At 46.3% G+C, this 288,358-nt stretch overlaps 5 protein-coding genes across 13 annotated transcripts; 3 read left to right on the forward strand and 2 right to left on the reverse strand.

The window, feature by feature from the left end:
* Positions 1 to 3,047: 3,047 nt before the first annotated feature.
* USP16 (ubiquitin specific peptidase 16) lies at positions 3,048 to 49,056 on the reverse strand. Of its 2 annotated transcripts, XM_044284413.1 has the most exons (18): positions 48,854 to 49,056; positions 47,449 to 47,511; positions 47,177 to 47,349; positions 45,504 to 45,607; positions 30,569 to 30,678; positions 29,929 to 30,116; positions 28,316 to 28,408; positions 27,241 to 27,374; positions 25,878 to 25,965; positions 25,219 to 25,300; positions 22,907 to 22,998; positions 9,863 to 9,919; positions 9,370 to 9,525; positions 7,613 to 8,378; positions 6,828 to 6,922; positions 5,825 to 5,911; positions 4,747 to 4,903; positions 3,048 to 3,447 (listed from the first exon to the last, which is right to left on the reverse strand). In XM_044284413.1, exons 2-18 carry the CDS (start codon positions 47,498 to 47,500, stop codon positions 3,323 to 3,325), a joined length of 2,559 nt encoding a protein of 852 aa, XP_044140348.1. In that variant the 5' UTR covers positions 47,501 to 47,511; positions 48,854 to 49,056; the 3' UTR covers positions 3,048 to 3,322. The 2 variants fall into 2 exon arrangements, with proteins under 2 accessions (XP_044140348.1, XP_044140349.1); XM_044284414.1 differs by lacking the exons at positions 45,504 to 45,607; positions 47,177 to 47,349; positions 47,449 to 47,511; positions 48,854 to 49,056 and adding an exon at positions 40,529 to 41,032.
* Positions 49,057 to 49,361: 305 nt separating this feature from the next.
* Positions 49,362 to 60,313, forward strand: RWDD2B (RWD domain containing 2B). The gene is made up of 5 exons (XM_044287740.1): positions 49,362 to 49,729; positions 55,065 to 55,274; positions 56,306 to 56,373; positions 58,889 to 59,248; positions 59,952 to 60,313. Exons 2-5 carry the CDS (start codon positions 55,068 to 55,070, stop codon positions 60,190 to 60,192), a joined length of 876 nt encoding a protein of 291 aa, XP_044143675.1. The 5' UTR covers positions 49,362 to 49,729; positions 55,065 to 55,067; the 3' UTR covers positions 60,193 to 60,313.
* A 33,777-nt stretch (positions 60,314 to 94,090) lies between these two features.
* On the reverse strand, positions 94,091 to 154,461 carry LOC122930805 (interferon alpha/beta receptor 2-like). Of its 5 annotated transcripts, none has more exons than XM_044284416.1 (8): positions 154,405 to 154,461; positions 143,352 to 143,455; positions 119,732 to 119,858; positions 113,735 to 113,907; positions 111,586 to 111,761; positions 110,729 to 110,891; positions 110,179 to 110,312; positions 94,091 to 96,126 (listed from the first exon to the last, which is right to left on the reverse strand). In XM_044284416.1, the coding sequence occupies exons 2-8, from the start codon at positions 143,398 to 143,400 to the stop codon at positions 95,464 to 95,466; spliced, it is 1,485 nt and encodes a 494-aa protein (XP_044140351.1). In that variant the 5' UTR covers positions 143,401 to 143,455; positions 154,405 to 154,461; the 3' UTR covers positions 94,091 to 95,463. The 5 variants fall into 5 exon arrangements, with proteins under 5 accessions (XP_044140351.1, XP_044140352.1, XP_044140353.1 ...); XM_044284417.1 differs by having other exon boundaries at positions 154,351 to 154,446; XM_044284418.1 differs by lacking the exon at positions 119,732 to 119,858 and having other exon boundaries at positions 154,405 to 154,455.
* Positions 148,801 to 210,873, forward strand: LOC122930807 (interferon alpha/beta receptor 2-like). 4 transcript variants are annotated; one of them, XM_044284422.1, is made up of 8 exons: positions 148,801 to 148,822; positions 170,038 to 170,141; positions 181,085 to 181,211; positions 184,451 to 184,623; positions 193,158 to 193,333; positions 194,150 to 194,312; positions 194,707 to 194,840; positions 210,174 to 210,873. In XM_044284422.1, exons 2-8 carry the CDS (start codon positions 170,093 to 170,095, stop codon positions 210,834 to 210,836), a joined length of 1,485 nt encoding a protein of 494 aa, XP_044140357.1. In that variant the 5' UTR covers positions 148,801 to 148,822; positions 170,038 to 170,092; the 3' UTR covers positions 210,837 to 210,873. The 4 variants fall into 4 exon arrangements, with proteins under 4 accessions (XP_044140357.1, XP_044140355.1, XP_044140356.1 ...); XM_044284420.1 differs by lacking the exon at positions 148,801 to 148,822 and adding an exon at positions 164,704 to 164,782; XM_044284421.1 differs by lacking the exon at positions 148,801 to 148,822 and adding an exon at positions 164,705 to 164,740.
* Positions 210,874 to 259,448: 48,575 nt separating this feature from the next.
* On the forward strand, positions 259,449 to 283,089 carry LOC122930808 (interleukin-10 receptor subunit beta-like). The gene is made up of 7 exons (XM_044284425.1): positions 259,449 to 259,604; positions 267,449 to 267,572; positions 269,589 to 269,749; positions 271,192 to 271,352; positions 279,377 to 279,524; positions 281,027 to 281,184; positions 281,990 to 283,089. Exons 1-7 carry the CDS (start codon positions 259,556 to 259,558, stop codon positions 282,110 to 282,112), a joined length of 924 nt encoding a protein of 307 aa, XP_044140360.1. The 5' UTR covers positions 259,449 to 259,555; the 3' UTR covers positions 282,113 to 283,089.
* Positions 283,090 to 288,358: the final 5,269 nt, after the last annotated feature.

The following is a 288,358-nucleotide window of genomic DNA, read 5'->3' on the forward strand; positions in this document are numbered from 1 at the left end:
CATCCTGAGGACGATAATCCAGTACTTTTTCCACTCTAGATCCAGCATTTTTTTGGGGTATTTAAATAAGACATTCCTTTTTTTCCTGCCCTTGTAGTTACGTTTGGGGATTTTAAAAACTGATCAATTTTGGGCAATTCCAATAGCTCCTGCACCATTTTTGAGGACGAGTGGTCTGCAAAGTGCCTGTTACTTATATTAATTTTTATTCAGGGAAGTTTTCCCCCTCACTTCAGTTATAGCCCACTCCTCTGAATGTAATTAAGGAGCAGAGAAGGGAGAGAAAAAAAATAAATGAGAAAAACCAAATAACAGAAGGAAAAAAAAATAGTCCCAATGTATACACTTCTAAGCAGTCCTCTTATATTAGGGTAAAAAACAGAAGCAATTCATCAAGATCAACCCCAACACAGATCCTTAATCCAATGGCAAAGTTTGGGAAGCCACAGCCAGGAAGCCTTGAGAAACCTTGGCGTGGTGCTCGGGCTCAGACATGTCTGCTAATCGCTCAATTTTAAGTTTGAGGGCTTAGGAAGATCGCAGAGTGCACCTGTCCTTGTTATTAGACACCACAGCCAGGACAGTCTATAAAAATATGGGCATATATATGCCTTTAACCAGCAGAGAGAGAAAAGGAGGGCAGCACAGATTTCATAAAAGAGGTGGATTAACCAGGAGGAGGCAAACGTATGCAGAAGAGACAGCAGACCTAAACCTTCGGCGCTTGCAGAGAGCAGGATAAGGAGGAACCCCGGGAATGGGGGCAGCAAGCACAAGGATTTCTGCAAGTCTCATTCAGGTGAATGGAACCGATTTTTAAATCACAGAATTTTCTGCAATAAAATCTGAAGCGCGTGAACGCCCCCTTACACGACTGTGGCTCATGGTCAATCCCAACACTTCTTCGTTGAGAACAAAACCAAGTTATTTAGTTGAATTATTTGCAATGGACGTAACTTTTTTCCACATGGAAATACTGGACTTACCCACAAGTTGCAATTTTACTGCCCTTCATAGACAACTCCAGGTTTCTGCAAAGTTGCTGCCATAGTATCCAGCACGCAATATTTTTTTTTCAATATTTACAGGGATTTTCTGATTTCAGCAAAAAAATTTAAAAAAGTTACACCATTTATCAGTACACTTTTTTTTTAATCAATTTTCACTGTTTGCTTGACCCTTCAGTGCGTTTGCAGATTTTTATGACAAATCTGAAGGAATGGTACAGTACCAGCAAAGTGTGCGAGATTTTAATAACTCATCTACACACTGCAGAGTAAAGTGATCTGAAATCTGCAGCATGTAGACCTGGGGCTCATGCACACGACGGTTGTTTTGCGGTCCGTTTTTCACGGATCCGTTGTTCCGTATCTGAGGGGTGTTTTTTTTTTCTTCTGTTTTGAGTCCACATCCATTCCAGTTATGCCACAAAACTTACCCGTATGGTTTCCGTACGTATTCAGTTTTTTGCGGATCATATACGGACAAAAGAATGAGGCAATAAAGAGTTACAAAAAAGCACATGGCTATTGTGGGCCTGGCCTAAGAATCCACAGGACGGATCCACAAAAAACGGACTAAATACGGTGGCGTTCTGTATTTTTTGCAGACCCACGGACCGCAATTTGCAGACATTATGACATGCACTACTTTTTTGCGGAACGGCCATGTGCACATACAGAAACGGAATGAACACAGAGTGGTTTCATTTTTTTTGCGGACCCATTGAAGTGAATGGTTCCGCAAAAAAAAACTGAACGGACATGGAAAGAAAATACGTTTGTGTGCATGAGCCCTTATGCGGTGTAACTCCTCGGTGAGGGTCAAATTCACAGCCAATTGCATCAAAATCCACATGTATCTTGTATTTGGGCTGTGGATTCTCTTTGTGGTCTGTGTTAAAAAAAAAAAACAAGTGTAACTTGATACAGATCTTCCTCTGCTAGGAGGGGGTATATATTAGCTACTTATCCCGCCCGACTGACCACCATTTCTTAGCCACCGACAACCTGTTCGAATACAGTGCAATTCCTATAATCCAGCATCCAATAATCCATCACAGCAATGATGTGAAAGTCCACAAAGTGAGAACTGCATAGAGAACCAATTCCAGCTCGCGCACATTTTGCCAGTTCTGGGGCAGAAACGCCTCTCCTGCAGTTTTTTAGGTGGACCTGCTCGCGGTTTAGCCCAGTTGAATGGAGCTTAACCACAAGCAGACACCCGCCACGGTTTCTGTTGGCTTCCGTGCACACACTGCTCCAAGAAAGGACCATTTTTTTTGGTGTGGTCGCAGCTGCATGAACGGGAAAGCACAGCCTCCTATTGAAAACAATGTGAGGAGGTTACCACCCCACAGTTTTTGGCGCGGGATTTGCACAAAAATTCTGTGGAAAAAAGGCAGGGAGAGTGGTACTATTTCTAAAGAAATGTACGGCAAGTACTTTCCTACAACTATCCAGAATATCAGATAATCCAGCATGTATTAGGCCCAAAATTACAGGGAGTCGGACCCCCACCAATCTGGTACTGATGATAGGTCATCAGTAGCTGGAGCCTGGACAACCCCTTTAGGGTATGGCAACATTATGTCATGTATTTCATTGGTTTTGCAATGGGACATACTGTGACTGTCGCATAAAATCCATCCAAGTAGGTTTTTTTTTGTGACTGTTACATTGCAGCATGTCACAATACACTGAAATACATTATATGAAATGTAGCCATACCCTTAAAAGAGGACTCGTCGCCTCTCGTCTGGTTTACTAAACAACTGTAACCCCCATGAAATAACTCTGCATGCGATGTTCCTCTATTATTCCTTTTAGAAATATTTGAGTAAGTTAACAGCTGGCTGTTACCATTGCCAATAGTAGGTGTCTCTGTCCAAATCGGTGCTGACAGTATTGACGAGGCGAACGGTAACACCCATCATCTCATGCATGTTGTACACGACTTACAAGTGAAGACAAGTTCTCTTCCAGATTTTCCTTCATGTGACCACACACACACACACACACACACAGAATTCAATACGTCAAGCAGAGTTGGTGTCAAGTACATACAAAATGGTTTATAGTAGCAACAGTATGACATTTATTGCATAAGTACTAACGTCCATACTGCCTCCAAACCCCCCCCATGTCAAAATAAAACTGCTATGGTTGTGCTTTTATATACATATTTAACACGTTATGCAAGAGAAGGACGCAGCAGCCGTTTTCTGTTCTTGGTCCTTGACGAGTAGGCGACTGTTATCCTCCAAGAGTTTCATTAAAATAAATATTCCTTGGCATCTGAGTACATGAGCGATGAGCCCGGGTCACAGTGTCCTCTCGTAGAACAGGAGGTAGGCCTGGCAGTTTAGCACTTTGCTTAGTGGCACGGCTTGCACTTGGCTGTCGCTGATGTGGTACCAGTGGCCTTTACTGGGTTCTGTGTTGGAGGCTGCAAAGCAAAACAAAATAAAAAAAATATTAAAAAGGTGTTGTCCCAAGAAAAATATTCTACAGTTTTCAAAACCAGCACCTGGACCTGAATACTTTTGTAATTGCATGTAATTGAAAATGTACTACAGCCACTGAGCTATTCACTGAAATCTATCTGTATAGGGCCACTTATTTTCTCACTGAGAAGGCCGCACGTGCTCAGTTCCATCCTTCAACTGCCTTCTCAGCTGTGATAGGCAGAGCATGGACACACCCCCTGTGCTGCGATAGGCAGAGCTGAGACACGCCCCCTTAGCTGCAGCAGAAAAGACACTCCCCTTGAGCTATCAGCTTGATATAAATCTAGCAGAGCAATGAATGTGGAGATCTCTGGATCCATGTGAGGTACAGGGCTGGTTCTAGATTTGTTTGAATGAGACTGTCACGTCCTATAGCAGGCATGTCCAAACTGTGGCCCTCCAGCTGTTGCAAAACTACAACTCCCAGCATGCCCTAATAGCTGTAAGCTATCCAGGCATGCTGGGAGTTGTAGTTTTGGAACAGCTGGAGGGCCGCAGTTTGGACATGCCTGTCCTATAGGATGCCTGATTTTCATTTTTTTACATTAGGCTACTTTCACACTTGCGTTGTTAATTTCCGGTATTGAGATCCGGCAGAGAATTTCAATACCGGAATTAAACGGATTTGTTTTGATTTTGCACATCAGGAAGCATCCATCCCATTAGGATGCGGTTATTGTGAAATCAAACTGGATAAAAAAACAAAACTGATTCATCACTGAAAATCAATGGGTGACGGATCTGGCTTTTTAGGCTCTTAAAAAAGAAAAAAAAAAAAAAACTGTCAGTCACTATTGACTTACATTGTTTTCAGTGCCGGATTCGGTTTTTTTTCCGTTTTTATGACGAAACACAAAACCAGAGCTTGCAGCAGTTTTGTGTCCGGTCACAGAACGGAATGTTCAATGCCACTCAATAGTGTAGCAGCGCATGCACAGCATCAGAGCCTCTGCGCTTGCTCCACTACTTGGAACGGTTACAGAGTGACAGAGCCGGGCAAAATGTCCGTCCCTGTCAACCAAGTGGCAGGGGAAAGCTGCTCAAGAACTCTGATGTGAGTCGCTCACCCATAGTCAGAAGGAATAGAGGTGTCTAGGGTGTATGGGCACCCGAACACGGACCCGACATCTAATTACAAGCATCAGCACAGTATCAGACGACCACTTCCCTAATACTGTCCCTTCAGGATGGCAGGAGTCTGAAGTCCTGAGGAAAGGATACCAGCAGATAGATCTTACCTTCAGGAAGTACTCCCCGAACTACCAGCTCAGACAGGTTAGGATTTGGGCTTCGAGACTTCACGTAGGCAGTGTAGTGTCCCGACCGCATGGTGCCGCTGTGCTCGATCACCCCATACAAAGCGTACAGTACTCTGCAGTCTCCATCAGAAATATTCTAAGGAAAAATGAATCAGAATTAGCACTTCCTATCATTACGGACCAGCATTTTTGGCAACTTAGGAGAATTGTGTGATCTCATCGGTTTAAGCTTTGGTCCCATTTCTGGGGTTTGGCTGACCAATAACATTTATTTCCCATCTACAGGATCAGTGGGGCTCTAACCACAGGCTTGTTTCCATATCTCAGTTGTATGGAGCAGCAATTCATAGTCTCAGCGGTCAAATATGGATACATGAAACAGAAAAATAAAAAAAGGTTTGCAAATGGTCTTGATTAAATAGTCTACTGTATTGTGTATACAGTGCCTATGCAGTCCTATGTGTTTCCATGGTTACAGACTACAAACAACCCCTGGGTAGTCTGATCCTGCAGTACCTCCTGTTGCTAAATTGTAGAAGAAATGTTTTTGGAATGGACAGGGCAGCAGTTCCCTCTTTGGTTACAATCACATAGTAGATTTTTGCAGCGGATTTCGGGATGAAAACCATTCGCCATTCGTGCTCAAACTGCCTCCCATTATTGTCAATGGGAATCCACAGCAGCATTCATGCGGATGCAGATTATTTTTACGTGTGGGTTTCCAGACAGTGACAAAAATGGTGCGGTTTATTTTGACTGTCAAAATCTACTGTGTGAACACAGCCTTAGCGTATTGTACTGGCGCACTGCAGAGCAAATAAAGACATTGGGGCACATTTATTAAGACCAGCGTTTTAGAGGTGCCCGCTTCAACATAACTTTGGCGGATCCACTAACTATTCTAAACGTAAGACCGCTAAGAAAATGGCGTAGAAAATGGTAAATGAGGCCTGTCCCCTTCCCTGCTCATTTTTTTTAGACCCGACGTGAGCGGGGAAAAGTCACAGATTTCTGTATAATAAACGACCCCCCATTACTTCTATAACCCATTCCTTACCTTACACTTGGCGGTACAGAATGGGGCCAGATCAATCACCTCTGGAAACTTGATATGTTTATTCAACTTATGGAGACTAAAACCGTTCTAGGGAAAGAAAACACAACACATTCACCTGCACTACAGCCCAACAGGTCATATTTTGTATCAAAAAGTTTCACACAATGTTAGGTTTATGACAAACTGCATGACTAAGACATGATCCGGGCAGGTATTAGGCCCCTTTGAAGGTAAACAATGTATCAATTCACTGACAGCTGATCTATAAACTGGTTAAGAACTTACTATTGTTTGTCCAGGATCTATTTATCGATGACCCAATCCTTAGGACAGGTCATCAATATTAGATCAGCAGGTGGCCGGCTCCCAGCCCCCCCGCCAATCAGCTGTTTTTACTAGTTGTGGTGCGATAGGAGCAGCAATAGGACACGGTCACTACACAGTGTATGCCGGGCTGTAGTTCTGGTGCCAGCACCAGAGAATGTCAAAACAAAAACTGGCGGGGTTCTGCGAGTTGGACCCCCTGTGTCTCATATTGATGACCTATCCGAAGGTTAATTATCAGGAAAACCCCTTTAGGGCTCATGCACACCGCTGTATCCAAGCTGCCGTCTGCAAAATGCAAATACCGGCCATGTGCATCCCGCACTTTCTGCAGGCCACACTGTCCGTAAAACTGTTTTTTTTTTTTAAAGTGTTCTAAAATTTGCGACACGGCTGCAAGGATACCGACATCACACAGATAACATCTGCATTTTTTTTCTAGCCCCATATAAATTAATGTGATCTGCAAAAATTGCAGATTGGACACGAACCGAAAATACAGTCGTGAGAATGAGGCCTTAAAGGAATATTCCAAAATTAAGCACTTACGGCATTTCCACTGGACGTTATACATGACTGATAGGTGAGGATCTCAGAGGCAGGACACAGACATCCGAAGTATCAGGGTCTGGTTCTTTGTTTTATCCATCCTATAAGCCAAGGACATGTTTGTACCTACCTGCTGAAATCTCTTTAGGTGTAGTGTCAGGATCGGAGGAGGAGCGGACACCAGCATCTGCTTCTTGGCATTGGTGTATACAAACTTTTTATCTCCTGAAAATGAAAAATCCATAAATTCCTGTAAACTTCCTTGAAATAATAAAAAAAATAAAACCCTGATGTTATGTGATATATTGTGGTAGTTGTAGCGAGAGTGCCTGGCATAAACACTACGGGGGTCATTTATTAAGACCGGCGTTTTAGACGCTGGTCTCAATACCCCTTTGCTCTGGCGGTGGATCCGGTGAAGTTCCGTAGAGGCGCCGGCCTCTACATAACTTCGGCGAAACCACCGCCACTTCTAAATCTATGCCAGCTCGCTAAAACAGGCGCAGAAAATGATGAATGAGACGGGCCCTTTCCCTGTCCGCACCACACCCACTTTTGTAGACCTGGCAGACCGGAGAAAAGTCGCAGACCACGGCACAAAGAATCCTTGCGCCGCAATCTGCGCCAGAAATATGCCTAATATAGACGCATTTCTGTTAGTAAATAACCCCCTACGTCTCCAACAATGCAAGACAGCAGGGCAGATGCTGAACTAAGAGCAAACATGGGGCCAGTATCAATGTGAAGGAACCACTGCATGCAGTTTAATATGGCATTAATGAGGACGGGCAGGTGCTGGAATATCAAATGCCGGATTAAAGGAATTTCCCTGTAATGTATTCAGCGGTATATGTAAGTGCTGTCTAGCTGTGGGGTGATCTTATATCTTACAATATGCCTTGTCGCATTTCTTACCTTTCGTATTATTTTTCACAACCTTGGCCTGCCTCTGGGTACAAGTGTTACACAACAGCTGGTTACTGCCCACCAAGCTCTCCTTGCGGGTGAATTGCTCGAGGCACCCAAGGACAGACCAGTTGTCCGGCTGCGTCTCCCTCCTGTCCGAAAGTGTGCAAAACGCCGCTCTGGGGTCCACGTTCACCACTTCGTAGAGCGGTGGGCTTGACGCTTCATCTATTATTTCAATCTCTATGTCATTAGGTTCAAGGGCCAAGCTCAGATTTAACCTGTTTATGCTTTCTGTTAGTTGACTGGTGGGGTCTTCGATTTGGGGGCTCTCAGTCACCTCTAGGGTCTTGTACTGAACCTCATTGAGATCCATGTTCACGTGACCAATTTCTCCATTAACCTTGGTGTTTTCACTGCAATTCTCTTCCGGATTTCCAGGACCTGACTGGGTGTCATCTAGATTTGTCCCCCGCTCGTGCTCGTTCTGATGCTCCGCACCTTCATTCAGGGTCTCAGAGTTTACATTCACATTATTCATGCTGGTTTCATTCTTCTCTTCTGAAGAGTCCTCGGCCTTCTCCACCTCAGTTTCACCCTGCACACTTACAGAGACGTCTTCAGCCGTGGGCTCCACTGGCGGCCCGGCGTTATTATCCAATGTGTTGTTTTCAGAGACGGCCTCCTCCTCCTCCTCATCGTCCTGCTGCTGGCTGGCATTGAGATCAGTGAATAGCACGGTCTTTCCCTGGAATTTCTGTTGTCGCCGCTGATTCTGCAGGATTGTAATTCAAGTCTATGGTCAACCACAGAAAATAGGAATACTGCGAGGTAAACTGAGTGCAAGGCCCAGATCTCAAGTACAGGTGGGTATGTTGCCATATCAGATTGATGCCCTGCACCTTCTACATGGGGTTAAAGGGCAATCAAGACAGATGTCCAAATAATTAAAAGGCTTCTTCGGGACTACTTATTCTTAGTATAGACCTTCAATATCAGATTAGTGGGGGACGGACTCCGCACCGCCGCCGATCGGATGACTAAAGGGGATGCACTTGGTATTGCGGCTAAGTTCCGTTCAAATGAATAGCAGTGAACTGCAATACCAGGCACAGCCACTTCCAACTGCATAGCGCTAGAGCAGTGATGGCTAACCTCCGGACCTCCTGCTATGGTGAAACTACAACTCCCAACATGCTCCCTTCATTTCTACGGAGTTATTAGAACAGCCAAGCAAGTGTACATCTTGGGAGTTGTATTTTTACCACAGCTGAAATGCCGGAGGTTAGCTATTACAGCGCTAGACTGTCACAGCCCCTTTAATCATCTGATTTATGGTAGTGCAGAGTCAGACCCCTTAGGATCAGGGGTGCACCTAGCCTTTCTGCTGCCCGAGTCGAAAACTGAAACGGCGCCCCTCCCCCCAATGCCAATTTCTTAACTTAACCCCTTCCCTTCGGCTGACCCCCCCACCCCCACTTGCCCCTACCTGGTGCTGCCTGAGGGGATTGCCACACCTGACCTCATTGCTGGTGCACCCCTGCGCTTAGGATAGGCCATCAATTTACTAATGCTGGACAACCTTTCAAGCCATATTCTCAAGATGTTGGTTTCCTATACGCCCGATTCCACGGATCCCAACTTAGAAACCTCCGCTCTTTCTGGTGATTTTGGATAAGAGGGGAGCCTGGGACCATTCCCACCATGCAGGATTTTCAGACCACTCGGGGCTATAGACATTTGTATCACACATAAACACCACTCACCTTTGCTTGCTTTTTGGCTTGCTTTTTTGCTTTCTTTTGAAGGTGCTTGCTTGTCCCAGAAGACGAGTCATTTCTTTCCTTCACATAACTATCGTCCTCCTCCTCAACCTTCGGTTCGCAGACATTCAATGCTTTGGGGGAATTTTTCTTTGTAGGCTGAAATGCACATTCAAAACAATTAAAAAGATAAATTTCGGAAAAAAAATAAAAAATAAAGTCACCTTTAAGCAGCGCCCAGAACTACCGAAAAGCCTCTCCGTCAGTGGCGACACTTTACCATTGGCCTACAGAGCTGTGTGTGTCATGCCCATGACTAGATTATTCCCACAGCTCACCCCCTGGTGCCAGGTCACACTTCTCGTGTCCTGCACTGACAGTACTTGCATCCCCCCCCCACTCAGGTTGGATTAGCCAATCATAATGTGGCATGGTCGAGGTGCCCGTTACAAGTATCTGCGTGGTACCTGCTATCCCAAAGTAAAATACTTCTCACCGCATCATCCAGGACAGGAAGAGAAAGGTCAAGAAAAGACTCATGGACCAAGGATACCTGAAAATGATGAAAAACAAACTTGTTTTATTATTACATAGAAATAATCTGACATCTGTAAATTTACTGTGGAAAAAAAAAAAAAAAAAAATCAATAAAAATCAAGTTTTGGGGGAATATTAAAGTTTAAAGGCTATGTACACCTCTGGGGACAATTTTTTTAATGATTGCATTTTACTCATTTGGACCTAAAAATAATTTTTTTAATTTTTTTTATTAAAAATATTGAGCAGCTCTGTCATAAATGGTTAACTGTTTTTCTAGCTGTGTGAATCCTTCTTTTACTTTGGGCTAGTTATATAATAAGCCTTATCTCTAAATTACTTATTTAAGACACATTCTTATCAATTCGATATGGATTGAGCTTTGAGTGTTCATAAGGTCTGAGTGCAGATATAAGGAGTCGTCATCTCCCTGTCTGACGGAGCAGAGAGAAAAGTCAGATTCTGCTAGTAGAGCATCTCAGCTCTGTACAGAGAAAAGCGCTTCATATTTTTAATAAAGACCAAATGAAAAAGGATTTTTAGCGGGCATCCTGTCACAACCCCGGGGGGGTTGGGGGAAGGTCATGTGACCCCCCTCCCGGGAAACCACAGATCAATTCAGACCTGCGGTTTGCGGTTTTACCTTATCCGGCGGTGCCATCGGGTCCCCATGCGGCTGTAGGGGGGACCTGATGTCATGGAAGGCAGCACGATGCCTTCCTTAGGCATCTGAGCTGCCTTCCGGTGATGAGCCTGTGAGATCCAGGCCAGAATACAGGCCGGAAGCTGTACGAGTAATACACACAGTATTACTCATACAGCCAATGCATTCCAATACAGAAGTATTGGAATGCATTGTAAAAGGGATTATACCCCCAAAAGTTGAAGTCCCAAAGTGGGACAAAAAAAAAAAAAAGTAAAAAAGTTGAAAAAAGAAAGTCCCCCCCCACCAAAATTCTAAGTTTCAAGTAAAAACAAAAAATGTCATTTTCCCAAAATAAAGTAAAAAAATTAATAAAAGTATACATATTAGGTATCGCAGCGTCCGTAATAACTTGCTCTATAAAAATATCACATGACCTAACCCCTCAGGTGAATACCATAAAAAAAAAAAAAAAAAAAAAAGTGGTGTAAAAAAAAAAAAAAACATTTTTTGTCACCTTACATCACAAAAAGTGTAATAGCAAGCGATCAAAAAGTCACACGCACCCCAAAATAGTGCCAATAAAACAGTCAACTCATCCCGCAAAAATCATACCCTACCTAAGATAATCGCCCAAAAACTGTAAAAAACTATGGCTCTCAGACTATGGAAACACTAAAACATGATTTTTTTTTGTTTAAAAAAAAATCATTGTGTAAAACTTAAATAAAATAAAAAGTATACATATTGGGTATCGCCGCATCCTTGACATCCTGGTCTATAAAAATATCACATGATCTAACCTGTCAGATGAATGTTGTAAATAACAAAAAATAAAAACTGTGCCAAAACAGCCATTTCTTGTTACCTTGCCTCACAAAAAGTGTAATCTAGATCAACCAAAAATCATATGTACCCTAAACTAGTACCAACAAAACTGCCACCCTATCCCGTAGTTTCTAAAATGGGGTCACTTTTTGGGAGTTTCTACTCTAGGGGCGCATCAGGGGGGCTTCAAATGGGACATGGTGTAAAAAAAAAAAAAAAAAAAAAAAAAAAAACAGTCCAGCAAAATCTGCCTTCTAAAAACCGTATGGCATTCCTTTCCTTCTGCGCCCTGTCGTGTGCCCGTACAGCAGTTTAAGACCACATATGGGGTGTTTCTGTAAACTACAGAATCAGGGCCATAAACATTAAGTTTAGTTTGGCTGTTAACCCTTGCTTTGTAACTGGAAAAAAATTATTAAAATGGAAAAATCTGCCAAAAACTTGAAATTTTGAAATTGTATCTCTATTTTCCATTAATTCTTGTGGAACACCTAAAGGGTTAATGACGTTTGTAAAATCAGTTTTGAATACCTTGAGGGGGTGTAGTTTCTTAGATGGGGTCACTTTTATGGAGTTTCTACTCTAGGGATGCATCAGGGGGGCTTCAAATGGGACATGGTGTCAAAAAAAAACTGTCCAGCAAAACCTGCCTACCAAAAAATTTTTGGGGGGTTGTCCATATTTTGTGGATCGCAATACAGACACGTCCGTGTGGATGAGGCCTTACTGTGTTTTTTTTTTTTTTTTTATACGCCTAATTGGAGGAGCACAAGGAAATAAAATAGAACAGAGATATCTCCAAACAGCCCTACAGGAGTGAATGTTCTCCTGGTCTCCTGTATTTTCCATTAGGAGGCAAGCGGCCTCCTGGCCTAGACCCTCTCCTTTGCCGTTTCGGAATGCGCTAGTGGTGAAGAGACAGACTGACAGGACAAAAGGGTTCAATAAAGAACAGGATAGGCTGTCGGTGCATTGTTTTTTTTCCTATTCCGTCTCGCATCAATGAGAACTCTCTAAATTGTTCTGCGTCCTGGAAGATGAACCATTTTCTTCTTTGAGTCTCGTAAAACGCAGATTAAATCAGTCTCTGACTGTAAAGCGACTAACTGCAGCAGGAGCCCTCCCCACTCCCTGCCCCCTTTTACGAAGGGATACTATGGATTCTTAAAGGATATCCCAGCGCTACGACTGGAATATTGGTTTGTACAGGTCTATGGGGGTCATTTACTAAACAGAAATACACCTATATTAGGTGTATTTCTGGCACAGATTGCAGAGCAAAGGTTATTTGTGCCGCAAACTGCGACTTTTCCCCGCTCATGCCAGGTCTAAAAGAAAAGTAGGCGTGGCGTGGACTGGGACGGGCTGGCAGAGCCTGTGTCATTCATAATTTTCTACACCTGTTTTAGGCACAGAAAATGGTCTAAAATTAAGCCAGCAAGGAAGCCATCTTACATTTAGACCGGCGCTGGATACGCAAAGTTATGTAGAGGCCGGCGCCTCTACATAACTTTGGCGGTTCCACCTCCAGTGCAAGGGCTTATTAAGACCAGCATCTAAAACACTGGTTTTAATAAATGACCCCCTATGTGTGTAAACTGTATGTACAAGACATACATTTCATGAAACTGGGAGGGGAAAAAAATATATAATGATTTTTCTCATCCATCTCATTGGGGGACATAGACTTTGACCATGGGTATAGCTGTTGCTGCTAGGAGGCGGACACCAAGCACACACTTCATTTGGGGCCTACTACTGGGGGCGTCCGTTTCCACGGCGGTATCCTCCTGAACGCACCTGGGAGATGAGGGGGGCGGAGTTTCCTCCTGAGCGCCACTTCCAGGTCGGCGTGTCTGTTCTGGGGCAGCCGGGGGCATTGTTCATGGAAGCCCTGGCTTGTGTGCGGCCTGCTCATGCATTAGTCGCTGCATGCGGGCTCTGGGGCACATTGTCTCTGCTTTCGAAGCAGTTCCCTATGCTCAATTCCATACCAGAACGCTTCTGCAAGTTATTCTGTCCAGCTGGGATCGCTCCCCAGCCTCCGTGGATCAGCCAATGCATCTCCTTGCCCCAGTGCGCCAGGTCCTCAGATGGTGGATGGTCTCTCTGCGACATTGGGCCAACCATCTCAGGGGTTGTCTGATGCGGGTACAACTCCACAGCAGTGGCGTACATCAATCACCAGGCCGGCACCCGGAGCCCATCAGTCATGGTGGAGACGGCGCCGATTCTCAGCTGGGTGGAGAAACATGCTCCGGCACTGGCGGCAGTTCACATACCCGGTGTCGACAACTGGATCGCAGACTTCCAGTGGAGACGGTTCACGTTTCATTACGTTTTCCCGCCTCTTCCTCTCATTCCGCATCTTCTCCTCTCTGGCAGTGCAGGTCTGAGGGACTGCCCGTCATTCTCATGGCCCCAGATTAACCGTGCAGGGTGTGGCACGCATCCCTAGTCGCCCTTCTCGCCGACGAACCTTGGCGTCTTCCTCTTCAGGAGGATCTGCTGTCGCAGGGACCAATCTTGCACCCGAATTTAGGGTTGCTACATTTAACGGCATGGCTGTCCAGACAATGATTCGGGCCAGGAAGCAGTCGTCTTCCAGAATCTACCACCGGACCTGGAAGTTCTACTTTAGTTGGTGCGAGCAGCGACAGCCGTCTCCCACTTGCCTTTCTTTGCCGCGACTTTTGGCTTTCCTGCAGTCGGGCATGGACTTGGGGCTGGCTCTCAGGTCCCTCAAAGGGCAAGTGTCGGCTCTCTCCATTCTTTTTCAGCAAAATTTTGCTTCGCCTTCGCCGGTTCTGACTTTTCTGCAGGGGGTGGCGCATGCTGTGCCCCCCTTCCATCCTCAGTCGGATCCTTGGGATCGTAATCTAGTGTTCAACGCTCTCTAATCTTCTCCGTTTGAGTCTTTGCAGCAGGTGTCGCTTGTGCTTCCTGTCTTATAAAAGGTGGCTTTTTTGGTTGCAATTACTTCATCCGTTGAGTGTCGGAACACGCGGCTCTGTCATGTGGGTCGTCCTTTCTGATACTCCATCAGGATAAAGTGGTCCTTTGCCCTGTGCAGTCCTTCCTGCCGAAGGTGGTGTCGGCATTTAATCTAAATGAGATTATTCTCCCTTCATTTTGTCCGGACCAGTCTCATCCTCAGGAGCAGTTGCTCCATACCCTGGATTTGGTACGAGCCATTCAAATATATCTGTCCCAGACGGCATCTTTCCTGCGAACGGATTCAGGGTTTGCGATTCCAGGCGGACAGCGGCAAAGACTTCCATTTCCCCGCCCTTCTGGGTGACTGCTCATTCGGCTTGGGCAGTGGGGGCCTCTTGGACGGTGCATCACGGGGCTTCGTCCCTTCAGGTGTGCAAGGCTGCTACCTGGTCGTCTTTGCATACTTTTGCTAAGTTTTACAGGGTGCACACCTTTGCATCTTCTGATGCTTCTTTGGGGCGTAGAGTTTTGCAGACAGCGGTTCTCTGATTGGCAGGGGGGGGGGCGGTTGTAGTTAAGCCCACCCTCAGGGAGTGCTCTGGAACGTCCCATGGTCAAGGCCTGTGTCCCCCAATGAGACGGATGAGAAAACTAGATTTTTGTACTCGCCGTAAAATCTGTTTCTCTTCCGTTTATTGGGGGACACAGCTCCCACCCATTCTTTTGTTTATGGACCTTTTCAGGCCTGTGTGGTTCTGGGTTTGTACATAATGTAATTTTCTTGTGTCTGGCTTCTTCTACTACTTTTACACTAAACTGATTTAGCTTAGTCCCTGTAGGAAGGCTATAGCTGAAAAGGGAGGAGCTTACACTTTGTGTGCTTAGTGTCCACCTCCTAGCGGCAACAGCTATAACCATGGTCAAGTCCTGTGTCCCCCAATGAACAGAAGAGAAACAGATTTTACGGTAAGTACAAAAATCTAGTATGTGCTCACCTGTAAAATCCTTTTCTCGCTGAGTTCATTGGGGAACAGAGAAGACCATGGGCATAGCTGCTGCCACTAGGAGGCGACACTAAGCAAAAAAGTGTTAGCTCATCCTCTCAGCTATACCCCTCCTACAGACACTGAGCTAAATCAGTTTGTACGTAAGCAGTAGGAGCAGCCAGGAGAAGCCAACAGAAAACAATAAAAAAGGAAGAAAGCCGGAAATGGGTCAGAATCAAGAACCGGAGGGACCCATCAAGGAGAGCCAGCAATGTACTTACGGGGTGGGAGCTGTGTCCCCCAATGAACTCAGCGAGAAAATAAATTTTACAGGTAAGCACAAAATAAATCTTATTTTCTCGCTCGTATCATTGGGTGACACAGAAGACCATGGGACATTAAAGAGCAGTACCATGGGGAGGGAACAAGAACAGAACGAACCCAAGGCCTGTCATAAGGCCCTGCACAGAAATGTGGGGAAAGGACACACCAGGAACCCTGAAAAGGGAAAGGAAGAACCATGCCCAGGAAAGGCCAGCCAGAGCGGATGAATACGCAGAGGCTCTGGCTGGGCAGAAGAAAGAACAGCCCAGGGGACATAAGCCACGGCTTAGGAGACTTCGGAAGAAGTGGCGAGCATACAGCATATCCACAAGATGGACAAGAATGAAAACAAGTCAGGCACCAGAGCAAATGGAGTGACTACTGAATATACCGGGGAGAGAAAACATAGCCTGGGCCTAGAAGACTAAGGAAGGTAATACCCAAGGACCAGAACCCCAGGAAAAGACCCCCCCTAGAGTGATCAACAGACATGACATTGCATGAGAAGAAAACAAACTGAAAATAGTGTCTGGATACCAAGGGCCAGAGAACTGCAGACGTGACAAAACATGAACTGTTAGCGCAATACTCCACCGGAGAAGGAAGAAAACTGGCAACCCATGCAGATGTTCCACCTACTGAAGGAGTGTGGACGCCGAGCGTGCCAAGGAGAAGCAACAAAATTAGAATGCTCCGCATGGGGACTCAAGGCACGAGGAGAGGCATGTCGTGGGTCAACACCGTGGAAAGACAGAGGCTGCCACGTAGGCGCCCAATCCGTACAATGACTCCCTGAGGAAAAGGACAGTGTGAAAGTATTTATAAAAAGAAAAGAAACAGGCACTCACCAACTGTGTTATAAGTTCAAAAGTTAAAATATAAAAATAGATTATAGACCGTATACAATTAAAATATATACATTTAGATAAAATTTAACCCAATAAATATGTACATTAATCCATTTAACGCTATACTACTTAGCCACAGGACGTGGCGTTAGTTCATCCAAAGACGTGTTAGGTAAATAGCGGACCAATGTGTCCTATATATTGTAGTCAAAATACGTGATAATAGCACTTTTCAAAACAAAGACAAAGAATATTTACAATCCTAAAGACCCTCAATAGGTGATATAAAACGTTCAAAATATAAAATGTTCAAAATATAAAATGTTCAAAAGTGAAAATAACAAAATAAAAGATGCCTCTTATATCATATTGTGATGAGCAGATGTAGCTCTGTGCTGGCTGAGTACATAGAAATATTCACAGGTGATTGTGACCGCATCAATATATCCTCCTATAATTTTTCCAACTCAAATGAGCAAATATGACTTTATGTTGGCTGATTATATGGAGGTGAAGTCTTTATAATTTGTAATGAGGAATCAATAAGTTCCAACGATATAGTCCGATTCTCTGTCTAATGCGCCATATGGCGAGTATATTAGTAAATCAATTTATAAGTCTCTACTCACAATAGTCTCTTGTGAGTAGAGACTTATAAACTAATTTGGCGGCCATGTCTCTTGCTGTACGTATTGATAGACGCCTGAGGGAGAGATCTAAGGTTCCTCACACTCAGGACGTACTATCATATAGGGGAGCGGCCTCCGACACTTTGGGTAGAGAGACACTTGAGCACATGTCTGGTGATGAGCCAATGCAGCTGGGGGGGGGGGGAAGATACCCCTGGACCTGGGGATAAGAACTTTAGGCTTAAGAAGAGACTCTGCTTTTTCTGTGGAAAAGGGGGACATTTTGTTAACGTATGTCCTTATGTTAAGAGTCAAGGTGAAAAATAAAATAAAAAAATAAAATGTGTTTAGTCCTCATCTCACTCTTGGTGGTGTGGGTGGGGAATCTGAGAATTTACTTTTGTCATTTGCCGGTAGTACACGATTTCTCCCGCCTGCCAAGGTGGCGCTAGACTCCAAAACTGTGGGAATTTAAGTATTTATTGACAGTGAGGCAGGGGTTAACCTAGTTGATGGTCAGTTCGTTCATATGCATAGGTTGACAACAAGTGCTTTAGACAAAAATATTTTGGTGTTTGCAATTGATTCCGCTCCACTCACACAGAAATGTTTGCCACAAATGGTGCCGGACATTCGTTTAAAGGTGGGTTTTCATCAAGAATCCATTTAGTGTTTTGTGCTGGAGGGTCTGCCTGCTCCCTTGGTGCTAGGTTTGCCATGGTTAAGCAAACATAATCCTACCATCGATTGGCAAGAGAGACGGATTCTTGATTGGAGCGATTATTGTATAGACAGCTGTCTTAGGCTACTTTCACACTGGCGTTAAAGTTTTCCAGTATTGAGCTCCGTCCTAGGGGCTCAATACCGAAAAAAAACTGCATCAGTTTGGTCCTAATACATTCTAAATGGAGAGCATTCCGTTCAGTATGCATCAGGATGTCTTCCGTTCCTTTTACGGTATTTGGCCGGAGAAAATACTGCAGCGGCCAAAATTCCGGAACACTTGCCGGAATGCTGGATTCGGCATTCATTTCCATTGAAATGTATTAGTGCCGGATACAGCATAAACAGTGCTGCATTGATGGATCCGGTCTGCGCATGCGCAGACCTTTAAAAATGTGAATGAAAAAAATAAATACTGGATCTGTTTTTCCAGATGACACCGGAGAGACGGATCCGGTATTTTAATGCATTTGTCAGACGCACCCGGATCCATAAATAAATGATATCCGTTTGCATACGGATTTCCGGATCCAGCAGGCAGCTCCGGCAACGGAACTGCCTGCCGGAATCCAACAACGCTAGTGTGAAAGGGGCCTTAGCCTGTCGCTTTCTGTTGTAACCACTAAAGCGGTACCTTCGTTTATTTCAGATTTTTCTGATGTATTCTCTGAAAGTGAAGACCAGGAGTTACCTCCATATCGGGAGTATGATTGCCCAGTCAACCTTATTCCCAGAGCTAGGTTGCCAAAGTCTCGGTTGTATAATCTTTTTGAACCCGAAAGAGTAGCCATGCAAGAGTATATCACCGAGAGTTTGGATAAAGGTCATATTAGACCATCCAAATCACCAGTGGCTGCAGGGTTCTTCTTTGTTAAGAAAAAGGACGGAAATCTTAGACCACGTTTGGACTTCCGTGAGCTTAAATCGCATTACTGTCCGTGATCCTTATCCCCTTCCTTTGATCCCGGATTTGTTCGGGCATATAATCTGGTAAGGATCAAGGAGGGAGACGAATGGAAGATGGCCTTTAATACCCCTGAAGGTCATTTTGAGAATGTAGTCATGCCTTTTGGGTTGACCAATGCTCCTGCGGTTTTTAAACATTTCATCAATGACATCTTTCATCATCTGGTGGGCAGGTTTGTGGTGGTGTATCTTTATGATATTCTAATTTATTCTCCTGACATGGAGACGCATCAGGATCACGTGAGACAAGTATTACAGATCCTAAGAGAACAAACTGTATGCCAAGATGGAGAAGTGTGTATTTGCGGTTCCGGAAGTGCAATTCCTGCATTACCTACTCTCATCTTCAGGTTTTCGTATGGATCTTGAAAAAGTCACGTCCCATGTGCTTTCTTCTCTAAAAAGCTCTCAACTGCTGAAATAAATTATGACGTAGGTAATAGAGAGTTGCTGGCAATTAAGTTGGCTTTTGAGGAATGGCGTCATTGGTTGGAAAGAGCGATTGATCCTATTAGGATAATTACCGATTACAAAAATCTGGCTTACCTGGAGTGGGCTAAACGTCTGAACCCAAGGCAGGCCAGATGGTCGTTTTTTTTTACCAGATTAAATTTCGTTGTCACCTATCGCCCTGGGGTTAAGAACGTCAAGGCCGATGCTTTGTCACGTAGCTTTCCTGGGGGGTAATTCAGAAGATCCTGGCCCGATATTAGCTGAAGAGGTTGTAATATCCGCCCTTTATGCTGAACTTGAGGAGGAGGTGTTGGAGGTCCAGGGAGATGCACCAGATTTCTGTCCTCCGGGAAAGTCGTTTGTTCCTTCGGAACTACGGCACAAGGTGTTCTATGAACATCACCGTACAGTTCTTGCAGGACACCCTGGGAGCAGATCCATGGTCGATCTTACTTCTCGTAGATTCTGGTAGCCGGGGTTGCGCAAATGTGTTGAGGGCTATGTGTCAGCTTGTGAGACTTGTGCACGTGCCAAGGTGACACATACTCAGCCTTCCGGATCTCTACTTCCCTTTTCTATCCCGTCCCGACCTTGGACTCAATTATCCATGGACTTTATCACAGATTTGCCTAATTCCTCAGGGAAAACTGTGATTCAGGTGGTTGTTGATCGCTTCAGCAAGATGTTGCACTTTATAGCATTATCAGGTCTACCTAATGCTAAAACTCTCGCACAAGTGTTTGTCGATAACATCGTAAAGCTACATGGTATCCCCTCTGATGTGGTGTCTGATAGGGGGACTCCGTTAGTTTCCAGATTCTGGAAGGCGTTCTGTACTCGCCTGGGGGTACAATTGTCCTTCTCTTCAGCCTTTCACCCTCAGTCGAACAGACAGATTGAGCACACTATCCTCTTTCTTGTCATCTATTTGGCGACAAATTAAAAATAATAAAAAAAAAAATTGGCAAAAAGTATAAACGTATGGCTGACAAGAGACGTATAAATGGTCCGGACCTGAGAGTGGGTGATTCTGTGTGGCTGTCCACAAGAAACATTAAGTTGGAGGTACCCTCTTGGAAGTTGGGGCCAAGGTTTATTGGTCCATATAAGATCTGTGCCATTATTAATCCGGTAGCCTTTCGGCTTGAACTTCCGCAGGCTTTAAAAATTCATAATGTTTTCCACAAATCATTGCCGAACAGATATTTCGAACCTGCTGAACCGTTCTCCGTGCCTCCCGCTGAGAATTTCAGATCGCCAGGATAGTGGACTCACGAATTCTCCGTAGATCCCTTCAGTATCTCGTTTAGGGCTGCAACGATTAATCGATGTAATCGATTATAATCGATAACTGGATTCGTTGTCGACGAATCCAGTCATCGAATAATCGCCGATTCGTTGCTATGCGGGCGGACTAATCACTGCATCTTTATTTTACCTTTTACAATGACGCTCCGGTAACAACTAACAGGCAGAGCGGACGCGGCGTAACGTCACTTACTCATGTGACGCACCTGCTCCGCCTCATTCATTCATTAAGTGGGCGGAGCAGGTGCGTCACGTGAGTAAGTGACGTTACGCCGCGTCCGCTCTGCCTGTTAGTTGTTACCGGAGCGTCATTGTAAAAGGTAAAATAAAGATGCAGTGATTAGTCCGACTAAGCAGCGGGGCCGGGGCTGTTATGGGGAGAGGGAGGATCTGTCTATGACACTGCTATGGGGAAAGGGATCTGTGCACTGTTATGCCCATAACAGTGCACATATCCCCCTCTCCATAACGGCGCCACCCACAGATCCCCCTCTCCATAACGGCGCCACCCACAGATCCCCCTCTCCATAACGGCGCCACCCACAGATCCCCCTCTCCATAACGGCGCCACCCACAGATCCCCCTCTCCATAACGGCGCCACCCACAGATCCCCCTCTCCATAACGGCGCCACCCACAGATCCCCCTCTCCATAACGGCGCCACCCACAGATCCCCCTCTCCATAACGGCGCCACCCACAGATCCCCCTCTCCATAACGGCGCCACCCACAGATCCCCCTCTCCATAACGGCGCCACCCACAGATCCCCCTCTCCATAACAGCGCCACCCACAGATCCCCCTCTCCATAACAGCGCCACCCACAGATCCCCCTCTCCATAACAGCGCCATCCACAGATCCCACCCTCCATAACAGCGCCATCCACAGATCCCACCCTCCATAACAGTGCCATCCACAGATCCCCCTCCCCATAACAGTGCCATCCACAGATCCTCCCCATAATAGTGTCGTCCACAATTTGTTTTAATATGGCCTTTGAACATAATTTTTTAAGTAAGATCATATAAACCTCTTTGTTTTGTAATTTTGTCGTTTTTCCCGATTAATCGTAGAAATTAATCGGCAACTAATCGATTATTCAAATAATCGTTAGCTGCAGCCCTAATCTCGTTCACTGGAAGGGTAACGGGTCCAGGGGAGAGAATGTAGGTTCCTGCAGCCGACGTTAATGCCAGTTGCCTTGTGAAAGCCTTTCACAGGGCTCATCCGGATAAGGTCAGTCCTTGGTGTCCGGAGGTTACCCGTAGAAGGTTAAAAGAGACTGGCGGCACGTGAGGTTATCTGACAGTCTCTCTGTTTTCACTTGTTGCAGTGTTGTTGTTGGTAATGACCACACCTCTTATCCCAGGTGCAGCTTGTGGTCATTACTGCTCTCTATTTAGTCTGGATTCATGCGGTTGATATTATCTGCCTGGAGTTGGAAGAGTTGGTGTGTTCTCATTTGAGTTCCCGCTCATCCATTTTCTATTTAAGATAAGTGTACTTCTCTTGTATTTTGCTGTTCTCCATTGCTCGTTGTTTACTAGGCCTCAGAGAGACGCTGGTTTGTTCATCTGGGAAGGAACCAGTAGTCTCAGACCCCGTCACTACTCCTAGGGCTTTTCAGGGTTACTAAGGCCTAGGTTTTTTGGTGTATGAATATTCCCACCTTCAGGGTCTATTCATACTGACAGGAGTCAGGGTTAGGTTTAGGGTTTCCTACGTTGTCTCCTGTTCCCTTTTCTTAGCCTTGAGGCCTAGTTCCTGGTCATTTTCCTTCTGTTGTCATTCTGGTGTTTATCCCCTCCGCCTACATTGTGACATGAGGTACCGCCGGGTGGCTACAACGGTAACAGGGGGGAGGGGGCGACTTCTGGAAGTAGCAGCAAAGTGACACTGTAGATGGCAGGTAACAGAGGATTTGAGATCCGCTGTTCCTCCTTGTCTTCCAGTGGTGGGGAATGAGCAGGCTTGAGGACCCACTGGTCTCCCCCCTCAAGTGTGGGGAAAACAGGTGGTTGGAGGCAGTCTGTAGTTTGATCGGAAAAAATAAAATAATAAATCTTTGGCAGACCTGAAGGAAAACATGTCTGCCTCCTACAGACACTAAGCTAAAACTGATTAGCTCAGTGTCTGCAGGAGGGATATAGCTGAGGGGAGGAGCCAACACTTTTTTTGCTTAGTGTCGCCTTCTAGTGGCAGAAGCTATACCCATGGTCTTCTGTGCCCCCCCCCCCCCCCAATCATACGAATGAGAAAGAAGACTACTTTGGTTGCTCCCCCTCCCTACAGAGAAAAGCCTAAGCCAATTTCACTATGCATTTTGTGGGTGAAGCACAAGGCGTCACACTGAACATACCGTGCAGCAGGTCTCACACATTATCGTACTCGTTAGTTCGCCTCCGAATAAGCGGTCCACAAAATTGGGGATGGATCTTCTTTTCTCACACTCTAAATGATCCAAGAAGTAAGAAATTTTCATCAGTAAAACTGAAGCTACAAAACAGGATTCAGACTATGACTCCAAGCACTGTCATTTTAGATATATCTGTTTCTGGGTGAAAAGCTAGCTACCATTAAACCTTACAATGGGGAAGTCATCCAGCTTCTTAGACCCCCTAATGGTACCTGTGCCCAGTGTTACGACAGCAGTGATAGACATTTATCCATACAGTAAAACTCACATGTGGCAGATTTGTTGCAGACAACTGACCATTTATGTGGTGCTTGCAGAAATCCAGGAAAATTCTGAACAAAACACCATTCAGGAGCACAGAGCTGACATTGCTGCTGTGTATGTGAATTCACACCACTTAAAAGGGCATCTGTCAGCAGTTTTGTTCCTATGACACTGGCTGACCTGTTACATGTGCTTTGAAGGCACCTGTGTTGGTCCCATGTTTATATGTGCCCGCCTCTGTCAATCAAGGTGCAGAGGGCACAGCAGTTGCAGAGAAAGCAGCGCCTCTAGGAGTAACGGTAACGCCCCCCGTTGCTCTTAGAGGCTCATTTACATATATTAAAACAATTTTCTCAGCAACGTGGGCACATATGAACATGGGACCAACACAGATGCCTTCAGCTGCCAAGCGCACATGCAACATACAGGAATCTAGAAAGCTGGGTGCAATCGTACCCTGATCCAAGAAACAAGAGCGGCCAGTACAGAAAACAAAAGTGTTGATCTAAAATGTGTGACTTTACAGGGACGACCTGAAAACTTAAAGTGGCCCAGAAAGAAAAATAAAAGACATGACCTAAACGTGCCCCCCCATTTGTAGGCAGGGACAAATCAACAGAAGACCGGGCAACAGAAGTAGGCAGGGCCAAGACAAATAAGCGGGGTCAGCAATACCACAGTGCGGCACAAACTAGGGGGCCTTAGGAGGTGAAATACAGACCACAGCAACAAGCTAGACCTACTTTCAGCATGCTGCCTGGACTTCCCTAGCAATGAACCCTATAGTGCGCCAAATGGCGGTGTAGGTCACAGGTGTCTTCCAACCTGCAGCCTGAGAGGCCTATGTCCCATGCCCCGCTGCAGTATTCAGCTGTACAGCTATACAATTGAATTCCGGAGAGCACCTGCAGCCGTACACAAGTACATGATGCCCCCAGTGTTAATTAACGCTGAGAACATCAAACCACTATGCAACCGGCCAGCGACAGTGAGGAGGGCCCTGTAGGTTCCATGACCTGTCCGCCCCTGCACTTAAAGAAAATAAAAAATATTTGACAGTTATACTTTGAGTATTGGATTGTGGTGATTAATATCTCCTTGGTGGCCCTATTTCAACTTTTCACTGTGTATTCAATTACCCCTTAATTCCACAGTTTTGTTCCCTGTACTGCCTGCTTTTACCTCTGCTTAAAATAGGGTTGCTAGGCATGGTCCAGACGGAGGACGCAGAAGCACGCAGCGTGCAAGGTCACATTGCTGTTTACATCCACTATAGACTTAATACGCTCAGCTGAGGGTTTGCTACAATTGCACTCGTTGTAGACAACCCTCTGTTAACAGCCTATACGCCTAATTATTTCTGCACCGACACACTGTACCAAACTCAGGACAGGAAACAGAGCCAGGGACTGTAAGTAAATGATTAAAGCCAGGTCCTCCCCAGCAGCTGATAACAGTGCCTGGGCTGTGTGCACTTCTCCCTGTCCCTGCGCTTGGCAGACGCTCCCTCACTCAGCAGAGCTGGAGAATGCAGAGTGGAAGCAGCGCAGACCAGGGAAGAGAGATCTGCCATCTGCTCAGTGTATAAATGAAAGCAAGATGTGGTAAGAGGACCCCTTTGTGCTGCAGGAGATTAACCCTTTAGGGGGGAGGGCTCTGGTTACTGACACTTTTGGGGGGCTATTGTTACTGGCTAGTAAGGGCAGGCGGGATTAGCCTCAGGGTGAGGGCAGTGGCGGCCATCTTAACTGAATAGTGAAATTGCAGTTTTATGCAGACTGGTTGCTAAGAGCTGAATCTTATTAAATATGGGGTAAGTCAGTCTAATAGTAACTGATTCTGGAATATCATGTCATTAGTAACTACATATATGAAAATTGAAATTAGGGTCTAAACGTGACAGTTATCCTTTAAACCGTTCACTACGGCAGCTACATTATACACATCATAACAGCAAAAGCGATTCTGTGCACATAAAACGTGGGCTGTACCTTTAACAAGCTTTTTAACTTCCTCCTCATCCATCGTGTCTGAATCATCCTGTAAGGTCTTGGAAAGTGCCGAAGAGACTCTCTGCCAAAAAAAAAAAAAAAAAAGGAACAATGTGAGGACAAAAAGAGTCTCCGCCAAGCTGTCCTCTCTGGATACAACTAATAACCCACAAACTGCTAAACTATAAGCTACTTGAAACACTAACTACTAGTTCACACAGCGGCAAATTCTGCAGCCGATTTTCAATTTGAATGCTGCAGGCCCAAAAGTAGGAGCAGACAATTCATGTAAAGGAGGTGAAAACAAATCCCATTCACTTGCATTCAGTGTGGACTGTGAGCCGTTTCTGTTGCAGATTTCAGCAAGGAATCCACGTCTAACCCAGAATATGTGAATGGACCCTCAGAAGAGTATGACAGAGGGGAAACATGAAATCTACTATCAGAATGCAAATATACACAGCAGAGCAGGGATGGCCAACCTATAGTTGTAAAACAAAAACTCCCACCATGCCCTTCTGTAGGCAGTCTGGACATGCTGGGAGTTGTAGTTTTGCAACAGCTGGAAAGCCGCAGGTTGCCATCCCTGCAGCAAAGGTAGGCATTACCAGTCTTACTCTGCCCCAAGGCCAGTCTAGTAACCGAAGGCTGATGCATACCAGGATCTCCTCTCCTCTAATCCCATCAAGCAGATAGCGGAGCAGTTCCTGGCTGTCCTGCTGCTGGTAGCCTCTGAACCGTAGTGCCCTAGAAGTGAACACAACGCACACACCACTGCTCATACAGGGCAATATACAGGGAGCGAATATAAAAAAGTCCAGCTCTACATTCGTTTTCTTAGTCCATGCAAAAGAAAAGCTCAGAAGATCTGCCTAACTTCCTTTCCTTACTGCTGGCATCTTAAAAGCGATGTACCGTATTTTTCGCCCTATAAGACGCACTTTTTCCCTCCCAAAGTAGAAGGAAAATATCAGTGTGTCTTATGAGGCTGTGCTGTGACTGTGCACAGTGCGAGGAAGTCGGTGCTCTGTGACCTCACGCTGTGCGCATCAGGCCACAGCATAGCGCTCGGCAGGCTGAACTGGATGTGAGGGGCGGTAAGGTAAATGTTAATTGTTTTTTAATGTCTGCTCTGAGCCCGGGGGTCTGACCTAAGGTCTGCTTGGGGGGTTATATTCACATTGGAGGTCTGATCTGAGGTCTGATTGGGGGTCTTATGATCTTATGAACATTGGGGGGGGGGGGGGGGTGTTGAGCTGAGGTCTGATTAACATTGGGGGTCTGACTGGGGCTCTGATGAAAATATTTATTTCTTATTTTCCTCCTCTAAAACCTAGGTGCACCTTAAGGACAGGTGAGTCTTAAAGGGTGAAAAATACGGTACTGATTTGCAAACTTATTAACTCCATTATATCTGACCTCGCAATAGGTAGTCATTAAAAATTCTAATAAAAATTTAGAAGAAAAAAAAATGCTAGGGGAAAAACACTATACATAATGCGTTTGTTGTCCATCACAGTCTGAATAAAAAGCTGCAAGCAGTAAAGAAAGTTGCTTTATTTTTCATTTCAGATTTATTGTGACAATTATAGAATGTGTGTGAACACTCAGATGCTGGGGCGGGCAGAGATCCCGAGAACGCGGTCAGTAGTGCGCATGGATGATCACTGCTCCTTTCTAAGGGACTGACAGATATAGCCAAGTACTGCACTTGGCAGTCCCAAGAAGTGAATGGGGCGGTGGACACCCATGTGCACTACTGCTCCTTTTACACAGGGCACTCGGGAACCCAAGTTCTCATGAACAAGGCATTAGAATGCGAAGTGTAACACAGATTTCTGTGCCATTCAGGGTCTCTGAAAAGCCTGCTTCCGATTTCTTCGGGCACTGTAATTACAGGTTTTCATGCACCGTAATAACTCAGTTGGACAGACGACTAAACCCGATGACTGCTCAGACATTTCTTTCTCCGGGTCATGCATTATTTTAGCTGGACAAATACCATTCCTGGTACATACTCACTTTTTACAGACCTGAGAGAAGAGCTCTTTAGGGGTCACAACCCCCTTTTTAGTCTCCTGCATCTCAGTGAGAAATTGCCACATGGCCAAAGTCAGGGGTCCCGGCTGCTGCTCCAGCTTCACTTCTCGGGACGACTGAAAGCACAAGATTTTCACATCAGAGACACAAACGCATTAGGTCTTATGGACTGTATGCAATAAATAAAGGGGAGTCTGTTCATGGTTGCCCCTTTATGGCTCACACACGTCCGTTGGATGTTTTGCAGTCCGCAAATTGCAGATCCGCAGAACACGGACATCGGCCAGGTGCATTCCGGATTTTGCGGAACGAAACAGCTGGCCCCTAATAGGACATGAGGACAATAGGACATGTTCTATTTATTTGTGGAACGGCCATGCGGGCATACGGACGTGGAATGCACACGGAGCGATTTCAGTTTTTTTTGTGAAACGGACACGGAACAAAAATATACATTCGTGTGCATGATCACTTTTCCATTGTGTTAGGGAAAGTGACAGTAGCACAGGCACAAGAGGCAGTCTAATCAGGCACTTAATTTGTTTGTAACCCCTGTCCCCAAAAGTGACTTTCCTGCACAACAGACTGGAATCAGGGCCATAAAAAACGCCCTTGGTATGGGTTAGCTGGACTCCCAAGTGTTTACCAGAATGACGGGGCCACGGTGCTTAGTACAGTACCCAAATCTATTTAGTGCGAGTCTGAAGGCCCCATTAGACTGCCCAATCTTTGAGTCAATTATCGGAGACAAGCGTTCATACAAATGCTCGTTACTGATAATTGGCTCATATAATCGAGCAGACAATCAGCCTATGAATGAGAAAACATTCATTCATCGGGTGATGGGAATCTTTCATCGAGGTGAAAGATGCCCAATTATCAGCAGCAAATCCCTAGGTGTGCTGCCGATAATGAATAGGACTGAATAAGGAAGGAACGAATCCTTCCTCCCGCATTCAGCGTGCGTCGGCATGTGTAATCATACATCGGTCAGTGTACCATAGCCTTGACTCAGGGTTTCTTGATAAGACTGGAGTAAATGAACTGATACACTTACCAGCGGCGTGTCAGGGACGTGAACTGTTACGGTTCTTCCTGGGTGTTTCACTTCATTTAGAAGCTCTCGTAATGCAGGCGTCTGGGACAGGTTCTTCAATAGGAAATAAAAGACTAAATCAATCTCATTCTTTTCGATGTAAATATTAAAGGAGCACTAAAGACAAACCTAATACAATATGTTACACATATGGGACAGAGCTTACTGAATACTGTCTTACTGTCCACTTCAATGTGTAAGCTGTATGCAGTGATCGCCACCTAGTGGTGGCTTCAGACAGTCAGAACTTTATCATTTAACTCTACGTCTATGCAGGTGATTTAAATCTTTGGCAATGTATTTACATCTTTATAGCACGTGTGCAACTTTTTTGCACACAAAAGGTCTTCCTAAAGCCGTACAAAGATGGAGATAGAACTTCGAAATCTTCAACTGAAGTGGTGCTGATGTTTCCATCGTATTTGTGGATTTAAAGCTTGGTATCAGAAAAACACTACTTCGTCCAATATATCCAGACATATCTTAAAGCTCAGCCCCTCACTGATCACTGAAATGTGCTCAGATAAGCAGTGTGGCCCCTCAGTTCACACTGTCTCTGCTTAGCTCTGTATAGAGAGGTGGGGTTTGCGATGTACGGGCTCACAAAAAGCCTACAAGTCTGTACAGCGCATTAAGCTTTTTAAGGCTGCAGAGTAGAATTAAAGGGCCAAAAAAATATAAAAAAATGCAGCACGGATGCTGCCTACGTCGCGTGTAGCGCAAGAAATCAGCCATGAATTTCACTGCAGCAAAATTCACATTTCTTAGGGTACTTTCACATTAGCGGCAGGGGAGTCCGGCGGGTGAACAGCCTGTCAGATCCATCCTGCCGCTAGGTCACGTGTGCCCCCAGACTGTCGCTCCGTCCCCATTGACTATAATGGGGCGGGGGCGGAGTTCCGGCGGCAGCACGGCTAGAGGCAGCCGGACTAAAACTACGACATGCAGTACTTTTAGTCCGGCTGCCTCTCGCCGTGCGCTGCCGTCGGAACTCCGCCCCCATTATAGTCAATGGGGACGGAGCGTCAGTCCGGGGGCACACGTGAACTAGCGGCAAGACGGATCCGACAGGCTGCTCACCCGCCGGAACAGCCTGCTGGACTCCCCCGCCACTAGTGTGAAACTAGCCTTACTTTGTTTTTCCGCTACATGATGATGTATCCACACACTGCAGTAAATTACAAGACAATGCATATGGGGGGAGTTTTGAAAACATCTACATGTGGTGGAGAAAATCCTGAAAAAGCATGCTAAGGTTTTTCAGAAATAGAGCAAATCAATTACCGTATTTTTCACCCCATAAGACGCACTTTTTCGCCCCAAAAGTGGGGGGAAAATGGAAAAGCATCTTTCGGGGCGAATACTAATAAGCGCTTCCATTATGGAAGCGTTCATTAGTACCAGAGGATCGGGGGAAGAGAAAGAAGAAAGACCTCCTCTAAAACCTAGGTGCGTCTTATAGGTTGAAAAATAAGGTATGTCATAGGTTTTACCCCTTGAATGAGTAGGGGTGAATCTGCAGCCCAGTGCACAGCTAGAGGTACAAGAAATGTTGAAGTTCAAAAGATTCCTACCTGCATGACAGCGTTAAAGAAGCAGGTGTTCCCCAAATTACTGAGCCCTTTTACGGTGACTTCCTTGCCGTCATTGAGCGCGCTGACCAATTTGTCCACCTTAGTCGTCGACTTTATTGAGTCTTCGGTTTGATGCGTTTCCTTCTCTGGGGCGTTTTCAAAGATGCATATAACTTGATTTGCTTGCCCTTTAATAAACAAGAAAAAAATAAAAAATACTTGAAAATGCAAAAATTGCTCCAATAAAACCCTTTGCAGAATAATTTCCCAGTTCAAGGACTGATCCAGTTACAACTACCTAGCCCTGGACCCACAGCTGAGAGTTTGGGGGTTCTTCATACTAAGAGCACCTACCTTTACAACCCCATAAAAAGGTGAGATTTGTGTTTAATTTTTATTTTTTTTTTGAATACACTTTTACGAGAATTTATGGAAAAGCTTTCACGCCAGTCTGAGACCCATTTATAAATGTGGATGTTATTCAGCAATCTCTAACCTGTAGCTACTTTAAAACTACCACTCCTAGCATGCCTAGAGAGTAGTTGTAGTCATGAAACTGCCATAATCCAGTAACAATTTTACAGACTGCAACCTACCAGAGAGAAATTACATCTGATGACCTCATAAGGGATCGACCAACCTTTGTCTGCACTTCTGACATTTAACTTTGACTTCTTCTGGATGTAGTCCACCAACTGTCGAAGCCGCCCAGAGCTGTTGTGGTCGACTTGGTTGTCGCACAGGTAGCACCTTCAAGTGGGGAAAATAAATAAATGGTGGAACTATCTGGAAAATTAAGGTACATGCATACAACTCCTACTGCAACCCTATCCAGCATCTTTCATTCTTCATCCAGTCGTGTGACTGCACATAATTCATTACTATTTGTGTCGCTTTGTAGTTCTGAATAGTTCTAAGAGTGCAAAACATGTCCTAAAGGCTCAGGCTGCTGCGCTATTCCTCCTCTATGCTTTACACTGCCTTATCATATTGATTATGATCAGACAGACACTCAGCACCAGTCACTAAACATTAAAGGGGTCCTCTCCCTTCAGTAAGTGGCATTTATCATGTAGAGAAAGTTAATACAAGACACTTACTAATGTATTGTGATTGTCCATATTGCCTCCTTTGCTGGCTGGATTAATTTTTCCATCACATTATACACTGCTCGTTTCCATGGTTACGACCACCCTGCAATCCAGAAGTGGTGATCGTGCTTGCACAATATAGGAAAAAGCACTAGCCTGTGTGCGCTCCCATGGTCCCAGCACTTTTTCCTATAGTGTGCTGGCACGACCGCCACTGATGGACTGCAGGGTGGTCGTAACTAGTGATGAGCGAACTTCTGTTTTAAGTTCGGCTTCCGGTTAGCGGAGAATCCCGATATGGTTCCCGATATGGATTCCGACTTCCGTTGTGGTCCGTGGTAGCGGAATCAATAATCGGCCATTATTGATTCCGCTACCACGGACCACAACGGAAGTCGGAATCCATATCGGGATTCTCCGCTAACCGGAAGCCGAACTTTAGACGCCGAACTTAAAACAGAAGTTCGCTCATCACTAGTCGTAACCATGAAAAGGAGCAGTGTATCATGTGATGGAAAAATTAATAGGAAAGGAAGCAATATTAGATTTTTTGTACTTGCCTGTAAAATCCTTTTCTCGCTGAGTTCATTGGGGAACACAGAAGACCATGGGTCTGCCACTAGGAGGCGACACTAAGCAAAAAGTGTTAGCTCCTCCTCTCAGCTATACCCCTCCTACAGACACTGAGCTAATCAGTTTGTACAAAAGAAGTAGGAGCAGCCAGGAGAAGCCAACAGAAAAATAATAAAAAGGAAGAAAGCCGGAGATGGGTCAGAATCAAGAACCGGAGGGACCCATCAAGGAGAGCCAGCAATGTACTTTTGGGGTGAGGGCTGTGTCCCCCAATGAACTCAGCGAGAAAAGGATTTTACAGGTAAGAAAAAAAAAAACAAAAAAAAAAAAAAAAACACCCTATGTCAGGGGTGTCAAACTTAAATTCATCGGGGGCCGCATCAGCAGTTTGGTCATCCTCAAAGGGCCGGTTGTATCGGACTTATGGGGGGGGGGATCTGTGGGTGACACTTATGGGGGGGGATCTGTGGGTGACACTTATGGGGGGGGATCTGTGGGTGACACTTATGGGGGGGGATCTGTGGGTGACACTTATGGGGGGGGGATCTGTGGGTGACACTTATGGGGGGGGATCTGTGGGTGACACTTATGGGGGGGGATCTGTGGGTGACACTTATGGGGGGGGATCTGTGGGTGACACTTATGGGGGGGGATCTGTGGGTGACACTTATGGGGGGGATCTGTGGGTGACACTTATGGGGGGGGATCTGTGGGTGACACTTATGGGGGGGATCTGTGGGTGACACTTATGGGGGGGGATCTGTGGGTGACACTTATGGGGGGGGATCTGTGGGTGACACTTATGGGGGGGGGATCTGTGGGTGACACTTATGGGGGGGGATCTGTGGGTGACACTTATGGGGGGGGATCTGTGGGTGACACTTATGGGGGGGGATCTGTGGGTGACACTTATGGGGGGGGATCTGTGGGTGACACTTATGGGGGGGGATCTGTGGGTGACACTTATGGGGGGGGATCTGTGGGTGACACTTATGGGGGGGGATCTGTGGGTGACACTTATGGGGGGGGATCTGTGGGTGACACTTATGGGGGGGGATCTGTGGGTGACACTTATGGGGGGGGATCTGTGGGTGACACTTATGGGGGGGGATCTGTGGGTGACACTTATGGGGGGGGATCTGTGGGTGACACTTATGGGGGGGGATCTGTGGGTGACACTTATGGGGGGGGGATCTGTGGGTGACACTTATGGGGGGGGATCTGTGGGTGACACTTATGGGGGGGGATCTGTGGGTGACACTTATGGGGGGGGATCTGTGGGTGACACTTATGGGGGGGGATCTGTGGGTGACACTTATGGGGGGGGATCTGTGGGTGACACTTATGGGGGGGGATCTGTGGGTGACACTTATGGGGGGGGATCTGTGGGTGACACTTATGGGGGGGGATCTGTGGGTGACACTTATGGGGGGGGATCTGTGGGTGACACTTATGGGGGGGATCTGTGGGTGACACTTATGGGGGGGGATCTGTGGGTGACACTTATGGGGGGGGATCTGTGGGTGACACTTATGGGGGGGGATCTGTGGGTGACACTTATGGGGGGGGATCTGTGGGTGACACTTATGGGGGGGGATCTGTGGGTGACACTTATGGGGGGGGATCTGTGGGTGACACTTATGGGGGGGGATCTGTGGGTGACACTTATGGGGGGGGATCTGTGGGTGACACTTATGGGGGGGGATCTGTGGGTGACACTTATGGGGGGGATCTGTGGGTGACACTTATGGGGGGGGATCTGTGGGTGACACTTATGGGGGGGGATCTGTGGGTGACACTTATGGGGGGGATCTGTGGGTGACACTTATGGGGGGGGATCTGTGGGTGACACTTATGGGGGGGGATCTGTGGGTGACACTTATGGGGGGGGATCTGTGGGTGACACTTATGGGGGGGGATCTGTGGGTGACACTTATGGGGGGGATCTGTGGGTGACACTTATGGGGGGGATCTGTGGGTGACACTTATGGGGGGGATCTGTGGGTGACACTTATGGGGGGGATCTGTGGGTGACACTTATGGGGGGGATCTGTGGGTGACACTTATGGGGGGGATCTGTGGGTGACACTTATGGGGGGGATCTGTGGGTGACACTTATGGGGGGGATCTGTGGGTGACACTTATGGGGGGGATCTGTGGGTGACACTTATGGGGGGGATCTGTGGGTGACACTTATGGGGGGGATCTGTGGGTGACACTTATGGGGGGATCTGTGGGTGACACTTATGGGGGGGATCTGTGGGTGACACTTATGGGGGGGATCTGTGGGTGACACTTATGGGGGGGATCTGTGGGTGACACTTATGGGGGGGATCTGTGGGTGACACTTATGGGGGGGATCTGTGGGTGACACTTATGGGGGGGATCTGTGGGTGACACTTATGGGGGGGATCTGTGGGTGACACTTATGGGGGGGATCTGTGGGTGACACTTATGGGGGGGATCTGTGGGTGACACTTATGGGGGGGATCTGTGGGTGACACTTATGGGGGGGATCTGTGGTGACACTTATGGGGGGGATCTGTGGGTGACACTTATGGGGGGGATCTGTGGGTGACACTTATGGGGGGGATCTGTGGGTGACACTTATGGGGGGGATCTGTGGGTGACACTTATGGGGGGGATCTGTGGGTGACACTTATGGGGGGGATCTGTGGGTGACACTTATGGGGGGGATCTGTGGGTGACACTTATGGGGGGATCTGTGGGTGACACTTATGGGGGGATCTGTGGGTGACACTTATGGGGGGGATCTGTGGGTGACACTTATGGGGGGGATCTGTGGGTGACACTTATGGGGGGGATCTGTGGGTGACACTTATGGGGGGGATCTGTGGGTGACACTTATGGGGGGGATCTGTGGGTGACACTTATGGGGGGGGATCTGTGGGTGACACTTATGGGGGGGATCTGTGGGTGACACTTATGGGGGGGATCTGTGGGTGACACTTATGGGGGGGATCTGTGGGTGACACTTATGGGGGGGATCTGTGGGTGACACTTATGGGGGGGATCTGTGGGTGACACTTATGGGGGGGATCTGTGGGTGACACTTATGGGGGGGATCTGTGGGTGACACTTATGGGGGGGATCTGTGGGTGACACTTATGGGGGGGATCTGTGGGTGACACTTATGGGGGGGATCTGTGGGTGACACTTATGGGGGGGATCTGTGGGTGACACTTATGGGGGGGATCTGTGGGTGACACTTATGGGGGGGATCTGTGGGTGACACTTATGGGGGGGATCTGTGGGTGACACTTATGGGGGGGGATCTGTGGGTGACACTTATGGGGGGGGATCTGTGGGTGACACTTATGGGGGGGATCTGTGGGTGACACTTATGGGGGGGGATCTTGGTGTGCCACTTATGGGGGGGATCTGTGGTGGACACTTATGGGGGGGATCTGTGGGTGACACTTATGGGGGGATCTGGTGGGTGACACTTATGGGGGGATCTGTGGTGGACCACTATGGGGGGGATCTGTGGGTGACACTTATGGGGGGCGCTCTGTGGGTGACAACTTATGGGGGGGATCTGTTGGGTGACACTTATGGGGGGGATCTGTGGGTGACACTATGGGGGGATGCTTGGGTGACCAACTTATGGGGGGATCTGTGGGTGACACTTATGGGGGGGATCTCGTGGGTGATGAACAACTTAAGGGGGCCATCCTGGACAGACCCCCCACATCCCTATCCTAACAGTTGCCCCTCCACCAGGAACCCCCCCCACTTCCTATAACAGTTGCCATCCTCCTACAGGACCCCCCCCACCCCATAACGTGCCATCCACAGACCCCCCCCACCCCCATCACAGTGCCCATCCACAGACCCCCCCACCCCATAACAGTGCCATCCACAGACCCCCCACCCCATAACAGTGCCATCCACAGACCCCCCCACCCCATAACAGTGCTATCCACAGACCCCCCCACCCCAAAACAGTGCTATCCACAGACCCCCCCACCCCAAAACAGTGCCATCCACAGACCCCCCACCACCTCATAACAGTGCCATCCACAGACCCCCCACCCCATAACCGTGCCATCCACAGACCCCCCCCACCCCATAACAGTGCCATCCACAGACCCCCCCATTGCCGCTCCAGTACAGACTAGTTATAAAATGTGTACAATTAATAAGGATTCTATTCATGAGGCCCCCTCTGCAGTAGAACATTCAATATAGCCACATCCTACTCACAGGGCTGTTATCTTAATGCTGGCCGGCCAGGCAGACGAGCGGCAGCGTCACGACTGACGTCACATGCCTGCGCCGCCTCCTTCATTCAGAAAGTAGGCCGGGCACATGACGTCAGTCGTGACGCTGCCGCTCGTCTGCCCGGCCGGCCAGCATTAAGATAACAGCCCTGTGAGTAGGATGTGGCTATATTGAATGTTCTACTGCAGAGGGGGGCCTCATGAATAGAATCCTTATTAAATGTACACATTTTATAACTACTGGAGCTGGGGGCCGGAGCACAGTGAACGCACCGGCCCCCAGCTCCTCCTCCCAGTCCCTCCCCGCTGATACATCGCAGCCTGCGATGCTGGAGCATGGCAGGCTGCGATGTCAAAAGGTGGCGGAACGCCGTTCCGGTGCGTTCCGCCAGAAAAAAAGCCCTGCCGCTCATTATGCGATTTATTATCACTTCCTGCAGGGGCCGCCTGCAGGAAGTGATAATAAAAGGTGAAGGCTGGCGGCGGCTACGCAGGCCACATGACGAGGTCTGGCGGGCCGGATTCGGCCCGCGGGCCTTGTGTTTGACACCCGTGCCCTATGTTCTCGCTTGTATCATTGGGGGACACAGAAGACCATGGGATGTTAAAGGGATTCTGTCACCTCGTTTTCGGTTATAGAGATACAGACATGTACGGCTAGATCGCCGCTAGCATGTCCGCAATATACCTGTCCTATAGGGCAGTGTGCTTTTATTTTCTTTAAAAAAGGATTTTAGAGATATGTAAATTAGTCTTGTAGGTTTCCAAGGGGCTATACGAACCTTCTTGGTGCCCAGCCACGCTCGCCTGTGAAGGAGCCCTGCACCGCCTATGTCCTCCGAATCTCCTCCTTTCATCAACTATAGATAGCCGTAATCTCACGATGCGAGAGCTCGCGCATGCGCAGTGCCGGTATAGTGTTCCTTCCCTGTGCTGGCATCAGCCTCAGGGAAAGAACTGTGCATCACGAGATTACGGCTATCGTTGATGAAAGGAGGAGATTCGGAGGACATAGGCGGTGCAGGGCTCCTTCACAGGCGGGCACGGCTGGGCACCAGGAAGGTTCGTACAGCCCCTTGGACACCTACAAGACTAATTTACATATATCGCTAAAATCCTTTTTTAAAGAAAATAAAAGCACACAGCCCTATAGGACAGGTATATTGCGGACATGCTAGCGGCAATCTAGCCGTGCATGTCCGCATCTCTATAGCCCACAACCTGGTGACAGAATCCCTTTACAGAGCAGTACCATGGGAGAGGGAACAAGAACAGAATGAATCCAAGACCGGTCATAAGGCCCCGTACAGAAATGCAGGGGGAAGGACCACCCAAGAACCCTGAAAAGGGACAGGAAGAACCATGCCCAGGAAATGGCCTTTCCTGGGCATGGTTCTTCCTGTCCCTTTTCAGGGTTACTTGGTTGTCCTTCCCCCCGCATTTTCTGGCAGTCAGAGAGCGGCTGAATACGAAGAGGCTCCGGCTGGCCAGAAGAAGGAACAGCCCAAGGAAGATAAGTCACGGCTTAGGAGACTTCAGAAGAAGTGTAGAGCACACGGCATATCCAAAAGATAGACAAGAAAGAGGACTAGTCAGTCACCAGAACAAACTGAGCGACTCCGGAAGGTACAGGAGAGGGAAACATAGCCCGGATCCAGAAGACTTCTGAGGAAGTGATACCCAAGTATCAGAACACAGGAAAAAATAAAAACATCCTAGAGTCATCAACAGTCACCCACTCTTTTGGAATACGTATTGGAGGAAAACGAACTGAAAATGACGTCTGGATATCAAGGGCCAGAGAACTGCAGATGTCACAAAGCTTGCCCCCATGGGGAAGAAGTAGGGGTGCCAGAAGGCAAAAACACCGAGCACCATACAAGGCTGCCAGAAGAGAAGAACACTCCAGCGAGACCATGACAAACAAGTCAGGGCTAGAGCACCTGGATGTCAGGCATGACAATGGCCCACAAGAAAATATTAGGTATAGAAACTCAATGGGAACAAGGCAACGGAACCGACCCAAAACCCCCTAAAAATTGGGGAATAACCTGGTAGGAAAAGAGTGTCCTCTGGGATGCAAAACATCCCCTTCAGACCTACGGCCAAGGTGTGTGCTTCATAAGAGTATTCCCCAAGGAGAACGCCAATGTGGTAAGCAGAGGCATGTAGAGGAGGACCCTAAAATCCATAACAAGAGAGGAGAGAAGCAGTCTGATACACCATGGAAGGCTGCTTGAACTGGCAGACCGAACCGGAAGCTGAAGAAAAAAAAAAAAACACTAACCTAGGCCAAAGGGACAAAAATATAAAGATTGTGTAAACCCATCAGACACTATCGACCGCCACTGCGAAACAACTCTGCCTAAAGAAGAAGAGAATGGGTTATCAGAGGAATGGACAAAACGGCCAGGCAGGAACCAGAGTTGGAATAAATACTGCGCCAGGAAGGGAGTGTGGACGCCGAACACCACAAGGTCCCAGAAAAAAAAAAAAGGAGATTTTTGTATAACTTACCAGTAAAATCTCTTTCTCGCTCGTCATTGGGGGACACAGGAACCGTGGGTATAGCTATGTCCTCTAGGAGGCGTTGACACTAGATAAAGCTGTTAGCTCCTCCCCTGGCAGCTATACCCCCTCCAGCCTGGAGAGAGAGCTTCAGTTTGTGCACAAGCAGTAGGAGAAGCAAGTAAACCAAAGAGAAAACACGTGGAAAACCAACCATGTCAAAGGACCCAACGGGGTCCAAACCAGCAACTGCCCAACAATACTGGGTGAGTGCTGTGTCCCCCAATGAAGAGTGAGAAAGATTTTACTGGTAAGTTATACAAAAATCTCCTTTTCTCGCCCATATTCATTGGGGGACACAGGAACCGTGGGACGTCCGAGAGCAGTCCAAAGGGAGGGGAAAAAAAAACACAGACCCATGGAAGCAAGCGTCCCTGCAGGCATCTAAGAAATGTCACCTGCAAGACCCGCGGCCCATGCCGCGACCGTCAATGCACAAGTATGCACCTGGTAATTTCTTGTGAACATGTGTAAGGGGGACCGGGAGCCACCTTACACAACTGTGCAGCCAAAGCGCGATTCCTCTTAGTCCAAGAAGCGCTCACCGCTTTGGGAGAGTGAGCCGTGACACCTAAGGATGGAACCCTGCTCCGGGCACGGCATGCGTCAGCACATGCCGCCCGAATCCAACGTGCAATCGCACTTTGGAGGCCGCCAATCCCTAGCGAGGACCCACCGGAGAGAAAAGGGGATCCGTACGCCGAGAGGGACTGGAGGCTGCTAACAATAAGAAGAGCTCTGACCACGTCCAATAATGTAGCTCCCTTCCGTAGGGTGCGAAGGAAAGAGACAGTGAAGGAAGGACAATTCCTTAATTGATATGGAAGTCAGAGACCACCTTCGGGAGAAGAAGGAATGGGCTAGAGAACTGCCGTATTCTTGTGAAGAACCAGGAAGGGGATCTTGCAAGAGAGCACCCCCAATTTAGACACCCGCCTGATGGATGCGATAGCCACAAGAAAAAAAACTACCTTCTAGGACAGGAGCCGGAGTAAGAACTCCCGCAAGGGCTCAAGTAGAGAAGACTGGAAGGCTGAGAGAACTATATACAGATCGCAAGGCTGTAAGGACGGTACAGAGGAAAGGTATGTGCCCTTCCCAGAAGGAAGGTTTCCATGGGCACCAGGGAAACCAGAGTACGCTGGAAGCTTCCCCAGGATAGAAGCGCCAACACCTGACCCATCAAGGAACTAAGGGCTAAACCAAGGTCCAACCCGGAATGTAGAAGGATAGGACCATGGGGAGAGAAAAAACAGGAAGTGAGGGAATGTCCCGGCGTTCACAGAAGCCCAGAAAGGACCTCCAGGTCCCACAACAGATCCTGGTCGATGCAGTCTTCCTGGCCTGAATCATAGTGCGGAAGACATCCGCTGAAACCCTTTCCACGTCAGAATGGTGGTCTTAATAGCCACTCCGTCACCGAAATGCAGATGTAAGACCGGACCCCGGAAAGAAGGTAGTTTCTGAGTGGCAGTGACCAAGGGACGTCTCCAGGAAGGAGAACAAGGTCAGCATACCACGCGCAACGGGGTCAACTCGGAGCGACTAGTATTTGTCGGAATGTCCTCTATCTGGATCCTCGTAGAACCCTGGGAGGGAGGGGGAAGAAACAAGTAAGGAGGGAGAACTCCCGCCAAGAAGAATCAGGGCGTCCACGTCGCATGCTCCCGGAACTCTGGCTCTGGAGAGAAAGGTGGGAAGCTTCGTGTAGATACCGTTAGCACACCCGGAAGAATGGAAGAGTCCCTGTAGAAGGAGGAATGTGGAGGGCGCCACAGCCCACCAGTCGGGACCAGATCGTGCCTGGAATGGAAGGTCACCAAACTAATACCCTTTGCAAATGCAGATGAGGGAAGGTAGCAACGTAGGAACTACAAAGGCATGCGGGATGGCAATGAACCCTGAAGCCAGAGGAGGAAAAGGTGGGAGGGCTCATGCACTGGAAACTGGATCCTGCTGACACTGACGGTCCCTGGCATACGGGTCAGGAATAGGAGACAACCGGTTCCTCAGGGAATCAGACGAACCGGAGTCTCCAGCTGCCTAGTAACGGGTGGAGGGAAAAGACCATATGCAGCAAGTACACAGTGTAACAACAGAACACTAGCAACAACCAACACTTACCTGCCGCAGCAGAGATGGAAAGACGACACTAAACATCTAACCGGACCTCCATGCGAACACCAGATGCACGGAAGCTCCAGCCAGCACTGCATACAGGCTTATGGTTCACCCCTCCGGGAAACCAGCCCCCTCGCGGAGGTAACACACACAAAGGGAAACGACTTGCACACATGCAGGGACAAACAGCAACAACATCCCAGTCATGCAATAACAAACAAGACGTACAACAAACCTCGAACTCAAACCCACACCATAAACAACACACCAGGAGGGAAAGGAAGACAAGGAGGAACACACAGGACCTGGGAAGACCTTGATGACCATAAGAGTGGCCCTCACTGAACAGATGGTAAAGCCAGGAGCCGTAAATCGCCAGCACACACCAAGCCTGGAGAAACACTGAGCTACAGGCTTCCAGCAGAAGCTAAATAGCCCAAAGCGACCACACCCAATCAGGGGGTTAACTCTTACAGCACCAGCAGGGGAAGGCTACAACTTAAAGGGGAAGTGCACACACCAGCCACCACCAGCAACTGCATGCATGGCAACCATGTCACGGCGCACACAGCCAAAGCCGAGACACTGCCACCACATGCCATAACAGCAACACGTTGCCACCGGCAACCACAAACATGGCACCACTGTCACGGCGCACACAGCAAAGGCCGAGACAAGTAGCCACGGAACAGGAGTCGTTAATATCTATGGCCAGCGTAAATAATGCCTCATAGGGGGGAGGCCATTCCAGCAACTATCACTTCTAGGGTCAGAGGAGAGCCTCCACCTGAAAATGCGGGCAAACAGCAGTTGTCACCCCGAACTGGTGCCATCGCAATATTCCACCTGAGAAGGAAGGAAGCTGGCAAACAGCGCAGACGTTCCCCCTACTGAAGGAGTGTGCCAATGACAATCAACAAAATCAGAATGCTCTTTACAGGGACTCAAGGCACGAAGAAAGGTTATGTGGCGTGTCAACACCCTGTTAAAAAATTCCAAGGTCTTATATTTCTTGTCCATTAGTGGGTTCTGAACCCTAGGATGCTGCATGAGAGTCAGACAAGCCACCAGTGAGCTACAGGCCGACCTAGAAGACAGAGGCTGCCATATGGGCACCCGACACCAATCCTTACAGTGAGGAAGAGGATAGTGTGAAGTAGTCACAGTATCCAGCAGTAGTGCCAAAATACCACCTATGACGGGGGATAAGGTGAGGGTAGGTAGGTAACGTGTCCAGCAAATAGGCCACCAATGGAACGGGATGCCATGCAACAAGGAACAAATGAGAGTTGTCGCGGTAGTTAATGCTCAAGCGATTACTCCACCTAAGAAAGACGGATAAACAGTTTCCAGCGGTAGTGGAATTACTCAGTCTATGGAAAAGAGGGGGCCAGACAAGATGTACCGGGTCCACTGGCAGTGTACGCACTACTGGTTGTGCAACTACTCCGCCAATGGAAGGAGGGTAATGTGGCAGGAGCTACCGTATGCAATTGTGGTGCAAATAATCCACCTATAGAAGGGGGTAATGTGACAGGACGGATGCGATCCAGTATTAGTGCAATTACTCCGCCTGCGGAGGGGGTAATGTGACAGGACGGATGCGATCCAGTATTAGTGCAATTACTCCGCCTGCGAAGGGGGTAATGCGACAGGACGGATGCGATCCAGTATTAGTGCAATTACTCCGCCTGCGGAGGGGGTAATGTGACAGGACATATGGTATCCGGTGGAAATGCAATTACTCCACCTAAGGAAGGAGGGTAATGCGATAGTCTGTATAGGATCCAGTGGTAGTGTAATTACTCCATGGAAAAAGGGTAATGCTACAGAATGTACAGTACCCAGTGTAAGTGTGAATACTCCTACAACGGAAGGAGGACAACGCTACTGGAAGTATAGGATCCAGTGGTAGTTGCACTCCACCTATGGAAGGGGGTAATGCTACAGGATGTACAGGGTCCAGTGGTAAGCGCTCATATTCCGCCTATAAATGACATACAGCCCTAATCCTATCAAAACAGAACCAGGGGATCTGAACCCACAGCCGTCTGCACTAATGGCCGGTACTCTAACCCCTCAGCAGAGATCCCAGTAATTATTTGTCCCCAGCAACAGTAGTTCTGAAGGCAAGGAAAGGGTTAAGTGGTAGGTAGGGGCGGGGATTATTGGGCAGTTCCCGCCCCCAAACCCTCTGGAAGATGCAGACTAGTAGGCCGCAGAGCCGGGGCCTCGAGTACAGGCAGGGCCGACGGGAAGAACTTCCTGGAGTACCACTGGGGAACAAACGAGGCCGGGAACAGGCGTACCAATGCGCAGAGGAAAACAGCAGCGGCTACCCAAGGAGACATGCGACCACCGGGAATGCCCGCAGGGCCTGGCAGAAGGTGATGGGGACCGGAGGTGGGACCGAGGGCCGGAGAGTCACCAGGGACAGGGAAAAGGCCAAGGTCTGGGAGAAGAAACTTATATTCCTGTGTTCACGGTGTCGCCGCCCTCCCCAAGGGGCAGCACACTGAGGAAGGTAACACTGCTGGAATCGGGGTGGGCCAGAAGAAGTAGATAAGGTGACACTGTAGCTGGCGGGTAACAGTGGATTTTAGATCCGCTGTTCCTCCTCGTCTTCCAGTGGTGGGGAACGAGCAGCGGGCTTGAGGACCCACTGGTCTCCCCCCTCAAGGGTGGGAAAACAGGTGGTTAGAGCCCACCTGTAGCTCGAACCTGAAAAAGATAAAAGATACGTCTGCCTCCTACGGACCCTTAGGGCTCTTTCACACCTGCGTTCTTGTCTTCCGGCATAGAGTTCCGTCGTCGGGGCTCTATGCCGGAAGAATCCTGATCAGTTTTATCCTAATGCATTCTGAATGGAGTGAAATCCGTTCAGGATGCATCAGGATGTCTTCAGTTCCGGAACGGAACGTTTTTTGGCCGGAGAAAACACCGCAGCATGCTGCGCTTTTTGCTCCGGCCGAAAATCCTGAAGACTTGCCGCAAGGCCGGATCCGGAATGAATGCCCATTGAAAGGCATTGATCCGGATCCGGCCTTAAAGGGCTTCTGTCACCCCACAAAAGTCTTTTTTTTTTTTTGGGATAGTTACATTACTTATAGCGCGATATAGGAGAATATAATCTTGTCACTTACTTTGATGCGGCCGTTTCTTTAGAAAACGAAGTTTTATAATATGTAAATCCGGTCTCTACCAGCAAGTAGGGCGTCTACTTGCTGGTAGCCACAGCAGAAAACCGCCCCCTCGCCGTGTTGATTGACAGGGCCAGCCGTGATCTCCTCCTCCGGCCGGCCCTGTCAGTATTTCAAAAATCGCGCGCCTCTGTTCATTCGGCGCAGGCGCTCTGAGATGAGGAGGCTCGTCTCCTCAGAACTCCCTCAGTGCGCCTGCGCCGATGACAGAGAAGACGTCATCGGCGCAGGCGCACTGAGGGAGTTCTGAGGAGACGAGCCTCCTCATCTCAGAGCGCCTGCGCCGAATGAACAGAGGCGCGCGATTTTTGAAATACTGACAGGGCCGGCCGGAGGAGGAGATCACGGCTGGCCCTGTCAATCAACACGGCGAGGGGGCGGTTTTCTACTGCGGCTACCAGCAAGTAGACGCCCTACTTGCTGGTAGAGACCGGATTTACATATTATAAAACTTCGTTTTCTAAAGAAACGGCCGCATCAAAGTAAGTGACAAGATTATATTCTCCTATATCGCACTATAGGTAATGTAACTATCCAAAAAAAAAAAAAAATGACTTTTGTGGGGTGACAGAAGCCCTTTAAGCTAAACGTCGTTTTGGCGCATTGCCGCATCCAACGTTTAGCTTTTTTTAGAGTGGTTACCATGGCTACCGGGACGCTAAAGTCCTGGCAGCCATGGTAAAGTGTAGCGGGGAGCAGTATACTTACCGTCCGTGCGGCTCCCGGGGCGCTCCAGAGTGACGTCAGGGCGCCCCACGCGCATGGATGACGTGATCGCATGGCACATCATCCATGCGCATGGGGCGCTTTGACGTCACTCTGGAGCGCCCCGGGAGCCGCGCGGACTGTAAGTATACTGCTCCCCCGCTCCTACTATGGCAACCAGGACTTTAATAGCGTCCTGGCTGCCATAGTAACACTGAAAGCATTTTGAAGACGGATCCGTCTTCAAATGCTTTCAGTACACTTGCGTTTTTCCGGATCCGGCGTGTAATTCCGGCAAGTGGAGTACACGCCGGATCCGGACAACGCAAGTGTGAAAGAGGCCTTAGCTAAAACTGATTAGCTCAGTGCCTGCAGGAGGGGTGTAGCTGAGGGGAGGAGCTAACACTTTTTGCTTAGTGTCGCCTCCTAGTGGCAGCAGCTATACCCATGGTCTTCTGTGTCCCCCAATGATACGAGCAAGAAATGGACAATCACAACACATTAGTAAGTGGCTTGTATTAACTTTCTCTACAGAATAAATGCTATATGCTGAAGTGAGACAACCCCTTTAAATACCAAAATTAAAAGGCCCCAAATAGGAGCGTGTTGGGACCATCAAGTTACCATCACATCACTCATGCTCTTTTCTTCCAAACACTTAAAGGAATTTTCCAGGATTAGAAAAACATGCCTGCTTTCTTTCAAAAACAGCACCACACCGGGCCACAGGTAGTGTTTGGTATTGTAACTCATCCCAATAAAGAGATTTTCAGAAATTTTTTATACTGATGACCTATCCTCTGCATAATGTTATCAGTATCTGATCGGGGGGGGGGGGATCAGACATCCGGAAACCCCGCCGATCAGCTGTTTGAGACGGCACTGGTGCACCCACCGCGGCCTTCGGGCAGCTTTTTGTAGGCCAGTGACAGGGAGCAGCTCAGCCCCATAGAGGTGATGGTGGCTGAGAGCGATAACAAGCACAGCGGCCATACAGTGTACGGCGCTGTGGAAATAACCCCTTGTGATGGTCCCAGAAAAAAAGAAAAAGAAATGATGTTTGGGAATCCTACCACACATTCCAGTCTCCAACGCTGAGCACCAGGCAGTGCGGTTCTGATCTCGGGGTGTTATAATGGTTTTGGGCATGCTTCTGCTCCGAATATCTGCCGCAGCCCTGCAAGGAGCAAAAAAGCGGAAATGAAAATCCAAATGTGGCCACAGCACACGTATCGCCCATGACGGTAACAGAATCCAGTGTTATGTATGCCATCCTCCCCTATGCAGTTAAAGGGGCATCCCATCTCATACATTTATGGCATAGAGCTAGAATATACCACAAATGGCAGATATACCCTGCTTCTATACCCTGAAGTGAAGGAGAGGATATTCAGAAAATTGTCTTTTGGAAGACCCATAGCAGCGAATGGGGGGAAAGGGGGTGGTTTGCGATCGCACATACGTGGCTGCTCTCTGGAGATAGGAGCGTGTTGGGACCATTTGTGGTATATCCTAGCCATGTGCCATAAGTGTGGATATGGGACAACCCCTTCTACATACAATGCATTTTGGAGCTGTGCTGGCCTCTTCATCAGCATGACCCCCAACACACTGAAGTTAGAGGGGTTTTACCATCACATACAATGGGAGAATATCGCTAGGATATGCCCCTACTGTCTGCCAGGTGTTGTTAGGACCCACACCTACAAGAACAGAGGGGGGAAATGAATGGAGGGCACACTGCGCATGCACAGCCATCCTCCATTCATTTCAATGGGGCCGCCGAAAAATAGAAATGAATGGGAGCAGGGGCCACGCGTGCACGGTGCGCTCCCATTCACTTGTATGGGAGCAGCGCTTGGTAGGAAACCCGGGTTCCTCCAGCCGCAGCTCTCCCCACTCCGTTTTCCTTGTAGGTGCGGGTCCCAGAGGTGGGACCCGCACCTATCAGACAGCGGGGGGATATCCTAGCGATGTGCCCCCATTGTATGTGATGGGAATACCCCCTTCAAAGGGGTTGGCCGCTTTCTGGCTCCTGTTGACCAGTGCGTTTGTGCGATGACTATATGGCAATTACTTATATAGGCTTTGCAATATCATGTGCCATTTTTTATATTTCCCTTTGTTTGCCAAGACTTGTGCTGTCCATAAAATGGCCGCTGAAGGAGGGTCAGGTGACCAGCAAACCCCCCCCCCCCCCCATGCAATGTCTCCTCCATTCAAATACTCTGCAGGTCACATGACCCTCCATCAGCGGCCATCTTATGGACAGAACTGACAATTTGCCCAACAAGAGGACATGGCATTGGAATACTGCAAACGGGCACAGAATATCAACCGTAAGTGCCATCGAGTCATCTTATACACACAGTAGCCGCCCCTTTAACTACACACAAAGATGGTCATAGCAGGCGAGTTTCTCCACCAGAGCACCACAAAGGGTTCCAGTTATTGGTATAGTCCAGGGGTAGACAACCTCCGGCACACCAGCGGTTTCACAACAGCTGGAGGTTGCTGACCCCCTGGTATAGTAGTGTAACACCTTTAACCCCTTCAGGACCAGGCCATTTTTGGCATTCAGGGCGTCCCAAAACTTTTTGAAGAATTATTTTTATCTCGCCGTTCCAGAAACAAATAAAGCAGCAACACGGGGTCTTGAATTTCAGTAGAACAAGTTGCATGGGACCTAATGGTCATACAAGTGAAAGGCTGGACACCCCCTGTAAGGCAGACGGCAGAATCTTACCCTGTGACCACATTTCAGGCAGATCCAGACCACGTCTGCCTCCTCGTCCTCGGAGCTTGCCTTCTCCTTGCCCTCAGTGTGGCAGTCCTGACACACGTTCCACTCCACGTTGACCAGGGCCCTCTTCACCGCTCCTTCCTCCACTCCCTTTCGGATGTGTTTGCATGCTGGTTCTGAAAGACGATTCTATGTTGAGTACCCGCAGAGCGGGCAGCTTCAGGGTATGTTCACACATGGCCCCAGCCATTAGCTCAGGACCACTTTAACCCTACCTGTCTCCACAGACTCCTGGACGGGCAGGTTCTTTCCTCTCTTCTTTGCCATTTTCCCGCTTTCTAGAAAACAAATTAATGAAATTACAGAAAAAAAAAAAAAATACCAAAAGAACAAAAAACAGCCGCAACCTGCTATTAAAGGGGTCATCTACAACTTACTGGTTTATTCTTAGGTTATGCTTTGACCGGTGAGGGTCTAACCTCCAAGACGCCAACAAAATGAAGGGACAGCAGAGCTCCTGCACTGTAAAGAATGGTCTCCTCTGTGAGGGCACTGTGCCTGGTACTGCAGTCCATGGGAGAAGCTTCAGTACCAGGCGGAGCTGCCCACCCTGTGTTCACGGAAGTACCACGGCCCTTCATTGTGGCAGTTTAAATGGAGGACACAAGCTTTACGGCCCTCAAGCACATTAGACTAAACCACCATTCTGACAATGGAATATATGTACGGAGGGCTCCCGACAGATGATAGTGGGGGCACTCTGAATTTCCATGCACATTTAAAGTGTATGGGTTCCTGGCAGCAGGAACCCCCCTATATTCTTGGACCTGCTGATTTAAATGATGTCTTACCTATGGTTCTACCTGGCGCGGTTCCTGAAACATTTACATTAATATTCAAATGAGGTCATTGGAGCACCAAGGCGCTAGCCTGAGCCCTCGGAGCCCCATAGTGCTGGATAGTGACAGACCCTTCACCTTACTCCTGTCTTCTTGCGCCTGCACACTTGTTCCAAGGGATCTGCTGCCTCTTCCTAAGCATGGCAGATATCTACTGCGTATGCGCCCACGATGTCAGAGCCGCAGCGCTGGACAAGGAGTGGAGCAGATCCTCCCAGCTAAGGGGGCAGCAGTGGATCCTCTGTGCATACGTCAATACCCAGAACAACAGTGCAGGCGCAAAAATTCAGGGCCAGCCGAGATGTATTCCCTGCCAGTCAAGGCACGCTTTAGGGTTTGTCTAGTGGCTGGAGGGTGATGATATTGCGCACACGAACGTATTTTTTTTCCGGACCTTATGTGGAACCGTTTATTTCAATGGGTCTGGAAAAAATAAAATAACGGAAGGTACTCCGTGTGCATTCAGTTTCCGTATGTCCGTATTTCCGTTCCGCAAAAAAATAGAACATGTCCTATTATTGTCCGCATTACGGACAAGGATAGGACTGTTCCATTAGGGGCCAGCTGTTCCGTTCCGCAAAATACGGAATGCACACGGATGTCAACAGTATTTTTTGATGATCCATTTTTGACAGACCGCGAAATACATACGGTCGTGTGCATGAGGCCTTACGGTAATGTCCAGAAATCTGAACCTATAGACTGCGTCCCCCCTTCTATAATGTAATATATACGTAAATCCTGCTGTACTGATGGCTCCAGGAGGATTGTGCCCACCTACCTCAGCACATAGGTCCGAACATATGGCAGTCCTAGCAAAACAGGAGCCACAGCTTCCACATGGAACCTCCGGCACTGACAGTATAAACTACAAGCGCATGCGCAGCGTGGAGGCGCCCTGTCAGCTCTACGTGTCCCCCGGTGGGTCGTCTCCTATCGTCCCTTCTACACGTTACCGGCTTTCTCTCTCAGCCTAGCTTAGCAGTTCAGCGTGAAATCCAGAGGAAAATGAGTGGAAAATGGGTTACAATAAATGTCTCCGTTTTAACGGTGAGAAATAAGCGTGTCGGCCATTTATCCGAAGACCACCGTGATAGAAACTCTATGCGCTCATCAGCAACAAAATGGCGAGACGATTTTTCATGCTACACTTCGCTCTCTTCGGATCCAATGTCAAGACGCGTCATCCTACGTCACACGAGGAACTGCTTAGTGATTGGTTAGACATTTGACGGGCAGGTAAAAGCACCAAATTGGAAGCAAGAAGCTGGAGCCAAGTGTCAAAGTACCATGTACGTGCTAGTGTCGGCCTGGCCTAGTCAAATCACGGCTAAACTCCATAGCTAGCGTATGTACTTTTTGTGTGAAAGGACGTCAGTTCACCGCAGCGCCATTTTAGATGTGGTCAACTTTCCAGGTTATACTTCTAGAGTTCCCCCCCAGGTCCTGTACGCTCAGTGCGCGGCTTGCCCCTAACAAAAATGGCTGCCGCGCCGTACGTAAAGTGGAATGTTTTCTTACAATAACTTTATTGTTTGCCTGTGCCATTCTCCGGATGATTGCCTGGTCACGTGCTCATGACATCACCCGACCTTTCAGTCCAATGGGAAGTCGCTCTGACAGACACATGGACCCCTAGGATCTGCTAGATTGGCTGGTAAGATTGCCCATAAGTGACAGCTGCCATATAATGTCAGCATGGTCTGAATGCATTTCTGCTGGGACTTGTAGTACTGGCAGCTGAGTATACTGCTGGCTGTCTATATGTGAACTGAACTAAAGGGTGCATAGATTTCATGGATGGGGCTACCCGTCCTGTCCGGGCTCGTTTGTACGACCGTGTCCGATTTTCTGCAAAGAAGGGATAGCTTCCATCTGCATAGTGGTTTTTTGTTTTGTTTTCTTGCTCCCATCAATAGAAATATCGATTCTTATCCTTAGAAACGGACAATAGGACGTGCAACGAGTTTCTTGGATCAGGCAAAAGGATCCATAAAAAAAAACAAAAAACGGATGTGTGAAGAGCCCCTTTAATAACGCATATTCCGCACACTGAGGGATCATGCACACAATCGTATGTATTTTGTGGTCCGCAAAACGCGGATCCACACAAAAATACAGATGACGTCCGTGTGCATTCCGTATTTTGTGGAACGGAACAGCTGGCCCCTAATAGAACAGTCCTATCCTTGTCCGTAATGCGGACTATAATAGGACATGCAGACATATGGAAACGGAATGTACACGGAGTAACTTGAAATGAATGGTTGCGCAAAAAATAAACGGAACGGACACAGAAAGAAAATATGCTCATGTGCATGAGCCTTGTCCCATACATTTCTATGGAGCCATGCTCACATCCGTATTTTTTTCGGATCCATGTGGACGTTCCGCAGGTTAGGCCTCATTCACACGTCTATGTCCATGACGACACATAGATTACAATGCGTGTGAGGGATCCGCCATCGCGGACAATATAGGGCAGCTATAGTAGCTTCTGTGGTGTCGCCACAGTCCCTGGAAAGTCAATGCAGTCTCCGTGATGTGTGAATGAGGCCTTACAGAGCAGGTCCTTGTCCACATTGCAGTCAGGAATAGCCCTTTGTATTGCTGATAGTGAGAAAAATGCGGTGTGCAGACGGAAGGTGTCCCTATTTTGCAGATAATCTTTTTTAGGGCTCTTTCACACTTGCGTTCTTGTCTTCCGGCATAGAGTTCCGTCGTCGGGGCTCTATGCCGGAAGAATCCTGATTAGGATTATCCTAATGCATTCTGAATGGAGTGAAATCCGTTCAGGATGCATCAGGATGTCTTCAGTTCCGGAACGGAACGTTTTTTGGCCGGAGAAAATACCGCAGCATGCTGCGCTTTTTGCTCCGGCCAAAAAAACTGAAGACTTGCCGCAAGGCCGGATCCGGAATGAATGCCCATTGAAAGGCATTGATCCGGATCCGGCCTTAAGCTAAACGTTGTTTCGGCGCATTGCCGGATCCGACGTTTAGCTTTTTCTCAATAGTTACCATGGCTGCCGGGACGCTAAAGTCCTGGCAGCCATGGTAAAGTGTAGTGGGGAGCGGGGGAGCAGCATACTTACCGTCCGTGCGGCTCCCGGGGCGCTCCAGAGTGACGTCAGGGCACCCCAGGCGCATGGATGACGTGATCGCATGGCACGTCATCCATGCGCATGGGGCGCTCTGACGTCATTCTGGAGCGTCCCGGGAGCCGCACGGATGGTAAGTATACCGCTCCCCGCTCCTACTATGGCAACCAGGACTTTAATAGCGTCCTGGGTGCCATAGTAACACTGAAAGCATTTTGAAGACGGATCCGTCTTCAAATGCTTTCAGTACACTTGCGTTTTTCCGGATCCGGCGTGTAATTCCGGCAAGTGGAGTACACGCCGGATCCGGACAACGCAAGTGTGAAAGAGGCCTTATATGGACCGAGGTACAGAGACACCTAGTGGGCATGAGCCCTTTTAGGCAAGTTTCACATGAGCGAGTGTCACGCTCTGGACTCGCAACGTGAGTATGTGGTAGCGAGGGGTGCACTACCAATGAGGCCAGGTGCACGCAGAACCAGGTAGGGGCAAAGGGGGGGGGGCAGCTGAGGGGTCCATGGGCTTAAAAGGAAGGGGTTAGGTTAAGAAATTGGCATTGGGGAGGAGGGCACTGTTTCAGGTTTCGCCTTAGGCAACAGAAAGGCTAAGTGCACCCCTGGTGGCAGCTCCCGTCCTGACCTCCCAGCACTGCCGGGTTCACATAGCATTATGTCAGTGTTATCCAATACATTCCAGACCTCTAAGGGTTACATAGCATCATAAATCAATATAATGATACACGACCCCTGTAGTGCTGGGAGGTCAGGAGGGGAGCTGCCGCATACTCGTGTTGCTATTCTGGAGCGTGACACTCGCTCGTATGAAACCGGCTTTAGGCTGCTATCACACGGCCGTGTGCGGTCCACTTGGCGGCTGCATTTTCAAGACCGACCACAGTTCATGTGAGCCGAACTCACCGCATCATAGTTCGCTGTGTGAGTGCACCCGAAGTCAGAGAAGAGCTGTTCCTACTTTGGCAGGCTCAGTAGCACCTTGTATTAAATGGTCATCCATTTGCCCAAATAGTTGTGCTTAGTCTCGGAGCCTGGATTAGTTTATCTACAGTCAGGTCCATAAATATTGGGACATGGACACAATTCTAACATTTTTGGCTCTATACTCCACCACAATGGATTTGAAATGAAACGGACAAGTTGTGCTTTACCTGCAGACCGTCAGCTTTAATTTGAGGGGATTTACATCCAAATCAGGTGAACGGTGCAGGAATTACCACAGTTTGCATATGTGCCTCCCACTTGTTAAGGGACCAAAAGTAATGGGACAGAATAATAATCATAAATCAAACATTCACTTTTTAATACTTGGTTGCAAATCCTTTGCAGTCAATTACAGCCTGAAGTCTGGAACGCATAGACATCACCAGACGCTGGGTTTCATCCCTGGTGATGCTCTGCCAGGCCTCTACTGCAACTGTCTTCAGTTCCTGCTTGTTCTTGGGGCATTTTCCCTTCAGTTTAGTCTTCAGCAAGTGAAATGCATGTGCAATGAGCCGGACCGTGGGTTCAGTTACACGGACGCCAATTATGCAGTGGGTCAGGATATGGGTATAATAGTCTATGGTTTGTTTGTGACGCCAATTGCAGCGTGCGCAGGGTACTAACACAGGGCCCTTTAAGGTGTTGCAACTCACGTACCAGGTTAGGAATGCCAGAGTGGTGTAATGTCTCTGTGTGGTAATGGCAATAGTGTCAATGGTGTCTCCTACCTTGGTACGGCTGGACTCCTGGATCCTGGCTCACTTGCAATAAAATCAGTGTGCTGCTAGTAGGAGTAATTGAGGGATTTGCAGCAATAATTGAGATCCAGACTTGGAATAAAGTTCAAACTTGTCTTTACTATATGCAGCTTTCATCCAAGTGAGATACAGCGATGGGTCCCAGCAGGTATTAGAAATAGGTGGCAGGGATCTGTCTTCTGCTTCTATCATGTGCCTGGAGCTCTTTGCAGGATAAGTCGTCTGCTTATGGCTCTGTAATGTGGCAGGAATTACTATCTTCTGCGCTATCTGACTTCTGCTGTGTTGGGGACGGACTACCTGAGGAGGAATTTGGCTTCTCCTGGTCTCTGGACGGTACTCACAGTTGTGCTCACAGGGTATGTTTCTTCCTGGAATACTGGAGATGGCTGCTTGCTTTCTACCAGCTGAGGCTGAAGGGCTCAGGCTGGGAATGATGATCTTTTGTCTCAGCCGAGACAAGATTCTGGCTTGGATCTCTAAAACTGGGAGCTCCTACATGCACAGCCTTCCCCAAGCAGGGGTGGCTGGCACACTCACTTAACTTCCTTCCCCACCCATGAGGCAGGATCTGGGAACATTCCACACCTCCTCAAAGAGGGGGGAGCTAAACTGGAATGTACTATTTCAGCCTAGAAACACTAAACTGAACTAAGTCTCTGCTAAACACATTGCCGCGACCTGCTGGTGAACATGGAAATTTACAGCAATATATATTTAACAAGGATTATAATGCACATTTGAGAGAATGTGATGTAAAATTACACAGGATGACAATGCAGATACACTTAACAGGTTGTAGCGGGGTAAAAGAGTTTTGTAACATAACTTTGGGATGTTACACATGCTCAACCGGATTCAGGTCAGGTGATTGATTTGGCCATTGCATAACATTTCACTTCTTTCCCTTAATAAACTCTTTGGTTGCTTTTGCAGTATGCTTTGGGTCATTGTCCATCTGCACTGTGAAGCGCCGTCCAATGAGTTCTGAAGCATTTGGCTGAATATGAGCAGATAATATTGCCCGAAACACTTCAGAATTCATCCTGCTGCTTTTGTCAGCAGTCACATAATCAATAAATACAAGAGAACCAGTTCCATTGGCAGCCATACATGCCCACGCCATGGCACTACCACCACCATGCTTCACTGATGAGGTGGTATGCTTAGGATCATGAGCAGTTCCTTTCCTTCTCCATACTCTTCTCTTCCCATCACTCTGGTACAAGTTGATCTTGGTCTCATCTGCCCATAGTATGTTGTTCCAGAACTGTGAAGGCTTTTTTAGACGTCGTTCGGCAAACTCTAATCTGGCCTTCCTGTTTTTGAGGCTCACCAATGGTTTACATCTTGTGGTGAACCCTCTGTATTCACTCTGGTGAAGTCTTCTCCTGATTGTTGACTTTGACACACATACACCTACCTCCTGGAGAGTGTTCTTGCCAACTGTTGTGTTTTCTTCACCAGTGAAAGAATTCTTCGGTCATCCACCACAGTTGTTTTCCGTGGTCTTCCGGGTCTTTTGGTGTTGCTGAGCTCACCGGTGCGTTCCTTCTTTTTAAGAATGTTCTAAACAGTTGTTTTGGCCGCACCTAATGTTTTTGCTATCTCTCTGATGGGTTTGTTGTGTTTTTTCAGCCTAATGATGGCTTGCTTCACTGATAGTGGCAGCTCTTTGGATCTCATCTTGAGAGTTGACAGCAACAGATTCCAAATGCAAATAGCAGACTGGAAATGGACTCTGGACCTTTCATCTGCTCATTATATATTATGGGATAATGAGGGAATAACACACACCTGGCCATGGAACAGCGGAGAAGCCAATTGTCCCATTACTTTTGGTCCCTTAACAAGTGGGAGGCACATATGCAAACTGTTGCAATTCCTGCACCGTTCACCTGATTTGGATGTAAATACCCTAAAATTAAAGCTGAGTCTGCAGGTAAAGCACATCTTGTTTGTGTCATTTCAAATCCATTGTGGTGGTGTATAGAGCCAAAAATGTTAGAATTGTGTCGATGTCCCAATATTTAAGGACCTGACTGCAATCCAGTCCTGTTTATGGACCTTACGTGTCCAGCTTTAGGTGACAGGTGCCAATGAACACAGACCGATTAACTAGGTGTTTTCCCTCAGAGAATGACGAGCTATGAGGAGGCAGAGGCGCAGATTTCGGAGCTGGACCTTCTGTCCAGCATGTTCCCTAATGATGAGGAGTTCAGCATCACGGATCAGCTGGCGCTGGCCGAGCTGAGGGATTACACAGAGACGCGGACCACCGTCCCCCCATCATTCCAGATCCAGTTCACCCTGACCATAAAGCTGGGTGATACTGGCAGTGTCCAGGTAAGATCGCTTTGGTTTATGGGTTCTCCAGAGCCAGCACAAGCCTTCAGTCTTTTATCAATCTCATTGATAAGGCCCTATTCACATCCAGCTGATTCCAAGGGGTTTTCTGTTGATTCAAACATTTTAGGAAATGTTTAGCAGCTGTAGCAGTAAGCGCATTCTGTGAGATCTGAGGGGAACAGTAGTGGTTCATAAAGAAAGGAACCCGTCAGACCCCGTTCTTAGTCAGTGTGGAACTTCGGTGGTGGTCATTTTACAACTCCTCTTGCTGTGCCTCGTGGTTTCTGCATCTACATCACCACAGGGGTTTTCCAAGGATGAAAATTAGGTTCAGTAGTGTAGCCTGCGGAAAAAAAGACCAGAGATGAAGTGGCATGGCCCATTCCTAGTGCCCCTACCATCGGCAAGGTAAAAAAAAGAAAAACGCGAGTGGTCATCGCTTAACGCCAGGAAATCCTCATGTGCACAGATGACATGAAGAATCCAGTGAAAAAGTGAACCCCTCATATTAATCTCTATTGACCTCACCTCCGTGATGTGGATGGTGCAGCTCACGCATTTCAGACAGGTGTCCTCAGTCTTGACTGTTTCACATCTCAGACATTGGGGGCATATCTCTAGGATCTATACTGAGAACGGAGCCTACAAAATCCTGGGGGGAGCACCTCACATGCGCAGCTGCCCTCTACTCATTCCTGTGGGAGCGCCGAAAATAGCCGAGAGCTAGCTTGGCTATTTCTATAAGCCCTATAGAAGTGAATGGAGCAATGGTCGTACTTGTGCGGTGTGCTTCCCATTCATGTCGATGGGACTTCCAAAAGTAGCCGAGCGTGACGCTCGGCTATTAACGGCGCTCCAATGGGAATGTATGGAGGGTGGCTGCGCATGCGTGGGGCGCCCTCCCGGACTTTGCGGGCTCTGTTCTCGGTAGAGGTGGGACCTGCGCCTATCAGACATTGGCGGCATATCCTAGTCTGCGATGGGAATAACTCTTTTATGCTTTTACGCTGCTCTTCTCTGTCTTGCAGCACACGCTGACGTTACACTGTTCGTACCCCCCGCACTATCCAAATGTGCCACCAGAAATAGTCGTCAGGTAAAGTTTACACATTAATATTTCATTTATTTTTTTCAATTTGTTGAAACTGTAGCGTGCTGTTGTAGGTAACCTGTAATACGTTATTAAATGTAGTACTATAGTGCTGTTTTATGAGGCGGATTGATCCGCTGTGTCGCTTGGAACAGATTTGGCTTGGGGCTACTCCTAAGGGCGTTATGTAAGTGGCACCCGGAGAAAAACAGAACACGTGCACAGCTCACCCAGAGAGTCCAGCCTGAATGTAACCACTCCCGGTCTGCGGGCGGCAGGCTAAACAGAGATTTCCCCGGATCAAGGGTAGCGAGCAAACTCTCTGATATAATCCAGCACCTAAAACGTAACTTTTGCCATCACAGACAATGGGGGCATATCGCTAGAATACGCTCCCATTGTCTGATAGGTGCGGGTCCCATCTCTGAGACCTACACACGGAGAACGGCGCGGGGAAAGTAGTGGACGGCACACTGCATATGCGCAGCCGCCCTCTATTTATTTCTATGGGGCCACTGAAAATAGGCAAGCGCTGGCTCAGCTAGTTCCGCCAGCCCCATAGAAATGAATGGGAGCGGGGGCCACGCATGCGCGGTGCGCTCCCGTTCACTTGTATGGGAGCAGCGGGAAGCAGCGCTTGGTGGTGTCCAGACCCCAGGAAACCCGCCACAAATCTCCCCGCTCCGTTCTCGTTGTAGGTGCAGGTCCCACCTCCCATCCTAGCAATAGGCCCCCATTGTCTGTGATGGGAATACCCCTTTAAAGGGGTTTTCCTGGCTTTTAATATTGATGACCTATCCTCAGGATAGGTCATCAATATCAATTCGGCGGGGGTCTGACACCCGACACCCACGCAGATAAGCTGCATGAAGGGGAGGCACATGCCGTGTGCACGTGCCGTCTCCGGTCTCTCTTCCTGCTCACCGCTGCTATATCAACAGCAAGCAGGAAGAGAGACAGGGGACAGCGCGAGCGCATATTGCATGTCTTCTCCTCATACAATTGATTGGCAGGGTGCCTGGTGTCAGACCCTCACCGAATTGATATTGATAACCTAGCCTGAGGATAGGTCATCAATATTAAAATCCCGGAAAAGCCCTTTAAAAATGTAATGGCGTCCTCAGTGACGCGTTTCGCGCTTATTGTGCTCTAACAAAGCCCTAATGAGGACACAGGCAACAAGACATAGATTAAAATACAACCTATGAAGCAAAAGATGAAAGAAACGTAATCGGGGCCTACGAGGGCCTACAGATGATGGGGCTGGGTGGTCGCTTATTACGTTTCTTTCATATTTTTCTTCATTGGTTGTATTTTGTACTATATGCCTTGTTGCCTGTGTTCTTGTTAGGGCTTTGATAAAGCGCGAAACGCGCTGCCAAGGACGCTGTGAGGTTTTTAACTTTTTTTTTTAAAGTTACATTTTACTGAATGGAGGTGCTGGATTATATCAAGATCTTTTTCTGGAATTCAGTCTTTAGTCCCTGTACAGGGGAACCACCAAGTGTTCAAGTGACGGCTGACCCACTGGGGTTAAGAGACACTGGTGTGGAGCACCGAAGGATCAGGCAAAGCCGTGGTCAGGGAGAGGCAGAGGTCAGGCAGAGAATGTGCAATTAGATAAACAGCTTGAAGTCAGGGCAGGCATCCGGAAACCAGGCAGAAGTTGGTACACGGGCAGACGAATGTAGAAACAGCAAACCTTTGCAGGACACTAGCAGACTAGAACCTATTGCTCAGACACCTGTTGCTCAGAGAACTGTGCTCTCCTTACCTCTGCCTGTTGTCTCGGTGCTACGCACCAGTGTCTCTGACCCCTGTCGGCCAGCGGTCAACCATACCTGAACTAGTCCAAGAGTTAACGGCCTGGTGAATCCCAGATCCCTGTATAGGGATTAAAGGGTAAGTACTAGGGGACTGCCAGGATAACTCCCTTAGGTTTAGCCTAAAGTCAAACAAGTTGGTTGATACAGTGGTTCCACACCCACTGCCGTAACAGGTAGATAGTACATACCACCTCCAGATAAATAGAACATACAATGTCCAGGTAGATAGTACATACTGCCTCCACATTAGTGTCATAAAATTACATTTAAAGGGGTTTTCCGAGACTTTAATACTAATGATCAGTATCCGACACTCAGGACCCCCGCTTTCAGCTGTTTGAGAAGGCAGCGCCACGGCCTTCTCCAGCTTTTCCCAGGCCAAGTGATGACATGTTTTTATCGGTCACATGGCCTAGGCGCAGATCAATGTACGGCGCTGTGTTCGATGAGCATGGAGAGGGCCGCAGCGCTCACAGGAAAGCCAGTGCATTCTGAAATAGCTGATCGGCAGGGGGTGTCGTGTGTCGGACCCCCACCGATCAGATACTGATGGCCTTTCGGAAAATCCCTTTAATGTAATACAGCCTCCAGATCAGTAGTCTATACAACATGCAGATTAATAGTTGCTCTGCCGGCTGCTTGCATATTAGATGCATTGGACCTTCGTCTAACAATCTAACCAATCCCTTTCTCAGGTCGCCATCCCTGGTTCGGTCACATCAGACACAGCTGAATTCAGACCTAACTGCCTACTTGAAAAGCAACTGCAATGGAGACGTCTGCATCTTAAGTGCCACAGAGTGGCTGCAAGACAATGCGGAGACCTACCTGCACCCAGTGACCCCTACAGATAACGTACAAGGGGCAGCGCCATCAGAAGACGCCATGTTTACTAGATTGTGGATTTACAGTCACCATATATACAATAAGCAGAAGAGGAAATATATATTAGAGTGGTCAAAGGAGTTGGGACTGTCTGGCTTCAGCATGCCGGGGAAACCTGGCATTGTGTGTGTGGAAGGAGCACAGGAGTCCTGTGAAGAGTTTTGGTCCAGGTGTGTACAAGCTTCTCTGTGGGCTGGATGGAATGGGTTATCCGAGCCTGGAAATGCCCCCCCCCCCCCCCCCCCCCCAAAATTGCTTTCGAAGGTGTACATAGCCTTTAAGTTAAAGGGGTTTTCCCATCTCAGACAATGGGGCCATATCGCTAGGATATGCACCCATTGTCTGATAGGTGCGGGTCCCACCTCTGGGACCTCCACCGAGAACAGATCCCCAAAAGTTGTGGAGGGCGCACTGCGCATGCGCAGCCACCCTCCATCCATTTCTATGGGGCTGCTGAAAATAGCCGAGCCCTGGCTCAACTATTTCCGTCGCCCCCATAGAAATAAATGGGAGCGGTGGCCGCGCAATCGCAGTGCTCTCCCATTCACTACTATGGGGAGAACGCTTGGTGGTGGCAAGACCAGCACCTTCCCAACTTTTTAATGCCGGACTTAAATTCGATATGACTGAAAAGAGGAAACAGGCCACTGACCAAAGCTAGTAGATGGCTATTGGCCAACTGCTGAGGACTTGTGACACGTGGCACCATACTGACAGGTACAACCCCTACGTGATGGAAACCTGGAGATTGCCTGGATGCCCCGGTGGATAGGAAGTTTTCAGTGGATCCTGCATGGATCATCTGAATCCACCAAGTGATTGCTAGTGTTTTTCTTCTGCTTCGTACTATGTGATGTTTATTATCTCTTTCAGGATTAGGAAACTGACCTGGAAACGCATTTTAATTAGACATAGAGAAGATGTCCAGCTGTCCTCCTCAGCGGCTCAGACGGAAATACAGGATCTGAGAAAATTCCCCGCTCTAGAGGAGAAAGCATTTGATGTACATGGATCAAGAGGAAACCACATGGATCTGGGCCAACTCTACCAGTTCCTCCAGGGAAAAGGATGTGCGGAGGTCTTCCCTATGTACTTTGGGATTGAGGGCCGATAGAGGATCGTGGGAAGTAGTCTGGAGATGTGGACACTTTTAATAAATTGTTCCCTTTTTATTTGTTTTGTTCAGTAATAGGCAATAGGTCATTATGGTAGGACAACCCTTTTAAATATACTGTAGATTATGTACAATCTGAGGAGGTTACGATTTGGTAAATTTCATGCCAGACATTTATTCTTAAAGTGGTTAAAGGGTTTGACTTACTAATGTATTGTGATTATCCATATTGTCTCCTTTCCATCACATTATACACAGCATGTATCCGTGGTTATTACCACCGTGTAATCCAGCAGTGGTGGCCGTGCTTACACACTATAGGGAAAGGCTGGAAGTGCTCATAGGCAAACACCTTTACCTATAGTGTGCAAGCACGACCACCGCTGCTGGAATCCACGGTGGTAATAACCACAGATACGTGCTGTGTATAATGTGATGGAATGGAGGCAATATGGACAATCACAATACATTAGTAAGTGCCTTGTATTAACTTTCTCTACATGATAAATACCAATTGCTGAAGTGAGACGACCGCTTTAAGGGTGCTACACTTAATAGGGTTAGGCATAAATGTCTTGCTGTGTGCATTGCGTGTTTCCTATGCGTGATTGGTGTGTGCTATATATGTTCTATGTATATCAGTGGTGTATGTCCAGTATGTGACATATGCATCAGTGACATGTGAGCCACGTATAAGTGTCTTGTGTGCCACATGTGCCCAATGAGTGACTGGTGTGCGCTGCACGTGTCTTGTTTCTGACTGACTTAAGTGCAGGATATCCCTATATGTGTAAATTCTGCCACGTGTATGTTTGTGCATTTTGCTGTGAATGTCGGCCATCATACTTCATCTTTAATATTTCTGTTATCACTGTAAGTGCTCATGAACACGACCGTTGGATGTTTTGCAGTCCGCAAATTGCGGATCCGCAAAACATGGATACCAGGTGTGTGCATTCCACATTATGAGGAACAGAAGAGCCGGCCTCTAATAGAACAGTCCTATCCTTGTCTGTAATGCCGACAATAATAGGACACGTTCTATCATTTTGCAGAACGGCCATGCGGACATACAGACACGGAATGTACACGGAGTCATTTATTTTTCCCGGCCCCATTGAAATGAAGAGAACGGTACAGACGTGGAAAAAAAATAAGTTAGTGTGCAGGAGCCCTGAGGTGGGCCCCCAGAATCAGTTACACTGGTGGGCCCCAAGTACCCCAGTCTGACACTGGGCCACAGTTCTCCTTAGACTGGTTATCATTGCAGATCATCATCTCATTCACAGCATTATGATGTTAAAGGGGTTCTCTGGACTTTTAATATTGATGACCCATCCTCAGGATAGGTCACGAGTATCAGACCGGCGGGGCTCCGGCACCCAGCACCCCGGCTGATCAGCTGTATGAGGAGACGGCGCGCGCAGTGTACACGCGCCGTCTCCCATCTCTCTTCCTGCTGATCTGGTATTGATGACCTATCTTGAGGAACCCCTTTGAGTCTGACATTGGGCCTTCAAGCCAGGATTTTGCTAATTCCACTAACTCCTTGTGGTCCTAGACAAGCCTTTAATTTCCATCACCTCTGTCTTCACTGTCCCCTTCTGGTGGGGAGACCTCTTTTTTTACCCTCTTAAGAAAACACAACACCCTGGGTTCTATGGAAGATTTTCAAGATAGTCTTCCTGTTGATGAGTTGTGTGAGAAGAGTCAGTGTATAGACTGCCTAGAGGAGAAGGTTCAGGCAGAGGACCAGATGACTAAAATGCATAGGTAAGAGTACTTTCACACTAGCGTTTTTGTTTTCCAGTATTGAGTTCCGTCACAGAAGCTCAATACCGGAAAAAACTGATCATTTTTATCCTAATGCATTCTGAATGCAGAGCATTTTGTTCAGGATGCATCAGTTCAGTCCCTCTTACGTTTTTTGGCCGGAGAAAATACCGCGGCATGCTGCAGTTTTCTCTCCGGCCAAAATTACTGATCACTTGCCGAAATTGAAGTGTATTAGTGCCGGATCCGGCCTTAAAGGGATTCTGTCACCTCCCCTAACCCAAAATCCGATTTTAAAGCAGCCATGCAGCACAGCTTACCTTGATTAGGCTGTGCTCTTTTATCTTGTAATTCGTACAGTAGTTTCTGTAAAAAACGACTTTTATGGTTATGCAAATGAGTCCTGAATGTGCCCAGAGGGGCGTTTTGTTCCCCTTAGAGAGCCCAGTACCGCCCCTCTTACAGTGCCCAGCCCGCCTTCCTTGCGACTGTCTAACCGCCCCCAGCCTCCCACAGCCTCTCATCCCTCTCCTCCCCCTCCCTCACGGCCGAACGAACTCTCGCACAGGTGCAGTACCCACTGAGGGCTGCGCCTGTGCAATCTGCAGGAGACTGAGGGCAGGAGCTTCATCCTCGTCACTGGGCTCGGCGCTCGGCCGTGAGGGAGGGGGAGGAGAGGGATGAGAGGCTGTGGGAGGCTGGGGGCGGTTAGACAGTCGCAAGGAAGGCGGGCTGGGCACTGTAAGAGGGGCGGTACTGGGCTCTCTAAGGGGAACAAAACGCCCCTCTGATCTCAATATAATCCTATCGTCAAGGATGGTTAGGTATGGAGGTCTGCATGAAAGAGCGTGGATCTCCCCCACTCTCCTGGCTGTGGTGATAGCTATGAGAAAAGCGGATTTAAAGGACAGCAACCTAAGGGGGATTGACTCGAGGTTCAAAAGGGATGGTCCATAAGGACAGAAAGGACCAAATTAAGGTCCCAAGGCGGAACCGTAGATCTAATAACTGGGTGAAGTCTGCTGGCTCCCTTTATGAACCTCTTGACCACATCCAAATCCGCCAATCTCATATCCAAGAAGGCACTAAGGTCTGAAATCTGGACTTTAATTGTACTGACACAAAGACCTTTATCTAGTCCCTTCTGAAGGAAGTCTAGAATTACCCTCATATCTAGGGGAAGAGTGGGATTTCAGGATTCCTTGGCAAATGAAAGGAAGGTTTTCCAAGTTCTCCAGTAGATATTGGAAGTTACTTGCTTTCTGCTAGAGAGCAGGGTGGACATAACTGCATCTGAGAAGCCCTTGGACTTCAAAATGGAGCGCTCAAATTCCATGCTGTCAATTTTAGTTGGCTGATTGCCGGATGCCAGGCTGGGCCCTGATGGAGGAGGTCCGGAGACTGAGGAAGGGTCCAGAAGTCCCCCTTGGAGAGGTTCAGAAGGAGGGAGAACCAAGACCTTTTGGGCCAGCATGGAGCCACTAGGATGACATGGGCTCGTTCCTCTTATCTTTGCCAGAACCTTTGGTATGAGCTGGAAAGGAGGAAACGCATAGAGCAGACCCAATGGCCATGGACCCGCTAAGGCATCCACTCTCACCGGATGGTCCTTCGCCGAGAGGGAATAGAAAAGGTCCACCTGTTTGTTCTTCTGGGAAGCAAAGAGGTCTATTCTTGGGACTCCATTTGCTGCAGATGTTCTGGAACACCGCTTTTTTGAGGCTCCACTCCCCTGGCCAAATTCTCTTCCTGCTCAGGAAGTCTGCCAGTGTGTTCTCGCCCCCCTTTAGATGGACTGCGGTTATGGACTGGATGTTTGACTCTGCCCAAGAAAAGATCCGGGATGCTATCTAACAAAGGGAACTGCTTCTTGTGCCCCCTTGCTTGTTGAGATATACCACCGTGGTGGAGTTGTCGGAGAGGATTTTTAAGTTTTGTCCTATGATGACTGGAGCCAGGGCTTTTAGGGCCAGACAATGGGCTCCCCAGCCTGCCCCACTTGCATCTGTTGTTACCACTATTTGATTGGAGAGCCTCCAAGGGACCCCCTTGTCTAAGCTTCTTTCGTTCAGCCACCACTGCAAGGAGAGTTTGACCCCTGGAGGTAAGGTAACTGCCTTTTCCAAGGAGAAGATGATTTTGTTCCACTGTTTTAGCAGGAATTCCTGAAGCGGTCTCCCGTGAGCCTGGGCCCATCTCACTGCAGGAATCGTCAACGTCATGAGTCCCAAAATTTTCATAATCCTTCGGAACGTGACCTCTCTCTGGTGTGAAAAGACAGAAATCTTTGATTTTGTTCTGGAAGAAAAGAGGTCATTTGGCTGGAATCCAGAAGAATACCTAGAAGGATCATCTTTCGGCTGGGTGATAGATTTGATTTTTCTAGATTTAGTTTCCAACCTAGGGATCTTAAGGTCTCCAGGACGAACTTCATCTGTAGCTGCAGCTGAGTCTGGGAGGCTGCTGTAATGAGAAAATCGTCCAAATAGGGTATGAAGTTTATCCCCTTCTGGTGGAAAAAGGCTGAGATTTCTGCAATAATCTTCATGAACACTCTGGGTGCTGAGGCCAGGCCAAAAGGTAACACCTGAAACTGGAGATGGAGAAGACGTTCCCCCTTGAAAATGGTGAAACGCAGATATTTTTGATGTTTCTGATGGATTGGAACATGGTAATATGCGTCCGCCAGGTCGAGAGTTACCATGGAGCAGTCCTGAGTTAAAAGGTTCACTGTAGATCTTACTGTCTCCATTTTGAAACTTTTGTATTTTATATACTTGTTGAGGAGCTTTAGATTGATTATTGCTCTGAAGGAGCCATTGGGGTTTTTTTTACGAGAAAAATTGGGGAGTAGAATCCCCTTCTTTCCTGGTCTGCTGGAACTGGAACCACCGCTCTTTTTTCTAACAAAAGGGAAATCGGAGACTCTAGAAGATTGTGATCTGACTTCAATCTTTTGTTCAATACAAATCTGTCTGGAGGGAGAGTGCAAAATTCCAGCTGGTATCGCTGACGGATTACGTCTAGGACCCAGGCTGAGTTTGAGATCTTTTCCCAGGAAGGGACAAACTCTTTAAATCACCCCCCCACCGGGCTCATGGCGTCATTAGGAGGACCGTTTTGTAGACTTATCCTGGCTAAAGAGGAAATTCCTACCTCTCCCCTTTGAGGACTGCCAAGAACTAGAGGGATCCTTTTTGCTACGGTCCTGTCTACCCTTTCTTTGGGGGCGAAAGGAACGATGCTGTTAGAAGAACCTGGACTCTGGTGGAAACCCCTTTTTTCTATCAGAGGCCTTTTCCAGAATGTCGTCTAAGACAGAACCGAAAAGACGATTTCCATCGCAAGGGATACTGCAGAGTTTATTTTTTTAAGCGGTATCGCCTGACCAAGAGTGTAACCAGACTGACCTCCGTGCCGTATTAGAAAGAGTCGCCGACCTAGCTGATAACTTTACCAGATCGGCAGACGCGTCTGCCAGGAAATTAGAGGCCTGTTTCAAAACCGGCAAGGAGGCCAGGAGATCCGTTCTGGGGGTGTCAGAGACCAGGTGTTTTTCCAGCTGAGAGAGCCTGAGAGACAGAGATCTAGCCGTATAGGTGGCAGCTATGCTAGGTCTCAACATAGCGGTATTGGATTCCCAAGCTTTTTTAAGTACGGATTCACACTTTTTATCCATCGCATCCTTTAATAGGCCGACATCTTCAAAAGGTAAGGCTGCCTTTTTAGAAATCCGCGCAACAGGGGCGTCAACCTTTTGGTGTTTTATCCCAAAGAGCCGAATCTTCCTCGCTAAAGGGATATATCCTTTTAAAGACTTTTGAAGTACCAGCCCTTTTCTCTGGGTCCTTCCATTCATCCCGTATACGTTTTCGGATCCTGACATGGATGGGGAACACTCTCCTCTTCCCATCACCCAGCCCTTTGAAGAGCTGATCCTGGACCAACTGACTGTCTAGATTCCTCAATATTTAGAGTTAATCTTATTGCTTTCAAGAGGCCGTCAGTGTCTTCTACTGAGCATAACGGACCACTGACCTCCTCATCAGACGAATCATTAAAATAGTCGTCCTCCATATCCCATTCTATCTGGGGCTCCGTGACCATTTTAGAAGTAGAAGGTTTTTGGGAAAAGGACGCCATTTTTGCTTCCACTGCTGAACTCACTTCTTCTCTTATAATGGATCGTAAATTTTCCACTAGAGAAGGGGAATCTTCAGCCATTATTTTGTCTGTACATCTTTGGCAGATAGGTTTTTTGATATGTGCTGCCAGATGCTTTTTGCAAATAGCTAATTTTTTCTTCTGTTTTTTTTCTTCTGTGCAGATTCCTAACTCCTTCCAGTTTCTCTATTCTGAGAAGTACAAAAGTACAAAAAAAAAAAGAGAGCAGGGGCTCCTTTTTAGTGTAGGGGAAGGAGAGGGGCAACAGTCACCAGGATTAAAAGACAAAAATCCCACAGGTGATAGCGTAAAATAAAACTACTCCAGAGGAGGAGGCTTACCGGACTGGGGGCCTTAGGTGCATCAGAAGGCTTCTCCTGCTGCAGAGACATGCTGAGGGATCCACTGCTGCTCTGCTGGAGACACTGTGCAGCGTTTTTCAGCTTCCCGCCGCCAATTTGAATTACTTCCTGGTCACATGACCTGCCGCCGCGTCACATGGCCCAGCCGAGGTCACGTGACCGTATCTCGCGAGATCTCGGCCCAGAGATCCCGCGCGCCTTCTGGCCCTGCAAGTGGCTTCTTCCTGAGCCGGTGCACCTTCCGGGGCTGCCTGAAGTCAGGACTTACGCCATAAGCATGCGGTGGGAGCCGTATGTCACCCCCAGCGTCCGCCGCTCTGCCACAGCCCTCCTGCAAAGAAGGGAATACTCACCGCAGGCTGGGCGCATGAAACTTCGGCAGGAGGGAGCCTGCCCGCTTTCCACTTATCCCAAGGGACAGGAAACGACTGAAGAAGGTAATGGGGAGGAGGCATTTAAACTTCTGCTTTCTACGTTGTTTCCTGGCCCTGGGGGCGGGGTACCCTCCTGCTGAAGTGCCGTTGTGGGAGGCGTACGGAAAATAAGACATAACCATTTAAGCACAAATGTAGAAACTACAACTCTCCCTCTCCCCATCATTATTCTAGTAGCCAGGCCACATCCACAAGCAGTACAGCTCCGTTATCATCAGCTACTACTTCTGCTGAGACTACTACTCCTCCTCCACTCCATAGTCAGTCATACATAACAGAATGTATAGGCAGGAAACAACTACTACCCCTACACAGCAGCACATCTCCTACCTTGTCCGTCCTGTACCTGTCACGGATGGTGTAACAGAAAACATGAAGTTACAAATAGGGATCCGACTGGCTTGATCCAAAACTAAGGAACAAAAGGGTGACCCCTATTAAAGCCCTGAAGCTCTCCCTGTCTTCTCAGCCCATGCAAAGATCTCAGTGATAGAAGGTTGCATGTCCACTTCCTAGACTGAATGACACCTGCAAACCCTATAATAGTGAGGGGACACGACCAGCTCCCTGCACTTAATACGGAGGGAGTCAGGGTCACCTAGAACCAAGCCAACAGGAAAACAACAAATACAGAAATAGACTTATCCGAAAACCCAGCTGTAGCAACTTCTAGCAGAGAACACAATCTAGGATGTAATATAAACCGCAAGGTGAGGCAGTATGGGGAGGAGATATATAGGGGGGCAATCACTGCTAATAGATGACGGCTGGGAGAGGGAGGAGAGATGACAAAACGAAAGCAAAACAAAAGAAGATCATGCAGGAGGTACTGAAGAACATCTATCAGAACTTCCCAAAGATCTGGCGGTGACAGTACCACTGCAGCTGCCTCCAAGAAAAAGGGAGACTTTTTTTTCACAGCTTTTGTAAAAACAAAAAATGTTGCTTCTTTCCCATAAATTAGGGACACTCACCAGCTCATGTATCTGTGACAGACAGAATATATACACTCAACATTGAAATGGTGACACCACAGGAAGGACAAGCCATAGGGTTTTGCAAGCTGAAGAAGCAGCAGGTGTCACTAAGATCTACAGATGATCACATTTTCAGCACCTAGCTCCAACCTGGTATGTGGGAGGGGCGTAAATGCCAAATTGAAAGCAAAGCTTTTTAGCCGCATGGAACCTCAAAAATCTAATCGAGTAGTGTGGATTGCACGATGCCTCCTGTTCATTGACCTGCTGGCTATCATCACTTGTCACACACTGAGAGGGACAGAATCTTTGAAGTCTGAGGCCTTGGTTTATCACTCCTGCAGATCATTACACGTCTAGGCCAAGAAGTCAGCACCGCTCAATGTTGTGTGTCCCGGTGGTCGGGAGAACAACAAACTAAACTGACAACAAGAGGAGCAGAGAGGAGAACCTCTGCATGGAGGGAGAATGGAGTGTAGAGATCCACTCTGCACTGCCAGTGAAATTGGAAGTCGTGTTAGAGCAGGGTTCCTCAACTCCAGTCCTCAGGGCCCACCTGCCGGTCATGTGCTCAGGATTTCCTTAGTATTCAGCAGGTGATATAATTAGTGTCGGTGCATCAGGACTTACCACAGGTATTCATTCTGTTGGATATTCTCAAATCATGGGTAGCAGATGGGCCCTGAGGACTGGAGTTGAGGAACACTGTGTTAGAGGGCCTAATAGGCTTCAGTACATGGCAGATGCAGAGGCAGCCATAGCAACCTACCTGCACCCCCAGTCAGGATGGTAATGTAAAGCCAGCGTCACACGTGACAAGAAAATCTGTTGAGGACTTTGCTGCGTTTCCGTAGTAAAAAACTGCATGTATCACATGTGGTTCTTGTTGTGGAAAAGCCAGTAGATTTGACCCCCTCCATTGACAATGGTAAAATCTGCTGGATAAATTGAGATGCTGCGGCTGTCAAATCCACAATACCGCAGCTTTCCTGTTGCGTTTTATTTTACTCAGTGTGTAAATGAGAATTCTGAGATTCTCACCGTCTTTGCTGGCACTGTACAAAACTGCGGATTTGCCAAGCAAAAATCCACGAGGGCAAATCTGCATCTAATCAGTCACGGGCGACCTCGGCCTTAGAGCGCCCGCAGTGAAGGGAGACTATAGACGGTTATTCTTGGAAAGGAGGTTACGTGTTTATTGAGACAAGCGGCAGAGCAGGTTACAGGCGGTAAAGCTCACACCATGGATGTGGGGAAGGTGTTAAGAAGAAAGTTTGATGGAAAATGTTCGAGCTTCTCACAAACAGTGGGTTTTATACCCGATTACAGAACCACATCATGACCTATGAATGCCGCAGCGTATACATATCCATAGTTCACATATATGACGACACCGACACTAGGGTTGTCACGATGCCAGAATTTGAACTTCAATTTTCGATACCAAGTATCACTATACTCAATACCAAACTGATACTTTGCAAAAATATATATATATATATATATATAAAGTCCGTCCATTGTTTAACCCTTTGGGGTCGAGGCCTATTTTCCTTTTTGCATTTTAGATTTTTCCTCCCCATGTTCCAATAACCATAACTTTTTTATTTTTCTGTTCACATAGCTATACGAGAGTCTATTTTGTTTGCGGGACACGATGCATTTTTAATGCCACTATTTAATTTACCATGGCTTGTATTGGAAAACGGTAAAAAAAAAAAAATTGTGTGGCAAAATTGCAAAATTCTTCTGCCAAGATTTTGGGTTTTTTGAAATCGCAGCGTTCACTGTGCGCTAAAAAGGACCTGACATCCTCAGCTCTTTCTGGAACTGCTGCGCCCTCTCCACTTTGATTGACTGGGCCAGGTGTGATGACACTAGGTGTAATGGTAACGCCCCCATTGCTCCTAGAGGCTCATTTGCATATAGTAAAACATCATGTTTCTCAGCAATGCGGGCGCGTATGAACATGGGACCAACACAGATGCCTTCAGCTGCCAAGAGTAACAGGTCAGCCAGTGTCGTAGGTACAAAGCTGCCCCTTACCCATAAAACGTTTATAGAATTAACCTTTAGGGCTCTTTCACACGTGAGGATGCCGTGCGGGTAATCCGCTGCGTGAAAGATAGCCAAGCCGGGCTCCGGACAGCAGAGACACGGAGCAGTAACCCGATTGATAACGCTCCGTGCCTCTCTGTGAACTTTTTACTACAAAATCACAGAGAGATAAAGTTGTCACCGTGATTTTGTAGTAAAAAGATCCCAGAGAGGCAAAGAGCGTTATCAATCATGTTACTGCTCCGTGTCTCTGCTGCCCGGAGCGGGGCTTGTCTCTCTTTCACGCAGCGGATTACCCGCACGGCATCCTCACGTGTGAAGGAGCCCTTACATTACCTGTAAATAACATCACTCCGCTCTCTCCAGTCTTCTGTAGCATACAGGCCCATAAGCTTGGAAACAAAAGAGATTTCATTTTTCGGCTGTATTGCCCAATTCTAGCTGTTACCACCCAATAAATGCCTGGCTTTTCCCTAGGATTTCACTGGTGGGGGTCAGACCTCTGGGACTCCCACCCATCCTGAGAAGGTAGGTGACACTATGCTGATTTAGTGTTGTGTCTTGGGATGAGCGAATCGACTTCAGATGAAAAATCCGAAGTCGATTCGCATAAAACTTTGTTTCAATACTGGACGGAGCGAGCGCTGCGTACAGTATTAGAATGTATTGGCTCCGATGAGCTGAAGTTATTACTTCGTGAAGTCTCACGGGACTTTGCATAATAACTTCAAATATTGATTTATACTGTAAAAAAACATTTCCTGAACTCGGGTTAGGTTCCAAGGTACCACTTGGAACCGAACCCGAGTTCGGGAATAACAGTATTGAAACGAAGTTTTATGCGAATCGACTTCGGATGTTTAATCCAAAGTCGATTCGCTCATCCCTAGTTGTGTCCACTAAATTTTATTGGTCGGGCACAGCCTTGCAGTAAAACCAATGTTAGGGCTCATGCACACAGCTGTAGCCGTGGTCTGCAAAACACAGATACTGGTCGTGTGAGTTCTGTATTTTGCGGAAGGGAACGTCCTGCCGTCTATAGAAAATATATATGCAAAACAGACAATAGGACATGTTCTGTTTTTTGTTTTCATGCTTCCCATCCACACACACGAGGCCTTTGCCGACACCCTGCTGGTGGTTGCATGGCGCGCATTCTGCTAGGTTGTATGTGAGTGTGTATGGGGCTCAGCTCTGTCCCCCCGCAGCCTTCTCGGCTGCTGTGCTTTCCCGCGGATCCATTGCCACAGACGTACGGCCGCTGATGAGAACCAGGACCATGTGCTCTAATTGGAACCGATACTAAACTGCGGAAAAATGAAAACTGAACCAGGCATCAAAATGTCGAAAAAGTATCTCCGATACCCGGTAAATATTGTGGAACCAACATCTCCTGACATTTGTGGTCACCTTTGATTCGATGAATGTTTGCACCAGGTCCGGTACGTGCACAGATGGGAAATAACCTTTAGACCTACCTCTCACTTTACTCAAGTCCCATAAAGGAATGTACAGTTGTGTTCAAAATAATAGCCGTGTGTTTAAAAAAGTGACTAAAGCTCAAAATCCTTCTAATAGCTTCTATTTCCATACACACAAATCAGGGGCGTACATAGAAATCACTGGGCCCCATAGCAAGAATCTAAATTGGGCCCCCACTTCTGTATATACTATATATCTGTACACACTATATCTATTATACCTCGTACCTCACGTATCGGTACACTGCTGTATATACTATATACCTGTACACACTATATCTATTATACCTTGTACCTCACATATCAGTACACTGCTGTATATACTATACATCTGTATACACTACTTCTATTACACCTCGTACCTCACGTATCGGTACACTGCTGTATATACTATATATCTGTACACACTATATCTATTATACCTTGTACCTCACATATCAGTACACTGCTGTATATACTATATACCTGTACACACTATATCTATTATACCTCGTACCTCACGTATCGGTACACTGCTGTATATACTATATACCTGTACACACTATATCTATTATACCTTGTACCTCGCATATCAGTACACTGCTGTATATACTATATATCTGTACACACTGCATCTAATATACCTCATACCTCACATATCAGTACACTGCTGTATATACTATATATCTGTACACACTATATCTATTATACCTCGTACCTCACGTATCAGTACACTGCTGTATATACTATATATCTGTATACACTATATCTATTATACCTCGTACCTCACGTATCGGTACACTGCTGTATATACTATATACCTGTACACACTATATCTATTATACCTTGTACCTCACATATCAGTACACTGCTGTATATACGATACATCTGTACACACTACATCTATTATACCTCGTACCTCACGTATCAGTACACTGCTGTATATACTATATATCTGTACACACTATATCTATTATACCTTGTACCTCACATATCAGTACACTGCTGTATATACTATATATCTGTATACACTGCATATATTATACCTCGTACCTCACATATCAGTACACTGCTGTATATACCATACATCTGTACATATTGCATATATAATACTGTGTAATATATGCAGTGTGTATATGTGTATATATATATATATATATATATATATATACAGAGCTATAATAGGTATAATAGATGCAGTGTGTAAAGATATATGTGGTCAATTATACATTATGGTCACTGTGTGTCAGGTACAAGAGGTTGTGGTAAATGTAACTGTCTGAAGTATTATATATGAGTGAGCAATGAGTAAAAACAGGGCATGGGTGGGGTCAAATGATAGGTGGAGGACCTCCTCTTACCACTCCAGTCTGTATGGATCAATGCAGAGCCGATTGTGAACCTCTAATACTTGCTATTAGGGGTTGAAGGACCTGTGATGATGTTATCACAGGTCCTGGCAGATATACCTTTTAAACCTGGGAACTACACCATTTTCCTTTGCTAGATCCTGCAGGACCTGTGGTGTTGAAGATGATGTCATCCAGGGGCGTAGCTAGCAATAACTGGGCCCCATAGCAAAAACAATTTATGGGCCCCCCCTGTGCCGGCATACATACATAATTCCTCTGGGTAGCCATCTTATATGCTTCTGGCATATGTAAAAAAAACTGTGAACTCTCATCTTCCTGAAGCCTGGGTCACCTATGATATAGTTGGACACTTTTATTACCACTACTCTGTGAGGCTGGCTATAAAAGGTTATAAAGGCTATACCAGGCCCAGCTCATCCTGTCCTTTAAGATAAGATCAGCTCGCTGTCAAGCCTGGCTGGAGCCTGACGTCATTAATTTCCAGGTCTGGTTTGAGGAGAGCTAATAGCCCTTAATTAGCTCTGGGCATAAAACCAGTCCACTTTCATATTTCATTTATGAATCAACTTATGCCCTTTCTGACACCAGATCCAGGCTCTACAGAGTATTGTGGTTAATTGGGTATCAAATATGACTAGAGGATGTGATTCTGTAGCTGACCTATGGGTGGTAGAAGAACTACAGGTCCCAGCATTACCGTGTGTGGTCTCATTCTGTATGTAAATAAATAAGGATCGCAAATATGTATTCTGTATAAAAATATGCCGATGTTAAAGGAGATACGGGCTTAAGTATAATCCTCATTGTAGGAACTGAACTTTGATGGGGTCATAAAACACTTGGAGGCCAATCCCGAGGCTTCACAGTCACTCTGCTGCCATTGGCTGACAGGAGTAAGTCTCCTGCCCATGGGAGAGTTCATAAGAATCCATGCACAAGGACAGAGGAGAGAGACCCATGGAACATCACCAGACACTTAATTAGACATTGACGGCATATCCCTGTATCAGAAGAACTTTGAGGGTCTCCCCTGATACATACTGAAAAGGGATTTGCAAGGATTCAAAAAGGACATATGAACGACCATCTGAAACCCTCCAGAGAAACTAAGTATTCTTTCATCTTTTTCCCTTTCATTTGAACTGTCGTGATTATTTATATTGTTATTATTATTCTGTAGATTTATAGTCATTTTCATTAGACTTGTATGCACTGCTTTTTACCGCTTATTAAAGATTATAAAATCTAAATAGCCAAGTCTTCCATATTCTAAGCTGCTGAACAACGTACCTTGCCTTTGAAGAGACGTTACCAGGTAGTTAGTTAAATTGCATTCAGGAATTGTAGCTGGGGGTGATTGACTGCGGTTGGTCAGTAAGTGATATCCGGTGCATCCACTGATCTGTGTGATAGTGAATGACCCGGATAGTCGGCTCGTGGACCGGGAACCCACGTGGTGGCAGTTACCGAAGTGTAGTGGGGGGGGGGGGGTGTTAGCTGGATGGTAATACCCCGGTCACGTGAGGTCTCTGTGTGTGCGCAGACTCCGTCACAGACCACTACGTCACAGCTGTGAGATCCGGAGCGATCGGATCCATAGTTCGTGACATTTTCTGGTGGCAGCTTACGGGATTCTGTATGCTTAGAATATTAGTGCATGAAGTTATGTCCATAACTCTGTACTAAAGGATTGAAAAATTCTGGAAGACGAAGCACAGTGCATTAGTTTTGATAGAATAATAATTCACGACAGTACCCTCCCCTCTCTTTTGTTTTCTGTCCTATCTTTTATTTGGCAATAATGTCCGAATCCGTGAATTATGACTTCCTGAGCGTGGCTGATATCACAGCTCTGTGTGAGCACAAAGGCATCCAAGTATATGGGAAAAATAAGACTGTCCTCATCCAGGAGTTATGTGCACGGAGGAGTCAAGAGTCATCCCTGCAGGATTCAGAGACTGGAGGAGACTCTGGGGCCCCTGAGCCAGGTGACCCCTTCCAGAATGAGGATGATGAACTGGGAGGAGGACAGCCTGCTGGGGCTTGCAGTACTCTAGCTGGACATAACTCTGTCTCTATGCCATCCCAAAATGGTCTGGACCAACTAATGCTCAGTAACCCGGACTTATATTTTCGGCTGCTGGAGGCACGTCGGGCAGAGCGCAACGCTGAGCTCGAGGCTGCAGAGCGCAAGGCTGAGCTCGAGGCTGCAGAGCGCAAGGCTGAGCTCGAGGCTGCAGAGCGCAAGGCTGAGCACGAGGCTGCAGAACGGGAAGCTGTCCGCAGGCATGAACTGGACCTGGCCCGAGTACAGCTTCAGGGGTCCGACCGGCATGCCACATCCACAGGCCCATCCCTGATGGTCAAGCCAAAACTGCCTGTGATGGAGTCTGAGAACTGTGACATTGATCTTTTCCTGCATGCTTTTGAAACCTCATGCCAGCAGTACCAGGTACCAGAGCCACAGTGGGCGGGACATCTAATGTCCGCACTGAAGGGCAAAGCTATGGAGGCCCTGGTCGGACTACCATTAGCAGAGCGTACCAGTTACGCGGTCATCAAAAAGGCTATTCTGGTCAAGTACCAGCTGACTCCAGAGACTTACCGTTTACGGTTCCGATCCCTGCGGAGAGGGCCCGGAGATACTTTTATGGACCATCTGGGCAAGTTGCAGACCACCTTCCAACAGTGGACTGACCCCCTCACAGAGGACACCAAGCAGTCCCTGGCGGATCTGATGGTCCGAGATGAAGCAGCTCGGGGTCATTCAGAAATCCCACAGCGCTTGGGCCTCACCAGTGGTTCTGGTCCCGAAGAAAGATCAGACAACCAGGTTCTGTGTGGATTATCGGAAACTGAATGCCATCACAACCTCGGATGCTTACCCCATGCCCAGGATTGATGAACTGTTAGATAAGTTGGCAGGAGCCAGCTACCTGACAATCATGGACCTGAGCAGGGGGTATTGGCAGATTCCCCTGACCTCGGAGGCTCAGGAGAAGTCGGCCTTCATCACCCCTTTTGGCTTATACAAATTTACTGTTATGCCGTTTGGGATGAAGAATGCGCCAGCCACCTTTCAAAGGCTTGTGAATGACTTGCTAGAAGGACTAGAAGAATGTGCTGTCGCCTATTTAGACGACATTGCCGTGTATAGCCCCACGTGGAAGGAGCATCTGGTGCACCTGTCGCAAGTACTGGACAAACTTGCTGCGGCTGGACTAACTGTTAAGCCTAGCAAGTGCCAGCTGGGCATGAATGAGGTCACTTACTTAGGCCACAGAGTAGGAGGAGGCACACTGAGGCCTGAAATAGAGAAGGTGAAAGCCATTACGAGATGGCCAACACCTCTCACCAAGAAGCAGGTCATGTCTTTCTTGGGAACGGCCGGGTACTATAGGAAGTTCATCCCGAACTATAGCGCCCTGGCCAAGCCTCTGACAGACTTGACCAAGAAGAAGCTGCCCAGGATGGTGTAATGGACGCCGGAATGCGAGCAAGGCTTCCAGGCCCTGAAGGATGCACGAGCCAGTGCTCCTGTGCTTCAGGCCCCAGATTTCACTTGGAAGTTTGTGGTCCACACGGATGCTTCCGCCTTTGGTCTGGGTGCAGTCCTGAGTCAGGTGAACCAGGCCGGGGAGGAGCATCCTGTACTATACCTGAGCCGTAAGTTACTGGCCAGGGAGACCAGCTACTCCACAATAGAGAAGGAGTGTTTAGCTATTGTGTGGTCCCTGCAAAAGCTACAACACTACCTGTATGGACGCAATTTCACAGTGATCACCGATCACAATCCCCTCAGCTGGTTGGCACATCTCGCAGGAGACAATGCGAAACTGCTGAGATGGAGCCTGATTTTGCAGCAGTACAACTTCACCGTGCAGCACAGAAAAGGTAGTTTACATGGAAATGCCGACGGGTTGTCGCGGCAGGGAGAATCGGCCGGAGACGGCTGGGTTGCTGTGGAATAGGCTTGTGGCCATTTCCCCAGGCAACCTTTTAAAAGAGGGAGGTGTTCCGGCATACATACATAATTCCTCTGGGTAGCCATCTTATATGCTTCTGGCATATGTAAAAAAAAAAAGTGAACTCTCATCTTCCTGAAGCCTGGGTCACCTATGATATAGATGGACACTTTTATTACCACTACTCTGTGAGGCCAGCTATAAAAGGTCATAACGGCTATACCAGGCCCAGCTCATCCTGTCCTTTAACCCCTTCACGCAACATCACGTACATGTACGTGGGGGAATGTGGTGCCTCACCGCATCCCCACGTGCATGTACGTGATCGGCTTTCACTGTCAGCGTAGGGACCGAAGCGCTGAAGATTCAGTGAAGCCGGCGTGCTGGGGTTGCTAGGCAACCAGAGAAGCCGGAAGGAGCTGTATTGGCCCTCTGACCCGCCCACGATCGCTGTGATTGGTCCAATACTGCAGAGGGACCAATCGCAGCGCATCGGGGCAGGTAAGGGGGGTTAGGGAGGGACTGTGTGCCTCTCCTTCTCTGATTGTCCCCATTCCTGTCAGGGAAGCGATCAGAGAAGGAGAGAGTGACAATCTGCTGTACCTATCACATGTATACTAGTCATGGAGCACTGCTACTTAGCGCTCCATGACTAGTATACTCCTCATCGCATTTAACTGTCACCATGTCTGCAGACATAGTGACAGCGCTGAGTGCCGGCTGTTACACAGAGCCAGGCACTCAGGCTCAATGCCGAGGGGGGTCCTGTGACCCCCCGTATCGGCGATCGCTGCAAACCGCAGGTCAATTCAGACCTGCGGTTTGCAGCGCTTTATGTAGCTTCTGATCCCTGCGGTCTCTGACTGCAGGGATCAGAAACCTAAAAATTGCCCAAAATCTATTTTTTTTAACCCCCCCTGCACCCCTGAATTCATTTATGTGGCGGGGTGCAGGGGGGCGGTTTGTGGACGGGGCGGTGCGGCAGTTGCGGGAGGTGCGGCAGGCGGGATCGCGATCCCCCGCCCGCCTGCCATTATAATAATCGTTGGCGTCTAGTGGGTTATACCAGGGTGCCAGCACATTGCTGGCACCCTGGTATAAACGGCTGACATCGGTGATGCGATGTCAGCCGTTTAACCATTTCAATACCGCGGTCCGTACGGACCGCGGTATGGAAAAGGTTAACAGCTCAGGGAGCTCCCTCCCTCTCCCATCGGAGGGCTGCTGTACCTTTGCAGCCCCCCGATGGAGAGGGAGAGAGCCCCCAGACAGCCCCCCCAGAGCCCCGTCCTTACCCTTCCCCGTCTGCGCAGTTCTGACCATAACTGAGCAGACGAGGAAGGTTCCCATGGCAACAGGACGCCTGCTCAGGCGTCCTGCTGTCCATGGTGCTGAACAGATCTGTGCTGAATCAGATTCTTTCAGATCTGTGCTGAAAGACCCACTGGATCTTCAAGAACCAAGTGGGTCTGGGTCAAAAAAAAAAGTGAAAAAAGTGAAAAAAAAGTAAAAATCAAAAAACACATTTATCACTGATTAAACATGAGAAAAATAAAATTCTCTACACATGTTTGGTATCGCCGCGTCCGTAACGACCTGATCTATAAAACGGTCATGTTACTTTTCCCGAACGGTGAACGCCATAAAAATAAAAAACTATGATAAAATTGAAATTTTGCCCACCTTACTTCCCCAAAAAGGTAATAAAAGTGATTAAAAAAAGTCGCATGTACGCCAAAATTGTAACAATCAAACCGTCATCTCATCCCGCAAAAAATGAGACTCTACTTAAGATAATCACCCAAAAACTGAAAAAACTATGGCTCTTAGACTATGGAAACACTAAAACATCATTTTTTTTGTTTCAAAAATGAAATCATTGTGTAAAACTTATATAAATAAAAAAAAGTATACATATTAGGTATTGCCGCGTCCGTATCGACCGGCTCTATAAAAATATCACATGACCTAACCCCTCAGGTGACCACCGTAAAAAAATAAAAATAAAAACCGTGTAGAAAAAGCAATTTTTTGTCATCTTACGTCACAAAAAGTGTAATAGCAAGCGATCAAAAAGTCATATGCACCCCAACATAGTGCCAATCAAACCGTCATCTCATCTCGCAAAAAATGAGACCCTACTTAAGATAATCGCCCCAAAACTGTAAAAACTATGGCTCTTAGACTATGGAGAAACTAAAAATGTTTTTGGTTTTAAAAATGAAATCATTGTGTAAAACTTACATAAAACAAAAAAATTGTATACATATTAGGTATCGCCACGTCCGTGACAACCTGCTCTATAAAATTAACACATGATCTAACCTGTCAGATGAATTTTGTAAATAACAATAAAAAAAAACAATGCCCAAAAAGCTATTTCTTGTTACCTTGCCGCACAAAAAGTGTAATATAGAGCAACCAAAAATCATATGTACCCTAAACTAGTACCAACAAAACTGCCACCCTATCCCGTAGTTTCTAAAATGGGGTCACTTTTTTGGAGTTTCTACTCTAGGGGTGCATCAGGGGGGCTTCAAATGGGACATGGTGTCAAAAAACCAGTCCAGCAAAATCTGCCTTCCAAAAACCATATGGCGCACCTTTCACTCTACGCCCTGCCGTGTGACCGTACAGCGGTTTACGACCACATATGGGGTGTTTCTGTAAACGGCAGAGTCAGGGCAATAAAGATACAGTCTTGTTTGGCTGTTAACCCTTGCTTTGTTAGTGGAAAAAATTGGTTAAAATGGAAAATTAGGCAAAAAAATTAAATTCTCAAATTTCATCCCCATTTGCCAATAACTCTTGTGCAACACCTAAAGGGTTAACAAAGTTTGTAAAATCAGTTTTAAATACCTTGAGGGGTGTAGTTTATAGAATAGGGTCATTTTTGGGTGGTTTCTATTATGTAAGCCTCGCAAAGTGACTTCAGACCTGTAGTGGTCCCTAAAAATTGGATTTCTGAAAAATTTCAAGATTTGCTTCTAAACTTCTAAGCCTTGTAACATCCCCAAAAAATAAAATATCATTCCCAAAATAATTCAAACATGAAGTACACATATGGGGAATGTAAAGTCATCACAAGTTTTGGGGGTATTACTATGTATTACAGAAGTAGAGAAACTGAAACTTTGAAATTTGCTAATTTTTCCAAATTTGGGGTAAATTTGGTATTTTTTTATGCAAAAAAAATTAATTTTGGGAATTTTTCCAGTGTCATGAAGTACAATATGTGACGAAAAAACAATCTCAGAACGGGCTGGATAAGTCAAAGCGTTTTAAAGTTATCAGCACTTAAAGTGACACTGGTCAGATTTGCAAAAAATGACCTGGTCCTTAAGGTGAAATAAGGCTGTGTCTTGAAGGGGTTAAGATAAGATCAGCTCGCTGTCAAGCCTGGCTGGAGCCTGACGTCATTAATTTCCAGGTCTGGTTTGAGGAGAGCTAATAGCCCTTAATTAGCTCTGGGCATAAAACCAGTCCACTTTCATATTTCATTTATGAATCAACTTATGCCCTTTCTGACACCAGATTCAGGCTCTACAGAGTATTGTGGTTAATTTGGTATCAAACATGACTAGAGGATGTGATTCTGTAGCTGACCTATGGGTGGTAGAAGAACTACAGGTCCCAGCATTACCGTGTGTGGTCTCATTCTGTATGTAAATAAATAAGGATCGCAAATATGTATTCTGTATAAAAATATGCCGATGTATCAGGGAGATACGGGCTTAAGTATAATCCTCATTGTAGGAACTGAACTTTGATGGGGTCATAAAACACTTGGAGGCCAATCCCTAGGCTTCACAGTCACTCTGCTGCCATTGGCTGACAGGAGTAAGTCTCCTGCCCATGGGAGAGTTCATAAAAATCTGTGCACTAGGACAGAGGAGAGAGACCCATGGAACATCACCAGACACTTAATTGGACATTGACGGCATATCCCGGTATCAGAAGAACTTTCAGGGTCTCCGCTGATACATACTGAAAAGGGGTTTGCAAGGATTCAAAAAGGACATATGAACGACCATCTGAAACCCTCCAGAGAAACTAAGTATTCTTTCATCTTTTTCCCTTTCATTTGAACTGTCGTGATTATTTATATTGTTATTATTATTCTGTAGATTTATAGTCATTTTCATTAGACTTGTATGCACTGCTTTTTACTGCTTATTAAAGATTATAAAATCTAAATGGCCAAGTCTTCCATATTCTAAGCTGCTGAACAACGTACCTTGCCTTTGAAGAGACGTTACCAGGTAGTTAGTTAAATTGCATTCAGGAATTGTAGCTGGGGGTGATTGACTGCGGTTGGTCAGTAAGTGATATCCGGTTCATCCACTGATCTGTGTGATAGTGAATGACCCGGATAGTCGGCTCGTGGACCGGGAACCCACGTGGTGGCAGTTACCGAAGTGTAGTGGGGGGTGTTAGCCGGATGATAATACCCCGGTCACGTGAGGTCTCTGTGTGTGCGCCTACTCCGTCACAGACCACTACGTCACAGCTGTGGGATCCGGAGCGATCGGATCCATAGTTTGTGACACCCCCCTCCCGGATCTTTCACCCCCACATACCTGTCGGACCTCGCCGCCACATCCGCAGCTCCTCATGCACTTGCGACGGTTACGCGTAGGACTGAGCACGGACGGTTGGTCACTGGCAACGCATTTGTGCCTGTGTAGGAAATGTACGAATCTAAATGTCTGTGTATTAAAGAAGATTGTTAAATTGTACAGGGGTCTGTAACACAGGAAGGAGAAAGTACACATCGTGGGGGGTGTATGTGTATTAGACAGAAGGTAGGGATATGTATCTTGTGTAGTTTGGGTATTAGGGAGAGTAAGGGGTATATATCTAGTGCTGATACACGTGTAGGTGAAGAGCCGCTCTTGTACTGTGGCTTGAATTCAGTGTTTGGGGGTCGTCTGACAAACTGTCTCCGGCCACTAGACCCAAAAAGAACAATCTTACTTTCATCAGTCCACAAAATGTCTCTTCAGGCCGTCAATGTGCTCTTTGGCAAATTGTAAGCTCTTCAGCACATGTCTTTTTTTCATCAGTGGGACTTTGCGGGGGCTTCTTGCAGATAGCTTGGCTTCACATAGGCCTCTTCTATTGTAACAGTACTCACAGGTAACTTTACACCTTCTCTGATCTTACTGGAGCTGATTGTTGACTAAGTCCTTGCCATCTTGGCTATTCTTCTATCTATTTGAATGGTAGTTTTTCACTTTCTTCCACGTCTTTCAGGTTTTGGTTGCCATTTTAAAGCATTTGCGATCATTTTAGCTGAGCAGCCTATCATTCTCTGCACTTCTTTATATGTTTTCCCCTCTCCAATCAACTTTTTAATCAAGGTACGCTGTTCTTCTGAACAATATCTGGGACGACCCATTTTCCTCAGAATTTCAGAGAGAAATGCACTGTAACCAGCATGTACAACATTTGCTGTCTTCCTTCCTTAAATAAGGGCAATAATTGCCACCTGCTTTTCAAAGAATGAATGACCTCACTCATTGAACTCTGCACTGCTATTATTTTGAACATGCCCCTTTCACTAAGTGATTGACTTATAAAGAATCAGCAGCTTGCATGTCATGACTGTTGGGTCTGTTGCAGGCTGGGACGGGGGGCAGGGAGGCAATTGCCCCCCAGGCTGCCCTAAAAAAACGGCTGCTGGGCCGTCTTTAACAAATATTTTTAATTCCTCAGTGGTTGGCGGCAGGCAGTAGGAGATGAGCGCTTCAATTGTGGAAGCGCTCATCTCTATATTCATCTGTGCTGTGGGGCAAGGGAGGAAGAGGCGTCTCCCTCCCTGTTCTTCTGATAGGCCGCAGGCACTAATGGCTACGGCCTATCAGAGGCCGGCTCAGGGGGCACGATGACGTCATTATCATTGCGCCGCCTGAGCCTGGCAGCACACAGCGAGGGACACAGGCCGGAAGAGTCCTGCATCGCATCGCTGCTGATGGAGGTAAGTATTAGTGTTTTATTTTTGTTTTCCCTTGCGGGGGGGACCTGGCACTATGAGGGGGGCTGGCACTATGGGGGGGGGGGGGGAGTTGGCACTATGGGGGGAGCTGGCATTTCTGACAGCCTAATGTTTTTTGGGGTGGCATTCTGGGGGCATTTATTTCTTTATTTCTTGCACTACGGGGGCATTGGCACATTATGGGGGGCACTATAGGGGAGAGCAGCACAATGGGGCATCTGGTGTCACTATAGGGACAATAATTGGCGGCACTATGAGAAAGTGGGGGCTCTAAAGGGGCCTTTTTTATTGGCACATTATGGGGGGGCACTATGGCATCTGGTGGCACTAAGGGGGCATTTTTAAATGGCACATTATGGGAGGCACTATAGGGGAAAGCAGCACTATGGGGCATTATTTGGGGGCACTATGGGGGAGTGGAGCACTATTGGGGCATATGGTGGCACTAAGAAGGGGCATTTTTTACTGGCACATTATAGGGGAGAGGAACACTATAGGAGCATCTGCGGGGGGCACTAAGAAGGGGCATTTTTTTACTGGCATATTATGGGGGACACTATGGGGAAGGGGGAGAGGAGCACTATGAGGGCTTTTACTGGGGCACTATATAGGGGTATTTTATACTGGCATACATTATGGGGACATTATCTCAACTGCGTGCACTAAGCGGGGGTATTTCATGTACTGTCATATTATAAGGAGAATTATTACTACTAGGGGGTATTATGCAGAGCTTTACTACTACTGGGGGGCTATGAGGAACATGATTACTAGTATGGGCACTATAGGGGCATTATTACTACTAAGTGGGCTCTGGCAGAGAATTATTTCTATTGGTGGGATTTTGGGGAGCCCTGTTACTTTGGGGGGCACCCTGGCACACTATCAGCACAATTATTTTTGGGGGACATTATCTTTATACTATTATTGTCTGGGTGCAGTTATTTTTTAGCGCACTGTGTGCCAATAATTGTTGAAGGGGGCACTATCTGTGTGGTAGTAGTATTCCCAGGGGTACTGTTTATGCAGTATAGTATTGGGGGCACAGCAGGCACAGTATTGGGGCACTATCTGTGTGGTAGTAGTATTCCCAGGGGTACTGTTTATGCAATATAGTATTGGGGGCACTGTGTGGTAGCATTATTCCCAGGGGTACTGTTTATGCAGTATAGTATTGGGGGCACAGCGGGTACAGTATTGGGGCACTATCTGTGTGGTAGTAGTATTTTCAGGGGGACTGTTTCTGCAGTATAGTATTGGGGGCACAGTATTGGGGCACTATCTGTGTGCCAGTAGTATTTCCTGGGGTACTGTTTCTGCAGTATAGTATTGGGGGTGGCAGGAAAGGGTGTTCAGAAGATGTGAAGATGATGGAAATGTGGGAAACTAATGTTTGTCAATCTCTGCAGAGATGGGAGATGGCTGATAAATCATCATGGCGGTCTGGTGTGTATGGAGAAGATGAGGAAAGAGAATGTCTACAACAAAGGTGACATCACTGGATGTAAGAGGTATGGGGCGCTATGTAGGAGAGGAGATGCTCCGGCTCCTCTCCCTGCCAGTTGCAGGAGGAGGATTCAGAGCTGGGTGAGGATGGCCAAAGGGGGCAGCAGGCAGATGGTGGGGGGAACCACAGGCCCTGAGCAGGATCTGGGGAGGGAGGAGAGCGGAGGAGCTTCCTGGCTGTAGCCTGCTGTTTATTGTATGATGTGAAGCAGGCAGTGCAGGACAGGCCTCTCCTCTCTCCGTATGATGTGTAGAGACAGGCCGCAACTATAGAATGTCAGCGGTACAGTGTTTGTTGGGAGTGGCCTACTATATGTAGGAGGGGCTTTTAATAATGGGTGGGGCTAAAAATTGGCCACTTGACTGGATTGGCCCCCCAGAACTAAAGCTGCCAGCCCTCCCCTGGACGGAACGGTGTGGTTCTGGCACCGGAGCTACTTGGGAACAGTTGATGAGTTGGGGTGTCGGACCCCCGCCAATCAGAGATTGATGACCTATCCTGAGAAAAAGCACCAGGAAACCAGTTAAAGTAAAGTTAAAGGGGTTTCCCCATGTCACACATTTGTGGTATATTGCTAGGACCACCTATTTCTAGAATAGGGACCACAAAGAGAAGAAGAGCGCACCGTGCAATGGGTGCTCCAAAAAGAGGCGAGTGGGTGTACTTGGCTATTTTTGGATTCCCATAGAAGGGAATGGAGAGCGCACTGTGCAAGCGCTGCCACCTCTCTATTCACCTCTATGGGAGTACTGTAAGTAACAGAGCCGGAGCTCGGCTATTTTTGGTACTCCCATAGAAGTCAATGGAGGGTGGCTGCTCTTGTTGGGTGCACCCTTATTCACTTTGGGGACCCAATCCTAGAGATAGAGGCTGGACCCACACTGGACATTGAACTTCCAGCACTGCTGGGGTCGCATAGCATTATATTGATTTATGATGCTCTGTAACCCTTAGGCCCCTTTCACACGGGCGAGTATTCCACGCGGATGCGATGCGCGAGTTGAACGCATTGCACCCGCACTGAATCCGGACCGATTCATTTCTATGGGGCTGTTCACATGAGCGGTGATTTTCACGCATCACTTATGTGTTGCGTGAAAATCGCAGCATGCTCTATATTGTGCGTTTTTCACGTAACGCAGGCCCCATAGAAATGAATGGGGTTGCGTGAAAAATGGATTTTTTGTACTCACCGTAAAATCCTTTTCTCGTAGTAGGCATTGGGGGACACAGCACCATGGGTATATGCCCAGCTGCCACTAGGAGGCTGACACTAGAAACAAAAAAGTGTTGGCTCCACCCAGGTGGGCTATACCCCTCTGCTAGAGCCAGAACAACTCAGTCAGTACCAAAAGCAGTAGGAACGCCACACCTGAACCAAAAAGAAACGGAGTGCCAACAAGTCTTGAACTGGGGAACCCGACAACCACAAGCAAACGCCGGAACCACGAACAAGAACAAATGCTCCAAGGAAAGGGAGGGATCTGTGTCCCCCAATGCCTACTACGAGAAAAGGATTTTACGGTGAGTACAAAAAATCCATTTTTCTCGTGCGTGGCATTGGGGGACACAGCACCATGGGACGTCCCAAAGCAGTCCCTGAGGGAGGGAAGAAGATCGCCAGACGGCAACCTAAAGCACCGCTGCCTGCAGAACCTTACGCCCCAGGCTGGCATCAGCAGAAGCCAGGGAATGAATGTGGTAGAATTTAGCAAAAGTGTGAACTGACGCCCAGGTGGCGGCCCGGCAAAGCTGGGCAGCCGAAGCCTGATGACGCACCGCCCAGGAAGCTCCGACTGCCCTAGTCGAATGAGCGGTCAACCTGGAAGGGGGAGCGCGACCCTTCGCGGCGTAGGCCTCCTTGACAGCCGACCGAACCCAGCGAGAGATGGTGGCCTTGGAGGCAGGCAGACCTTTACGAGGACCCGCCGGAACCAGGAAAAGAGAATCCGAACGACGGAAGGGTTCCGTGAGGCGAAGGTACCAGCGGAGAGCCCGAACAACATCCAGGCAATGGAGAGACTTCTCCCGAGGGTGAGAAGGATTAGGGCAGAAGGAAGGAAGGATAATCTCCTCATTGATGTGAAACGGGGTGACAACCTTAGGGAGAAAAGAAGGAACGGGACGCAAAACGACCTTGTCCCGATGGAACACCAGAAAAGGCGACCGGCAGGAAAGCGCCGCCAGTTCGGAAACCCGACGGATAGAGGCGATAGCCACAAGGAAGGCAACCTTAAATGACACAAACGACAGAGAGATGTCTGCCAAGGGCTCAAAAGGAGAGGACTGAAGAGCATCAAGAACAAGATTCAGGTCCCACGGCTCCACCGGAGGACGAAAAGGAGGGGCTCGGCGAGCGACACCCTGCAGAAAAGTCTTAACCTGAGCCCGCGTGGCCACAGAACGTTGAAAAAGGACCGAAAGGGCAGAAATCTGCCCCCTGAGAGAAGCCAGGCGAAGCCCCTTATCAAAACCAGCCTGAAGAAAGGCCAGAATATTAGGGACCGAAAAAAGGAGAGGACGAGAACGTGCGGACTCGCACCAAGCAAAATACGCCCTCCAGGTCCGATAGTAAATACGGGCCGACTGGGGCTTCCGAGCGCGAAGCATCGTCTGAACGACAGAGTCCGAGAGACCACGGGCCTTCAGGATCGCGGTCTCAACAGCCACGCCGTCAAACGAAGCTGCGGTAAATTCGGGTGGAACAGAGGGCCCTGCGAAAGGAGATCGCGACGCAGGGGAAGACGCCATGGAACGTCGGCGAGCAGGAACACGAGATCTGCGTACCACGCCCTGCGGGGCCAATCTGGGGCCACCAGAATCGCCGGCACCCGGGCCGCCTTGAGACGCTTGAGCACTCGAGGCAGAAGAGGGATGGGCGGAAAGAGATACAGAAGGTCGAACTGGGACCAAGGCAGAACCAGGGCATCGACCGCAAGAGCTTGCGGATCCCTGGACCGCGCAACATAGCGCGGAAGTCTGTGATTCAGGCGAGACGCGAAGAGATCCACGTCCGGAACTCCCCACCGGAGACACAGTTGATGAAACACTTCCGGGTGGAGAGACCATTCGCCCGGGTCGACGAGCTGACGACTGAGAAAGTCTGCCGCCCAATTGTCGACCCCGGGAATGTGGACGGCGGAGAGAACGGGAACGTGTTCCTCCGCCCATCGCAGGATCTGAGAGGCCTCTCGCAGGGCCATCACGCTCCTGGTGCCCCCCTGATGATTCAGATAAGCCACGGCGGTGGAGTTGTCCGTTTGAATCCGGATCGGGAGGCCGCGCAGACGGGAAGTCCAGTGCGACAGTGCTAAGAAAATCGCCCTGAGTTCGAGAACGTTGATCTGCAGGGAAGATTCCTGAACAGACCACAGACCCTGAACCGTGAGGGACTCGAACACCGCTCCCCATCCCGAGAGGCTGGCATCGGTCGTGATCACGCGCCAACTGGGGGGGAGGAAGGACCGGCCCAGGGACACCGTCCGGGAAAGCAACCACCAGGAGAGATCCAGACAAACCTGAGGAGGGAGACGAACGAGGCGCTCGAGACCCTCCGGGGACTTGTCCCACCTGGACAGGATGAACATCTGCAGGTCCCGAGAGTGGAATTGGGAATAAGGAATGGCTTCGAATGAGGCCACCATCCTCCCCAGGACGCGCATACACGTCCTGATGGTCAGAGAGGACGGCCTGCGGAGAAGATGTACCCCCGCATGAAGAGAAGACACCTTCTCCGGGGGAAGGAACACCCGCCCGAGGCGAGTATCGAACAGCATTCCCAGAAAGAGCATCTTCTGGCGTGGGACAAGGGAGGACTTGGAGTGGTTGACAAGCCACCCGAACCGAGCAAGAGCCGAGAGGGTGATGCTCAGGCTGGACAGATTGTCCTCGGGAGACGGGGCCCGAATCAGAAGGTCGTCCAGGTAAGGCACCAGGGCGACCCCCCTGGCACGAAGAAGAGCCACTAGGGGAGCTAACACCTTGGTGAAAACCCTTGGTGCGGAGGCCAGACCGAAGGGAAGGGCTACAAATTGGAAATGAAGCGAACCCACCGCGAAGCGAAGGAACCTTTGATGGGAGAGGGCGATGGGAACGTGGAGATAGGCATCCTGAATGTCGACCGACGACAGGAACTCGCCCAACTCCAGGGAGGCGATCACGGACCGGAGGGACTCCATGCGGAAATGACGGACCCGGACAAACCGATTGAGCGCCTTCAGATCCAGGATAGGACGGAGTGAGCCGTCCTTTTTGGGGACGGTGAACAGGTTCGAGTAGAAGCCCCGAAAACGTTCTGACTCTGGAACCGGAACGATGACCCCCAGAGCGCGCAGGGAATGAATGGCCTGAAAAAAACTGTCTGCCCGGGCGGGAGACATGGGGGGGGACGTCAAGAAGAACCGACTGGGTGGGAGGTCGGTGAATTCGATTTTGTACCCCGAAGAGACCACCTCGAGAACCCAAGCGTCTTCTACGTTTGCCCGCCAAACATCCCGAAAGACGAGCAGGCGCCCTCCCACCATGACGGGGATCGAGTCATGCTGAAGGAGGCTTAGTGGGCTGGGGACGAGCGGGCTTGGGTTTGGCGTGCCAAGAGGGCCTGGACTTGAAGGAAGGCCTGGAAGGCTTCTTGTCAGATCGGGCAGGAGGGGCCCGAAAGGACCGAAAGGACTGCGTCCGGGAGGACGATCCGGGGAAACGACGGCGGCGAGGCTGATTCTGAGGAAGAAGAGAACTCTTACCTCCAGTGGCCTCGGAGATGAGCTCCTCTAAGCGTTTCCCAAAGAGCTTTCCACCAAGAAAGGGAAGAGAGATAAGAGCCTTCTTAGAGGCGGCGTCCGCCGCCCAGGAACGAAGCCAGATGGTGCGGCGGATAGCCACAGAGTTGGCGGCCGCGCGCCCAGAGCGGCGAGCCGATTCCATAGAGGCGTCACAAAGAAACTTGGAGGCCTGATAGATCTGGGAGGCAAGCACTGCCAAGTCCCCCTGCTCAGAGTCAGCAGGTAAAGCACGGAGAAGCTGCTTTGCCCAAACGGCGCATGCCTTGGCGACCCAAGAGGCGGCAAACGCAGGACGGATGGCGGCGCCCGCTGCGATGAAAACGGACTTGGCCAAGGAGTCGACCCGTTTATCAGCGGGATCCGACAAGGAAGCCGCATCAGCCAGGGGAAGCGTAGTAGCCTTCGCCAGACGAGCGACCTGAGGATCCACCAGGGGGGGCATCGTCCAGAGATTGACCGAATCCTCAGAGAAAGGATAAGGAACATCAGAAGCCTTGGTGAGATGAAGGCGCCGATCAGGGTGACGCCATTCCCTGGCAAGGAGAGCGTCCAGATCCTCGTGATTGGGAAAAACCACAGTGGACCGCTTAGAGCGTCGGAAGGACACTGCCTCCATGGAGGAGGACGAGGGGACATCCTGCACGTGGAGTGCGTCCCGCACGGCTCTGATGAGATCCTGCACTGCTGCCGACATCGCCGAACACCGCTCAGATTCAGAATCTGAAGCGGAGGAGTCCCCAGGAGCGGCGGAAGCGGCTGAAGAAGAAATCTCACCGGACTCAGACCTAGCCGGGGAGTGATCCGGGGAAACTGAGGAGGAGTGAGACCCAGCCGAGACCGTACGTGGTCGTTTGCGGGACCGAGAGCCGGAGCGAGGCTGGGAACTGTCGCCAGGCGTATCACCAGCGGTAGAGGCCCTGCCAGAGGCGGCCGCAATCTGGGCAGGGAGACTGTCCAGAGACTGCGCCAGGGATTGGGAGAGGCTAGCAAGGCTACCTATGGCCTGGGACAGGGTAGCAGCCCATTCCGGGAGAACCGACAAGGTAGAGGCCGCAGGAGCGGACTGGGCGGGCCCGGGGGTGAGGCACTGCACACAGAGGGACGTAGGCTGGCCGCATGGGAACTTCCTGCTACACACAGAGCAGGCGTAATGAGTGGAAATGGCGGCAGGGGGAGTGGGGGCCTGACCAGAGGAAGACATGATGGCCTCTCGGTGGTGGAACCTGAAAAGAAGAGGAAGGAGTCAGCCAGAGGCTGCCTACCACGACCAATGGTGCTGTGTCCCAGAAAAAACCGAAGCTGGAGGATCCGGAGCGCACAGAGTGAGGACGCACGCGGCCGCACAGCTCAGGCAGAAGGAGAGAGAGAGAGCGTCCGGCAGAAGAACCGCCCCCCTAGCAGCCCGCGCTGGCGCAGGATTGGGCGGAAAGAAGAGAGGCCTCCGGAGGAACGCCCACAAGGGGAGAGGCAGAGAGGAAGCCCGGGAAGCCCAGGAGGCGGAGACGACGCCCGCCCACGTGACCGCGGCCTAGGCCAGGCAAAAGCCGCGGCCTCTAGTATGCCAGGGTGCCGCCGGAGGAGAAAAGCGCCGCCGCCGGCAGGCCCCCGCCCGCCAGCGCAGGAGGCGGAAGCGGCTAACAAACAGCCAGCGCCGAGGGAAGGCAGAGGAGGGGACACAGCCACCGAGGTAGGGAGAGCGAGGGCCGAAACCGGCCGTCTTAAAGGGGCCGACACCATTAAAAAAGGCTCCAGAATGGCGACCCCCCTGAGAGGAGAGCGGGGGAGACCCCAAGAAGGAGAGGTGCCCCCCCCCAAAGGCCCAGCTTACTAAGTGGAGGTGGGGGGGGTGGGGGAGGGGGTTGGGGCTGAAGCACATACTCACCCTCCGATTAGTTCAGGCGCAGCATGACCACCCCCTCGGCGGACTCAACACGGAAACCGTGGGTCCGCCGGAATCCACTGCGGAAGCAGGTCACGTTGGGGACTGGGTGGCTGCAAGGTACCGAGTACGCGCCCGCAGGGGGACAACTAAGGTGGAACACGATGGAGCCGCCCCTGCTACCTGTAGAGGAAAAAATTAAAAGAAATAAAAATAAAAATAAAAGATAAAAAAATTAGCAGAAAAAGGACCTGCTAGCAGGTCATGTCTGCCTCCTACGGACACTAGAACTAGACTGAGTTGTTCTGGCTCTAGCAGAGGGGTATAGCCCACCTGGGTGGAGCCAACACTTTTTTGTTTCTAGTGTCAGCCTCCTAGTGGCAGCTGGGCATATACCCATGGTGCTGTGTCCCCCAATGCCACGCACGAGAAAATCGCAAACATCCGTAAGCAAGTGCAGATGCGGTGCGATTTTCACACACGGTTGCTAGGAGACGATCGGGATGGAGACCCGATCATTATTATTTTCCCTTATAACATGGTTAAAAGGGAAAATAATAGCATTCTGAATACAGAATGCATAGTAAAATAGCGCTGGAGGGGTTAAATATATATTTTTTTAACTCACCTTAATCCACTTGATCGCGCAGCCCGGCATCTCCTGTCTTCATCTTAGCTGTGTGGAGGAACAGGACCTGTGGTGACGTCACTCCGGTCATCACATGATCCATCACCATGGTAAAAGATCATGTGACGGACCATGTGATGACCGGAGTGACATCACCACAGGTCCTGTTCCTCCACACAGCTAAGATCAAGACAGAAGGAGATGCCGGCTTCGCGATCAAGTGGACTAAGGCGAGTTAAATTATAATTTTTTAACCCCTCCAGCGCTATTTTACTATGCATTCTGTATTCAGAATGCTATTATTTTCCCTTATAACCATGTTATAAGGGAAAATAATACAATCTACAGAACACCGATCCCAAGCCCGAACTTCTGTGAAGAAGTTCAGGTTTGGGTACCAAACATGCACGATTTTTCTCACGTGAGTGCAAAACGCATTACAATGTTTTGCAATCGCGCGTGTTCCCACAACGCACCCGCCCATTTTCCCGCAATGCCAGTGTGAAGGAGGCCTTACAGTTCTGGAATGTATTGGATAACACTGACAGCATTATGCATATATTCAAGACCTCTAAGGGTTATATATAGCATCATAAATTTAATTAATATAATGCTATGCGACCCCGGCAGTGCTGGAAGTTTGGGACAGGTGCTGTGCTGCGAGTCCGCAGCGTGACACTCGCACGTCTGAAAGAGGCCTAAGGGTGGGAGTTGGGGGGCGCGGGATGCAGGAGCCGACCACACAGGATACGTGCCTCTGGTTGTCACACTTTATTCTCTTTCTACAGGCGTGAGAAGATGAAGAGCTGCACATCTAGTCACCGCCCGCACCTAGTCAGGAGGAAATTAACGTTTTTGGGACAGGAATCTGATTTCAGGTGAATATATGTGATAGAAACACGGACATAAGTGACGAATATAAACGCTGCATGTCTTTTATTTTTATTAGGTTTTGTGTATCTTAAAGGGTTTCTACCACTTCGGTTTCACATATTTAGCTGTCAGACACTAGCGATCCGCTAGTGTCTGCTCTGCCCAACCATCCTAATATAATTGCTTTTGGGGCAGCCGTTTGCTAAAAAAAGAACTTTTATTAATATGCTAATGAGCCTCTAGGTGCTATGGGGGCGTCATTAGCACCTAGAGGCTCCGTCTACCTTCAGAAACTGCCGCCGCCCAGCGCGTCCCTCCAGCCCGCCCATCTCCTCCTGAATGCGATCCTCCTTGTGAGCTATGTATTCTGCGCATGCGCAGTGAATGTCTGACCGCTTCCTTGCTCAGACATCTCCACTGCGCCTGCGCGATGACGCCATAGTGCTCCGAGGAACAGGCGCAGTGGAGATGTCTGAGCAGGGAAGCTGTCAGACATTCACTGCGCATGCGCAGAATACATACGCTCACAAGGAGGATTGCATTCAGGAGGAGATGGGCGGGCTGGAGGGACGCGCTGGGTGGCGGCAGTTTCTGAAGGTAGACGGAGCCTCTAGGTGCTAATGACGCCCCCATAGCACCTAGAGGCTCATTAGCATATTAATAAAAGTTCTTTTTTTAGCAAAACTGCTGCCCCAAAAGCAATTATATTAGGATGGTTGGGCAGAGCAGACACTAGCGGATCGCTAGTGTCTGACAGCTAAATATGTGAAACCGAAGTGGTAGAAACCCTTTAAGGCCCCTTTCACACGAGCGAGTTTCCCACGCGGGTGCGATGCGTGACGTGAACGCACGGCATCCTGAATCCTGTCAATGGGTCTGTGTACATTAGCATTTTTTTCTTTCACGAATCAATTCTACGTTGCGTTAAAATCGCAGCATGTGCCCCATAGAGGTGAATGGGGCTTCAGTTAAAGACGCGTTGCATCCGTATGCAGCGCGTTTTTCACCCATGGTTGCTAGCAGATGTTTGTAAACCTTCAGTTTTTTTTTCCACACTGAACTTGCTTGCAAAATGGTGGGAATTTCACTGAACGCACCCTGACACAATCCGTATTGCTGGTGTGATACGCGGGCGCTGTACGATTTGGGTTTGTTCCCATTTTGCAGACAAGTATAGGACATGTTCTGTCTTTTTGCGGATCATCCGTGTGTTTTCAGCATCTCCGTTCTGCAAAAAGACAGAATATGTCCGCACAATGAGGACTATGGAGACTATGGGAACCGCAAAAAAATGTGGATGCAACACGGACGGTATCTGGAAATTTAATACTGATCAATATCTGATCGGCGGGGGTGCAGGGTGTCGAATGGCTGCAGCGCCCTCCTATACGTAGTGGACAGAGCTGGTAACTGCAGCGCTGCTCCTGCTGAAGTGAATACTGCAGTCACCACGTCTGAACGGTACACAATGCACAAAGTCCTGTAGTTCCGGCACAGGGGAGGTGCTGGGGGTCAGACCGCTGCCAAATGGATATCCCCACCTATTTTGAAGATAGGTCATCAGTATTAAAATCCTGGAAAACCACTTTATGGTTCTGCTTGTGTTACACGTCTGATGCTAAATTGCATGAAGGCGCCCATCGGACGTTAGAACAGCAGGCAAACGTTTTGGTCATTAGGTTTGTTTTACTGATTCTGTATAAATGAACGACAAGTGGTGGCAAAATGTGAAAGTACGGACTTACAGAGGAAAAGAGCAAGTAGATGGCGGTGCATATATTTACACCTTGTAAAGGCAGGTGTCGTATGATGGATGCATACTGTCCGATTCTATACCGGCTGCAGATTTCCGCATTTCTAGTTCAGTCGGTGACATACATCAGGTACACATTGTCTAAATATTAGACAGGATTTGTAAATCTGCCCCAGTCCTCCTTAAGGCCTCGTGCACACAATTGTATTTTTGGTCCTGGTCCGTGTCCAATCCGCATTTTTGGGTGGATCGCACACAAACCACTTCAGTTCCATGGGTCCACAAATAAAAACGGACTGCACACAGATGTGATCCGAGTGTTGTCCGCATCCATGAAGCAAATTATAGAATCTGGCCTATTCTTGTCCGTTTTGAGAACAGGAATAGGCTTTTTTTTAAATTTAATTTTGTTACAGCGGGTCGTCCGAAAATTGTGTGATGAACACAGACCACATCCGTAATTTGCAGATCTGCAATTTGTGGGCCGCAAAATGAATACTATTGTGTGCAGGAGCCAAATGTGTGATAGCGAGATGACTAGGTCAGAGCACCTTCCAAACGGCAGGCGTTTCCGGTATGTAGTGGTTAGTACCTACCGAAAGTGGTCCAAGCGGGGACAAGTGGTAAATCAGTGACTGGCCATATTGCAACTTACAGGACTTAAAGGGGTTGGCTCGTCTCAAATTGATGGTATATAGCTAGAATATATCAGGAGTGGAGGTGGGACCCACACGTATCTCCAGAATGGGGCCCCCAAAGTGAAGGAGTGCGGCCTGTTCCCCTATTCATCGCTGTGGGAGTCTCGAAAATAGCCGAGAAAGTGCCATAGCAAAGAATGGAGAAGTGCACCCCTCAAGCGCAGCCACAGCTCCGTTTACCGCTATGGAAAGCGCAGAGATGGTGCTCAGCTATTTTTGGAACTCCCATAGCGGTGAACGGAGGGTGGCTGCGAATGCGTGGCTGCTGTCCATTCACTTTGGGGAACCCGTTCTGGAGATAAGAGCAGGTCCCAGAGGTGGGACCCGCACCTATCTGACATCCTAGCGATAAGCCATCAATGAGACAACCCCTTTAAAGGATATGATGCCAACGTCTTAGTGCCAGGACACTATCACAGACCTTGTACAGTCCATGCCTCAACGGGTCAGATCTGGTGACATGAGAGGGACCTACACAATATTCTGGTTTTAATGTCTTGGCTGACCGGTGTACTGATCTCAGTGCTACAAAACATAAAATCCTCTTTTGTAAAAACAAGCCGTTATAAATGCAGCATGGCATAAAAGTCATCTTTTCATGTAGCCTGATATCAGGTTACTGTCAGAGTCATCATTCTCTGAAATGTCCTCTACCTCCTCGCAATCACCCCAGTCCTCCTCTTCCAGGCCATCGATGCTTAAACAGATGTCACCATTGCACTGGTCTAGTTCAATCTCAGTTTCATGCGACTCCACCGAGACTTCTGCCTCCTCCTGTGGCACTTCTACATGTCTGAAACCCGACCAGACCTCGGCAGGGTCCGCTATGGACACAGTGTTCAGATTAATGTTGAAGACCCCACTGGTGTCAAAGGGGAGGTTTGAGGAGTCATCCCTGACACTGACTGGTGGACAGACAATGGAAGAGCCTCCGAGGGCAGATACAGAAGAGGACACCCTATCTCCTCGACGTCCTGAGGAGAGGTCTTCCTCAGCAGAGCTGTTTGCTTCTCCGCTTGACCCCGTGGAGGACGAGACAGCTGAAGGAAGGTCTCCACTTGTCGAGGTGCCACTTGTGTCACTGTCCACAAGTCGCTTTCTGCTTGTGTAGCCTTCTTCGCAGTTCTTCTCACTTTCTGGCTTCGGCTCCACCTGAAATTTCTTGCTAATTATGTCCACAGGAATAGAGAAAGTTGGGGAGGTAAATTCACTTCTGGCAACGAACGAGCTCTCAGAAGATGGCAAGGATTTCTTAAAGAGAAAGAAAATGGGATTATAAACGTGTCTGGTGAACGTACATTGGGGTCATGTGACCAGTAATAGCCAATAAAACCTAAACTGACGATTAACCTCCAAATTAGTGAGGGACATCATCCAAATTTGAAGAGGACCCGTCCCCTCTACTGACTTGTTCGTTTTAGTAACTACCTGCATTCCCTATGTAATAACAATTCTGGAGCATCTGTTCTTATGACTATGTTGTGCCATTCCTCTATTATTCCTACTAGATGTTTATAAATGAATTGCTAGCACTCTGCAATAAAGGTTCAGATGGGAGTTTCCACACAGTCTGAGACTATTCAATCAAAGCTGCCGGTGTCAGACTGTGCAGGGACACATCCCCAAACTGGTAACACCCATCTGGACCTTCATTGTCAACTGATAGTACTTTATTCTTAAATTTCTGGTAGGAAGAATAGTGGAATGGCATATCATAGAGCCATAAGAAAAGATGCTCCAGAATTATTACATTATTAATGCAAGTAGCTGCTAAAACCGACATGTCAGGAGAGGCGACAGCTCCTCTTGAAAGGGATTGTCTCACCACCAATACCAGTGGTGGGGCCTGCACCCATCTCTAGAACGGAGCGGCCAAAGTGACGGAGAGCGCATCACACGTGCAATGAATGGAGAGCACAGTGTGCAAGTGCAGCCACCACTCCATTCACTTCTATGGAATAGCCAGAAATAGCCGAGCCAGCAATTAGCTATTTTTGCCACACCCATAGAAATGGAGGAGGGCTGCGCATGCGGGGAGCACTCTTTCACGTTGGGCGCTCCATTCTAGAGATCAGTGCGGGTCCCAGAGGTGGAACCTGCACCTATCAGACATTGGGGGCATAACTAAGCGATATGCCTCCAAAGTCTGAGGTGAGACCACCCCTTTACGCCAGACACAGACAAGCGGAGTTCGGTGTGAGAAACTCGCAGCGTTAGTTCCCATTCTGACCTCCGCTCCTCTGACAGGATTGCACAGCGTTATAATGATTTATAATTCTGTGTGTCTCTGTCAGACCTGTCAGTGTGATTCAGCAGATTCCAGGACTCTCAGGATCACACAGCACTATAAATCATAATGCTGTGCGATCCGGTCAGGGGACAGAAAGGGAACACTGCCACGCGCAGCGAGTTTCTCGCACTGAACTCGCTCGTCTGTGCCAGGCCTCAAAGTTGCAGCCGGTCACTATACATCAGTTTTAGGCTTTCCTTGCATAAGAAAATGGATTCCCTTAAAGGGGTTATCAGAGTTAAATCAATATATGTTAAGGTGGCCTAAAACATTATTAAAAATACATTTCTAATGTACATTCATTATTTATTCTGCTGAGTTTCCACATGCCCGATGTCACTCACCAGGCTCCGGCGGTGACGTCTCGTTTACAGGCTTCTCCCTGCAGGAGGGAGGGGCCCGGCTCTGTACACAAAATGTCAGAGCCTTTGGTGCCCGCCCCCCCCCCCCCCCTCTCTGTATTTGGCTGCTGCGGCTCCTGTGAGGGATCGCTCATGCGCGATCCTCATCAGTGCCGGCAGCCGTGAAGAAAGATTCCATGGATTCCAAAGCTCCCTCCCTCTGGTCCACCAGTGTGCCCGTTGCCCTGCGTCTGGCGATCTTTACTAGCCTCAGCTGGTAGCTCAAAAACACCCCCAGGAACATCACAAAGTAAATTATTGTCCATAATATAGATATTGCTGTGATATAGCTTAGATAGATATAGGTGTCATATAGGACACCTACAGTTGCAAGAAAAAGTATGTGAACCCTTTGGAATGATATGGATTTCTGCACAAATTGGTCATAAAATGTGATCTGATCTTCATCTAAGTCACAACAATAGACAATCACAGTCTGCTTAAACTAATAACACACAAAGAGTTAAATGTTACCATGTATTTATTGAACACACCATGTAAACATTCACAGTGCAGGTAGAAAAAGTATGTGAACCCTTGGATTTAATAACTGGTTGAAGCTCCTTTGGCAGCAATAACTTCAACCAAACGTTTCCTGTAGTTGCAGATCAGACGTGCACAACGGTCAGGAGTAATTCTTGACCATTCCTCTTTACAGAACAGAATTCTTGCATAAGAATGTTGCATAAATCTTGTTACACAACTGGTAATACAAATCACTTCTCAATCTCCCCCCACCCCCCAACCTGGTGCCAATCCTCAAGCACAGGAAAGAGTTGTAAGCTAATCCACTAGCAATCTCCCCAAAGTACCCGCTAATTTCTTTTTCAGGTACCACGCGGAATTTAAAAATGGTTTCAGGAGTATCTTTAGTTCCGAGTCTGAATAGACTGCAGAAATGAACGTCTCCCATTTTTTGAAGAACGGCTTGATCTGCAACCCTTTAGTTTGCTCTACTTCTATTTTCTCCATGTCAAAACATTTCTTTATATGCAAAAACATTTCAGACGCTGTTGGGACTTGGGGGGATGAAGCCATCTCCTCAGAAGGCAACGCTTAGCTGCTAAGATTGCTATATGTAACACCGGTGAGATGTGTTTATGTTCCGGTGGAACATGAAAGATGATGAGCTCTGGCGTAATTGGGATTACTATTTTCAGATGTGTTTTGATATGGCGTTTCACCATCTTCCAGAACTTAATGGATTCCGGACAAGACCAGATCCCATAAGGTGACATTTCGGGCATGCAGTAAGTCTAGACTGATCCTTAACTTTCCCAGAGTACTGGAAGCCATATATGGCTTTATGGAGCACCTTAAAGTGCGTCTCTCTCCATCCCTTATTCTAAACCATTTTCCTAATTTTATCCCATCCTGGTAGTATTGTGCTATCTAGGTTCCAATGCGCAAATAGGGATTCTGTTAAGGGCTTTTGTTAAATTTTTCTAATCTCTCTATAGAAATCTGAGAGGGACTTTTTCACTTTGCCTTGACCTAACAAACAATCTAGGGCATTGGGAACCATTACTGCCGCCAGAGATTGCATTCTATGATCAATGAAGCTTTTAAGCTGTATATAAGCAAATAGTTGTTGGGAATATGCAAGCTGGTATTTTTCCCTAATCTCCAAAAAGGAGACCTTTCTGCCCATTCCATACATCCTGTACCTTATTAATGATCTTTTCCTTCCATTTCGTGAAATGACAGGAATCTGTTCCGGCTGAGAATTCTGGGTGGCCCCAGAGAGGCATGTGTTTGGAAAATAGGAAGGGAAGTTTGAGTATTTTACATATCTCCTTCCAGGCAGCCAGGGTGTCTCGTATCATCAGGCTAGTTTTTTTTATCAAGGAGGGGACAGCAGTTAGTCTAGTGTGGAGTAATGCTCCTAGGGACCAGGGGCGAACCAGCTGAGATTTAGTTTATGGTTAGTGTAGGAACTGGTTTCAAAAATCCAATCCACACAATGTCTCAACAAGCCAGCCAGATTGTAAAGACGAAGGTGAGGAAACGTTAGCCCACCTTTTTGTTTAGGTAGTTGTAATTTGCAAAGTGCTATTCTGGGTTTCTTCCCAGCCCATAAAAAAGGTGCGGAATGCCGATTCCAACTTAGCTAGGTCAGAATGCTTGAGTAGGAGAGGGATACTTTGTATATGGTACAGTAATTTTGGGATGACGATCATTTTTAAGAGTTGAGTTCTCCCCCCAAGGGATATTTCTTCCATCTATCTAGATCCGACATAGGGGGTAGTTTAGAACAGGGATGCTCAACCCGCGGCCCTCCAGCTGTTGTAAAACTACAACTCCCACCATGCCCTGCTGTAGGCCGATAGCTGTAGGCTGTCCAGGAATGATGGGAGTTGTAGTTTTGCAACAGCTGGAGGGCCGCAGGTTGAGCATGCCTGGTTTAGAAGATACAGGGATTCCGGGCGCCTGCCAATATGCACACCTAGGTATTTTATTGATGTGGAGGCTATCTGTATGGGAGTGCCTAATTGATGGGCGGTACATCCTTTGGCTCGATTGTTTAAAAGGAGAAGTTCTGATTTAGTGGGGTTGGCTCTATATCCCGACAACTTTCCAAAATCTTCCAATAGCTGAAAGACATGTTTCAGGTCTCTCCCTGGACTTTCTAAAAACAATAAAAGATCATCCGCAAAAAGCGCATGTTTGGTAGTGATATTACCCATCTTGATACCTTCTATATTCTCGGCAAGGGCTATTTTACGGGAAAGGGGTTCTATGGCAAGATTAAACAGTAGGGGAGACAGTGGACACCCCTGTCTAGTGCCTTTGCGTAGGGTAAAAGGGAGTTGAAATATATCCCGGAGTGTGAATCCTAGCATGTGGGTTAGTGTAGAGGGCTGACAAATATTGTCTAAGGCTCAATTCACACGTCCGCAATTTCGTTCCGCATTTTGCGTAACGGAATTTGCGGACCCATTTATTCCTATGGGGCAGCACGATGTGCTGCCCGGACACAGAATTGCGGATCTGCACTTCCGGGTCCGCATTTCCGTTCCACAAAAAAATAGAACATGTTCTATTCTTGTCTGCGGACAAGAACAGGCATATTGTATTAGTGCCAGCAAAATGCGGAACGCACATTGCCGCTTTCCGTGTTTTGCAGATCCGCAAAACACGTTGCAGACGTGTTAATGGAGCCTTAAGGGGCCGCTTATTCCTACATAGTCCATCCCCAGTCCACATTGTCAAACGCCTTCTCCGCATCTATAGCTACAATTGCTGGGCCGTCAGATTCCTCTTTACCTCATCCAGAACCCCCAACACCTTACGAATATTGGTGACCCCCGCTCTACCCTGGACAAACCCCACCTGACTGGGGGAGATTATCTTAGGCAAAACAGCTGCCAACCTGTCCGCTAGGATCTTAGATGCTATTTTCAGGTCAACATTTATTAGTGAGAGCGGACGGTATGAGGAGGCTAGAGTAAGGTCTTTACCCGGCTTTGTTCGTATAGGTAGGGATATCTTTACCTTGCATGTAATTGGTGTATATACAAGAAAGCGTAGGGGATATGTCTTGTGCCAGGATACGGTAAAACTCCCCTTTAAACCCATCTGGGCCAGGTGCTTTTCCTAGGGAAAGGTTTTTTACGGTATGGATAACTTCTTTGCTAGTTATTGGGGAGTTGAGGATGTTCCTATCTGTTTTATATTTTTGTTAGAGTGGGATCTCCTAACCAGTCCTGAACACCTGTAGTCTGGAAACCTGAGGTATCATACAACTTGGCGTAAAAGTCTTTTAGAATCCCATTGATCTCTTTGGGGTGTGAACATGTTTTGCCCGTATCATCTTACAGCCCTTGAATGTACGTTTGACCCTATTGGCCAGTAGCCAATCTAGCTGGAGTTTGCCAGCCTTGTTCCCATATTTGAACAGGTGAGCTTCCCATTTAGATTGTGCCAGCTGTTCACAGTGGAGAAGCCATGTATCGTATGTCTGTTTGGCTTGCTGCCATTTCTGCTGTGAAAGTGTAGTAGGTTTGTTTTGGAAGGCTGTATAGGATATCCTCAGCTCGTCGCTCATTTGTGCGAGTTTTAATTTGATTGTACGTTTTTTGCTGTACATATATGCCTTGACTTTTTTCCCTGAGAACAGCTTTCCCTGCATCCCACAACAACTGGTCAGTGGTTCCCTCATTGTCCTGTTTACACTCTAGCCACCAGCCATGGAGCATATCACAGAAGTTTTCATCAAGCATGCTGGAAATCTCTATAAGAAATCTGATCCCCTGGGTATTCCGTCCTGAAATATCGAGACCGGCTCGTGATCAGAGATCACCATATCCTTAATTTTTGGTTCTGTGAAACGGCCCCAGCTTTCTCTGTTGACCAAAATATAATCTATGCGGGACCAGGACTTATGGGCGGCAGAAAAAAAATGTGAACTCTCTCCCCTCAGGGTGAATCAGGCGCCAAATGTCTGTAAGGTTAGCATCTGTTAGTAGGCGTGCTAGATTGAAGTTCTCCCCTCCCTTCCTTGTAGATTTGTTCCCCTCCTTCTAGCTTCTACTTGGCTTACTACAGCATTCATGTCACCCCCCACTATTCCTAACCCCAATGGATCTCGGGATATACGTTGACCCAAGGCATCGAAAAAAACTACATCTGGTTCATTCGGGCCATATATATTGTAAACACTTAGATCCCACCCCACCGAGGCAAGGTGAAGATAAGAGACTCAACCTCTTTCGTCATGATCATGTGATAAAACCTTATATGAGAGACCCTTCTTCAGTAGAGTGAGAACCACTGCTTTCTTCCCTATTGCCTCCAAACCAAAAACCACCCCTACCCACAACTTCTTCATACGGTGAAAATCTTGTGAAGTCAAATGTGTCTCTTGTAATAAAGCTATATCTGTACCTAATCTCTTTAGATGTCTTAAAATCATCATGCGTTTACCAGGGGATCTCGACCCTTTTATATTCCAGGATATAATTTTCAACGGATCAGCCATTGGGGGAGGAATTAATTAGCTTATTGTATAATCCTGTAATTCTGAAGTGGGCACCAGAATTTTCTCCCCTCCCCAATCCCCAAACCATAACAAAAACATACTGTCCGAGACGAAACCATCCATTACAGCAAAGATAGAAAACTATCTTAAAGATTCGGACTTCACTTTTTTCCAGTATAGCAGTATGCGTGTTAGCGAAACGAAAAAAAAAAAAAAAAAAAAAAAAAAACCACCTTTCCACCTAGAAGCAATCCTAATGCAAATCAGGTTGAATTCCAGCTACTAACTAAGATGCCATGCGCGTGGACATCAAAGGTCTCCAGTTAAACATAAAATGGAGCCAATGGTGTTCCCGCGATCCCATCCACGACCGGATCAAAATGTCACGCGGTCCTTGGAGAATGAAAAGAGGACACCCCAAGTAGGGATCGACCGATTATCGGATTTACCGATATTATCGGCCGATATTCAGGATTTTGAACACCATCGGTATCGGCATCTATTTTGCCGATATTCCGATAGTGTATGGGGAACACAGATCGCGATGTTGTTAGCGCTCTCCGTGTTCCCCTTAGCAGCACAGGGGAGAAGGAGCAGTGTCTCCTCCCCCTGTGCTGCTGCTGCTGCCGCCAATGTAAGGACAGGGGACAGGAGGAGGGGAGGAGCTATGGCCACTGCGCCACCAATGAAGCTTAATCTCTAATTCATTCATATACAGGAGGCGGGAGCTGGCTGCAGGATCACATAGCCGGCTCCCTGCCTCTATGAGCTGTAGCTGCGATCTGCGGTAGTTAACTCCTCAGGTGCCGCGGATCGCAGCTACAGCTCATAGAGGTCGGGAGCCGGCTATGTGATCCTGCAGCCAGCTCCCGCCTCCTGTATATGAATGAATTAGAGATTAAGCTTCATTGGTGGCGCAGTGCGCCCCCCCAAGCCCCCCAGTATCAGACATTGGTGGCGCAGTGCGCCCCTCCCCCCAGTATTAAGCATTGGTGGCGCAGTGCGCCTCCCCCCCAAGCCCCCCCAGTATTAGGCAGTGGTGGCGCATAGGGCCCCCCCACCCCAGTCGCAGTGCGCCCCTCCACAGGATCCCCTCTCCCTTGCTCCTCCGATCGGAGCCCCAGCAGTGTAATGCTGGGGCTCCGATCGGTTACCATGGCAGCCAGGACGCTATTGAAGCCCTGGCTGCCATGATAAGCTCCATGCTGCTCTGTGCACAAAGCACACAGCAGCAGGGACAGTGTGAGCTCCTATTCACCCTGATAGAGATCTATCAGGGTGAATAGGACAAGGGTTCTAGTCCCTAAGGGGGCTAAAAGTTAGTTAAAAAAAAAAAGTTACAAAAAAATAATAAAAACACCAAAATATTAAATATAAATGAAAAAGAAAGATTTACAAAAAAAAAATAAATACACATTAACAATAAACATTAATTTTCAGCAGATTTGTGGGAATTTTTATTTTTATTTTTCAAAAATGAAAATTCCCAGAATATCGGTATAAATTATCGGCTATCGGCCTGAAAGTTCACAAATTATCGGTATCGGCCCTAAAAAATCAATATCGGTCGATCCCTAACCCCAAGTTACCCAACTGCCCCTGCGGTACGCCGGATATACAAAATAGTTTGCTCTCCTAATTTATCCTTTGCATTTCCCTCCAGATGATTTTCAGGAACTCATTCGATTATGTATAATGTTTGGATGGGATTTTATCGATTTGACATTACAGCCACCCCAAAAAGTTTCTCTTTAAAGGGACTCTGTCACCACTTTCTAACCCCCACTTTTAAAACTATAGTTCTGTCCATGGAGCCCCTGTGATTTCAATGGTGTTGTTATATGCGAAATCCGCAGGCTCGTTTTGATAAAAAAAACTTTTATCTAACCTGTCAGTCATGAGGCTAAGGTGCCCAGGGCGTTTCTCCTGGTCTGAACATGCCGCCAGCCGCCGCCGCCGCCGTTGGTGCCCAGCTCCTCCTCTGCCTTGAATTTGCGCCGCCTGAATGTCAGGAAATACGCCTCCGGCTCTCCCTCAGTCCCCCCTCCTTCTTTTCTAAGATCCCGCGCGTGCAGCAGTGTTCGCGTTAGCGGGAGGTTGAGCGAAGTGCGCATGCGCATGCGCACTTCGCTCAATGAGGCTGAATCGAAAAGTCCGCACGGGCGCATCAGGCACAGGCCTGTGCGCACGCGCGAAATTTTAGAAAAGGAGGGGGGACTGAGGGAGAGCCGGAGGCGTATTTCTTGACATTCAGGCGGCGCAAATTCAAGGCAGAGGAGGAGCTGGGCACCAACGGCGGCGGCGGCATGTTCAGACCGGGAGAAACGCCCTGGGCACCTTATCCTCATGACTGACAGGTTAGATAAAAGGTTTTTTTACCAAAACGAGCCTGCGGATTTCGCATATAACACCACCATTGAAATCACAGGGGCTCCATGGACAGAACTATAGTTTTAAAAGTGGGGGTTAGAAAGTGGTGACAGAGTCCCTTTAAGGTTGTTTTTTTTTATGTTAAGAGTCCCTGTACTTTCACACAGTTTCATTTCATTTAATAGAGAACGGTGTAAGAGTACTTTCACACTAGCATTTTTCTTTTCCGGTGTTGAGTTCCGTCTAAGGGGCTCAATACCAGAAAAAAACTGATCAGTTTTATCCTAATGCATTCTGAATGGAGAACGATCCGTTCAGGATGCATCAGTTCAGTCCCTCTTACGCTTTTTGGACGGAGAAAATACAGCGGCATGCTGCAGTTTTCTCTCCGGCCAAAAATACTGATCACTTGCCGGATCCGGCATTAATTTATATTGAAGTGTATTAGTGCCGGATTCAGCATTAAGTGTTGCGGAAAAACAGATACGTCTGACAAATGCCATCAGTTTGCGTCTGTATTGCCGGATCTGCGATGGAACTGCCTGCCGGAATCCTCTGCCGCAAGTGTGAAAGTACCCCACCTCGCAATTTTCTAAACACTTAAAGGGCTTCTGTCACCCCACTAAACGGGTTTTTTTTTTTGGTTTTTTTTTACTTATAATCCCTATACTGCGATTTATGCATACATAATCTAATCAATCATTTCGGTTCAGTAGATTCTGTTAAAAACGTACTTTTAAAATATGCAAATTACCTTGCTACCAGCAAGTAGGGCGGCTACTTGCTGGTAGCAGCCGCATCCTCCGATCCTAAAGACGCCCCCTCCGCATGTTGATTGACAACCACTTAGTTGTAGCTGATGTGTCACACACCGCTGAAATCAGCATTTCTGTCAGTACTTTATACTGCCCTCAGTACGGTCAGCACAAAGTTGATGACAGGTTCCCTTTAATAGATGGAGTAGTTGTATTTGGAAAAGAAAGAAAGTTCCTTCTCTGAAAATATTTCATTTCCTTCCAAGAGCCATTTATCTTTATCTAATTGCGCGCTTAAAAAAAACAGCCATAACAGACGTACACGTAAATAATATTCTAATAAATAAAGAGCCAATCTAAAGAAGTATTTTCACAGCTCAGACAATAACCCGTCAGAAGGTGTAATTGGGTACATTACCTTGTATTATTTTTGGTACGTTTGGTAACTCCTTTAATAACCTTGCTATATACCAATTCTTATCAGTTGTTCCTCTATCCCTCTATCAGGGCCATCCCAGGGTATATAGGAGGTTCCTGATACGGGATCACCCCCTATCGGGGCGGTCATTCCGTTTGTAGGCAGGGTGTTTTATTATAGGGTGAGACCTAGGGCCAAAACCCCAGATATTAATCATTTAACACCCATGCCTATCTACGTCCCCAACTTTGATCATAATATTATCTGTGTTTTTGATTTTTTTATATCTTTATTATAATTTTTCTGTGGTTTAGGGTTATTTTTTTTTAAATATATGACATTAAAGGCCAAGTTTTAATAGTGGTAGTCTGTGAAAATTCAATCCTCAAGATAGGCTATCAATTTGTAATCAGTGGGCCTGGTCACATTCCCATACAAGTGAATTGGGATGAGCTGCGATACCAAGCACGGCTACTATACGATGGGTGGCACTGTGCTTGGTGAGCTACGAGAAGGCCACAGCAATAACCGTAGTGCCGCAGCCTCCTCAACCGGCAGGAGTGTGGGAGTCCGTCCCCTATTGACGGCATATTGATGACCTATCCTGGAGGATAGACCATCAATATGAAGATCTTAGAAAACCCCTTTAAGGGTCCATTCACACGTTCGTAATTTGGGTCCGCATTCGTTCCGCAATTTGCGGACCCATTCACTTTCAATGGGGCTGGAACAGATGCAAATCCACATTTCCTGGATCCGCATCCTCATTTTCGGGATCCGCAATTTCGTTCCTCAAAAAAATAGAACATGTCCTATTCTTGTCCGCAATTGCGGACCAGAAAAGGCATTTTTTATTATAGTGTCTGTGATGTGCACTCCGCAAATTGCGGACTGCACATTGCAAGTGTCAGTGTTTTGCGGATCCGCAAAACACTTACGGACGTGTGAATGGACCCTAATCAAGACAAGTATTTCAGAGTCTATGAAGTCATGGACATAAGGAGCATAAAATGTAGGGGGAGATTTATTACGGGGGAAGGTTTTTGAAGTCATTATTTCTTGAGTCTACATTGCAGAAATTAGTGCCGAGCTTATCAAAATGTCCCAAGTTTTTGAAAATATTTGTTGCATCTTTAAAGGGGTTATATCCCATCTTAGACAATGGGGGCATATCGCTAGGATATGCCCCCATTGTCCGATAGGTAAGGGTCCCACGGAGAACGGAGCCAGGGAGAGTTGTGGCTGGAGGACCCCGGATTTCCCGGGGTACGTCCACCACCAGCTCCACGCCTCTCCCATTGAAGTGAATAGGAGCGCATGCGCGGCCACTGCTCCCATTCATTTCTATGGGGCCGATGGAAATATCAGAGCCAGCGCTCGGCTATTTTCAGCGGCTCCATAGAAATGAATGGAGGGCGGCTGCGCATGCGCAGTGCGCCCTCCTCAAGTTCTCCTTGTAGGTGCGGGTCCCAGAGGTAGGACCTGCACCCAGTGGTGTATCTTGGTTTTGTGCTGCCCTAGGCGAGACTAAACTCGGGCACCCCCCCTAATATAAATTTGACCCACCCCTTCCTGTCGAGGCCAAACCCCTTTCTCTCTAAACCCCTCCCCTTCCTATGTGCCATCCACAGATCCCCCCTAAATAGTGCCATCCATGGATCCCGCTCCCCTAAATAGTGCCATCCACGGATCCCCCTCCCCTAAATAGTGCCATCCACGGATCCCCCTCCCCTAAATAGTGCCATCCACAGATCCCCCTCCCCTAAATGGTGCCATCCACAGATCCCCCCTCCCCTAAACAGTGCCATCTACGGATCCCCCTCCCCTAAATAGTGCTATCCACAGATCCCCCTCCCCTAAATAGTGCCATCCACAGATCCCCCCCCTCCTCCCCTAAACGGTGCCATCCACAGATTCCTCCTCCCCCTGACGCTCACAGGAAAACATTTAAAAACAAATCAGTAACCTAAAACTTTATTCATTGGTGATCTCTTTACTGTATACCTTACTCTGTCTTTCAGCTTCGGTAACAGCAGGCAGTGCGGGCGGGCGGCGCTCACTCACGTCACGCGCCTGCTCCTCCCACTAGGCGGCGCAGGCGCGTGACGTCATTGAGTGAGCGCCGCCCGCCCGCACTGCCTGCTGTTACCGGAGCTGAAATACAGAGTAAGGTATACAGTAAAGAGATCACCAATGAATAAAGTTTAGGTTACTGATTCGTTTTTAAATGTTTTCCTGTGAGCGGCGGGGCCCTGTATATTCTAACCCCCAGGCAAGCGTCCCTGTCACCATGGGAACGCCTGGGGGTTAGAATATACCATCGGATTTGTGTTTTCACGCTCTCACTGAGAGCGTGAAAACTCAGATCCGATGGTATATTCTAACCCCCAGGCAAGCGTCCCCGTCACCATGGGAACGCCTGGGGGTTAGAATATACCATCGGATCTTCTGAGTATACCGGAGGCAGATGAGACTGATGGGACAAGGGGCAAACAAGGCATTTTGCCGCCCTAGGCAAATGCCTTGTTTGCCTCGTGATAGATACGCCCCTGCCTGCACCTATCAGACAATGGGGACATATCCTAGCGATATGCTCCCATTGTCTAAGATGGGAATACCACTTTAAAAAGTAAGACTTGTGTCTTCAGATTTTTTTTTTTCCCTCTCCCTCCTAATGGAGTGCCCCAAGACAGGTCACATGTTATGTATGTGCTCTATTATAAAGTCAATTTTTCTATTCAGATGTAATTATTTGGCAATAAAAATTCCTTTTTGTTGACCACTGGTGTTATCACAAGTGAAGAGCACTCCCTACGACCTTGACATACAGTACTGCGGTCTCACTTTGATCCGGTGCCAAGGACTAGGGAATGGCGGCGAACACGAGATAACTATGAAGTATTGTGGTTAGTAATTAGAACGCGCACATTGTCAGACAATGTGAACACAAGGCCGAGTCCGCCTGAACAACCATCTTTATTCTGGACTCCAATGCGGGCGAGCAATGTTTTTTATGCCAGTTTCTACCGTAGGAGGTCGTAATAAATGACCTCCACTGTGCATTTTCCCAGGAGCCGGATGACCAGCAATCTGATCACTATGGTTTGTAGTGTTGGTGGATTATTGGTATTGGTCGCACATAACCGTTTTGCGGGTTTCAGCTTATCTGCAGCTCTAATGTGTTTTTTCTCCCCCTTTATTGCTCCTCTCTCCTGTTCTGGGCTGTGGTCACATGACCATGTCCATGCAGCTCTTTCTTATTTCCTGTGATGTTATGTCCATGGGCGGGGCAGTGATAGGGGAGTGTCTATGTAACTAGCTGGGTGGGAGGAGCTGGGTGTTAGGGGCGGTGCTGGAGCTGTGGCAGAGGAAGGAGAAGTGCATCATGGGTTTGGCTGGACACAGGAACAGGAAGTTCTACATACAGGAAAGAGACAAATCAGAGGGATTGGTTTACATGGTGAAAACGGGTCAGGAGAGTCCAAATGGAAGAAAGAAAAAGCATGGGGAAGATGCACATGAGGCAAGTGACTACATAAGCGGGTCTGTTAAAAGTCTTAGGGCTGTTTCACACGAGCGGATGCCGTGCGTGGCATCCGCTCCGTGAAAGAGTGCAAAGACCCGATGCGGACTGCAGAGGCACGGAGCATTAACATGACTGATAATGCTCCGTGCCCCTCTGTGACCTCTTTACTACAAAATCACAGTTGTCACTGTGATTTCGTAGTAAAGAGATCACAGAGAGGCACGGAGCATTATCAGTCATGTTAATGCCCCGTGTCTCTGCTGTCCGCATCGGGTCTTGGCACTCTTTCATGGAGCGGATGCCACGCACGGCATCCGCTCGTGTGAAACAGCCCTTAGTAATCTCAGTAAACCCTTTAAGAATGGTGCTTGGCACAGGATATACATGTAAGACTGCACTATTAAGATCAGACTGGTATAGTGCTGTCTATGTACAGGTGTCAGCACATTAGTGGTTTCCTGGGTGTTTGCTCTATGGCCGTAGTAAATTGTGCAGATGTCATTTCACTCCACCATTGCTAACAAAATAATAATAATAATAATAAAAAAAATACAACACGTACCAAAACTTTTGGGATTGCGGTCTTGGCCCTGCAGATATATCCAGCAAAGTCCAGTCCGATTAAGCAAAAAACTAAACCAATGAAAAGCAGAACTCCGCACACCGCCGACACGATCACATGAACGGTACTGCCCCCTGTAACAACGAAAAAACAATATGCTGTAGTCCACAGGGAGGTTTTTGAGCAAAATCAGAAATATGATAAAAATCTACATCCAGAACATCATTGTGTCTAGCTGTACTCTGGCAGTCCGACAGAATAAATGGGACAGCAGTGTGTATACTCCCAGCCCTCCGACCACCACCGACGAGGATGGGGTATAAGTTTGTATACCCCTTTAAAGGCAATTTCTACGTGTTGGCCTGTGGACATTCAATAGCCGATCGCACAGTCGTGGTGTTAAATTCGCAACTAATATTTTAGTTTAGCTGAAATCGGCAGGTTTGGATTTACATGAAAATCACAAACGACCGACTCATGCGCTGTGGAGTCCTAGCCAATGCTCTAACCATACCATATTACATATGCCGGATCTAGGATTTCCACCTACCGTGGTATTCTGTCACCACGCATTTCAGTTTGGATGGTACCGGAGGCTTCTTATTTAGGTTTGAAGTTATATTTACAGACAGACAGTAGTTGGCGTTTGGTAGCAGGTTGGATTGGATAAATGTACAATTCTCTGTATGCATATCTTCCTTATAGAATGAGACCTGTGAATGAGAAAATATAAAGGGTAATTGGAGAATAAACCGTCAGCAGTCCTGACCTCCATTATACAGACGCCTCCATCCCCCTGTGCAGCCATTTTGACATATTCACTTGAATGCGCGATCATTAGATTGCTTATACCACAGACTGCAATGGATTCATCGTTGCAGTTTATAGTAAAATCTCTGTGCATCTATTAAGCTCTGCCCCAGGCAGGGCTTAATAGGAGGTTTGCTATGGCAGGCCTGGGAGCCTTCACATAGCAACTGAATGATGGTGTACTCGGTGGGGAAGGGCTGTTCAGGTCACTGTTTCTGTGAAATGACCACTCTGACGTTGTAACTATGGACTAGAAGTTGACTCTGATCACGGAAGCTACTGTAGGGTGTCTGCTGTGTAAAACATCAGGAACCTGCTGAGTGTGTGCAATCCGCCGTACTTGTACAGTAGATGTCAGGAACGGGTTCATTTCCTCTGTGGTGGCAGGAAAAAACTTCACTTACACTTAAAGGTCCCTTCTAGTAAGTAGGGACTGTCCCCATAGACAATGGAAAAGAGGAGTCACAGGGAGTGCACATGTACTTACATTCATAGCCCCCACAAGTACATTTATGTCTATAAAGACATAAAAGCAACCTTAGAAACAAACAGCAGAACGATGTCGTCGACGAGTGAACCATTACTCAGTCTACTTACCTCTGTCATGTGCTCCATCTTAATATGGCAGTGCAGCTCTGAAAAGCCCTCGTCACTAATCAGGCTCACATACCGCTGGTTTTCGTCACTCCATAAATGAGAGGCAGGAAGCTGGATGGAAACTTTGATGAGGCGGTCGCCAGGAACGACATCCACTATCGGTGGGCCCAGTACAGCTGAAAATAAAACACAACAGGTATGGCTCCATTAGTCACACCAGGAGAACAGGATGTTGCCTAATCACCTCTGACCCATTGATGGCCCCCAGAAGACATTGGAGACTTAGTCCAGGAGTAACCTTTTTCAGCAATTTGCTCTATAGCAGCTCTTCTGTGTGATCATACCAGATGGGCTAGCCTTCACCCGATGTCCCCTCCTATATGCATCACTGAGCCTTGGGCTGCCATGACTCTGTAACCAGATCACCCGTTGTCCACCCTTGGCCAGTTCTGGTTGGTACTAACCACTACACACCGGTAACATCTCAAAAGACCTGCTGTTTTGGAGATGCTCTGACCCAGTCTAGCCATCACAGTACGGTAATGGTCTCCCATTTCCTTTACGCTTATTTTCCCTGCTGCCGACACATCAACTTCAAGAACTGACTCTTCATTTGCTGCCTAATATATTCCAGCACGTGACACTTGCCATAGTCACTTTAAAGATTGCGCCGGCTCGCGCTTGCAGTGGGTGCAATAGCCGCTGGTTTCTGCTGTTTGACCCCATACATCCATCCCTGGCCTCTACTGTTTCAATCATAAGGCTAATCACATACATTTAACCCCTCAAATGCCATGGTCAAATGTGAGCGGTGCAGACGCGGGGGCTGCATGTTCCTGTGCCCGTAACACCGTTTCCCAGGTGAGACTGGGAAAGCTATAATATCCTAGTGATAGCTCAGAGCCCCAAGCTTGTTCCAATACCCATCGCTGGTATATACTAATACAGGCCAGCAGGTGGCAGCACCATGTTGGTATATAGTAAACGGTGTGGTCTGTGATAGATACCCATCACAAACACAATATATAAAAAAAAGTTTAAAATCAACCCCCTTTCCCCAAAATAAAAAAAATTGGAATAAAAAGTGATCAAAAAGTCACACATACACTTCAAAATTGTATCACTGAAAGGTACCGCTCTGATACAACCCCATAGACAGGAAAAAAATAAAAAAGTTATAGGGGTCAGAAAACGGTGATGAAAAGAAAAAAAAAAAACTTTTTTTTTGTTTTAATAAAAACGATACAAAAAGTGTGGTATAACTAATCATACTGACCAGTAGAATGAAGGCAACAGGTCAACTTTACCACATAGGGGATACCCTAACGCAAAATTGCTCCCTGCTACAATATTAAACAGTGCCATTAGACAGTACAACTTGTCCCGCAAAAACGAGCCCTCAAAGCTATATCCATGGAAAAAAAAAAAAAAAAAAAGTAAAAAAAAAAAAAAACATGTAAAAAAGCAAGGCCCTTTTAAGGGTTAATGTTATGGCTGATTGGTGCACACAGTTGCCAGATTAATACATCTCCATGGGAGCCGTATAAATCGTCATGCAGCAGGCTCCCCCTAGTGGCGTCGTCAGGCAGCCAGAATTTTTGCATACTGTTCTACATTCTCGCCGTACAAATGACTGTGCACGTGTGGTCATCCGTTACTGCACCCAACTGGGATACCGACACCTTCAGAGTAGCCTGTCTGTTCCCAGGTCTCAGCTTCGAGTATTGCACATCCAATGCAAGATCCAAGGCAGAAATGACAGGCTTCCACTCAGATTACAGCCACGGATGTGCATAAGGCTAGTCAGTGGCGCCAATTCTCTGCAGTGGCGCTAAAAATCTGCTTGCAAAATTTCCATTGAGGTTGTCCCTACGCATTGGGACAAGTGGATCTGTATCAAATCCAACACCTGGGAACGTTCCCTAAATAAGTAGATTGAGGTCACGAGAACCCTTGAAGAGTGTGTGGTCCTGAGCGGGGGGAGCACCATGGATGACCTATGTATGTAGCATATCCACGTCTCCATTCAATTTCCCCTGGAGGATGGGTGTCAGGGGATAGACGATGTGTCGGAGGTGAGGTCCAGACTTATCAGGTATCTATAGGCTATAAATGGCCGCTGGATGGATCGTTCTCTGCACGCACTTACTGTCTTCAATTGGTGTCAAGGAAACACGGCTGGAAGGTTCTGAAGATTCGTCATTTGTAAAACTTAAGACTGTGATGTCATAATGGCTGTTGACATCGGTGAGATCCTCGCTCAGTTCGCAGCGCCGCGTTGTGACATTGGAGCAATGTTTGGTAACACGAGGAGGCGCTTGGCTATAAAAAACAAAAACAGGTAAATAACCTTCAATTATTCAAGTGTACTGGCACAATTAGGGTTTTACCAAATGTAAGATTTCTAAGACTATGTAACCTTTACAGCTTGGCCCAAACGGACAGCCGTAGCGTGCGAAATCTTCATGACTAGCGATGGAAAAGTAACAGAAAAACCACACGGCGCTGGAAAAAGCGACAACCTGAAACCACCCACATTTTTCCCCTTCCTCATTTAATAATCGATGCCTTTGTGAAATGTACAGCTCCGCTTCATCTTCTCCGTCTCTCCACACAGTGCTGATGGTTTGGGGACGCGCCCCATGGTGGTCATCATGTAGTCATACATTTCCAGGAGGAATAAGAGGGAATGCACAATGCAGAGAAGATTCACCAGCGTTGTTAGAACAAGAGTATAAGCTGTCTGCACGGCTTGTAGTTGGACAGGCCTTATTTTCTCAGACGTTAAAAAAAAAAAAAAAAAAAAAAAAAAAAAAATTGACGTGCGAATAGCTCCACAAACTTTGATTGGTTCTAAAGGACGGCTGGTACTAAAACGGACGTCGTGTGGATGGAGCCTAATTCTACGGACGCTGTGGACTAGACTGAACATGATGCACATAAAAGTCAAGCATTTAAAAAATCAGATTTGCAGAAGCAGAGGGGAAATCGCGGTTCACCTGGCTATCTCAGAGTCGTCGGAGGAGGACGGCATGCTAGCATTATGCAATAAGTAGGCTGCCAGGTGCAAGGAGAACAATGGCTCTACTGATCAACCAACCAAGGCCCCATTACACTGCTCGATGGAGCAAATGATTCTCTGAAAGGAAGCGTTCCGTCCCGTCAGTGAAGGAGAGCGCTGCATTTACAGACCAGAGAGCGGTGAGTACAGCCAGCCCCATGGAGAGTATGCATATCGGCAATGCTTCATGGGAAAAGAATATGTAAAGAGGTATCTCCAAAGGAAAGAGAACCATCTTGGAAGTGGCTCCCTACGAGTCAAGAGCCAAGCCAGATATCCACCCCATTGTTTTGGAGTGCTTGCTGTCAATGGATGGATGTCTGGTCTGGCTATATTCCCCTGTCAAATCCCAAGGCTTGTTGAAAAGTCAGTCACTTCCGATAGTTGGTGCTGGCGAGATGGTTCTCTTTCTTGGGAGATACCTCTTTGCGTATAGCTTAAAGGGGTTGTCCGGGAAAAGATACTGAGGTTAATGACCTATCCTCAGAATGGATCATCAATAGCAGATCGGGAGGGGGTGCGACTCCCAGAACTCCCTTCCCGATCAGCTTTTAAAAAGAGACTGGGCGCTCAGTAAGTGCTGCGACCTCTTCCTAGGCCAGTGACGTCACCGGTCACATGGCCTAGCTGCAGCTCCGCCCCTTTCAAGTCCATAGGGTTGAGCTGCAATACCAAGTGCGACCACTATACAATGTATGGTGCTGTGCTAGGAAAGCTGCCGGTAGCCGGCTGCGCTCACCTGAGGTTGAGGGAGCACGGTGGCCTGCTAAAACAGCTGATCAGCGGGGGTGCTGGGACTCAGACCCCCGCCAATGTGATAGTGATGACCTGGGGATAGGTCTTCATTATCATATCCCGGATAACCCCTTTAACCAAAAAAATACGTGATACCTCTATCCCCTTAATAGCAGAACAAACTATTGTCCATCTTGTTGTGCATTTTCATACGTATACAATATTATCTAATGACATTATAACCAAAATGAATGTTCATTGCCTTTAAGAAGAAATCAGCTTGAACCAAAGTTCTATTATGTGGCTGAGGAAGCCAAGATGAGTTCATGGCAAGTTCAGATTGTATAAAAAATATAAATTATGAACATAAACGGACATTGTATTTAAAAGTTATTGCTAAGGATATGGGTTTATCTATGGCAGTGGTGGCGAACCTATGGCACGGGTGCCAGAGGCGGCACTCAGAGCCCTCTCTGTGGGCACCCATGCCCTGGAAAAAGTCTAAGGAATTCCTATATGCCTTAGGCTTTTCTTGCCATTCATCAACGCAGGGCGCACTATGAACAGTACAGGCAGCACATTCAATGCAGGCAGGCTATATAGCTAAATGACAAAGTGCATGGAACATATACTATATTGAACTGTAGTATTCATGTTGGCACTTTGTGATAAATAAGTTGGGTTTGTGTTGCAGTTTGGGCACTCGGTCTCTAAAAGGTTCGCCATCACTGATCTATGGGGAGTATATCAGCCTCCTCAGACATGTCTGTCTGAAGGGAACAAGGTTGTTTCATGGATAAGCCATGACGTGATAAGAATTCATATCTTTGAGGCACACCTGCTGTATGAGGTTCTCTCTCTCTCTCTCTCTCTCTGGTATATTTAGTTTACAACATATTTTAACCAATAATCTATATAATGTGTTATCCATGTGTAACAATGTATCGATTTATATAGATGTTATACCATGTACTTATCATTTAGAGCAGGGGTGTCAAACTCAAATTCATCGGGGGCCGCATCAGCAGTTTGGTCATCCTCAAAGGGCCGGTTGTATCGGACTTATGGGGGATCTGTGGGTGACACTTATGGGGGGATCTGCCCGCCCCTAGGACCGCCCCCTAAAACCGCCCCTTTAGAGAACAGGGATGCAAGTAAAATTTGGGGGGGCTATAAAAGTCCAGCCCAGCAAAGAAACCCCCCAGATGGGGATGGCACTGTTAATGGGGGATCTGGGGATGGCATCCACAGATCCCCCATCCTATAACAGTGCCATCCACAGACCCCCCCCCACCATCCTATAACAGTGCCATCCACAGACCCCCCCCACCCCATAACAGTGCCATCCACAGACCCCCCCCACCCCATAACAGTGCCATCCACAGACCCCCCCCACCCCATAACAGTGCCATCCACAGACCCCCCCACCCCATAACAGTGCCATCCACAGACCCCCCCACCCCATAACAGTGCCATCCACAGACCCCCCCACCCCATAACAGTGCCATCCACAGACCCCCCCCACCCCATAACAGTGCCATCCACAGACCCCCCCCACCTCATAACAGTGCCATCCACAGACCCCCCCCACCTCATAACAGTGCCATCCACAGACCCCCCCCACCTCATAACAGTGCCATCCACAGACCCCCCCCCCCCACCTCATAACAGTGCCATCCACAGACCCCCCCCACCTCATAACAGTGCCATCCACAGACCCCCCCCACCTCATAACAGTGCCATCCACAGACCCCCCCCACCTCATAACAGTGCCATCCACAGACCCCCCCCACCTCATAACAGTGCCATCCACAGACCCCCCCCACCTCATAACAGTGCCATCCACAGACCCCCCACCCCATAACAGTGCCATCCACAGACCCCCCCACCCCATAACAGTGCCATCCACAGACCCCCCCACCCCATAACAGTGCCATCCACAGACCCCCCCACCCCATAACAGTGCCATCCACAGACCCCCCCCCCCCATTGCCGCTCCAGTACAGACTAGTTATAAAATGTGTACAATTAATAAGGATTCTATTCATGAGGCCCCCTCTGCAGTAGAACATTCAATATAGCCACATCCTACTCACAGGGCTGTTATCTTAATGCTGGCCGGCCGGGCAGACGAGCGGCAGCGTCACGACTGACGTCACATGCCTGCGCCGCCTCCTTCATTCAGAAAGTAGGCCGGGCACATGACGTCAATCGTGACGCTGCCGCTAGTCTGCCCGGCCGGCCAGCATTAAGATAACAGCCCTGTGAGTAGGATGTGGCTATATTGAATGTTCTACTGCAGAGGGGGCCTCATGAATAGAATCCTTATTAATTGTACACATTTTATAACTACTGGAGCTGGGGGCCAGAGCACAGTGAACGCACCGGCCCCCAGCTCCTCCTCCCAGTCCCTCCCCGCTGATACATCGCAGCCTGCGATACTGGAGCATGGCAGGCTGCGATGTCAAAAGGTGGCGGAACGCCGTTCCGGTGCGTTCCGCCAGAAAAACAGCCCTGACGCTCATTATCCGATTTATTATCACTTCCTGCAGGGGCCGCCTGCAGGAAGTGATAATAAAAGGTGAAGGCTGGCAGCGGCTACGCGGGCCACATGACGAGGTCTGGCGGGCCGGATTCGGCCCGCGGGCCTTGTGTTTGACACCCGTGATTTAGAGGTATTGTAGAAGGTATAAAAACATTTAAGTTTATGTTAATTGGATTTCTGAGAAAAGTAAATGTTATTTCAAAACAATAGTTATTCATGGATGTAGATAAATGAAATGTACAAGTTCCGATGCCAAGCATCAAAGCAGTTATATAAAATTTTCATCAAGTCAACCTATATTTCAAAAAGATAGGAGAAGACAGCCAACTCCAACAAGTCGAGGATATAGGTAATTAAAAAGTGTCCGGAAAAGACCTTCCTCAATGATGTATATTAATAGGTCAAAAGGGTCATGTGAACGTATTATTAGATATTTAGTTTTAAATGCTTAAAAGTTGTGATGTTTATCTTCAGTACCAGAGTGCAATCTGGAGGCAGATGGACAATATTATATTATTTCATTATTTGTTCTATGCCATATTAGGAGTTAACATAACATCATTGTATTATTAGCATGCGAATACACCCACCTTACCTGATTGGGAATCCCTAATCTAAAGGGGACGATTCTTAGATATGGGGGGGGGGGGGATAATTACTTGTGTACAGAGCATTAGGGGAGATCCATAGGCCATAGATCCATCCATCCAATCAAAAAGAAAAAAACTTTACCAGAAGAAACTTGGATTATTTTTGGATTACTAGGAAAGTTCCTCAGAACTGGTCCCATCTGAACTCTGTCTACCTTTGACCCGGTAACGTATATTTTGTTTACTACTTGTGATATTAATAAGATATTTCTCTCGGTATATAGCCAAGAGTCCCCATACTGTGGGAATAAATGGTGTTAAGTGCCTCCATAATGCTGATTATTATCTTAGCAAAGATGAATATTGTTAATGGAAGATCTGACATTATTTGAAAAGAGGACTAAAACCCTTGGAAAGTTATAGTCCTGTATATTCTAACCCCTGTCACCATGGGAACGCCTGGGGGTTAGAATATACCACTGGATCTGAGTATACCGGCGTATAAGACGGATGGGACAAGGGGCAAACAAGGCATTTTGCCGCCCCATTGGCAAGTGCCGCCCTAGGCAAATGCCTTGTTTGCCTCGTGATAGATACGCCTCTGTATACGAGTCTGTTTGTTAAAAGTATGACACTGGTTATCACTAAGTCATACTGTGCTGGTGAGATGGGGGGGGGGTGTTAGCACCACAGTGTGGTACATTTTGGGTATTTTATAACTTCATAATTTGTTTTGCAATTGTATTGATTTTATATTCTTTGTTTTTATAATAAACTATTATATAATTTTTGCATATACAATTGTCCTTTTGTTTCACTGCTTGCACAAATCAAATTAAGATATTTGATAAAAAGAACTTAGAGGCGTGTTTATGTCCGCCCGAAGGATAATATACATTTTTTTTTTTTTTTTTTATCCTCTTTTATATGAAGATTCTTTTATATAGAAGATATATGACAATCTCCTCCCAGATTCTCTCTCTTCTAAAGCACTAACCCTAGTCCGACGTCTTAGCTGCTGCTCGTGTGCTCATATCTAAAACCAAACGATCCACATGCCCACCAACTATTACAGAATGGACTGTAAAAGTGGGCCAAAGTACCATCAACTAGGGACCCTCAGTTTTCTGTTGGGGTCTGAAATAATGATCTGTAAGGGATTATCACATGTAATATCTCACGTATGCAGATTCGATGAACTCACTGCAGACTTACTACATTGGTAAATAATTGACTTGGTAGAAGATGGTGGACTCATTGTTGGGATCCTCCCAGGTCAGGATGTGCTTGAAATTTTCTGAGGATATAGTAAGGTTTCTTGGAGGTAGAAGAACAGCAGAAACTGTATAAATGAAAAAATAAAAAAAAATATAAATATAATAATGATAACATACCATAAGTGGAAATGTTTGACATTTCAGTAGATTTTCTTCTAAGAGAACATATGATGTCTACTGAAAGCACCATATGGGGCCTACAAAGCTCCTACAGTTTGTAATAAGCATTGACAAAGTGTTCCCCCTATTTGGCGGATCATAGCACCCACTCCTGCGGGTACTAATGGTGGGGGGGGGTCACACGTCAAAGGTGGTGATCCTGAGATCTCTGTCCTGCACCGATTGTTTCATTTTCCCTGAAGTCCAAGCAATGAGGCTCAAAACAAAAAGGACAAGCAGAGCCTTACCGGTGAACACACTACTGGGGGGTCTTCCCGTACCTGCCTAAACCTGTTTGATCTGAGAGATTTGCGATTATAACGTTTTATTATGTCAAAGGAAATTCTTCTGAGATTGTTCAAAACAAAGGGTGTACGATAACAAGGATACTGAATCAGCACTTTTGGCTCGGAGGCGTTTTGCTAAATATTTCAGGAAATTGCTTAACTGGAAATTCATCATATAACCGTGAAAAAGTTGTGAAAAGGCTCCAAAAACTAAAGCGGGGCTGACCGGACTCCTCACAGCTGCCATCAGTAAACTATAGGCAAACCTCATAGATTAGTCTGTAGCCCCCTGACACGGTGGGTTTCATACCCACAGAAAAATTAAAGGAGGTGCCTGCTCCTAATCTATTACCGAGAGGGGCTACAAACAGCATCCCTCACTTTGGCAGACCTGGCAGAACCCATTCATTTTAAAGAGGTTTTCCGATGACCTATCCTCTGGATAGGTCATCAGTATGTGGTCGGGTGGGGGCCGACAACTGGCACCTTTGCCGATCAGTGGCTTGAGAAGGCATTGGCGCTCCTGTAAGCGCCGTGGCCTTCTCTCTGCTTTTCCTAGTCCAGTGACGTCACGTTAATCGTTCACGTGGCCTAGGAGTAGCTCAGACCCATTCAAGTGAATGGGGCTAAGCTGAGATACCAAGCACAGCCGCTTACAGGAGCGCTGGATCCTTCTCAAAACTGCTGATAAGCAAGGGGTCCCTGGGATTGGACCCCCACCGATCAGATACTGGACCTATCCAAAGGATGGCTCATCAGTAAAAATAAATAATCTCAGAAATTCCTTTTTTTTTTTTTCACCTGTGGCGGCGCTGCAGGGAAACTGAACACTTGCTGCCAGTTTACACACAGCTGATTAACTCTTTTACCCCTAGAGGTTTCTTTTTTGCGGTTCCGTTTTGCGCTCCCTGCCTTCCCAGAGCCATAACTTTTTTTAATTTGCCCGTTCACATGGCCATTTTTTTGCGAGACAAGTTGTACTTTCCAACGCCACCATTTAATATTGCATATGATGTAGTGGGAAGCGGGAAAAACAAAAATCCAAAATGGGGTGAAATTGCAGCAAAAAAATAAAAATAAAAAAATATATATTTACGACGTTCGATGAAACTGACCAGTTACTTTTATTCTACAGGTCAGTACAAATCCGGCGATACCTTACATGTATAGTTTTTCTTGTGTTTTTAGAAATTAAAAGTTGTAAATAAAAGCCGTTATTTTTTTGTCACCATATTTTGACCCCTATAACTTTTTTGTAATTATGTGTACGGAGCTGTGTGGGGGGGGGGGCTAGTTTTTTGCAGGGCGATCTGAACTTTTCATTGATACCATTCTGTGTGTATGACTTCTTGATCACCTTTTATTTTTGTAGAAAATAAAGCGACCAAAAACGGAGAAATCGGCCATTTGTACGCTTTTTTTTCCGCTTTGCAGTTTGCCGTATAGGGAATATATTTTTATACTATGGGCGTTTTCGCACATCGCGACACCCATGATGTGTATTTTTGTTTTAATTTTTATAGTTCTTTTATTTTCATTTTGGGAAAAGAGGGGCGATTTGAATTTAATATTTTTTTTTTATTTAATTATTTTTGAAACTTTTTTTTTTTTTATACACACTTTTTATAGTTCCCATAGGGAACTATAACATGCAATCATCTGATTGCTATTATCATAGACTCCAATGCACTAGCATTGGAATCTATGATGATTTCACTACTTTCTTACGGAGCCCTATCACAGGCAAGGGCTCCATAGGAAATACTATGCAGCAGCCTCCCGTCATTCACAAAGACAGGGGCTGCTGCGCACACGCTCCGGCTCCTCCGATCGCCACACAGGGGGAGCCGGAGCACCACCGAAAGCTTGCGCTTTCAGTTTTAAGCCCACTCAGATACCGTGGTCAGGATTGACCACGACATCTGAGGGGTTAAATGTCCGCGACCGGCATTCCTGCCGGTTGCGGATATGAGCCGCGGGTGTATGCTATAAGAAGCAGGCGGCCACGGCGCCCGCAGCGCTCAGGAGCCATCTTTAAAGACCCGGCCGGCGCCATACTATTACGGCGCTGGGGGTGAAGGGGTTAAAGGGATCAACCCTACCCCATGGTGAAGATGCCCCCATAGTTTGGTGTGGAGACATATTGTACCTCTGCATAGCGGGGGGGGGGGGGATCTGAATTTTCCCTGATCTGGTAGTTGTGGTAAGAGAAGGGCGGTGTTTCACCGCAACGCTCCTACTGCCGAACCTGTGCACACGCTGGCGGTAGCTGCACGATTGTCATGATGGAAACGTACATTATGATGAATGTCAGACATGGTGCAGTAAACAACAGCTGCCCCTAATGTACATTTACCTTCCGTGATGGAAAGGGGTTAATTCTATCTCAAACTGAGATGGATATCACGAGCACGGGTGGCTCAGTGGTTAGCACTGGTGCTTTGCAGCGCTGGGATCATGCAGACGAACGTATATTCTTTGTGTGTCCGTTCCGGTTTTTTTCAAGACCATATACGGCACCATTCGTTTCAACGGGTACGCAAAAAAAAAAAAAAACTGAAGTTACTCAGTGTTCATTCCGTATGTCCGTATTTCTGTTCCGCACAAAAAATAAAACATGTCCTATTACTGTCCGCATTACGAACAAGGATAGTACTGTTCTATTAGGGGCCAGCTGTTCCGTTCCAAAAAATACGGAATGCACGCGGACGTAATTCGTATTTTTTGCGGATCCGTTTTTTTGCAGACCGCAAAATACATACGGTTGCGTGCATGAGGCCTATTATTGAGGACCTATCATCAGTATCAGATTGGTGATGGACCGATTGCCAGCATCCCGCCATTTAACTGTTTGAGGAGGCTGTGGTGCTCCAGCGGCCTCTTCAAGCATAGCGCCGTACATTTTTCTTCATGATCTGATATACCGTTATTAAAGGGGTTGTCTTCAGGAAATGCCATTTATCATGTATAGAAAGTTAATACAGGGGTTACGACCACCAGTAATTCAGCCCTCATTAAAGGGAACCTGTCACCACGTTCTGACATCTAAAACCGAATGTCAGGATCCCGTATATGACAATATGTCGGGATCCTCATGGGATTATGAGCATCCCAGGTTAGATAGCTGTTAGTTTTGGCGGGAATTTTTCCCGCCGAAAGTGGATAGTGGATGGCCAAAAATAGCCATTGTATCCAGGGTAGGGAAGGTGAGGCCGGATTGGACGATATCCAGGGTAGGGAAGGTGAGGCCGGATTGGACGATATCCAGGGTAGGGAAGGTGAGGCCGGATTGGACGATGTATGTCCTATCCTGGGTCAGGAAGATTAGGAACCCCAGCAACAGTAGGGCATTGGCTGATGGTCAGGAGTGTTTATGGCCAAAGGTGTATATAATTGCGGTGGCCGACAGCATTGTGCTCTCTGCTGGATCGCAATCCGAGGAGCTGCTGCCCGCCTGCCGCCCTGTGTGTCGCTCTGCTGTGCGCTTCGCCCTGCTGTTTGACGTCCGCTTACCATGGATGATCTGATCGCGGAACTCAGGAGAAGAGCCGGAGCTGGGGGGAACGTCTGCCTGGTTGGAAGCCTGCCTAGCTGACCTGGGGAATCGTGCGGTGCTTGAGGAGCTGTCCGGTACTGAAGATATCGCTGGAGGATTGCAGGATGCGGCTGCTGAGGATGTGGGTCCCTCTGTTGTGCTTCCTGCGCTCCTCACAACGTGAGAGGAGGCAGCGCACACGTTTCTCTCCATCCCCTTCTAGGTCGGGCCAAGTGCGGCGATGAGGAGAAAAGCGTCCGTCTTCTGGAGTCCGGACTGGAAGTAGCAGCAGAAGCTTGACGTCACATCCGGATGTGCAGCAAAGATTATCGCCCCCGGGAAATGTGAGCAGCATTTTGGTTCCGGATGCCGGTTACAGAATAGAAGTTCCTAGCTGGCCAGTGTGTCCCTGGAGCCATCCTCTGCATCGTGCCGCCGCAAGAACAGTCAGCGCATGAGACGGGTTCCGTCGTCGCAGCGCAGATCCCAGCAGCTCAACTCCGGTGTTGAGCAGCGGGAGAGCGTGTGCCTAGAAGATCCTGCCCTGCCTTCCTTGGATTCGCATGCTCCATTGGTCCTGCCTGGGGCGTCATCAGTTGGCGAGTGCCAAATTGGCTTAACCCCTGTCCTCGAGTCCCCGTTTTATCCTCCTTAAAGAGTTTAGTTCCCCCCTTGCCTCCATCTGCTGCGGCAAATGACGTTGCGGATGCCTGGAAGTTCGGAGAGCAGAGGGATGGTGAGGATTCGGATGGTGAGGTGTCTAAGGGCAGAGGGGTGGCTACAAAGAGTCGCTTCCGTGCGATATATCTCCTCTCGGCTTTCATTTGTCCATGTCTGTTAAGGAGAAGATATGGAAAAATGAATTTGTTGACATTATCTCTGTTGCCTGCATCTAAAGAGTTAGTTATTAAATTAGAAAAGCGGGGGGAGAAATCAGAAGAGGACAGGAGACGCCCGATCCCTAGAACATTTAATAATTGGTTGCAGGCGTACTGTATATTCTGCAGTGTGATGGGGGAAAAATACCCCCGAAGATGTTCGGGTTTATTTCAGCATTTGCATAATGTTTTAGAAGCATATAAGAATTTGGGAGGTTTGGGTTGGTTTACGTATGATGAGGGAGTGAGGCAGAGGCGATGGGGCACAAAAGATGTGGGTTTGTGGCTTAATCTATTGGTGCCGCAGCGTACATCTTTTTCTGCCGCAAAGCATCAGCCTTCTGCATCAGCTCCGCAGTCTTCTGTTTTTCGGAAGGGCACCTGCTTTGCGTTTAATGAAGCGCAGTGTCGATGGCCTTCCTCGTGCAAATATCGTCACGAATTTGCATTCTGTGGAGGTAGCCACCCAATAGTGCGCTGCTTCAAAAAAGCAAATTTGCCCATCTACCCAAAAATTTGTTGCAAAGGGCATGGATGCCGGTAAATTTGGAGAGCATGTGTCCATGGCTAGAGCATTACCCAAAGCGCAAGAAGGCAGAATTGCTTCTTGAAGGTTTTGCAGTTGGTTTTCAGCTGCCATCATTTTCGGGAGTTGGTTGCGAGTGGGTAAATAACTTGTCTTCTGTGGCTCAATTTCCTTTGGTGGTACAGTCAAAGTTGTTAAAGGAGCTGGCTATGGATAGGATTGCTGGTCCTTTCCCTTGCCCTCCTTTTTCTAATTTTCGTCTTTCCCCACTAGGTGCAGTTCCGAAAAAGGAGCCTAATGCTTACCGTTTATTTCATCATTTGTCCTTTCCCTATGGGGCATCGCTGAATGATGAGATTGACAGGTCATTATGCTCAGTTAAGTACGCTACATTTGATTCCGCTCTGGATCTGATGCGTGACTTTGGAAAAGGGGCATTAATGGCGAAAGCTAACATTATGGCGGCTTTTTTCCTTTTGCCAGTGCATCCATCTGCTTTTAGTTCTCTTGGTTTTCATTTTCAGGGTTCCTTTTATTTTGATAAGTGTTTACCAATGGAATGTTCTGTGTCTTGTTTTTATTTTGAGGCTTTTTCTTCCTTTTTAGAATGGGTGGTTGCCGTGAGGAACATGCATGTAACGCATTATTTAGATGATTTTTTGTTTATAGGACCGGTTGAATCTTCAGTTTGTTTAGATCTTTTGAATTCTTTTACGGATGTTTGTTCAGAGTTTGGCGTTCCTTTAGATGTAGATAAGAGTGTTTATCCGGTTAGTTGTTTAGAGTATTTGGGTATTGTTATCGATTCTGTGGAAGGAGAATTTCGTCTGCCGTTGAAGGTTGAGAAGATACGGGCTGCTAAATCTGATTTGCTATGTAAACGGAGAGCGACGGTGAGGGAAATGCAGTCGGTATTGGGTCTTTTAGCATTTGCATCACGGATTATGCCAAAGGGGCGTGTGTTCTGTAGACAGTTGTCGGCAAAAATTTCAGGTGTGCGTAATCCAGCTTTTCACGTGCGGCTATGTAAGGAAGTTAAGGAGGGGTTTGTCTATTTGGTTAGAATTTTTTCAGCAGTTCAATGGTCGACATTATTGGCAGGATGAATTTGTTTTGGCTCCTCCTCTTGTTTGGACGCAGCAGGCGCGAGTGGGTTTGGAGCATATTGGAGTGGGCATTGGTGTGCAGTAGAGCGGCATCCTTCTTGGGTAGAAAATGGAGTTACAAAGAAGATGATGTTATTGGAATTATTTCCAGTTGTGGTATCTTTAGTCTTATGGGGCAGGTTTTTCTAAAATAAGCGAATTATTATACATACTGATAATAAAGGAGTCTTGTTTGCTGTCAATTGTTTGTCATCCAAGTGTCCGTTAGTGATTAAATTGTTACGGCATTTAGTTCTTCTCGGTTTAAAATTAAATATTTGGTTGAAGGCAAGGTATATTCCTGGAGTGGATAATTCTATTGCTGACTCACTTTCTCGTTTTCAGTTTCAGAGATTTCGCAGGCTGACAAAGGAGGCCGACCTAGAAGGGGAGTTGTGTCCTCCTTATCTTTGGAATCTAATTTGGTCGTAGGTATGTCTTACCTGCAGTCTTCTGTTGCCCTGGCCACTTGGTTGGATTATGTGCGTTCATGTAATAAGTGGTGTTTTATGGAGAGTAGAGATGGATCCAAGTTTAGTAGCAATGATATTTCTGCTTTGGCCTTTTGCTTATCGCTTTTTGAAGAGAATTTAGCCCACGCAACTGTTGTAAGGATGCTTTCGGGTGTTTCTTTTTTTCTTAGAGTTTTAGGTGTTCCCGCAGTTTTGGATTATTTTATGGTTAAGCAAGTTTTGAAAGGGTTATAAGAAGGGTAGGTGTGTTCTGGATAGTAGGTGCCCGATTTCCCCTGGTTTGTTGTCATCATTGTGTGATGCTACGTCTTTGGTCTGCGATAATGTTTTTGAGGCCTTGCTTTTTTCCACCGCTTTTACGTGCATGTTTTTTGGTGCTTTTAGGATTAGGATACTTTCACACTTGCGTTCGGTGCGGATCCGTCTGGTATCTGCACAGACGGATCCGCACCTATAATGCAAACGATGCTATCCGTTCAGTGCGGATCCGTCTGCATAACAGCTTTTTCAGATCTGAGTTTTCACGATCGTATAATATCATATGGTGATGGGGACGCTTCAAGTTAGAATATACCAAGAACTGTGTACATAACTGCCCCCTGCTGCCTGGCAGCACCCGATCTCTTACAGGGGGCTGTGATCCACACAATTAACCCCTCAGGTGCCGCACCTGAGGGGTTAATTGTGCGGATCTCAGCCCCCTGATCGGGAGCTGCCAGGCAGCAGGAGGCCAGACCCCCCTCCCTCCCCAGTATTAAAAGCATTGGTGGCCAGTGCTGCCCCCCCCTCCCCAGTATTAAAAGCAATGGTGGCCAGTGCAGCCCCCCCCCTCCCTCCCCAGCATTGGTGCGATGCGCCACACAGACCTGTCAATAACCAGTAGGAGGAGAGCCGGCCGGCCAGCCACAGACAGTGCAGGTAAGTACAGGGCTCCAGATGGCGACCAAAATGGTCGCCAATGCGACTTAGAATTTACAAATGGCGACAAGACTTTGTAGTCTTGTCGCCATTTGCGACTAGACCCGCCGCCGCAGCTCTGCCATTGAATACAGCGGCGGGGCACAGGACATGATAGTTCTCTGCCGCCGCCGATGTTCTTCTCAGTCTGAGTCAGTGAGTCACAGCACACAATAGCAGAGCCGCTGGCAGCAGGGAGGGGAGGGGCTCGAGTGTAATCTGATCCTAGAGTGGAAGCTGCTTCTGCCAGCCCCTCCCCTCCCCGCCCACCAACCAATCAGAGCTGAGGCAATGCAAGCACTAGCAGCTCTGAGTCTGAGTCACTGACAGAAGTACAGGGAGTCTAAGGGCTCTTTCACACCTGCGTTCTTTCACACCTGAGTTCCGTCGTCGGGGCTCTATGCCGGAAGAATCCTGATCAGGATTATCCTAATGCATTCTGAATGGAGTGAAATCCGTTCAGGATGCATCAGGATGTCTTCAGTTCCGGAACGGAACGTTTTTTGGCCGGAGAAAATACCGCAGCATGCTGCGCTTTTTGCTCCGGCCAAAAATCCTGAAGACTTGCCACAAGGCGTTAAGCTAAACGTCGTTTCGGCGCATTGCCGGATCCGACGTTTAGCTTTTTTTTAGAGTGGTTACCATGGCTGCCGGGACGCTAAAGTCCTGTTTGCCATGGTAAAGTGTAGCGGGGAGCGGGGGAGCAGCATACTTACCGTCCGTGCGGCTCCCAGGGCGCTCCAGAGTGACGTCAGGGCGCCCCAGGCGCATGGATCACGTGATCGCATGGCACGTCATCGCATGGCATGCCAGCGCCCCGGGAGCCGCACGGACTGTAAGTATACCGCTCCCCGCTCCCCATTACTACTATGGCAACCAGGACTTTAATAGCGTCCTGGGTGCCATAGTAACACTGAAAGCATTTTGAAGACGGATCCATCTTCAAATGCTTTCAGTACACTTGCGTTTTTCCGGATCCGGCGTGTAATTCCGACAAGTGGAGTACACGCCGGATCCGGACAACGCAAGTGTGAAAGAGGCCTAAGAAAGAATCAAATGAGTCACAGGTGAAAAAAAACTAAAGATCCGACTTAGTTAGTGACTCATTCGATTCGGTTAGAGTTAAAAGAACCGGGAGTCAGACTCTAGAATTCTCAGCAGCGCAGTGGAGAAGGAGTCTCTCCCTCCCCCTGTGCTGCTTCCGCCCCCAATAAGGAGAGAGACGGGAGGAGGAGGGGCTGTGGCCACTGAGCCACCAATGACGATAACTGACCTGTTAATACAAATACAGGAGGCGGGTGCCGGAATCAAATAGCCGGCTCCCGACCTCAGCGATCAGCGGCAGTTGAGTTAACCCTTCAGGTGCGGTACCTGAGGGGTTAACTGCCGCTGATCGCAGCTCCCTGTCATAGAGGTCGGGTGCCGGTGTAACGTTATACTACCCTACCTCGTGAGATTTCCCGTCGCACAGCTAATGACGTGAGGAGGCGTTCCTAAGTTTTGACGATTTGCGCATGTGCAAACCGACAGTTTATGGAAAATCTCATCGGAGTTCAGCTTTACACCGGGACACTGCGCATGCGCAGGAGAACCTCAGTAGGGAAATATTACGGCCCAGTGCGCAAGCGCGGCTAACTCCGGCCGGCGCATGCGCAGTGTCCCGGTGTGAAGCTGAACTCCGCTGAGATTTTCCATATACTGTCGGTTTGCGCATGCGCAGATCGTCAAAACTCAGGAACGCCTCCTCACGTCATTAGCAGTGCGACGGGAAGTCAGGAGGTAGGGAAATCTTACGAAGTAGGGTAATGTAACGCTACACCGGCTATTTGATTCCGGCACCCGCCTCCTGTATTTGTATAAGAAACATTGGTGGCACAGTGCGCCCCCCCCCCCCCCCCAACACCCCAGTATAAGAAACATTGGTGGCTCAGTGGGAAGTGCCAATGAGGGTTAAAAAATAATTAAAAAAATGTAACTCACCTCTTCCAGTTGATCGCGTAGCTGCCAGTCTCCTGTTCTTTCTTCAGGACCTGTGGTGACGTCACTGAGCTCATCACATGGTCCATTACCATAGTGATGTATCATGTGATGAGCACAGTGATGTAACCACAGGTCCTGAAGAACGAACAGGAGACGATCAATTGGAGAAGGTGAGTTAATGATTTTTTAACCCTCATTGGCACTGCCCACTGCGCCACCAATGTTTATTATATTGGGGGGGGGGGGCGCACTGCGCCACCAATGTTTATTATATTGGGGGGGCGCACTGTGCCAATGTTTATTATATTGGGGGGGCGCACTGTGCCAATGTTTATTATATTGGGGGGGGGGGCGCACTGCGCCACCAATGTTTATTATACTGGGGTGTTGGGGGGAGCGCATTGCGCCACCAATGTTTATTATATTGGGGGGGGGGGGGGCATTGCGCCACCAATGTTTATTATACTTGGGTGTTTATTATATTGACCTACTATGTATTCTGTATTAAAGAATGCTATTATTTTCCCTTATAACCATGTTATAAGGGAAAATAATACAGTGAATAGACTTTCATCCTAGCAACCATGCGTGAAAATTGCACCGCATCTGCACTTGCTTGCAATTTTCACGCAGCCCCATTAACTTCTATGGGGCCTGCGTTGCGTGAAAAACGCACAACATAGAGCATGCTGCGATTTTTACGCAACGCACAAGTGATGTGTGAAAATCACCGCTCATGTGCACAGCCCCATAGAAGTGAATGGGTCCGGATTTAGTGCGGGTGCATTCCGGTATTTTGAATGCCAGATCTGGCACGAATACATTCCTATTGGGAAAAATGCTGGATCCGGCATTCTGGCATGCTGCGGTTTTAGCTTTTGCCTGATCAGTCAAAATGACTGAACTGAAGACATCCTGAACGGATTGCTCTCCATTCAGAATGCATGGGGATATGCCTGATCAGTTCTTTTCTGGTATATAGCCCCTAGGACGGAACTCTAAGGCCTCTTTCACACTTGCGTTGTCCGGATCCGGCGTGCACTCCACTTGCCGGAATTACACGCCGGATCCGGAAAAACGCAACTGTACTGAAAGCATTTGAAGACGGATCCGTCTTCAAAATGCTTTCAGTGTTACTATGGCACCCAGGACGCTATTAAAGTCCTGGTTGCCATAGTAGTAGTGGGGAGCAGGGGAGCGGCATACTTACAGTCCGTGCGGCTCCCGGGGCGCTCCAGAGTGACGTCAGGGCGCCCCATGCGCATGGATGACGTGTCCATGCGATCACGTGATCCATGCGCTTGGGGCGCCCTGACGTCACTCTGGAGCGCCCCGGGAGCCGCACGGATGGTAAGTATGCTGCTCCCCGCTCCCCACTACACTTTACCATGGCTGCCAGGACTTTAGCGTCCCGGCAGCCATGGTAACCAGAGAAAAAGCTAAACGTCGCATCCGGCAATGCGCCGAAACGACGTTTAGCTTAAGGCCGGATCCGGATCAATGCCTTTCAATGGGCATTCATTCCGGATCCGGCCTTGCGGCAAGTGTTCCGGATTTTTGGCCGGAGCAAAAAGCGCAGCATGCCTGTGGCCACTGCCACCAATGCTTTTAATACTGGGGAGGGAGGGGGGGGGGGGGGGGGCGGCCAATACTTTTAATACTGGGGAGGGAGGGGGCCGCACTGGCCACCAATGCTTTTAATACTGGGGAGGGGGTGAGGGGGGTCCGCACTGGCCACCAATGCTTTTAATACTGGGGACTAAGAACTGGACTAAGAACTGTGCACATAACTGCCCCCTGCTGCCTGGCAGCACCCGATCAGGGGGCTGAGATCCGCACAATTAACCCCTCAGGTGCGGCACCTGAGGGGTTAATTGTGTGGATCACAGCCCCTTGTAAGAGATCAAGTGGTGCCAGGCAGCAGGGGGCAGTTATGTGCACAGTTCTTAGTATATTCTAACTTGAAGCGTCCCAATCACTATGGGAACGCCTCTGTGTTAGAATATACTGTCGGATCTGAGTTTTCACAATCTAACTCAAATCCGATGGTATATTCTAACATAGAGGCGGTCCCATGGTGATGGGGACGCTTCAAGTTAAAATATACCATCGGATTGGAGAAAACTCCGATCCGATGGTATATTAATAGGGACTCCTGAATTTACATTGAAAGTCAATGGGGGAACGGATCCGTTTGCAATTGCACCATATTGTGTCAACGTCAAACGGATCCATCCCCATTGACTTGCATTGTAAGTCAGGACGGATCGGTTTGGCTCCGCACGGCCAGGCGGACACCAAAACGCTGCAAGCAGTGTTTGGGTGTCAGTCTCCTGAGCGGAATGGAGGCGAACTGATGCATTCTGAATAGATCCGTATCCATTCAGAATGCATTGGGGCTGAACTGATCCGTTCAGTGCCCCTTGTGAGAGCCTTAAAACGGATCTCACAAGCGGAACCCCAAACGCAAGTGTGAAAGTAGCCTTAGTTAACTTTTGCCAAGGAGTAAAGGATCTAGTTTGGGTATGTGGTTGGAAAATGTGCATGTTCATGCTAATTATGTTTCGTTCTTTCTTCGGCACTCTAAAACAGATCAACCAGGTAAGGGTTCCTGGGTACGTGTGGGTAGAATCCAGTCGGGTGACATTTGTCCGGTAAGTATGGCACTGTAGGCCAGTCGGTGGTGGATTATTTCTGGTTCATCCTGATTTTACTGCTTTAACTCAATATCAATTTCGTTCAGTATTGGCTAAATGTTTACGGGTTTTGGGTTTGGATGGTTTTTACCTTACGTCACATTCCTTCAGAATAGGGGCTGCAACTCGGTCTGGATTAAGCAAGTCAGTGATTTAAAAAAATTGGGAGGTGGTCGTCTAGTCGTTTTAAGCTTTATATTTGTCCTTCTTTGAATGTTATCTAATGTTGTTTTTGATAGATTTTTCAGGTATCACTGTATGGATCGTCGGCCATTCGTTTGTGCACTGGGCCAATCAAAGAGCAACGGAAAGTGATAACCTGTCGTGGTCCACGGATGCAGTTCGTATTTACTGGAACGGAGTTAGAGGACTTCGTTGGGAGGGTTTGATGGACGTCATTTTTGAAATGTGTTCCTTGTACCCAGATGTCATTATTTTACACGCAGGTGGTAATGATGTGGGTAAGGTTGGAACTATGGAATTGGCACACGGCATGAAGCCAACCATGGTTAGAACGAGGCGGTTGTTTCCTAACTCCCGTCTCGTTTTCTCTGAGATAGTTCCTCGGTTGCTGTGGTTGTCATATGCGAATATGAAATACTTGGATAAAATGTGCCCGACCTGTATTTTTCTGATAAAGTTAAAGTTAATTTATCTGATATTGGGTTAGATATTTTCAATTTAGATTTGCAGGCTATGGTTGAGAAAGCTTTGGGTGGGGGTGGAGCCCATGCCGCCTGTTTAGTTGGCATGGTCCGGTGGGTAAAGTCGCTCGCCGTATAGTGGCGAGTGGATGAGTTGATTATGGTATTTGGCAGCACTCAGCTTATAGCCTGAGAGTTTTTTTTCTCCCAGGCTATGAGCCGAGTGCTGCGATTGGCCAGCACTCCAGCCTGGGAGAAGGAGACGCCCAGGAGAACCAGAGCAGGCTCCTCCCAGTTGAGCCTAAAATCTGAAGATAACGGAGCCTATACCGGCAGAACGGAGCGGCGCCCAGGGATAATAGTAAGTGCAGGGAGATCCCTGGGCGCCGCTCTCCATGTCTGTATACTTAGTTTAGATTTTTTATTGCAATGAAAAGGTCCTCTTTATAAGAGGAGGTTGTATGATCTATAATGATATGATCTATAATCCCATGTCAGGATCCCGTATATGACAATATGTTGGGATCCTTATGGGATTATGAGCATCCCAGGTTAGATAGCTGTTCGTTTTGGCGGGAATTTTTCCCGCAGAAAGTGGATAGCTAAAAATAGCCATTGTATCCAGGGTAGGAAAGGTGAGGTCGGATTGGATGATGCATTTCCTATCCTGGGATTGTTGCTGGGGTCAGGAAGATTAGGAACCCCAGCAACAGTAGGGCATTGGCTGATGGTCAGGAGTGTTTATGGCCAAAGGCGTATATAACTGCGGTGGATGACAGCATTGTGCTGTCTGCTGGATCGCAATCTGAGGCGCTGCTGCCCGCCTGCCCGCCCTCCCTTAAGTTTTGTTTATCACGGCCACTTTATTAAATCGGTAAGGGGTAAAGTTGCTCGCCGTATAGTGGCGAGTGGATGAGTTGATTATGGTATTTAGGCCGAGCTTATGGCTGGTCTAATCTGTGGTTTTAAAAGTTATTTGGTTATCATCTATTTGTATAAGCTATACGTCAATAAAGTTGGCCGTGGCCTAATTTTATCCATGCACTAATGTGTCCACGTTTCTTATTATTATTTATAGTTATTAGTGTAAGTTATTTAAAGGGGAGGTTGTATGATCTATAATCCCATGTACCTTAATGCTTAGTTACCCTGATAGTTCCCAGCGATCGATCCACGATCTTCTCAGGACTAACCTGTCCTATTTTATCGCCCTATAAACCTTTCCTGCCGTTAGGCTCATTTGCATAAACGATTCCTTCCCCTCACACCATCATAGCCTATTTCCCGCCCCCTAAACTTTGATCGACAGCCGATTTCTGCCCTCACTCCTTGTAATCTCGTCCGAAATCGTGCACTTGCCCCTTATTTGTTAGGCCAATCAGATAGTTTAGTGCATGTCCCCTCCCCCTCACGCCAATGTGTGCTGGAATGTTCTCAAATATCCCATTCGCAATACTTTCGCAACTGAGCTCTGCCCGAAATAAATATTGCACATGCGCGAGATCTTATCTATAGGCAGAGCTGAGGTGCTTGACTCCGCGAAAATATGACTCTTCTGACGTCAAACAAGTAGGATATGACTCTTATGGCGATTAGCATAAAAGGCGGGAAAGGTTTATAGGGCGATAAAATAGGACAGGTTCGTCCGGAGAAGATTATGGATCGATCGCTGGGAACTATCGGGGTACACAAGCTTTAAGGTACATTCGGTTTTATATGTCAGAACAAGGTGACAGATTCCCTTTAAGGTCATCAATACCTGTACAGTGGGCCCTAACTCCTGGCACGACCGCTGTGACATCACATTCATCCACATGGCTCAGCACCACAGCAGTGAATAAGAATGAGCTGCAGTACAGACACTGGACGGTATGGCGGCATAGGCCTTCAATACTGAATTTCTGTAAATATCATTGTATGTTGCCCTTCTGAGGCAATCGTTGAATTTACACGTCAGGCGCACACGTTAAATGGAGCCCATAAACAATAGGAAAACTTGTACTGTATTTTTTACCACATTTTTCACTCAAGACACAACCCCCCCCCCCAAAAAAAAAATAAATATATATATATATATTTATATATTGTGGACAAACATGACAGTGAGTCTTATAAAGCAAATACGAAGGAGCACTTCCATTATAAGTACATGGGAGGTGGGTGAGTGTAGCCCTGCTAGCTCTGGTATTACTCACTGCTCGATGGTCTTCTGCCAGACGTCTTGCGGTTTCCTGACTGCATGACTTCCAAATGGAGGTGCCATCCGGAGAGAAGAGGTAAGTTGTTTTATTTATTTTTGTCTGATGTGAGGTGTGATGAAGACTGGGGGGGGGGGGGGGGGGGGCTCTGCTTCGGATGAAGACTGGGGGTCTTATCTGATGGGAAAAATATATATATATTTTCCTCCTGAAAAACCTAGGTGTGTCTTATAGAATGACAAATGTTGTATATTTGGTATTATATTTATATTACAATTAGAGGTAGAGAGCAGGCGAGCCCTCAGCAACAATTCCTCTGGTGGACCCAATGTACCCAATAAGTCCAACATTGCCTAGGAAGAAGCCACAGACGGCTGGTGAGGGTGCGGGGAGTTGGAGGAGAGGTCATCAATATTTTAGGTCATCAATATTGGAAACAATTAACTCAGCGCAAGACTACAGTGGTGAATACTGTAGAGAGATGGTGAGGGCCTTCAGGAGCCTGTACATTCTCTGTATCAGCAGATTATGATTGTTGAGACCTTTTGCCCGCCGCAGGCTGGAAACCAGACTAACATTGCACAGTTTGCTAGGACAGCAAAATACCCTCCTGGAATATACTCATTTTAAAGATCAGCAAAAGCACACGACTAGGAGATGCCTAAACTTCTGCAAAAGTATCAGTCCATACTACACAATGAGACTGGCCGCAGGCGATCGTCACCTCTGTTCTCAGGATCGGTGGGGTCTGGACCATCACTGATCAGATTTTTATGGTGAATCTACCTTAAAAAAAAATATTAACGGTGGGAAAGATCCTTTAAAAGGAATTATAAGGATACACACAAAAAAAGATGGAGAGCTGACCAGGGTAGAGCCTGACCTGCTATCAACCAATAGGTGCTGCAATAAAAATCCAAAACAATGGCCAGCTCACAAGTAAAGGCTATTTTCACACTTGCGGCAGAGAGATCCAGCAAGCAGCTCCGTCGCTGGAACTGCCTGCCGGATCCGGCAAAACGTATGCCAACTGATGGCATTTGTAAGACTGATCAGAATCCTGATCAGGCAGAAAAATGCTTTGAAACGCCGGATCCGTCTTTCCGGTGTCATCCGGCAAAACGGATCCAGCATTTCTTTTTTCACCTTTTTTTTCAGAGGACGGATCCAGTATTTTGAATGCTGGATCCGGCACTAATACATCCCTATGAAAAAAAATGCCGGATTCAGCATTCAGGCAAGTCTTCATTTTTTTTTGGGCCGAAGATAAAACCGTAGCATGCTGCGGTTTTATCTTTTGCCTGATCAGTCAAAATGACTGAACTGAAGACATCCTGAATGGATTAGGCTACCTTCACATTAGCAGCAGGACGGATCAGACAGGCTGTTCACCCTGTCGGATCCGTCCTGCCGCTGCTCCGTCTCCATTGACTTTTTAGTCCGGCGGCCTCTCACCGCGCACTGCCGTGCTGCGCCGGAGCTCCGCCCCCATCCCTATTATAGTCAATGGGGATGGAGCGGCAGTCCGGCGGCACTGCGAAATAGCAGCAGGACTGATCCGACAGGATAAAACAGCCTGTCGGATACATCCTGCCGCTAGTGTGAAAGTACCCTTACTCTCCATTCATGATACATGGGGATATACCTGATCAGTTCTTTTCCGGCATTGAGCCCTTTTGACGGAACTCAGTGCCGGAAAAGAAAAACGCTAGTGTGAAAGTGCCCTAATCAATACAATATATATTACTAACAAACAAATAAAATCAACATGTATAAAAATGTATAAATTAAGTCACGGTCCCTCATGTACTATTAGTTGCGGAGCTCACGCAACATACAATTCATATACTGGGATTTATTTTCTTATCCCGCTCCTGATTGATCAGGTAAATATTGATTCCTGGATTCATCCACTTATTGTAGAGCGCACTTGTGGTAGGTTCAGTGTCCTGCGTTAGTGCGCTCCAATGTGATTATATATAGAGTAATGTGCACCAGAACCCTAAGCAACTATTTTACCAAAAAAATAAATAAAGACCCCCATTGTATATACAAAAGCATCAAATTTAGGACTACAAATTGCTCCAAACTGTAAGAAAACAGAGAAAAAGCCATAACTAGACCATAGACGGCACGGAAAGGATTCTACAGATGCGGCGTTTACAGCAACTATAGAACAACTACGTTTCATTAAAAAAAACACAATAAAGAACTTCTAGAACCAATACAGATGAATGAAATATCATCATGCAATAGCGAGGCAGTCATCTACATCCTGGAGCGCCCCCTAAACAGTGTGTGGCACGTACAAGCAGAACCTTCAAGGTTAGAATTCCGGAGCAAATAAATAATATTAGAAAGGGGTATGAAAAACACACGTGGTCACATCACCTAAATTACATCCCGCCCGTATCCTTCTCGGTACGGTGTAATGACGATGCATCAGGGGTCGGGACTTCCGCTGCATCAATAAAATATCTTTTACAAATAAATGACACCGTGCCAGTGATCCAACATGTTTAAAAATTTGCAGCGATCCAATCCGTTAAGTAGGATTAGAGGGGGGGGTGATCTAATATCCAAGAGGTCGAGATGCGAGTCGAGAATGATTTAGGAGTTTGGAACAATGGCGCCCAAGGGACTTAATTCTGAACTGGACATTTTGGGATTTCTAAGATGGACCAGCGGTCGGTTTACATGACACGTTGATGCCAGGCTGTTTTACCAGCGCATCGACGTGCCCTGCATCCTCCCACTGGTCCTATGTCATCAATTGTAACTGGAATAATGCGCCTTCCGCCTTTTCTTCCTGTCTGGATTTTAGATTTATACTTGATTTTTTATTTATATATTTTTTTAATCATTTTTGGAAGTACATGTGAGATCTATTTTAATGTAGTATGTTATCTTTGGATGTGTAAGGAGGAAATAATGCATTGAACACAGGATCTAGCAAAAGGCATTGCAATGATCGCGAGTGTAGGAATGAACAATGTGAACAAACACCTGGTAATGTTTATATCGAGGTCTAAGTCACGGTCCAGGTTTTAGTAATGTCATTAGCTCTATTACCGGGATTTTGGGTATAGAGCTGAGGACATGGGTTGCTAGATGGCAGCTAGCACATCCGCAGTACCCAGTCCCCATAGCTCTGTGTATGTCCCTCACTAATATCTTTTGCCATTGAGGAAGAAACCGTGTAGGTTTAAAACCGCGTCTCTGGTGAAATCATATTGAACAATAAAGCTGTGATTTCTTGAGAAATCTATTCCCACTTTTAGAGCGATATAAAAGTAACGACTTGGCGTGTGGATACTCCTGATACGCATGGGCAAAGTGCGGGCACGAAAGCAGAGGCTTCCTGGAGATCCGGGAGGCCGTTGGTGAACAGCCGGCATACAACAAAACCTCCGAAGCAACGCATGTATTATCTCACATGTAACCACACCGGAGGTCGGCAAGAGGCGCAGCAGCGCATAACGTTCTGTGAGAACGTGCAATGAGAAGACTAAGCCCATGTCCAGGGCCTCCCGTGTGTACTGCTCCAGGTATAGCGGAGCGTCGTTACACAAGTGCAGGACATTTCACATAAGCCCCTCTCAGGGTTCTGGTGCACATTACTCTATATATATATATATATAAAATTGCAAAAAATGCAGCAGCACAGTCAGACGTTGTGCACTGGGTGCAAGTCCTCACAGAGGCCGGCCCTTCCTCCAAGATATATACAGGACAAATGACGAGGCAGCACTTCCAGCTTTGAGTGATAGGGTGAAGACCCCAAAATAAACTTTAATCCCACAGCAACGTTTCGGCCTGCTCAATGAGGCCTTTATCAAGCCTTGATAAAGGCCTCATTGAGCAGGCCGAAACGTTGCTGTGGGATTAAAGTTTATTTTGGGGTCTTCACCCTATCACTCAAAGCTGGAAGTGCTGCCTCGTCATTTGTCCTGTATATATATATATATATATATATATATATATATAATCACATTGGAGCGCACTAACGCAGGACACTGAACCTACCACGAGTACGCTCTACAGTAAGTGGATAAATCCAGGATTCAATATTTACCTGATAAATCAGGAGCGGGATAACAAAAAATAAATAAATAAAAAAATCGCAGCATATGAATTGTAGGTTGCGTGAGCTCCGCAACTAATAGTACATGAGGGACCGCGACTTCATTTATACATATGGATTTTAAGTGTTTATGGGAATTTAGTGTTAGTAATAAATATTGCATTGATTACTTGTCAGCCGACCAATGTTTGGGACCTTTAAAGGAATTGTCTAACAAAAAATATTCTATATTTTTCAACAAAGGCCCTGGATGTGAATACTTTTATAATTGCATGTAATTAAAAATGTATTATAGCCACAGAGTTATTCAATAAAATGTATCTGTATAGCGCCACCTGCTGTACGTTATTTTCCTATCCAACTTGATGAGATGGACGCACATGCTCAGTTCCATCCTTCGGCTGCCACCAGCCCGATCTACTGTAAGAAGCTGTGACAATTAAAAGGACATGCCCCCTGCGAAAGGACACATTCCCTGGGTGGCAAACTTGAAAGAAATCTAGTAGTAGTAGTAGATATATGCGACTTATAGAAACGGCTGATCGAGCTTGTAGCATCTGGAGCAGACTTCCACAGGACAATGGTTGGGAATGCAGAAACATGAGCAATTGTATGGCGCAACCGCGACGGGAGCAAAGGGGGGGGGCGCAACCGCGACGGAAGCACAGAAGGGGGGGGCGCAACCGCGACAGAAGCACAGAAGGGGGGGGCGCAACCGCGACAGAAGCACAGAAGGGGGGGGCGCAACCGCGACAGAAGCACAGAAGGGGGGGGCGCAACCGCGACAGAAGCACAGAAGGGGGGGCGCAACCGCGACAGAAGCACAGAAGGGGGGGGCGCAACCGCGACAGAAGCACAGAAGGGGGGGGCGCAACCGCGACAGAAGCACAGAAGGGGGGGGCGCAACCGAGACGGAAGCACAGAGGGGGGGGGGGCGCAACCGCATCCCCGACAATATGCCGACCACAGGCTCTCTTGTTGCTGGGACCTCTAGTGATCAACGAATCAGTGGACCTGATTATTTTAGCATAAGGCCCATTAAGATGGGTGTATTATCCACTGGTGAGCCATCAGTGAGGGCCACTAACTGGACATGGACTGCATGAAGATGGCACAAGGGCCCATAAAAGTCCATGGGTTCAACTCATGTGTCCATTTGATCCGTGATGAGAAATCAGCAGCGTGCGCTGTACTTTTCTATGGGAGCACAAAAAGACAAAACAAAAAGACGCCCACGGACACCAAACGGACGGACATAGGTCTATTTTTTCCACATGTAGAACTGCTGAATGGTGCGCAAAACAATGTAAAGTAAAAATAAATAAGAAATAAGCAGAGGAAGCCAATTTTGAACAAATTACTACTTGTTCAAAAATCTGCATCTTTTGTACGCTATAAATGTAAACGTCCACCTCCCCAAGGATGCACGTATGTCCGTACCAATCAGACGCTGCACTGGCATAAGATGCAGGAAGTTTATTAAAGGGGCTTATCTAATAGTACATATCCCGACCCCCACAATGCCCGAGTCCCTCCTATAGACCATACTTACCTGCCTCCCTCTGTATCCCCGCATAGCCACCTCTGCATCTCCCCGTCATGCGGATCAAAACATCCGGCAATGGGTGGGAAGCAGCCAATAGCAGGCGGCGGCGGTGACCAGCTCCCTGGCGTCACCTAGGTGGTCACCGGGAAGAGGCAGCGGTGGCCATGCAGGGATCGGGAGGGACAATAGTTGTACTGTCGGATAACCCCCTTAAGAAGTGCACACCTCTGAATAATTTTGGGGCATCTTGGGCCGTCCATGCTCCAGAGAGTGGAATGTGCACCAGCCGGCGTGGATTTCAGGCGTGATTTACGCCAGTTTTATGGCTGTTGGGCGAGTGCAGCGTAAATTAGCAAAAGGGTTGCACATTTTGTTTGCAGCTTTACTACGTTGGAAACCTGGCTTTGAAAAACTCCCCCGTCGTACTGTAAACGGCTGTGGATTTTCCATGCAGAAGCCCCAGAAATTGCGCAATGGGTGAATTCGCCCTGAAAAGGAACATGGAACGGATGCAAAACCAGCGAGACACAAGCAACAAAGTAATAGGGGAACGGAACTATATAAAAAAAAAAAAAAAAAAAAAAAAAAGAAAGGACAGATCGCTTACTCGGAGACTTGTGGTCACGCTTGTCCCTGTATTTGCAGAAGTACCAGTCACGTGGGCCCCAACTGCCAGACCAGAATATGGGCACATAGATCTAGGAGCTTGTCCCATGAGCAAAATGTACCTACCCACAAGAGAGACATTAGGCATCTGACTGCTGGGGGCGCAGCTCCTGGGACCTACAACTATCACAAGCCCACATCTCCCTCTATAATGAAGCGATGGTCACACATGTGCGCTGTCGCTCCATCCAACTGGGACTAATGGAAAAATAACTCTGCGCTCGCTCACAGAGGTCGGATCAGATCAGATCAACAAGCAAATGCCAATGCATTAGTGGCAGTCAGCAAAAACTGGCGACAGGCACCTATTAGGTAATTTCCAAAATAACTCCTAATAGCCACCAACATAAGGTAGCAGCAGGCTGCCGTATATAACCAATCACGTCATAGGGGTTGGGACAACCAAGCGACCCCCCCCCTACCATTTAATTTGATCCATTAGATAATTCAGTCTCCATTAAGGGGTTAAATGGGCGAGAGCGGAGTTATCTTCGATCATGCTCATTATTGCCAAAGGAGGCCAGCTTGTCCTCTCATGGGTGATGGCGTGGACCTGTGTCATCACAGCACCATACATTTATAGTGCTGGTCCTCGAAGACAGACTGATGCGTCATCACAAGTGTGAGGGAGAACTGAGGCATAACTACTGGATGGGGGCAGTCGAGTCGGCCGCGGCGACACCACACTGACCCGCGGCGACACCACACTGACCCGCGGAGTCACCAACTTTCCGACGGGTCAGCCGCTGCGACATAAGTTGTTTTTAGCCTGATAAGCTGCTGTGATGTCACAACTGTATTTCTATTGAGTAACTGCAGTGACATCACAAGTGGACTTCATTCAGCTATGCTACTATGACATCATGTCAGTGATTCTGCCAAGTATGTGACAGGAGTAGGCAAATAGGAAAAGTGACGGGTCTCCAGACTTTCTGAATGCGCTGTAAGCTGCCACTACATCACCGTATCAACCAGGTGAGCTCAGAGGCGGACTTACCTGACCTACCACCCAATCAAAGGGTCCATATAACGTTCTTGCACAGGGGCCCCTCTGCTTTTAATGGCTGCCCTGACACTTCTCCGAAAATAATTCCGTGGCTGCATTGTTTCTTAGAACACAGCGTTGTACTGTACAATTCCAATGCTGTTCCTCTATTATTCCTTTCCGAAATGTACAAATAAATTGACAAGTGGATGTTGTTCTTTCCTCTTGTCAGTGAAGTGTGTCCTTACATATTCAGGGCTCATGCACATGGCTGCATTTTCGGTCCGCATGCGATTCGCGTTTTTTGGGGGATCAGATGTGGACCCATTCATTTCAATGGGGCCACAAAAGATGCGGACAGGATAACGAGTGTTGACCACCCGCATGTTCCGAGCCTCCACAAAGAACATGTCCTATTCTTGTCCGTTTTGTGGATAAGGATGAGACATTTCTAGAGGAGTGTGAAAAAAATAAAGGCAGCATGCACTCGGCCGGGATCCGCGATGTACATGAGCGCTAAAGGGGTCAGACTGTGCAGGGACACACATTACAGATAAGCGGAATGAAAGCTTCAGTTTGTCCATTATTCATACATTTCCGGGAGGAATAACAGAGGGAGGGAGCATACTTTTAAAAAAAAAAAAAAAGGGAAAAAAATACCCCAGAATTATCTTTTAAGGAGAATACAATTATTCAACTCCCGGGAGGGCGGACAGGACCACTTTGTGCGTGTTAGTGCATTGGTTTCAGTTCATAAAAAACGTCCTGTGGTGCTTCCTGTGCAGCATCATGTACCTACCTTGTAACAAAGCAAAGCAAGGAAGGATAGCAGCACATGGCGCCGTCATATCGTGCCCCGTTCACACACCGCGCCACATCCCTTTCCCAACCATCTTCTGAAACCTGCAGAAGGGAAATAAAACCACAAATAAAAGACTGACCAAAACTGAGAAAAAGTCTGCAGCAGCCTAATAACGGAGGCGTCCGGATGTGGCCGCGCCCTTACGATGCCTCCTGTGCCTCAATATACGGTATTTGTTATATCATAGAAAGGCATTTCCGCAGTGCACATTGCTGGACCGGAACCCACCTATGACCCAGCATGAAAAAGTGGTCGATGGGGGAAGACAGAAATGTAAGCTGTCGGTATGCGACAGGCGGTCGTACCAGTGGTGCGAGAAGGAGGCGAGTAGAACATCAGTATTATTATAAAAAAATAAAAAACCTACACAGACGACCTACAAGGGCCACATATAGAGATTACATCCCAGCCTATAACACCATGTGCATCAGATCACCAAAGAAGAAGCAGAAAATATATACTGTATTAGAACACCACAATAAAACCCATATAATGGAGTCTTACATCATTGGGTGGAGTAAAACAGGTATAAAAGAGGGACACGGGGGGAGGGGACCGATAAAGGGGATACATATAGGGGGGGCAGCAACTGTAATTAGATACATAAATACACAAGTGTGAACGTTACCCCTGCCCGTCTAACACTGACCCTCCACGGCAGCCCACCCCTTAATAGTCACCCCACCCCCAGAAAAATAACCTCCGATGTACCCGTGTGCCACATTTGGTGCAGATCGGTTCAGTCACTTGGCAGCACATGAAGAACAGACAGAAATTAATAATATATTTATATTGTGACAATGTGAATAGTGATGGGTGCAGTAAAGTCCCGGGGAAGCATGAAAAAGGGGTGTTTGCACCAGGAGTGTCACCAAGGGGCCCGGCCTTGGTGGAGTAAAGGCCCTAGATATAGGTGGCCACCAAGTTAGTTGGTGGACACCAAGCTACTTAGCTTAGCTGGCTCCAGCTAGTCCGGGGCAGGCTTTTACTAGGAACAGGCAATGTGTTGGGTGGGTGCCTGTTTCCCATCCTCCAGTCCGGGATTTTGGAATATGCCCATGTCCAGGAATGGTATTTTATCCTGTTGCTGGACTTGGGTGTGGCTCCCAGTCTGGGGAAGGAGACCGAGTCTTTGTGAAACACAGTCCTGCTGGAGGCTCTGGAAGAGTGGTCTCAGCCGGGTTGGCTGAGGGGCCACGGGGCTAGGTGCTAGCCGGGTGGTTGGGGAACGCTGTGATGCTTGGGCGCAAGTGGTCACAAGGCTGGAGTCGGAAGGACTACTGGGCCACACTCCCCCATAAAGGCACTGGACTTTAGACCGAGTGTGTGAACGGTCCTTTAGGTGAGTCAGGTTATGTTTAGTTCGAGCCTAGCCAAGCAGGTGTTTATTTTGTATCATTTATGTTTGGTTTGCTGAGGTGCCAAATAAAGCGATGTATGGACCTGAAACTTGGTGTCTGAAGATACTTGTGTGAATGACCCCCAGAGAAGAGCTGACCCCCCCCCCCCCCAAATATATATATTAGCAGGTGACCCGACTTCGCGCAGGTATATTTGCTATATTTCCACCATTTAATGTTTGTGTGTGAGGTTAAACAATATCTACAGTGTTCTCCATGACAGTGACCTCTAAAGCATCCCTCCCCCTTAACACTGACCCCCCCCCCCCCCCCACAGTGCCCCATCCCTTTAACTGTGACCTTCACATACCCCTCACCATAACAGTGATTTCCACAGCGGCCCGTCCCCTTAACACCGACGCTTCGCAGCAGCCACCCCCTTAACTTTAAACCTCACAGCAACCCGTCCCCTTAAGGCCCCTTTCACACGGGCGAGTATTCCGCGCGGATGTGATGCGCGAGTTGAACGCATTGCACCTGCACTGAATCCTGACCCATTCATTTCTATGGGGCTGTTTACATAAGCGGTGATTTTCATGCATCACTTATGTGTTGTGTCATATATCTTCTATATGAAAGAATCTTCATATAAAAGAGAGGATAAAAAAAATATAGATAAAAATTATATTATCCTCCAGGCGGACATAAAAAACGCCTCTAAGTTCTTTTTATCAAGTATCTTAATTTGATTTGTGCAAGCAGTGAAACAAAGGAACAATTGTATATGCAAAAATATATAATAGTTTATTATAAAAACCAAGAATATAAAACAATACAACTGCAAAACAAATGATGAAGTTACAAAGTAACACCCAAAATGTACCACACGGTGGTGTTGACACACCCCTATCTGATCAGCACAGTATGATTTAATGATTTATGACAACCAGTGTCATACTTTTAACAAACGGACTCGTATACCAAGAGAAACTTAGGATCTTCTGTTATCAAACAGGCTATAACAATAAAACACGGATTTACAGGAAAATAACGGTTATCCCTTGACTCTGTTTTCCTATGACCAATCAAAAATATATGATATTAATATGATAAAATATTCAGCTCGGCAATCAGACTATGGAAAATAACTTTCCAAGGGTTTAGTCCTCTTTTCAAATAATGTCAGATCTTCCATTAGCAATATGCATCTTTGCTAAGAGAATAATCAGCATTATGGAGGCGCCTAACACTATATATTCCCACAGTATGGGGACTCTTGGCTATATACCGAGAGAAATATCTTATTAATATCATGAGTAGTAAACAAAATATACGTTACCGGGTCAAAGGTAGACAGAGTTCAGATGGGACCAGTTCTGAAGAACTTTCCTAGTAATCCAAAAAGAATAATCCAAGTTTCTTCTGATAAAGTTTTTCTTTTTGATTGAATGAATGGATCAATGGATATATGGATCTTTTTTTCCCTCTCTCTCTAGTTCTCTTTTGCTACCCCGCACACGAGTAATTATTCCCCCCCCTTATCCAAGAATCATCCCCTTTAGAATAGGGATTCCCAATCAGATAAGGTGGGTGTACTCGCATGCTAATAATACCATGATGTCATATCAACTCCTAATATGGTAAAGAACAAATAATGAAATATAATATTGTCCATCTGCCTCCAGATGGCACTGCGGTATTGCAGATGAACATCACAACTTTTAAGCATTTAAAATTAAATATCTAATAATATGTTTCCAGGACCTTGTTGACCTTTCTTAATAAATCAGTGAGGAAGGTCTTTCCCCTGACACTTTTAATTACCTATATCCTGGACTTGTTGGAGTTGACTGTCTTCTCCTATCTTTTAGAAATATAGTTTGACTTGATGAAAATTTTATATAGCGGCTTTGATGCTTGGCATCGGAACTTGTACATTTCACTTATCTACATCCATGAATAACTATTGTTTTGAAATAACATTTACTCTTCCCAGAAAAATAAACGTACTTGTTTCTATACCTTCTACATGATAACTACATATACATATATATATATATATATATATATATATATATATATATAAAAATCGATACATTGTTACACATAGATAATACATTATATGAATTATTGATTAGCATATGTTGTAAACTAAATATACCATGCAGAGATATATATAATATAATTATGAATATATAAATTGAACCTCATATAGCAGGTGTGCCTCAAGGACATGAAACCTTATCAAGTAACCTTGTTCCCTCCAGACATATATGTACTAGGGAGTTGACTTACTCCTTACAGATGGTCCCATATCTTTAGCAATAACTTTTAAACACAATTCAACTTGCCATGAACTCATCTTGGCTTCCTCAACCACATAATAGAACTTTTGTTCAGGCCGATTTTATTCTTAAAGGCAATGAGATGAGCATTCATTTTGATCATAATGTCATTAGATAATATTGTATATGTATGAAAATGCACAACAAATCCCCCTTCATTCCAAAACGTTCCATAACATGTGAATGTATTTGGAATGCATAGAAGGGCTTTTCATATGTCTTCTTCTAAAGATTGGGTGCTTGAACCTTGCTTGTACCATAACTTGGCCAAAATCTTTTTGAAGAATCTTATCCAACGCACCACTTGGATGGTCAATAGACTCAACTATCCTATTATGATGATAAACAATATGCCCCATATATAATCTCCCCGCCGTTCCCAAACGGAGGGATATAATATTATTGTCCGCTGGTGAATACTGTAATGTGTCCATGGTGACGTTGTCCTTCCTGATTACCATTCGGATAGTATGGCTAGGTTTGTTATCTAGCAAATATCTTAAAGGGGTTGTCGGGGTTCAGAGCTGAACCCGGACATACCCTTATTTTCACCCCGGCAGCCCACCTGAGCCTAGCATCGGAGCATCTCATGCTCCGATGCGCTCCAGTGCCCTGCGCTAGATCGCGCAGGGCACGGGCTCTTGTGTTTTCAATAACACACTGCCGGGCGGTAACTTTCGCCCGGCAGTGTGTTCGGTGAGGTCACCGGCTTTAGCTCTGCCCTAGCCGTTTTACTGGCTAGGGCAGAGCCAAATCCCGCCCATCAGTGCCGGTGACGTCACCGGGGTTCCTGTCAGCCCCATAGAGAGCCCGGTACGTCACCGGAACTCAGAAAAATGCCTTTGCCCTGCGCAATTTAGCGCAGGGCAAAGGAGAGCATCGGAGCATGAACTGCTCCGATGCTCATGTCAGGGGGGCTGCCGGGGTGAAAATGGAGGGTTGTCCAGGTTCAGCTCTGAACCTGGACAACCCCTTTAAGTCTGGGTTTATGGCAATCTCCTGGTTTTGGAAGGCATCAATACTCTCCACTTTTCCTTCAATGTCCTCTAGGTCAACAGGATATAGAGTACGATTTCCAATCATAATCCTGGAATTTTGAGGTACTTTTATAAAAAGAACTTAGAGGCGTTTTTTATGTCCGCCTGAAGGATAATATAATTTTTATATATTTTTTTTATCCTCTCTTCTATATGAAGATTCTTTCATATGGAAGAAGTATGACAGCTGTGTGAAAATCGCAGAATGCTCTATTTTGTGCGTTTTTCACGTAACGCAGGCCCCAGAGTAATGAATGGGGTTGCGTGAAAATCGCAAGCAAGTGCGGATGCGGTGCGATTTTCACGCACGGTTGCTAGGTGATGATCGGGATGGAGACCCGATCATTATTATTTTCCCTTATAACATGGTTATAAGGGGAAATAATAGCATTCTGAATACAGAATGCATAGTACAATAGCGCTGGAGGGGTTAAAAATAAATAATTTAACTCACCTTAATCCACTTGATCACGCAGCGGGCATCTCTTCTGTCTGTCTTCTGTGCTGTGTGCAGGAACAGGACCTGTGGTGACGTCACTCCGGTCATCACATGTTCCATCACCATGATAAAAGATCATGTGACGGACCATGTGATGACCAGAGTGACGTCACCACTGGTCCCGTTCCTCCACACAACCGAGAAGACAGACAGAAGAGATGCCCGCTGCGCGATCAAGTGGACTAAGGTGAGTTAAAAAAAAAAAAGATGTAACCCCTGCAGCGCTATTGTACTATGCAGTCTGTATTCAGAATGCTATTATTTTCCTATATAACCATGTTATAAGGGAAAATAATACAATCTGCAGAACACCGATCCCAAGCCCGAACTTCTGTGAAGAAGTTCGGGTACCAAACATGCGTGATTTTTCTCACGCGCGTGCAAAACGCATTACAATGTTTTGCAATCGCGCGTGTTCCCGCAACGCACCCGCACGTTTTCCCGCAACGCCCGTGTGAAAGAGGCCTAACAGTGACCCGCCCCCTTAACAGTGACCTCCACAGCAATCCACCCCCTTAACAGTGACCTCTACAGAACCCCACCCCCTCAACTGGGACCTTCACAGTGACCCGCCCCCTTAAGATGTGACATCCATAGCACCTCGCCCCATAACAGTGAAACCTCTAATAGTGCAGAAGAATGGCTGCGTTATGGAAACCGGGTGTAACCGCGCATGTTTACTGTCAAACAGAGAAGCGCGCTCAGCTGCAATGTATTGAGCGTCGTGCGAGATCCTTTCTTCCAATGGCAGTAAGACTCTTCCAAGAGTCTCGTTATTGCAGGGCTACCACTGATCCCCTGCTACGTGACTGTGCTGAGCTACACCGACATTCATACGAGAGTGAAAAACGGGTGCGTGATGGGCGTTTTTGTAACGGCCGTTTTTAGAACAAACTGAAATCAATGGGGCTGTCAAAAAAAAAAAAAAAAAAGTAAACGTCACTTTCTACTATTGTCCGTTTTCTCAGGCCAGACGGACTCCACTGGAATCAACGGCCACTAAATATGAGTACAACTAGTGCAATATGGCCTTTTAGGGGTTAAAAAAAGAAATTGCTGTATTTTTAACGACGATGAAAAACAAAGGCAAAATGGTAGAAAAATGACCACGAGAAACTGACCGTGTGCGCTTTTTTTAATCGCCATTTTTTTCTCACTTTCATGTGAATGTGACCGGACCCTACGCGTCCACTTCATACCGTCATTTCTACCATCGTGACGCGAGCGCTCCGTACAGCATTAGAATGTATTGGCTCCGATGAGCCGAAGTTATTGCTTCGCAAAGTCTCGCCAATACATTCTGTGAGGAGCTCCTGCCCCGTACGGTATTACAACAAAGTCTTAGGTTTCATCCGAAGACGGTTCGCTCATCCCCAGTCATGACAGAAACGTTTTCTGAAAACTCGGGGCCCCTTTAAGACCCCGGGATTAGTAGAGGCATCTGAGGAGGAAGCGAGACGAAACGTGGTTTCCGCAGAGGACAATTGTGGCTGCGAGAAATGTTCACACCTGATGAACACAACAAGCAAAAACAAAACATTAAAGTCACGAGGAGAGCGTTCAGAGGAGGACAAGCAGCCGCTGATGACACATCTTCTCCCCTGCGTTCTCCGGGAAACTCCCTTAACCCTTTGCCTCCTGAAGTTCCCTCCGTTTTAGGATGGGGCTACGAATCGGCTAACATGTCTTGTGCAATACACTGCAATTCATTGGTGTTCTATTACACCCTGCCTGCCTAGGGGTCTTCTTAAGGCCTCATGCACACGGTTGTGACCATATTGCGGGCGGAACACAGCAGGTCCACAATATACGGGCATCGGCCGTGTGCGCACCGTATCACGGATGGGTCCGCAATCCGCGGTGCGATGCAGAATGGAGGCATGGATCGGGTTTTCTGTCTGTCAAATGCGGATCGCGGACCCCATTCAAGTGACCGGGTCTGCCTCTGTAGTGGGCACGCGGTCAGTGCCCATGCATTGGCCCGGCCGTCACATGAGCCCTAAGGCTCCCAGCTGACATGACAACCTATCAGCGCCCTCTACTGGGTGATCGGGGGACAGGGGAGCCCCCTTCTCTCTGTGCAACCACTGAGATGGTACAGTCACTATTGACTATTGGGGTTGAGGAGTCGGTTATTACTGACCCCAGTTGCTGCGGGCGGGTGTCAGGGCTGACACTGGTCGCGGCCAGGATCGCGGAGATCCTATAGAAATGAATGGGATCACCGCGGCATGCATAGTTTCTCACTCCAGGTGCAACCAATCAGATTCCACCTTTCATTTTTCACAGCTCCTTTTGGAAAATAAAAAGGGGAATCAGTCACTAAATACATTGAAAGTGAACGGATCCGTCGCCATTGACTTTTTTATGACTGGTCACAAAACCGCAGCCATGTAACATTTCTCGTTACATCGTTATCTTATCGAAGCGTCCAGTTTGAGGCAAATTAAGCTGAGTCACTGTATAATGAGGAGTTTCCAAATTTCAAATACACTAACAGTCTGAAGAACAGAGCTCTGCTTGCTGTCAGTGAACAGAAACAGTCACTTGGTTACAGGCAGAGACTATAAACTAGGTTATAGCCACAGAATAATAAGGTTTTTTTAGTGCAGTTTTTTAGGTAAAAACTCAGGAACAGATCGACGATCCCGGAGAATTATTATTTATCCGTTCCGTTTCTTTCCTCCTTTTGTGATCCACACCTGATTTTGGCTTCAAACACTGCACATGTGACTATACCCTCCTGTTTCTCACAGCTGAAGGTTTGGTACAGTTATTTCCAGTCCATTGTAATCTGTAGACTCCGGGCTGATACATTGTTGCCAATGGTCAGGAAAGGGATTAGTGTTGGTGTATGTTAAAGGGGATCTCCGGGAGGAGACGGCTAGCAATGGGGCTGCGACCCCGACCTGTTCACCAGTGGAGCAGAGCTGTAATACCACACCCAACCCACGGACAGGAGTGGCGCCATTTATGGAAGGCGGCATTTTTCTAAGGCCTCATGCACACAAACGTATTTTGTTTCCGTTCCGTTTTTTTTTTTTGCGGATAGGATTCATTTCAATGTGTCCACAGAAGATGCTGACAGCACACCGTGTACTATGCGCATCCGTATGTCCGTTACACAACTCCGCTACAAAAATAAAATAAAAAATGGAGCATGTCCTATCCTTGTCCGTTTTGCGGACAAGGATAGGCATTATTAGGCCCCATGCACACGGCCGTGTTTCACAGCCGTGTGCGGGCCGTGGAACCGCGGCCTGGATCCCTCCTGAGAGCAGGAGCGCACGGCGTCACTGGTTGCTATGACGCCGTGCGCTCCCTGCTGCCGCAGCAATACAGTAATACACTGGTATGATCTATACCAGTGTATTACTGTACTGTGCCGGCAGCAGGGAGCGCACGGCGTCATAGCAACCAGTGACGCCGTGCGCTCCTGCTCTCAGGAGGGATCCAGGCCGCGGTTCCACGGGCCGCACACGGCTGTGAAACACGGCCGTGTGCATGGGGCCTTACAATGGATCCGCCCAAAAAACGGATGCCATACAGAGGTCATCCATTTTTTTTTTGATCCGCAATTTGCAGGCCACAAAACACATACGTTCGTGTGCATGGCCCCTCTTGGCCACCTGCACACGTTGCTGCAGAATACATGCGGTTTTTCCACACGGACTCTGCAGTGTATTACAGTCCGAGCAGAGTGTATCAGTGCACAAATCTCATATACAATTTTCAGATTTTTTTTTCCGTGCGGAAATTGACCTGCATTCTGGATTTCGAAATCCGCAGCATGTGAATTACGTTTGCGGTTTTAGCTGCGGATTTCACCCTTTTCAATGGAAGGCGAGATCTGCGGCAAATCCGCAATTAGACATATATGCTGTAGATACGCACATAAATCCGCACGGAAATTCGGGCAGATCTTATGTGCGTCTGCCCGTGTGCAGGTGGCCTTAAAGGGGTAGTCCCACACTATGAGAACGGATCACCTATCCGCAGGATAGGTCCTAAGTATCTTATTGGTGGTGGTCCAGCCGCTGAGACCCCCTCTGGTCACAACAGCGCCCCTCACGCATTCGCCATTCATCTCCATGGGATGGTCGGTCTACAGCGTTTGACTCTCTCTGGCAATCCCATAGAGCAGGGATGATCAACCTGCTGCAAAACTACAACTCCCTGCAGGCCTAGACAGCCTACAGCTATTAGGGCATGCTGGGAGTTGTAGTTTTACAACAGCTGGAGGGCCGCAGGTTGAGCACCCTTGTCATAGAGAATTTGTGAGCAGGACCATTGCACTATTTATTCGGGGGGCGCGTTCTCATGATTGGTGGGGGTCCTAGTGGCTGGGGTCAGATACTTATCACCCATCCTATGGACGCGTCCTCATGGTGGGACTCCCCCTTTATACAGGATGAGCTGAAGTTCCTTGCACGGACGGTACAGGGGATAAGCTGTAGGGATCGCAGCCCCCCCCCCCCCCTCGATCACAGTGTGGGTGGGGGTCCCGAAGGTCGGACTACTGGACAGGAATGCCCTCTCATCAGCAAAGTATGGCAAGCACTGCCTATAGCGATATGGCTTATATGCCCTATTTTCAGCAGCTGCCGTCGCACCCCCCCCCCCCCCCGTCCCCAGCACATTTAATACCCACCACGCTGAGGGCAGAAGCATGCCAGGGATCTTTAACCCCTTCATGGCCATCCACTATTTTTCAGTAGCAGATTTGGGTACTCCAGCCGCAAGCCACAACCAAATATTTGGGAGACACGGCAGAAGCACAATGTTAAAGGGGTCCTCTCACTTCAGCACATGGCATTGATCATGTAGATGGAAGTTACCACAAGGCACTGACTAATTTATTGTGATTCTCCATATCGCCTCCTTTGCTGGCGGGATTCATTTTTCCATCACGTTATACCTGGCTCGTTTCCATGGTCACGACCGCCCTGCAGTCCAACGGCGGTGGTCGTGCTTGGACAATATAGGAAAAAGCACCAGCCTATGTGCGGTCACAGCCAGCGCTATTTTCATATAGTGTGTAAGCACGACCACCGCCGATAGATTGCAGGGTGGTCGTGACCATGGAAATGAGCCGTGTATAATGTGATGGAAAAATGAATCCAGCCAGCAAAGGAGGCAATATGGACAATCACAATACATTAGTCAGTGCCTTGTATTAGCATTTATCATAGAGGAAGTTATTTGCTGAAGTGACCCCTTTAAAGGATACAATGGACAAATAACAGTGCCAAGATAATACCGCTATACAATAGAGAAATAACGGTGCCAAGATAACACCGCTATACAATAGAGAAATAACAGTGCCAAGATAATACCGCTATACAATAGAGAAATAACGGTGCCAAGATAACACCGCTATAACAGTGCCAAGATAATACCGCTATAAAGAAATAACAGTGCCATACTGTGCCAAGATAACATTGCTATACAATAATAATGGTGCCAAGATAACACCGCTATAACAGTGCCAAGATAACACCGCCATACAGTGGAGAAATAACAGAGCCATGTGATGCTATCCATATACCAGCTCACCGTGCAGCCCAGATAACACACTGCCCACTGTACACCGAGGCTAAATAATGCCCCCAAACAGTGCACATATACTAAGCTACATAGATTCTATAGACAGCCTTCTCCGGAACTACAAGTCCCAGCATTCCATGCTGCAGACAGCCTATCCTAGTCCCATACCTGTTCCCAGCACTCGGTATGTAGCAGAGCCGGGAGCGCACACACACGTCTCACCTGCTGCCGCCGCCGCCTTTCCCTCATCTGCCTTGTTTGCCGAGAAAAGGATCGGCCGCCCCTCCCCTCTGAGTCAGAGAGATGCCATGAGGCGGCCCTCTGATTGGCTGCAGACATTTGATTGCCACTCGATGCGACCAATAGCAGTGGAGAAGTCACGTGCTAAACAGAAAGGGCACGAGAACGCGCCTGAGTCCTGGCAGCTGGTGACGCGCGCGGTTGTGGTTTCCTTCTCACGTTACGTCTTCCACAGGATAGTCAGAATTTATTTTTATTTTTTTTTAATAAAATTTTTTTGCGTTTACTGATCGTTATTTTTATAGCCAAAAATATTTGAAAGAAGGGTGGTTGAGACACTGGGGGAGATTTATCACAACTGCATCTGTGAAAATTAAAAGGATTAGGCCTAATGCACACGACCGTTCCGTTTGTTGCGGTCTGCAAACCGCGAATCCGCAAAAAATGGAAGCTGCCCATGTGCCTTCCGCAATTTGCGGAACGGACGGCCCATTGTAGATATGCCTATTTTTTTCTGCAAAACGGACAAGAATAGGACAGGCTATATTTTTTGGGCGGGGCCACGGAACGGAGCAAAGGATGCGGACAGCCCACGGAGAGCTGGCCGCATCTTTCTCGAGCCCATTGAAGTGAATGGATCTGCACCTGAGCCGCAAAAACTGCGGGTCGGATGCGGACCCGAACTACGGTCGTGTGCATGAGGCCTAAATCTGATTGGTTGCAATGGGGCAACTAAGTCAGTTTAACTTTACATCAGTTTTGAGAATTCTCCCCCAATATATTTGGGTCCCCAATGCACGGGCAACGTCTGTGCGGAGGCTGGGACGGATCGAGACCCATCTGTGATCCGTCCACACTGCAAAAAAAATTGAACTTTTTTTTGCAGCGTGGAGGCACGAACAGAAACACCCCGTGGGGTTCGCACCGCAGCTCCGGATTGCGGACCCATTCAAGTGCTGTTTGCGGGCTGCAATACGGCCACGGAACAGCCGTGTGTATGAGGCCTTACACGTATTCCACGTAGGGTTGCCACCTTTTCCAACAAAAAATACCGGCAAAGTTAAGCCACACCCAAAAGTGTGGGGGCGTTAAGTCGCTGTCATACTGTGGCTCCCAGTAATATTAGTGCCATGCCCCCATTAATAGTAATGCCCCCATTAGTGCCCCCCAGTAATAGTAATGCCCCCAGTAATAGTAATGCCCCCATTAGTGCCCCCAGTAATAATAATGCCCCATTAGTGCCCCCAGTAATAGTAATGCCCCCATCAGTGCGCCCCAGAATTAATGCCCCCCAGTAAGAGTAATCCCCCCATTAGTGCCCCCAGTAATAATAATGCCCCCAGTAATAATAATGCCCCCATTAGTGCCCCCTGTGAGGGTTGAGACTCCATGTTGTGCCTTGTTCAGCCATTTTATGTGATAAGCCTCACAAACCTTTGTGTGTAGAATCTGTGAATTTCTCGGAGAGACTGCGGTGACCTCAGGGTCGATCCTAGCTGCAGCCCCTCCAGTTTTGTACCTTAAAGGAATTTGTACAATTATTAAAAGGAAAAGTCCGTGACGAACACCCACATTTACCCTGTGTTCACACCTGAGCGTTCTGAAAGGAGCGCTCTGTATGCGCGATTGTACCGGCGTTTGCAATCGCGCATACAGAGACAAGCGAACGCCTATTGTGGCGCGTTCCCGAAAGTCTATGTACGGGAACGCGCAACAAAACGCCCTAAAGAAGCTCAAGAACTTTTTTGAGCGTAGGGCGTTTTTCAGCGCTGTAAAACACTCAAGTGTGAACCAGGGCCATAGGGAAGCATTGGTTTTCATGTGTTGTGCGTTTTACAGCGCGTTTGAACGCGCTGTAAAACGCTCAGGTGTGAACTTAGGGTTAAGATTAAGGGGACGCTTCAGGCGTATCGCCAAGAAATGCTTATCTCAGATTGTGAGTTATGTAAATGCTTTATTATGTCTCCCACTTTGGAAATGATGTAGAAATTCGCCTTATACCAGTATCTCTGCTTTCTGTCAATAAAGTTTAGAGAAACTTGGTACATGGCATTGAGCGTGTGTATCAGTTATTCTGAGTACTCCTATAATTAACTAATTAGGAGTCCACCGCTCATCCGGAGTGACCCTCAGTAATAGTAGTGCCCCCCCAGGAAGAATAATGCCCCATTAGTGCCCCCCAGGAAGAATAATGCCCCCATTAGTGTCTCCCAGTAATAGTAGTGCCCCCCAATAATATTAATGCCCCTATTAATGCTCCCAGTAATAGTAATGCCCCCATTAGTGCCCCCCAGTAGTAATGTCCCCAGTTATATTAATTCCCCCCCAGTAATAGTAATGCTCCCCAGTAATAGTAAATGCCCCCATTAGTGCCCAGTAATAGTAATGCCCCCATTAATGCCCCCCAGTAATAGTAAAATAGTAATGCCCCCAATAGTGCCCAGTAATAGTAATGCCCCCATGAATGCCCCCCAGTAATAGTAATGCCCCCATGAATGCCCCCCAGTAATAGTAAAGCCCCCATTAGTGCCCCCAGTAATAGTACTGCCCCCTTAATGCCCCCCAGTAATAGTAATACCCCCAGTTATAGTAATAACCCCCAGTTATATTAATTCCCCCCAGTAATAGTAATGCTCCCCAGTAATAGTAATGCCCCCATTAGTGCCCAGTAATAGTAATGCCCCCATTAATGCCCCCCAGTAATAGTAATGCCCCCAATAGTGCCCAGTAATAGTAATGCCCCCATTAATGACCCCCAGTAATAGTAATGCCCCCATTAATGCCCCCCAGCAATAGTAATACCCCCATTAGTGCCCCCCAGTAATAGTAATGCCCCCCAGTAATAGCAATGCCCCCCAGTAATAGTAATGCCCCCATTAATGCTCCCAGTAATAGTAATGCCCCCATTAATGCCCCCCCAGTTATATTAAATTCCCCCAGTAATAGTAATGCCCCTAGTTATATTAATTCCCCCCAGTAATAGTAATGCCCCCATTAGTGCCCAGTAATAGTAATGCCCCCAGTAATAGTACAGCCCCCAATAGTGCCCAGTAATAGTACAGCCCCCATTAATGTCCCCCAGTAATAGTAATGCCCCCAGTAATAGTACTGCCCCCCAGTAATAGTAAAGACCCCATTAATGCCCCCAGTAATAGTACTGCCACCATTATTTCCCCCCAGTAATATTAATGCCCTCCAGTAATAGTAATGCCCCCATTAGTGCCTAGTAATATTAATGCCCCCACTAGTGCCCAGTAATAGTAATGCCCCCATTAGTGCCCAGTAATAGTAATGCCCCCATTAGTGCCCCCTTCTCTGATTCAGCAAAAAAAAAAAGCACCTCATTCATTTGATTGTGTCGCGGTGAACGCTCACTGCTGATGCTCAGGACAGGACCTGCGCTCCAGGGTGATGACGTCTCGCAGGTCCTGTCCTCCAGTCAGCAGTGGGCGAGCAAATGGAGGAGGTGAGTGCTTTTTGAGAAGGCTGCACTGATGATTGCTCCACAATGGAAGCGCTCATTAGTAACAGTCCATATAGGAAAATACCAGTATAAAAAAAATTACTGCCACTGGCAGGGCCTCTAAAATACCAGCTTTGCCGGTGAGATACCGGATGGGTGGCAACCCTAATTCCACACCATATCTGCACCCCATTGTTTTCAAGGGGAATCTATATTTGCCTCAGATATTTTTTTAAAATCTGTGTTGATGTGTCACATCACTTGGGGCATAGTCGCTGAGCTCACGCCATAAGGCCTCGTGCACACCACCGGATCCGTTACACAGTCGGCAAGGTGGCGATCCATAAAAAACGGATGCGGTCATTGTGGCATCCCCTTTTTGAATTTTTCAATTTGCGGACATATTCTAAATTATGGGGGGGGTTCAGTCAGCACAGCCCTGTATGCAGGTGCAGATTGCTATGGCGAAATACAGATACAAACGCAAAAACACAAATGCAATCGCACTCTGCAACCAGCACTCTGCCCTGCCTCTATGCTGGATGTTGAATGAGGCATTGGTGTACATTTTGGCCAAAGCGTAATAAGCCACTCACCACGTCAAGGTCGCCTCCATGAGTGGTCCCTAACACTAGTTCCTACCTGTTATGGGCCATGACAGCCACACAAAGTCCAGGGAGCGCAGGTACAGCATGCACGCCAGGCACACTCTGCTTTAACCCCGTCCGGTGCCATTGCAGCTTTCATCGGATCCAGGGATGCAAGTACCAACATGCATGCTGAGCCCACTATATACTTTTTATATACTTCTCCTGGAGCCAAATGGCTACTGGCAGGTGCTATATAAGCAGACCCCCCACATTTTTCTCTATGTAGTATATATTGGAGGCGTGGCGATCTCCATGCAGTCATGCACACCTGACCAGTTAGTCTGCCCTGGAGGCTGGTTTTAAAGTCAGTATAAAACTGAGTCTGCTTATATAGTACCTACCAGTAGCCATTTGGCTCCAGGAGAAGTATATAGTGGGCTCAGCATGCATGTTGGTACTTGCATCACTGGAACCGATGAAAGCTGTAATGGCACCGGACAGGGATAAAAGCAGAGTCTGCTTGGCGTGCATGCTGTGCCTGCGCTCCCTGGACTTTGTGTGGCTGTCGTGGCCCATAACAGGTAGGAACTAGTGTTAGGGACCACTCATGGAGGCGACCTTGGCGTGGTGAGTGGCTTATTACGCTTTGGCCAAAATGTACACCTATTCTAAATTTTTGTTGACGGACATACGGATGTGGAAAGCACATGGATGATCCGTCTACTTTCCGTATCCGTTACGCAAAAAGATAGAACATGCCCGATACTTGCCCGCACAATGCGGACCTTGGGACCATTGAAGTCTGTGGATCTGCAAAAAAATGTGGATGCAACACGGACGGTATCTGTATCTTTTGGATCTGTAAAATACATACGATCATGTGCATGGGGTCTCAGGAGCAGGTGTGACGCTGCCTCTCGGAAAGTGAGACTCTAGTGTAGTTGGCCATGTTGTCTCTAGTCAGCCATTTTCCATCTCTACCTCAAGGACTTTGCCCCGTCAACGTATGAATTTTGTGTTGTGTTTTAGGCAATATCGTAAATTGCAGGACACGTCTTCCAGTAGATGGCGGTAAGTGCTCATGTTGACCTACTGAAAAAGCAAAGAGGCGCTCGGAGGCTTGTAGTGGCGCCCGATAGATTTAACCCTTTATTATAGGGGATTGCTATATTTACAGTGGGAGTAATTTATGCAAGTTTGTCATAGTTTTATGTCTATGCAAAGAGGGATCTCCCAAGGAGGAGAACCATCTCGCTAGCGCCACCCAGTGGAAGTGGATCCCTAGGAGTCAGAATTTGACTTTCTTTTTTCTGGACAACTTATTCCAAAATCACTGACAGCCGACATTTTTTTACGGACACAAGTATCACCAGCCTCAAAAAAAAAAAAAATCACGGACGCACAAGGAAAAAAAAAAAGTCACCTATTTTCACGGACTGTCCAGAAATGTCTGGATGGTTGGCAACCCTGGCCTTGGGACATGGGAAGGGAATATAGCCGGACCAGATACCCATACGTAGACAGCTGTTTCGGGGTGCGTGTCCCTCATCAGTACGGAGGAGGATGCTGGCTGGGTGCTAGACCTTGAAGGTTGCTGAATCTCCTTAAAGGGGTATTCCCACTTCTGGGACCCGCACTTACACAAAGAACGGAGCGGGGAAGGTGCACCAAGCGCTCTACCCGTAATAGTGAATGGGAGCGCACCGCGCTTGCGTGGCCACCGCTCCCATTCATTACTATGGGGCCGACGGAAATAGCCGAGCGTAACTTTCCGGGCTCCGTACGCAGTGTAGATGCGGGTCCCAGGAGTGGGACCTGCACCTATATGACAATGGGGTCCTATACTAGTAATATGCCCCCATTGTCTGCGATGGGACAACCCCTTTAAAGAGACCATTTATTTCAATGGTCCAGCAAAAAAAAAAACGGAAGGTACTCCGTATGCCTTCCGTTTCCGTTTTTTCCGTTCCGTTCAAAGATAGGTCCTATAAGTCCTCATGCACACGACCGTTGTGTGTTTTTCGGCCCGCAAATTGCGGATCTGCAAAACGCGGATGGCGTCCGTGTGCATTCCGCAATTTGCGGAACAGCACGGACAGCCATTAATATAACTGCCTATTCTTGTCTGCAAAACGGACAAGAATAGGACAGGTTATATTTTTTTTGTGGACCACGGAACGGAGCAACGGATGCAGACAGCACACGGACCAAGACATCGGTCGCGTGCATGGAAAAGTTGTCTTTTGCCGAGATATTTATCTCACCCAGCATGGGTATATGTAAAATGACACCCCAAAAACACATTCCCCAACTTCTCCTGAGTACGGCGATACCACATGTGTGACACTTTTTTGCAGCCAAGGTGGGCAAAGGGGCACACATTCCAAAGAGCACCTTTCGGATTTCACAGGCCATTTTTTACAGATTTCGATTTCAAACTACTTCTCACACATTTGGGCCCCTAAAATGCCAGCGCAGTATAACTACCCCACAAGTGACCCCATTTTGGAAAGAAGACACCCCAAGGTATTTCATGATGGGCATAGTGAGTTCATGGAAGTTTTTATTTTTTGTCACAAGTTAGTGGAATATGAGACTTTGTAAGGAAAAAAAATAAAATAAAAATCATCATTTTCCGCTAACTTGTGATAAAAAATAAAAAGTTCTATGAACTCACTATGCCCATCAGCGAATACCTTACGGTGTCTACTTCCGAAATGGGGTCATTTGTGGGGTGTTTCTACTGTCTGGGCATTGTAGAACCTCAGGAAACATGACAGGTGCTCAGAAAGTCAGAGCTGCTTCAAAAAGCGGAAATTCACATTTTTGTACCATAGTTTGTAAATGCTATAACTTTTACCCAAACCATTTTCTTTTTACCCAAACATATTTTTTTATCAAAGACATGTAGAACTATAAATTTAGAGAAAAATTTATGTATAGATGTAGTTTTTTTTGAAAAATTTTACAACTGAAAGTGAAAAATTAAAAAAATTTTTGCAAAAATTTTGTTACATTTCGATTAATAACAAAAAAAAGTAAAAATGTCAGCAGCAATGAAATACCACCAAATGAAAGCTCTATTAGTGAGAAGAAAAGGAGGTAAAATTTATTTGGGTGGTAAGTTGTATGACCGAGCGATAAGCGGTGAAACGAGTGTAGTGCCGAAGTGTAAAAAGTGGTCTGGTCATTAAGGGTGTTTAAGCTAGGGGGGCTGAGGTGGTTAAAGGGGTTGTCCCATCGCAGACAATGGGGGCATATTACTAGTATAGGACCCCATTGTCCGATAGGTGCAGGTCCCACTCCTGGGACCCGCATCTACACTGCGTACGGAGCCCGGAAAGTTACGCTCAGCTATTTCAGTCGGCCCCATAGCAATGAATGGGAGCGGTGGCCATGCATGTGCGGTGCGCTCCCATTCACTATTACGGGTAGAGCGCTTGGTGCACCTTCCCCGCTCCGTTCTTTGTGTAGGTGCGGGTCCCAGAAGTGGGAATACCCCTTTAAGGAGATTCAGCAACCTGCCTAAGTCTCTTTCAAGGTCTAGCACCCAGCCAGCATCCTCCTCCGTACTGATGAGGGGCACGCACCCCGAAACAGCCGTCTACAGATGGGTATCTGGTCCAGCTATATTCCCTTCCCATGTCCCAAGGCCAAGGTTGCCAACCATCCAGACATTTCTGGACAGTCCGTACAATAAAGCGACTTTTTTTCCTTTTTGTCAGTGAAAAAAAATAGATGCGTCCGCGATTTTTTTTTGAGGCTGGTGATACTTGTGTCCATAAAAAAATGTCGTCTGTCAGTGATTTTGGAATAAGTTGTCCAGAAAAAAGAAAGTCAAATTCTGACTCCTAGGGATCCACTTCCACTGGGTGGCGCTAGCGAGATGGTTCTCCTCCTTGGGAGATCCCTCTTTGCATAGACATAAAACTATGACAAACTTGCATAAATTACTCCCACTGTAAATATAGCAATCCCCTATAATAAAGGGTTAAATCTATCGGGCGCCACTACAAGCCTCCGAGCGCCTCTTTGCTTTTTCAGTAGGTCAACATGAGCACCTACCGCCATCTACTGGAAGACGTGTCCTGCAATTTACGATATTGCCTAAAACACAACACAAAATTCATACGTTGACGGGGCAAAGTCCTTGAGGTAGAGATGGAAAATGGCTGACTAGGGACAACATGGCCGACTACACTAGAGTCTCACTGTCCGAGAGGCAGCGTCACACCTGCTCCTGAGACCCCATGCACATGATCGTATGTATTTTACAGATCCGAAAGATACAGATACCGTCCGTGTTGCATCCATATTTTTTGCAGATCCACAGACTTCAATGGTCCCAAGGTCCGCATTGTGCGGCCAAGTATCGGGCATGTTCCATCTTTTTGCAGATCGGATAAGGAAAGTAGACGGATCATCCATGTGCTTTCCACATCCGTATGTCCGTCAACAAAAAGTTAGAATATGTCCGCAAATTGAAAACCACGGACGCGCTGAAGTCAAAGGGTCTGCAAAAAAAGGGGATTGCACACTGACCGCATCCGTTTTTTACGGATCGCCACCTTGCCGTCTCTGGTGGTGTGCACGAGGCCTTATGGCGTGAGCTCAGCGACTATGCCCCAAGTGATGTGACACATATCAACACAGATTTTAAAAAAATATCTGAGGCAAATATAGATTCCCCATGAAAACAATGGGGTGCAGATATGGTGTGGAATTAGGGTTGCCACCCATCCGGTATCTCACCGGCAAAGCTGGTATTTTAGAGGCCCTGCCGGTGGCGGTAATTTTTTTGTACCAGTATTTTCCTATATGGACTGTTACTAATGAGCGCTTCCATTGTGGAGCAATCATCAGTGCAGCCTTCTCAAAAGGCACTCACCTCCTCCATTTGCTCGCCCACTGCTGACTGGAGGACAGGACCTGCGAGACGTCATCACCCTGGAGCGCAGGTCCTGTCCTGAGCATCAGCAGTGAGCGTTCACCGCGACACAATCAAATGAATGAGGTGGGTTATTTTTTTTGCAGAAGCAGAGAAGGGGGCACTAATGGGGGCATTACTATTACTAGGCACTAATGGGGGCATTAATATTACTGGGGGCATTATTAATACTGGGGGGCACTAATATTACTGGGAGCCACAGTATGACAGCGACTTAACGCCCTGTGTTAAGCCACGCCCCCACAACCACACACTTTTGGGTGTGGCTTAACTTTGCCGGTATTTTTTGTTGGAAAAGGTGGCAACCCTACGTGGAACACATGTGAGGCCTCATACACGGCTGTTCCCCGGCCGTGGCCGTATTGCAGCCGGCAAACAGCACTTGAATGGGTACGTAATCCGGAGCGGCGGTGCGAACCCCACGGGGTGTTTCTGTTCGTGCCTCCGCACTGCAAAAAAAATGTTCTATTTTTTGCAGTGTGGACGGATAACGGATGGGTCTCGATCCGTCCCAGCCTCCGCACAGACGTTACCCGTGCATTGGGGACCCAAATATATTGGGGGAGAATTCTCAAAACTGATGTAAAGGAAAACTGACTTAGTTGCCCCATTGCAACCAATCAGATTTAGGCCTCCTGCACACGACCGTAGTTCGGGTCCGCATCCGACCCGCAGTTTTTGCGGCTCGGGTGTGGACCCATTCACTTCAATGGGGCCGAAAAAGATGCGGCCAGCACTCCGTGGGCTGTCCGCATCCTTTGCTCCGTTCCGTGGCCCTATTCTTGTCCGTTTTGCAGACAGGAATAGGCATTTCTACAATGGGCCGCCGGTTCCGTTCCGCAAATTGCGGAAGGCACACGGGTGGCTTGTTTTTTGCGGATCCGCGGTTTTCGGACCGCAAAAAAACGGAACGGTCGTGTGCATTAGGCCTAATCCTTTCAATTTTCACAGATCCAGTTGTGATAAATCTCCCCCAGTGTCTCAACCACCTTTCTTTAAAATATTTTTGGCTATAAAAATAACGATCAGTAAACGCAAAAAAAATGTATTAAAAAAATAAATAAATAAATAAAATATATTCTGACTATCTTGTAGAAGACGCAACGTGAGAAGGAAACCAAAACCGCGCGCGTCACCAGCAGCCAGGACTCAGGCGCGTTCTCGTGCCCTTTCTGTTCAGCACGTGACTTCTCCACTGCTATTGGTCGCATCGAGTGGCAATCAAATGTCTGCAGCCAATCAGAGGACCGCCTTGTGGCATCTCTCTGACTCAGAGGGGAGGGGCGGCAAACAAGCCAGATGAAGAAGCGGCAGCAGGTGAGACGTGTGTGTGCGCGCTCCCGGCTCTGCTACATACAGGTATGGGACTAGGATAGGCTGTCTGCAGCATGGAATGCTGGGACTTGTAGTTCCGGAGAAGGCTGTCTATAGAATCTATGTAGCTCAGTATATGTGCACTGTTTGGGGGCATTATTTAGCCTCGGTGTACAGTGGGCAGTGTGTTATCTGGGCTGCATGGTGAGCTGGTATGTGCATAGCATCACATGGCTCTGTTATTTCTCCACTGTATGGCGGTGTTATCTTGGCACAGTATGGCACTGTTATAGCGGTGTTATCTTGGCACCGTTATTTCTCTATTGTATAGCGGTATCCTCTTGGCACAGTATGGTGGCACAGTATGGCACTGTATAGCGGTATTATCTTGGCACAGTATGGCACTGTATAGCGGTATTATCTTGGCACAGTATGGCACTGTATAGCGGTATTATCTTGCACTGTTTGTCCATTGTATCCTATAAAGGGATTGTGTCTCCTCTGCAAATAGCATTTATCATGTAGAGGAAGTTACTACAAGACACTGACTAGCTGTAGGCTGTCCGGGCATGCTGGGAGTTGTAGTTTTGCAACAGCTGGAGGGCCACTGGTTGGGCATCCCTGATGTAGAGGAAGTTACTACAAGGCACTGACTAATGTATTGTGATTGTCCATATTGCCTCCTTTGCTGGCTGGATTCATTTTTTCCATCACATTATACACGGCTCGTTACCATGGTCACGACCACCCTGCAATCTATCGGCGGTGGTCACGCTTACACACTATATGAAAATAGCGCTGGCTGTGACCACACATAGGCTGGTTCTTTTTCTTATATTGTGCAAGCACGACCACCGCCGTTGGACTGCAGGGCGGTCGTGACCATGGTAACGAGCAGTGTATAATGTGATGGAAAAATGAATCCAGCCAGTAAAGGAGGCGATATGGAGAATCACAATACATTAGTCAGTGCCTTGTAGTAACTTCCTCTACATCAGGTATGCCCAACCAGTGGCCCTCCAGCTGTTGCAAAACTACAACTCCCAGCATGCCCGGACAGCCTACATCTATCAGCCAACAGGAGGGCCTGATGGGAGTTATAGTTTTACAACAGCTGGGGGGCCTCAGGTTGAGCATCCCTGCTCTATATGATAAATAATGCCATGTGCTGAAGTGAGAGGACCCCTTTAACATTGTGCTTCTGCCGTGTCTCCCAAATATTTGGTTGTGGCTTGCGGCTGGAATACCCAAATCTGCTGCTGAAAATTAGTGGATGGCCATGAAGGGGTTAAAGATCCCTGGCATGCTTCTGCCCTCAGCGTGGTGGGTAGTAAATCTGCTTGGGGAAAGGGGGCAGACGGCAGCTGCTGAAAATAGGGCATATAAGCCATATCGCCATAGGCAGTGGTCGCCATACTGTGCTGATGAGAGGGCATTCCTGTCCAGTAGTCCGACCTTCGGGACCCCCACCCACACTGTGATCGAGGGGGGGGGGCTGCGATCCCTACAGCTTATCCCCTGTACCGTCTGTGCAAGGAGCTGTAGACCGCGACCATCCCATGGAGATGAATGGCGAATGCGTGAGGTGCGCTGTTGTGACCAGAGGGGGTCTCAGCGGCTGGACCACCACCAATAAGATACTTATGACCTATGATCCGTTCTCATAGTGTGGGACTACCCCTTTAAGGCCACCTGCACACGGGCGGACGCACATAAGATTTGCCCGAATTTCCGTGCGGATTTATGTGCGTATCTACAGCATATATGTCTAATTGCGGATTTGACGCAGATCTCGCCTTCCATTGAAAAGGGTGAAATCCGCAGCTAAAACCGCAAACGTAATTCACATGCTGCGGATTTAGAAATCCCGAATGCAGGTCAACTTCCTCGCGGAAAAAAAAATCTGCAAATTGTATATGAGATTTGTGCACTGATACACTCTGCTCGTACTGTAATACACTGCGGTTTTTCTTCACCAGAGTCCGTGTGGAAAAACCGCACGTATTCTGCAGCAACGTGTTCAGGTGGCCAAGAGGGGCTCTACATGCACACGACCGTATGTGTTTTGCAGATCTGCAAAAAGAAATGGATGACCTTCGTATGGCATCCGTTTTTTTTTTTTGTTTTGTTTTTTTTTTGCAGATCCATTGTAATAATGGCTATCCTTGTCCGCAAAACAAACAAGAATAGGACATGCTAAATTTGTTTTCGTGGGGTTATGTAACGGACATACGGATGCGCATAGTACACGCTGTGCTGTCAGCATCTTTTGCGGACACATTGAAATGAATGGGTCCGCATCCTATCCACAAAAAAAGCGGAACGGACACGGAAACAAAATACGTTCGTGTGCATGAGGCCTTAGAAAAATGCCGCCTTCCAGAAACGGCGCCACTCCTGTCCGTGGGTTGGGTGTGGTATTACAGCTCTGCTCCACTGGTGAACAGGTCGGGGTCGCAGCCCCATTTCTAGCCGTCTCCTCCCGGAGATCCCCTTTAACATACACCAACAAATAATAATTCTCCGGGATCGTCGATCTGTTCCTGGGTTTTGACCTCAAAAACTGCACAAAAAAAAAACCTGATTATTCTGTGACTATAACCTAGTTTATAGTCTCTGCCTGTAGCCAAGTGAATGTTTCTGTTCACTGACAGCAAGCAGAGCTCTGTTCTTCAGACTGTAAGTGTATTTGAAATTTGGAAACTCCTCATTATACAGTGACTCAGCTTAATTTGCCTCAAACTGGACGCTTCGATAAGATGATAACGATGTAACGAGAAATGTTACATGGCTGCGGTTTTGTGACCAGTCATAAAAACGGATCCGGCACTGAAAACAATAAGTCAATGGCGACAGATCCGTTCACTTTCAATGTATTTAGTGACTGATTCCCCTTTTTATTTTCCAAAGGAGCTGTGAAAAATGAAAGGTGGAAATTATGCATGCCGCGGTGATCCCATTAATTTCTATAGGATCGCCGCCACTCCGCGATCCTGGCCGTGACCAGTGTAGCCCTGACACCTGCAGCAACTGGGGTCAGCGATAACTCTGATCCTGGCAGTTTAACTTCCTCCAAGTCCAGCAACAGGATTAAATACCATCCCTGCACATGGGCATATTCCAAAATCCCGGACTGGAGGATGGGGAACAGGCACCCACCCAACACATTGCTTGTTCCCAGTAAAAGCCCGCCCCGGACTAGCTGGAGCCAGCTAAGCTAAGTAACTTGGTGGCGACCTATATCTAGGGCCATTACTCCACCAAGGCCGGGCCCCTTGGTGACACGCTTGGTCAGTGTAAACGGGCAGGGTGCTGTGGAGGGTCAGTGTAAACGGGCAGGGTGCTGTGGAGGGTCAGTGTAAACGGGCAGGGTGCTGTGGAGGCTCAGTGTTAAGGGGACGGGCCGCTGTGGAGGGTCAGTGTTAAGGGGACGGGCCGCTGTGGAGGGTCAGTGTTAAGGGGACGGGCCGCTGTGGAAGGTCAGTGTTAAGGGGGCGGGCCGCTGTGGAGGGTCAGTGTTAAGGGGGCGGGCCGCTGTGGAGGGTCAGTGTTAAGGGGGCGGGCCGCTGTGGAGGGTCAGTGTTAAGGGGGCGGGCCGCTGTTGAGGGTCAGTGTTAAGGGGGCGGGCCGCTGTGGAGGGTCAGTGTTAAGGGGGCGGGCCGCTGTGGAGGGTCAGTGTTAAGGGGGCGGGCCGCTGTGGAGGGTCAGTGTTAAGGGGGCGGGCCGCTGTGGAGGGTCAGTGTTATGGGGGCTGTGAAGATACAGTTAATGGGGTGGAGGTCACTGTTATTGGGAACACTGCGGATATTTTTTAACCTCACACCCAAGCATTAAATGAAATGGTGGAAATATACCCGTGTGAAGCCGGCTCATCCTACTGGTATAATATAGCAGTGATTTTCTCAAACTGGTGTAAAGGAAAACGAGCGCGACCGTCATGTTCCGCGGTAAACAGCCGGCATTGGCGCTTGCTCCAAGAACCAGAGCTTGTACTTACAGCTCATTCTCAGAACTGAAGAACTTCCAGAGCCTTTAAGGGGATTGTCCTCGATGATTAAAAATCTCAGACCAGTCCAAATAAAATTAAATAAAAATAATATATACTTTATTAGAACAACACAATAAAACCCATATAATGGAGTCTTACATCATTGGGTGGAGTAAAACGGGTATAAAAGAGGGACACGGGGGGAGGGGACCGATAAAGGAGAATACATATAGGGGGAGCAGCAACTGTAAGTAAATGGCCATTCGGTGAAACGCGTAGGGTAGGTGAGGGACACCGGATGGTGATGTGACCGTTTGTTTACTATATGTGGTTCCTGCTCTGCCGGAGGCACTGGTGCTGTGCAGTGATGGCCAGTTTGCAGTGTTCGCCAGCGAGCAGCCATCTTAACTCGCCCGTCCGGCGATGCACAGGTAAGCCCTTGCCTGTGCCGGGAGCCGGCCTGAAATCAAATGCGGTCACCGGGAGCAGGCAGTTCCAAGAACAGCCGCCGGGGGCCTTCATCGGGCTGTTCTCGGAACTGCCTGCTCCCGGTGACCGCATTTGATTTCAGACCGCCACGGGTAAGGGCTTACCTGTGCATCGCCGGAGCATGTGTTTCCTGGCGAACACTGCGAACTGGCCATCACTGGTGCTGTGCGCTTTACTGGGCTCTCTGCCTGTGTGTGGAGACCTGCTGTAGTATCTATTTCCTTCATGTTCTGTTACTAACTTGGGGTAACGTTCACACTTGTGTATTTATGTATCTAGTTACAGTTGCTGCCCCCCCTATATGTATTCCCCTTTATCAGTCCCCTCCCCCCGTGTCCCTCTTTTATACCCGTTTTACTCCACCCAATGATGTAACACTCCATTATATGGGGTTTATTGTGGTGTTCTAATACAGTATATATTTTCTGCTTCTTCTTTGGTGATCTGATGCACATGGTGTTATAGGCTGGGATGTAATCTCTATATGTGGCCCTCGTAGGTCGTCTGTGTAGGTTTTTATAATACTGATGTTCTACTCGCCTCCTTCTCGCACCACTGGTACGACCGCCTGTCACATACCGACAGCTTACATTTCTGTCTCCCCCCATCGACCACTTTTTCATGCTGGGTCATAGGTGGGTTCTGGTCCAGCAATGTGCACCGCGGAAATGCCTTTCTATGATATAACAAAAAACGTATATTGAGGCACAGGAGGCATCGTAAGGGCGGGGCCACATCCGGACGCCTCCGTTATTAGGCTGCTGCAGACTTTTTCTCAGTTTTGGTCAGTCTTTTTATTTGTGGTTTTATTTCCCTTCTGCAGGTTTCAGAAGATGGTTGGGAAAGGGATGTGGCGCGGTGTGTGATCGGGGCACGATATGACGGCGCCATGTGCTGCTATCCTTCCTTGCTTTGCTTTGTTACAAGGTAGGTACATCTGTAATGTGTGTCCCTGCACAGTCTGACCCTTTTAGCGCTCATGTACATCGCGGATGCCGGCCGAGTGCATGCTCCTCTAGAAATGTCCCATCCTTATCCACAAAACGGACAAGAATAGGACATGTTCTTTGTGGAGTCTCGGAACGTGCGGATAGTCAACACTCGTTATCCTGTCCGCATCTTTTGTGGCCCCATTGAAATGAATGGGTCCGCATCTGATCCCCCAAAAAACGCGAATCACGTGTGGACCGAAAATATGGCCGTGTGCATGAGCCTTGAATATGTAAGGACACACTTCACTGACAAGAGGAAAGAACAACATCCACTTGTAAATTTATTTGTACATTTTGGAAAGGAATAATAGAGGAACAGCATTGGAATTGTACAGTACAACGCTGTGTTCTAAGAAACAATGCTGCCACGGAATTATTTTCGTAGACGTGTCAGGGCAGCCATTAAAAGCAGAGGGGCCCCTGTGCAAGAACGTTATATGGACCCTTTGAGTGGGTGGTAGGTCAGGTAAGTCCGTCTCTGAGCTCACCTGGTTGATACGGTGATGTAGTGGCAGCTTACAGCGCATTCAGAAAGTCTGGAGACAGCGGCCGACTGCACGGGTCAGTGTGGCGTCGCAGGGGCCGACTGCACGGGTCAGTGTGGCGTCGCAGGGGCCGACTGCACGGGTCAGTGTGGCGTCGCAGGGGCCGACTGCACGGGTCAGTGTGGCGTCGCAGGGGCCGACTGCACGGGTCAGTGTGGCGTCGCAGGGGCCGACTGCACGGGTCAGTGTGGCGTCGCAGGGGCCGACTGCACGGGTCAGTGTGGCGTCGCAGGGGCCGACTGCACGGGTCAGTGTGGCGTCGCAGGGGCCGACTGCACGGGTCAGTGTGGCGTCGCAGGGGCCGACTGCACGGGTCAGTGTGGCGTCGCAGGGGCCGACTGCACGGGTCAGTGTGGCGTCGCAGGGGCCGACTGCACGGGTCAGTGTGGCGTCGCAGGGGCCGACTGCACGGGTCAGTGTGGCGTCGCAGGGGCCGACTGCACGGGTCCACGATGGCAATGAGCATGATCGAAGATAACTCCACTCTCGCCCATTTAGCCCCTTAATGGAGACTGAATTATCTAATGGATCAAATTAAATGGTGGGGGGGTCGCTTGGTTTTCCCAACCCCTATGACGTGATTGGTTATATAGGGCAGCCTGGTGCTACCTTAGGCTACTTTCACACTTGCGTTTTTCTTTTCCGGCACTGAGTTCCGTCCTAGGGGCTCTATACCGGAAAAGAACTGATCAGTTTTATCCCCATGCATTCTGAAGGGAGAGTATTCCGTTCAGGATGCATCAGGATGTCTTCAGTTCAGTCTTTTTGACCAATCAGGCAAAAGATAAAACCACAGCATGCTACGGTTTTATCTCCAGCGAAAAAAACTGAAGACTTGCCTGAATTTTTTCCCATAGGAATGTATTAGTGCCGGTTCCGTCCTTCCGGTCTGCGCATGCGCAGACTGAAAAAAGGTGAAAAAAATAAATGCCGGATGACACCGGAAAGACGCATTTCAATGAATTTTTTTGACTGATCAGGCATTTTTAAGACTGTTCAGGATCCTGATCAGTCTTACTAATGCCATCAGTTTGCATATGTTTTGCCTGATCCGGCAGGCAGTTCCGGCAATGGAACTGCTTGCTGGATCTCTCTGCCGCAAGTGTGAAAGTAGCCTTATGTTGGTGGCTATTGGGCGTTATTTTGGAAATTACCTAATAGGTGCCTGTCGTCAGTTTTTGCTGACTGGCACTAATGCATTGGCATTTGCTTGTTGATCTGATCTGATCCGACCTCTGTGAGCGAGTCACATGTGTGGCCATCGCTTCATTCAAGAGGGGGATGTGGGCTTGTGATAGTTGTAGGTCCCAGGAGCTGCACCCCCAGCAGTCAGATACCTAATGTCTCTCTTGTGGGTAGGTACATTTTGCTCATGGGACAAGCTCCTATATCTATGTGCCCATATTCTGGTCTGGCAGTCGGGGCCCACGTGACTGGTACTTCTGCAAATACAGGGACAAGCGTGACCACAAGTCTCCGAGTAAGCGCTCTGCACCTTTTTTTTATATTGTTCCGTTCCCCTATTACTTTGTTGCTTGTGTCTCGCTGGTTTTGCATCCGTTCCATGTTCCTCTTCAGGGCGAATTCACCCATTGCGCAATTTCTGGGGCTTCTGCATGGAAAATCCACAGCAGTTTACAGTACGACGGGGGAGTTTTTCAAAGCCAGGTTTCCAACGTAGTAAAGCTGCAAACAAAATGTGCAACCCTTTTGCTAATTTACGCTGCACTCGCCCAACAGCCATAAAACTGGCGTAAATCACGCCTGAAATCCACGCCGGCTGGTGCACATTCCACTCTCCGGAGCATGGACGGCCCAAGATGCCCCAAAATTATTCAGAGGTGTGCACTTCTTAAGGGGGTTATCCGACAGTACAAATATTGCCCCTCCTGTTGAGGACCTGCAGCCCTCCCTATCCCTGCATGGCCACCGCTGCCTCTCCCCGGTGACCACCCAGGTGACGCCAGGGAGCTGGTCACCGCCGCCGCCTGCTATTGGCTGCTTCCCACCCATTGCCGGATGTTTTTATCCGCACGACGGGGAGATGCAGAGGTGGCTATGCGGGGGAAGGCAGGTAAGTATGGTCTATAGGAGGGACTCGGGCATTGTGGGGGGGGGGGGGGATTTGTACTATTAGATAAGCCCCTTTAATAAACTTCCTGCATCTTATGCCAGTGCAGCGTCTGATTGGTACGGACATACGTGCATCCTTGGGGAGGTGGACGTTTACATTTATAGCGTACAAAAGATGCCGATTTTTGAACAAGGAGTAATTTGTTCAAAATTGGCTTCCTCTACACTTTCTTTTTTCCTTTACATTGTTTTGCGCACCATTCAGCAGTTTTACATATGGAAAAAATAGACCTATGTCCGTCCATTTGGGGTCCGTGGGCGTCTTTTTGTTTTGTCTTTTTGTGCTCCCATAGAAAAGTATAGCGCACGCTGCTGATTTCTCATCACGGATCAAATGGACACATGAGTTGAACCCATGGACTTTTATGGGCCCTTGTGCCATCTTCATGCAGTCCATGTCCAGTTAGTGGCCCTCACTGATGGCTCACCAGTGGATAATACACCCATCTTAATGGGCCTTATGCTAAAATAATCAGGTCCACTGATTCGTTGATCACTAGAGGTCCCAGCAGCAAGAGAGCCTGTGGTCGGCATATTGTCGGGGACCCTTCCACGAAGACGGTAGTGACAAAACGGGCAGCTTTAATATTGGGCACAATTTAGAGAAATCTAAATCGCGGTTGCGCCCCCCCCCCCCCCCCTTCTGTGCTTCTGTCGCGGTTGCGCCCCCCCCCTTCTGTGCTTCTGTCGCGGTTGCGCCCCCCCCCTTCTGTGCTTCTGTCGCGGTTGCGCCCCCCCCTTCTGTGCTTCTGTCGCGGTTGCGCCCCCCCCTTCTGTGCTTCTGTCGCGGTTGCGCCCCCCCCTTCTGTGCTTCTGTCGCGGTTGCGCCCCCCCCTTCTGTGCTTCTGTCGCGGTTGCGCCCCCCCTTCTGTGCTTCTGTCGCGGTTGCGCCCCCCCCTTCTGTGCTTCCGTCGCGGTTGCGCCCCCCCCCTTTGCTCCCGTCGCGGTTGCGCCATACAATTGCTCATGTTTCTGCATTCCCAACCATTGTCCTGTGGAAGTCTGCTCCAGATGCTACAAGCTCGATCAGCCGTTTCTATAAGTCGCATATATCTACTACTACTACTAGATTTCTTTCAAGTTTGCCACCCAGGGAATGTGTCCTTTTAATTGTCACAGCTTCTTACAGTAGATCGGGCTGGTGGCAGCCGAAGGATGGAACTGAGCATGTGCGTCCATCTCATCAAGTTGGATAGAAAAATAAGGAAAATAACGTACAGCAGGTGGCGCTATACAGATACATTTTATTGAATAACTCCGTGGCTATAATACATTTTTTATTACATGCAATTATAAAAGTATTCACATCCAGGGCCTTTGTTGAAAAATATAGAATATTTTTTGTTAGACAATTCCTTTAAAGGTCCCAAACATTGGTCGGCTGACAAGTAATTAATACAATATTTATTACTAGCACTAAATTCCCATAAACACTTAAAATCAATATGTATAAATGAAGTCGCGGTCCCTCATGTACTATTAGTTGCAGAGCTCACGCAACCTACAATTCATGTGCTGCGATTTTTATTTTTATTTTTGTTATCCCGCTCCTGATTTATCAGGTAAATAAATATTGAATCCTGGATTCATCCACTTACTGTAGAGCGTACTCTTGCTATCTGCAAAGTGTCCTGTGTTAGTGCGCTCCAATGTGATTATATATAGAGTAATGTGCACCAGAACCCTGAGAGGGGCTTATGTGCAATGTCCTGCGCTGCTGCACTTGTGTAACGACGCTCCGCTATACCTGGAGCAGTACACACGGGAGGCCCTGGACATGGGCTTAGTCTTCTCATTGCACGTTCTCACAGAACGTTATGCGCTGCTGCGCCTCTTGCCGACCTCCGGTGTGGTTACATGTGAGATAATACATACGTTGCTTCGGAGGTTTTGTTGTATGCCGGCTGTTCACCAACGGCCTCCCGGATCTCCAGGAAGCCTCTGCTTTCGTGCCCGCACTTTGCCCATGCGTATCAGGAGTATCCACACGCCAAGTCGTTACTTTTGTATCGCTCTAAAAGTGGGAATAGATTTCTCAAGAAATCACTGCTTTATTGTTCAATATGATTTTGCCAGACGCGTTTTGAAACCTACACTGTTTCTTCCTCAATGGCAAAAGATATTATTAGTGAGGGACATATCGCTCCTTAAAGGGAACCTGTCACCGGGATTTTGTGTATAGAGCTGAGGCCACGGGTTGCTAGATGGCCGCTAGCACATCCGCAATATCCAGTCCCCATAGCTCTGTGTGCTTTTATTGTGTAAAAAAATCCAGATTTGATACATATGCAAATTAACCTGAGATGAGTCCTGTACGTGAGATAAGTCAGGGACAGGACTCATCTCAGGTTAATTTGCATATGTATCAAATCTGTTTTTTTTTACACAATAAAAGCACACAGAGCTATGGGGACTGGGTATCGTGGATGTGCTAGCGGCCATCTAGCAACCCATGTCCTCAGCTCTATGCACAAAATCCCGGTGACAGGTTCCCTTTAAATAGAGCTAATGACATTACTGAAACCTGGACCGGACTGTGACTTAGACCTCGATATACACATTACCAGGTGTTTGTTCACATTGTTCATTCCTACACTCGCGATCATTGCAATGCCTTTTGCTAGATCCTGTGTTCAATGCATTATTTCCTCCTTACACATCCAAAGATAACATACTACATTAAAATAGATCTCACATGTACTTCCAAAAATGAACAAAAAATAATAAAAAAATTACAAAAATAAATAAAAAAATCAAGTATAAATCTAAAATCCTGACAGGAAGAAAAGGCGGAAGGCGCATTATTCCAGTTACTATTGATGACATAGGACCAGTGGGAGGATGCAGGACACGTCGATGCGCTGGTAAAACAGCCTGGCATCAACGTGTCATGTAAACCGACCGCTGGTCCATCCATAGAAATCCAAAAACTTCCAGTTCAGAATTGAGTCCCTTGGGCGCCATTGTTCCAAACTCCTAAATCCTTCTCGACTCGCATCTCGACCTCTTGGATATTAGATCACCCCCCCCTCTAATCCTACTTAACGGATTGGATCGCTGCAAATTTTAAACCTGTTGGATCACTGGCACGGTGTCATTTATTTGTAAAATATATTTTATTGATGCAGCGGAAGTCCCAACCCCTGATGCATCGTCATTACACCGTACCGAGAAGGATACGGGCGGGATGTAATTTAGGTGATGTGACCACGTGTGTTTTTCATACCCCTTTCTAATATTATTTATTTGCTCCGGAATTCTAACCTTGAAGGTTCTGCTTGTACGTCCCACACACTGTTTAGGGGGCGCTCCAGGCTGTAGATGACTGCCTCGCTATTGCATGATGATATTTCATTCATCTCTATTGGTTCTAGAAGTTCTTTGTTTTTTGTTTTTTTATGAAACGTAGTTGTTCTACAGTTGCTGTAAACGCCGCATCTGTAGAATCCTTTCCGTGCCGTCCATGGTCTAGTTATGGCTTTTTCTCTGTTTTCTTACAGTTTGGAGCAATTTGTAGTCCTAAATTTGATGCTCTTGTATATACAATGGGCGTCTTTATTTTTATTTTTTTGTAAAATAGTTGCTTAGGGTTCTGGTGCACATTACTCTATATATAATCACATTGGAGCGCACTAACGCAGACACTGAACCTACCACAAGTGCGCTCTACAGTAAGTGGATGAATCCAGGAATCAATATTTACCTGATAAATCAGGAGCGGGATAAGAAAAGAAATCCCAGTATATGAATTGTATGTTGCTTGAGCTCCGCAACTAATAGTACATGAGGGACCGTGACTTAATTTATACATTTTTATACATGTTGATTTTATTTAAGTGTTTATGTGAATTTAGTGTTAGTAATATTGTATTGATTGACCATTGTTTTGGCTTTTTATTGCAGCACCTATTGGTTGATAGCAGGTCAGGCTCTACCCTGGTCAGCTCTCCATCTTTTTTTGTGTGTATCCTTATAATTCCTTTAAAGGATCTTTCCCACCATTAATATTTTTTTAAGGTAGATTCACCATAAAAATCTGATCAGTGATGGTCCAGACCCCACCGATCCTGAGAACAGAGGTGACGATCGCCTGCGGCCAGTCTCATTGTGTAGTATGGACTGATACTTTTGCAGAAGTTTAGGCATCACCTAGCCGTGTGCTTTTGCTGATCTTAAAAATAAATATATTCCAGGAGGGTATTTTGCTGTCCTAGCAAATTGTGCAATGTTAGTCTGGTTTCCAGCCTGCGGCGGGCAAAAGGTCTCAAAAACATAATCTGCTGATGCAGAGAATGTGCAGGCTCCTAAAAGCCCTGACCATCTCTCTACAGTATTCACCACTGTAGTCTTGCGCTGAGTTAATTGTTTCCAATATTGATGACCTCTCCTCCAACTCCCCGCTACCTCACCAGCCGTCTGTGGCTTCTTCCTAGGCAATGTTGGACTTATTGGGTACATTGGGTCCACCAGAGGAATTGTTGCTGAGGGCTCGCCTGCTCTCTACCTCTAATTGTAATATAAATATACAACATTTGTCATTCTATAAGACACACCTAGGTTTTTCAGGAGGAATTTTTTTTTCCCCCCCAATCAGATCAGACCCCGCCCCCCCCCCCCCCCCCCCCCCCCCCCCAGTCTTCATCCGATGTCAGATCAGACCCCCCCCAATCTTTATCAGGCCTCAGATCAGACAAAAATAAATACATAAAACAACTTACCTCTTCTGCTCCGGACGGCACCTCCACTCCGAAGTCATGCAGTCAGGAAACAGCAGGGCTACACTCCGCCACCTCCTGTGTACCTAAGAGCGCTTCCATAATGGTTTAATATCTTCATAAGTGACATTGCAAAAGGCCTCGATGGTAAGGTTTGTCTTTTTGCTGATGACACAAAGATATGTAACAGGGTTGATGTTCCTGGAGGGAAACGCCAAATGGAAAAGGATTTAGGAAAACTAGAAGAATGGTCAGAACTCTGGCAACTGAAATTTAATGTGGATAAGTGCAAGATAATGCACCTGGGGCGTAAAAACCCAAAGGGCAGAATATAGAATATTTGACACAGTCCTGACCTCAGTATCTGGTATCTGAGGAAAGGGATTTAGGAGTAATTATTTCAGAAGACTTAAAGGGAACCTGTCACCGGGATTTTGTGTATAGAGCTGAGGCCATGGGTTACTAGATGGCCGCTAGAACATCCGCAATACCCAGTCCCCATAGCTCTGTGTGCTTTTATTGTGTAAAAAAAACTATTTGATACATATGCAAATTAACCTGAGATGAGTCCTGTCCCTGACTCATCTCACATACAGGACTCATCTCAGGTTAATTTGCATATGTATCAAATCGTTTTTTTTACACAATAAAAGTACAAAGAGCTATGGGGACTGGGTATTGCGGATGTGCTAGCGGCCATCTAGTAACCCATGGCCTCAGCTCTATACACAAAATCCCGGTGACAGGTTCCCTTTAAAGGTGGGAAGACAATGTCACAGAGCAGCAGGAAATGCTAGCAGAATGCTTAGGTGTATAGGGAGAGGCATTACCAGTAGACAGAGGGAGGTGCTCATGCCGCTCTACAGAGCACTAGTGAGACCTCATTTGGAGTATTGTGCTCAGTACTGGAGACCATATCTCCAGAAGGATATTGATACTTTGGAGTGAGTTCAGAGAAGAGCTACTAAACTGGTACATGGATTGCAGGATAAAACTTACCAGGAAAGATTAAAGGACCTTAACATGTATAGCTTGGAAGAAAGACGAGACAGAGGGGATATGATAGAAACTTTTAAATACATAAAGGGAATCAACTCGGTAAAGGAGGAGAGAATATTTAAAAGAAGAAAAACTACCACAAGAGGACACCGTTTTAAATTAGAGGGGCAAAGGTTTAAAAGTAATATAAGGAAGTATTACTTTACTGAGAGAGTAGTGGATGCATGGAATAGCCTTCCTGCAGAAGTGGCAGCTGCAAATACAGTGGAGGAGTTTAAGCATGCATGGGATAGGCATAAGGCCATCCTTCACATAAGATAGGGCCAGGGACTATTCATAGGATTCAGATATATTGGGCAGACTAGATGGGCCAAATGGTTCTTATCTGCCGACACATTCTATGTTTCTATGTTTCTAAGTGCTCCTTCGTATTTGCTTTATAGGGCTCACTGCCATTTTAGTCCACAATTTTTTTTGGGGGGGAAAATTGTGGGTTATTGAGTGAAAAATGCAGTAAAAAATACAGTATAGTGATAGCATGTTATAGTTCCCTATGGAAACTATAAAAAAGTTTTAAAAAATAATTTAAAAAAAATATTAAAATTCAAATCACCCCTCTTTTCCCAAAATAGAGAAAAAAAAAAGAACTATAAAAATACACATCATGGGTGTCGCGATGTGCGAAAACGCCCATAGTATAAAAATATATTCCCCATACGGCAAAACGGGAAAAAAGGGTACAAATGGCCGATTCTCCGTTTTTGGTCGCTTCATTTTCTATAAAAAAAAAATAAAATAAAAAGTGATCAAAAAGTCTTACACACCCCAGAATGGTATCAATGAAAATTTCAGATCGCCCCGCAAAAAATGAGCCCCCACACAGCTCTGTACACATAACTACAAAAAAGTTAAAGGGGTCATATTATGGTGACAAAAACATTAAAACTGATTATTATTTTTTTTCCTTTTTTTTTTTTTTTTTTTTTTTTTTTTTTTTTTTTTTTTAATCAAAACACAAGAAAAACTATACATATGTAGTATTGCCGGATTCGTACTGGCCTGTAGAATAAAAGTAACTGGTCAGTTTTATCACACATCGAACGTCGTAAATAAACAAAAAAAAGTTAAATTGTGGTGGAATTGCTTTTTTGCAATTTCACCCCATTTGGAATTTTTTTTTCCCCACTACATCATATACAATATTAAATGGTGGCGTTGGAAAGTACAACTTGTCTCGCTAAAAACAAGCCCTCATGGCCATGTGAACGGGCAAATTAAAAAAAGTTATGGCTCTGGGAAGGCAGGGAGCGCAAAACGAAAACTCAAAAACAAATAAAAAAAATAAAAAATTCGGGGGTGAAAGTTAATCAGCTGTGTGTAAACTGGCAGCAAGTGTTTAGTTTCCCTGCAGCGCCACCACAGGTTAAAAAAAAAGACACACACTTCCAATTAAAAGGATTTTCTGAGATAATTTTTTTTTTTTTTTACTGATGAGCCATCCTCTGGATAGGTCATCAGTATCTGATCGGTGGGGGTCCAATCCCAGGGACCCCTCGCTGATCAGCTGTTTTGAGAAGGATCCAGCGCTCCTGTAAGCGGCTGTGCTTGGTATCTCAGCTTAGCCCCAATAACTTGAATGGGTCTGAGCTACTCCTAGGCCACGTGAACGATTAGCGTGACGTCACTGGACTAGGAAAAGCAGAGAGAAGGCCACGGCGCTTACAGGAGCGCCAATGCCTTCTCAAACCACTGATTGGCAGAGGTGCCAGTTGTCGGCATCCACCCGATCACACGGTGGGTTTCATACCCACAGATAAATTAATCTGAGGTTTGCCTATAGTTTACTGATGGCAGCTGTGAGGAGTCCGGTCAGGCCCGCTTTAGTTTTTGGAGCCTTTTCACGACTTTTTCACGGTTATATGATGAATTTCCAGTTAAGCAATTTCCTGAAATATTCTGCGAAACGCCTCCGAGCCAAAAGTGCTGATTCAGTATCCTTGTTATCGTACACCCTTTGTTTTGAACAATCTCAGAAGGATTTCCTTCGACATAATAAAACATTATAATCGCAAATCTCTCAGATCAAACAGGTTTAGGCAGGTACGGGAAGACCCCCCAGTAGTGTGTTCACCGGTAAGGCTCCGGTTGTCCTTTGTTTTGAGCCTCATTGCTTGGACTTCAGGGAAAATGAAACAATCGGTGCAGGACAGAGATCTCAGGATCACCACCTTTGACGTGTGACCCCCCCCCCCCCCACCATTAGTACCCGCAGGAGTGGGTGCTATGATCCGCCAAATAGGGGGAAAACTTTGTCAGTGCTTATTACAAACTGTAGGAGCTTTGTAGGCCTCATATGGTGCTTTCAGTAGACACCATATGTTCCCTTAGAAGAAAATCTACTGAAATGTCAAACATTTCCACTTATGGTATGTTATCATTATTATATTTTTCTTTCTTTTTTTTTTTTTTTTTTGTCATTTATACAGTTTCTGCTGTTCTTCTACCTCCAACAAACCTTACTATATCCTCTGAAAATTTTAAGCACATCCTGACCTGGGAGGATCCCAACAATGAGTCCACCATCTTCTACCAAGTGAATTATTCACCAATGTAGTAAGTCTGCAGTGAGTTCATCGAATCTGCATACGTGAGATATTACATGTGATAATCCTTACAGATCATTATTTCAGACCCCAACAGAAAACTGAGGGTCCCTGGTTGATGGTAATTTGGTCCACTTTTACAGTCCACTCTGTAATAGTTGGTGGGCATGTGGATCGTTGGGTTTTAGATATGGGCACACGAGCAGCAGCTAAAAGACGTCGGACTAGGGTTAGTGCTTTAGAAGAGAGAGAATCTGGGAGGAGATGGAGAATCGTTTGCTCTGCTTTTAAGAGGATATAGGTATCAAATTTTTATGGTTAAAGGGGTTTTCCGGGATATGATAATGAAGAACTATCCCCAGGTCATTACTATCACATTGGCGGGGGTCTGAGTCCCAGCACCCCCGCTGATCAGCTGTTTTAACAGGCCACCGTGCTCACCAAACCTCTGGTGAGCGCAGCCGGCTTTCCAAGCACAGCACCATACATAGTATAGTGGTCGCGATTGGTATTGCAGCTCAACCTCGTTGACTTGAAAGGGGCGGAGCTGCAGCTAGGCCATGTGACCAATGTACGGTGACGTCACTGGCCTACGAAGAGGCCGCGGCACTTACTGAGCGCCCAGTCTCTTTTTAAAAGCTGATCAGGAAGGGGGTTCTGGGAGTCGCACCCCCTCCCGATCTGCTATTGATGATCCATTCTGAGGATAGGTCATTAACCTCAGTATCTTTTCCCGGACAACCCCTTTAAGCTATACGCAAAGAGGTATCTCCCAAGAAAGAGCACCATCTCACCAGGGCCAACTATCGAAAGTGACTCTGACTTTTCAACAAGCCTTGGGATTTGACAGGGGAATATAGCCAGACCAGACATCCATCCATTGACAGCTGGATGGATATCTGGCCTGGATCTTGACTTGTAGGGAGCCACTTCCAAGATGGTTCTCTTTCCTTTGGAGATACCTCTTTACATATTCTCTTCCCATGAAGCATTGCCGATATGCATACTCTCCATGGGGCTGGCTGTACTCACCGCTCCCTGGTCTGTAAATGCAGCGCTCTCCTTCACTGGCGGGAAGGAACGCTTCCTTTCAGAGAATCATTTGCTCCATCGAGCCGTGTAATGGGGCCTTGGTTGGTTGATCACCACGCACATAATGCTTCTATGATGATGATGATAAGTGGAGCTTGGCTGAATCTTTTTATTTTTAACCTGTTGTGGATTTTTCTATCAGTAGAGCCATTGTACTCCTTGCACCTGGCAGCCTACTTATTGCATAATGCTAGCGTGCCGTCCTCCTCCGACTCTGAGATAGCCAGGTGAACCGCGATTTCCCCTCATGCTTCTGCAAATCTGATTTTTCAAATGTTTTATTTTTTATTTATTTTTTGTACATCATGTTCAGTCTAGTCCACAGCGTCCGTAGAATTAGGCTCCATTCACACGACGTCCGTTTTAGTACCAGCCGTCCTTTAGAACCAATCAAAGTTTGTGGAGGTATTCACACGTCCATTTTTTTTATGTCACAGCCAGACGGACCTCGCTGAAATCAATGGGCCAGGAGTGCACCCATCTAACTGACGTTAAGAACGGGTAAAAGTGCCTTTTAGTGGTTAAAATAAAAATAAATACTCCCATCATCATTGAACACGCTGACGCATGTGACATTACAATGCTGGGAGTTTCAGTGCAGATTGAGTGTCAGTGCCGTTCAAGTGGATGAAGTTGTGTTTTTTTTGTTTGTTTGTTTTTTTACCTAGCAAAATTTGTGCCGCTATTGGGGGGTATTTTATACTAGGGGAACATTGTGGGGGGCCATATTTATACTGGGGCTACTGTGGGGGACATTATAGATATTGAGGGCACTGCATGGGTTGGGATGCAAAAAAGAAATCTATTTAACAGATGCAAAATGGACATTAAAAACGGACAAATTCCGCCGTCTAATCTGACTTGCGGTGTAGATTTCTGCTGCGAATATCTACCGTGGATTTTATCCATTGCAATGCAGAGGGGAATAGCAGCAGCAGCAGATCATGAGCAAAATCCAGGAAATTTCCTCGGCGGACCTTTTGGTGGTGTTGTACTCTAATCGTACCATATGACAGCAAGCAGAGATCTTAATTGATAGAGAAGGTAGATTGAAAAACTGCACACGTTGTCATCATAGAATCAAACATATTTTCAGAAAATATAACGTCCACCAATCAACATTCCCATTCCGAATGATGTCTTGCAGTTTCGAGGGGTTGTCCAGGATTTTGATATCAATAGCCTGTCCAGAGGATAGGTCAATCAATATCGGAGCGGCGGCGGTGTGACACCCTGCACCCCCTCCCATCTGCTGTTTTGTTGTAGCTCAGGTGTCAGAAGTAAACATCTGATCGGTGGTCGTGCCAGGAGTCTGACCCCCCCACAATCTGTCCTGAGGAAAGACCATCAATATCAGAATCCTGGACAACCTCTTGCATCGCCATATTTTGTGGTGCATATAAAAGGGGTATGCTCCCACAGGGCGGACACAAGGCGGAAAATCTGCTGCCTTAGTAGTAGCAGCAAAGTGGATGAGATCTTGCAAATCTTTACGTGCTGCAGAAAAAATCCATGCGAAAATAGAGCTGCAGATTTAAAAATCCACAAAATGTCCATTTAAGTTGCGGATTTGTATTTTGGATATCGCCGTTTGGGTGAAATCCAATTAAATTTGCCACAAAATCCACCACAAATCTGCATTTAGCTCATGGAATATGTACCCTGAATCATGTGGTAGATGTAAATGGCCCCCGACTCCCATGCAGGGGACAACTACAAGCCGTGCAGACAGCTTATACTCTTGTTCTAACAACGCTGGTGAATCTTCTCTGCATTGTGCATTCCCTCTCTTCTTCCTCCTGGAAATGTATGACTACATGATGACAACCATGGGGCGCGTCCCCAAACCATCAGCCCTGTGTGGAGAGACGGAGAAGATGAAGCGGAGCTGTACATTTCACAAAGGCATCGATTATTAAATGAGGAAGGGGAAAAAATGTGGGTGGTTTCAGGTTGTCGCTTTTTCCAGCGACGTGTGGTTTTTCTGTTACTTTTCCATTGCTAGTCATGAAGATTTTGCACGCTACCGCTGTCCGTTTGGGCCAAGCTGTAAAGGTTACATAGTCTTAGGGTTTTACAAAATGTAAGATTTCTAATTGTGCCGGTACACCTGAATAATTGAAGGTTATTTACCTGTTTTTGTTTTGTTTTTTATAGCCAAGCGCCTCCTCGTGTTACCAAACATTGCTCCAATGTCACAACGCGGCGCTGCGACCTGAGCGAGGATCTCACCGATGTCATCAGCCAATATGACATCACAGTCTTAAGTTTTACAAATGACGAATCTTCAGAACCTTCCAGCCGTGTTTCCTTGACACCAATTGAAGACAGTAAGTGCGTGCAGAGAACGATCCATCCAGCGGCCATTTATAGCCTATAGATACCTGATAAGTCTGGACCTCACCTCCGACACATCTTCTATCCCCTGACACCCATCCTCCAGGGGAAATTGAATGGAGACGTGGATATGCTACATACATAGGTCATCCATGGTGCTCCCCCCGCTCAGGACCCCACACTCTTCAAGGGTTCTCATGATCTCAATCTACTTATTTAGGGAACGTTCCCAGGTGTTGGATTTGATACAGATCCACTTGTCCCAATGCGTAGGGACAACCTCAGTGGAAATTTTACAAGCAGATTACAGCCACTGCTGAGAATTGGCGCCACTGACTAGCCTTATGCACATCCGTGGCTGTAATCTGAGTGGAAGCCTGTGATTTCTGCCTTGGATCTCGCATTGGATGTGCAATACTCAAAGCTGACACCTGGGAACAGACAGGCTACTCTGAAGGTGTCAGTATCCCAGTTGGGTGCAGTAACGGATGACCACACGTGCACGGTCATTTGTACGGCGAGAATGTAGAACAGTATGCCAAAATTCTGGCTGCCTGCCGACGCCACTAGGGGGAGCCTGCTGCATGAGGATTTATACGGCTCCCATGGAGATGTAGTAATCTGGCAACTGTGTGCACCAATCAGCCATAACATTAACCCTTAAAAGGGCCTTGCGATTTTCCATTTTAGCGCTTTTTTTTTTACTTGGATATAGCCTTATGAGGGCTTGTTTTTGTGGGATAAGTAGTACTCTATAATGGCACTATTTAAAGAGGACCTTTCATCGGTCCAAACATTGTGAACTAAGTGCAAATGCAATTTTGCGTTAGGGTATCCCCTATGTGGTAAAATTGACCTGTTACCTTCATTCTTCTGGTCAGTTTGATTACAGTTATACCACACTTGCATAGTTTTTCTTAAAAAAAAAAAAAAAAAAAAAAAGTGAAATTTTTTTTTTCCTTTCATTGCCATTTTCTGACCCCCTATAACTTTATTTTTATTTTTATTTTTTTATTTTTTTGTAGTCCTGTACCGGTACCTTTCAGTGATACAATTTTGAAGTGTGTCTGACTTGATCACTTTTAATAAATGTATTATTTTTTTGGAGGGAAAGGGGGGTAATTTAAACTTTTTAAATTTCTAAATGTTTTTTTTATTTTTTTTATTGGCAATCATTAGATTGCCCATTGTGTTTGTGATGGGTATATAAAAATTAAATAATTTTGAAAATAGTTGCGTAGCAACTCCTTTGAGGGATTTCTTTGTTTGTCACATTTGACTGTGATGGGTATATGTCACAGACCACACTGTTTACTATATACCAATATGGTGCTGCCACCTGCTGGCCTGTATTGGTATATACCAGTGATGGGTATTGGAACAAGCTTGGGGCTCTGAGCTATCACTAGGATATTATAGCTTTCCCGGTCTCAGCCGGGAAACGGTGTTACGGGCACAGAAACCTGCAGCCCCCGCGTCTGCACCGCTCACATTTGACCATGGCATTTGAAGGGTTAAATGTATGTGATTAGCCTTATGACTGAAACAGTAGAGGCCTGGGACGGATGTATGGGATCAAACAGCAGAAACCGGCAGCTATTGCACCCACTGCAAGCACGAGCCGGCGCAATCTTTAAAGTGCTGAGTTCCTTCATACATGCGTGGCAGAGGTCACAAAGGGGTTGAAAAAGACTGATTGTCTGGTGACAATGGCAAGTGTCACGGGCTGGAATATATCAGGCTCCGATCGGTTACCATGGCAGCCAGGAAGCTACTGAAGCCCTGGCTGCCATGGTATGTTAGTGAGCAGCATTATACTCACGTGTGCCGTGGCCGCGGGGTCGCTCCTTCTTCTCATAGGTCTGTGCGGTGCATTGCTAATGCTATAAGCATTAGCAATGCGCCGCACAGACAGAAGGAGCGCCCGGCGGCCACGGCACACGTGAGTATAATGCTGCTCACTAACATACCATGGCAGCCAGGGCTTCAGTAGCTTCCTGGCTGCCATGGTAACCGATCGGAGCCCCAGTATTACACTGCTGGGACTCCGATCAGAACTGCCCACTGCCACCAATGATGGGGGATGACCCTGTGGCCTCCAATGATTAATACTGGGGAGGGAGGAGGGGGGGCCCACTGGAACCAATGATGGGACGACGACCCTGTGGCCTCCAATGATTAAAACTGGGGAGGGAGGGGGGCCCACTGCCACCAATGATGGGAGGGGACGACCCTGTGGCCTCCAATGATTAATACTGGGGAGGGAGGGGGTCCCCACTGCCACCAATGATAGGGAGGGGGACCCTGTGGCAACTGCCACCAATGATTAATACAATTAACGTCTCCTTGTGGCTGCCTAGCTGCCCTCATACAGTGTAAGGTCTCCTTGTGGCTGCCCCCATACAGTGTAAGGTCTCCTTGTGGCTGCCCCCATACAGTGTAAGGTCTCCTTGTGGCTGCCCCCATACAGTGTAAGGTCTCCTTGTGGCTGCCCCCATACAGTGTAAGGTCTCCTTGTGGCTGCCCCCATACAGTGTAAGGTCTCCTTGTGGCTGCCCCCATACAGTGTAAGGTCTCCTTGTGGCTGCTCCCATACAGTGTAAGGTCTCCTTGTGGCTGCCCCCATACAGTGTAAGGTCTCCTTGTGGCTGCCCCCATACAGTGTAAGGTCTCCTTGTGGCTGCCCCCATACAGTGTAAGGTCTCCTTGTGGCTGCCCCCATACAGTGTAAGGTCTCCTTGTGGCTGCCCCCATACAGTGTAAGGTCTCCTTGTGGCTGCCCCCATACAGTGTAAGGTCTCCTTGTGGCTGCCCCCATACAGTGTAAGGTCTCCTTGTGGCTGCCCCCATACAGTGTAAGGTCTCCTTGTGGCTGCCCCCATACAGTGAAGATGAAGAAGGTCACAGCACTCCAAAAGCTTGTTCAGTGTTCTTTAATTCACCAAAGGTTCAGCAGCAACGTTTCGACAACAGTCTTTATCAAGCTACATACATGTTTACAAGTGACTCATAATATATAAGGGTACTAATTCATACCAATTACTCAGTGGGTGTGCTCCAACAATAATCCCACCCCCTCTCAGGTACTAACAATCATATGATTAATTCATCCTATCAACCACAGTGCATATTAATATAAGGCTTACCAGGCGTTCACATGAGGGCTATTACTCTGCATTGTGTCCATGGTGTGCGGCGTCTTCCGCATACAACTGCGGCTGCGCGAGTATTCAAACGGGATTCTCATGTATCACATCGTCAACTGAATAGTCACATGATCAGTGACGCTATCATCGGTCACCTGACTGGTGACGCGTCAAGGCGTCTAATCGCTGTCATGGTGACCACAGGTCCTGTAGAGAAAATATATCCTTCCGTGTAAAGCTCTTCTTTTAGTATTATTTCAAATGCGTATAACTAGCTGTAAAGACGCCGGTCACCACGGACACAACATCAGAGAGGTGACATCATTTAATGACAATATAGGTTTGTTTGACAGTGACATAGGAATCGATCCCAGCAGGATATCTCAAAAAACCAAATCATATCTATATTGCGGTTCAGTGCCTAACTGGGTATATGTAAAGCGGAAATGTATAACTCCACACATAAATATAACCAAAACAAGGGGATCCTTCCAAAAAAGCTCGGGGCTGTTCAAAAGATGCGGTCCTCCTGACGCTCATTTATAAAAGAATGTGTTCAGAAGTGGCAAGAATGGCATATAGGGTGAGATCCCGTGCTTTGCACGGTACAGAGTACTCAAACCCACCCAAAGGCTTATACCCAGGGGTGTAGCGGTATGATATACCCCAAACATGCTAAAAAATACTATTGGACAAGGGATACTAGGGCCACAACCATCGCCCCCCTCTGTCAAAAGAGAGACCACCGATGTGAGCCCTTGCCTGGTCTGGGCCCCACCGCCAGGTGGAAGACCCCTACCGAGCTTATCCCCATTGTCTCCTATAAATATAGAAAATTATTGTAACGGATCACCTGGCACCCCGACTAAGTACCTCCGGTTACATTCCTTTTCTACCTCGAGCGTCGTCCAGGGACTCGCTGGTTCTATGCCGCTCCATAATAATTCCTGTGTCTCCAGGGTGTTGTTCCTCTCACACCAGGATGCCATCCCACTGCTTGCCACCAATGTAACGGATCACCTGGCACCCCGACTAAGTACCTCCGTTGCTGGATGCTCCTAGCGTTTTCCTGAGGCTTCCAAGCACTCTGGCAGACGCCACAATCACCGAACCAGCATATAAATCCTCTCCCAGCAATGAATGCTGTAGGCAGTTGAATAGGAACCATACAAATAGGTTTTCACTCCTAGCAGTCAAACTGGGACAGCATGCAATAAATCCTCCCCCAAGAATGAGACGACACTTCACCTTGAGGTTTAAAACAGGAACTCCCTTTATTTTAACACAAGCATTGATTTATACACATCTTCCAACAAGGTACCACCCACAGCCAATCATATGTATCTACAGTATTTAAACCTTCCCAGCAATTGTACACAAAATCCCCTCCCCTCTGTCTGTAACGCAATAAACAAAACACAATGAGCCTTGTCTGAGATGTAATTAACCAACACAATAAGCATTGTCTCAGACGCAATCCACAAAATACAATTATCAAACGTAATGGACTAACTTGAACCCTGGCATGCACATATACAATTCAACCGAACACATAATAACATACATAGTATTTAAGACAGCCTGAATTCAATCTGCTACACAGTCTTAAAGGGGCATTGTTTCTAAAAGTCAGACATGTCCACGGATGGCCATTAAAGGGCCAGTAGCAGCAATATAAAATATCACATGCCCAAATATTGCATTCAAACGTACCAAATCACCAGGGGCCATAGTCAGCAGGTAGGAGGCGGGCAGCCAGGCCTCTCCAATGCCCAGTGGCGAGGCGGGTTCCGCCACATTTCTCCCCTTTCCCATTGAGACTATCCAGACTCCAGACCTCCAGGCGGTCTGGGGCTCTGATAGTCAGCCGGCCTTTCTCCAAGGGTGTAGTTGTCCCTATGGCCCCCTGCCACTTGTGCCCAGTTGTAGATCCATGACTTGGGGGGAAGGTAACCAGGGTGCCCTCTCCCCTGGCTGAACAAAGCTGTTGCTGGGGGGAAGGGGTAACAGGCTCCTCTCTCTGCGACACCCTCCCTTGTTGTAGGGGAAAATAGACTGCCTCTCCTTCCAATACATTGTCCTGTTGTGGACCAGGACAGACTGTCCATATCTCCAGTGGTGCAGGTACAGAGACTACGGTCCCATCTGCACTGATGTGGGGCTTGCTGTCTCCCCTTGGTGTGCTAGGCAAACCGCTGGGGCTACTTGGGGAGCAGCGGCCAGCGGTGTTCTGCACTGATGCCAGCAATTCTGCTGGGGCGAGGGGGGTACAAGCCAGCCCTGTAACAAGGGGGTCGGTGGAGCAGAGGCTAGCGGCTCTCTGCCCTGATGCCAGCTCTTCTGCTGGAAGGGGGCTAACGACTCCTCTACTGACCCCAGTACCTGGTTTGGAGTTGGCTGTGGAGGGGAGGGGTTGCTTACCTCCTCCTCCTGGTACTGCTGCTGGAGTTGGAGATCTGGGCCGGCTGCCCAGTATCTCTGTAGGGCCGGTAGAGAGATCTCGGTCCCATCTCCACCTGCCATCTGTGGGTCTTCCCAGGACCAGTCGATAGGGTCCCTCATTTCTGGGGCTGGTTGGGGAGTAGGAGGTACCGAATGCAGGTCTCCTGATGACGGACTTAGTTGTTGGGGAGGGGGAACGAAACTCAACGCTCCCAATGGTGTACAGTCCATAAGCCCCATCAGGTTAGAGACAGGTGGTGTCACTTGATCATAAAAGTCCACATAATTCTGTTTGATCTCCCACTGCTCTGGTGGTTCTTGCAGGGTATAGGGTGATTGACTGGAGCAGACCAGGTGCTGGTAATCCTGCTCCAGTTCCCATTCCTGGACAGCCAGTTCAATGAGGTCTGGCCTTAGGTCTTCGGCCATAGGGAGATCCAGCACGGCCTCTCTGTAGTCAAAAATGTCCCAAAGCCGTGACTCTGCCGCACTCCCAAATTCCGGTTCTGCAAAGGCCCCCCATAATAAGCCAGGGCCATTATAATCCTTGCCCTCGGGTTTGTCAAATTTGGCCATTCCGGGAACCCGCTGAACCGCGTACCAACGTAGCGCTTGGTATGCATCATCGAGACCCAGTTCCCTCCATGCCAGTGAATTAAGTTGCCTCACCAATTCCTCCTGGGCCTGTTCTCCCAGCATAGGTATCCATAGGGCCACTCTGGCTTGTAACCGCTGCTCCTTGCTGGGAAGACGCTCACCTCGCCAACGCTGGACACCTTCTAGGGTTTCTTCCCACATCTTTTGTCGGGCGCTCTCTCTGCAGTCCAACCTGGTTGCCTCTCCTATTGGCTTGACCAGTGGTGCCAAGAGGTTCTGTAACCTCCGGTTACATTCCTTTTCTACCTCGAGCGTCGTCCAGGGACTCGCTGGTTCTATGCCGCTCCATAATAATTCCTGTGTCTCCAGGGTGTTGTTCCTCTCACACCAGGACGCCATCCCACTGCTTGCCACCAATGTAACGGATCACCTGGCACCCCGACTAAGTACCTCCGTTGCTGGATGCTCCTAGCGTTTTCCTGAGGTTTCCAAGCACTCTGGCAGACGCCACAATCACCGAACCAGCATATAAATCCTCTCCCAGCAATGAATGCTGTAGGCAGTTGAATAGGAACCATACAAATAGGTTTTCACTCCTAGCAGTCAAACTGGGACAGCATGCAATAAATCCTCCCCCAAGAATGAGACGACACTTCACCTTGAGGTTTAAAACAGGAACTCCCTTTATTTTAACACAAGCATTGATTTATACACATCTTCCAACAAGGTACCACCCACAGCCAATCATATGTATCTACAGTATTTAAACCTTCCCAGCAATTGTACACAAAATCCCCTCCCCTCTGTCTGTAACGCAATAAACAAAACACAATGAGCATTGTCTGAGATGTAATTAACCAACACAAAATACAATTATCAAACGTAATGGACTAACTTGAACCCTGGCATGCACATATACAATTCAACCGAACACATAATAACATACATAGTATTTAAGACAGCCTGAATGCAATCTGCTACACAGTCTTAAAGGGGCATTGTTTCTAAAAGTCAGACATGTCCACGGATGGCCATTAAAGGGCCAGTAGCAGCAATATAAAATATCACATGCCCAAATATTGCATTCAAACGTACCAAATCACCAGGGGCCATAGTCAGCAGGTAGGAGGCGGGCAGCCAGGCCTCTCCAATGCCCAGTGGCGAGGCGGGTTCCGCCACAATTATTTTTGTGATATTTCAAGTAAGCACCACCCTAAGCCACCGAACCTCGAGATAGCCCGCCTACACAGATCAGCTCCCAAGATGAATAGTATAGGATTTGTCAAACCACCCGTCATATATGTGGTACACATCCGCCACACATATCCAGTCAATGGAATCAAACCTGATGCACAATTCGTGCGATAGTATAGTAAACCTGCTGGGCGGCTCCCAGGTCACTGCTTCCAGAACACCTTAGTCCATCTCTCGCCCATATCCCGCATGGATGCCTTATCTATTAGTGATAAACAAAAAAAGTGCAACAGGAAGAATAAAATTTATAAATAATCTCCGATGCAATATCGGGTACTATTACTTAATACATATAAAAAAAAAACTTTTCACATCCCATATGCCGACTCAGAAGAGGGACCCCACCTTGAACTCCCGATTGAGTCCCTTAGGCTCAATGGTGTCCAGTTCAAAGATCCATCTGAGTTCCAGACGTTTTAATAGTCGTTCCCGATCACCACCTCTCCGTGGCGCGGGGACGCCATCAATGATCCTGAACCTCAATTGTGCAACGCTGTGTTTCCATCTGTAAAAATGTTCCGGGACCGGAAGTTCACTTTCCAAATTTCCAGAAGTATTCTCCATCTTTGTAAACAATTTCCGGATGGAGTACCTATGCTGGTTAATCCTCAGTTTGCAGGCCTTTGCAGCCCCTTGAGTGAATTCAAGTAAGTGGTGCTGTCCTACCATTTATTTTTGTTTGCCCCCATACAGTGTAATGTCTCCTTGTGGCTGCAAGTGTTTTTTTTTTTCTTCTAAATGGGCATTTATCGCGATATATATCGTTATCGCGATAAATTTCTTAATATCGTTATCGTGGGAATATTTTTGATATCGTCCAACCCTAGGGTGGACAACCGGTGATCTGGTTACAGAGTCATGGCAGCCCAAAGCTCAGTGATGCATATAGGAGGGGACATCGGGTGAAGGCTAGCCCATCTGGTCTGATCACACAGAAGAGCTGCTATAGAGCAAATTGCTGAAAAAGTTACTCCTGGACGAAGTCTCCAATGTCTTCTGGAGTCTATCAATAGGTCGGAGGTGATTAGGCAACATCCTGTTCTCCTGGTGTGACTAATGGAGCCATACCTGTTGTGTTTTATTTTCAGCTGTACTGGGCCCACCGATAGTGGATGTCGTTCCTGGCGACCGCCTCATCAAAGTCTCCATCCAGCTTCCTGCCTCTCATTTATGGAGTGACGAAAACCAGCGGTATGTGAGCCTGATTAGTGACGAGGGCTTTTCAGAGCTGCACTGCCATATTAAGATGGAGCACATGACAGAGGTAAGTAGACTGAGTAATGGTTCACTCGTCGACGTTCTGCTTTTTTACCCGGTTTCTAAGGTTGCTTTTATGTCTTTTTAGACATAAATGTACTTGTGGGGGCTATGAATGTAAGTACATGTGCACTCACTGTGACTCCTCTTTTCCATTGTCTATGGGGACAGTCCCTACTTACTAGAAGGGACCTTTAAGTGTAAGTGAAGTTTTTTTCCTGCCACCACAGAGGAAATGAACCCGTTCCTGACATCTACTGTACAAGTACGGCGGATTGCACACACTCAGCAGGTTCCTGACGTTTTACACAGCAGACACCCTACAGTAGCTTCTGTGATCAGAGTCAACTTCTAGTCCATAGTTACAACGTCAGAGTGGTCATTTCACAGAAGCAGTGACCTGAACAGCCCTTCTCCACTGAGTACACCATCATTCAGTTGCTATGTGAAGGCTCCCAGGCCTGCCATAGCAAACCTCCTATTAAGCCCTGCCTGGGGCAGAGCCTAATAGATGCACAGAGATTTTACTATAAACTGCAACGATGAATCCATTGCAGTCTGTGGTATAAGCAATCTAATGATCGCACGTTCAAGTGAATATGTCAAAATGGCTGCACAGGGGGAGGGAGGCGTCTGTATAATGGAGGTCAGGACAGGGCAAGAGATGCTCTTTGTAACCATTCTCTACTCTGGCCAAGTGATGAGGATTCCTAAACGGGGTGTATGAAGATGCGGTTTGTGTGTGTATATATACAGTATTATTACAGGTATGACTGCTGCCGGTTTATTCTCCAATTACCTTTTTATATTTTCTCGTTCACAGGTCTCATTCTATAAGGAAGATATGCATACAGAGAATTGGACATCTATCCAATCCAACCTGCTACCAAACGCCAACTACTGTCTGTCTGTAAATATAACTTCAAACCTAAATAAGAAGCCTCCGGTACCATCCAAACTGAAATGCGTGGTGACAGAATACCACGGTAGGCGGAAATCCTAGATCCGGCATATGTAATATCGTATGGTTAGAGCATTGGCTAGGACTCCACAGCGCATGAGATCACAATGTCGCGCTGCTACATTGCAACAAATGAGTCGGTCGTGTTGTGATGTTTAGGTTCCCGCGACTGTGGAAATCCAAACCTGCCGATTTCAGCTAAACCCTTAACATTAGTTGTAAATTTAACGCCACAACTGTGCGATCTTCTATCGGGTCGGAGCGCTGGGAGTGTACACACTGCTGTCCCATTTATTCTGTCGGACTGCCAGAGTACAGCTAGACACAATGATGTTCTGGATGTAGATTTTTATCATATTTCTGATTTTGCTCAAAAACCTCCCTGTGGACTACAGCATATTGTGTTTTCGTTGTTACAGGGGGCAGTACCGTTCATGTGATCGTGTCGGCGGTGTGCGGAGTTCTGCTTTTAATTTGTTTCGTTTTTTGCTTAATCGGACTGGACTTTGCCGGATATATCTGCAGGGCCAAGACCGCAATCCCAAAAGTTTTGGTACGTGTTGTATTTCTTTTATAGGTTCTGTCTTTTTGTTTTAATTAGTTTTTGTTTTTTTCTAATTATTATTATTTTATTAGCAATGGTGGAGTGAAATGACATCTGCACAATTTACTACGGCCATAGAGCAAACACCCAGGAAACCACTAATGTGCTGACACATGTACATAGACAGCAATATCCCAGTCTAATCTTAATGGTGCAGTCTTACATGTATATCTTGTGCCAAGCACCATACTTAAAGGGTTTTCTGAGATTACTATGACTTTTAACAGACCTGCTTATGTAGTCACTTGCCTCATGTGCATCTTCCCCATGCTTTCTCTTTCTTCCATTTGGACTCTCCTGACCCGTTTTCACCATGTAAACCAATCCCTCTGGTTTGTCTCCTTCCTGTATGTAGAACTTCCTGTTCCTGTGCCCAGCTCCTCCCACCTAGCGAGTTACGTAGACACTCCCCTATCACCACCCATAACAACGCCCAGCTAGTTTATAGCTCCTCCCCCACATAGACACTCACCTATCACTGCCCCGCCCATAGACATAACATCACAGGAAATAAGAAATAGCTGCATGGACATGGTCATGTGACCACAGCCCAGAACAGGAGAGAGGAGCAATAAAGGGAAAAAAAACACATTAACAAATTACAGCTACCTTCATAAATAAATATTTTAAAGGATGTTGAGGCAAACCGGAAAATCCCTTTAAGGCCAAGAGCTGCAGATAAGCTGAAACCCGCAAAACGGTTATTTGCGACCAATACAGCCAATAATCCACCAACACTACAAACCAGTGATCAGATTGCAATAAGTAAGACAATGGTGGATAGCTCACTACTTTTTCCCAATGGACCTGGTGCTCTAGCCTAAAAAACTGCTCACCCAAGCAGTCAAAGGGTAATGGTAAAAAGAAATGTATAAGGCTGGCACTCAGCTATATGGAATCAATAGAAAATGGCTATTTATTTAATACAACACAATTCAATAAACAATCAATAAATAAAATGTACAATAAATAGTGCACAATGTAAAATAGGCAATATTAAAAACCGCAGATGATCAATGCACACGCTGTAGGCTATAATCTTGGGGGTATTGTCAAATATTCCCCAAGAGGCTCAAGATGTATCTGAGAGATCAAATAATGTCCTCCTTGAAATGGTCTTCTAATTAAGGTGCAAGCTGGTTCCAGAGACGGCACTATGGCCGAATAACTGACCGCTGTCGGGAAAGATATCCTGAATGGTGTGGATCTACCACGCAGTGTGTATCGGGCTGCAGGTGGGGAGTAGAGCGGGGACCGGTTTCTCTTACCCTGTTATTCGGGTCCGGTGGCTGGAAAGTCTGTTCCTCCTACCGCTACTCACCACGATGCGCCGGCTTCTGCTCTCGCTGTTCGGCGTCCTCGCTCGAGATTGATGTGTCACGTGGGGATAATCTCGCGGGACTTGCCTGTTTAGTAGTTCGGTTTACTTTTCCCTCCGGCTGGTTTCAAAACGGATTCCTATGGAGCGCTCCAATATCCGAAAGGTTTTAAAAGTTTGCTCAGTAGTTCCGGATCATTCCTTATAGGGGTGAACTCGCCAGACGCGTTTCAGGGACGTCTCTCCCCTTCCTCAGTGGCTCTACCCCCATTGAAATGTAGCTTCCTTTTATGGTCCACTCGGTATCATCAAATGATCAGATTGCTGGTCATCCGGGTCCTGGGAAAATGCACAGTGGAGGTCATTTATTACGACCTCCTACGGTAGAAACTGGCATAAAAAACATTGCTCGCCCGCATTTTGCTACTTTTTGAACGCTGGTGCTTCTACATTGAGGTGCACACGGCTTTTCTGCGCCACACTTGCCACTAAAGAAAGAAAGGGGTCAGTACTGGCATATTAATTTAGGGTCCATTCACACGTCCATTTGCGGTCTGCAAATTGCGTATCCGCAAAACACGGACACCGGCCATGCGCGTTACGCATTTTGAAGACCGCACATGGCCAGCACTACGTGGCTGCGAACAAGAATAGGACATGCTCTATCTTTTTTGCGGTGCCGTGGAATGCAAGTGCGGATGCGGACAGCACATGGTGTGCTGTCTGCATCTTTTGCGGCCCCGTCGAAATGAAAATTGCAGAACGGTCGCTGACCCATTTATGCGGACGTGTGACTGGACCCTTATGCCAGTTTCCCGTTGTAAATCATGATTGAAATCTACTCCAGTCAGGGGCTCACGGAAAGACCGCAGGGATGCACCTAATTTATGAGGAGGCCAGCACCTCCTGAAAGAAGCTCCTCCTCCGGCAATGGCCACAGGTGTGTTTGTAGTCTGTTACCATGGAGATGCATAGCTCTGCATAGGAGCTGTAGAAATAAATTAAATGATTTACTCGCGCTTTCTTGAAAGTTGATTTTCCCCCCCCCCGTGCATTGGAGTCCAGAATAAATATGGTTGTTCAGGCGGACTCGGCCTTGTGTTCACATTGTTTGACCATGTGCGAGTTCTAATTACTAACCACAATACTTCATCATTATCTCGTGTTCGCCGCCATTCCCTGGTCCTTGGCACCGGATCAAAGTGAGACCGCAGTACAGTATGTCAAGGTCGTAGGGAGTGCTCTTCACTAGCGATAACACCAGTGGTCAACAAAAAGGCAATTTTATTGCCAAATAATTACATCTGAATAGAAAAATGGACTTTATGACAGAGCACATACATAACATTTGACTTGTCTTGGGGCACTCCATTAGGAGGGTGAGGAAAAAAAATCTGAAGACACAAGTCTTACCTTTTAAAGATGCAACAAATTTATAAAAAACTTGTGACTTTTTGATAAACTTGCCACAAATTACTTCAATGTAGACTCAAGAAATAATGACTTCAAAAACCTTCCCCCGTAATAAATCTCCCCCTACATTTCATGCTCCTTATGTCCGTGACTTCATAGACTCTGAAATACTTGTCATGATTGAAGGGGTTTCCTGAGATCTTCATATTGATCGTCTATCCTCAGGATAGGTCACCCTTATGCCATCAATAGGGGACAGACTCCCGCCGATCGGCCTTCTGAGGAGGCTGCGGCACTACGGTTATTGCTGTGGTCTTCTCGTAGCTCACCAAGCACAGTGCCACCCATCGTGTAGTCTCCGTGCTCGGTATCGCAGCTCATCCCAATTCACTTGAATGGGACGGAGCTACGCCTAGGGCATGTGACCAGGCCTCCTCTTCAAACAGCTGATCGGTGGGGGAGCCGGACCCCCACTGATCACCAATTGATAGCCTATCTTGAGAATATAATTCTCGCAGACTACCACCATTAAAACTTAGCCTTTAATGTCTTATATTAAAAAATATAAATAACCCTAAACCACAGAAAAAAATTATGGATATCAAAAAATCTAAAACACAGATAATATTATGATCAAAGTTGGAGACGTAGATAGGCATGGGTGTTCAATGATTTAATATCTGGGGTTCTAGCCCTATAATAAACAGCCTGCCTACAAACGGAATGGCTGCCCCAATAGAGGGCAGTATAAAGTACTGACAGAAATGCTGATATCAGCGGTGTGTCACTCATCAGCTACAAGTAAGTGGTTGCCGAGAATCAGCTTTATAATCATTGCAGACTGGGCTTTGAAAAGAGTAAAATTTACCTGAGAAGAGTCAGTTATTCATGAATTCCCGCTCTCCTGCCCACCTGCTGATGACTGACCGTCTTCTACCTAGTTTTCCCCCTTTCTCTCTAGGAGAGAACTGCCAATAATCAGCAGATGGTGAGAGCAGGAGATTATAATAACCAGGACTCTTCTCAGGTAGATGTGACTCTTGTCAAGGCCTGGGTTGCAGTGATTTTGAAGCTGGTTCTCAGCAACCACTTACTTTTAGCTGATAAGTGACACATCGCTGAGATCAGTATTTCTGTCACTAATGTATGCTGCCCTCAGTGAGGTTAGCATAAAGTTGATGACGGGTTCCCTTTAAAACAATTTTTAGTGATCTATGCAATATTCATTAGGAATACCTAAACTTCTGGTGGGAGATTCCATCCCTGGATAATTACATTAAAAATTCCATTATACCTAAGGGCTTGCGTATCTTAATTCAACTGGCGAAACGCATCTGTACTCCTGACTTGTTATCTAAATGGGAGGCAGAAGCCACAGCGAGTACATTACGTCTTATGAAACTTTTGTTAGATCAAGAGAACATCAACATTGAGCGAATTGAAAAGCACATAGAGAGTTTAACAAACACAGCACTAAAATTTAAGGACCACACAGAGTTCTCTAAAAGAGAGCTTGAGCTACAGAATAATATTGATCGATTCAAGACTGCTCTGATTGAGCGTAAGGATAGACACTTTGTGAGGGATTTAACGGAATTTAGGAATAAGACCGCATACGAAGTTACATCAGCCAGCCACAAGTGGTCTGTTACAGACACCTCGTTCTCTGAAGCTAATAGCTCAGATTTTGAACAAAATCGACAACGACAGTACCAGAATCGTAGAACTAATTGGAGAGGGAAAGGTCGCATTAGGAGCCGATATAGTTCTAGGGATAACCAATTGACATCTTATTATCCCTCTAAACAATGGGGCCCGCAGAATTTTACATTCAGGAACAGAACCACCTTCTTATGAGTCTGTGATCTTAAATCTTTTAGGAAATATCTTGTCAAAATCTGAGCGGGCCATTTTGATGAAAGGACTTTCGTATGCACCAACTACCCGTTTTAATATTTTTGAATGGGTAAAGAATCTACATCTTTTTACTAGAATATTCCGGTGGCATAAGATATATTTTCTTTATCTGATAAAAAAAGATGTTCTGAATTAGGATTGGAGTTAAGTGACTTACAGGGTTTGGATGATCTTGTACAACTACTCAACGAGAGTGGTCGTCCGAAGGGACAGGGTTTGCTTACAACTAGAAATAAGAATACAAGAATGCCTCCTAAGACATTAGGGGAGGCCAATATCGACCTGTCAGTGGTTAGAGATCTGGAACTAATTGAACCAACTCAAGTCCCAAAAAACTATACCTTTTGCAGAACTGAGAAAAATTAACAGATGTCGCGGCTCACTGCTGTTAGTGGATGATGCGGTGCTGCAAGCTAAAATTGAGGACGCCTCACCTCAATGTAAAGAAAAAACTGATAAAATAGAAGAGCGAGCACTCACTCTGTGGCAAAAATACTCAGATTTAATGATAAATCAATACAATGAAAGTAATAAAATACAAATAAAATATTACAATAATAAAATGGTTGGTCGACCAGTTAGTAACGCATTCCACCTAGACGAAGGGGCATATCTCAGTCATACAATAGCGGTGTCTTAAATAAGATAATACATAATACTAAACTGTGAATTGAATATAAATCCGGTGAAAACAGTGCTGAAAATCAACAGTGCAATAATGTGATAAACAATATTAATGACATATAATAAAATGACATATAATGTGAAAGGTGATAAGGCACCTAATAGGCTATGCAGGCCGAAAGAGTTCCTCCCATAATAATGGATGACCGCAACCAAAAATGGCCAAATGAGCCGTTGAAATGTCTCAGCTTAATAGCTGTATCACTTTCAATGGTGGCAATAATATGCCTAACTTTGTTGCAAAAGGTGAACTTTCCTGGATATGGAGTCTTACCTCCTAGGACAGTATATTACTGCTATATACGTATGAAGTCGTCCACTTGATGTCTGTTTGCAAATGCCGGGACTCCGCTGTACGAGACGCGCTGACGTCCGCGCTCTCGTAAGTGCTGCTTGTAAAGCAATGACGTCTAATCTCGCGGTATTATGAGTGAGACTCCCGTCCGATCTCTCTGTCCGCTCAGACGCTATACAGCAGTGTAGTTATCCCAGCAAAAGTAATTTTCAAATATCTCTTAGCGCATGGCCATGCGAGAGTTCTTTCTGGAGGTTATAATGCAGTGTCGCCCAGACGCGTTTCGGGACTGTTCCGGTCCCTTCCTCAGTGGTAATGGCGGACATTTCTAAACCTCCTCCTTTTTATACAATTCCTTGGTAGATAACAAATCCCGGTTGAACAATCCAGGCAGGAATGATAATATGTAATTATCGCCATATTGCGGTTTGGTTGCGTTTTTCATGCGGTTTTTTTCAGAGTAGTGCGTTTTTTATAAAATTAGATTATACACATTATAATACATCTATATACATGATTAAAACTCCTAGAATCAATTCTAAATTTCTTAAAAATTGAAAAACGTAATATTAATCACTAAAATGGCATTTCATATAAAAATAGTAGTTAAAGGGGTTGTCCAGGTTCAGAGCTGAACCTGGACATCCCTCCATTTTCACCCCGGCAGCCCCCCTGACATGAGCATCGGAGCAGTTCATGCTCCGATGCTCTCCTTTGCCCTGCGCTAAATCGCGCAGGGCAAAGGCATTTTTCAGAGTTCCGGTGACATACCGGGCTCTCTATGGGGATGACAGGCAGCCCGGTGACGTCACCGGCACTGATGGGCGGGATTTGGCTCTGCCCTAGCCAGTAAAACGGCTAGGGCAGAGCTAAAGCCCGCCCCTCAGAGCCGGTGACGTCACCGAACACACTGCTGGGCGGAAGTTACCGCCCGGCAGTGTGTTATTGTAAACACAAGAGCCTGTGCCCTGCGCGATCTAGCGCAGGGCACAGGAGCGCATCGGAGCATGAGATGCTCCGATGCCAGGCTCAGGAGGGCTGCCGGGGTGAAAATAAGGGTATGTCCGGGTTCAGCTCTGAACCCGGACAACCCCTTTAATAGATATAAAATAATATAAAAGTTACTCATATACTATCTTGACAATGTGATAGAGTTCATATAGAAAAAGTCGTGGAGTTCATATGGAAAAAGTCGGGCTGGGTGAGGGTCCCAAACCAGAGGGCGAGTCACAGTGCCGATAAAACGACCTAACTAGGGACTCGACATCGGGAATGGGGCCCCCACCTGTTAGATAAAACCGAACAATTCCATCTCTGAATTCAACCCATAGGGTATTAAAGAGCCAAACTCATAAATCTGTCTGGACTCGGCTCTGGACATTCTATAAATTAAATCTCCCCCTCTCCAATGTTTGTCAATCTTCTCAAGGCCAAAAAACTGTAGATTCTCTGGGTTACTGTTATGCTTTTCTTTATAGTGTTTGGACAGTGAGTGTTTCTCGTATCCTTTTTTCACATTTGGAGATATGTTCTCTAATCCTTATCTTCAGGGGGCGTTTTGTCCGGCCTATATACTGACGATTGCAGGGGCACTGAATCAGATATATTACCCCTGATGTGTTGCAAGAAATGCATCCATCTATATTGATTTTGGGTTGAATGAACTTCTAAGGTCTTCCTCGGTGTAATACTGTTCTTACACCCTATACACCTTCCACACTTATAAAATCCCTTCATTTTCATGAAGGAACTTAAAGAGGACCTTTCACCTAAAAAAAAAATGTAAACTAAGACCATAGCTTTACTTACATGCCCCCATGAAGTGTTGATCGTTTTTTCTTTTTTCAAACTGTGCCCCCGTTTGTCCGCTATGCCCCCCCGGAATAATTCCCGCCGTCTATGCTAATGAGCCAGCCTCAAATGGGCTGGCTTTAAAAGTTCTCCTCGGCGTGCCTTCTCTCTTCTCCCTGGCACGGAGCGCATCCAATCAGCGCGCTCCGCTCTTAGCCGGATAGACGAAATCGCTCCAGTTCTCTGAAGTCTCGCGAGAACTGGAGCGTCTTCTCCCTGGCTAAGAGCGGAGCGCGCTGATTGGATGCGCTCCGTGCCAGGGAGAAGAGAGAAGGCACGCCGAGGAGAACTTTTAAAGCCAGCCCATTTGAGGCTGGCTCATTAGCATAGACGGCGGGAATTATTCCAGGGGGGCATAGCGGACAAACGGGGGCACAGTTTGAAAAAAGAAAAAACTATCAACACTTCATGGGGGCATGTAAGTAAAGCTATGGTCTTAGTTTACATTTTTTTTTTTTTTAGGTGAAAGGTCCTCTTTAAGGTGGAATTTTTCTGAATTTTTTTCTGGCACTGATGGAGCTACCTTTAAGCCTAAATTAGGGGCTCTAGTGAAAGTGATTTTTGGTGTATGTGGAAGAAGGTGTCCTATTATTTTGTCACTTAACAGATATGACCAATGTGATCTTATCATTTTTCTGAATTCTTTTATAATTATTGTTAAATGGGAGAATTAATCTTTTATATTTAAAAATGTATCCTCCATCTGTTGCACTGGTTTTTCTTTAAAGAATTCTTGTCGCTCTAATTGTCTTACAGTACTTAACGCCTCATTGATTATTCCTATAGGATATTGTTTGTCCTCAAAAAAGCCCTGCATCTTTTTTGCTTCTCCTCAAATTTCGCGTCTTCCGTACAATTACGCTTGATACGCCTAAATTGTCCCGTAGGGACATTAATTAGCCACCTCGGAAGGTGACAACTTGAGAAGGGAATATAATTATTAGAGGCTGTGGGTTTTTGAAAAGTGCTGCAAGAATATTTCTCATCTATTGTTTCTACTAATAGATCCAAATATTCTGTTCTATCTTCTATTTTTGAGGTAAAAATCTGACCTTTATCGTTATTGTTTATACATTTTAAGAATTCTTCCAATGAAGTCCTATCTTTCCTCCAGATGAAAATAACATCATCGATGTAGCGCCGCCATAGGACCAGGTCGCCACCCAGCTTGTGATCAATCTGATCCATCTCCCAATCAGCTAGAAATAGATTGGCATAACTGGGGGCGAACCTGGTACCCATGGCGGTGCCTCGATGCTGTAAATAATAATCTCCCTCGAAGTAAAAATAATTGTGTTGTAAAATATATTTAATGGCCAACAAAATAAAATCAGTCTGAGTTTTGTCTAAGGAGTCATCTCCAGTCAATTGTCTCTCAATTGCATCCAGTCCCTGTTGGTGATCAATCACCGTATACAGAGACTGGATATCTAATGTCCCCATGATCCAGCCAGGCTCCACCTTCAAGTTCTCCAAGACATTTATAATGTGTGGTATCCTTCACGTATGACTGGGATTTCTTCACCAGTGGTTGGAGATGTGTATCAATATATCTGGATAGATTTGATGTGATGGAGCCTATCCCAGAAACTATGGGGCGTCCGGGGGGATTTTCTAAGCCCTTATGGATTTTGGGCAAACAGTAAAATGCTGGTAAGCTTCCCTGTGTGCCCAATATAAAATCAAATTCTTGTTGGAGAAGTACCTGATCTTGTAACCCTTTTTCACATAATGCTTTTAATTCTTCTTTATATTGGATCAGTGGGTCCTTCATTAACTTCAAATAGGTTTTCGTATCCCTCAGCTGTCTCCAACATTCATTATTATATTTGGCAGTATCTAATATTACTGTTGGCCCTCCTTTATCTGCTGGCCGTATGGTAATAGATTTGTTTTTCTGCAGTTCTTTAATTGCTGAGGTTTCTCTTGGGGTTAAATTATTATTACCCGCTCTACCTCTCATTTTCCTCAAATCTCCCTCCACACATTTTTGAAAAGTGGCCACCTCTTTACTAATCTCATTGCGTGGATACATTTTGGACTTATTTTTCAACGTTGTATATTGAAACATATTAGAAGACTCACTCCTTTTAATTTGCAAAGGATTTTTAAAAAAATGCTTCTTCAAGCAGATTTTCCTAATAAATTTTTGTATCCCTATATAAGTAGAAAATTTGTCTATCTGTATAGTAGGGGCGTATTTTAAACCCTTATTCAGTAAAGAGATTTGTGGTTCTGTAAGAGCAATAGGACTGAGGTTCACAATAACATTTTTATTTTTATTTAATTCTAGTGATGTTTCCTGTGTCTCCCTTCTCTTCCTTTTGCTCCTCCTAGTTTTCCTTCTTCTGACTGTTTGTAATACTGGGATCGTTTGTCGTTTATCGATTGCTCGTTCGATCTCCCGTAATGTTTCCGGGGCAGGGGAGTATGATGGAACTGTTCTTCCCTCAAGTCCTGGTATTGAGAGTCTTTGTGTCTCAGGTTGTAGTTGTGAGTTACCGATTGTTGGGGATAGTGGTTGGGTGAATAATCTCTGTCTCATCCGCGTCTTGTGGTGTGCAGGGGTATGGTCTAAAAAAGGATGTTCCGATAGTACATCATATCTGTTGTTTATCGATATATTATGTTGTATCTCCCTATTTTCCTCTTGTCTATTTGACCCTCTATCCTCATTGGCATATGTATGTATCTGTGGAGAATCAATCTTATGAACATTATTATGAACATTATCTCGGTATCTACTTCCCTGAGTTTCTGTATGTTTTTTAGTTTTCTTATTTATAATATCCGTCTCAGTTTTATCTAAACCTTTACAAATTCTCTCCTGCCACATATTAAACTCGTCATTTTTTGGGATCTTATCCAATTGCTCCTTTAGCTTTTCTATTTTCTTATTCAGATCCTCTAATAGTTCTGTTCTCCTTTTTAACAATAAGATTCATTAGAGCAATAGATTGAGAATGCAAAAGGGTACTCCATTGGTTCTCAAATGATTCATTGAGAAGATCTTGAGCTGGAATTTTTGTAATCTGTAACCCTTTAGGTATTACATCATTCTCAATATAGTGCTGCAATGACCTTATTTCCCAAATTTGTCTCAGCTGTTTTTGGAGCAAACCTTCTAATTCTCTGAAGGTAATAGCTACAGATTTGTCTCCTTCTGTGGGTGAAAGTTCATTAGCTAAAAATCTATAGGATTCTGCCTTAAGCTTCTTATTCTGAATATGATGCCACAGATCCATCCTACTAACAGAAGGAGCCCGCGGCTAAGGCGTTCGCAGTGGGAAAAATTAACAGATGTCGCGGCTCACTGCTGTTAGTGGATGATGCGGTGCTGCAAGCTAAAATTGAGGACGCCTCACCTCAATGTAAAGAAAAAACTGATAAAATAGAAGAGCGAGCACTCACTCTGTGGCAAAAATACTTTTGCAGAACTGAGTAGGAATTAAAATATTGTGATAAAGCCTTTGGACAAGGGAGGCAATGTAGTTGTCTTTACCCTCCAACAATATAGGGACATGTGTCTATCCCTTTTATCTGATAAGAGTTATGAGTTACTCAAGATGGATCCTACCAACAAAATTTTCACTTGAACTATCCCAGATACTATGGGAAGCCCTGGAAGGTAAACTGATTGACCAGAAGGAATTTGAATATCTTGTACCTTCTTTTCCTAAAACGGCTACCTTCTATGGGCTCTGCAAAATTCATAAGGGGCTAAATCCACTCAAGGGACGACAGATAGTGTCTGGAATAGATAGTCTTACCCAACAAGCAGGTACATATATTGATCAGATACTTTGTCCTTTTGTTGTGGCTTTACCGTCATATCTACGGGACACTACCCAATCTTTTGAAACGACTTGAGGGTATAACCATTGAACCAAATATGTGGCTGGCTTCATTGATGTGTAAGCTTTGTACATATCCATTCCTCACAATAAAGGCCTGACGGCAGTCACATTTTTTTTTTGGACTCCAGATCTAATGGTCTCTGACCACAATCACTTTGTGATTCAACTTTTGAATTTTATACTTGCCCATAACTATTTTGTGTTTTGAAGGTCGATTCTACCACCAGCTCAGGGGCAGCGCGATGGGTAGCCCGTGTGCACCAACTTACGCTAGCTTGCTTCTGGGCTAGTGGGAGGATACTGTAGTATTCTCAGATTCCCTAACCCAATGGACCAGGCCCATCACCTTATGGTCTAGATTCATAGACTATTTATTACTTTTGTGGTCTGGCACGGAAACAGACTTCAAGCTTTTTATGCGTGAATTGAACGCCAATCACATAGGTCTGCTTTTCACATTTGAACTTCGTGATTCCATAACATTTTTGGACGTGTGCATTGAAAGGGGTGAAAACAATTTCATCAAGACTAATCTGTTTTGAAAAAAAGACTGACTAATAGTCTTTTAAGATGGGATAGTTTTCACCCTAAATCACTTAAAAGGGCTAGACCAAAAGGACAGTTTCTGAGATTTCGTAGAAACTGCTCGGATCAAGGTGACTTTACACAGGAAGCATTCAAACTTTTCAATCGCTTCAAACAGAGAGGTTCTCCCAACTCGTGCCTCTTTGCTAACTCCACTGATCGATCCTCCCTACTTCAACCTAAAAAGAAAAAAGATTCACCAGAAGTGATTAGAATAATTGGAAGCTATGATGCTGCATCCCAACAGATCCGTGAGATCTTATCACGTAATGGGTCACTAATCAAAACAGATCCCGATCTGGAAGAACTTCTTCCAGATAATCCAGCCATCACATTTAGGCGTGGTCGAAGTATAGGAGATACACTTGTACATAGCCACCTTGATACCCCTGACAGAAAGCTGGGCACTTTCAAATGTGGTAAGTGCAAAGCATGCTCCTTTATCGCACCGGGCAACACCATCACTAACCGCTCGGACAATAAGGTTTATAAAGCCCGTAATTTTGCTAATTGCAATACTATTGGAGTTGTTTACCTTGCCCAATGTTAATGCTCCCTAAAACATGTGGGCAAGACCTGTAGAACATTTAAGAAAAGGATTCTGGAACATATTGCCGATATATGCAATAAGTGGGATAAACCACTCGCAAGACATGTATGGTCCAGCCAATCATAGTGCATTTTTCTATGATTGAAACAATTAAACTCTATTGGAGGTGGTGATGACCTTGACAGAATCCTGAAACAAAAGGAGTCAAGATGGATCTACACTCTCAATACCATAACACCCTATGGACTTAACGAATGTGTTTCATTTGCCTGCTTTTTATAATATACTGGTCCATCATCTGTTATGGGGGCTATTTTTTATTTATTTTTTAAATATGTATATATATTTTTTGGGGTTGAAAACTTGGGGGTTCCTAGCCATCTCCCATCTTTAGGGTAGCCCTCAACAAATAAATAACTATACTTTCTATTCATAAATTAATTAATTTTTCTTTATTTTTCTACCAATATTCCAGTTTTTTCTTTTCTTTTAATCTTTATAATTTTGTTCATATATAGTTGGACATTGTTTACGCCCGCTCTCCCCGCCCCTTGTGTACATATTCATTTAATATACTATCTTCTTTACACAGATCATGTGATCACTTTCTTGCCTCACGTGATTAACATACCCTTACTTCCACACACTGGGTGGAACAGTCTTGCCCGAACTGAGTTTGTGACACGTAACTCGCGTGATCGGTGCTACGATCACATGACCGCTCTGCACACGTGACACGCCATCTCTCCGGCCGGAGGTATAAATATGGCGCTTTTGTATGTTACAATTTGTGACACCATCTATTCTGACTCCCCCTCCTGACTGGCTGGCTACTTCAAACTACTTTCTGGCCATCTTTCCGTTTGTAGGCAGGGTGTTTTATTATGGGGTGAGACCTAGGGCTAGAACCCCAGATATTAATCATTCAACACCCATGCATATCTACGTCCCCAACTTTGATCATATTATCTGTTTTTTATATTTTTTTTATATCTTTATTTGTTTTTTCTGTGGTTTAGGGTTATTTAAAAAAATATATATATATATTACATTAAAGGCTAAGTTTTAATGGTGGTAGTCTGTGAAAATTAAGTTTTTTGATATACTACTTGGGTCAATTACACCTTCTTACGGGTTATTGTCTGAGCTGTGAAAATACTATCCTAAGGATAGGTCATCATTATGAAAAACCTGGAAAATCCTATAAATGTCATATCTCTGGAGGAGAAAATGTATCCCCTTTTAAAGCATACCTGAGCTTTCAAAAAAAATAAAGCCAGCATAATGCCTGTCCTACTTTGTGTCATAAGTGTGGAGGGACAGTTTCTTTTAGCCATATTATTCTGTTTCGGCTGCATGGCTAGATGCATTTCTCTCACAAGCCTTACTTCCCACTATGTATGTTTTCTTCTAGGGAGCTCAGAAAGCTGACTGAGAGATCAGACTTATAGAAAGGCAGAAGGCTCCTGTCATGTTCAGTAGCAGTGTAGAAGCAGTTCTTTTATCAGGCTGAGAATCTCAGCTAGCTCTGACATGCCCCCACTTCCTCTCAGCTGTCTTCTGAGTCTTTGTTACCAGGGATGGATCTTGCTTGACAACAGGAACTGGATTTCAATTTAGATGGAAGTGAGACCCCTAGTGGCCATGACTTTACTGCTTTTTTTTAGGTGGATGCAGGCAGATTTTTTTAAATTAAGTGTTTTAGAAATTTGTGAGTTACACCATTCTATATTAAATGAAATGAAATTTTGTGAACGTACAGGGACTCTTAACATTACAGCCACCCCAAAAAGTTTTTTTTTTTTTTTTTTATGTCAAATAAAAATCCATCCAAACATTAGATTATGTATAATGAGTTCCTGAAAATCATCTGGAGGGAAATGCAAAGGATAAAGATAAATTAGGAGAGCAAACTATTTTGTATATCCGGCGTACCGCAGGGGCAGTTGGGTAACTTGGGGTGTCCTCTTTTCATTCTCCACTGTCTCTACCATAGAATGGAGCGCCCAACGTGAAAGAGTGCTCCCCGCATGCGCAGCCCTCCTCCATTTCTATGGGTGTGGCAAAAATAGCTAATTGCTGGCTCGGCTATTTCTGGTTTTCCATAGAAGTGAATGGAGTGGTGGCTGCACTTGCACACTGTGCTCTCCATTCATTGCATGTGTGATGCGCTCTCCGTCACTTTGGCCGCTCCGTTCTAGAGATGGGTGCAGGCCCCACCACTGGTATTGGTGGTGAGACTATCCCTTTCAAGAGGAGCTGTCGCCTCTCCTGACATGTCGGTTTTAGCAGCTACTTGCATTAATCATGTAATAATTCTGGAGCATCTTTTCTTATGGCTCTATGATATGCCATTCCACTATTATTCCTACCAGAAATTTAAGAATAAAGTACTATCAGTTGACAATGAAGGTCCAGATGGGTGTTACCAGTTTGGGGATGTGTCCCTGCACAGTCTGACACCGGCAGCTTTGATTGATTGAATAGTCTCAGACTGTGTGGAAACTCCCATCTGAACCTTTATTGCAGAGTGCTAGCAATTCATTTATAAACATCTAGTAGGAATAATAGAGGAATGGCACAACATGGTCATAAGAACAGATGCTCCAGAATTGTTATTACACGGGGAATGCAGGTAGTTACTAAAACGAACAAGTCAGGAGCGGGGACGGGTCCTCTTCAAATTTGGATGATGCACCTCACTAATTTGGAGGTTAATCGTCAGTTTAGGTTTTATTGGCTATTACTGGTCACATGACCCCAATGTACGTTCACCAGACACGTTTATAATCCCGTTTTCTTTCTCTTTAAGAAATCCTTGCCATCTTCCGAGAGCTCGTTCGTTGCCAGAAGTGAATTTACCTCCCCAACGTTCTCTATTCCTGTGGACATAATTAGCCAGAAATTTCAGGTGGAGCCGAAGCCAGAAAGTGAGAAGAACTGCGAAGAAGGCTACACAAGCAGAAAGCGACTTGTGGACAGTGACACAAGTGGCACCTCGACAAGTGGAGACCTTCCTTCAGCTGTCTCGGCCTCCACAGGGTCAACCGGAGAAGCAAACAGCTCTGCTGAAGAAGACCTCTCCGCAGGACGTCGAGGAGATGGGGTGTCCTCTTCTGTATCTGCCCTCGGAGGCTCTTCCATTGTCTGTCCACCAGTCAGTGTCAGGGATGACTCCTCAAACCTCCCATTTGACTCCAGTGGGGTCTTAAACATCAATCTGAACACTGTGTCCATAGCGGACCCTGCCGAGGTCTGGATGGGTTTCAGACATGTAGAAGTGCCACAGGAGGAGGCAGAAGTCTCGGTGGAGTCGCACGAAACTGAGATTGAACTAGAGCAGTGCAATGGTGACATCTGTTTAAGCATCGATGGCCTGGAAGAGGAGGACTGGGGTGATTGCGAGGAGGTAGAGGACATTTCAGAGAATGATGACTCTGACAGTAACCTGATATCAGGCTACATGAAAAGATGACTTTTATGCCATGCTGCATTTATTACGGCTTGTTTTTTTTTTTTACAAAAGAGGATTTTATGTTTTGTAGTACTGAGATCAGTACACCAGTCAGCCATGACATTAAAACCAGAATATTGTGTAGGTCCCTCTCATGTCACCAGATCTGACCCGTTGAGGCATGGACTGTACAAGGTCTGTGATAGTGTCCTGGCACTAAGACGTTGGCATTATATCCTTTAAAGGGCTTGTCTCATTGATGACTTATCGCTAGGATGTCAGATAGGTGCGGGTCCCACCTATGGGACCAGCTCTTATCTCCAGAACGGGTTCCCCAAAGTGAATGGACAGCCGCTAAGCATTTGCAGCCACCCTCCGTTCACCGCTATGGGCGTTCCAAAAAAGCTGAGCATCATCTCTGCTCTTTCTGCAGTACGCAGCCCTGCAGGGTGAGGCGAGTGGTGAGGTCACAGGGGTAGTTACTAACGGAGGGTGGTTATAGTACTCACAGTCTTTTATATACCCTGGGCAGATGTACAGCAGTGATGGAGAGGCTGGCACAGGGGTCCTCTGGGGCACTCTGTGTATAGGGACCAGGCCGGGTGGTAGGCGAGGTGCCCTGGGTGTTGCAGGTTTAATGTGCCGGTGTCAAGATCCCTTTAAGTTTGTGACGCCAGTGCCGGTAACTGTGGCACACCGATTTATGGTAGGAATAATTGAGGAACACGATGTTGTGGTGAACCAAAACTTCTGTTTACTGAAACAGTTAACTATATACAGTCTTTGGTCAGTTCCACATGTAAGAGGTAGTAACATGCAGGGTTTACATTAATTGGCAGGCACAATGTTCTTGCAAGATACTCAGAGGGTTAAACACTTACAGATCAGGCTGCACTTTCCTCAGAATCCTGTCTGTCTTTATCCCAAGGCCCGTATGCCCTATTGCTGGCTTCATCCTTTGTTAGGGAAAACTTCCTCAGGTATATTTCTCCTTGCTTTAACTAGATCCTTCTGCTCTTCAGCTCTTGGTTTCGCTGGAATGAATCTGGCTCTACACTGTACTTTGTAGGAACGTTGGTTTTCTCAGGAGGCAAACCCTTCTCCTGGTTGCAAGCTAGGAGCCTGAGCTATCTAGCTGCATGTCAGAAGCTCCACTTCAGCTGCTGCTTAGCTAAAGTCCACACAGACTTCTGACTCTACACAGACTCCTGACTGCCTCTCCCTGAGCTGGGCCTAACTATAAATACTAGGGGTTCCCTAGCTCCCTCTACTGTCTAGGAGGAGGAACTACCCCCTAACAGGCCTGATGCACAGATAACAGGGAAAACACACACTAAAACATTATATAAAATACAATGGCCCTGTCCCGCAGGAGGTGGGAACAACGTGGCCCAATTGACCCTTGTGTAGTGCCCACATTTACCTAGTGGGACACTACATTTCCATAGCGGTAAACGGAGCTGTGGCTGCGCTTGAGGGGTGCACTCTCCATTCATTGCTATGGCACTTTCTCGGCTATTTTCGAGACTCCAACAGCGATGAATAGGGGAACAGGCCACACTCCTTCACTTTGGGGGCCCCATTCTGGAGATACGTGTGGGTCCCACCTCCACTCCTGATATATTCTAGCTATATACCATCAATTTGAGATGAGCCAACCCCCTTTAAGTCCTGTAAGTTGCAATATGGCCAGTCACTGATTTACCACTTGTCCCCGCTTGGACCACTTTTGGTAGGTACTAACCACTACATACCGGAAACGCCTGCCGTTTGGGAGGTGCTCTGACCTAGTCATGTCGCAATCGCCCATTTGGCTCCTGCACATGACAGCATTCATTTTGCGGCCCACAAATTGCAGATCTGCAAAATACAGATGTGGTCTGTGTTCATCACACACTTTACGGAGGACCCGCTGTAAAACAAAAAAAGCCTATTCTTGTCCTCAAAACGGACAAGAATAGGCCAGATTCTATAATGTGCTTCATGGATGCGGACAACACTCGGATCACATCTGTGTGCAGTCCGTTTTTATTTGTGGACCCATGGAACTGAAGTGGTTTGTGTGCGATCCACCCAAAAAAATGCGGATTGGACACAGACCAGGACCAAAAATACAATTGTGTGCATGAGGCCTTAAGGAGGACTGGGGCAGATTTACTAATCCTGTCTAATATTTAGACAATGTGTACCTGATGTATGTCACCGACTGAACTAGAAATGCTGAAATCTGCAGCCAGTAGAGAATCGGACAGTATGCATCCATCATACGACACCTGCCTTTACAAGGTGTAAATATATGCACCGCCATCTACTTGCTCTTTTCCTCTGTAAGTCCGTACTTTCACATTTTGCCACCACTTGTCGTTCATTTGTACAGAATCAGTAAAACAAACCTAATGACTAAAACGTTTGCCTGCTGTTCTAACGTCCGATGGGCGCCTTCATGCAATTTAGCATCAGACGTGTAACACAAGCAGAACCATAAAGTGGTTTTCCGGGATTTTAATACTGATGACCTATCTTCAAAATAGGTGGGGATATCCATTTGGCAGCGGTCTGACCCCCAGCACCTCCCCTGTGCCGGAACTACAGGACTTTGTGCATTGTGTAGCGGTCAGACGTGGTGGCTGCAGTTACCAGCTCTGTCCACTACGTATAGGAGGGCGCTGCAGCCATTCGACACCCTGCACCCCCGCCGATCAGATATGTCGGGAAGTAATAATTCAATTAAGAATTATTAATTATGATTAAAAAAAAAAAAAATTGTCATAAATTCTTAAAATCATGACCTGGTGAATTGTAGACAAACTAATTGATACAATTCACATCTGAGTCCGACTATTTCCTCAGATAATAAGTTCTTTATGACGTTAATGATAAACATGTAGTTCTGCAGTATACAATAATACACAGGTTTATTGGTTACAAGGTTATAAACATATATAAGTAAATAAACACAATGATACATGCAAATTAATATATATATATTATAAAGCAATTACAAGCTTAACAATACATGTGAGTGGAAATAACAGGATGGGCCCAGGGTATATCAGGACGGGCATGTCTAATCCTAGACATCAATATGCAATGCTAAATACATTCCGCCCCCCTCTAACCAACTACACATCACATGACCTCAAGGATGGGCAAATCCATTCAAGGATATAACTTAGAAGAGATAACTGTATCCTTCCGCCCCATCCTGGACTATTTTCACACATATGACTTTGGTAAGACTATTAAGACAAATAACCGGGATCTAGGATCTTTCTAGACCATATCTTAAATGGGAAGGACTTGAAACAAGTCGTTCCTGTGGGAACCCATCACTTAGCTTGGCGAAGAATGTTCTATCAATATATATATATATAAGCAATCATTTAATGCTTTGCTAGATTATGAGTCTTGATTCTTCTGCAGGTAGAATGAAGCCTCACAATATCCTAAGACTACATCTCAATATGGAGATGATCAATTAATCAATTTATTTATTTGCCAATCTACAGGGTGGGCCATTTATATGGATACACCTTAATAAAATGGGAATGGTTGGTGATATTAACTTCCTGTTTGTGGCACATTAGTATATGTGAGGGGGGAATCTTTTCAAGATGGGTGGTGACCATGGCGGCCATTTTGAAGTCTGCCATTTTGAATCCAACTTTTGTTTTTTCAATAGGAAGAGGGTCATGTGACACATCAAACTTATTGGTAATTTCACAAGAAAAACAATGGTGTGCTTGGTTTCAACGTATCTTTTATTCTTTCATGAGTTATTTACAAGTTTCGTACCACTTATAAAATGTGTTCAATGTGCTGCCCATTGTGTTGGATTGTCAATGAAACCCTCTTCTCCCACTCTTCTACGGCTGGTCCACCGTAGCTACTGCCGTGATGCACGAACAAGCGGCTTTTTCTAACCACGAGCTGTGCCACCGGCCGGGGCAAGCTCTGTATTTTATAAAAAAAATCATTAAAAATCACAAATAAAAACTAGGGTTCAGCACCCCCAAACCTTTCCTCATCCCGAACGGCACTTAACCTCTTAAGGACACATGATGTACCGGTACGTCATGATGTCCTGGTACTTAAGGACACATGACGTACCATGACGTACTCAAATCATTGAGCAGGCACCTGGGGCAAATGCGCCCGGGGGGTCCTGTGACCCCCCCCCCATGTCGGCGATCGCAGAAAACCGCAGGTCAATTCAGACCTGCGGTTTTCTGCGTTTCCGGTTTATTCAGGTCTCTGAAGACCCGATAACCCGGAACAGGATGGTGATGGTGGTGTGATTTCACTCCACCAATCACCATCCAGCGATCCTGAGTGGTGATGGTGACATCACCACTCAGGATCGCTTTCTGATTGGTCTGTGGGCGGCAGATTCAAAAGAGGCAGGCGCTCCTCTCCTCCTTTTGTGTTCCGGAGTCGAAGGAGAGAGGAGCTGCCTGCACGTGTCTGCTGCCACCGCTGCCTGCACCCGATCTGTGCCCCCAGGACCCGATCTCTGCCACCAGCACCCCCCCATCAGGTACATAGGGACAGCTAGGGAAAGTTTGGGTTAGGCAGGGAAAAAAAGGGAAAGTTAGTTTTTTTAACTTTTCATTGCATCACCCTAGTTAGGGTGTCTGGGGTCCACAGCACAGCTGTGTGACCCTAGACCCCCCAGGGGTGCTGCCACTTGCTCCCCCCTTCCCCCACTTTTTTGGGGTGCAGGATTTTTATTTTTAATTTTTTTTGTGTACGCTGACTGTGGCCGGCACTCTTAGCGTCCGGCCACTGTTAGCGCATCGCACACTCCACTGCTGATCAACTTCGGACGGTTGATCAGCGGTTTTGAATTTTTTTTTTACATTTTTTGTATGACCGATTGAAGGAGTGAGATGAGTAAAGTACACTTTAATTCAAAAAAATATATACTACAATAGTCCAAAAATAACACAATTTATTTGAAAATCACAAAGAAGACACATGATCAGCACTGGTCACAAATAGAACAATACACACAGGTTACAATACACATTAAAAACCAAGGGGACCGATGGTGAGCTGCCAATACATATATCTGAATATAAAGTGCAAGTGCATTACTATAACCAATTGGTCATCAATTGAAGGACATATAGTATCCATAAGCTATAGCTATTAGATACCACAATAATATCCACATGCATATATATCAACATTTGCCACAAAGTTGGTGTGAAATATACACCAAATTTGTCAAAGCTAAGGCAATAACGATAAACAGGATTAAATTCAGCATATGATGGAAAAAATACTGACCAATTGATTTGAGTATATCGTGCAGCAACACCACCGGTCCACTCCCCAACGCACGTTTCGCGTACAGCTTTTTCAAGGGTTTTTTTTTGTTTTTTTTTTACATTTTTTGGCCTTTTTTTTTGTCATCTTTTTTTTTTTTTTGTTAGTTTTAGGGTGAGTTCGTGAACACCCGTGCCCCCACACACACACGCACACAAAATAAAGATTTCCACACACGCAGACACACACTCCCCTATGGCCCACCGGACATTCTCGGCCGAGGAGGCATACGCCCAGCTTGCCTCCGACTCCGAGAGTCCCAGTGAGGATGAGGATGACCCCACATTCCTGTTGTCATCCGCATCCTCCTCATCATCTAGCGATGATGATGAGCCCCCAAGGCGGCGGAGACAGGGGACCGCCATGTTAGGGACCCTGTGGCCCAGCCTAGTACGAGCAGCTCTGGGGCTCGTACTGGTTTCCCGGCCCACCAGTTAAATCCACCGGAGCACCCTGCCGGTGAATTTGTCTGGTGTAGCCCAGAGCGATACGAGCCCGTGATTCCTAATTTTGTAGGCCAATCAGGAATCCAGATTTCCACAGTGGGCTACACTGAATATGACTTTTTTCGTCATTTTTTCAGTGACCCACTGGTAAATCTGATGGTGAAGCAGACGAATCTGTACGCCCAACAGTTCGTCGCTCAACACCCGGGCTCCTTTTTGGCCAGGCCCGGTGGCTGGACGCCGGTCAGTGCAGCCGAAATGAGGACATTTTGGGGCCTCGTGCTGCATATGGGCCTGGTCAAGAAACCCAGTGTCAGGCTGTACTGGAGTGGGGACATCCTCTACCAGACCCCACTTTACAGTACGGCCATGACACGCTCCCGGTTTGAGGCCATCCGGAAATGTCTGCATTATTCCGATAATGCAGCATGTCCCCCCCGAGGTGATCCTGCCCATGACCGTCTGTATAAGATACGGCCGGTCATCGATCACTTTGGGGCCAAATTCATGGAGGCCTATGTACCTGGAAGAGAGGTCGCGGTTGATGAGTCTCTCATTGCGTTCAAGGGGAGACTCATTTTCCGCCAGTATCTGCCCTCCAAGCGGGCGAGGTATGGCGTGAAGCTATACAAAATTTGTGAGAGTACCTCAGGGTACACTTACAAATTTCGTATATACGAGGGGCGAGATTCCCGGATTCAACCCCCAGAATGTCCCCCCACTCTGGGTGTTACCGGGAAACTTGTGTGGGACCTTATGTACCCACTGCTGGATAACGGTTACCACTTGTACGTGGATAACTTTTATACTAGTATCCCCTTGTTCCAGTCCCTTGCCGCCAGATCCACGTTCGCTTGTGGGACCGTGCGGAAAAATCAACGCGGCCTCCCTGCCCTCCCCCTCCAGGTACCTATCCCCAGGGGTGAGACCCGTGCCCTTACCACTGGAAACCTGTTGCTGGTCAGGTATAAGGACAAGAGGGATGTCCTTATGCTGTCCACAATTCATGGTAACGGTATCACCCCTGTCCCTGTGCGAGGTACCGCGGCAACGGTCCTCAAGCCCGATTGTATCGTCGACTACAATCGGTATATGGGAGGAGTTGATCTCTCTGATCAAGTCCTCACGCCATATAACGCCATGCGCAAAACCCGGGCATGGTACAAAAAAGTTGCGGTCTACTTGGTGCAGGTTGCCATGTACAACTCTTTTGTACTATCCCGAAGCGCTGGCAGCACAGGGACATTCCTCCAATTCTATGAGGCAGTCCTCAAGGACCTGATCTTTTCGGACCGGGAAAGAGCAGGCCGGAGTACCTCGGGAACTGGAGGCGCCCGGATCGTCACTGGCCAACACTTTCCAGGTGTGGTCCCCCATACTGGAAAGAAGGGACGAACCCAAAAAAGATGCAGAGTGTGTCACAAGAGGGGGATACGGAAGGACACCACTACTCAATGTGACATGTGCCCCGATCATCTGGGCCTCTGCATTATTGGTTGCTTCAGGGAGTATCACACTTCCATGGAGTACTAAATTTATATCCCAATTTAGGACTGACATCGGATAAAAAAAAACTGGTTCTCAGACTTGAGACACCCAAAAAAACTAAAATAATTTATTAAAAGTAGACATATTAGGTATTGCCGCGTCGGTAATAATCTCCTCTATAAAAATACCCCATGACCTAACCCCCCAGATTAACACTGTCAAGAAAAAAAAAAAAAAAAAGGTGCAAAAAAAGATATTTTTTTTTGTCACCTTACATAACAGAAAGTTTAATAGCAAGCGATCAAAAAGTCATATAGCCCCCAAAATAGTGCCAATAAAACCGTCCGCTCATCCCGCAAAAAACTAGCCCCCACATAAGATAATCGGATAAGAAAAAAATAAAATAAATGACACTTAGACTTTAGAGATACAAAATTATTTTTTTGTATCAAAAAGGATTATATAGTCTAAAACCTAAATAAATGTAAAAAAAGTAGACTTATTAGGTATCGCCGCGTCCGTAAGAATCTCCTCTATAAAAATACCCCATGATCCAACCCCCCAGATTAACACGGTCCAAAAAAAATATAAAAAAATAAAAATGAATTTTTTTGTCACCAAACATAACAAAAAATGTAATAGCAAGCGATAAAAAAGTCATATAGCCCCCAAAATAGTGCCAAAAAAACAGTCCGCTCGTCCCGTAAAAAATGAGCCCCCACATAAGATAATCGGATAAAAAATAAATAAAAAATTACACCTAGACTTTAGAGATACAAAAAATTTATTTTTGTATCAAAAAGGATAATATAGTCAAAAACCTAAATAATTGTAAAAAAAGTAGACTTATTAGGTATTGCCGCGTCCGTAAGAATCTCCTCTATAAAAATATCCCATGAACTAACCCCCCAGATTAACACGGTTAAAAAAAAAAAAAGAAAACGGTGCCAAAAACGCAATTTTGGGCACTTTTTCATTTCAATCCGTTTTTTCCGGTAACAAAACAAGGGTTAACAACCAAACAAAAGTTAATATTTATTACCCTGATACTGCAGTTTACAGAAATGCCATATTTGTGGTCGTAAACTGCTGTATCAGTAAAAGGGAGGCCGCAAAAGGAAAGGACCGACATGGTTTCTGGAAGGCCGATTTAGATGGCCTTTTTTATTGACACCATGTCCCTTTTGAAGCCCCCCTGATGCCCCCTAGAGTAAAAACTCCCTAAAAATGACCCCATCTAAGAAACTACACCCCTCAAGGTATTCAAAACTGATTATACAAACTTTATTAACCCTTTAGGTGTTCCTCAACAGTTAATGGCAAATGGAGATGAAATTTCAGAATTTCAATTTTTGGTAACCTTGCCTCACAAAAATGTAATATAGAGCAACCAAAAATCATATGTACCCTAAAAATAGTCCCCCAAAAAATGCCACCTTATCCCATAGTTTCCAAAATGGGGTCACTTTTAGGGAGTTTCTACTCCAGGGGTGCATCATGGGGGTTGAAACAGGACACGGTGTAAATAAACCGGTCCATAAAAATCTGCCCTCCAAAAACCAAACGGCGCACCTTTCACTCTACGCCCCGCTGTGTGGCCGTACAGTAGTTTACGGCCACATATGGGGTGTTTCTGTAAACGGCAGAGTCAGGGCAATTAAGATACAGTCTTGTTTGGCTGTTAACCCTTGCTTTGTTAGTGGAAAAAATGGGTTAAAATGGAAAATTAGACAAAATAATGAAATTTGCAAATTTCATCCCCATTTGCCAATAACTCTTGCGCAACACCTAAAGGGTTAATGATGTATGTAAAATCAGTTTTGAATACCTTGAGGGGTGTACTTTCTTAGATGGGGTCACTTTTAGGGAGTTTCTACTCCAGGGGTGCATCAGGGGGGTTGAAACAGGACGCGGTGTAAATAAACCGGTCCATAAAAATCAGCCCTATAAAAACCAAACGGCGCACCATTCACTCTACGCCCTGCTGTGTGGCCGTACAGTAGTTTACGGCCACATATGGGGTGTTTCTGTAAACGGCAGAGTCAGGGCAATAAAGATACAGTCTTGTTTGGCTGTTAACCCTTGCTTTGTTAGTGGAAAAAATTGGTTAAAATGGAAAATAAGGCAAAATAAATAAATTTTCAAATTTCATCCCCATTTGCCAATAACTCTTGTGCAACACCTAAAGGGTTAACGACGTATGTTAAATCAGTTTTGAATACTTTGAGGGGTGTAGTTTCTTAGATGGTGTCATTTCTGGGAGGTTTCTATTATCTAAGCCTCACAATATGACTTCAAACCTGAACTGGTCCAAAAAAAGTGGGATTTTGAAGAGTTTTTAAAAAAAATTCAAAATTTGCTTCTAAACTTCCAAGCCTTGTAACATCCCCAAAAAATAAAATATCATTCCCAAAATGCTACAAACATGAAGTAGACATATGGGGAATGTAAAGTCATCACAATTTTTGGGGGTATTACTATGTATTACAGAAGTAGAGAAACTGAAACTTTGAAATTTGCAAATTTTTGCAATTTTGGGGTAAATTAGGTATTATTTTGTGCAAAAAAATAATTTTTTTTAACTTCATTTTACCAGTGTCATGAAGTACAATATGTGACGAAAAAACAATCTCAGAACGGCCTGGATAAGTCAAAGCGTTTTAAAGTTATCAGCACTTAAAGTGACAGTGGTCAGATTTGCAAAAAATGGCCTGGTCCTTAAGGTGAAATAAGGCTGTGTCCCTATGGGGTTAAAAGAAGGAAAAATAGAAAAAAGAAGAAGCCAGAAGGACGCAGGAGAACAGCCTTTGCAGATGAACATCCAGGATAAGGCATTCAAAAAATCTGTGAGCTACTGTATTATTTACTGCGGACCTTTTAAAGTGCCGAATAGGCAGGGAGAATAAAAGGGGGTGCATGTCGCGCAGTACCTAACACACATATTATACATCAATTACTTGATTTCCAACGGTGGTGATACCGTTGCGGTACCGCTGCGTCAGTCCATTTCAGTGTAAGCGCCGGTGTACCACTAGATATTGATCAATATAAAATTTCCGGATACCGTCCGTGTTGCATCTAGTGAACAGCACATGGACACTATCCGTATTCTGCGGACTGCAAATCGTACAGGGCCAGCGTATCACACCAGCAATACGGATTGTGTCAGGGTGCGTTCACTGAAACTCGCACTATTTCGCAAGCAAGTTCTGTCAGTTTTCTCTGCGATTGCCTTCAGTGTTTCAGTTTTGTTTCATGTGTGTGGAAAAAAACTGAAGGTTTACAAACATCTGCTAGCAACCATGAGTGAAAAACGCACTGCATGCGGATGCGACACTTCTTTAACTAAAGCCCCATTCACTAATATGGGGCCAGGGCTGCTTGAAAAACACAGAATATAGAGCATGCTGTGATTTTAACGCTTTTAACTGATGCATGAAAGAAAAAAAATGCTCATGTACACCGACCCATTGACAGGATTCAGGATGCCGTGCGTTCACGTCACGCATCGCACCCGCGCTGGAAACTCGCTCGTGTGAAAGGGGCCTTAAGATACACAAAACCTATTAAAAATAAAAGACATGCAGCGTTTATATTCGTCACTTATGTCCGTGTTTCTATCACATATATTCACCTGAAATCAGATTCCTGTCCCAAAAACGTTAATTTCCTCCTGACTATGTGCGGGCGGTGACTAGATGTGCAGCTCTTCATCTTCTCACACCTGTAGAAAGAGAATAAAGTGTGACAACCAGAGGCACGTATCCTGTGTGGTCGGCTCCTGCATCCCGCGCCCCCCAACTCCCACCCTTAGGCGAGTGTCACGCTGCGGACTCGCAGCACAGCACCCGTCCCAAACTTCCAGCACTGCCGGGGTCGCATAGATTTATATTTATGATGCTATGTAACCCTTAAACTGGGTTCATACGGGCGTGACTGATTTGCTCAGGATGCGTTAAGGGTGCGTTCAGTTAAAAACGTGCGATTTTGGAACCAAAACAAGTCAGTTTTCATTGCGTTCAGTGTTTGCGGTTTGTGGCAGCTCCATTTTGTGTGGATCTAAAGTGTGTGGCTTGTATTTTCAGGTGTTCCTTTTGTAAGCAGGATGTCCTCTTTGCCCGCAGCACGTCCTGATCTTGTGCTTTTGCACTGGCCGGTGTACCGTTGTTTCGGAGAGCGGAGAGAAATGCTTGAGGAGGAACCACGGAGGAAGAGGATGTGGGTTCACCCAATAATTGCACAGAGGGCTTGCAAAGGGCAGTTTCAAAGTCTGTATGCAGACCTGCGTGAGCACCCTACCAAATTTTTCCGTGATGGTGATAGTGTTCATAGCGTTTATCACATGTTTTTTTCTATGTTTTCACAGATTTGTGGCGGCAGGAAACTCATTTGCCTCATTACATTTTGAATTCCGCATGGGGACCTCCACAATTGCTGGAATAGTTAGGGCAACCTGTGCCACCATGTGGTTGCGACTGCGAGCTGCCACAACCAACAAGGCAGCAGTGGTTTCAGGGCTTCCTGGAGAGGGCACAATTCCCCAATTGTATAGGTGCCCTTGACGGGAAGCATATACGGGTGAAGAAGCCACCCAACTCAGGGTCCCGATTCTATAATTATAAACCGTTTTTCTCTGTGGTTTTGTTGGCCTTGGCTGACAAACTACAGGTTTATAATTGTAGATATCGGGGCCTATGGAAGTACGGCAGATGCTCGCATCTTCTGGGCTTCCAGAATGGGTCGGTGGCTTCAGTCCAACCAACTGGACCTTCCCCAGCCAGCTCCTCTTCCTGGCTCCTCTGGCCCACCTGCGCCATATGTTATAGTTGGTGATGAGGCTTATGCTCTAACCTGATGCATCCTTTCCCCAGGCGAGGATTGAATGAGGAAAGGCGCACATTTAACTGTCGTTTAAGCAGGGCCAGAAGGTATGTTTAGTGTGCCTTTGGGATTTTAGCCAGCAAATGGCGTATTTTTCATTCAGCTTGCTCCTGAGAATGTCAATAATGTGATAAAAGCGTGTGTAGTGCTCCATAACTACACTCACATGTATGAAGCCAGTCCAGATGAAGATGCGGAGGTGTTGACTTCAGCAACCCATGGAGACCCTTCTCTACTTGGAAGAGCTGGTTCAGCAGGACTGAGAGTGAGGGAATTATTTTCGGACTATTTCATGTCTTCTGCTGGTTCATTTACATTTCATCAACAGCCCTTTTCATCTGGTCCAAGATAATATTGTTTAAATAACGTCAACATTGTAGGTATCCTGGATGGATATTTTTATTTTTAAGTTAGGGACTCGCAAAAATATGCGGACCCTTGATGTGGGTTGCGAGCTGACATAATTCACATGCATAAAAAGTTTTTTAAAAATCATGTGAAATATTAACTAATCCCCTCATAATGTCACTATAAAATAAATAATCTTTCCTAATTGATGTACATAACATTACTGTGTATCTTACTAGTAATAAAACAAAACACCAAGTCAAATTGTGGGATTTTTTTGGGTTTACTGGAAAAATAATATGAACACAAAATAGTGATATTTGACATAAATAATAACAATGAAAACAATATATAACTTATATCAGTTACAAGTTGCAGTAACGTGAGGGTGTGGGGGGGTTAACATCTGATTGAGAGGGCTGGTAACTGCCCTGAGAAGAGGGGGCAAAGTGCTGTGGTGGAGCAGCCTGAGCTGCGGAGGGAGCAGGTTGAGGATATGCTGCCTCTGCACTGTATAGGTGGCCATATTGTTGGGGTGGAGGAGGGAATGGTTGCCAAAGATGAGGAGGGTAGTGGGGAGCCCTGATGGGAATCTGCTAAGGAGGCCTAGGTGGTGGCCCATAGATGTTCCCATATAAGCGCCAATTTTCAAGCGCTATAAACAATTCTGTAGGATCTTTCGGCGGAGTGGCTGCCTGAATAACGATCCCAAGGGCGCCTTGGGTCCGCAGATAAAGATCCTCTGGAACTTTCTTTAAAGGTGTTCCAAGACTGCTCCCATATAACTCATAAGGGTCCTCCTGCCGGACTCTGGACAAGTAGTCCAGTACCCGAGTATTGACCTCCACTTCAGCTGTGGGCATCGACCGTTTCCGACGTGCCCCCAGCTGAAGTGAAGGTGCAGACTCTGCAGGAGGGATGTGGGGCGTGGAGCTGGTGGATGGTCCGGCTTCAGCCATCTGTGTCCAGGGAAGGGGGATTCTCTTCCTCAGCAGCAGAAGAATGCTGCTGGGCAGCCTGCTCAGTCTCTTCTTCCAGGTTATCTTCCGTCCTTCAATAGAAAATACATTATTCAAATACATGTATTTAAAGGGAACCTGTCAGCAACTTTATGCTGCCCATAATCACGGCGGAATAAAGTCCAGACCGGTGAGTTGATTACAGCGGTATGTTATTTTGAATTGTCCAAAGGCATTTTTTCCAGAAAAGCCACATCACAATCATTGCAGACTGGGGCTGGAAAATAGGAAAAAAGTCACGATCACATGAGAAGAGTCACGGTTACTCCAAAATTCCGGCTCTCCCTGACCACCTGCTGATTGACAGTCTGGTCGGGGGGAGCAGGAGATTAGGAATAACCATGACTCTTCTCATGTAGATTTGACTCTTCAAGGCCTGGGCTGCAATGATTCTGATCCTGGTTCTCAGAACCAATTTACAAACCGGATTCCAAAAAAGTTGGGACACTAAACAAATTGTGAATAAAAACTGAATGCAATGATGTGGAGATGGCAAATGTCAATATTTTATTTGTAATAGAACGTAGATGACAGATCAAACGTTTAATCCGAGTAAATGTATCATTTTAAAGTAAAAATACGTTGATTCAAATTTTCACGGTGTCAACAAATCCCCAAAAAGTTGGGACAAGTAGCAATAAGAGGCTGGAAAAAGTAAATTTGAGCATAACGAAGAGCTGGAAGACCAATTAACACTAATAAGGTCAATTGGCAACATGATTGGGTATAAAAAGAGCTTCTCAGAGTGGCAGTGTCTCTCAGAAGCCAAGATGGGTAGAGGATCACCAATTCCCACAATGTTGCGCAGAAAGATAGTGGAGCAATATCAGAAAGGTGTTACCCAGCGAAAAATTGCACAGACTTTGCATCTTTCATCATCAACTGTGCATAACATCATCCGAAGATTCAGAGAATCTGGAACAATCTCTGTGCGTAAGGGTCAAGGCCGTAAAACCATACTGGATGCCCGTGATCTCCGGGCCCTTAAACGACACTGCACCACAAACAGGAATGCTACTGTAAAGGAAATCACAGAATGGGCTCAGGAATACTTCCAGAACCCATTGTCAGTGAACACAATCCACCGTGCCATCCGCCGTTGCCAGCCGAAACTCTACAGTGCAAAGAAGAAGCCATTTCTAAGCAAGATCCACAAGCTCAGGCGTTTTCACTGGGCCAGGGATCAGTTAAAATGGAGTGTGGCAAAATGGAAGACTGTTCTGTGGTCAGACGAGTCACGATTCAAAGTTCTTTTTGGAAATCTGGGACGCCATGTCATCCGGACCAAAGAGGACAAGGACAACCCAAGTTGTTATCAACGCTCAGTTCAGAAGCCTGCATCTCTGATGGTATGGGGTTGCATGAGTGCGTGTGGCATGGGCAGCTTGCATGTCTGGAAAGGCACCATCAATGCAGAAAAATATATTCAGGTTCTAGAACAACATCTGCTCCCATCCAGACGTCATCTCTTTCAGGGAAGACCCTGCATTTTTCAATAAGATAATGCCAGACCACATTCTGCATCAATCACAACATCATGGCTGCGTAGGAGAAGGATCCGGGTACTGAAATGGCCAGTCTGCAGTCCAGATCTTTCACCTATAGAGAACATTTGGCGCATCATAAAGAGGAAGGTGCAACAAAGAAGGCCCAAGACGATTGAACAGTTAGAGGCCTGTATTAGACAAGAATGGGAGAGCATTCCTATTTCTAAGCTTGAGAAACTGGTCTCCTCGGTCCCCAGACGTCTGTTGAGTGTTGTAAGAAGAAGGGGAGATGCCACACAGTGGTGAAAATGGCCTTGTCCCAACTTTTTTGGGATTTGTTGACACCATGAAATTCTGATTCAACATATTTTTCCCTTAAAATGATAGATTTTCTCAGTTTCAACTTTTGTTCTGTGATTTATGTTCTATTCTGAATAAAATATTAGAAGTTGGCACCTCCACATCATTGCATTCAGTTTTTATTCACGATTTGTATAGTGTCCCAACTTTTTTGGAATCCGGTTTGTACTTTTAGGTCATAAGTGACAGGCCACTGAAATCAGCATTTGTGTCACTATTTATGCTGCCCTCAGGGAGGTTAGCATAAACTTGATGACAGGCTCCCTTAAAAAAGACTCAATTTATTTTGGAGCATACCATAATTATTACTTGGGATTGATAGTAAGCATATATGATTACATATGTACCTACGGGCGCACGTCCATTATATCTCGTAGGAACATGAGCTGCTCTTTATATACGTATGGCTTTTTCTTCAGTGGCCCTGAGCCTTGATGGGCCATTTCCTTTCTAGGCTACTTTCACACTGACATTTTGGTTTCCGTTTGTGAGATCCGTTTCAGGGCTCTCACAAACGGTTCAAAACGGATCAGGATGCATTCTGAATGGATAAGGATCCGTTCAGAATGCATCAGTTTAGCCTCCATTCCGCTCTGGAGGCGGACACCAAAACGCTGCTTGCAGCGTTTTGGTGTCCGCCTGGCGATGCAGAGTCAAACGGATCAGTCCTGACTTACAATGTAAGTCAATGGGGATGGATCCGTTTTCACTGACACAATATGGTGCAGTTGAAAACTGATCCGTCCCCCATTGACTTTCAATGTAAGTCAGGACGGATCCGTTTTGACTTAGACTTTTTTTTTTGAAAGAATAATGCAAACGGATCCGTTCTGAATGGATACAAGCGTTTGCATTATCGGTGCGGATCTGTCTGTGCAGATACAAGACGGATCTGCACCAAACGCAGTTGTGAAAGTAGCCTAAATTGGTCCTCCCGGCAACTCCGCCATCTATTCTTTATTTCATCAACTACAAAAAATAAAACATATACAGAAATTAATGCACTGTTGATAGGTCTTCCCAACAGTTATAGTCCAAGGACAGATGCAGTAACCTTCCAAAACTTGTATAGTGACTATACGTCACACAATTAATAGAAAAGTCGGTCAAGTTTGTACTATAAGCAAAGTACTTTACCGCTCCTGTGATCAGTCCACTTGTGCACCTGGATTTTTCAGTGCAGTGCTCTTGTTTGTGAGCTGCAAGGACCTGTGAGTCGGATCTATATATGGAGTTCCCCAAGTTCCTGGATGTTCGTTGTAGCGGTCTTACCGCTTTGACCTTCCAGGACCTGTTGTGGCATCCCACGTGGTTTGCTGGGCGGTCAGGTGACTTTCAATTCCAGGCGGGGTTTTCAAATTTCTTTAACCTCCGAATGTGGATATAGGTCTTTTTCTTTAGTCTTTAGTCGTCCCTCACTGTCTATTACCATACGCGTTTCGGGGTGAAAAGAGCCCTTACCTCAGTGGTGTAGACAGTGCTGACTGAATGTCCTTTTTATATCGTCATTAATTGGTACATTGCATGCTGGGACAGTGAGGGATTCAGAAGACATGGATGTGGATTTCGGTTTTGCAGCGATTATTTCAAAGGTTCAGTGCCATATATGGATTATATACACTTGTAAAAAACGCATATGCGATTTCTCTATATTTTCAATATGTTTCTTAGTATCTTGTATAAGTTACAGAAAACCGCATATGTGGTTTCTTCATATTTTCGATACATCTTTTAAGGACATCGACATTTTTATGTTAATACCTTATAAATACCGCATATGCGATTTCTTCATATTTTTACTATATTTCTCCTAGTGCAACAATAGACTAGAGCCACATGTAATTAGTCCTAAAACCATGGATATACTTAATCATAAAATTATGTAAAATTGGATATAAAAAGATCATTAAATTAAAAACCGCATTGTTATATTTTTTTTAAAAATCGAGAAAACACACCTGCGGTTTCATTGCGTTTTTACTCGAAATGTTAAAAATGAAAGTAAAAATAAAAATAAAATTGGAGACTACTGGTGTTGTTCTGGGATATGATTTGTATATTTGTCCACATATGATGTAATGTATTCAATAGAGGTAGGCATGGTGTATATGGGGGCGCGGGTCTGGAAAAACAGCCTGACACAGATGTCCCATTCGTAATAGACCAACGCCCCTTTATAGGAACCCAAAGAGTTCCATATTTGCATTCAAACCCTTTGGGATTAGGGAATCGAATTCAAAAATCCTCTTTAATTCATTTCTTGACATTCGGAGGATATGGTTCCCTCCTCTCCATGGATATCCAACTTTCTCTAATGCCATATATTTAAGGGTAGATGGGTGACTTTTGTGATAATCCCTATAATGCTTAGATAGGGAATGCAATTCATACCCCTTTTTTATATTAGTGACGTGTTCTGATATCCTCTTTTTTAATGTCCGTTTAGTACGCCCTATATATTGTTTATGACATGGGCATTCTATCAGGTATATCGCGTTAGTTGAATCGCATGTCAGGCCCTCTTTGATGTCTAGAGTGAATGAGTTTTGGGTTGAGGTTGCTTTTAAAATTTTCTTAGGAAATGTAGTGATTCTACAATTAGAGCAACGTCCACATCTGTGAAAACCATTAAAAGATAGCCAGTTCTGTTTATTTTGTGTACTTTGGCTTTTCTTTTTTATTGAGGGGGCTACCTTTAAACCCAAATCTGGGGTGTATTTGTGAGCATTGGGCCGACTATCTTGTCCCCAAGCAGATGATGCCAATGTTTCCCAATGATCCTCTCCATGTTCTTATGCTGTGCATGGAATGGCAGGATCATTCTCAGTGTCTCATCATTTCTCTTGTTTTTGCTTGGGGACAAAAAAAGTCATCCCTTTTCATAAATTTCACTTCCCCCAATGATTTCTCCAAATAATGGACTGGGTACTGTTTATCAATAAACTTTTGTTTTAAGGCCTCTGCTTCTATTTCAAATTGTTGGTCCTGAGTGCAGTTCCGCTTTAATCTCCTAAACTGACTTTTTGGAACATTGATGAGCCACCTAGGCAGATGGCAGCTCATATACAGTATATAGCTGTTTTTGCTCACCAATTTATGATATGTACTGCATACTAATCTGTTCTCATCCACCTTGACATCGAGATCCAAAAACTGTATGTTTTTCGTGTCAATGGTGGAGGTAAATTTTAAATTCAGATCATTTTGAGTTTATTTCCTCCAAAAAGTCAGCGAGGGCAGTCATTGTGTCCTGCCATATAAACACAATGTCATCTATATAGTACCGCCATAGTACCAGGCCCGCCCCCAACAGAGGTTGGATGACGGTGGATTCCCACTGTGCCATAAACAAATTGGCGTAGCTGGGGGCGAATCTGGTACCCATGGCGGTGCCCTTACATTGTACATAGAAGTCCCCATTAAAGGTAAAATAGTTATGTGTCTGTATATATCTGACACCTTCTATTATATAAAGTATTTGTTCCTCCTTCATGGTATTACTCAGGACAAGCTGCTGCTGGAGTGCCTCTAACTCTGTTCATGGTCAATTATTGTGTACAGGGAATTTACATCCAGTGTACCCAATATCCAACCCTCCTTATATTCCATCTCCTCCAATATTTTAATCACCTCAGTAGTATCTTTAATATATGAGGGTATATTTTTCACAACAGGTTGTAATAATTTGTCGATATATCTTGACAAATTGGAGGAGATGGAATTGATCCCAGATATTATGGGTCTTCCTGGGGGTTTTGTTAAATCCTTGTGTATTTTAGGGATACAATACATTACTGGCAATCTCTTTTCCGTATTCATAATGTATTTTGCTTCTTGTTCTAACAGGATTCCCGAAGTGGTGCCCTTTCTACAGTACTGTGTTAATCGTTTAAAAAACTCCTCTGTGGGATCTTGCCTCAATTTTGTGTAAGTGGTCTCCTCATTCAATTGTCTCAAAGATTCCTCTATATAGTCGTTTGTGTTGAGGACCACAATTGTTCCACCCTTGTCTGCTGGCCTTATTGTTACTTCATTAATAGACTGTAATTGTTTTATTGCTTCTATTTCCTTTCTGGACAAATTATGCCTTAAATTGTTTCCTTTTAATTCCCTCAAATCATTTTCCACACACTTCTTAAAAGTTGCTATTTGGTGGCTTATTTCTTGTTTCGGATAGTTTTTTTAGGTCATCCTCAGCCCTGTGTGTAAATATTGGCTGTTACCAGAATCTACATTGGTCTCCATTATCGGATTTTTGATAAAATATTTTTTTAGACAAAGTTTTCTGCTAAATTTTTTCACACCTATATACGTGGAAAACTTGTCCAACTTGGTAGTAGGGGCATATTTTAAACCTTTGTTGAGTAAAGTGACCTGTGCATCCGAGAGTTGAACACTACTCAAGTTTACTATACTCGATGCGTTTTCTGTTTGTTGTACCTGCTTCTTCTTACAGTGTCTTCCTCTTCTAACCTTCCTTCTCACCTGTGGGATTGTGTCCTTACATGTGTCCTCATCTCGTGAGTCGTGATTCTGTGGTTGGTAGTGATTCCGTGATGGGTAATGGTTCTGCATGGGATAGTGATGATTGTGATTGTGTCTCTGTGACGTGTCTCTCATGGGTGTTTGCCGGTGTCTTAAGTTGTATTGATGTGACTGTCTTTGTTCCCTCATATTTTCCCTTACTGGGGTCGGTGTCTGGGTTCTTCTCGTTCTTGTTTTGTGGTGGTGGGGGGGGGGGGGTTGTAATCTAAAAAAAGAGAGGTGATGAAAGTGATTCATACCGATTTGATGTTGAAACATTATAGTGGTTCGGGTCTCCCTTTTTGTTTGCATCACATTTCCTTTGTAGTTTTGGAAACTCAGTCTCATGCTCATTGGTGATAAATTCCTCTATAATCGTATTGGGAATATCATTAGTATTTAGCTTTTTGAATTTTTAACATTTTTTATACATGATGTCTTTCTCTAATGTGTCTAAGTTTCTACAGATTCTTTTTTGCCATTTTGGTGCTTGTTCTGTATTTTCTTAATATCCGTAATTTGATTTGAGGTTTCACCTAAAATTTGTGTGCGCCTATTTATAATAATGTGAATCAAACTAATAGATTGTGTTTTAAGAAAAGTGTCCCATTCTTTTTTGAAGGTGTCATTTACCAAATCTAGTGCAGGAGTTTAATTTAGTGTTTATCCTTTGGGGATAATACCACTCTGTATATATTGATGGAGAAAACGGCCGGATCGCGGACCCATTAAAGTGAATAGGTCCGCGATCCGCTGCAGCTGCCCCACGGACTGTGTTTGTGTGCAGGAGGCCTAAGTTAGAAGCCTTAAATATATCAGTCCATTCTAAATTCCTACCCAACATGAAAGCCTCAACCCCATTTAAATGGCCCAAATCAACTATTCAGTATTTAGGGATTACGTTGTCAGCAGAGCCTTTACGTCTTTTTCATCTCAATTTTACACCTCTTTCACGCAAAATTAAGTCATATTTGAGCTCCTTGCAGATCCCCTATATGTCCTGGTTTGGAAGGAAGAACCTCTTATCTACTTTTGTCCTTCCCAAGATACTATATATCTTACAGTTCCTTCCAATAAACATTCCGAACAAGTTTTTTAGAGATTTCAAAACTCTGTTTACTTTCCTTTTTATGGAAGAGTAAGAGACTGAGGTTGGCATATTCTTATCTAACGCAAAAGAAAAATAAGGGGGGTATTTCTCTACCAGATCTCAATTTGTATTATAAATCTATACAATTGGCTAGATGGGCCTGGTTAGCGAATGATGGAGTGACCCCGCCTTATCTAGATATTGAGAGGCACTTAATGGAACCATACTTGCATAGTTGTTTATGGCTAAATATATTACCTGACAAAGCTAACGAGGTTTTGGGAAAAATGACTAGAGAGATGATAAAGATCTGTAGTAACACCCCACTTCTGCCTCAGTCCAACCGGTCTGTCTAAATTGGCTCCATTTACAGTATTACCCAGTTTCCTGAATCCAAAATGAAACCCTAGGGACAGCTGGTGGCAGAAGTTGAAGGTTGTTAAATTATCATCTTTATTGGATAATGAACAAGCCCCAATGATATCTGAGCTATGTAACATAACTAATCCAGGAACCTCACTTCATATACATAAATTGGATTTCACTCACACCTTTAGAAAGGTGAGGTCAATGGTCTCTTTACCTCTACCTGATCCATCTTGGTTAGAGAATGTCCCAATACTCCCCACACCTCCAAAGAAATAGATTTCTCTGATTATTAAAAAAAACTTTTAGAAAACAGAGCACTGTCCAAACCTTATTATATAACAGTGGGAAAAGGATAGATAGGTCCTTCTCGAAAGAAGACACTGAATACATTATGGCACATGCTAGTGGATTTTCTAGGCGTGTTCTTCTTCAGGAAAACTCTTTCAAAGTTATAACGAGGTGGTATAAAACACCAGACTTTCTTTTTATGATAGGGTTTGCAACTAATGACAAATGCTGGAGATGTGGGAGGGAAAAGGGTACGATGCTCCACATATGGTGGACCTGTTCATTGATTGAGCAATTCTGGAGGGAAGTGGAAATAGACATAAACAAGATATGTTCTTTAAATATGGTGCTGACGCCGGAGTTGGTTCTTCTATGGCTGCCGCAATTAACATTTAAACCATCCAAAGACAACCTCCCTACACATATGCTAGCCGCTGCTAAACTTCTCATTGCTTCAAACTGGAGGGACCCCATCCCTCCATCCCTGGAGGCCTGGGAAAATAATAATAGGCAACTCTACCTGAACACCTGGCGGCCATGGAGGAATGAACTTCAACGAATGGGTGAAGGGACAATGTAATAAATGTAATAAGTAGATGTAACGGTGAGGAATTCACTAATGTAGTAGGATAATACCTATTAAGCCATATAGGATTTGTTTGGGTATTAGAGGCTCTACCACGGTTACGGGATGCGGAGTATCCCATTCTTTTCCCTTCCCGCACGACAGCACCACAGAGAGAGGGGATCCGCCCCCAGGGACAGGAAATCTGCAGAAATAAAAGGGTGGAGCCCCTCTCCCACCTCAGTGGTTTCCTATCCCTGGGGTTGGGAACCTGCAGTTTTCTTTCAGGTACCACTAGTCTGCAAGCCCCAGAGGTTCTGGAGGGCTAGTTGGTAACTAACCTGCTGGGGTCTATCGACAATAGGTTGGGTTTGGCAGGACCCTAGGTGCCGGTGGAGGTCCGGGGCTTCCATCGAGCACTTGCTGCAGGTGCGTGTGCCCCTCTGGTTGGAGTAAGGTCGAAAAACATCGGGGGAGAAGGAAGCAGCCCCGGGAGGGGGGGTTTGCATTCCTAAGCACAGGGCCGGATGAACCTTCCCGGCATGCGGAATCCACAGAGTGAGACGCTTTAGAATGACTTCCGATAAGCTGATGCGTTCCATGTGAAGCAATTCCGGTGGCGTGCGTTCCACTGGGATGCCACCGGAAGGCACGTGCGTTCCAGATGACGCACTTCCGGTGGCGTGTGTTGCACTGCCCTGTTTCCGGATGGGGATTACTCCTGTGGGCCAGTATTCCGGAGGGGAACCTCTTTTAAATGAGCGGCCGCCAGCTGGACAAAGTAAGGTCCTAGTCTGCTGCTTCCTGTAAGCTGTCTGCCCTCCTGCCAGGTACCTATGCGCTTCTGGTAGAGATCTGAGTGTTGGGTTCTTCTGGTCTGGATTTTCACTGCATATACTCTGTATCATTTTCCATTATTTTTCCTAGCATCATGGAAGAAGAGAAAAGACTCGACCCGGCGGAAGGAGACATCCCTGAGCCAGTATTTCAACTCAGATTCTGAAATCGTAAGGGGTAAGTGCCCAAGTCGATTTTATTTTGTGATATTGATGGGGTCATTTATTTATTTGTTTCTAGACAAGGCACAGGAAAGATTTGACTAAACGGAAAAACAAGGAATGTGCTCTGTCCTCCTGCAATAAAACATTGTGCCAGAAATGCATAGACAAGACAGTCTCTGAAGAATCAATCCCCTTGTTTCCTAAAGAAAGATAAAATCTTTCATTAGATCGGAGGTTAGATCTTCCTTGAAGTCCTGTAAAAAACAGAAAAGATCTGCAGAGATTTGATCTTCTGAAGCAAATTCCTCAGACATTAATCAGGAGCAGGAGGCATTAAACTCTGCGTATTCCTCATCCTCTGGGGATTCATTAGATAAGACCTACTTGTTTCCAGCCGAAGATACGGACAAATATTGAAAGCGATTCGTTCTACATTAGAGTTGGAAGATATAAAAGATGATAAATCGGTGGTGGATTCAGTTTTTGAGGGTCTTCAAGAGAAAAAACAAAGATGTTTTCCATTACATAAGAGTGTTATGGCCCTCATTAATAAAGAGTGGAGAAAACGAGACAAGAGTGGAGAAAACGAGACAACCCGAAAGAGTCCTGGTTTGGAGTAGATGCTCTTCTTCTGAATTACAACTTCCCTTTGGGTTATGCCTTTCCTCCCCTCCAATTAATTCCTCTAGTGTTAAGGAAGATCAGAGACGAGGGAGCAAGGATTACACTAATAGCCCCCTTCTGGCCAAAGAGAGCCTGGTTCTCTCTCCTAAAGTCCATGTCAATATCAGACCCATGGATCTTCTCAAACAGGGACCAGTTTGCCATCCAGACGTCAGAGGTTTACATCTGACGGCCTGGAATTTGAAAGGACACTAATAAAAAGTAAGAAAGATGTTATTATATCAATTTATGCGAGGGTTTAGAAGAGATACCTTGAATTTCTAGGGGTCAAGTGGGGCTTGGTACCTTCGGAGACTTCTGTCTTCCAGATACTGGCATTTCTACATAAAGGGCTATCAGGGGGTCTAGCTAAGAGTTCTTTAAAGGTCTAGGTATCCGCTCTCTCTTTTCCCTTTTTTCATAGGAGCTTTGCCTCTAACCCATGGGTGGAAAGATTCTTTAAAGCAGTAGACAGAATTTTACCATTAAAATCTTCTAGTATGGCCCCGTGGGATTTAAACTTGTACTGAATGCTTTGACCCATGAACCGTTTGAACCGTTATCTTCCTGTTCGGTAAAACTCCTGTCTTTCAAACTGGTTTTGTTGGTAGCCTTGACTTCAGCCAGAAGAGTTAGCGAAATGCAGGCCTTGTCTATAAACCCTCCCTTTATGTCTATTGCAGAGGATAGGGTAGTCCTGAGACCGGACCCCGCTTTTCTGCCAAAGGTCCCGTCTAGTGTTAATAGACTTCAGGAGATTGTGCTGCCAACTTTTTATGCCGACCCTAAGACTCAGGAGGAGGGTAGGTTACACTACCTTGACGTTAGAAGATGCCTTTTACATTACCTAGAAGTGACTAAGAAGTGGAGGAGATCCCCTTCTCTTTTTGTCCTCTTTTCTGGGAAAAACAAAGGAAAGGTAGCCTCTAAGTGTTCTTTGGCTAGATGGATTAGATGTGTTATCTCTCTAGCTTACACTCTGTCTGGTGTTCCTCCTCCTAGCTCTCTTAAAGCACATTCTACTAGATCTGTCTCTACCTCTAGGTTGAAATGTTTTTTCCATTGAGCAGATTTGCAAAGCTGCCACGTGGTCCTCTCCTTCCACCTTCTACAAGCACTATCGTCTTCAACTAAATTCTTCCTCTGATCTCCTGTTTGGTACCAGGGTTCTTCAGGTAGTTTCCCACCCATAAGGAAGGTGTGTTCTCTGTAATCTCTCTCTGTGGTGCTGTCGTGGGGGAAGGGAAAAATTATGATTACACTTACCGGTAATTGGATTTTCCAGACCCCACGACAGCACCCTTCCTTATTCCCTCCCTTTGGGTTTTTCCTGGTTCTTTTCTCAAGCACTGAGTGTAGCAAATAAAATAAAAAAGAGAATTTTATGTGTATATTGGATAAACTAACTTGGGTTGGAGTCCCTCTCATGCTCTGTAAAACCACTGAGGTGGTAGAGGGGCTCCACCCTTTTATTTCTGCAGGTTTCCTGTCCCTGGGGGGGGATCCCCTCTCTCTGTGGTTCTGTCGTGGGGTCTGGAAAATCTGATTACCGGTAAGTGTAATCATCATTTTTGCTCTTTATTTCATTTACTGCATGTATGTCATTTATTTTTAGTTCTGTTCACACAAAATATGTAATTCTTAGAAATGGTTTCAATAACTCATGTATGTGCATAATGGCTTACACTAGGCATTTATTATAATGCCTGATTTTTTTATTTGTTTCCTTCACATATTGTATTGCATAGTGTTCCTACCTAATGTCAAGATAGAGCGACCACATAATACACCCATAAAGTGTTCAAATATTATTTCAGTCACCACATACCACCATACACTGACCAAAAAATACCAACATGGTGACCACATATTACTACCCTAAAGTGCTCAAATAATACCACCATACATAAAATAATCTAGTAATAGTGCTACCTTATGGATCCATGATGGTCACAGGCATGGGGTGTCGGCCTATCATGGTGCCGCCTTCGACGTCGGGGTGGCACTTTTATTTGAGCAGACCTTCCAGAAGAAGAAGCAGAGCCGCTGACAGCCTCATTTCTAGTGTTTTGTTCTGTATTGTTCGGTTTTGTTCTTCGCTCCTTGTAGTGTGAAAGAATTGCACTGGGGGGCGCTCCATTCTTGTTTTTGTTTTGTTTTTTCCCCTGAACTCCTCTACCGTCATGTGCACAAGGCGCTGCTTCCTAGTTGGCGTTCTCTAGCGTCGTCTTCCAGTAAAACATTGCGAAACGCTCACAATGTGTAATGTGGGAGGCCGGACGCTGCTCCTCTCACTGATTTCAGCTTTATGAAAGAGGACAATGGCAGATAAGGGTGCGGCTGATCAACTATACCGACTCAATTACAAATGCAATCTAATTCTAATTGGTCGCTATGGACAACTAAGCCAGTTTTCCTTTATACCAGTTTTGATAAATCTCCCCCCCCCCCAATCTCTCTATCAAGGGCCCCGATGTTACACTGTAGCCACTACAATTATGAATAATAATTTTTATTGGATTTTTAATAAGACATTAATAGTGGTTTTGCGTTACATCACAAGTGACATCTAAAATAATAGTAGTGTAAAAGTACATGTGACAGAATAGAACAGTTTGATCCAAAACGTAACCTCCAATAGTTCACATAATAATAACAGTAACAGTACGGCACAGCTTTCCGAGGAAGAGCAAACCATCAGCTCGCCTTCCCCAGAAGGTCATAACTTCTTGTTGGGAACAGTTTTGCAAAGCAAATACAAAAGGAAAGAGGTGAAAAGGTAGGGACAGGTGAAAAACAAATAGAGAACATCTCTCTTTCTTCCTTGAAGTATCTGAAGTGCTTCTTCCTTGAAGTATCTCAGAAGAGACAAGAGTTACCAATTATGGGGTATAAAGTGGGTGTAATAACAAAGGGGCCCATGTGTTATCCCTTTTTTTTTGAGGTTTATGATAGAAGGCGTGAGAGTTCTTTCGTATCTACAAGTGGTGTTCACTACAAGTATGACTACTTGTATATTTGGGAGGTCGGCTGACTTCCAATGAGGAGTAATTACTAATTTGGCACTTAATAGACTGTCAGGGGCCCCCCAGAGCAAATAGCTTGGGGGACGCATGGTGGCCTAGTCACTGTCATGTTAATCTGAAGGTATAATGGTTTGGTCCATATGACTATGTATTCTATATGGCCGGTTTGGTGTCTCCCCCCTTTTTGTGTGTTCCCACCCGCTTGTGTTTCAGTGGTACTTACCGGCCTGGTCATCTGGAGGTCAACTGTGCTTGGCATGAGTGGTAATTCTGGTCCTGTCCAGTTCTGAGGCGGGAAGATTCTGTGTTCCTGATTGGTGCAGGAGGTAAATGGCGGAAAGATTCTCCTTTATATTGGAGTGTTCCGCTGGGGTCCGTGCCCAAACCCCCCTCCCTTAATTTTGTTTGTCGCGATGTTTATTAGTGGGAGTTTGTCGCCCAGCTAATGCTGGATGGACTGGTAGTTATGGTTTGCTGGAAGTTTAATTGGTGATTTTATATGGGATGAATTTAAATTGAATAATTTATGCAAATTATTTATTATGGTAATTTATTGTGGTAATTTATTTATTTATTATAAGGTTATCCTTAAAGGGAGTCTTTCACGCAGATTCACCCTATTAACCTAATAACAGTGTTATGTCCTCGACATCCCCCCTATTAAAACGGTGCATCGTTGTGCAGAAAAACACTTTTATTCCGCATGCAAATTAGGCTATGAAGGTGCCCAGGCCTCTGGGTCATTTTCATACGAAGGCACTCCCCCTCCGCCACGTCTGCCCGCCCCTAGTCTCTGTTCTAACCTCCCTCCTCCCATCCGTAATCCCGCGCATGCGCACGCTAAACTGCGATGCCCCGGCCCAACAGTGCTCATTCAATGCGCACAAGCCGATATAGCGTTCATCGGCGCATGCGCGGGATTATGGACGGGAGGAGGGAGGTTAGAACAGAGACTAAGGGCGGGCAGACGCGGCGGTGGGGGAGTGCCTTCGTATGAAAATGACCCCGGGGCCTGGGCACCGGCCGCTGTAACGCCGCCCCTGGGCACCTTCACAGCCTCATTTGCATGCGGATTAAAAGTGAATTTCTGCACAACGATGCTAGCAAGGAACAAACGGTAAGCACCGTTTTAATAGGGGGGGATGCCGTGGACATAACACTGTTATTAGGCTAATAGGGTGAATCTGCGTGAAAGACTCCCTTTAATAAACATCGCGGCCATTTATTTCCACATAGATTGTGTCTGTGTGTTTATTTTATTAAGGTTGGGTTAATGACTATGTGACTTGGGCCACCATGTGTCCTACCAGATTAATATGTGATCTGTGAAGTTGGTGAACACCTATAAACAAGAGAGCCAATGCTGGAGTGGGAATAATGGAAATTGAAGTAATTTGACATATCAGGTCAAATACTCATGCCCACAGAATTTGAAGTAGTGTGCCAGTGGCACCAAATTCCCTCCAGCAGCAATCTGCTGTCCCGGGGTACATACGGCTCAACCTATCAGGAGTTAGGTACCATCAGAGGAGAGTTTTCACTCCTGCTTTATAATGTGTGACATATTTATTCATCTTCCTGATATGATTGCCCAAGGTCCTTTTCCCATGCTAAAATGGGATTGGATTTGACAAACGTCGCTTTATCACCCATTAGGTCGTATATATATCTGGTGGTGTGCCTTTTATGTAAAGAAGGGTTCTGGAGATATCAGGGTTAGTACTTGGAGTGTCGGGCGGTAATAATTCAATTAAGAATTATTAATTATGGTCATATAAATAACCATAAAAATAATTTTTGATAAAATTTGTCATAAATTCTTAAAATCATGACCTGGTGAATTGTAGACAAACTAATCGATACAATTCACATCTTAGTCCGACTATTTCCTTAGATAAACAAGTTCTTTTGATGTGAGATGACGTTAATGATAAAAATGTAGTCCTACATTATACAATAATACACAGGTATTATAAAGATATGCAGATTTATTGGTTACATGATTATAATACAAACTACAAATTAGCGTGGTATTAAAAAGCAGGAAGTGCTCAACCCCATATGCAGTGGTGCGTCTATACTGGGGGGGCAGATCCTGCACTTGTGGCCCGTTGCTAATGGCAATCCCCAGCAAAAATGCATACAATGGAGGATGCCTGCAGCGGACCACAAGTACCACAATGGACATCCTACACAGGATAGAAATTGTGTGGATGTGATAAGCAGTCAAAATAACATAACAAAAACAAAGACAGGCGCACTCTGCGGTCTTACTAACCCTCATACTGGTGTAAAATTGAGAATTAGCCAACATATCCTGCTTGGAGGACATGTCTGAGCCCGAGCACCACGCCAAGGTTTCTCAAGTAGCTCGGGAACCTACATACATACAGTTGCAAACATACATACAGTTGCAAGAAAAAGTATGTGAACCCTTTGGAATAATATGGATTTCTGCACAAATTGGTCATAAAATGTGATCTGATCTTCATCTAAGTCACAACAATAGACAATCACAGTCTGCTTAAACTAATAACACACAAAGAATTAAATGTTGCCATGTTTTTATTGAACACACCATGTAAACATTCACAGTGCAGGTGGAAAAAGTATGTGAACCCCTAGACTAATGACATCTCCAAGAGCTAATTGGAGTGAGGTGTCAGCCAACTGGAGTCCAATCAATGAGATGAGATTGGAGGTGTTGGCTACAGCTGCCCTATAAAAAACACACACCAGTTCTGGGTTTGCTTTTCACAAGAAGCATTGCCTGATGTGAATGATGCCTCGGACAAAAGAGCTCTCAGAAGATCTACAATTAAGAATTGTTGACTTGCATAAAGCTGGAAAGTATCTCCAAAAGCCTTGCTGTTCATCAGTCCACGGTAAGACAAATTGTCTATAAATGGAGAAAGTTCAGCACTGCTGCTACTCTCCCTAGGAGTGGCCGTCCTGTAAAGATGACTGCAAGAGCACAGCGCAGACTGCTCAATGAGGTGAAGAAGAATCCTAGAGTGTCAGCTAAAGACTTACAAAAGTCTCTGGCATATGCTAACATCCCTGTTAGCGAATCTACGATACGTAAAACACTAAACAAGAATGGGTTTAATGGGAGAATACCACAGAGGAAGCCACTGCTGTCCAATAAAAACATTGCTGCAGGTTTACAGTTTGCACAAGAACACCTGGATGTTCCACAGCAGTACTGACAAAATATTCTGTGGACAGATGAAACCATTGTTGAGTTGTTTGGAAGAAACACACAACACTATGTGTGGAGAAAAAGAGGCACAGCACACCAACATCAAAACCTCATCCCAACTGTGAAGTATGGTGGTGGGGGCATCATGGTTTCGGCCTGCTTTGCTGCTTCAGGGCCTGGACGGATCGCTATCATCGAAGGAAAAATTAATTCCCAAGTTTATCAAGACATTTTGCAGGAGAACTTAAGGCCATCTGTCCACCAGCTGAAGCTCAACAGAAGATGGGTGTTGTAACAGGACAACGACCCAAAGCATAGAAGTAAATCAGTATCAGTAACAGAATGGCTTAAACAGAAGAAAATACGCCTTCTGGAGTGGCCCAGTCAGAGTCCTGACCTCAACCAGATTAAGATGCTGTGACATGACCTCAAGAAAGCGATTCACTCCAGACATCCCAAGAATATTGCTGAACTGAAACAGTTCTGTAAAGAGGAATGGTCAAGAATTACTCCTGACCGTTGTGCACGTCTGATCTGCAACTACAGGAAACGTTTGGTTGAAGTTATTGCTGCCAAAGGAGGTTGAACCAGTTATTAAATGCAAGGGTTCACATACTTTTTCCACCTGCACTGTGAATGTTTACATGGTGTGATTAATAAAAACATGGTAACATTTAATTCTTTGTGTGTTATTAGTGTAAGCAGACTGTGATTGTCTATTGTTGTGACTTGTGACTTTATGCAAGTCAACAATTCTTAATCGTAGATCTTCTGAGAGCTCTTTTGTCCGAGGCATCATTCACATCAGGCAATGCTTCTTGTGAAAAGCAAACCCAGAACTGGTGTGTGTTTTTTATAGGGCAGGGCAGCTGTAACCAACACCTCCAATCTCATCTCATTGATTGGACTCCAGTTGGCTGACACCTCACTCCAATTAGCTCTTGGAGATGTCATTAGTCTAGGGGTTCACATACTTTTTCCACCTGCACTGTAAATGTTTACATGGTGTGTTCAATAAAAACATGGCAACATTTAATTCTTTGTGTGTTATTAGTTTAAGCAGACTGTGATTGTCTATTGTTGTGACTTAGATGAAGATCAGATCACATTTTATGACCAATTTGTGCAGAAATCCATATAATTCCAAAGGGTTCACATACTTTTTCTTGCAACTGTAAGTAAATAAACACAATGATACATGCAAATTAATATATATAGGGTTAATATAAAGCATTACAAGCTTAACAATACATGTGAGTGGAAATAACTTGTCACATTATAACCAGGCTATTAGGTTAGGATATCAAAATAGGAACATCATTTATATACATCACTGCTGTTCAGAGGAAACCTCATGATATCAGGATGGGCCTGTCTAATCCTAGACATCAATATAGAATGCTAAATACATTCTGCCCCCCTCTAACCAACTACACATCACATGACTCCCAGAATGGGCAAATCTATGCAAGGATATAACTTAGAAGAGATAACTGTATCCTTCCGCCCCATCCTGGACTATTTTCACACATATGACTTTGGTAAGACTATTAAAGGGGTTGTCCGGGTTCAGAGCTGAACCCGGACATACCCTTATTTTCACCCCGGCAGCCCTCCTGAGCCTGGCATCGGAGCAGCTCATGCTCCGATGCGCTCCCGTGCCCTGCGCTAGATCGCGCAGGGCACAGGCTCTTGTGTTTACAATAACACACTGCCGGGCGGTAACTTCCGCCCAGCAGTGTGTTCGGTGACGTCACCGGCTCTGAGGGGCGGGCTTTAGCTCTGCCCTAGCCGTTTTACTGGCTAGGGCAGAGCCAAATCCCGCCCATCAGTGCCGGTGACGTCACCGGGCTGCCTGTCAGCCCCATAGAGAGCCCGGTATGTCACCGGAACTCAGAAAAATGCCTTTGCCCTGCGCGATTTAGCGCAGGGCAAAGGAGAGCATCGGAGCATGAACTGCTCCGATGCTCATGTCAGGGGGGCTGCTGGGGTGAAAATGGAGGGATGTCCAGGTTCAGCTCTGAACCTGGACAACCCCTTTAAGACAAATAACAGGGATCTAGGATCTTTGCTAGACCATATCTTAAATGGGAAGGACTTGAAACAAGTCTTTCCTGTGGGAATCCATCACTTAGCTTGGCGAATAATTTTCTATTAATATATATATATATATATATATACATATATATGTGTGTGTATAAGCAATCATTTAATGCTTTGCTAGATTATGAGTCTTGATTCTTCTGCAGGTAGAATGAAGCCTCACAATATCCTAAGACTACATCTCAATATGGAGATGATCAACTAATTTATTTATTTATTTATTCACCAATCTAGATGGTATAATTTCACCCACACTATCAAATTAGTCTTAATAAAATGAAATATCATTCTCTGTGTCTCTTACCAAGTCCTAGTAGGAATCTCACTTCTGCTCCTAGGAAAGCTGGGTGGTCCATCCAGGGCCGGCGCCACCAGTAAGGCAACCTAGGCAGTCGCCTAGGGCGCCATTTAGCAGGGGGCGTCCGGTGCGGTTTAAAAAAAACAAAAAAACGTTGGTTATAAGTTAACTTAACAGTGGCGGCCGGCCGGCGGCGCCTCCTCTCATGCTGCGCCGCCTGAGTGGCTGAGCGCTCTAAAGAATCCCGGCGGGCGGCACATGTCAGACAGCACAGACACAGCAGGCAGGCTGCGCAGCACTGAGCCGGCGGCCGGAGAATCAGAGTCAGAGATGATGATGCATCGCATGTATTGTCCCGTCCCGCTGTGCTGTCCGATTTCTCCAGTTTTGAATCCAGACAGTCCAGTCCAGAGGGCAGAGGCTGAGCCGCTGCCTCAGTGAAGCCATGGGGGTGGGGCGGGGGCGCAGCAGACCAGAGAGACAGTCTGACACCGCTGTCTGTCTCTCTGGTGGTCTGACGTCTGAGTGACTAACTGCTTGCTTACCTGGCTTCAGGCTGCTGATGGTGGAGCAGAGGCGGAGCTCTGCCGACTTTGGAGGAGAACTTAAAGGCTGGCCGGGTTGGTAGTAGCTGAAGGCAGCTCAAGGGTGCCCCGCCGCCCTGAATGATCTTGATCTGAACCCCATGACCCCTCCCTGACCCCTCCCACCCTTGAGCACGTGACGCAGAGAGAGGGGTGGAGCGAAAGAGGAAGAGAAGGCCGCACACTGAGCAGCAGCCGAGCAGCCAGCCACGGCCACCACCAGCAATTTGCCTCCCCCAACCCCCAGTGCGGCAGTGCCTTCTCCTTCTGGGACAGAAGTAGGCTCCTACCTGGATTGGAGTGCAGCCTGCAGGTGCAGCTGCTTTCTTCTTCCCCAGGACCCCAGGGCGACATTGGTGAATGGTGTATGTACCGTGTTTGTCTCCAGTCCCCAGAGCCAGACCAAGAGCCAGACTGCAGCCAGAGACCAGCTCATCTTATTGTCTTGGTGGTAAGTAGTCAGTAGACAATGCAATATGTTTATTATTTACTGTATTTTTTGCCTTATAAGACGCACTTTTTCCCCCTTATAAAGCGGATTGCGGATACTTCGCTGGCCTCTATGCTGAACAGCGTGGCCAGCAAAGTATTAGTGTGGAGGGAGAAGGCGGGGACACTCATGGCGGGGCGCGGTGCAGTGACTCTACTCTAATACACCGGGCCCCGCAGCTGTTAAGTACATTCAATCCGAACGGGTCCGCAATTAATGTTCTGTACTTACTGTAGTACCTTATGTATAGCATTAAGATGGAGCAGACCGGCAGCTATCTCGGTCATGCGCCACCTGCCGCAGCTCCCTCCTCATGCGCCGCCTGCCCGTCTGCCTGTTACATAGAATTGTGTCGGCAGATAAGAACCATTTGGCCCATCTAGTCTGCCCAATATACTAAGTACTATGGATAGCCCCTGGCCCTATCTTATATGAAGGATGGCCTTATGCCTATCCCATGCATGCTTAAACTCCTTCACTGTATTTGCAGCTACCACTTCTGCAGGAAGGCTATTCCATGCATCCACTACTCTCTCAGTAAAGTAATACTTCCTGATATGTCCTCTTGTAGCAGTTTTTCTTCTTTTAAATATTCTCTCCTCTTTTACCTTGTTGATTCCCTTTATGTATTTAAAAGTTTCTATCATCTCCCCTCTGTCTCGTCTTTCTTCCAAGCTATACATGTTAAGGTCCTTTAATCTTTCCTGGTAAGTTTTATCCTGCAATCATTCATAAAGTGAGATAAGCAGGCAGGTGGCGCATGAGGAGGGAGCTGTGGCAGGCGGCGCATGACCGAGGGAGCTGTCGGTCTGCGCCGTCCTAATGCTATACATACAGTCATGTGAAAAAATTAGGACACCCTTTGAAAGCATGTGGTTTTTTGTAACATTTTTAATAAAAGGTTATTTCATCTCCGTTTCAACAATACAGAGAGATTAAAGTAATCCGACTAAACAAAGAAAACTGAAGAAAAGTCTTTTCAAGATCTTCTGTAAATGTCATTCTACAAAAATGCCTATTCTAACTGAGGAAAAAGATAGGACACCCTTGCCCCTAATAGCGAGTGTTACCTCCTTTGGCTGAAATAACTGCAGTGAGACGGTTCTTGTAGCCATCTACCAGTCTTCGACATCGGTCTGAGGAAATTTTACCCCACTCCTCAATGCAGAACTTTTTCAGCTGTGAGATGTTTGAGGGGTTTCTTGCACGTACAGCCCTTTTCAAGTCACCCCACAGCATCTCAATGGGATTCAAATCTGGACTTTGACTTGGCCATTCCAGGACTCTCCATTTCTTTTTCAGCCAATCTTTGGTTGATTTACTAGTATGTTTTGGGTCATTGTCATGTTGCATGGTCCAGTTCCGCTTCAGCTTTAATTTTCTAACTGATGGTCTCACATGTTCTTCAAGCACCTTCTGATACACAGTAGAATTCATCGTGGATTCTATGATGGTGAGCTGACCAGGTCCTGCTGCAGCAAAGCAGCCCCAAACCATGACACTTCCACCTCCATGCTTCACAGTTGGTATGAGGTTCTTTTCTTGGAATGCTGTGTTTGGTTTACGCCAAACATGTCCTCTGCTGTTGTGTCCAAATAATTCAATTTTGGACTCATCTGTCCAAAGAACATTATTCCAGAAGTCCTGGTCTTTGTCAACTTTATCTCTGGCAAATGTCAGTCTGGCCTCGATGTTTCTCTTGGAAAGCAAAGGTTTCCTCCTTGCACACCTCCCATGCAAGTTAAACTTGTACAGTCTCTTTCTGATTGTAGAGGCATGTACTTCTACATCAACAGTAGCCAGAGCCTGCTGTAGTTCTCGAGATGACACTTTAGGGTTTTTGGAGACCTCTTTTAGCATCTTGCGGTCTGCTCTTGGGGTGAACTTGCTGGGGCGACCAGTCCTGGGCATGTTGGCAGTTGTTTTGAAAGCCCTCCACTTGTAGACTATCTTCCGGACAGTGGAATGGCTGATTTCAAAATCTTTTGAGATCTTTTTAAATCACTTCCCAGACTCATAGGCTGCTACAATCTTTTTTCTGAAGTCCTCTGACAGCTCTTTTGCTCTCACCATGGTGCTCACTCTCACTTCAACAGTCAGGAGCACACCAAACTAAATGTCTGAGGTTTAAATAGGGCAAGCCTCATTCAACATGCAGAGTAACGATCTACTAATTATGTGCACCTGGTGTGATATACCTGTGTGAGATCTGAGCCAATTTAAGAGGGAATACATGTGAGGGTGTCCTATCTTTTTCCTCAGTTAGAATAGGCATTTTTGTAGAATGACATTTACAGAAGATCTTGAAAAGACTTTTCTTCAGTTTTCTTTGTTTAGTTGGATTACTTTAATCTCTCTGTATTGTTGAAACGGAGATGAAATAACCTTTTATTAAAAATGTTACAAAAAACCACATGCTTTCAAAGGGTGTCCTAATTTTTTCACATGACTGTAAGGTACTACAGTAAGTACAGTACAGTAATTGCGGACCCATTCAGATTGAATGTACTTAACAGCTGCGGCGGGGCCCGGTGTATTAGAGTACAGTCGTGGCCAAAAGTTTTGAGAATTACATAAATATTGGAAATTGGAAAAGTTGCTGCTTAAGTTTTTATAATAGCAATTTGCATATACTCCAGAATGTTATGAAGAGTGATCAGATGAATTGCATAGTCCTTCTTTGCCATGAAAATTAACTTAATCCCAAAAAAACCTTTCCACTGCATTTCCTTGCTGTCATTAAAGGACCTGCTGAGATCATTTCAGTAATCGTCTTGTTAACTCAGGTGGGAATGTTGACGAGCACAAGGCTGGAGATCATTATGTCAGGCTGATTGGGTTAAAATGGCAGACTTGACCTGTTAAAAGGAGGGTGATGCTTGAAATCATTGTTCTTCCATTGTTAACCATGGTGACCTGCAAAGAAACGCATGCAGCCATCATTGCGTTGCATCATAAAAATGGCTTCACAGGCAAGGATATTGTGGCTACTAAGATTGCACCTCAATCAACAATTTATAGGATCATCAAGAACTTCAAGGAAAGAGGTTCAATTCTTGTTAAGAAGGCTTCAGGGCGTCCAAGAAAGTCCAGCAAGCGCCAGGATCGTCTCCTAAAGAGGATTCAGCTGCGGGATCGGAGTGCCACCAGTGCAGAGCTTGCTCAGGAATGGCAGCAGGCAGGTGTGAGCGCATCTGCACGCACAGTGAGGCGAAGACTTTTGGAAGATGGCCTGGTGTCAAGAAGGGCAGCAAAGAAGCCACTTCTCTCCAAAAAAAACATCAGGGACAGATTGATCTTCTGCAGAAAATATGGTGAATGGACTGCTGAGGACTGGGGCAAAGTCATATTCTCCGATGAAGCCTGTTTCCGATTGGGGCATCAGGAAAAAGGTTTTCCGGAGAAGAAAAGGTGAGCTCTACCATCAGTCCTGTGTCATGCCAACAGTAAAGCATCCTGAGACCATTCATGTGTGGGGTTGCTTCTCATCCAAGGGAGTGGGCTCACTCACAATTTTGCCCAAAAACACAGCCATGAATAAAGAATGGCACCAAAACACCCTCCAACAGCAACTTCTTCCAACAATCCAACAACAGTTTGGTGAAGAACAATGCATTTTCCAGCACCTTGCCATAAGGCAAAAGGGATAACTAAGTGGCTCGGGAACCAAAACGTTGACATTTTGGGTCCATGGCCTGGAAACTCCCCAGATCTTAATCCCATTGAGAACTTGTGGTCAATCCTCAAGAGGCGGGTGGACAAACAAAAACCCACTAATTCTGACAAACTCCAAGAAGTGATTATGAAAGAATGGGTTGCTATCAGTCAGGAATTGGCCCAGAAGTTGATTGAGAGCATGCCCAGTCGAATTGCAGAGGTCCTAAAAAAGAAGGGCCAACACTGCAAATACTGACTCTTTGCATAAATGTCATGTAATTGTCGATAAAAGCCTTTGGAACGTATGAAGTGCGTGTAATTATATTTCACTACATCACAGAAACAACTGAAACAAAGATCTAAAAGCAGTTTAGCAGCAAACTTTGTGAAAACTAATATTTGTGTCATTCTCAAAACTTTTGGCCACGACTGCACCGGGCCCCACCATCAAGAGAATGCCAAGAGTGTGCAAAGCAGTAATCAAAGCAAAAGCAGGCTACTTTGAAGAACCTAGAATATGACATATTTTCAGTTGTTTCACACTTTTTTGTTATGTATATAATTCCACATGTGTTAATTCATAGTTTTGATGCCTTTAGTGTGAATCTACAATTTTCATAGTAATTTTCATAGTAACTTTTGGTCTGTACTGTATATATATATATATATATATATATATATATATATCATTAAATGAATACATGAATATTACAGTATTTTTCGCCGTATAAGACGCACTTTTTTCCCCCCAAAAGTGGGGGGAAAATAGCAGTGCGTCTTATACGGCGAATGTAGCTGATTTTGCCCAGTTTTCAATGATACACCCGCCGCGATGCCGCGCGGCGGGTGTATCAGCTGTGAGGGAGGAGGGGCTGGGGGCGGCATCTGCATTAATAATAACAGCGGGGCCCGTGCAGTGACTATTCTACTACACGGGCCCCGCTCACTGTATAATCATATCTCTCTAATAGTTAATTGTTGTATGCATGTAATCGCATAATGAGCGCTAATGAGCGCTGTGTATTACCGTACTTAAAACTAGCAGCGCTCGCCGTTCGGAGCAGAGAGGAGGCAGGAGGCAGGCCAGGAGGACGGGCACTTGCAGCGTGAGTCATACGTCACGCGCCTGCACCGCCCACTTATGAATGAAGCAGGCGGCGCAGGCGCGTGACGTATGACTCACGTTGCAAGCGCCCGTCCTCCCGGCCTGCCTCCTGCCTCCTCTCTGCTCCGAACGGCGAGCGCTGCTAGTTTTAAGTACGGTAATACACAGCGCTCATTAGCGCTCATTATGCGATTACATGCATACAACAATTAACTATTAGAGAGATATGATTATACAGTAAGCGGGGCCCGTGTAGTAGAATAGTCACTGCACGGGCCCCGCTGTCATTATTAAAGCAGATGCGACCCCCACCCCCTGTATTGAGGGTCATTCACTACAGGGACACTTATGGAGGGGATCTGTGGATGACAGCATAAGATGCTATATATGTGTCATCCACAGATCCCCCCCATAACTGTCATTCACAGATCCTCATCCTCATAACAGTGCCATCCAGAGAGGATCCCCCATAAGTGTCACCCACAGATCCCCCATAAGTGTCACCCACAGATCCCCCATAAGTGTCACCCACAGATCCCCCATAAGTGTCACCCACAGATCCCCCATAAGTGTCACCCACAGATCCCCCATAAGTGTCACCCACAGATCCCCCATAAGTGTCACCCACAGATCCCCCATAACAGTCACCCACAGATCCCCCATAAGTGTCACCCACAGATCCCCCATAACAGTGCGTCACCCACAGACCACAATTAGTTCAAAACCCACCAAAAGTGCACCTTTTGGTTCAAAATATTTTTTTTCTTATTTTCCTCCTCAAAAACCTAGGTGCGTCTTATAGGCCGGTGCGTCTTATACGGCGAAAAATACGGTATATATTTTGCTTCATTAATAAATGCCTAATTGTATAGGTAATTATCACCAGCTGCATAGCTTATCTTATCTCCCGTCATAAATTTATAAGTAGACAAGGAGGCTTCTCAGACTGGTAGATTCATGAGAAGAATAACACTAAAGAGTAGAAACCTTTATACACAGAAACCTTTGTGCGACCTTACTTCGGCCTACTCAAGACATACAAAATTGTAAATATAGTCGAGCATGGTTCTTAAAGTCAATTAACATCCATCTTGACTAGAATAATTGGATATCAATGCATTTACCTATGAAAAGGCACAACAGGAGGTATTTTAACATGTGTCAAAGTAGTGTCTCACCCTTAAATAATTATAGAACTCTCTATGAGGGATATGGAAAAGATCTTGTATGGATTTGAAGGGGAGCAGTGAGTTTCCTTGGATAATCTGATCTAAAGTATTGATTCCCGCTGTTCGCCAGACAGATAAGTCAAGATCTTCAATGCTCCCCTCTGGAACATATGTTGAGATGAGATTATATACCCAGCATGGGCTTATGACTAGGGCTGCAGTAAACGAATATTTTTGTAATCGAGTATTCTATCGATTATATTTCTCGATTCATCGAGTAATCTAATAAGAAAAAGCTACTTAAAATAACGTACGTAATTAGGCATGTATAAAGTTATTGGTTTGAAGGGGTTAATGGAAACACCTTGGCATTAGGTATGTATAAAGTTATTGGTTTGGAGGGGTTAATAACTTTATACATGCCTAATGCCAAGGTGCTTCCATTAACCCCTCCAAACCAATAACTTTATACATGCCCATTAGGTTTGGAGGGGTTAATGGAAGCACCTTGGCATTAGGCATGTATAAAGTTATTAACCCCTCCAAACCAATAACTTTTTATACATGCCTAATGCCAAGGTGCTTCCATTAACCCCTCCAAACCCAATGGGCATGTATAAAGTTATTGGTTTGAAGAGGTTAATGAAAGCACCTTGGAGGTGCCTTCATTAACCCCTCTCTAAACCAATAACTTTATACATGCCAAGGTGGTGCCTGCAGCCTCAATTAACCACTCTCTCTCCATCTGCCCCCTCTGGTCTCCCCAGTATTAATCATTGGTGGCAGTGGCCACAGGGTCCCCCTCCTCCCCCCCATCATTGGTGGCAGTTTGCAGTTCCGATCGGAGCCCCAGCAGTGTAACGCTGGGGCTCCGATCGGTTACCATGGCAGCCAGGAGTCACGCTACTGAAGTCCTGGCTGCCATGGTATGTTAGTGAGCAGAGAGCAGCGCATTATACTCACGTGCGCTGTAGCCACCGGTCGCTCCTTCTCATAGGTCTGTGCGGCGCATTGCTAATGCTGTAAGCATTAGCAATCCGCCGCACAGACAGAAGAAGGAGCGACCGGCGGCCACAGCGCACGTGAGTATAATGCGCTGCTCTCTGCTCACTAACATACCATGGCAGCCAGGACTTCAGTAGTGTCCTGGCTGCCATGGTAACCAATCGGAGCCGCAGCATTACACTGCTGGGGCTCCGATCGGAACTGCAAACTGCCACCAATGATGGGGGGGAGGAGGGGGACCCTGTGGGATATGGCCGGCACATTAATTGGTGGCGCAGTGGCCACAGTCCCTCCCCTACTCCTCCTACTCTGTCCTCACTGGTGTTCAGCGGCAGCCGCGCACAGTGGGGAGGGAGAGACTCCCTCCTCCTCCCTCCTCCTCCCTCCTCCCTCCTCCGTGCCGGCCGGCCCAGTCCTGCCTCTCTGGCCTCCGGAGGACACGGAAGCGGTGAGTGAGACGCTTAATTTCACTCCCGCTCCGTGATCATGTGATGAAACGATTACTCGATGCAGGGAAACTGCATCGATGAATTTTTTGACTCGATTTAATCGAGTTATTCGAATAATCGTTTCAGCCCTACTTATGACCCAGCATGGGCTACTGTGAAGAGCATGGCCCTGGAGGGGCTGGGAGGCCATAATAGATGTACCAGATAGTCTTTCAGGGAGCCTTTATAGACTCTGACTCAATTTGAATCCATGATTTATCAGATGTAGTACTCCACCATTCCCTAAGGAACGAAAGGCTTATGGCATTATAGTAGTCTCTAATGGAGGGTACCTAGGAGAAATCCACAGCACACCATTTTTTCTTCATCAGATAGTGCTTTTGGCCAATTGTATTGCATTGTCACTTGCTTTAGATGGAACAAAAAAATGATGTAAAAAACACTATGTATTAAAAGCACTATCTGATGAAGAAAAAATGGTGTGCCGTGGATTTCTCCTAGGAATCAATTGACGCATGTCCTCTACGAGCACCCACCACCCAGGGTGTGCAGATCTCATCTTTCTCTTTCTAATGGAGGGTAGTCCCAAACCCCCTGCTCCCCTTCTCCGTATCATCAAGTTGTGGGCTATTCGGGGCCGACTTGGTTTCCAAAGGTATTTGTTCAGGATATTTTGTGCATTCCTAAAGAAGGATTCAGGTATAGGTATTGGAAGGGCTCTAAAGATGTATAGTAGCTTGGGTAATGTCATCATTTGAAACGAGGCTATTCTGCCCACCCATGAAATATCTTTCATCGCAAAGTTATTAAGGTCTTGAGTTAGAGTAGAGATGAGGGGCTCATAATTCTGTTTATATAGGAGAGAGCTAGAGGAGGTGAGTTTGACTACCAAGTAAGTTAGCTCTGAGGTTTGCCAGTCTAGGGGGTATTTATTCTTTAGATGTCTAATTTCGGAGAGAGGGATATTAATAGGAAGGACCTGAGATTTTGATTAATTGACCTTGCTATTAGCCCCCATGTCAGCCATCATGCCCCTATGTCAGCCATCATGCCCCTATGTCAACCATCATGCCCCTATGTCAGCCATCAGCCCCCCATTGTCTGCCATCATGCCCCAATGTCAGCCATCATGCCCCCCCATGCCAGCCATCAGCGCAAATAAAATAAAAAATAACTTACCTCTCCTGCTCCAGGACGCCGCTGCTCTTCACCACCAGCGCTCTCTCTCTTTTTCCTGGTTCTCTGTTGTCAGCTGTGAAGGTTGTGCACAGTGAGGTCACATGGTGCGCAGCCCTGCACAGCAGACAGCCGAGCGGAGGACCAGGAAGCGGTGAGTACAGATCCTTCACCGCTTCCTGGTCCTCCGGTACTAATGAAGCATTTCCAAAATGGAAGCGCTTCATTAGTATTCACCCCATAAGACGCAGGGGCATTTCCCCCCCACTTTGGGGAAAAAAACTGCGTCTTATGGGGTCAAAAATACGGTAATGTCTGCATAAAGTGAAATAGTATGGGTGGTGGAGCCTACTGCAAACCCCTCTATCTCGTCTGTGCTTCTTACATGTTGTGCCAGAGGTTCTAAGGCTAGAATAAAAAGAAGGGGTGATAGTGGACAACCTTGACGAGACCCATTGGTGATAGGAAAACCGATGGATAGTACCCCATTCACAGAAACCTTCGCGGTCGGGTTGGAGTATAAACTAGATATAGCACTTAGGATGGGACCAGTAAAACCCATAGAGTCTAAAACCGAGAAGACATCTGGCCAGTGCCTTCTCGGCATCCAGGGTTACCGCCAACATAGGAGAACCATGTACTTCCGCATAGTTGAATAGATCCAACACTCTGCGAATATTATCAGAGGCTAAACGTCCTTTAATGAAGCCTGATTAATCAGCATTGAGCAATGATGGGAGAACTGGGGATAGTCTGTAAGCAACTAATTTAGCAAAGATCTTAATGTCTGAATTTAGCAGGGAGATGGGTCTAAAGTTTGTGGAGTGTCATTGGACTTGCCCGGTTTAGGGAGAGTAATAATTAAGGCCTGTAGTATATCTATATATCATATCGGAAGGGAATGACCGTCATACAATGTTGAAAAATAGATAGTAAGTGGGGGGACAACAAGGAATAGGCTTTTTATGGGGAAACCCCAGCGATAGGCAATATTGCAATTGCGCAATGACAGTGTATTTGGCAGGAGAGAGCTCCTTTGTTTTAGAGTCATTGCAGACAGGTCAGTGAATATTTTAACTGACTGGAAGGGGAAGGCAGGGTGCCAGCCCTCTTAGCGGCTGCCATTGTAGCTTCTTTAATATGGATGAAGTGAATCCTCGCTAAAGTATCCCTTGGGATGTGTGGGCCTAGATGTTTTGGTCTTGGGACTCTGGTATAAGTTTTCTAAAGAGCTCCTTGATGTAGGTGGATAGTACTTGGGTCGGCACCTCCTCAGGTATGCCCCGAAATGTGATATTGTTCCTACGGGAACAATCCTTAAAGTCTGCCATTTTTCTTTTAATAGCTTCTACCTCCTCCGCTATGTCATTGTGGGCGCCTATCACTGTATTTTGTGAAGTGGCAAATTCACCCATTTTGTTTCTATGTGTAAAACTCTGCTCTCCATTTCCTGCATTTTAGCAGACATTGGGTGAATCAATGAAACTATATCATGCTGAAGTGAGGCCTTCAGCACCATCAGCATCTACTTCAGAGTTGCCTCTGTTGGGAGGGTTATTTGAGGTAGGGAAGTTGAGAAATGCATCAGTGTGGTTTTCAGGGGTTGTAGTAGCCTCCAGTGATGGCTGAGTTGTCCATCCTGGGCCTCTGTTTCTTGGAGCTGGTAGACTGAGAAAATACAGGCCATTCCGTATGGGTGCCATCTTGTATTCTCATCCCCGGCAGTGACGGAGGTCTAACACCCTCAGGCGTTGGAGGAAGCGAGGGTATGGAGGGCTCCAGAGATGAAGGAGAGTCTGGGCACGGTGGTGGGGATTGCGATCCTGGTGAAAGCGCTGGAGACATGCTACGTGTGGAGGCGGGAGACAAGGCCCTGTTGTGCGAACTGGCGCTATCTTTTCCCTTCCCCTACTCAAAATAAGAGTCCAGGTTTGCGCTGTTAATCCTCGGGAGGGTTCTTTTGTTTTACCCCATAGTTTCAGGGGTGATGTTGGGGTGTAGTACCTTTAGAATAAGCAGTCTAGCTGGAGGATAAGCTGAGTGTCAGTCGCTGTGCTGCAGGAGCTCCTCACTCACGCGGCCATCTCTCTCGGCAGCCAAGCCACGCCCCTAGCCACCACAATTAGGGATGCGACCTACACAAAACACTGGTAGACCCACCTACCTCACGTTCAGCCCCGTAATAGCCATAGTCAGCTCACCGTCCACTCTGCGACCCCCTCACCTTCCCCACTCAGGACTCGCCCACTCTCGTCAGGCGGCCTCTTCCACTAATCCATACAGAGGGCCCACGCATAGTGATCCTCTAGAAACCCATGACCACCACTCTCGGGTGAATCCAGTCTATCACTGAGAGTCAATTCACCCGTCTGTAGTCCTGGGTCCACGGAATGGGTGCGGACAAATTCATTTCACCATGTGTAGGTCTGTTCCACGGCCCTGCAAAAAAAGATAGAGCATCTCTTATAGGCAAGAATAGGCATTTCTATCATAGGGCCGGCCATGTGCGGCCGGTATCCGTGTTTTGCGGAACTGTAATTTGCGGACCGCAAAACACTTACGGACATGTCAATGGACCATAATGAATAGTGATGTACGAACATCGCAAAATAGGCGTGGCCTACTACAGCAACTGGTTTCCACCGACCCGAGGTTGCATGCGATCAGAAAAGATGGTTGGCAGCAATTTTCGCGACGTTGAGGAAGAACTTCTCACTGTAAGTAATTTGACATTAAAGCAGTGTATTTGATTACATTTCACATGCATGTTAGAACAATCGTTTTATATGCAGAGCGAGTGTTGAAAGAAATATGCCATTGTGAAAATCCCTAATGATGCGATTTTTTTTCGCAGTACACACAACTTTACATTTTGAGATATTACTGATTGGTGCACTAAATATTGTTGTGCCATCCCAGCACTATGTCTGTAGCATGTACAGTATGTATGGACAGCAGAGAAATATCTCTCACATGCACATTGCACATCCATTTTCCTGCCGCACACTATATACCACACACACAGTCTATACATTAGAGTTTGTGTCCTGTTGGTCAGGACTCAGGAGAAGGTACTGTCATCAGACCACTGGGTGGCGGCCGTTGCTACCTCCTCTTCCTCATCCGATGCCAAGAATGGCTGCGCATCGGTAAGGTCTGGGAATGGATGGGAAAAGAATTCCTCTGACTCGAGTGGAGGGGCTATGGTAGTGGTGGTGTGTTTGGGGGTGCACACAGCAGAGAGGGAGGAGGGTGCAGATACAGAGGATGAAGAGGGTGCAGCTACAGAGGGTGAAGAGGGTGCAGCTACAGAGGGTGAAGAGGGTGCAGCTACAGAGGGTGAAGAGGGTGCAGAAGCAGAAGGCTGAGTGAGCCACTCAACCAACTCTGGTGCGTCCTTTAATGTTATCGCACGCGCCTTCTCCAACTTCCCACTTAGGCTCCGGCCTGGTGCACCTGCCCGACCCCTACCATCCCTGCGGAACGGTCTGCCTCTTCCTCTGCCTGTCATTTTCTAAATGACCCTCTGCCTAAGTCCATAGAGAAAAGCAGTATTTGTGGAAGAAGGTATATGGCACCCCTCAATCAGTATTTGGCGGAAACAGGTATATGGCATCCCACAATCAGTTTTTTTGTGGAAGCAGGTGTATTGCACCCCTCAATCAGTATTTGGTGGAAGAAGGTATATAGCGATAGCACCCCTCAATCAGTATTTACTGGAAGCAGGTATATAGCACCCCTCAATCAGGATTTTGTGGAAGAAGGTATATCGCAGCCCTCAACCATTTATTTTTTTGGGCCCCTCTGTATAGCTGCGGTATCGCAGCATAACCGCGCACAACTGCTGCACAGTACAAATGCCCTATAATATATTTTCTATTATAAGTATATTACACCCCTCAGTATATCACACTTGTCGATATCAGACCTATACCAGTCCTTAAAAGGACTTTTGTGGCCCTATTAGCTAGTGTTTGGTGTCACTAACAGCCTGTCCCTGCATCACACAGCAACCTCTCCCTACACTGGCAAAAAACAGAATGTAAAATGGCGGCCAGATCGGGTTTATTTATAGGGTGGGGGGGGTGTCCATGTGCTGAAACGTCTCAATTGGCTGTCCTGTCCCACCTGATGGATGTGTCATGGGTCAAAGTTCGGCGCTATGCAAAAAAATATGGCGCCTGCAAATATCGCCATATGTTTACATGTTCGGCGAATCGCGAACGAGCAAAGTTAGCTGCGAAACAACAGCCGGGCGAACCGCAAGGCCATCTCTAATTATGAAGACCACCAGCAACTCACCCTTAGTACTGCTGGCCAAGCTATTTAAAGGGGTTTTCAGGGAGTATAGGTCAGCAGTATCTGATCGTGGGGGTCCGACTCCTGGCACCCCAGCCGATAAGGCCTATTAACAGCATGACAAGCGCAGCGCCATACATTGTGTAGTGGTTGTGCATGGTATTGCAGTCCAGACCTATTCAATTGTATGGTACTGCATTGCGCCTAGGCCATGTGACCGATGTACGTGATGTCACATGACCTAATAAGAGACCGGAGTGACACAGTCTCTACAAACAGCATATCAGCGGGGTGCTGGCTGTCAGACCCCCACCGATCAGACATTGATGACCTATCCCAGGGATCAGCAACCTTCAGCACTCTAGCTGCTGTGAAACTACAACTCCCAGCATGCACTCTTACTCATCTATTCTTTTAACTCGCATAAAAGTGAAAGGAGGATTCTGGGAGTTGAAGTTGCTGACCCCTGACCTATCCCGTCAATATTAAACTCCTGGAAAATCTCTTAGAACTACGGCAGCAAACTGAATCTGTCCCCAGAGTGGCATCACTCCGCAGGTCATTTTACAGGTGTCCTCCAACCAAGGTAATGATGGGAAGTCAGGAGTACCCCTTCCATCCACAGTCACCGCTCCTGCTATACATATGAATACATTTTATATAGTCTCTACATATGGCGGCTTTATGGTGACGTTATTATCAGTCAGGCGGCAGAGCCCGGATGTGGCTTTTACACTGGCGCTCGAACATTCAGTGCATTGTCTGTAACTGGATGAATTTCCATGTGCAAATATGATACAGGTGTTCATTCACAGATATGCAAATAGTATGTTCCATCAGAAGTTAGATTTACATGAATACATGTACTAGTCCCCCTTGTACAGATGCACGTACTAAAAGGGCATCTGTCAGCAGTTTTGTACCTATGACACTGGCTGACCTGTTACATGTGCGCTTGGCAGCTGAAGGCATCTGTGTTGGTCCCATGTTCATATGTGCCCGCACTGCTGAGAAAAATGACCTTTTAATATATGCAAATGAGCCTCTAGGAGCAACGGGGGCGTTACCATTACACCTAGAGGCTCTGCTCTGTCTGCCACTGCTGTGTCCTCTGCACTTTGATTGACAGGACCAGGTAGAATGATAATTTCACTGCCTGGTCCTGTCAATCAAAGTGGAGAGGGCGCAGCAGTTATAGAGAGCAGAGTTTCTAGGTGTAATGGTAACGCCCCCGAGGCTCATTTACATTATATTAAAACATCATGTGTTCAATGCGGGCACATATGAACATGGGACTAACACAGATGCCTTCAGCTGCCAAGCACACATGTAACAGATCAGCCAGTGTCATAGGTACAGAACTGCTGACAGATGCCCTTTAATGGCCTGTCCTTAGGATGCTAACATAGCAGTGTAGCTTGGAAGACTTCCATGGTGTGTGCCCCTGCTGCTGGGTGCCAGTGGTGATCCCAACAAGACATTTTGTCTTTTTTGCCTTTGTCAAGGGCAGCGAACCGGACCTTTGCCCTGCTTGAAGGAAAGTGTAGCCAGGGTTGGACTGGGGTTCCTCGGGCCCACCAGAGGGAATTATTCTTGGGGCCCAAACCCCTTATCAATAAATTCTATCAGCTTTTGATTGACAATGATGAAGGAACGAAGAGGTCCTGGCACCTGAACTAACCCTTCCAGCTCTTGAGCAAGGGGCATGCGTGCCACAGAGGCAGACAGCGCAACGTTGCTATGAAGCCAGGATCCTTAACTGGTTGGTCTCATCCTCTTTGGTTAGAAAACGCATTCAGGACTCCTCTTCTCCTTCTGAGCCATGGCTACACTCAGTGTCGGACTGGCCCACCAGAGTACCAGAGAATCCTACCATACTGGGCCCAGGAAAAATAAAAAAATAAAAATAAAATTTTGGAGCCGTTTCTGCAGCCACTAGGGTTCTCTAACCAAAGAGGATGAGACCAACCAGGTAAGGATCCTGGCTTCATAGCAACGTTGCGCTGTCTGCCTCTGTGGCACGCATGCCTCTTGCTCAAGAGCTGGAAGGGTCCGTTCAGGTGCCAGGACCTCTTCGTTCCTTCATCATTGTGGAATTTCTCCATGCTCTCGCCTAGGCTTGCACGACCTGAGGGTTGATAGCATGAGGTTGCAGAGAGCCGTCAGCAGTCTCCTCCCTCGTGTGACTTGTTTTGTAGTCTTTTCCAGTAACTGTGTGTATTCACCAGAGATAGAAATGAGGAAGTGAGCGAGTTGTCGTTCCAGAGGGTGTAGGAGCGTACAGTAATGTGACACACGCAGGGCTCCGGAGCCGATCATGGGTCAGTACTATGGGCTCATTGTTTTCATCTGCTGCTGGACTGCAGGTGAGTTCTACGATACAGGACCTGTGAAGGTGGTGACCACAGGGGACACGTCTATTATGTGTTTAGATGTTTTTTATGGCTCTTTCAAAAGGGCGAGGCTAGGGCCACACGGCGACAGTTGTCACGCGACAATTTTTATAATGATAGTCAATGTTGCTGCACCGTGACATGTGACATTCTGCGAAACGACAGTGGAAAAAAAAATCCATCCAAGTTGGATTTTTGTGCGACTGTAGTGTCACAGTCGCAGCATGGCGACACCGTTGATCATTGCAAAAAAATGTCGCATGACATTGGTGCGACACAATGTAGTTGTACTCTTTTTGTCACGTGACACGTGTCGCCATGTAGCTCTAGCCTAATACTTGTAAGATGCCTTAAAGGGGTTGTCCCTTTAAGACAACTTATCCTCGAGCCATAAGATTGGGGATAAGTGTCCGATCAGCAGGGGAGAGGGGGGGGGGCATTTGGGTGGGTCTATAATAGGGCAGCTTGGGCAGTAGGATCCCGGGAGAATAATCGTATTTAATCATTTAAAGGAATTCTCCAGGGAAAACGTATGCGCTGTGCTACGTCTAAAGCAGGGCCTGAAAGGGCGGAGCGTGACACAGGAATTTAAAGGGGTTATCCCCCTATCCACAGTATCAGGGATAAGTGTCTGATCAGAATGGGGTCCTATAATTGGGTACCTGGGACAATAATCTTATTTAATCATTTAAATGAATGATCCAGGGTAAACTCATCCGTTGTGCTCTGTCTAATGTAGGGCCTAAAAGGGCGGAGCATGACACAAGGATTTAAGGGGGTTATCTCATTAAGATAGCATATCCCCTATCAATAGTGTCTGATCCGCGGGGGGTTCTATAACTGGGCACCTTGGGCAGTAGGATCCCTGGACACTAATCTTATGTCAAGATTTAAAGGAATGCTCCAGGGAAAACTCTTCCGCTGTGAAATGCCTAATGTAGGGGTGGAGTATGACGCAAGGATTTTAAGGGGTTGTCCCATTAAGATAGCTTAGGAGGGGGGATAAGTGTCTGATTGATGGGGGTTGACCCCTGGGATCATGAGAACGAGGCCTACGCTCTCCATGACAGACACGCTGCTCCACTAAACTCTATGGGACTGCCGGAGATAGCGGGGTACAAGTGCTCACGCATAAAGCTGAATGGAGCGACAGTACGCATGTGAGACCGCCACTCAATTCAAACGGGGGGAAGGGGGAGTTGTCGTAATCAGTAGGGGCCCTAGCAGTTAGACTCCCAATGATCAGACACTTCTAAGTTGCTTTAATGGGACAACCCCTTTAAGTTTTTTATCCTGCGCATGCCTTTGTAATAAATTTTGCGCCGCTTCTGTTGGTCGCCGGTTCTAGCTTTAAAACAGTAATTGTCAATCTTCTCCACTGATGAGTTTAACTCCTGTCCAGAAACGTCTCGGACACCTTCCTATACACATGCATGCTCAGCTTGGCAGAGCCTGCATGTGTTCTCAATAGGGAAAGAGGAGTAAGCCACTGCCTAAAACCTGAAAACGAAAGGATCAGACATGTTGAAATCACACAACCTGATCCTTCGTTTCCCTGACTTCCATCACGGGGAGACAGTCGGGAGGCCTCCATATGGACGGTTGGCAGCTTCAGCTGAAATCGGTGGGTTTGGCTGACGTACATCTTATTTGTATGGCCAGCTTAAGAGACAGAGGCATAGCTTGGAATTGCCGGGCGTATAACAGGGCCTCCAACTAAAATACTTAAAGGTCTTGTCCCACAAAAATATTCTACATTTTTCAAAACAGCACCTGGACCTGAATATTTTTGTAAATGCATATAATTAATGTAGTATAGCCGTTGCATTATTCCATGAAATCTATCTGTATAGTGCCCCCCGCTGTTTGCTCTTTTTCATCTGTCCTGCTCACTGAGGTGGACGCACACGCTCAGTTCCATCCTTCAACTACCACCAGCTGCAGTAGAAAATACACGCCCCCTATGCTACCATATTGAAATACATCAAGCAGAGAAATTGGAGCAATGAATGGGGAGATCTCCGGATCCATGTGAGGTACAGGGCTGGTTCTAGCTTTGTTAGAAAGAGATTGTCATGTACTACATGACGTCTGAGTTTTATTTCATCATGGGATAACCCCTGTAATGTATATAGAGGGAAGATAGAGCTCTTGAGCTCCTATACATCACCGATCATTGCAATCACGTAAATGCAGCTAAGAAGCGGGCAATTATCAGAACTGGATTCCTGATTATTGCCCACTCTCTCTGCCCATGTGACTGGATCCTTAGAAATTCCCAGAGCCTTCAGGCTACCGAATGGAATGCCTATCCACACAGGTCAGAGACATCGAATACGTTCTCCAAAGACCTCATTCGCTGTGGTTTAACTTTTTTTTTAAATCCGGTTTATTGGCACAGAAAATCTATGTGAACATAAGCCTCCAGTGCAGAAGTATAACAACAACTACACCGAGCATCCTGTGCGTACAAAATGTCTCTGGTTCCAGGAAATAAGTCTAGACTGTAGGAGTCTATACAGAACATGTGCGCCTCCGCTTAAAGTGACACCTCCATCAGAAAGATGTGGTGTAAAGTAGAACTGGCTCAGTTGCCCATAGCAACCAATCAGATTCCACCTTTTATTTTCCAAAGGAGCAGTGAAAAATGAAAGGTGAATTCTGATTGGTTGCTATGGGCCACTGAGCCAGCTCTACGTTACACCAGTGTGATAAATCTCTCAGAATATTCACAGAAAACTAATTTTGGCAGTTTTTCAGCAGTGCTGTACTACTGCTCTATTGTTTCCTTGATAGGCCTAGATAAATATATGCCCACACAGGAGCATTGTGTCTATCAGTGTAATATGTGATGTTCTAATGGGGTCACTACACGGGAGCTCTCTCTATGGTCACAGTGATGGTCTGACAGAGAGTTGAGACTGTCTGCCGTGCTAAAAGTTAAAGGGATTCTGTCACCAAGTTTTGGGCTATAGAGCTGCGGACATGCACGGCTAGATCGCCGCTAGCATGTCCGCAATATATCTGTGCTATAGGGCTGTGTGGTTTTAATTTCTTTAAAAAAGGATTTTATAGATATGTAAATGAGTGTTGTATGTGTCCAAGGGGCTGTACTAACCTTCCTGGAGCCCAGCCGTGCCCAGCCACGCCCACCTGTGAAGGCGCCCAGCACCGCCTATGTCCTCCGAATCTCCTCCTTTCATCAACATTAGATTGCCGGAATCTCGCGATGCGCAGTTCTTTCCCTGAGGCTGATGCCAGCACAGGGAAGGAACACTATACCGGCACTGCGCATGCGCGAGCTCGCGCATCGCGAGATTACGGCAATCTATAGTTGATGAAAAGAGGAGATTCGGAGGACATAGGCGGTGCTGGGCTCCTTCACAGGGGGGCGTGGCTGGGCAGATATATATATATATTTTTTTTTATCTGCCTCATAATGTTGTTGTTTTTTGTCCATTTCTGCACATTCTGCCATTAGGTCAAGATCAGGATTGCTGAAGGCAAAAGATGTATAGACATTTTTTGATTTACTGGAAATGAGGGATGTGGAAGGAAATAATTAAGTGATACTGCAAAAATAAGAGTGCCATACAATGCGAACATAATAATATTATACATACATTGTCATATAATAGTGCCATACAGTGCCTACCTAATAATATTATACACGTACATACATTGTCATATAATACTGCCATACAGTGCCTACATAATAATATTATACATACCGGTACATTGTCAAATATTAGGGCCATACAGTGCAGATCAGGGGTATTGCTAGGGTCTCAAAAGATTCGGGGCCCAAGCCCCAATAAATATGGCTCAGTTCTCTAAGTCGCCCCCCACACACCGCATTTTGCTGTACTTGCTATACAGCAGCACATACCTCTCACATCCAGGGCTTCCAGGTGACGTCTCCTCTCATGTAGATCTTCTCTGTCTTCATTTTCTCCATTTGGTCCGGACAACTTCTCTCAGCCGCCTCGTCTCTGCAGAGTGTGACACACAGACATCTTAGCTTCCTCACTTTTCTATCATCATCTCCCAACCTGGAGTCCCCACAGTGTTATCCTGCTGCTCGCTGTGCTCCCCAATACCCCCAAATACTATCCTGAAGAAATTTGAGTGCCCCCCATAGTAATAGTGCTCCTCCAAGTCCCACCAATAGTAATTCCTTTCCAGAATGCCTCCATTAGTAATACTGCCCCCTACAGTGCCCCCAACAGTGATAATGCTCCCAAAGAGTGCCCCCATTAGTAGAAGAGCCCTCCAGTATTAATAATACCCTCACAGAGCCCCCAGTAGAAATAGGCCCACCTATTGTTCCCTAGTGGTAATAAAGCTATCTACAGACCCCTCAATAGTAATAGGGCCCCCATCTGCATGGAGTTTGTATGTTCTCCCCGTGTTTGCGTGGGTTTCCTCCGGTTTCCTCCCACACTCCAAAGACTTACTGATAGGGACCTTAGATTGTAGGCCCCATTGGGGACAGTGATGCTAATGTTTGTAAAGCGCTGCGGAATATAGTAGCGCTATATAAGTGCAATAAATAATAATAATAATAATAGTGCTCTTAGTAGAAATAATGCGGATCTATAAGTCCCTCCTATAGAGCGCCCAGTGGTAAAAAGAACACCTATAATGTCCCCTGGATTTGCAGTTCTCCATGTAGTTATATTCCTCCCTCCACCATACAGTCCCATGTAAATAACATCACACTATCTCTCCTGCCCTCTCCTCTCCAAAATACAGTCCTATGTAAAGAACATCACTACCCTCCTTTCAGCCCCTCCAACATACAGTCCCATGTAAATACCACTATTTTCCTCCCTCTGCCATAGCGTCCCATGTAAATAACATCACACCATCTCCCCAGCCTCCCCCAATTTACAGTCCCATGTAAATAACATCCCTCTCTATCTACAGCCCCCTCCAAAATACAGCCCCATGTAAATAACATCACCTCCTTCCCAGCCTCCTTCAACATACAGTTCCAAGTAAATAATATCACCCCCTCCCCAGCCACCTCCAACATGCAATCCCATGTAAACATCACCCCCTCAACATTAAGTCCCATGTAAATAACATCACTCCCTCCCTCAGACCCCTGTAACTTTTAGTCCCATGTAAATAATGTCACTCCCTCCCACAGCCCCCATCAACATACAGTCCCATGTAAATAACGTCACTCCCTCCCCCAGCCCCTCCATCATACAGTCCCATGTAAATTACATCCCTCCCTCCTACAGCTGCCATCAACATACAGTCCCATGTAAATAACATCCCACCCTCTCCCAGCCCCCTGCAACATACAGTCCCATGTAAATAGCATCACTTTTTCCTACATCCACCATCAACATACAGTCCCATGTAAATAACTTGACCCCTCCCCAGCCACCTCCAACACACAGTCAGTCACATGTAAATAACATCCCTCCCTTCAGCCCTAACATACATTCCCAGTTAAATAACCACAACTCCCAGCATTGCTCTGCCTCTCCCTTCACTTACTTCTCCTCATGTAGCAGATCTCACCACAGCTTCTTCCCCCAAGACTTCTCCTCTTCACTCTGCCCTCCCCTGCACTGGTCACATGATGGTGACATCATAGCAGGTCCTTCTCAACTACTGCCTGTTTTACTGATCACATGACCTATGATGTCACTACAGGTCCTTCAGATCTTCCACTGCATTATATTCAATTGTATTGCTGTCCTGAGGATGACAATACAGTTGTATCTAGCTGGCAGAAAGGACATTCGGGGCCTGGGACAATACATCAGGGGCCCAGGCCCCAAATGTTTTGACCTAGCAACCCCCCTGGTGCAGATATAATATTATACATACATTGTCAAATCATACTATATATACATTGTGAAATGTCATACCGTGCCTATTAATTATACTATATGTACACTGTGAAATAATAGTGCCATACTGTGAGTAAATAATAATCCTATTGTCATATAATAGTGCCATACAGTGCCTACATAACAGTACTATATCTATGACTATGCAGAGACTTTACAATAAAGCAACCAGAGGATGAGAGAAGTCTGATAATCATTATTTAAACTTTCTCCAGGCAGGACATGCCATCCTCACCTTTGTCCTTATGAAATGTTTTATGGTTATTGTCAGAGACATTCCTGTGTGTTGTGAGTTGTCATGCTCTACCGTGCTAATGCCAGCTGCTAAAGAGCAAACACATGACACTGATAAGGTGACACAATCATTGTATACAACATACGTGCTGATCGAAGCATGACATGCTGCTACAGTGAGTAATGGGGTTGTCCATGATAAGAAAACAGCAGCACCCTTGTCCATGAGTCGTGTCTGGTATTGCGGCTCCACTAAATTGAAGTGAATGTTGCTGATCTGCAATACCATACACAACCTGTGGACAGGGTGGCACTGTGTTTTGAAGAAAGCAACCATATTTTCTAATGCCTCATTCACACAGTCAGTGTTCGGTCAGTGATTTCCATCAGTGATTTTGGTCCAAAACCAGGTGCGGCTCTAAACACAGAACAGGAGCAGATCTTTCCCTTATACCTTATGTCTATGGAGGCTCCAATCCTGGTTTTGGCTCACAATCATCCAAAAGACGGATGTGTGAATGAGGCTTAACCCTGCACAACCCTTGCTATGGCCTTAGGTTTGCTAGGGACGTGCGTCAGATCTTCATTTCTGACTGCCTTTCTGGAGTAGGCCATTGCACACTTGTGTGCTATGAATCGGGATATCAGTTGAAACGTTCTCTGTGACATGCTGCAATGTATGCCTTTCCCTTTAAGTTCCCTTGGGCTTGGGGACAGAGTCAGGGCCGAAATATAAGAAGTGCACACAGGTCAAGTGTCATGGAGTCTCCACAAACTTCTAGATTAACAATGCTTCCACCAACTTGTAAACCTATGTGGCCTCCACTTACTTGAAGATCTACAGGGCATCCACCAAGTTGAAGATCTACAAGGCAGTCACTAACTTAATGACCTACAGGGCCTCCACCAACTTTAAGATCCGCAGGGCTTCCACTAACCTGAAGATCTAAAGGGCTTCCACCAACTTGAAGATCTAAAGGGCCTCCACCAACTTGATGACCAACAGAGCTTCCACTAACTTATAGATCTACCGGCCTCCACCAACTTTAAAATACACAGGGCCTCCACCAATTTAAGATCTACAGGGCTTCTACCAGTTAGAAAAAATACAGGGCCTCCACCAACTTGAAGATCTATGGGGCATCCATGAACGTGAAGATCTATAGGGCCTCCATCAGCTTAAGGATCAACAAAGCTTGCACTAACTTTAAGATCTATGATGCCTCCACCAACTTAAAGATCTACAGGGCCTCCACCAACTTAAAGGTCTACTTGAGCTCTACCAGATTGAAAATCTGCAGTACCTCTGCCAACTTTAAAATCTATAGGGTCTCCACCAACTTTAAAAAATCTGTAACCACTAAGCCAGATGCAACCTTCTAACTGTCAAACTTGTTTCCACACATGAGATTAGTAGAGCTGTTGTTCTGAATTCCACCTGTGTTCGCCAGTTTCCTTCCACTATCTCTGAATGGGAAGCCACATAAACCACTCACAAGCCAAAAAGATGTTGGTGTGAAGTGGTATGTCTTATATGCACCAAACTTAGTTTGTTTTGCGCTTTTTTTTTTTTTATTGACACATAAATTTGCTCCATTTCTTCATCTCATAAATAGATCCATTGCAATTTGCAGCAATGACAAATCTCTCCCATTCAGTTGGATTGTTCTTGTAGATAATACTCATTCACTCATTTTTTTGTGTGCACAGGATTTGGAATTATTCCAGCTCCCACCAACGTCACCATGGAATCCTTCAACTTTAAGAATACTTTGAGATGGAACTGGCCAGCTGACCTCGGGGGAGACGTGATCTATATTGTACAATATAAAATGTAGGTAACATTGCAGGTATTGCTATCAATGCTTTGTCTACAAACCCAAATGGCGCAGAACCTCTGCGACAATGAAGGGGAAGCTTCAATATCAATGTATACAAACGGACATACACTGTATCTCTCCATGAACAGGGCAAGAAAATAGGGCCTCCATGATCTATCTATCTATCGATCTATCTATCTATCTATCGATCTATCTCGTATCTGCCCATCTATCTATCTGTCTGTCTGTCTATCCATCTAGGTATCTATCTTATATCTATCTCTCTATCTTGTATCTCTCCACCTGTCTATCCATCTATGTATCTATCTTCTATCTATATAGCTATCTGATATCTATTTTATATCCATATTTATATCTATAGATTTTATTTCAATCCATCTATTTAACTTCTATTGTTCTTTGTATCTAAATGCATTAAAATAACCAGCACTGTAGTAGAAAGTGCAGAACACCTCTGGCCCGGAGTATTCTGAGTATAAAATAATGGCCTCGTTGTTTTGGATGATAATGTAGCATTATGGGTGAATAAAGAATTATTGTTTCCACCTTATCTGCACTGCTGCCTCTCCTTCTTGCATTCTATCTCATATCTATCTATCTATCTATCTATCTATCTATCTATCTATCTATCTATCTCTATCCATCTGTGTATCTATCTACTCATAAATCTATCTACTCATCCATCTATCTGCAGTGACCCAGTAGATCACTGCTAGGAGTTAAAGTGTATTTACATGGTGCAAAAATCGGGCAGATGATCTCGGGAACGAACGTTCCTGCTAGCGCTCGTTCCCGACAATCTGCCCATGTAAAGGTGCAGCTGATCACCTGATGAACAAGCAAAACACTTGTTCGTCGGGTGATCCTGTCGTTCGTGCAAGCACCTAAATTATCGTTTCTGGGCAGCCATCTGGTGCCCAGAAACAATGCAGCTGTATGAGGACGAGGGATAACAATAGCCACTGTTTGTCCTCATACTGTGGAGGCGATCGCTGCATGTAAATATCTATCCATCCATCAATCTATCTGGTGTTGAAACTGCCTTACTGTTATTGCATTGTACTACAAGCAGGAGGACCTATGGGTCACATGGCCCTACTATGCAGGTCCTTAACACAGTGATAGTGTAGTGGTGTGCAGTTGAGATCACCGTATAGTAAAGGCTCTAATGGTTCCCTCCCGGTCATGTTGGCTGTGCTCTTTCCATTATGGCACCGGGGAAGTCCACGTGCCTTGATTGGAGAGCAGTGACATGACAGTTCAGCCTTGCCAGGGTGGAAGCGCATATTCATACGGATGCTGCATTCCCTGCGCTGGGTGGATCTAACAAAGTTGATAGCTAAGCCAGCCTTCCCGTCTTAAATGGGGTATTCCCACGTGGACGTTTACGGCATATCGACAGGATATGTTCAATGGATGGAGGTCCTTCCTTTGGGACCCTCTCCTATCTCCAGAATGCCCCACCATGAACAGAGAGCTTGGCGTGTATGCACAGTGTCCTCTCCGTTCACTGCTATGAGACTTCCAAAAATAGTTGAGCGAGCCCACTCTGGTATTTTTGAAAGTCCCCTAGCAGTGAATGGAGAGCAAGCGGCCACCCTTCCACTCCGCTCAGCCAACGCTTGGCTATTTTCGGTTGACGCAGGCTGACGCTGTGAAGAGACACTTGTGTCAGCGCCATACTTTTCGCTTATATCCATAGCCGTGTCACCCCGACCAGCGATGTCATAACTGATATCGATATAACTTTATCATGTATAATTTGTTGGGGGCATCTCTGTCTCCTCCGTTTTCTTCCCATTGACAAAGGAGCAGAGAATACACCGCCATACCCAGTGTGTGCAGCATAGAGCGGTATTATTTACTTTAATTTCTATGTTAATCTTCCATTGAAGTATATTATGATACAAAAGTACATACAGTAAGGTATTTGATAAATTCGCTTCGTCAGCTCCGTCACATTTGCATGAGATCACTGCTCACCATGTGAATATGTACTTGTTTTCTAGAGCTTCCGAATTGAGGATTGACTATAAGACGATATGTGTGACTCAGGAGCAGCAGTGCGAGTCCTCCGTTATTACCTATGAGTCTAATGTTCGAGTGCGGGCGCAGCTAAACCTCAGCACATCTGACTGGGCAACCATTTATTTTGACCCCTATAGTGAAAGTAAGTTGTTTCCTATGTATTATACATCCATCCAAGACAGTATGGCTTCATCACCCGCTCCAGCACCCGCTTCATCGCCCGCTCCAGCATCGGCCTCATCATAGCCGAGCGTTTCTGATATCACGTATTCTGGGCCAGTTTTATAGCAAATGAGACTCTAAACAACAAGTTAAACAGACTTTCTAGGAAATTATGTCCTGTTTTTCTTAAAATGTTTGCATACATACAGGGGTGCACCTAGCCTTTCTGCTGCCTGAGGCGAAAACTGAAACGCCCCCCCCCCCATGCCAATTTCTTAACCTAACCCCTTCCCCACATTGAAAGCGCTCATTGCCCATGACCCTTCTTCTGCCCCCATCTTTCCCCTACCCGATGCTTCCTGAGGCGATCGCCTCACCTGGCCATATTGGTGGTGCATCCCTGCATACATAATACTGCCATATAGTGGCAAGAGAATAGGGGGACATCTACTAAGACCAGCGTTTCCCAAGCCGGTCTCAACTCCCTCCAGGCTACCGGAGAATGCGCCATAGTTATGTAGAGGTGCAAACCTGCAAACCTCTACATACGTTTGACTCTTTGTCCAGCAGGCCATGCGACTGGCCTAATTGTACGCCAGCCCTATTGCTGGCGTAGATTTATGTCTTTTTCCATGCCAAAAATCGCAGAAAACGATAAATGAACCGGGCCTGCTGGCTGCCCACGCCCCCTTTTCTTGTCACTTCGGAAAAGTGGCATAAAGGGGGAAATGTCACAAGAGAGATAGATATTAGACAGACAAGATAGATGCATAGATAATGGGAGATAGATCGATAGATAGTTTATTCACCCATGTGGACACGCAACATTTCAGCTCAACCTTAGGCCTCTGGCACACGACGTATGTATTTTGTGGTCCGCAAAAAAACGGTTCCGCAAAGAACACGGATGCATTCCGTATTTTGCGGAACGGAACAGGCCTTAGGCCTCTTGCACACGAATGTGTTTTCATTCCGTGTCCGTTACTTTTTTTTGCGGACCATATACGGAACCATTCATTTCAATGGGTCCACAAAAAAATGGAAGGTACTCCGTGTGCATTCCGTTTGTGTATTTCCGTTCCGCCAAAAAATAGAACATGACCTATTATTGTCCGCATTACGGACAAGGATAGTACTGTTCTATGAAGGGCCAGCGGTTCCGTTCCGCAAAATACGGAATGCACACGGACGTCATCCGTATTCTCTGCGGAACACTTTTTTGCGGAGCGCAAAATACATACCGTCGTGTGCATGAGCCCTACGGTTGAGCGAAACGTTGACCGTCCACATGGGTGAATACACTTTTTACATTTATTCTATATTTTTCAGAGTGCTGCCTTTTTGCTACTTTAGATAGATAGAGAGATAGATATGAGATAGATACTGTACATTAATATTATATAAAATGTATTTTCCATCAAGCTGTCATTGGTGCTCCAAATGCAAAAGTCTCCTCGAGGTCAGGATTCCTGGATGTCAGTTTCGATGGTCCCTCTGTAGGGACCGATGAAGGGTCATTGAAGGAGAAATATGGCGAGCTACTGTACAGGGTGGTATACTGGAAGGAATCTGACCCTGCACATGTAAGTACTGTGTGATTAAGTCTTGGAAGGTTTGCAGTCAGTATATTCACAATAACTACCGACAAACTGCATTATATTACATTTATAGACCATGAATGACATATTTCAGCTTGTGCTGTGTACACTGGGGGTGGGGCAGCAGTCATCTCATTATCCTGAGAGGGTAAGGTTACAATGAAAGGTTATAAGTCTGTTTAAAATGTGAGGCAGATGTCATAGGATCACACCATTGACGTGTGATGAGAACGGTTCAGCTTGGGGGCGTGGCCTGCTGAGCGAGGTGGATGGCCGCACTGTGAAGGAGCTCCGCTAACTTTCCCCCATAAAGCGACTTATAAGCTTGTCCTGAGGGACATCCACTCAGAAATCAGGACCGATACCTGCATCGATCGACATGATGACTCGCAAGAAGTCTAACCGCATGGGGGTCCGCCGGTTGACAGACTTTTATCCAGCGCAAGATCACAATAATGGCGCGCTCCCGGCACGATCCTCTCCCCAGAAGCTGCAAGCTGACAATCGGAGTATGGCCCCAGCGACGGAGGCTCACTCACCTCATCATTTACCGAAGCCTACCTCCTCTTCAGACGGAGAGAGTGGTGAAGAAGCCCGCCTGATTCACTGGAGCAGCAGGAATATTCAGCGAGGTGCAGCAGAGGTGGACGGAGGGAAAAAAATGGCGCCTGAATCAGCGGTGAGTGTCTCAGTACACAACTCCCCAGGCGACCCCTCATACAAAACGCCATCAGTATCTGTGCTTCCACTCAACCCCCTTGTTGCTGATCTAGCTTCAGCAGATGACCCAATGCAGGATTTTCCTGCCTCAGATGAAGCGGCATCAGAGGGTATTTTAAAAGCTATGATGACGGCCCTGCACCGCTCCCTGACATCTCAGCTTCACCGAGTAGCATCAACCATCACCTCGTCAATAGATGACGTGGGCAAGAGAGTGGATCATGTAGAAAGTAAGATGAGCGAGCTCACCAGCTCCCACAATGAGTTAATTGATGCTCATTACTCTCTGGAAGAAGAAGTGAATTCCCTAAAAACCAAAATGGCGGACCTGGAGGACAGGAATAGACGCAATAATCTGAAATTCAGAGGTATTCCAGATTCTGTTCCTCCTTCAGACCTCTATAAATACCTGCAAGATCTTCTTCAGGCTGCCCTACCAGATGCTGATCCTCAGTTCTTTCTCATTGATCGTGCGCATCGTCTTCCTAAACCGAAACACGTGGCTGAAGCTCTCCCAAAAGATGTGATTGCTAGAATCCATTTCTATCATATTAAGGAGGACTTGATCTCTGCGGTCAGAAAAAATAAGGGCCTACCACACCCATACCAAAAAATCCAGATCTATTCTGACCTTTCTTATGCTACACTTCAAGCCAGAAAGAACCTTTCTCCTGTTACCAATGTTCTCAGAGAGAAGAAAATTGTGTACAGATGGGGTTTCCCGCTCAAGCTCCTGATTAACAAAGATGGTAAAATCCATGTTATCAAAAGAGTGGAAGAAGGGACAGCCCTCCTGAAAGAGTGGAACATCCCGGTTTCCTCTGCTGAGGACCATCATACCGTGAAAAATCCCTCTCGTCTGCATCCGGATTGGTCTACTGTAGGGGACTGATTACTCCATGTTCAGATGAACCAGGATAGTCCTACGGACTCTTATTTAAATTACAGGGGGAAGCTCCTCAGTGAACTAATTGTTCCCCGTAAGGTTTTAGGATCCACAACATCTGGGTCCCTGTTAGAAAATATTGTTCTACAATATGTGTTTCTTTTACTCTGTTCTGTTTTACCCTCTCTATTTCTTCAGATCTCCTGATATGCATTATCATTATTGTCAGGATGCAATATTAGGTGCCTTTCCAATGATTAGAGCATTCTTAAGTCAGATTTGGGATGGCGGTTAAAATTATGTCCATTAATGCTAAAGGTCTAAACTCCCCCTATAAGAGAGCTTCCTTGTGGAGGGAAGTCCGCCGTAACCAGGCCGACATAATTTGCGTTCAGGAAACTCATTTTGCCAAACTAAAGCTTCCAACATTTTCACAAAAGGGCTTTTCTAAGATATTCCTAGCTAATTCAGACAAAAAAAAGGCTGGGGTGGCTATCTTGGTGAAAGATTCTCTGAGCATTCAAATAGACGAAGTAATTGTAGATGAAAATGGCAGATATATCATTCTAATAGGCATGATTGGAACAACTACTTTGACACTAGCTACTTTATATGCTCCAAATAAATCCCAGATACGGTTTCTGAACAAAATAGTTAAAAAAATCAGGAGCGTTCAAAAAGGCCATTTATTTCTATGTGGAGACTTTAATATTATACCTGATAGAGTGATTGATTCTACAGGTAGAGGTAAGACCCCTTCCCCTACCATTGGTAAGTGGCTGGGAAACTCCGGCTTATACGATACCTTTCGCTGTCTGAATGCTTGCTCACGAGAATACACCTATTATTCCCCACGACATAGAACTTTCTCTCGTATTGATTTAGCTGTTGTAGACAGATCCTTACTTACTAGAGTATGCTCGGCTAAAATTGGAACAACTTCCTGGTCTGACCACGCCCCAATACTCTGCTCAATTTCCATATCTCAAACCTCCCCTCCTCAAAGGTCTTGGAAGAATAATGTATACTTGCTTAGACATTCTAACTATAAAGGTCAAACAGAGTCTAATCTAAGAGAGTACTTTGAATACAACAAGACAGAAAATATTAGCCCTTTCCTTTTATGGCAGGCTCATAAGGCTACTATAAGAGGATTTCTGCTAAAACAAAGTTCATATTATAAAAAGTATAAGGAAGCCAAACTATCTTCAATACTGTCAGAAATCACTAAGGCAGAAGGTTTGTTACAGGTTAACCCCTCATTAGACTTACACAGGTCGTTGATGTCTCTCCGACATGAACTCCATTCAATTCTACAAATGGATTATGACCGCCAAATTACCTCCCTACGTATGTTATACTACCGTTCTTATAATAAACCTAGCAAACTAATGGCGAGAAAGGTGAAACCTTTGATACAAAAGTCTAACATACCATTCATTGTAGATGCGGATGGCACCACCAAACTATATCACCCTAAAGACATAGCTGACGCTTTCAGCACGTATTATACCAAGCTGTATAATTTAAAATTAGATCCTTTGACACCACAACCAACGTCTGAGAAAATATTATCCTTTTTAGATACTATTCACCTTCCCTCTTTAAATGAGGATCAACTTGCTGACCTTAATTCTCCCATCACTCAAGTGGAAATTCAGGCCGCCATAAAATCTCTTAAACCAAATAAAGCTCCAGGCCCGGATGGGTTCTCAAATGAATATTATCAAATTCATGCCCCAACGCTGCTCCCCCATTTAGTTGACATGTTTAATGCTGTCCTAAATGGCCAACAATTTCCAGCAGATATGCTTCAAGCTACAATAGTCACCATCCCAAAACCAGGTAAACCAGCGGATTCCCCTGCTAATTTTCGTCCTATATCGCTACTTAACAGCGATGTCAAATTATATGCCAAGATCATTTCTCACAGACTCCTACAGGTTCTTCCATTGATAATTCATAGTGACCAGGTAGGATTTACGAAGGGAAGACAAGCCTCAGATGGCACTAGACGCATTTTAGGGATAATGCAGAAGGCAGCGAACCTTCGGACGCCTTCTCTGCTCCTTACCCTGGATGCAGAGAAGGCGTTTGACCGAATTCATTGGGACTTTGCATTTACAGTCTTAAGTAAATTTGGATTTAGAGGCCCTATCTTAAGTGCTATACAAGCGCTATATTCCCAGCCCTCAGCCCGAGTCTTAGTGAATGGGACCCTGTCTAAGCCATTCCCAATCACTAATGGGACACGTCAGGGATGTCCTCTTTCACCCTTTTTGTTTCTGCTAGTGATGGAACCTTTTGGAGAGATGATTAGAATGTCAAGTGGCGTTAGAGGAATTTCGACTGGTCACAGACAGCATAAATTAGGTCTCTTTGCGGATGACGTGATTTTGACTCTCTCAGATCCTCTAATGTCCCTGAGAACAGCTATGAGCATTATCCGAGCATTTGGAGAAGTCTCCTATTATAAAATAAATGAGAACAAATCTCAGATTTTAGCCATTAAGATCCCGTCATCGCTAAGGGAGGTGCTTAGAGTAGAATTCCCATTCCAATGGGCTGTATCCTCTGTGACCTACCTGGGAGTTCAGCTATGTTTCCCACTTTCAAAGCTTCTGTCATGCAACTATGACGTCCTGCTTAAGTCCCTCCAGTCGGAACTTGACAATTACTCAAAAATAGAGCTATCATGGCTAGGTCGTATAATGATTTATAAAATGATGGTGCTTCCGAAACTTTTATATTATTTCCGCACTCTAGCGCTCCCTACCCCATACACATTGCTACAGAAATTTAAAAGGCAAATGCTCTTGTATATTTGGGGGAATGGTAGTCACAGAGTAGCTGCCTCTATCTTATATTCCCATAAGGAAAATGGGGGTCTGGGAGTACCAAATCTCCAGGCATACTATGAGACAATCCTCTTTAAACAGTTAAGGCATTGGTGTAGAAGGGAGCATAGCCTGGGGTGGATTGGAATAGAAAGTGACCTTAATTCAGGCAAGTCCCTTGAAGCACTTCTCTTAACTCACGCTATTGACCCGAAATGCCCTCTGCCTTTAACCCTCCCTCTAAAGGCCTCGATCCAAATCTGGTTATCAGTACTTCAAAAAACAAAGCATATAGAGGCTAAAAAAGAGATTCCCCTACCTCTAGAAGTATTAGAATACATTATTCCAGACCTGTCTACGGCAGTATGGAAGAGTAAGGGGATACGTATCCTTGAGGACTTCTTTGATGGAAGTGGGATGAGATCCTTTTCCTCTCTACAAACCATTTATGATATCCCTGGAAATAAACAATTTGATTATCTCCGTATTTCCCATGCATTGAATAGCTTACCTTCAAGAACGGTTTCTATCCCTCTACCCCTGTATACCTTTCTCTATCTGCCTGATGGTGACCTGAAAATACCTACTAGAAGGATATATAGAAGCATTTTGGGGGATATATCTTTCACCAAAAAAACTCACATACTCAATTGGGAACGAGATCTCCGGCAGACCTATTCAAACTCAGATTGGCAGATAGCGATAAAACATTCTCTTAGGTCTACGGCTTGCTCAAACCTTCTGGAGGGATATCATAAATTGTTGACTAGATGGTATTTTACCCCAACCAGACTAAATCAATTCTTTCCGAACACATCCAATGAATGTTGGAGATGTGGCAGAGTCCCTGGTAATTTACTCCATATATTCTGGAGTTGTTCTACCCTTAACTCCTTCTGGCTAGACATAGAAAAACTCCTCCTTTCAGTGACAATGTTAAAAGTCAAGTTATCACCAGAATTAACTTTACTCTCCTTAGGAATAGATAGGTTCCCTCATTCTTACCGAAAGATGATATGCCATATATTATTGTCTGCTAAACTCCTGCTAGCTAGAAATTGGAAATCTACCCTAATCCCATCCATAGAGAATGTCACTGACATGATTTCTACACATTGTGTTTATGAAAGGCTCATTGCTTACCGTAAAAACAATTTGACCTCTTTCACGCGGCACTGGAGACCCTGGCTAACATTGTTTCCATTACCACAATCTGACATACATTGATGTATAAACGATGGTTATGCACCTGTCATTAGTGATCTCGAGATCTGTTACATATACCTGTTCTTGTTACGTTGTTTACATGACTAACTATGGAACCTTGTATTTTTGTACTATTTGTAACTACCTTGTTACTTTTCAAGAATCTACTACAAAATACAATAAATATCTAATGTTTAAAAAAAAAAAGAACGGTTCAGCTTCTCCTCCCTCCTCCCTCTCATTGCACAGTGAGCTTTGCACAGAGGATGCCCATTACGCTCTACCATAGAGGTGTAGTCGTCATTTTCCAGCAGATTTAGCTGCATATCCAGGCTTATATCCAGGCTTCTGCATATCCAGGCTTATATCCAGGCTTCTGCATATCCAGGCTTCTATCTAGGCTTCTGCATATCCAGGCTTATATCCAGGCTTCTGCATATCCAGGCTTATATCCAGGCTTCTGCATATCCAGGCTTCTGCATATCCAGGCTTATATCCAGGCTTCTGCATATCCAGGCTTCTGCATATCCAGGCTTATATCTAGGCTTCTGCATATCCAGGCTTATATCCAGGCTTCTGCATATCCAGGCTTATATCCAGGCTTCTGCATATCCAGGCTTATATCTAGGCTTCTGCATATCCAGGCTTATATCTAGGCTTCTGCATATCCAGGCTTATATCCAGGCTTCTGCATATCCAGGCTTCTATCCAGGCTTCTGCATATCCAGGCTTATATCCAGGCTTCTGCATATCCAGGCTTATATCCAGGCTTCTGCATATCCAGGCTTATATCCAGGCTTCTGCATATCCAGGCTTCTATCCAGGCTTCTGCATATCCAGGCTTATATCCAGGCTTCTGCATATCCAGGCTTATATCTAGGCTTCTGCATATCCAGGCTTATATCTAGGCTTCTGCATATCCAGGCTTATATCTAGGCTTCTGCATATCCAGGCTTCTATCCAGGCTTCTGCATATCCAGGCTTATATCCAGGCTTCTGCATATCCAGGCTTATATCCAGGCTTCTGCATATCCAGGCTTATATCTAGGCTTCTGCATATCCAGGCTTATATCTAGGCTTCTGCATATCCAGGCTTATATCCAGGCTTCTGCATATCCAGGCTTCTATCCAGGCTTCTGCATATCCAGGCTTATATCCAGGCTTCTGCATATCCAGGCTTATATCCAGGCTTCTGCATATCCAGGCTTATATCCAGGCTTCTGCATATCCAGGCTTCTATCCAGGCTTCTGCATATCCAGGCTTATATCCAGGCTTCTGCATATCCAGGCTTATATCTAGGCTTCTGCATATCCAGGCTTATATCTAGGCTTCTGCATATCCAGGCTTATATCTAGGCTTCTGCATATCCAGGCTTCTATCCAGGCTTCTGCATATCCAGGCTTATATCCAGGCTTCTGCATATCCAGGCTTATATCCAGGCTTATATCCAGGCTTCTGCATATCCAGGCTTATATCCAGGCTTCTGCATATCCAGGCTTATATCCAGGCTTCTGCATATCCAGGCTTCTATCCAGGCTTCTGCATATCCAGGCTTCTATCCAGGCTTCTGCATATCCAGGCTTATATCCAGGCTTCTGCATATCCAGGCTTATATCTAGGCTTCTGCATATCCAGGCTTATATCTAGGCTTCTGCATATCCAGGCTTATATCTAGGCTTCTGCATATCCAGGCTTCTATCCAGGCTTCTGCATATCCAGGCTTATATCCAGGCTTCTGCATATCCAGGCTTATATCCAGGCTTATATCCAGGCTTCTGCATATCCAGGCTTATATCCAGGCTTCTGCATATCCAGGCTTATATCCAGGCTTCTGCATATCCAGGCTTCTATCCAGGCTTCTGCATATCCAGGCTTCTATCCAGGCTTCTGCATATCCAGGCTTATATCTAGGCTTCTGCATATCCAGGCTTATATCTAGGCTTCTGCATATCCAGGCTTATATCTAGGCTTCTGCATATCCAGGCTTATATCTAGGCTTCTGCATATCCAGGCTTCTATCCAGGCTTCTGCATATCCAGGCTTCTATCCAGGCTTCTGCATATCCAGGCTTATATCTAGGCTTCTGCATATCCAGGCTTCTATCCAGGCTTCTGCATATCCAGGCTTCTGCATATCCAGGCTTATATCTAGGCTTCTGCATATCCAGGCTTATATCCAGGCTTCTGCATATTCAGGCTTATATCTAGGCTTCTGCATATCCAGGCTTCTATCCAGGCTTCTGGACATTGTTGAGGACCTGTTCTGGTGCTGAACTTGAACCTGGAAGAATCCCTTTATTTCTGGACATTTTGTTGGTTTTCATAATTTATTTTTATCATTTGTCTTTACATTTTTCTAGGTTTTAGTTGTCAATACGTCACAAAACACAGACATTCTGCAGGATTTAGAACCATGGACCATGTACTGTGTGAAGGTCCAGGCTTATGTGTCTCAGTATAAGAAAGCTGGTGATTTCAGCCCTGTGATCTGCAAGGAAACCACTGACAGTAAGTAATCATTATACTGGAGGTATACGCCGCCGTATACACTCGACTATGTACACACTGCTGACTGGTTCCGTTTTCAGGTTTAGACAAGGACACTAAGGTCTTCACCGAGTCTCCCTGTTTCTTTGACTTTTCCTGCAATTATACAATTTTCACAATCATTCAGTTCCCCATGTGAAAGAGGAATGATGGATTTAATTTCATCTTGCAAAAAAAAATGAAGGAAAAAAAAACCTATGTAATCTTTTGTGGCCTCTGCGTAGACCTTACCACAAATTCCAGTTAGTATTTGGTTTAGATATTTAGATAAAAATGGATCGATAGATAAATAGATAGAAAGATAGCGAGCCCCTGAGGAGCCGATGCAGAGAATGGGAGTGGTAGTTGCCCTGATGAGGTGTTGTGTCACGGTGTACTCTCTCAGGCCATTGCTCCCCGGTGATCGGTGCAGTGGAAAGGTGGTTTGAAGAATCAGACCTGAAGTAAAAGTATGGAACATCCAGCATTAGTAGGTACAAAGTGGCAATTAAATGGCACTTCAGATGTGATGTCTTGCTCTGGTATTTCTGACTAACGGCAGTATGCTGGCACTTGTAGATATAGGTGTCCACTGGCTTGGAGGTGGAATGGCCTGGATGTTGTTTAGGTGACAGGTGTCCGATCTGTATACCCTTACCTGCAGCAGGGTCTATAAAGCTGAGGTTTGCTGGGCATTCTGCTGAATAGCATGCTGTGGCTTCTAGATGTGGTAGTGAAAAGGTAAGTATATAAATTGCCTTTATTGTTACAATTACGCATTTCAGGGCTGAAACAGAGGAACGGAACAGGCCTTAGATAATAAGATAGATAGATTATAGTTTTTCACAAATAAAGGCAAGGTAATGAGCTGGTCTATGCGTTTCAGAAAGTAAGATGTCCAAATTCTTAACCTCTAGGACACCTGACTGTGTGAAATGTGTAGACCCGACCACCAGGATTTCTGTTGGGATTTCTGACTTTAGATCTAATAAACCAACAAAGCTGTTTTTGAATTAGACTTGACTCTGTTGATTTTTTTGGGCGTTTTAACCGTTTATTTTTTTTGCCCAATTTCCAGGTAGATCCCACAGTCTGTTTCCCTGGTATTGTGATGGGCATAATTTCCTGTGAAAATGGTCTTAAGAACATAAGCTCGTTCATTGCATGTTATGATTGGCACACAGGCAGATTAAAATAAACCACCGGTGTGGTAACGCTGGGCTGTTTGGGCATATAAAACCAGTTATCCAACATTCCTACCCGCCTACTCACCAGTGCTAGAGTTCCGAGCACTCAGTCCCTGAGGGCTGCAGATATCATATTTCTGTCCATGATGTTACTTGATCTTTAGGGGACAGACATACATATGGCTCATTGACTAACTCCAGGGTCCAGATTCTACCAAGTGTTGTAAATTTTTTGAGTTTTGAACATTTCTGCTTTTATAACATGGTTTTGATACTAAAATTGGGCTCCATTTCTAGGAAAGACATCGTCATGGAAAATAGTCGTGGTGTTCCTTGGATCCATGGCCCTTATCACTGTTGTTACACTACTACTGACCTTTATCTCATTCAAGGTGTATAAGATGGCACACTATCTATTCTATCCATCATATACCTTCCCACAACATCTAAAAGAGGTTTGTACCATACCTGACTCTAAACTCATTGCATTAGTATTTGTCTTCCGGGCTCAGACTGGCCCATTAAAACTGGTTCATACCAAAGGACAATATGCACTAGATTTCTTTGATATTTCGAATAGATTAGATAGACAGACATAGATAGGTTAGATAGATGGTAGATTAGATAGATATTCTTTGCTGGAGACACTCAAGTGCAAAACAATACAGGCAATGCAGTGGAAGAAGGTTTTATTCTGAGGAAAGGACTGAGCTAGCTGTCCCTCTCTTGCTCAGTAGGTTGGTACGCTAGCCAAAGGGCTGATAGTCCAGGGTCTTTGGCTCAGTTGTTTTGCTGACTTTCTGGTCACAGGGCTGGAGGCCCAGGGTCTATGGCAGAGTATTCCCGTCTCAGCGTCTTCTTATGGTCCCTCATGAACCCTGGCAGAGTCTCTTCTACTAAATACTGGTCCCTATCTGCAGAGAGCTAGGGGCTTTCACTGCTTTCCCCTTATGTTCAGCTTCTAGCTGAACTAGAACCTTCTAGTGGGAGGGGTGGAGCGGAGAACCACAGCCTAACCAGAAACATTGTTGAAATTTCAGTATGCTGAGTTTCAATACAAGTCTATGGGAATGACTAAGCAGTTTTTCCAGACATAAACAAGATTTCAAAGGTAAACAACAGAGCTAAACCAAAAGATCAAAAATTTGCATAGATAGCATTAATAGATATTCTAGTCTGGATTTTCCAGTACTTATGTGATCAAAGCATTTCTTCGTTAGATATCAATTCATATATTTATCAGGTTTATTTCTCTTACAGTATTTGAGTAAGCCATTCTACAACGCTCCTTACCTGCCTCCCCAGCCGACCGAGGAATTTGGAGAATCGTGTGAGCAGCTGACATTTATATCGGAAGAGGCAGAGGAGAAGGACGCGGCCTGACAGCGATTCTGTTTCCTTTAGACATTTGTAATACTATGTTTCACTTGTAGTAGTCACTGTAGGAAAATATGTATAGCTGCCTGCAAGGTAGACTGTTGGCCAAACAGGAGTTGTCACAGTGAGGCAACCCTAGGGAAATGTTCAGTACATGACCTACTGCTGGATAGGTTGGGGTGAGGAACACTGGCCCTGGAAATGGTGTCTCCAAAATTTTCTTCTTTGTTACTTACTTTATTTATTGTTGAGCTCCTACATAGTCTGGTACATTAATATGTTCAAAGGGGCATTCCAAAAATCTTAAAATGGCCTAAATGCTGAAAAAACTATTCTAAATAGTATCACCACTTTATGAGTGGTGTTTCAACATTTTGTGGTGGTGGTGGTGCATAGTTGCCAACAGTCCTAAATTTGCCCCTAATTTTCAGAGACAGTCTCTGCTAATCTGGCTGTCCGGGGTTAAAATGGTTGGGGCATAAATGGGTGGTCCCACTCATTTTGGGGTTGTTATTAGGGGCGTGGCCTATTTGTCCCAAAGTCACCAACTGCAAAGTTGGTAAGTATGGGTGGCGTCACCTTGTCCGAGGTAGAGATATGTGGGCAAGGTGAGGTAACTAAAAATAAGTCTGGCTCTGGGCGGCCTTCCTTCTTCTTAAATACTCAGATTGATGTCCCTTGTTCCTCTTAATAAGCAAAGTCTCATATTTATGCTCCCATATACTGTATTTAAAGGAACACTCTAGGGTCTAAGGACAGTGCATGAGTAGCTTTGGTGTCCTTTGAATGTGTGTCATGCTCCACCCCCTCAGTCTTTGCACTAAGCATAACTCGTACCAGATTTTTCGGAAGTGTTCTTTTGTAACACCCCAGAGTGGTGCTACCACTTCTGCACCCTGCTACTGTCTTTATTGGTCTAACCTCATGTCATCTTATGCATTTATTACAGGTCCTCCATACTGTGCATTTCTAATGTTATGTAAATGTTCATGTAATGTGCCTGGTTCACCAGCAGGTGGCAGCAAATATGGCAGAGCTGTACTTAGGTAGAATGGATCTTTCCATTCCATTCTAACCACTGTAAGGGATCGCCTCTTATTTGGGGGGTCATTCTCACAGATACGACTTTAGGACACCAGGTTTCAGGTCCAAACCGTGCATTTATTGTGCACACTCCAACCAATACAGGTTATCATGAAGTCGCAGCTTCACCTAACACATGTGACATCCACATAAAATAATAAACACTTGCCCGGCTAGGCTCTAACTAACACAGAGTTTCCTGACTCACCTAAGTCCCTGTTCACACCCTGTGAACACGTGCAGCTTTCTCAGCCAATGTCCCACAGCCTCCTGGCTGTACAGAGCACAGTACGCCCACTGCCTCCAGTCCAGTGTCTCAGCACACATGGGGAATAGTGGTCTGTCAGCCCTCCTGGCTTGGACCACACAGAGCCTCCAGGCCTCTGTCCACAGGCAACACACTCCCCCCTTGCTGACAACCTGGGAGGTGCTTTGTGCCAGCCTGATTACTTCCAGCTGGTCTCACCTGTGGTGGAATAGGGGTGTGGACCGAACTATCCACCCCTTCCTTGCCTCTAACCTGTGTGAGACCTGTCACTGTCTCACATATCCCTCCCCTTTGTTCAAGCCCGTGAGGGTGAACACCTGCATAACCACGGGAGGCTGGTGAGAGGGCATCCACCTGGCCTGGACGTGGGGAACAGCCACCCACCCTGCTCTTTGGCTGCTCCCAATAAGAACCGTCCCAGATTGGCTTTACAGCCACACTAAGTAACACAGTGTCAGCGAGCACTAGCTGCCGCTGACACAGAAAATTACCGGTTCTTATTTCACCGAGGCCAGGAACCTCGGTGACACGTACCTTCCCTTTGTTCTGCCAGACCCACGCCAGCAGAGCTTGGTTTATTACCAAAACCAACATCTTGCCTAACCAAAACTGCCTAAAGGCCTCATGTGCCCATCTCATGACCAGATACTCTTTTGCTACTTTTTCCCGAGTGATAATGATGCGCTGTCGTATATTTTGATCTCTTTCTCTTTTTAGATCCTCTGGCTCCTGTACATGCGCCTCACGTCCTTTCTTGGACTGCTGCAGCTCTTGCCTGAACTGTTCCCAGTCATGGTCATATCCCGACACTTTTTCCTTTGCTTTGCAGGGCTCCTTCAGCAGAGCATTGTTGCCCCTACTTGCTTCTTTTACGTGCATCTGGGTCACTTCTTCCTTTTTTCCAGCAGTAGTTACCCCAGCTACTATGGCAGTTTTAGAGACCTCTGCTTCTTTAGCGGCTTTTGCCACTTCGGCCGCGGCTCCCTTTGGCTTAACTTTGGTCTCTGTAGCACCTGGGGACTTCACGTCAACCAACACATCGGCCTTAACTTTTTCAGTCTTTGTCTTCTTGAAGTCTCCAGTCTCTTTGACCGCCTTCTCATCCTTCTCGCACATGGCACCATACACATGCCCTGTTAACCCCTCCCCCTCTTTCTCATCGAGGCAGGAGGCACCAGGGTCTTCAGCAGACTCCTCATCTTCTGTCATTTTCTCCAGAGGCTCACCCAGGACACTGTTCTCCTTTTGGGGAGGAGTCAGGAGAGACAGCCCATCGTAATAGCCCGGATCTGCATACTGGTCGTCCATCTCCTCATATTTCTTCCCCAGCAAGCAGCTGGCTACTTGGAAGGCCTTGTAGGCGGAGGGGACGTCTTTTGCGACCTGGTCCTGGTTACACACTGTCATGAGACTCTTGGCCTCTACATCGACATCAGCCCCATCAACTGGTTCAGCCGATACCTTTTCCACCTTCTCTGCCTTGGCCAGCACCCTGGCACCACCATTTCCAGACCCACTCTTACCAGGCTCTGACTTCTTGGCACCTTCCAGAGGATCTTCCTCTTCTGGTTTCTCACTTTTTTCCACCTGCTGTGCAGGAGCACGCTTAGGCTTCTCCACCTCATAGATGGCATCTTTTGAGCTCATGAGAGCTTCCATCTCTGCTCTGAGTTGCTTGTTCAGCCTCTCTAATTCATTCTGCTCCTCAAGCACTTCTTCAAGGGCTCTAGCCAAGGAGAGGGCCTTGGACTCTTTCTCCCGAGCATCAGCCTCCGCTTGGTCACGTTCTTCGGCATATCGAGCCGATATGTATTTCTCCTCAACCAAGAGCTGGTCAAACTTCTTTTGTTTCTTCTCCAATCTAGATACAGTTTGTCTCTGGTGGTCCAGATCCACCTTGCGATCACATAACTCTTGATCAAGTTGAGCCATCCTGGCTTCCAAATGTCTTTTCTCCTCCAAAAGAGCAGATTTTTCTGAGGCGCTGTTTAGAACCTCATCAGCCAGCTCATCTCTTTCCTGCTCTGCATGAAGTCTGGATCGCTCAGAAGCTGCAAGTTCCTCTTGAAGTTGGAGAATTTCCGCTTCTATTAGTGACTCTAGTTCCTTCAGCTCATTCATCTCTTTCTGTGACTCCTCTGGAGATTCCTGCAGTTGCTCTGCGAGAACCGCTAGCCCCATCTCTAGTGTATTTAGGGACTGTGCAGAGCGAGCGAAAACATCTTCAAGTTTGTAGCTGTACTGTCCTGTCAGGTCATCTACAACTGTCAGGATATGAGCTTCAGACACTAGGCTGTCACCCGACTGAACTCTCGTCTTGTCAGATATAACTGTCATCTGGTCGCTAGACTCGCTACTAGTAACCACTTTAGTTTTGCTGGGTCTTGACATGGTAGCCTCACTCTCGGAGTTGCTAACTGTCACGGCACATAGGCCACTTATACTGCTCGTGTCATTATTAACCCTGCCCTTAGGGGCACCCCTAAGTCAATCCCCACCTGGGACATTTTATTAATCAAAGAAACCTGTGGAGACTGCACATCCACCTCTGGTCCGTGTGGTACACCCTCTAGCCCCGCCACATTGTCTATAATGGGGACTCCTAGCGGTGTTTCTTCAACATTTATCAACACTTTTATATCAGACACATGTTTACCAACAGGGGGAGCTTTTTCCCAATCACAGCGTGCAAAGGAAAAGGCATGTCATTATCACATATTTCATATGACATCACATTTTCCTTATGCATTTCCGCACCTTTGTCACCATCACTTTGCATTTGACCAGCACCATTGTTTCCAATGGTCAATATTCTTTCCCCATGCAGGTCAAAGTGCAGCTCCCTTAAAGGTACAGGTACAAGTTCTGCAGGAGTTTTTGCACTCTCTGCAGAAGTGTCTCCATTACTCCACAACTCCCAGCATAAGGGAAAAGTACACCCCAACACTCCCTCCTGCATGAGCGTATCTGTAACATCCAGTTCATAAGTCCCTGTTCTCATTGGAGTCTCACGCTCAGTGAAAATCAGTGGATAGTCCTTATCCACACGACTGTCCAGCACCTTTATTATTTTACCAGTCTCAGGTTTCAATATTGTGCTACCTCTTACCCGGGCTAGCATAGGATCCCGGATCCTTGTCATCCCAAAACTAGCTTTGGTCAATGGCAACTGAGGTAACACAGAAACCTTCTCCCCTGCAGGTTTCTGCGAGGGAGCAATCACAGCAGGCTTATCCGCCTGTCCAGACACAGTTGTCTCTCTGTGTGACTTATTACCTACCGGCCCAGCAGATATCCCCTGCCGCCGGCTCACTGTCACTGGCTCTGCCACATGGTTAATAACAGGAACAGTCTTACCCTTTGTAATCAACCATTCTGGTAAAGCAGTGACATCCTCTCCCGCGGACTCATCAAGGTTGTGGTTGCTCCTAGCAACAGCTTTACCGCACCTCCGCACTTCCTCTCTAGGACTCCGGGCACAGTCGCAGGGAAGATATGCACTCCTGAGAACCGCACCGCTCTTCACCTCTTTGTCTTCCCGATGGTTGCCCTTGGCAACGGCACATATTTGCTGTTCATCGGACTCTCCAGGTACACAATTTGTAGCATTTTCTCCGCTCCACAGCTGCCAAAATAATGGGAAGTCTTTGCCAAGCACAAACTCCACTTCCAGGGTTTCACATTTTAAGAGCTCCCATTGCACAGGGCCATAGTCTGTTATAAAGGTCAGAGACACGGTGACATCTATCTCTGGCCCTCTCTCCAGAAAGTCCAGCACTTCAGGCCTGACGCAAGACACCTGCTGGCGGGCATCTAGAGTGACCCCCAGCGGGATTCCCCCAATCACCAACTCGCAGGATCTTTCTGTATCAGATCTTACTCTTGGAACTTTGTACAGGGTCCATACAGTGTTGAGAACCCATTTCTCAAGGCCAGCTGCAACTGTGCCTCCAAAGCCTCTCGCTCTGCATCAAATTTCGCCAATTCATTTTTAGTGTAGCCAATTGCTATGGCCATTTCTTCTGCCTGCTGTATGCGCCAGCGCTGCCGGACGTACTCTTCCCCGAGACCCATGGTAGCAGGAAAAGCTTTCAGCCACAAGTCCACTTTTGCTGGGCTACTGGCCCTTTAATTCACTGCAGTTTTACTTGCACCACAGCAAAATAGTTCATACTCTTATGAGCAGCACCTGCTCCACTGGACAAAAAAAAAGCTTCCGTTCCTTTAACGCCACACACGGCAAAAAACAGCTTTTAGCAGCACCTGCAGTCTCAGCGTTGCCCCTAGCAACCGACCGTTGCCCTTCTCTCATGGACAACTTGCCCGCATCCGACACCAATTGTAAGGGATCGCCTCCTATTTGGGGGTCATTCTCACAGATACGACTTTAGGACACCAGGTTTCAGGTCCAAACCGTGCATTTATTGTGCACACTACAACCAATACAGGTTATCATGAAGTCGCAGCTTCACCGAACACATGTGACATTCACATAAAATAATAAACACTTGCCCGGCTAGGCTCTAACTAACACAGAGTTTCCTGACTCACCTAAGTACTTGTTCACACCCTGTGAACACGTGCAGCTTTCTCAGCCAATGTCCCCCAGCCTCCTGGCTGTACAGAGCACAGTACGCCCACTGCCTCCAGTCCAGTGTCTCAGCACACATGGGGAATAGTGGTCTCTCAGCCCTCCTGGCTTGGACCACACAGAGCCTCCAGGCCTCTGTCCACAGGCAACACACTCCCCCCTTGCTGACACCCTGGGAGGTGCTTTGTGCCAGCCTGATTACTTCCAGCTGGTCTCACCTGTGGTGGAATAGGGGTGTGGACCGAACTATCCACCCCTTCCTTGCCTCTAACCTGTGTGAGACCTGTCACTGTCTCACACCACCCTCTGT

This window comes from Bufo gargarizans, chromosome 3 (assembly GCF_014858855.1).
Source record: "Bufo gargarizans isolate SCDJY-AF-19 chromosome 3, ASM1485885v1, whole genome shotgun sequence".
Taxonomy (NCBI): Eukaryota; Metazoa; Chordata; class Amphibia; order Anura; family Bufonidae; genus Bufo; species Bufo gargarizans.

Excerpts from the sequence above, each read along its gene's own strand:
- USP16 (XM_044284413.1), bottom strand. The coding sequence starts at position 47,500 with ATGGCAAAGAAGAGAGGAAAGAACCTGCCCGTCCAGGAGTCTGTGGAG. Across the intron at positions 28,409-29,928 it reads TCTTTAACGCTGTCATGCAG|AACCTGTCCCAGACGCCTGC; the intron begins GTAGGAATCTTT and ends TTCCTATTGAAG. Across the intron at positions 27,375-28,315 it reads ACGTCCCTGACACGCCGCTG|TCGTCCCGAGAAGTGAAGCT; the intron begins GTAAGTGTATCA and ends TTGTGCTTTCAG.
- RWDD2B (XM_044287740.1), top strand. The coding sequence starts at position 55,068 with ATGACGAGCTATGAGGAGGCAGAGGCGCAGATTTCGGAGCTGGACCTT. Across the intron at positions 55,275-56,305 it reads GTGATACTGGCAGTGTCCAG|CACACGCTGACGTTACACTG; the intron begins GTAAGATCGCTT and ends TCTGTCTTGCAG. Across the intron at positions 59,249-59,951 it reads TGTGAAGAGTTTTGGTCCAG|GATTAGGAAACTGACCTGGA; the intron begins GTGTGTACAAGC and ends TATCTCTTTCAG.
- LOC122930805 (XM_044284415.1), bottom strand. The coding sequence starts at position 154,431 with ATGAGGGAAAGGCGGCGGCGGCAGCAGGTGAGACGTGTGTGTGCGCTC. Across the intron at positions 143,456-154,350 it reads ATACCGAGTGCTGGGAACAG|GTTTCAGAAGATGGTTGGGA; the intron begins GTATGGGACTAG and ends TCCCTTCTGCAG. Across the intron at positions 110,313-110,728 it reads CGTGGTGACAGAATACCACG|GGGGCAGTACCGTTCATGTG; the intron begins GTAGGTGGAAAT and ends TCGTTGTTACAG.
- LOC122930807 (XM_044284422.1), top strand. The coding sequence starts at position 170,093 with ATGACGGCGCCATGTGCTGCTATCCTTCCTTGCTTTGCTTTGTTACAA. Across the intron at positions 194,313-194,706 it reads CGTGGTGACAGAATACCACG|GGGGCAGTACCGTTCATGTG; the intron begins GTAGGCGGAAAT and ends TCGTTGTTACAG. Across the intron at positions 194,841-210,173 it reads CCGCAATCCCAAAAGTTTTG|AAATCCTTGCCATCTTCCGA; the intron begins GTACGTGTTGTA and ends TTTCTCTTTAAG.
- LOC122930808 (XM_044284425.1), top strand. The coding sequence starts at position 259,556 with ATGGGTCAGTACTATGGGCTCATTGTTTTCATCTGCTGCTGGACTGCA. Across the intron at positions 259,605-267,448 it reads CATCTGCTGCTGGACTGCAG|GATTTGGAATTATTCCAGCT; the intron begins GTGAGTTCTACG and ends TTGTGTGCACAG. Across the intron at positions 271,353-279,376 it reads AGGAATCTGACCCTGCACAT|GTTTTAGTTGTCAATACGTC; the intron begins GTAAGTACTGTG and ends ACATTTTTCTAG.